The following is a 229,562-nucleotide window of genomic DNA, read 5'->3' as shown; positions in this document are numbered from 1 at the left end:
ACATTTCTCACATTTTCTGCCAGCTCTCTGTGAACAGTTCACTTCAGCCTTCTCACATCCTCCAGGTTTCCAGGCACTGCAGGACAGGGTGGGACAAATACGTCCTCTCGCTTACATTACTTTCACATCCTCCCCGTCTCTCTTCCTTTGTCTCCAAAGTCTCTTCATAATTCGCTTTCACTCAATCCAAATCCCCCTCTCTAGTGGCTGCTTGTCTTTTTTTGTACTATGTCTGAGCGAGCCAGCTGAGCGCAGGTGTGAGGGTGTATACGTTAGTTTGATGAGGGGAGGTTGTTAATATGAAAGTGTCTGAGCTAATAGGGAGGAAACCGGGTGTCTGGCAGGCGCTTTCTCACAGACAAGTGTCAGTTTGGGGGCACACAGATGTCTCAACCAATTAAGGAACTGACTCAGATTAGCCCGGCTGCACAGGTGCAAGCTATGATACAAGTCATATTCAGGAAGTGGCGTATATATAGAACAATAAAGAGGGTAAGCTTACAAGAGCTGAATGAAATAAAGAGAGAGGCAGGGTGAACGTGTGGTCGGTTGCACAGATGAACACATTTGAGATGAACTGGGCTCGATTCAAACAGCTGGAATTGAATACATTTGCCTTCAACTCTAGAGGATGGACGTTTAACCTCTATCCCACAAAACGGGGCAGTCTGGCAGCGGATCACCATTTGTATTTATTATTTAATTTATTTCTTCTAAACTTTCATTTAAACTTTATTTCCTCTGTGAGTCTGGGCATTGCTACATAAAGGAACGTTCTCAAAAAACAGGGATGGGGCGGGCGGGTGGGAGGTGGGGGGCGGGTGGATGAAGGAGGAGAGGGGGGAGAAAAAAAGAAAAAAAGTGCAGCCTGTCTCTTGGGTGCCCTTTTTGCCATCCCATTTCCTATGCATCTGGTCTGTGTTTGTGCGGAGAGGGAAAGGGGGAGCAAACGGGGGACGGCCGTCTGGGGCCGATTAATAACCAGTGATTTATAGGAACTTTTATAGAATAATACAGAAAAAATGTGTGCGTACGTGTGTGTAAGCGCATGTGTGTGTGTGTGTGTGTGTGTGTGTGTGTGTGTGTGCATGCGTTTGTATGTGTGCTTGCCTTAGTGAGAGTGCACACAATGCTTTTCTAATTCTGAGGAATCAAAAACAAATTATCGGGAAAAAACACAGGCTGTGCTCAGGATAAATTGGGCACAGATGGAGGCAGGAAACACAAACGAGAAACGCAGAGGAGAAACGATGAGAAAAGAGCCCAAAAGGAGGACCACGAGGAAGAACGGGGGTGCCATAGAGAGCGAGAGAGAGGGCAGGACAAGGTGACGGTGTGATGGAGAGAGGTAAAACCTCAAATGTAAGAGAGAAAGGACACAGAGAGAGGGTGAGCAAGAGGACAGGGATGATGTGGAGGAAAGGAGGAGAGTGGGAGGAGAGAGATCAGGGGAGTTCCCATGCCCCGTGCAAAGGAAATGGGCTTAAGAAAGGGGGTTAGCATGTGTATGTAATGCATGTGTGCGTGTGTGTGTGTGTGTGTGGGTGTGTGTGCGAGCGGGCAATGAGATGAGCAGACCCCTCTCTGGCACAGAACACAACTTCCTTGCCAAAGAGCTTTCTGTCTCCTCAAAATCCTTGTTCATACCCATCCATTTTCATTACACGCACACACACACACACACACACACACACACACTCACACACCTTTTCCTTCTCTCATTAAAATCGAGCATGTACTGTACGTAATGTTGTGAAAAGATGCATTTGAATGGTCATTTTATCGGCTGACTCTAGCTCAGGAGAGATACGGTCAACACATGTTTGCTGATGATACAATTACACCACAGCAGTGACACAAATACAGTCAGTTTAAAGTTATTAGAAACAGAACAGCAGAGTGAATTGTAATAGGAATGTAATTAATTTCCGTGTTTAATTGAAAATTCCATATCTCCTGATTATCATTATGACACCATTATCTAATCTTGTAAACTGTCAAATATCAACATTGGTATTTGCATCAACATAAAGTTGCATGGCCGGAGAATTGTGGAGAAGCAGTGAAGCCTGTGCTTCTAATTACGAAACTGAAGAGAAATTACAGCGTGACTTTATTAGAACTGTATGTTGATGTATGTCATATGACCATTGGGATGCATGGAGTGGAAGCTGTTTAGTCACAGGATCATCTCAAGTTGTTTAACTGTGGACTCTTACTTTGCTCTGGAGTGGACAGTGGGAGCCAGCAACAAGTACTTCCCAATATGAATGACTTCCTGTGCTGTGGGCCTGGACTGTGGCATCTGTCAGCCCTCCACCCCTCCCTGCTCCGTCACTCCCTCCAACTCACCCCTCCGCTAACGCTTTGCCTCTCCTCCCCTCTCCCACTCTCCATCCCTTTGCCCTCTCCCCCACTTTCACAGAGGCCTGAATCACACAATGTTTCACTCAGTTGCTGGTAAATACTCCCCCTCCCCAAGTCTCTGGAGTATCTTCCTTATTTTCTCTTCTTCCTCTCCTTCCCTTCGTCCATCCCTTGGCACTGCCACCCACACCCCGGTTCCCGTTGATCCCTTTGACCTCGTCGGAGGGCCAATCACCATAATCTACCCCCCGCCCCCAAGCCCAAAGCCCATTCCTGGTTGCCCCCAGGTAGTGGCCAGAGCCAGGAAAGAGAGAGGGGTTGGTGGTTGTTGGCAGGGCAGCAGAAAACTGAGAGGACCATCACTGGAAACTCCATCAGCGGCGGAATCACTTTCAGCTGCGCTCTACTGAGAAGTGAAAAGCTGGACATGCACTTCTAGCCCTCGAGTTTTTGTCTCTCTGTCCAATTTTTATATCTTCATATATATTTTCCAGTGACCAAATATGGCACAATGGGAAAATAACTCCGTACATTGAGGAGAGTGATGCTGCTTTGGATTGTTGATCCACTGAAAGCGTGAACAAAATGTGCGAAACTATTGGTTATTACAACTGTTATTTTATTATTTTCTCTCGAGAGTTCATATAATAATGAATGAGTCATAATGAATTGCCAACCCCCCAACAATTTACATTAAAAAGTTTTTGTTTTTGTTTTTTTCAAAGATTCTAAAGGTAGGTCCCGAGAGTATCACGTGGCATGATTGCTTTGTGGACTCTGAAGTCTAATGAGTTCAGTCAAGTCAGAAAGTGAAGGTGAGGCGTGATGTTTCCTTTCATACACCTCTTATACTTAAAGATTCAAGGTTACATGTGTTTATTTATAAAAGCATTGTAAAGTGTAGTTTGCTTATTCTAATCAATCAACACAAGACAATAAATAAATATCTATATAAAACCAATTCAGCATTAATTGGTGTCAAAAAAAGATAAACAAGCATTTCATTCCCTCAACTTATGTTGGACATATTTATTTAATTTGATATAATCTACATTTGACCAATTAACTGGAAAAAGAGTGTATCTGCACAGGTTGCCCAACAGCATGTGTACATGTAATTAGGACACGCCCACTTTGGTTGACACTTGACAAATTATTATCAAAACGCCTCGTTTCTCAACTTGTTTCCAAGAGTACTGACAACAAACATTCAAACAAAGGGTTTCAATCAACTGTCACATTGTATTGAAGGCTACTACCTTAGTTCAGTAATGGAAATAGTTTCTCTTTTGATCTTCATGACGTGGGGAAAAAACAGAGCCGTTCAACAGTCTCTGTTTCTATGCTCTCACACTGATAGAGGCTGATGGACAGCTCATATTTCTCCATGCAAACCACAACAACACATGACAACTAACATCTTTCTGTGGACATAAATCACAAATCATGCTGCATGTTAGATTAGCACTTCAGTGGCACTTAAATAGCTCTTATTATGGTACTTTTGAAGTTCGACTATGTTGAGGAAATGTTACTTTCTTTATTCTTGTTGTTCTTAGTTTGTACTCAAGGTTGAATGCACTTATTGTAAGTCGCTTTGGATAAAAGCGTCTGCTAAATGACATGTAATGTAATGTGATGTAATGTTAGGCATAGAGTTGAACTCGCTGCCATTATCACGGGACTGACAGTAAATGAGCAGGTGAGAGTGAACGCTCGTGCCTCCCCATCATGCAGCGGTGGCTGCAGCGACTCAAAAGGGGCAAAGGACAGTCGGCCTACGTGCGCAAATCAGGTCGCGTACGTGCCGACCTGCCACTGTGTGTATGTGAAAGTGTGCGCATGCGACTTTCAGCCCCAGTAAGACCACACAAGTGTACGTATTTGTGACCACACTGAAGTGAACGTGCCCGCCACAGAGAGCGAACATTAGAGAGAATTGGAGAACAAAAAGAGACGAGGCGTCAGAGGTGCAACGCAGTGCCGTCTGTACAAATGGTGGTATGAAAAAACACACACACGTATCGGCACATGTTTAGAAATACACACAAAGCCTCACACCCACAGGTTTCACTTCTGCCTGGTGTGGCAGCCCTCTTGAAACACCAGTGCACCGAGGTCACGGTTCATATACAGTTCAGGGCACACATACACACGTACACGCAGAGAAAAAACACTCTTATTTTTAATCCATGTAACTTAATTATAGAATAAGAGGTTACAACCAGGTAGCAACAATAGCATGCGGCAGTAAAACTGTACCTGCTACTCATTACATCATTACATGGTGTGAGGGCCAGCAGGGCACCAAGGGAGGCACACACACACACACACACACACACACACGGACACAAAGAGACCAACAGAAGTGTGTCGGGCTACTTCGCCAGTGTGTGCATGCCGCTTATCATTCAGCAAAAGAGTCCAAATATGTCCAAATCAGTTTGGGATGCAAAACTGGTGAATGTGCTAATACTTGCTCACAGTGCTAGGGGGGGGGGGGGGGGGGGGCAAGCACATGAGAACATGTGTGTGTGCGGTGAGTTAAACTGAGATGGGGAACTTGACCTTGGGAAATGAGCAGAAGTATTGTCGTGGCTTATTTGCATGGTAGTTATGTATTCATCAGTATTTCTCAATACAACCATGGTGCTTATCTGTAAGATTATAAGTTTTTTTCTACCAGTTTGATTCATGTACATGTGTGTATGTGCTTGTGTTTGTGTTCAGCGCATGTGACAGGCTAAGTGTGTGTGTGTGTGTGTGTGTGTGTGTCGCAGGGGTGAGAGCAGCGCTGGTTGAGGAGGGAGAGGTTGCAGGCGTTGGAGGGGTAGGCGACTCGTTCTCATGGCCTCCGAGCCCTCTTTGGACCAAGTCGTCGTCTTGTGATTGGTTAATTCCCAGACACTGTCACTGAGGCCAGACACAGCGCACACACACAGCACACACACGCACACACCCGCACACGCACACACACGTACCACCGAGAGAGAGGAAGAGAGAAAGAGAGACAGTTAGGCCGGCAGACAGGCTGACACAAAGACAAGAAGACAGAGGGAGAAAGTGAGAAAAGAACACGACTGAATGTCAAAGAGTCAACGTGTCAATCAGTGTCACCGTTAATGCAGCTGGCCAGCCAACAAGAGTGTTTCTCTCTGTCAAAGGAGGAGTCTGCCCTCTGCTGACCGCATTCGTTAACTACATGTGTAACACTTGAACTCGAGTACGCAGCTTGACCTTGACGGCGCGATGAGAGGGCCTCTCGTGAGTTGCTGTAAGCAGAAGTAGCGCACACAGGAAGGACTCCTAATCTCTGATATCAAAATCTTGCAGAGATCAGATTGGTGACGAGACAGCTGGCCCACACTATTTTTAAAAACCTTTCAATGCCACAAAAACAAAAAAGAGACAAACATTTAGTTGAAAGCTTCAATTAGGTAAAACAAGAGCCTGAGAATGACACATGGGAATATTTTTCTTGTGTGTTGTGCGTGCGGGAAGATTATTCTGGTGAAAGTTATGCTGGTATATAACCGGTAGTCACTCATACACAACACTGCATTTGTAGAAATGGAAAGACTACCACAAATACAACTCAAGTAGCAGCACTGATACTTGTCAAATGCAGGTTTGAAAAATACTTTAAAAAATGTTGTGGTGAAAGTACAACTATGAGCTTTACGCTGGCTAACATTTCTTAGGAAATGCATATTTAATCACCATGGATGGACAATGTGGTATTCTGATTGTGAGTTTCAAATGAAATACTACTGACAGAACACCCTTGTTTGTGTGCAACAGGAGAGGGTTACCCTGTAATTGCAGTCTTTCTTGAAGAAGGTAAGCACACTACTTAATACAATGCCATGTGTCAAAATATCCTCCTGTTAACCTGACAATCTCTCAGTGGACTGAACTACAAGCAGGGCGGCCGTCAGCGGTAGCTGCACCTTCATGTGTCACACGCTGCTGAGCCAAAGCTGCTTCAGGAGACGGGAGTCTGTTTAAGCGAAGCCTCGGGCACCGAGGGCCGGCCATTAGTCAAACGCTAATGGCTGTCTTTAATATGCAGAGTCATATAGACAGACATTAACAAGGCAGTGACCCTTAGCGTGCCGGATTAAAACAATAGTTTATGCAGTAGTCTCTGTTGAGCCGGCTATATATCACCTTCAGTATCAACATACCATAAGAGTGTTTCCATAGATTATACACACTCTCTTGTGGGTGTGTATACAGACACCTTCAAGCAGGTCTGGCACTTTAGTGTTAGCCCAAATGGCAACGTTGTTTATGCCACAGTCAGCTGGTGATCCCTCTGTAAGGCTAAGCGCTGCCCTCAGACGTAAGAGAAGCCTTACTTTAACTCACCACTAAAGGGTTAACTCCAACACTAACTCATAATCCCCAACCTTATGTTATGCAAGCCTAAATCTCGTTTTACAATAATGGCCCCATTACAAAAGTGTAAACATCGAGCAAATGAAAAAAGATAAAATAAATAAATAACCCTGCAAACATGTACAAAACAGAGTCTGATGCAGCACCACAACAACAACAACAACATGACATCAACAATGGTAAGAAGCACGCTGGCCTTGTCTTTGTAAGGGCAACTCTCTTGTGTGTGTTTGTCAGTGCTGATGAATGGCGGTAACATGGCAACAGCTGCCGAGGTACGGCTTTCTCTTCTCCCTGCCCACTGGTACCCATGTGTCTACCTCTCGCTACCTCTCTCTACCTCTCTCTAATGTAGTGAGTCATGCTGGTGCTCGTCAACTTCCTGTGGAACAGCTCACCAAGGATATGTTTTGTGTTGTTCTCGCCTCTCAACATCCGCTACATACTAAATAATTGCAACTTTTGCTATTTTTAGGGGTTCATCCATTTCACAACAAATGAGTCTCTTTTTCCCTTTACTTCATCAGAGTGTAATTTCCAATTAAAATATGACTAATTCGTTTCACAATTTCAGTTAAACTGGCACAACAAGTGTTTACGCCCACCCGACTCTTTACAAGAGTCGACCTCAGACGTTTCCAATAATACATCACTTCTTCTAATGTGGTTTTCAACTTTCTCTGACATTTCCCACCAGGTGACACGTGGTATGTGTCAAGAAGTGTTGATCTGTGTGTTTCCGCTCCCAAGCCGTTAAGGCTATCAGTAACTTCATTTAAATCACTTCATAAACCCCCTTTTTTTTTTAGAACAGACTTTAAGTGATGTCGTCCTTTTATGCAGTTCTTTGTTTTCCCTAATTTAGTTTGTCTGTTTTTTATTTTATATTTGTATCTTACCATTCTATTTGTTTTGCCTTGATTCTCTGTAGAGCACTTTGTAAACTGTGCTTTTAAAGGTGCTATTTAAATAAAGTTATTATTATTATTAATTTTATTATTATCAATGGGATGAAAATAGACCACACATCAAAGATTGATTTTTTTACTCCTGAGGATGTTAAAAACCAATGGAAACGGTTATTGGTTTATGCATCACAGTTAAACTGGACCGTTACACAAACAATACATTTATATGTGTGAGCTTTAAAACCAAGAACAATATGAATAAATAAATAATGATTTACAAACTTGTATTCTCACATTCTTTAGAATACCTGCACAATTTCCCTCTTCTTACCCTTCGAGGGACCAGCCGTCCGTGCGTCTGTGTGATACATGTGTACAGGTGAAAGATGGCTGTATGGTTTTGGAGTTCAGCGCTGTGAGCCAGGGACTTCCAGCATCAGATCTGCAGAGAAGATAAGTTCTGCTTGAAAGGCTAGCCACTCTGGTTAGCCAAGAACCTTTCATGGCCAACAACAGCTGGCTTGGCACACACACACACCTTCTCAACCGTCTGATCTCGCCCCAGACTCTGACAGAAGATCAGAATCACATCCATTCAAGATTCAATCACTGTTTCTGGAAGGATGAATGAAAAGTATGCGTTTTACCAGAAGCATGGTGCTTGAATGACTTCTTAGAGCATAGTGTACTTTTTGTTGGTGGGATACACGGATACAAATGCAATGAAAGTGTAGATGGAGAGCATTAGCTTGCTTGAACACTTTTTATGACTCTTATCGTGTCTGACACTAAATTACATAACCTCCGATATATTTTTAAGAACTTTCTGACAAATGTTGATAAAAACTCTCTTGTGTCTGTAATTAAACTTTTCTCAGTTCTCAAGTAATGCAAGTACAGTTTTGACAGTTTTAGTTGGCAGTTAATTTGCAAGTTCAGGTTTTTACATACAAAGCATTTAAATCAACAAATAAGATGTCATGCATTTTGTGTCAGTGTGCACATGTGTGTTACATACTACCACAAAGTGTGAGCACAGTTCAGAATAAAATAAAACTCCAGAAGCAGGTCACCAAATGCCACCAAAGATAAGAGAACTCAGAAGCAGATAGAGATGCCAGAAAGCAGCACTGCTTTCCTTTTCTCAGAGACACCCAGAGATAACGGAGCACTTTTGCTCACTTTATGACGCAAAAAAGAAGAAGTGCCAGACCTACTTTAGAGCGTCTGTATTTATTCTAAACAGTAATGTCTATTTATACAGTTACAATTGTTTGTGCACCAATGATTCAATGAGGATTCAATTTGCACGTTTGTAGATGTTCTTTGAAATTCAGTTTCAGCGCCGAATAGGGATGCATTTATTTCAGGAGATGCATTAGCTTGCTTGAACAGTTTTTGACTCTTATCGTGTCTTACACTAAATAATTATCTAACCTCAGATATATTTTTAAGAACTTTCTGACAAATGTTGATAAAGACTGACTTGTTTCTATTATTAAACTGTTCTCAGTTTTGACAGTCTTAGTTGTCAGTTAATTTGCAAGTTCAGATTTAACATACAAATACAGATATACGTACATTTAAATCAACAAATAAAATGTCATGCATTTTTATAGATGGAACCACCCATGAGCATAAAGTAGTTCATCAGCCACACATAGATGTGTATCCATCAATAATAATAATCCATTGATTTATAATAGTGTAACATGTGGGGACATTTAGAACAATGACAACGTTTTGAACACTTCAAGTATATTTACAGAATACTGACATTTTTTTATTTTGAATGAATGTGTTTTACTTGTATTTCTATACTATGGTCATTCTAATTGTACATGAGACATTAAGGATTTCTTCCACCAAGAGTACTCCACCATTGCTTATTGTGTTTACATTTCATTAGATAGACATGTATTGTGGTACAAATAGCTCTTTAAGTTTCCTCAGACCATCAAGCATTCATTCATGATTTGGCCTCTGACCTTGTGCTCTCTCCTCCTGACATTGTTGCAGTGGAACTGTGCACGTGCCTTCGTAGACCCTCCCTGGTGTAAGCTGTTGTGTGTAGATGGTGTGCTATGTATGTTGTGTCTATATGTCTTTGTTGATGTGTTGTGTATGTCCTTGTTTTTGGTGACAAACCATTTTTCCCTTTGGAGATGAAAAAAGTTCATCCGAACATGTTTGATTGGCGAACAATATATATCCATGCAACACCTGAGATGGGCTTATATAAAGCAATAAAGCAACATACTTTTTTCACACGTGAGTGTCTTGCACTTGTAGTAGAAGAAAAGAAGAGGCCTAACTGTAGGCGTAGTGTCATTTATATTTTGGTCCATGAATGCCAATAATACCAACACTATACACGCTACCGCGGTGAAGGAAATGTACATGCATATCAGGATTTTCTGCTGTATATGAACTATGTCTGTTTGCCTCGAGGTAGAGCAGTGATAATATGTGCATGATACACTTCTGTGCCAAACAAGACTTGTAAACATTGAGCACAATATTTGCCACATGACCCAAGACATTTGTATTCCTCAAACTATGATAATTTCATCTTTTTAGAGATTTAAATTTGCTTCGAGCAATGCAATTCATCGTTCCTTACACAACAAAGTTCTCCTAAGATCATCATTTTCAAAAACGGATATGCAAACCCAAAAGAGAGAGGCATGTTTACACAGATTGAAAAGTCCTAACTACATCCTGTGGAGAGAAAAAGAACGCATCACAGAGAGATAGAAGGTACGAGAAGATGCTGCTGCTGGTTTTAGATTATATCTATTGGCTCATGACTAAGTTAATTTATCTTGTGAGAGAAGATTGTGACATGTATGGCAGGAAGAAGGCCGTCCATGGGTTTGAGGGCATAGCAGAGGCACAGAGGTGGAGACCGCAACTGAGGCCAGGACGATGGCTGGTTTTGGGACATCTGGGAATTGATGGAGCCCTGTGGAGCCAATGGTGGCTTAAGTTTCTGCCACACACACACACACACACACACACACACACACACACACACACACACACACACACACACACACACACACACACACACACACACACACACACACACACACACACACACACACACACACACACACACACACACACACACACAGAGTGAGAGCCTTCCATGGACTGTAATGATGAATAAAACATCCAACAACAACTGATTTACTTTTGCTTTTGATTACTGCATGGCCCATACTGTGTGTGTATGTGTGTGTATGTATGTGTCTGTGTGACTATGTGTGTGAAAGTGTGTGTGTGCGTGTGAAAGTGTGGGACCCACAGAGTGCACTGACAGGGCAGACATACTTCCACCCTCACTTGTGCGTCGCAACACACAACAGCAAACCACAAAGTCACTTCTGCTACCTCTGCTGGAACAAAAGGTCAAATATGATCCTAAACCTCTTTCAGTCAAGTCAAGTTCCCTTTGACAACAGATCTTGCCTGTAAGATGTTTCGTTTCTATTTTGTTCCTAAAATGTTTTTAGGTTTTGCATCTATATATTTTGTTCTCACTTGGTCACCATATCTTAAATTTGTGTTGTCTGCTTTCATATCTTTTCCACTCATTCAGAAGCTGCTTTGGGACACTGGCTGCGGCCGTCATACTGCACTAATCTATCATGTTGCAACATGCAACAATGATTTGATCAATTCAAGTGAGCAAAAGCATCTTTCATAAGAAACTTCACTCTTCTCTATCGAGGTGAAGTGAAACTGGTCACAGAGGCACCGCCGCAGCCGAAAGCTAAAGGTCCTGACCCCCGGGTCAGCTGAGCAGAGGCATGTGTGGGACTAAAAAAAAGCAGCAATAGAGAGAAGCTCCTGACGCTCGCCTCCTGTGGGGCTTCCCCATCGGTTGCTGCTTCCCCGTCTGCAGGGGAAGCAGCACAGTGCCAGGGTGCAATGTTTTATGAGCTGGTCTCAACCAAACTCACCACATTCCCACAAGCATTGCACTGGAGGACGTGACTCTGGCCACGCAGAGGCTGCAGCCAGACCACGGGGAGCGTGCACCGTGTAGCATAACACATACACACATATACTTCTATACATATATGTGTGTGCACATTTCAGACTGGGGCAGAAGGGTTGACTCACCAGACTTTCCATAAAATCGGAAGAAATTGCTCTTGTTTGTTTAATTAATGAGTAATAATGAATCTCGGGCCCTTGAAGTACTGGATTCGGTCAATGTTCGTGATAAAGTGCTTTAAACTCAATATTCACTAACTGGCTTATTCTACAGCTTTCAGTTGTATCTCTGATATTTTACTGTGTTACATACAGATTACCTGTATGTTTAGCAACCACTCATTTTGTTTGTGGTGTTCTACCTTTTTTATTTTTTATTTGGGGTATAACTTATGAGTCAACCCTTGCATGTACATTTGTTTACTTCCCAGGCTGTGAAATCCGACTTGACTTTTAGAAAAGCCCAAAATAACAACAACATGATCACGATCATGTTATATATGGCAGCACGGTGGCGCAGTGGTTAGCGCTGTCGCCTCACAGCAAGAAGGTCCTGGGTTCGAATCCCGATCGTCCCGTTCCAGGTCCTTTCTGTGTGGAGTTTGCATGTTCTCCTCGTGTCTGCGTGGGTTTCCTCCGGGTACTCCGGTTTCCCCCACCATCATAAAGACATGCACCGCAGCCTCACCCCGGTTCGTATGGATGTGAATGAGTGTTGGTGGTGGTCGGAGGGGCCGTAGGCGCTGATTGGCTGCCACGCTTCCGTCAGTCTGCCCCAGGGCAGCTGTGGCTACTGATGTAGCTTACCACCACCGGGATGACTGTGTGTGTGTGACTACTGGACTCTGTAAAGCGACTTCGGGATGTCGGCATGCCTTGAGAAGCGCTATATGAAATAAATGATTATTATTATTATTATTATTATTATATTTATTATATGTCAATGCAGCATTCGAAAGAAGCTAAAGATAAATCTTCAAATAATGAATTGTTGAGTAGCTTCTGTGTCTGTTTGCGCACAAGGCAGAGATTGCTATCAGGCAATGGCAACTTTCAGTTGACAGCATCAGCCTATTAGAGAGCAAGTTAAAGTTATTTTGTGGAGTTGATGACAACCAGTAATAGCACAATGTGCATGATGTATACAGAAATGTAAACATCGTGCACATGTATAAGGACGCCAAATACAGTATGATGCCTGCTTAATTGATATTTGTCTTGCTTTTTTGACCTTCTTTCGCTCCCTAACCTTTGAGCTCCAGGACTCTACTCTGGTTGAAAAGAGTTTGTATTGAGAAAAATCTTGCCCCCCTCAACATGTGCGAATCCCGCAGCCAAATATTGCTTCCTACTGGCATAAACTAGTCAATAAATCTATGAAGGGTCATATACTTAATGTATGTACATGTTCTGCGTTCTCTGCAACATACGGTACTCATACAAAGCGGTAATTACTTGACAGTGCCGTGAAGATAATGAGGGCATTGATGATTGGAAATGGAAGGCATTCAGTGGGTTTTGAGTAGGTGTTGGCACATTCTGTGTGAGGTTGAGCAGATATAGATTACATGCAGAGACTGTGGTGACCTGTGCTGCAGTCAACCAGTGGTGTTTTAGATTGTAGGCAATCATTTCATATCACAGCCATATCTGCTCTTCTCATTATAGTTAGGAGCCGCAACAACCGTCTCAACCCACACAGTCACTGCAAGAATGTGAAATTACACACACTGTCTTTCAACAACTTTAACAAGCAAATTTAAGCTATTCACACACACAAAAATAATTAGTGTATGGTACTTCCAAATATGACCTATAGGCTAACAACTGAGACGATGACATGCTGTAGCAACATACACCTGCAGCGTGCTTTACATACACTTCAACATGACAGTGACATGTTTTCCACTGCAGGCGCCTGGAGCCCAGAGGTCTTGCAAGATGCATCCAAACGACATGGTTTTGTTCTCAATGGAGCCTTCATCCATCCATTATCCACTTATTAAAGATGTATTTCTAAGAGGTGTCACGACCATGGCTCTCAGGCCGTGGCAAAGAACGGGAGACACAGGGTCGTTTTACGGGGCGAGAACATTTATCAATAACAGAGGACTGAAGCTTTCAAAGTCATGGAGAAGAATCAAGACTGGGTCTCTTGAGGAGAGGGAGGAGAAGCTGGATAACTATTTGAAAAAGGTCTATGTGTTTCCGGTGAGCCCATTTTCTTTTTTTAAAGGGATGTATAACATTTGATAACACCTTCCAGGCACACCATCGAGCATTTGATAATGTACTGGAGCTCTCAGTAAAACGTTGTCAGACCAACACTGACACCTGTTGGTGGCTTATATCTTAACATATAGAAAGAGAGGTTCCATCAATGATTCTTTCTTCATATATTCAGTTGTATGTGGGGTTAGCCCAATTTAATTTGTCATTATGACAAGAATATACAACATTTATTGAAATGTAGTATCCCAACAGTTTGAAAAACATCCCACAGAAAACAGACGTCTTTTGTCTACAGAGAAATTAAATGGCAACAAATCAAATGTGAGGGTAACATTCACTGCATTATAAATATGTTTCACTTCTTAATACACACAGTTCAAAAGTACCTGAATTGAAAAAAAATGTGAACATTAAAAAGAAGTTGGTGAAATCGTTGCATTTGTCGCCTCCAACACCGACACCTTCCTGTGCTCCTCTGTCAAGGTTAGCTTGGGGGAATAATAGAAAGATGTCTGTGCGTGTGAGGGGTGGGGGTGTGGGTGGGGGGGTGGCTGAGTCATCTGGATGAGTCATATGCCGTGTGTGGACAGCTCTGGGAAGGATGGATATGGAGAGGCAGACTGGGGTGTGGAGGCCAGAGTGGAATAGTTGAGGTGCTCCATGTGACTTAATCAAACTATCGGTAAAGATAACCGACATGTTAAGTTATATTCTATTATATTCTGTATTGCTGCCTGATACATGTGTTATGTATTCCTGCCAGACACAATGACGAATACAATATCGTTCATACCAGTTGTGTCATGCAGTATGTGTTTGGAACCAGCAGGGGGCGCCTGAATATGCAGATTCAAGGCAACATCTCAAAGGGAGAGCCATGCAGAAGAGGAACAGAAAGAGTCTGGGGACTGTGAGAAAGTTTCACAAGAAAAATACATCCAGATAAGAGATAAGAGATAATATCTGTTGTTTTCAAGACAAGTTGCTGAAGAGAATTTGGATGCCTGGACATTGTCATGGCAGCATTTCATTGATACCGGCTTTCTGGATTTCATTCTGAGCTCATCCGCTACCTCTCCACATTTTCTCACCTCTCTTTCTCTGCCCTGTCCTTTCCTTCCCTTGGAGAATATTTTCACATCGACGAGTGCTGTCTCTCCCTGATGCTATACGCCTCTCACTTCCCATCACATCTCTATAACCTACGGTGTACATGTTGTTTGTCACTCATCCAAACAACATGCAAGGCAGGAGAGCAAGTTTACATGCTACAGCTGACTTGAAAGAAAAAGAGTGGACATCAGGCATTACCATGGACTGGCTGCTGGTAGGACGACACATTTGGATGGGCTACAAAGACCCCCCCCCCCCCCCCCTCTCTCTCTCCGAAAGAACCCACACCTGTATCGGTGAATGAACAGTCACGTCTGATGGAATCAAACTGCCTTCGGGTGATCCTGTTAGATTGATTCTCACCCACTTACACTGGTTTTCTACAAGGCAGGGCAGGGGAGTGGGGAAGTGTGTGTGGGGAGTGTAGATCAGAAGGAGGAGGAGAGGAGTTGTCGGTGTGATGAAAGATTCATGAGCACTGGTAATGTTAAAATGAAGATAGGGGTTTTACGTCAATGTTATTGAATGGGATGATTTGACCACGAGTCCCCAAATAAATATGCATGAGTACTATATATACATAGGCAATGTATATAATTCAGAGGAATGAGTATGTGGAACAGAACATAGTGGGGAGGATATCTTCATCCCTTTGCTTTATTGTTGCATTGAGCAACTCCCTTTTTTTTGACATCGTATTGTAGCACCACTCTTGACATGGCTTCAGGCCTTCGGTTCTAACAAGCTGCAGATTGAAAACCAGACTGAATCATTGTCAATGTTGCACCTCAATGCGTGTAAAACTATGCAGCTGAGGCTACAGAGATGAGAAAATAAGGACTGAGTAGGAAGGGAAGTGGAAGAAAATAAAAGAGAAGGGAAAACGAGCATGAAGAGGAAGAGTGGTAAAGCAGAATACTGATTCGTGGTGTGTGCGAGAAAGGGGGGAGGGGGGGAGTAGGGCAGGAGCTGCACTCAGCAGGTGAATTCTGAGCACCATGGGGTCTTCCTCACCCTTTCTTTCTATCTGGACAACGATGTAACCGGTCACGCAAAGAAATGAACAGATATGCGCCGGATGGGCGGAGATGAAGAGAAATAGATAGCGAGGGAGTGTGGAGGATTGCAAGAGCATCAAAAGACTGTAGTAGTGGAGGGGGAGAATCACTTACACTTTCAGAATAAAGATGACACAAGGGATCAGAGGATGGGAACAGAGACATCCCCTTGACATCAAAGTGGCATCCCCACAGCGCCTCCCTACTTTAGCTGTCACTATCTGTCTCTTCTTTTTATCCTCTGACACATGCAACTGCTGCATTGGACAGCAGATAAAAAAACAACACAAAAAAGCCAAGATACATATGATATATATATATGTATTATACATTATATATACACATTATATATAATGTGTATATATAATCAGCTTGAGATGATACTGTATATTATATATATATGTATAATCGTATATTCCATTCCAATTTTTTATATATATATATTTATATATGTAGTTAAGAGATCATACTGTACATTGTAAGAAATAAGGGAATCTAAAGTGAGGACTTGTGAAATAAAGCCTTAGGGCAAAACGAGCATTAGAAGCATACGCATAAGTCATTTCTTCTCCCAGTGCCGTACTACTTTTTCATACTTAATTCATGACACCCCTGTGAGAGCATTGATGGCTGGTTATTTGTGCAGTGTGTAAGCGTACGGACCAACGCTACCGTGGATTCTGTATGACATATTAATGTTTGGTTCATTAGTTTGTATAACTTATCACATCGTCACGTCTCCCTTCTTCATAACTTTCAGGGCCTCGGGATATAACAACCGTCTGGAGGGAGATGGTGAAGAAATCGCTTGTAGAAAACGGAAATCGAGATCATTAACATCACTGGATCATTACTGGGAGAATCCACCAACATGCATCTAATAAGTAATCACGTTGGTAAAGTGCTGGTACTTCAATGTTACACAGTTACAGGGATACCACAATTTTTGTTCGGACTGGGCACATTTTATATTAAGCAAAACATGAAGAAGTTTCTTGGTCAATGTCATTATAAAAATCTGTATTAATTATCTATAACTCAGTTCATAATATAATACAATAGAGCACCACAACGACTGCAAATACTATACAATGTTGATGGAGAATGTTAATTCAGTGGTTCTCAAACTTTTTCTATCGCGCTCCACTTCCGGGGGAGAAAGATGTTCCCACCGTCCCAACAAAATTGTAACTAAACAGTCAACACTGAATTTTTATTGAAATAACAACCTTTTATGACTCCTCCATGTGTACTTTAAAAAAATAATAGAATAAAGAAAATTGCAATCACTTTTAATTAAACCAGGTTACTCCATCAGACAAAAACAAATAAAAAAAGTGCAATAACTTTGTTAGAATAATGCAAATAGAGTTGTACAAAAAAAGCACTAATATTTGGCAAATAGCTTATTGTGGCTGCAATTAACATTTTGGCACTGGATATATTTTTAAGATAATAACAATATGTGCAACCTGTGAAAAACGAGACATAACAAGTTCAAATATTTGGCAAGAAAGAGTTTTAAACTAAATATATTTTTAAAATGATAACATGCAACCGGTGCAAAAGAGAATTAGAGAAGATATGTGTGAGCCATAAAGTTGTATCAGTATTAGTTCAAATTCACTCAGATTTCCAAAGGAATCAATATTCTCCTGACCCACATCTTGGCTTCAGTGAACCCTGATCTGGTCTGGCCAAATTCATCAGAAATTATTCATCAACAAACTTGCCTGAGAATTAATAATTATATAGATTTGACTCAAAGATTAAAGATAAAATATTTGATAAACTGAGTCCACTTCCTCTTTGCAGAATAATAAGTGTATGGATAATAGATGTTTAATGTCTCTGAGCTCAAAGACTCGAGAGACAACAGGTTTCCTCGCGAGAGCCACCGAGCTGTGAAACAGCTGAAGGCTCCGGTCACCTCACAGAGTGATAACAGTGGTGCGTTCAGGGACGCCGTAACAGTAACATAAATATCAGTGGCGGCAGGCACGTGCACAGATAGACCCCTAGTGGTGCTCAAGCACCAGCCCTTTTGCCCTGAATGAGAAAAGTGCCCTTTCTGCTGGAGACACTTTTTTTTCTTTCATTCATCAGCATTTAAGAATAAAAATGACTCTCTCTGTCATCAAGTCCCGCCAAATGTGTTTTGATATCCGACGGGGCATTTATTTTAGTTCTTGTGAGAATTCCACTCCGACATGCTCCGCGGCGCTCACGCTTCTGAAAGCCCCTCATGTGATGCTCCTCTTCATTACAATGCGTATGAAGTGTTTGCTCATCAGCCCATCTTGTGTACCTCTTTTTCTATAGATATGCTTCTCCTCTGTATCACTCTCTTGCTTAGTCCAAGTGAATCATATCCCTCCCTCCCTCTTCCGCTAACTGCGTCCTCGCTTGTTTACGCACGCACGGAAACTCGGGCATCAGCAGCCAATCGAGCAACAGCACCTATGAGAAGGAGAGACGCAGAGAAGCTGAATACAAGGACATAGGGAAGGTATTGCAAACACGTTTAGAACGCATTCACGTAGATCATTATATAATAATATACTCTTTACACCTTTTTTAAATATCATGTTTTTGTATGATGGGTTCTTACATCCTACAAAAATGTACAGTAAAAGAAGTTTCACTAAGTTCAGTTAATGTTTAACCGTCCTATAAAGACATAATGTTCATCATTATTATTATATGTGATCAGAAATAACACAACTGCTAATTCCAGAGAATATTTTCAAATATATATTAATGAACAAACATGAATTATTCTTTTGTTTTTAATGATTGCGGGGCCTGAATAGGTAAAAGTACCCAGTCCATATAACCACTGATATAAATGACTTGAACAGTGACACACCACAGAGAGATGTGCAGGTGGATAGAGTGCCACAAGTGGTGGCTGTTATGGTTTTTGGTTCATGCGTTTCTATTGGCTGAGTCATAAGTCCAAATGGCCTTCTTCTGGCAGCAGACTCTGTAACTGTGTGTGAAGCTGATGCTTGAGGCACAGTAATCTGTTATGCGGGTCATATTGTTCCTTTACTGCATAAACTATTGAACTCAGTGCTACTAGTGAGTTCTAGATTATGACTTAATCACGAGTTTCCCCAAACAAAGAATTTCGTCAATATCCAAAAAAGAGAGACGCCAACATTAGGCCATGAAGAGACTACAGACCTTTCCAAAGGCAGACAATGGGAGTTGTTAAACACATGTATAGAGATGAAGTTAAGAAGACATTATTAAGCTGTCAGAGTTTACTGGGACAAGCAAAAATGAGGGCATGTGAGACGATTTAAAAAAGAGTTTAGAAAGGTCTTACTGAAATTGGCTCAACAATCTCCACATGTGTGCGTCTCGTTTCTGCAAACATAACCAAGTTGATCAACGGACAGCCATATCTGTGACAACGCAGGGTTAATGTCATAAAGCAGAAACAGAGTAGCCCCACGCCCCTGTCATCCCTGTCACCCAGTGTCCCCCATAGCACATCCCTCCCCCGGGGCATCCGCCCCCTCTCACCCAGTCCCTCCCAGAGCTCCATAGAGACTGTGTCTGTCCCACGGCCACTTAAACTTAAATTAATTCTTTCAAAAGAAAGCAGAAGAGGAGTCGTACACAATAACCTTATTCAAGTTAACACCATTATTTCAGCAGTGCAACAAAACAGGACTATTAAATGTGGTCTCCTAAATATTAGATCTCTGTCATCTAAAGCTGTGTTACTAAATGATTTAATATCAGATAATCACATTGATTTATGTTGCCTAACTGAAACCTGGCTGAGCCATGAAGAATATGTCTGCCTAAATGAATCGACTCCTCCAAGTCATATTAATACTCACATTCCTCGAGGCACCGGCCGAGGAGGTGGAGTAGCAGCCATCTTTGACTCGAGCCTATTAATTAATCCTAAACCTAAATTACACTACACCTCATTTGAAAGCCTTGTTCTTAGTCTTTCACATCCAACTTGGAAAACACTACAGCCAATTCTATTTGTGATTCTGTACCGGTCACCAGGTCCATATTCAGAGTTTATATCTGAATTCTCAGAATTTATATCAAGTTTGGTTCTTAAAACTGATAAAGTTATTATTGTAGGAGATTTTAATATCCATGTGGATGTTGATAATGATTGCCTTAGTGCTGCATTCATCTCATTGTTGGACTCGATTGGCTTCTGCCAGAGAGTACAGAAACCCACTCACAGCTTTGGCCACACGCTTGATCTTGTTCTTACTTATGGCGTTGACATTGAGCATTTGAAGGTCTTCCCACAGAATCCTCTTCTGTCAGACCACAACCTCATAACTTTTGAATGTATACTACCGGAGTGTACTCCGTTAGTCAAAAGTTTCTACACCAGATGTCTAACTGACAGTGCTGTAGCTAAATTTAAAGAAGCGATTCCTTCTGCATTTGATTCGATACCACTTCTCAATATAACAGAGGACTCCTGGTCTAACTTTAGTCCGTCCCAGATTGATCATCTTGTTGACAGTGCCACAGGCTCTCTGAGAATGACACTGGACTCGATAGCCCCTCTGAAGAAGAAGACAGTGAGGAAGAGGAGGTTTGCTCCCTGGTATAACCCTCAGACTCGCAAACTAAAGCAAACGTCACGAAAGCTTGAAAGCATATGGCGTTCAACTAATCTGGAAGAATCCCGCTTAGTTTGGCGAGATAGTCTTAAAACTTATAAGAAGGCCCTCCGTAATGCCAGAGCAGCCTATTACTCATCAGTAATAGAGAAAAATAAGAACAACCCCAGGTTTCTCTTCAGCACTGTAGCCAGGCTGACAGAGAGTCACAGCTCTGTGGAGCCGAGTATTCCTATAGACCTTAGTGGTAATGACTTCATGAAAAGATTTTAACTATTAGGGACAAGATTAATAATCTCTTGCCCTTAACCAGTGCCAATCTGTCCTCAAGTGGAATGGCCTTGGAAACCGCTCTATGCCCTGGTGTATATTTGGAGGGCTTTTCTCCCATCAACCGTGACCAATTATCTTCAACGGTTTCTACTTCTAACACGTCTACCTGTCTCTTGGACCCCATCCCGACGAGGCTGCTTAAAGACGTTTTGCCTTTAAATCCTATTTATCAGATCGATCACAATTTGTATTTGTAAACGATGACGCCTCGATAACCACCAACGTTAATCACGGAGTTCCACAAGGTTCTGTGCTTGGACCAATTTTATTTACCTTATACATGCTTCCTTTGGGCAATATTATCAGGAAACATTCCATAAACTTTCATTGTTATGCAGATGATACTCAACTATATCTATCGATAAAACCAGAGGAGAGCAACCAACTCGGTAAAATTCAAGCATGTCTTAAAGACATAAAAACATGGATGACCTGCAACTTCTTGATGTTAAACTCAGACAAAACCAAAGTAATTTTAATCGGCCCTGAGCACCTCAGAGATCAATTATCTGGTGATGTGGTTTCTGTAGACGGCATTGCCCTAGCATCCAACACCACTGTAAAGAATCTTGGCGTTATCTTTGATCGGGACTTGTCCTTTAACTCCCACGTAAAGCAAATCTCAAGGACTGCATTCTTTCATCTATGTAATATTTCAAAAATCAGGCACATCTTGTCTCAAAAAGATGCAGAAAAATTGGTTCACGCGTTCGTTACTTCGAGACTGGATTACTGCAACTCCTTATTATCAGGCTGCTCTAATAAGTCTCTTAGGTCCCTCCAGTTGATCCAGAATGCTGCAGCTCGTGTTCTCACTAAAACTAAGAAAAGAGATCACATCACTCCTGCACTAGCTGCTCTGCACTGGCTCCCAGTAAAATCAAGAATCACTTTTAAAATTCTTCTCTTAACCTACAAAGCCTTGATTGGTGATGCACCATCATATCTTAAGGAGCTTGTAGTACCATATTGCCCCACTAGAGAGCTACGCTCACTAAATGCGGGACTACTTGTAGTTCCAAGAGTCTTAAAAAGTAGAATGGGAGCCAGAGCCTTTAGTTATCAAGCTCCTCTTCTATGGAACCAGCTTCCAATTTCAGTCCGGGAGGCAGACACAGTCACCTCGTTTAAGAGTAGACTGAAGACTTTCCTCTTTGACAGAGTTTATAGTTAGGGCTGAATCAGGTTCACCTGGTCCAGCCCCTTGATATGCTGCTATAGGCTTATAGCTGCCGGGGGACGTTTAGGATGCACTGAGTACCTATCTCCTCTTTTTTCTCTCCTTAAGGATGAATTTTCATCTCTCAATCACATGTTACTAACTCTGCTTTCTCCCCGGAGTCCTTTTGACTTCACGTCTCATGGGGTCATCGGACCCTATGAGACGGCATAGATCCTATCTGCCTGATGGATCGTCTGGGTCGTGGAATTCCTGCTCCTGACTGCGCCACTGTCCTGTTGAGACTCCGCCCACTGTTGAGACTCCGCCCACTCCTCCTCCCCACCGCCATCTGCCTGATGGATCGTGGAGGTCTCCATCGTGGAATATGCCTACTATGAACTATTCATACACTCTGTCATATTCATTGAATGTATTTAAACTCTAAATCTGTCCTTCTGTACACATTACATCTATTGCATCTGTCCATCCTGGAGAGGGATCCTCCTCTGTTGCTCTCCTGAAGGTTTCTTCCCTTTTTTTCCCCCTGAAGGGTTATTTGGGAGTTTTTCCTGGTCCGATGCGAGGTTTGGGGGCAGGGATGTCTATGTACAGATTGTAAAGCACTCTGAGACAAATTAGTAATTTGTGAAATTGGGCTATACAAATAAACTGAATTGAATTGAATTGCTTGTTCTAAAGCGTCCAATCATGTGCAATATTACTTCTCTATTTCAGTTGACTTATTTGACTAAAATCATCTGACTTTACTTGTTTTCTAATAAACACTGGTGTTAATAATACCTCTTTCACACTTTACATGTTTTTATTCTTATGTTTTATGTAATACATCTTTTATTTTGGTTGACTTCAATAACATTATCTCCAAACCGCTTATCCTATTGTAGCCCACCCAATGTCAGCCAATCCCAGTTGACAGTCCAATTTACCTGCGCTGCATGTCTTTGGACTGTGGGAGGAAGCCGGAGAACCTGGAGGGAACCCACTCTGCCATTTTAGTTTACTTGTTTTACTAAATGTATCTTGCTTATATTACTATTCTTCTTCATTATTTGAAGCCCTTGTAGGACCTCTAATCCACGTTTCAAAGTGTAGGCTCCTTCCCGATCTGAGAAACAGAAGTTGACCAAACACTCAAAGGCCACTAACTCAACTTGTTCTAGAGTTTATAGCTTTCATGAGCATAAGACATTTGTTAAATTATCAGGGAACTAGATGTTCAAAGTTTCCATTGTTCTGATTGCTCAACTTGCTTTGGCGGAGCTTCTTTTCCCCAGCTTGTATCACCTAAACTTATTACCAAAATGTCGCCAACTGATTTTGACTGAAGTTGAAATGATCAACGGTCTGCCTAAAGGCACAAATCATTACACATTTTATTCAGTTATTGTTCTGCACTGCTTCTCACATACAAAATGCACAGGGCCCGTGTACCGATTATGCACATTAATATATCAGTTTGCGGTTCATGATGCACCAACTGGCCTGGTTAACAGTTTCTAAACAGCTTTCTAAATTCAGAAAATGTAACTTTGATGATGGAATCATCAGATATTTATTTTTCAGGTTGCTTTGTTTTTTATCCTTATTCTTTAAATCAGTTTCTCACTAACATCTCAACTTGCTATGAGTACAATACTAAATTGGCGTACCACCCCTTTAAAGGGCAAGATGGAGCAGATAGAGTGGAGTCCCACAGCTCCATGGTGCCTTTCAGAGATGATCCAGGAATGACAAACGTGTCTTTTGGCCCTGTAGTTAGAAGAGAGCACATCAGGTTCAGGGAAGGAAGATCATTACTGATCATTTAATTCGCACAAAACACACAAACTTATCCACACAAGTCAAGTAGACAAATATTTTAACAAGCCAAACAACAACATGGCCGAGGTGACTCATATTTCAGTTCACTTGTTCTGCTTCCTCCTGTGAGATGTCTCTCTCTGGCGGCAAGCAGGACTACGAGTTAGCATTAGAAATCAAAGACACACACATACATACACACACACACACACACACACCTCCCCCTCCCCTCCCGGAACTCCGAGCATCCTCCTGTTGACTACATTTCCTCGATGACGTAGGAGTCCACGTACATCGTCTATGAAGGTGATGCTTCTGAATGAATGAGTGTCCCCTCCCATCTCCATTACTAGTACTACGGGATGTCTATAAGAGCAGATCGCCGGGACAGTCCGCTGAATCTCATGGCAAAGGCTGAGCTGCAGGAGCAAGACGCGAGATTGAATAATACATCACAATTTGAACTATATATATATTTTGGCGAACATTACGCACCAGTGCTGACCATGAGGTTAGGTCGGATAAGAATTTGCTTTATGAACAAATTTGCCGCCGGTAAGTTGTCACGTAACGAAGTAGGAAATGGTAAATATGTGCTTTCTTTGTAGTTTTAATCACGTCGTAAACTGAAGAAATCTCAGCTGGGCGGAAGAAGACCAAGAGGTAATTTTTCCTTTTCATTGTTCCAATTTGTTTGTCGTACACACATTTGGATTATTAGCAGTCTTGACCCCACGCGTGGCAACACATTACAATAATTACCCCTTTTAAGCGGTGTAAACTCACTCTTTTTTCCCCCCCGTGAGCTAATTTTCCTCTGCGTGCCATGTCGTGAATGTACGGTAGATTACGGCGGCTGGAAGTTACTGCAGTGTGAGTCACTTTGGCGCACATGGGCAGTGACAACTGTAGAAAGGATATGGCATATGGCTTGTGGGGTGGAGGCTGCGCGAACTGCACGTCAACCAGCTTCATGGCGCAGAAAGTCACGACATGCGGTTGATTTCTTTCTTCTTTTTCTTTTTTCTTAAGGGTCTTAGTCGTTGTGGGACGTGTCAAATCGAGTTGCTGTTATGACTCATTAATACCCAACACAGCCACGAGTGCTTGTAAGAGTTCGACCTAAAACACACAACATCAACCGTAAGGTATCCGTTAGGGTTACGATGTATGCCCCCTCGATGGAAAGACCTACTTTAAATAAAGTTACTTTTTATTCCTAGCTTTGGCGTGTAGATGATCTCTTCCTGTTCGGCAGTTGTTGTTTTCACCCTCAGCGCGAGTCTCCTCTTCAACCTGCACTGCGATGCGTCTCTATCGTCGGCGGAGAAGACGAGTCAGGTGAGGGGGTGGGAAGCCCAGTGTAACTCCTGGAGGGAGTTATGACCAGAATTACAATGCGCATGGTTCAATAACCTCACCAGCTGTCTTCAGCCCGCCACACGGGGCATACACAAAGATCTGCTCTACACTTTTAAAGATCTTTTAAAGAGCTGGAATAACCAGCGACTCCGAAAGCCACGTGCCGCTGTCCACGGTGCTGAACGTGATCTGTGGCTCGACCCACATGGGGGCTGCATTTAAACAACATTGTAATACACTAAGAAGCAGCACTTTAAAATATACAAGCAACACCTATTCCACTGAGCTGACTTGTGTCCGTACAGTCAGTGAACCATTCGATATGTTGCCATATTACATGTTATAGATTGTGTTACCAGGGTTCTTTATCAGTTCAATTTGACTAGTGTAAAGTGTCCAGTATACCGAGCATGCCTCTTACAAATAGAGAGGCGCATCTAGAGACATGTATGGGTCACGCAGCAGGACTGTCTGTCGGTGGGCAGAAGATCTTCCGGACCAAGGAGAGCGACAGTCCAGCAAATTGGTCCACTTTCGATTGGTAAGACTAACAAAAGGTCAGACTTTCAAATATAGTTCAGAGTTAAACTTTGTTAGTACAAATGGTAGTGACACAGACACACATACAGGACTGTCTCAGAAAATTAGAATATTGTGATAAAGTTCTTTATTTTCTGTAATGCAATTAAAAAAACAAAAATGTCATGCATTCTGGATTCATTACAAATCAACTGAAATATTGCAAGCCTTTTATTCTTTTAATATTGCTGATTATGGCTTACAGCTTAAGAAAACTCTAAAATCCTATCTCATAAAATTTTAATATTTCCTCAGACCAAGTAAAAAAGATTTATAACAGCTGAGTGTTTGTCAAGGCTCAGGAAACCCTTGCAGGTGTTTCGAGTTAATGAGACAATTCAAGTGATTTGTTTAATACCCTACTAGTATACTTTTTCATGATATTCTAATATTTAGAGATAGGATATTTGAGTTTTCTTAAGCTGTAAGCCATAATCAGCAATATTAAAAGAATAAAAGGCTTGCAATATTTCAGTTGATTTGTAATGAATCCAGAATGCATGACATTTTTGTTTTTTAAATTGCATTACAGAAAATAAAGAACTTCATCACAATATTCTAATTTTCTGAGACAGTCCTGTATGACACGTCTGTGGTAACCTCTGGTGGAAATTGTCTGGCAATTTGTTGCACTTGCCCACTCGCAGTGCTCCTTCCCCTTTCTTCCTTGCCGATCTAGATTTCTTGAGGAGAAAAAATAGTTCACATGAAAACACACAAATCCCCACAGTCAACACTGTGCACAGCTTCATCGAAACAGCCAGCATACACACATCAGCGTGTGAGCCCTCACACTTCCAGACGACGTCAGAGTTACTCAGCTGAGCTTGCATCAGCCACCAATCCACCGTGTGTTCCATATCCGGTGGATGACTCATAGATAATCGGGCATGGAAATCAAGACTAAAAACATAACAAATGGGCCATGTAACCATCAGGCTGGCCACACAGGAAAGACTTGGTGTCATAGTGGATACTCTGATTTGGCTGATGGCTGTGTAGTGCACCTCAGAGATATGCCATGTGATTATAAAGAACACGCAAAGAGCTAATTTCCCTTTGCGCCTGACCTCTTATTTCGCTATGAATTGTCGTTATCGATGCCATGTATTTGTATAATGAAGGGCAGCATCGTGGTGTCTCTCTCATTCTGCACGGCCCACCTTTCCCTCTGCATGTTGCTCCCACCTTGTATGCTTTCTTAGTCGCATTTAATTCCATGCTGTTGCTCTGTTTTATCAGTCAGTGCATCAATACCTTGGCTCTAGACCGCTTACTGCTAAGAACTCCTCCAAAGAGTAACAGTCTACAGTCATGGCTACTGACGTCTGGCAAACCTCTGCTCTGTGTGCTAAAATGCACCTTTGTGACTGAAGGAGTGAAGACGAGTGGAAAGCTGCTGCTGTACTGTGTGACGTTTCCTTTTGGAGCCCAGCACTACTGACGGCTGCATCACCAACATCATCAAACCACCGAGGACGTCAGCGGTTACCACAGCCAATCATATTTCTTCCGCTGTCTCCATGGTGACCGTGGCATTAGATTGTTACTGTAGCAACACCACCACTGGTAACAGTCTACAGCCATGGTCGCTAGGGGGCAAAACACATCTGAACCACAGTGGTGCAAAACAACGAGCTGCTGAAAAAAGACACACGAGAATTAGCTAGAGAGGGAAAGTGACCAAATAAAGAGTCATGTTTGAATCACACAACGGATTGTATTGACTCGGACGGATTTAAAGTCTATCACTTACGTAATTCAATTGATCAGCAAACCACCTGCATTACGGTGGAAGGAAATACAATTACATAATGTACATTATATATATATATATATATATATGACAGGTGAAAATCTTGAGTTTTAAAGTTTTCCCAGAGCACCAGAGTCAGAGAGGCCGCCTGTATAGTCCAACTGAACACTAATCCGCTCTTGGCAGGAAAAGATCTCAGGGATCCTCTTGAAACTGCTGTTCATGCCGATATTCACTCCTTATCAAAGGTCAATTTTATTTCGTGGTGAATTTCTCACGGAAGTTGTTGCTTTGAATGATTCCCAAACTAATTTCCCCTTTCACGGATACGCATGTTTGAATAAGACCCATGTAATGTCTGATTTCCTATCAATAAATTGATTCATCCTTCAAATATGAGACTTTGTATTTTTGTAGGTATATGATTTAAACTGCTTTTTAACAATGGAGTGAAAGCTGATGGTCAACCACACAGCAGAGCCTTTGAGTTCGGCAGACATTTCAGCAGTCTGGCCAATATGGATGCGCTGGTTTAAGAATTGATCATCAGAAACATATCAAACCTGAGGTTAAAGTAGACGTGTCCATTTCTCCGCACTGTACATGCTGAACTCCTTTGCAGCAGCACACATCGTCTATGAGACAAAGACTGGTTCAATAATCAACTTGACTTTAATTTCCACGATCTATTTGGTCAAGTTTTCATAACTGTGTCTTACTTTATCAGCCATCTTTGACAACACACAACTAGATGGACTAAATGCTAATTGACGATAAAAAGATTCTGATCACATTTATACACATTTCAAACGTCAGTGTTTAAACGTGTTGCTCTCAGAGGTGCATAACCTTTCTGTCAGAGCATTTCCAGACTGACCTTATCCAGGAGCACAAGAGATTCCACTCATCAGGATCAGAGGGAGCGAATAGGAAATTACTTACAGTTAAAGTTGATCTCCTCTCTTCTATCTGATAATAAAGAGAAGGCAAGACTAACATTAACTATCATGTTCAGTATCACTGGGACAAACCAATAGTGTCAGAAAAGGGTTTTTATCGAGCTTGCGAAACATGTTGCAGCACTGTCACTTAAACATCTCTAGTAAGGCTTTTAATGTGTCTTTAGTAAACAATGAGCTAATGATGACTTCATAATGAACTATAAATTCCACAATATGTATTATTTATATTTGACTAACCAACTATATCCTAATTATTACTAACAGATTAGTACATCACTTGTAAATGACACACTACAGATAGTTGAATGAATAATCCTGTTAATAGCACATTTATATTAATATTCACAACCATATGGCATATTGTCCAACAGCTGCATACTTATTCCAGCTTTTTAACAATGAGTCAGGGGCTGCTGCCCCCATTAGATGCATCAACGCTATTTCAATCTCATCATTTAGAAAGGGATAGCATGCATATTCAGGAACGGGTCATATGATACTGTTATATTAGCAGGATGTAGTTTGTTGTTCTCAAGAAGCTTCAGGATGTTCAATAATGTCCGAACAGTATTTAGGAACTAATATTGACTTGGGTTTAGATATCATTTAGGGAATAGAACGCAAGGGTAGTGGAATGTGCCGACATGGTGAACAGACTATGCCCACAGAGTTAAGCAGGGATAGAGCACACTGATTATGGGTATTTTGTATAACTCAACAGCTAAATAATATGTCAATAAGTCAAAAAGAATAATCCCTAGAATTTAGAAAAAGAAAATGTTATTCAAAAACGTTGGTTTTCAGACTGACAAATGTCTCTGAAGTTTAAGACCTCACAGCACAACAACCTTCAAGTAACGCACCAACGGACAATATGTGGCTCTTTCCCATCAGACGGAGCAGGAAGGGACGACATTAGTACATAGAAACGGAAGATCACAGCGTGGCAGGAAAACGCAGGCAATCCACGGCAGGAAAGAGTGGGTTGAGGAAGGTGACTTTGTCACAGCCATGTGCTGGACGAGCAGAGACAGAATGACCTCCCACGCATAATTAGTCATCTCTTTACACCACTTTTTCTTCCTTTACTCCACACTTAATCAACCTTCAAGCAACCTCTCTCACATCATCATGTATTGTTATATAAATGTGCAAGAAAAAACTCATTTTCTTTCTTGTTTATTTATTGTTGTAGTGCCGGGAGTCATAAAATACATTAACAACTTCTGTCTCTTTCCCACCCATGCCAGATTTCTCATTTTGTCAGAAAAGTCCAGTAATATTGAGACACATAGAAAGCAATTAAATGCTAAATTATCATAAAAAGGTTGAGGATAATGCATTTTCTTAGCGAGTGGGTGGATGTAAAGTTGCCTGACATTCAGAAAGGAACCGACTGGGTCAGTGAAAGACTGCTATGACTCAGCCTTTCCCTGATTAAATAAATTAAACAACTAAAAACTTCTTGGATGCCTACAGTATTTTACCGGTTCACATGTAGCAGACAAAACCATAGAGCCAGGCAAACAGTTTATATTTACTGAACTATATTATTTCAATTAACATCTCAATCTTCGATGTGTGGTTGTTAAGGGTGCATTAGCTGATGGCTTTTGAGTCATATCACAGCTTCCTGCCGCTACACAAACAAATAGCAACCAATGGCAACCGGCTGACCGCCGTCAGGGTATATATATATATCGGAATCACCTGAGCACCTGCTGTGTAGAGGACGGGCTCAAACCCGTGTCACATTCGCAACGGTGAGCTGTGGCCCTTGAACAAGAAAGTGGGGGCTGATGGAAGAGGAAGTGTGATGGCCAACACATTCAGAGCAGGCAGGGTGCTGCCTGGGAGAAGGGAAGAGATGGGAAGCCAAAGAGGATGAAAGAGCATCCGGAAAGAATGGCATACACCCGTCACAAAGGTACGTTGGGTTCTTGTGCCTTTCCAAGCACACTCACTCTAATGCTGCCATGCCCAGCAGAGCCTTTCCACACTGAAGAAGTGTGTGACTTGAATAGAAGACGGCACATAAGGTATGCCAGCAGTGCCATCTAGTGGTCATCTAGCGGCCTGCTAGAGACAAGCCTGATTGGGGTTTACTCCTCACACAGCTGTCTGTCGGCGGCTGGTACAGAGCTGTGAAGTCGAGCCACTCGACTGCTCAGAAATGCACTTGTATTGAGTTTAGGAGAATTGGTGGAACTTCAACATTTTGTGTTTTCTCAAATTTCTATTTCTCCACATTGTGCAGAAAGTCGGCGCAATTCGGACTGAACCATGTTCATTAGTTGTATTCAAATAAACTGTTATTAAAACAAGAGCAAAGGCTGGGTCACATACTGCATTAATAATGCAACGACAAATAAACAAACCAACAGGACATTTGTGTACAGAGACATGTCTCATTGGCATACTCAGCCATATATTGTACAATATTTCCAACATTTTTATATTTAACTGTAATATTTCCCAATAAATTACAGGATCATTCCTTTATTACTTTTGTTGGAATAGTTCCCAATACTGTACATAGAATTAATGATATCAATGCCGGGGCTAATTACACAAAACATGTCAGTTTAAAGTTTGTGAAGCATTATGGGATTACTATACTGTAAATCTACAAAAGCATACTGCTTTGATAATCTGATGGGTATTTTACTGTCAAAATTAAAGTTCAATGCAGTACGAGACAATAACTATATACAGCCGCGACTAAATGATACAGTCAACATGTGACAGTAACTTTCTGTGAAAGTAAAGTAAAAGTAGAGTAAACATGAATTGATATTGAAATTTGTCATCATGAATCTATAGAAAAGTAATAAGAATGAGCGAGGAGGAATTAAACAAATGTACACACACAACAAATTAATATCATCTGATCGTTAATTTACAAGTGATTATGAATACTGAAACAAATAATCTTTTAAACAACTTTTAATGTCACACATTTTAGACATACTCATAATATACAAAACAATTCAACAGTGTTATGCATACATTGAAATGTCTACACTTCTATTATCCAAAAGTGTCAGCAATGCAATGGCCCTATTTGACTTTAATTACAATATTTAAATCCCCATTATTTCCATCTCTAAAATAGTGTAAATTCTACACCTTTCGCACAAAATGTCTTGCCAGCTCGGTCATTTGGTTTTTAAACACATCCTTTTTTTCTTGTGTGCAAATTAGCAAGTAATTAATATCTCAAGCAAAACAAATCCTTTGGTTTCGAGATTAAAAACTGCCCATATAGATGGGAAGAAGAGAGGATGTATTAAACTTTATCTTTCTTTCCCCCTGATTGAGTGCACCACAAAATAAATCAAACATCAGCTGCGAGTGAGCTCTGCTGCCCAATAATTTATTCTTGACACCACACACACACACACACACACACACACACACACACAAGTACTGAGATCTTCAAAATTACAGCCACTAGTGGGACACGTGAGACACATCATGAGAAAGGCATCTGGCGTGGCGGGCTGCATCATAATGGCCTCTGTTGCCAAGGAGATACACCGGTGGAAAGTAGAAGGAAGGTCTGACTAGAGAAGCCGAGTTGTTGTTGGCGAATAACAAAACTCAGACGATTATCCCACCTGAGACAATGTGCTGCAATCTGGGTGGAATTTGCAAGTTCTCGGGATCACATGAAGCCACAGTGCGCTGCTGTCAATCTCCTTCTGCTGCGGCAGCCATAAGAGAAGGTTAACTACTTATTCATTGACAGCCTCCTTCATCAATAAATAATGAGAATGGAGAAGAGTCGTGACTACAGTAGCACTGCACTCATCGAGGAACTAATGCTGTTTTTAAAACACAGGGCTTAAGAACAAACCTTGTTCAGCATGGCGCTGACTTCATCGAAAACACTCACACAAGAAGTAAGGTTCCGTTTCGGATTTATTGTTTCGGAGTTTGACTAGAAAAGCAAAACGGAGAAATTTTCGTCGAATACTCTTGAGGAAAGTCATAGCATGAGGGGAGACATACGGTACTTTATCCAAGGAGACTGCGTTTGACTAGATTAACACTGTCATTCCATTTAACATACTCAAGGTCCCCTCACATGCTCTTCCGATCACAAAAGCGTGACAGAAATACCCTCACGTTGCCGTGCAGGAATAATCTCTTTCCTAGCAGCCAGCAGAGAGCAGCTCCTTCATGGGAATGTGACTCACATGAACATGCATGATCGCAAACACACACACGCTATTCTCTCAGTTGCTTGCATTTTGAGCTCTCAACAAACACAGAAAATGTGAATCAGAGAAACTCATTTGGTTTGATCTGCTGTTCTGTAAAATGAGGGATTATTTATGGCTGTTAATCCATGTGAGGAGTGGCAGCTCTGGCTTTAGCTCACTGATAGACTGTCTGGACAAATACCCACTCTCCTCTTCTGGCCTGACCTCCCTCCAGCCATTAGCAGAGGCACTGGCAGGCACGAGGCGACTCAAACACCGAGCCGGAAACGATGCATCATTCCCCTTGACAGCCACAGGGGGCGCTCTGGCTCTGTACACACTGCTTGGGAGGAAGAGCTGGCTCCGGGCATTGCTTCTGTAGGCAGAGGAATAGTATCAACACTGTACGGTGTATTCACACTGCAGCACTTAACTGCATATCTATCTGTCTTTTATACATTTCTGAAAAAATGTGAACATTCGTGAAGCAAATCAAGGTCACAACCACGCCCTTTGAGGGTGACACCCAGATACATGTTTTGCTGTCCTTATGCCACTGGGTGTCAGTGTGATGACACACTGGTTAAAGTAGTTTCACTCTTTAAAAGCGTTTCTTCTCCCTCCCCTCTCTCCTCTATTTCCTGTCACTCGTTCTCGTCTCTCCCGCCCCTTGCTTACCCGAGTCTGTCTTTGCGTGAGCCGCACAGGCTGGTTGTCAGGGTGGTTGGGCGCCCACGGCCCGAGGCTCTGATTGGAGTAGAAGTCCATGGGGTAGACTTCCTTCCAGCCAACGTCCTGAAGAGCTACAGCTGCCTGAGGGATAGTGAGACAGATAATCACAAATAAGGTAAAAACAAAAAAGAAACGTGACAACCTAAAAGTGAAATACCAGCCCACTTGTATGGTCATACACGATTCTGAAGTTTTCTTCCCCCCTTGTTATCTCGGACTATATTTGCAGTTTGTGTGCAAAGCAGCTGCAGGAAACAAACAGTGATGGGAAGTCACAAAAGACAAGACAGGTGTCATAATATTAAGGTTGGATAAGAGGCAGCGTTGTCATGTTATCCCTATGCAGCTGCACTGCATGACACAACAGCTGTTGGAGGAGAGCAACAGCACAGGCATGACAGTGCAGTGACATAAGTGCAGACTGCTCCATATGGAAGACAAGTGCCTGTGAATATTGATTCTGAATAAGAGAATGAGCAGCCGAATGTCTGAACAGATTAATAAACAAAACGTGCTGAATGAAACTGTTTGATTGCTCATTTATTAATTCTTGCAAGTCCTCATACATCTTTCAGACTAGTTCGATGCCAAGACCTAACTTGAGCGACATAAAATACGGCTAAATCTTGAGTATTTATGGGACGGCATTTGAGTATTTCTCTTATTCTTTCTCAGATAGGGCTTCTTCGGTGTCTGTAGGTGAATTTGTGCTGGACACGGCTGCTTTTCCATTTGGTGTTCCCCAGGGATCGAGCATGGGACCACTTCCATTTTCCATATGCATGCTGCCACTAGGGCAGATAATCAGTTGTTGTTTGCATCATCTCCCCTTATTGTAGGCTGCTGACATCCAGCTGTAATGTTCATCTAAACCTGCTGAGTCTAAAACCATTTTTTAAGTTTATCTGCAGTTAAATGCAGATACATCTACAGTTCTGATTAGTGCTACTTGGACTAATCCGTGTAATCTTCATGTAATTTCTGACTAATCCATGACTTTTGATGCTCACATTAGGACACTGACTCCTATCATGTTTCTTTTGACTAAAAAACATAGGCAAACTAAGATTGGTTGAGTCCCAATTTTTTTGAATGCTAATACATACTTTTATCTCATTACTCACTACTATTTACCTGCCTACACCATTAAAAATAAAAAATAAGTACTAAATGCTGCCGCTTAGCTCCTAACACAATTCTGTTAATAGATGGTCAGATATTACACCAATTCAACCTCTCTGCATTGGCTTCTTTAGTATTCAATTTCAAATGTTGGTGCTTACTTATATAGCCCTACATGGCCTGGCTCCACAGTATATCATGGACCTGGTGCAGCCATATTTTAATGTTCTATGTACTCTACAAGCAGCTAAATAAACTACTTGTTCAGAGACGCTTTTGGGTACTATTTTTATGTTTGAACTTCTTACTGTATATTTAAATCTTTGTTTTATTTATTTAAATTAACACTTTTGTTCTCTGACAGTGAAGCACTTTATGACAGGTGTCTATGGAAGGTGCTATATGAATATAACTTGATTACTCTGCTTCATTCTATGTTGAGACGTTTATTTAAAAGGCTAAATGTACTGTAAAAAAAACAATAATAACAAAGTTCTTCCTTAATATCTAGCTATTCAAAAAACTATATGTTGCTCAAATTCCATCGGGTTTTCTTCAAAATTCAACAAACAATCTGTATGCTGGGATAAATCTTTTTTCCTGTCCGCAAACATTTTTCTGCTAGTTATCCTAATTTTCTTCTCTCCTCTGCCCCCATTCCAGCCGGCACCCCTTTCTTTCGCTTTTACCCTCTGCTCTCGTGCCTCTCTCTTTGGAACTAGCTTCTTGCTAATCCCTGCTCTGACAGGAGAGCCAAGTGTGTCTTATTGACTATAAATATAACATGAGACGCACTGAAAATAAAAGCTGCTGCCCCCCCATCCCCCATCCCCCTCACTCCACCCTCGCATCTCGTTCCTCCTCGTCTTCATGGTAAATGCCGTCGTCAGAAGCACAGTGCACTGAGACATATAACACTCAGAGGTATGAGATGTTGGTGAATTAATACTCATCGCAACCACACATTTAGACTCAAGTGCAGTCACAAATTATTTAAATGCACAGACATTGTTCCCAAAATAGCTCGCGGGTAGAACAAAGTGAGCTTGAAGAAAGAAAAAGGCTTCAGAAAACAGATGGCTGCTTTTCCCCATTACAGCGGGGTGATTTCAGACTTCACATGAACCAGGACAGACCTCAGTCAGAAACAAAACACAATGATCATCACTTGTTCTCTTTAGGTGAACGCTATCATTATTCTTAATGGCCTCATTCTGAAATGTATGAGCAGCACAAGCGGTGCACACCGGTGTGTAGTCGGAGGGAAACAGCAGCCATTTGAAATCACACTCCAATATCCAAGGCAGCAATTCCGCTCAGAGCCATTTCACCAGGTTTTAAATCAGTAATCTTTGGAGGAAAATCATTGAATGAATTAATCGTTGACATCAAACGCTAACCAGTCAAGTCACATAATGGCGCATCACAGTGTCTACACCAGCTGCAGCGGCACACAAACAAACGCTTGTTTTGAAATGGATCTTTATTATGGGTTGCTACCCAATCTATCTCTCGCTCTTCAGAAAAACAAGACAGCTGCAGGAGGGGAGGGGGGCTGTATGGTCCTGTGGCCAGAAGGGGGGGCTAGTCTTCTGCTGATGCTGTTTTCTGCTGTTTTCTGTGCACGTGTTGAATTTTATAGCAGGGAGAGAAAGAAAGAGGGTAGGCACCAGTCCTTATCCCCAGCACAAGCAGGCCTTGATCAGTCCGATACAAATACACAACCCTTCCCTCTGACAGTGGAGTAGTTCTTTTAGCTCATGTGCTTTGATGAAGGATTCATTAGGCCATCTGGCAGGGGGTCGGTGTTCTGGCAGGAAGGTCTGTGTGTGTGTGTGTGCAATCCATGAGCCTCCACTGATATGTGAGTGATGGCTGTGATTTTGCTGTGAGACTATAAAAAGGTGCAGGTTTACCTCATATGGAGACAGCAAGGGCTTCGAGAAGGCTGTTCCCCAATCGATAGAAAGGCGCGGACAAGCGATCTGGACCCACCTATAGGGAGGAGATGGAACGAATTTGTGCTCCAATGTACATCCGTGAGAGAGTGCAAATGTGTGTGTGTAAAACAGAAGCAGTCAGAGAGGGCGAGACCAAGATCCTACTCGGCAGTCAGGGCACATCTGTGACTGTGCATGTGGATACGTGATGCAATGGGCTGTGCAGGGAGCCTCCCTCCACCTGATCCACAGCATCTGTTGGAGAGATCTGTCCTGTTGCAAAAGCTCTAAAGACAGCCATGCTGCACAGTGTTAAGGCATAGCCAGCCAGTGAAAGGGGGAGGCTGAAGAGAGAGGGAGGAAGTCGAGGGAGGGGGTGGTGGTGTGTGTGTGTGTGGGGAAGAAAGAAGGGATCGGAGGTGAAAATGCACTGAAAAGAAAAGAGGGAGAGGTGAGGTGAGTGCAAATGGAAAAACGCTGCACCAGCCCGGTCTCCACGGAGGTAGCCTACATAGTTGGCAGACAGGCTAAAAGGGCGGGGGGGGGGGGGGGGTGAGAGTTGGGTGAGAAAAGGAGAGAGAAAGATACAGATATACAACAATAGACAATAGAAAGAAAACAGAGGGAGGGGGATTGAGAAGGCTCAAGCACGAAGAGAAGAGAGAACAGAGGCAGAAGAGAAGAGGAACATTGGCAGGGAGAAAAGTGTTTACTCTAGGAAATGCATGAGAGGGATGAGAAGGGCGTGGATGTAAACAGCTGGAGGGAAGAAATTAACATCGGGAAAATGGAGACGGAGAGAAGTGGCCGGGGCTACGGGGATTAGCTTTCACGGATCAATGCTATCCACAGCTCCATCTTCACTCGGGGAGCAGACCCTCCCTTGTCCCTAATCCTCATGATGGAGCTCCATCAGATATATTGACCAATGTCAATTAAGTTGCAGTGCATTTAGATATGTTAGATCCCCCCGCCCTCCTCTGCAGAATGTGCAAGCCAGTTGAGTCAGAGCTATTAGCATCTCCTCAGACTTGCAGTAGTTTGCCGAGTGGAGATGGTGTGACTGTTTACTGGTCTGTCTGTCTCCTGCACCCAAGAGGGCTGCACCTGGAAGCACCTGGGCCTGGTGCTCTCCAAGGATAAAGGCTACGCCTTTGAGACAGCCCTCTCTCTCTCCACTGCTGGGCATTGTTTGTGTGGCCAGCCAGGCAACAGCAACTTATCACTTGTACCCGTTCCCGATTGTTCTGTGTTTGTCGGCGTATTGCAACCCACCTTTAGTTACGTAATAAATTCCCCTATGTTTTGCTTTAATCGCTGCATCTCCCTCTCATTTGTCATGGCGTCTGAGCCGGGTCGTGACAACGGCGATGTGGAATCTGAGCTATAACAATTTGTGTGCGTACTTAAACGTGCGTCGACGTGTACGTGCACTTATGCTGGATGCATTTGTGTATAGTGTGTGAAATGAGCTGAAAAGACCACAGGGAGCGGTTAAGAGAGGAATAGTTATTAATAAAGCACACCAACACTCCTCTCCGAAATCCTTGGGGCTGGCATTGAAAAGAAAGTAAGGTAGAAAGCATAAAAGAGAACGGATAACTGATTGGCACATAGACCCAGCGGGGACATTTCTAATATTAGCACAGAGACTGAGTGAATAGTGCAGGTCAGTAAAATGCATGGTGCCATGGCAGGTATTGCCCCCCAGAATGTAGCCCAAATGTTATTATCCAGCCCGTCTTTGGCCTTTAATCTAGTCAGCACAGTTGAAACTCCACATCGTGGGGTGCAGTGGAACAAAAAAGAGCTGGAGGAAAATATAGGTGGAGAGACAAAGAGAAAAGGTGGGCTCTCGTCTCTGAAAGTGGAGCCGTACAACCTTTTCCCGGACAAAGATTTACCGAAATGAGGAGACCTCGTCTTTTGAGTTCCTGCAGAAACTGTTTACTTAACCCTCCTGTTACCTTAGGGTCAATTTGAGCCCATTCAATGTTTAATGTCGGTGTTCTTTCGGGTCAATTTGACCCCAGGCTGTTTTTCACTGTGTCAAGGAATATCAACTTTTTTATATATTTAAAGGGCTATTTAGGTAGTCAACAAACAAACATAAAGTACCTCACACTTAAACTTGGAAAACAATATTAATTCTAATAATTTTCTGGAGGTTTTAATTGCTGGGGTCAAATTGACCCCAAGGGTAAAATATGTCAGTAAATATAAAGGTAACAGGAGGGTTGAACATTGAATGGGGTCAAACTGACCCTAAGGTAACAGGAGGGTTAAATAGAAAGAAGAACCCTTCGAGACACACAAGGAGTTAGAAGAACAGGATGCAGGACTGGCACAGATTACTCTGTGATATACAAAAGCTAAAGTTGCATGACATTCATCTCTGCTCTGCAACGTGAGCTCCAGGCCTGGCCGAGCTGCATTACCTGCTGTGGCCCATTATACCCCGATAGTGTTCGGGAGACCTCCACCTGCATGGCCTGGGTTCAATTACACCGTCTTGACCCGGCAACAAGCGCGTACGGCCAACCTTTAAGCACTACGGGGCAATGGTAAATGCTCACCTTTAATCGCAAACCTAATTGAATGAGAAAACTTTCATTTCAGTGGAGTCGAAAAAAATACAATTTATACAGAAAGATAAAAGACTGCAATGCACAGGGTGGCATTCGAGTCTAGTGTGTGGGTGTACATATATCTGTACAGTAGTTTAAAGCCTGCTTGGGGAAAGCCTAATTACACACTTAAGAGCATATGCTAATGTATCCTCTCTGTTTATATGAGTCTAATGACAGAGAAAGCCTGGGGGTGGGCTCTGTGCAGGGTGCTTTGCCGGCTTGCGCTGAACACTCATGCGTCCTCTCCCAACCGACTGTCTAACTCTCATTCGCCTTCTCTCTCCTCCTTTTCTTTCTTCAACACAGCTTCACAGACCTGGTGGTTTGTAATATCTAGTGCAGCCTCAGGTAAAATGTTTAAGTATTTACAGATTATTAAGAGCATATGATAAATAAATGCAATGGTCTCCAACATAGCTTGACATTGAACTTCCCTACATTTTTAGCTGTCGATCAAAATGTGGTAGTTCAGATTATTTTTGTTTCCGATTTAAATTAGCAACAATATCCTTGGCAGAGGCCGCTTAGGTTGTCAAAAAAGCTCCTTGGTGGCAAGGCGCCGAGGGTGGATGAAATCCGCCCTGTGATGCTGAAGGCGGTGGACATTGTCGGATTGTCTTGGCCGACGGGCCTTTTCAATGTCGCATAGGGGTCGGGAACAGTGCACATGGACTGGGTTGACTGGGTGGTGGTTCCCATTTTCAAAAAGGGGGACCGGAGAGTGTGCTAGAACTATTGTGGTATCACACTACTCAGCCTCTAGGGGAAAGCTTATGCCAGGGTGCTGGAAAGAAGGCTCCGACCGTTGGTTGAACTTCAGATTCAAGACGAGCAGTGCGCATTCCGTCCTGGTCGTGGAACTGTGGACCAGCTCTTTACCCTCGCAAGACTACTCGAGGGGTCCTGGGAGTTCCCCAACAAGTGCTACATGTGCTTTGTAGACTTGGAGAAGGCTTTTGACCGGGTCCCTCTGGGTTTTAAGTGGGGGGTGCAGCGGGAGTATGGGGCCTATAAGGTCTCTGTACGCCCGCAGTAAGAGCTGTGTTCGCATTCTCTGCATTAAGTCAGACACGTTCCGCCCAGTGCTGCTCTTTATCCCCGGTCATGTTTGTGACTTTCATGGACAGGATATTTAGGTGCAGCCAGGGGGTGGAGCAGGTCAGGTTTGGAGGTCTCGGGATCGCCTCTCTGCTGTTGCAGATGATGTGGTCCTGTTGGCATCCTCGGACCGTGCAGCCAAGTGTGAAGCGGCCGGGATGAGAGTCAGCACCTTCAAATCTGAGGTCATGGTGCTCTGCCGGAAACCGGTGGATTAAAAGAGTGCCCGCTCCAAGCAAGTTGAAATATCTCGGGGTCTTGGAGTCGAGCCGCTACTCCTTATCATCGGAAGGAGTCAGCTGAGGTGGTTCTGGCGTCTGATTCGGATGCCTCCTGGACACCTCCCTTTAGAGGTTTTCCAGGCATGTCCATATGGGAGCAGTCAGCGGGGAAGACCCAGGACACGCTGGAGGGATAATATCTCCCAGCTGGCCTGGGAACACATTGGGATCCCCCAGAATGAGCTGGAAAATGTTGCGGGTGAGACGGAAGTCTAGGTCAGTCTGCTGCCTCTGTGACCCGACCCCGGATTAAGCCGAAGAAAATGGATGGATGGTTGATATATTAAATAGTTATTATCAAAGGAAAGTGAATTAGCTATTTGTACCTTTTAAACTGTGGCCAGTTTAGAATGCTTGCATTCTACAATATACACACATAATGGGCCTCATTTACTAACACTTTAGTTTTCTTTACATCAATGCCATAAATGAAACTGAATCAGACCTTTTTGAAAAGCTTTTGTCTGTAATAGTTTGTTATAGTTGGGTGAATCGTGGCTGACATATAATTTCAGAGTTCAACTGATGCGTCAGTCTAAAGAGGAGAGCCAAAAATATAATAAAAACATTACTTCTACCACAATCACGTGCTTTCCAAAAACACAGCCCCCTTAACGACCTCTGAATCTCTATCTCTGTCTCCAACTCACTCTCGATCTCACTCAGACCGTCTGTCATTCCTCATCTGAGGGAGTGTGAGGAGCATGTGTGTTTGCGGGGACATTTTTCACATCAATGTCTCGCTAACCCCATGTCCATCTTCACCTCTGGTTGGAAGTCAGATAAATTGGAGAAGCTGCACCTTGAAACCTGAGCACTTGATATTTTTTTCAGGAAACTTAAAGAGTGAATTTTGTTGAAACCTGAAATAAGTGTTTTTGGGCTTATAAAAGCGCTAATTGACAAGGCCTGCCACTCGGATTTTCATGTAATGACAAGATCAGCAACTCCAGAAATAATGCCATCATGTAGTCATAGTATGTGAGTAAATGAGTAAATGTTGCTTATGGCTGATTGGCTTGTAGTTTCCATGGGTTGCAGCAATACAATATTTGCTTTGAATCATGGTAAAACACAAGAAAAGCAAAGGGGAAACTAACATTGTTGTGTGTTTTATTTTACTTTAATAGATTATTCAAGAACAAAATCCTCCTCTCTGACCTTGTGTCAAAATTTAAGAAAATGTGCATTATGCTTAACTATTTGTTTTTGCTCTGAGGGCAAAACTATGGAATCTCCAAGACATGAATGCCAATTAAGTTTATGAGGCTATAGAGTCCAGACTTCTGTGTTTTTGCTGCTTTTTATCGTGTTCACTTGGAAGTTATGCTGAATCGCAAGTTGTGTGCAATGATGCTTACAGAATACATTGCAAAATCTGTCGATTGCAACTTTTCGGTGAATACTTGGTGTTGTACATAATAGTCCTGTCAGTATCCATGATGTGGAAGATTGAAGAAGACAATGGTGTTCGCTTATGTATAGGTGCATCTTAATACTCACGCATCTACGTCCTGCATCAAATCCAGTTTGCCTGGGAAAATCTCAGACAGTAGCACTCGAGTAAAGGACTTGCCCAATGACTGGAGCCGTGACTCCAGGTGCTAGGAGAAGAAAGAGAAAAATAGAATGGACAAGTGGAAAGGTTTGCAATCTACACCTCCGACAGAATTATTTCTAGTTCTGTGAAACTTAACAGAATCAAATGAGAAGTTATAAAAACCCATGATTCCCTCCCACACAGGCAGTGCAATCTATATACGCAATCTAGGGTTGTCAAGAAGTTTCTGCTTTACTGTTCATAATCTCAGCAGGAAGACTATTTCATCCAGCTCTGTTTCTGAAGCCTCATATTTCCATCCATCACAAGGCAGCAGACAGACTTGTCTTCACAGCCTTGTCCTTCAGCTACTCCTGCATTCGTGGGATGTGTAATCCGTGTAGCACAAATAATGTAATAATATCCTGAAACGTAAGAACGCCTGAAAATGTAATAGCATTTGCACTTGATCTGATCTAAAATAGAATAGAACCCAATAACGTAGCCTAATTACGTGAGTCATTTCTGTTAAAACTGGTAATGTACTCATTTTGACAGATAATGTAATAATGTCAAAAAGTATGCTTTCACAAAAAAAATCTGAATTGTAAAGTGAAAAGTGAAAGTAAAATCCAGAATCACATTTAAAATTCTTCTCCTCACCTACAAAGCCTTGATTGGTGATGCAGCATCATATCTTAACCCTTGTGTTGCCTTAGGGTCATTTTGACCCGAATCAATATTACACCCTCCCCCCGCCTTAGGATTAATTTGACCCCATTCAATGTTTAATGTCGGTGTTCTTTCGGTAGTCAACAAACAAACATAAAGTGCCTCACACTTAAACTTGGAAAACAATATTAATTCTAATAATTTTCTGGAGGTTTTAATTGCTGGCGTCAAATTGAACCCAAAGGGTAAAATATGTTAGTAAATATAAAGGTAACAGGAGGGTGAAACATTGAATCGGGTCAAAATGACCCAAAGGCGGGGGGAGGGTGTAATATTGATTCGGGTCAAAATGACCCTAAGGCAACACAAGGGTTAAGGAGCTTGTAGTACCACATTGCCCCACGAGAAAGCTGCGCTCACTAAATGCAGGGCTACTCTAGTTCCTAGAGTCCTAACAAGTAGGATGGGAGCCAGAGCCTTCAAGCTCCTCTTTTATGGAATCAGCTTCCACTTTCACTCCTCTTCTCTCTCTCCTTATGGACGAATATCCATCTCTTCATTGCACATTATTGACTGTGATTCTTCCCCGGAGTCTTTGTGTCTTCTCGTCTCATAGGATCCATTGGACCTGGCTGTGTCTGAAGCTAGTCCTGGCCCCTGGGTCCTTGCTTTCTGCATCCAGACCTGGCCTCCTTCCCATTGGCCCTGCCTCCTTCTGTTTGCCTCCTGCCTCAAGGGCCTGGTCTCATTGGTCTGGCCTCTTTCGCAATGCCTCCTGCCATGGCCCTGCTAATGCCCTGCTGACACCATCAGTATTCCATTTCCCGCAAGTTAAACTAAGGCAAACTAGTAGATTCAATCCCATGAATCAATCAATTCAGAATTTTTGTTTAATCAGATAGTTAATGGAGAGGCAAAAATAGAGAAACACCAGGAGAGCCGTGGCTTTGATGATGCGTTTTACTTTCAACTCATTGACGGGAATGCATCAGGATGCATTAGCGTATAACATATGTGGTCAAATGCGTCCCGGAAGATCTCAGCTATTGAGTCTTGGTGGTCATTCACACTTGTTTTTAGCGTTGTCACCTTCCGATCATCCAAGACGCAGTTTAGAACTTAGACAGGGTATATGTGCGCAGATACGGAGTGAGGGAAACTCTTTGAGCACTTTTATAGCCACAATCCCATTCCCTCAGTTTCCACCTGAAGTGTAAAACTGCAGGTGAGTGGAGGTCAGAACTTCAGATCAGGCACCATGCTCCAGACTCCCTCATCACAACAAACACTGAGCAATCTCACCTGCGTCTAACGTTCACAAATAAACAAGACCTGTGGTACTTGAACTCCTTCACATTCGACAGCAATTTAAAAGCCAACCTAAAGAGAGGAATCCTAAGTGCCCAGCCTGGAGATTGGCTGCAGAATTGATGCTATGTGTAGAGGTGAGCCAAACTATGTTATCATAAGCATGGGTTCAGCACACCAAGGCCCTCTGCCCAGCTTTACATTTTGCAAGACTCCAACACCCCCCTAGTGGATAGTGGGCCAACTCTACTTCCCCACATTGAGCTGGATCGGGCACCTTGGGTACAAGCTCAGACACCAGGACTTATATAGCATATCAAACAATTAAACTGCTTTGCCACTTCAAGGAATTCTTCACTTTGCTGTCTCTGCCTTGAAGTCTTGGGCTTTGCTACTTTGACTAAGGTGTTATTCAGAGATGCAGAAGTCAGCCAAACCATGTGAAGAAAACCCATACATGTACTTTTAGTAAGATAAAGGTAAGAGAGTTGCTGATATCCACTGTCCTTGGGCATATAATGAGACATTTCTACAACTGTGCTCTTATCATAGATAGTTATGTCCCCTAACTTGAGAGGATATCCGACACTGAACTTTTTAATCTCGACGGATCGTTATGGGACACCTGGTGGGTCTTTTTATACATCCTCTCCTGCCACTCTAAACCGAAATGTTTGGCTCTCCGGTTGACATTTCTACATCAATGTTAACTTCATCTTTCATGTCTGGATATATTCAAAAAGGAGAAGTGCACTAATATAAGCCAAAAGAATGTATACCGCAGGCCTAGATCTGGAGTTTTTTTAAAAACTTTTACATCTAAAGGTGCATGCATTCTACTAATTATGTAAAGCTGATATAGCTACAAAACAAAGTCAACCACACAAGAGTACATAAAACAAAGGAGAAAGAATAAAGAGAATGGGCAGTGGAGGAAAAGTAGCAGGAGAGGAAACAGTGGGTGAGTAGTGACCGGAGAGGGATTCTTGGTCGATCAATCAGTACTCCCAGTCAGGGACAGACTTGTGGGCATGCTAATGCATAATCACTCACACATGCAAATACTTTGAGTTTCTCACTCAGAACACCACTGGACCAGCAGTAGCCTACACGCATAAGGTATCTATAAATAAATTACACGGGATTATTACAATGATATTATTATAACATGAAAAGCAATTTTAAATGACAGAATTGTTCATTTACTATAAAATACTATGTATTGTGCTGGGAAGAAAGGCAAGTGTCAATCCCGCCGAGGAAAAGCATGGATTTAATATAGTATATTGTAACCCTTCAAATAATCATTTGTAATTATTTCTCAGTGTGAAGGCTGCTGGTCCTATTAGTACTTCATGAAATCAAACCACTTGTCCGAGAAACTCACTCTGCTGAAAAGCCATTGCACAAGTGGCCTCAGGACATGGAGACTGTGAGGATGCAGACTCTCACCTCCATGACTTTGGGGCTGCCCTGCCGGCCCAGCGTGCCCATGATCAGGCCCCATCTCTGGGCAGACCGAGCCTTGTCAATAGCCTGGAGCCTCAAGGCACGCATGGCTTCGTGGTCATAGTACTCCCTGGAGAAGACCTTACTGTAGGGGTCATATCTACAAAAAAACACATGCAGGAAAAAGTAAAGACGCACCAATGTTCATGGAATATATATACATAAGATGACCATATTCTAACTACTACCAACTATTGTTTAACTATCTGTCTGAAATAAATCCAATCAGGAAAAGCCATCAAGTATGACAGGAGTAAGTGTAACATAGAAGAAATGTAGGTATTGCTGAGCATCTAATCTCCTTTTCTCCAGTACAAGAGGATCACTTGAGATTAGAATCTTGTTTCTGAGAGAGACATGTGATCTGTGCAGCAGTGCATATGTGTATAACGACACAATTTCACTTTGCATACAAAAAAGACCTAATGATGAAAACAGAACTTCATCCTCACAAAATGGGATTATGACGAAATATAAACAAAAATATTTGAAGACAAATGGCATCATTTTGTTCCACAATACCTGTAAGCAGGGATATCTGGGTTTGCGATCATGATTGACTCCAGGTGAAATCTTCCATCTCCCAGATAACTGCATAAAAACACCATGTTACAATGTTAGAGCAAAATAAACAAAACAACTATGTGTGCAAAGGAACCCCCCTACAGACAATACAATTCAATGTGGAACCATAATAAATACTAGCATATTATAGACCGGCTTTCTCTCTCGCTCTCTTTTAAAATCCATTCCTCTGTGAGCAGTCTTTTTTACAGAATACCATCATGTTACCAGGCAGAAGGCCTGAGGCTGGAGTGGAGGGTCTTCCCTTCTCTGCTGTCTGGGAACATAACCCCAATGATTGGGGCATGCTGTTTACAAGCCCTTGTAATTAACCCAGGGTCTGGTGCTGGGGATTTGCCAGAGCCCGAGTGGCGGCAGTTCATCAACCATAAGTACTCGGAGGAATGTAGGTGCCTGAAGCTCATAAACCTCCCTCTCAGAGTTGGCTGAGAAGAATCCCACCGACAGTGTGATGGGGGCTCAGATCGGTACCCCTGCTCATTACTGGACAGTCTCAGTGGGCCTATTGAGACTGGACATGGAATTCAATCCACTAATTGGTCAACTATTAGAGCAGCTTGAATCAGGTGGTTGGTTAACCATGTAGGCTACCTGGAGACATGTCAGGCCAATACTTTATTTTGAAGTGTGTGTGTGTGTGTGTGTGTGTGTCTGCCATCCAAGGCCTTTATACAATGATATTCACAATACACCTGTTGCATCTTAGCCTTCGGTGGACCTCAGCTCGCTGCAGCTTTAAGAGGCTGGTGTGTTCAACTCTAGCTTAAACTACCACCCCAGTCCTTCCATTACTATTCTACTGTTCTTTGTAAAAGTGCTCTTGCGATAATGGTGATGCTTCGTATGCGTCTTTGAATTTTGCAACACCATAGCTTCAGATTCGCATCTTTATATTGTTCTATTACCAGCGGGAGCTGGAGTAGAGGCGGCGGATATAAATGGTTAACTGATCGGAGCTCGTTTCATTGCAGCTTTTAAAAATAATTTTCTTAATTATAGAAATGAGAAAGCCTGGGACATGAAGCTTCAAGATGGGCCTCAACGACTAATACAGCACTTCTCATTTTCATAATGTTCCATTAGCTCAAAGCTTAAGTAAAATGCAATTACAACAACATATATGTGGAGCACTTACTCATAGCTAAATAATGTAAGATAACACAATGTTAAATATAAATGTACTGGATTATTAAAAGGTGATGAAAATAAAAATCATGCACTGTTTAAATCACTTGCTCTGTGCTGCAATCGTGTCAAAACCTCAATTGTGGAAGAAATAAGCTTTTTATAGAGGGGAACTAGGGAACTAATAATTAAGCTTTGGACAATGCTCTTACAGCTTAATAAAACAATAACGTAGATTTATATTTATTATTAAAATTGTACATAGTGGTTGGAGGAGTGAAGGAGGTAGGTGCAGCCCACTTTAGGAGGGTTGAAGTCCTAAACGTCTGGACATGTGTACTAAGTGTCTGAAGATTCTGAGTGTGTCAGAGAGAGCAAAAGAGAAAGAGCAAGAGAGAAAGAGAGAGACTTACAAACTCATGCAATTTAATCGATTCTTTCTCCCATCACACCAATACACATCACTACACACCCCGACTCACACATCAAAGACAACGCACATTGGATTAGTAGGTGAAGCACAGCCTTCCACTTCCAGGTCTTTCACAAGTACAAACACACACACTGAGAAAGACACACACACCACTTTTCCCTCCCATAGGGCCTGGCTTATGCATATAGCAAAGCTTGTCCTTGTGTAGCCATTTTAATCTCATGCACTGAGAGGTTTTAATCACGTGGATTAACATTAGATGTGTGCAGATCAGACGTACCAGGTGATGCACTTAGACACCCGGGGTATTACTTCAACTCACTGTGCACCACAGAACATCGGATTCTCTCTCGACTGCAGAGCTGCACGAGCTCGATCGTCACAAAGAGGCTGCGGAAGTGTTGTTGTTGTTTCTCGCCTGAACGTGTTACTTTGCCAGAGCAGTCTCTTCCCTAAGCTTCACTTTGACAAGTCTTACATGCGCATAGCATTCCTTTTGATCCAAAAACAGAGACGAGCTAGTCTTTTATAACTCATACCTTTCCCCTTAAGAGGAAATAAGACGTTATACAACAGGAAATTACACAAACGGACACAAACGTCCAGATGAATGGCAGTTAATCAATTCTCACCAATAACGTGTCACACAACAATTCTTAAAAAATAGAAAAATGGCGAGCATGTTTGAAACGGACAAAAGTTTCCAGGTCCTTCTGGGACACCATTGAATGCTTTTCCCGCCGTGAAGTTATTTTTAGGCTTGCTGTTAAAGATCTGGCCGGATATAATAGAAGCCTGATTGGAAGCACGCTGACACAGCTAGATGTCAATGCTAGTTATGTCGGGTGTGAATGGTCATACTGATTATTACAAATGTCGCGGGTGGGCACGGCAATAGCAGGGGTAATGATGGCACCTTGTGGGCGGGGGGAGTCAAGGCTGGATGTCTTTGGAAAATTGAATATCTCTCTGCTGACGAACAGAAAGAATGAATAGGATCTGAGACGGGAGGATGCAGGCGTCTTACATTATGGCATTTATATTGCGATCCAAGCGAGGTGAGGTACAGCCCAAAATTTCTCCTGGTGAAAGAGGTCGACACTGTGGCACCAGCACATCATACTCTGACTTGAGGGCTGCACTCACAGCCTGCAGCGGAGAGGGGGGGAGAAGGAAAGACAGTTAGAGATGTCCATGTTTTGGGGTGCTCACCCTTTACCCTGTCTCTGTTTTTAGAGTAGCCCGAGGTTTGGAATACTTCCCCAAAAAAGAGAGCTTTTTCTTTTCAATCCATGACAGTCGACACACACTCATGTGATTCAGTCGTTTACTCGGTTAGTTGATTTAATCAACAGATCTGTGAAACAGATCATCTCGACAAAGATTCATACAAAAGCACCACATTCAATATTGTGTTGACCAGAGATGTGCTCATAGGTTTCTTGGCTATACGCAAGTCATTCAGGATAAAAACAATATAAAAAAAGCATCTCAACAAATCATATTCCCCCGAAGACCAAAACGACCGACTAGAGGGCACTGAACATGTGCCCCTCGAGTGATTGTGACTCGGTCACGTTTAACATAAATGTAACTCTGTGTGGCCATTTATGGTCAAATGTGTGGAATCATGATTCTGCATCACACCGACTAAGACATTGTCAAATAAAAATAGGTAGATAAGAAGCATATCAACACTTTACCAAAATATATATACAGTATGTATTGTAAATATTTAAAAAAAATAGTTAGAATACTCTCCCATACATTTACATTAATTTAAGCAAAGTAAGAAGATCAGAGTACACAATTAAGTTTAAAATTAAAAAAAAGAGTTAATGTGCTTGAAGGTGGAAGGATAAATTAAACGATTTAAAGCAAATTGAAGGCGGTCAACAGGGAAAACGGGTGAACTTCCAGCCTCTCCCGCCCATACTGTGTGGCCTCAACAAGCCGACACACCATAAGACATGAGTGAGAGAAATACAATACACAAGTGCAAAAACAAAAAATTAAAGAGCTGTGCACACAAATACACATGGATGCACTCAAACACCCCGATATTAACTATGACTCACAAAGGCAGAGCGTGGTGGAAAAATAACAGTCTTTACATAAGTGAAAGCCCAAAGTGGTGTTTGTTCAACGCGGTAAACAACAACAACAACAGAATGCATTATAGAACAGAGTCTGAAAATATATAAATAAAACATTATTTAATACTATGGCTGGTCTCACTGCTTATGTAAAGCGCAGAACTGACCACGACACTGGCCTTCAGAGTTCATTCCACCTTTCAAATTGAAAATAACTGCTGCGGGTTTTCTCAAAGCCACACTTGAGCCGAGCTTAAGTGCGGAGTACGAGCTTGTTATAAAAGAAAATCCAGAAACCAGATCAAGTATACTGTACGCTTACACAGAATAATGTATATATGCGTGTGTTCCTATACGGTACACGCAAAAAAAAGTAGAAGTAAAACAGAAAATACACAAGTGCCAATGACCAGTCAGGTCAAAAGCCAGAACCACACCCTGACTGTCTGCATGGATGAGTCCATGTTTGAATCAGACAGACCCAGTGCGTGATCACCTGCAGTGCTGCCACAAACTGAATAGTGCTGACGAGTGCCAGAGATTGTGCAGGAGGGAAGTTGAACTTGACCGTGTCCAGGAAGTGTGCGTTGTCCATCTGGATATCCACAAACACATACAGCATCTTAATACCTGCCATGGAGTCTATGGGGACTGTGGGGAGAAAAAGACAGAAGAAAGAGGGATAAATGATTCACTCTGTTATGTCAGGTAAGCCTGTGGTGTTTACACGATTGATGCTGGCTCAAACATTAAAACGCAGCACATGCTCAGCGAAAGCGCCGTATGCAAACACATCACATGCTCACATATATATCTCAGCGGATGCTTCTGTGATATTAGTGAAGCTCATTCAGCGTGAATCTCCAGCACATGCAGGAGCTGATGCAAAAAACTCAATTATTTAAGGAAGGAGAGGGACACATGCGCTTACTATTTCCAGCAGTAATTTCACAGGCCATTTAAGACGCAACCGGACCTAGGAGAGGTAGCTGGGACACGTGCCGAGTAAGACGCTGAAAAAGGTTGGCGAGAGTCCAAGAAAATAGGGGTAAGGGAGAATTATCGTTGGAGCTGATCTGCGTAATTATTCTTCCTCGTGTTCAATTTAGTTTTGAGATCAGGAGCGAGGGGACTTTTTTTTGGGTAAGATTAAGCAAATGGCCCATTATGATGAGGATTTTTTATGAGCGAGTGCAGCTGGATGTTAAGATTAAAGCACCATTGAGAGAGAGAGAAAGAGAGAGAGAGCGAGCGGAGCAAACTATGACAAGGAGGCAGAAACAAAAGCAGGTGAATAGAGATGGGTCAACAGGAAGAGACCGAAGATCCGAACGTCTTTACAGAGCCTTGAAGGCAGATGGGATGGAGACCGAGGAATGGGAAATTCCAATGAAAGTAGGTTGGAAAACACTCAAATTCAATCTGTGGCTGGCGGTAGGCAATTTAATAGTGCGCTGTATATATTCCAAAAAGATAGGGCATGGAAGATCGGCAAGAAAAAAGTAATAGGTTTGGAGGGGGGGGGGGCTTGTCAATTAACTGGAAAGAGAAGTGATGAATTGGCTCACATCTCAGCAGATGAGGGAGGGAAGATGATGGATAAGAAGTCTGTATTTATTTTTAAAGGAAGGGGGGTTGCTTTGCTGCAGGAGTTCGATATATCACCAGACTAAAAAAGGTCTGAAGGAGTTGAGGAAAAATCCGGCCTGCTTGTTTATAGGCTCTCCGAAAACGTAAAGGACAAAGAAAAGTGACATCGATCTGTGTTCACATTAGAATGGTAGCCTGAGAGCACTTAGACGCTACAATTAGAGACAGTCAATGAGATGGGCAGGACTTGCCCTGTCGTTGGTTTTATACATCCATGTGTTATAGCAATAAGGTCACTCGGTACAGCTGCTTATTAGCGGACAATCGTAAACAGAAACACAGGCACATTCATGGCAAGTGAGACTGAGAAACGGTTGAACATCAGGGTATACTGGCCTATTTACCAATCAATACGCACTAACAGGTTCCCTTCTATATTGTGCTTTGGTAGAACTTCATGAATAATGGAGCAATCACTTGGTGTCTGAACCGATTTGTCAAATGTGTGGCAGTACGACCGAAGACGTATCACAATTCAACTTCTACGCCTCTCCAATGCATACGTTTGCCGTCAACCTGAGCGGACGCTTTTTGTAAAGCATTCAGGGCCGTCGTAGCGGAGCTGTTCTGGAGTGAAACAAGACTTTCGGCCCCATAATTATTTGTAATAGGCTAACTGTTTACTGGCCTTTTGTGTCAACCTACGGCAACTTTCTGGCCACGTCAACAACACTAGCTCAAACTAAAGCCAGTGCCATGGGTGAGTCTGGCCCGCAAAATACTGAAGACCTGCCTGTGGTGTGGAAGAGGGTCCAGTAATACGAACAGCTATGGCAGCAGGCCTGCCATCTCAACAAGGCCGCTGTGGCTTGGCTTGTCAGTTTTGTTCTCTTTTATCCTGCTGCTCTTTCCCACTTTTGTAAATACCTTAAATTAAGTTTAATTTTCATAACATTATTTCGCTTTCTCTCTCTCATCAACGAACTCCGACTCCCTTCTCGGCGTGTGATATTTTTATTCAGACTAGTCGCATACAAAAATGTTGTTAAAACATCAAGGAGGATAAATATAATAAAGCATCCCTCATATCAACAAACTTCCAAACATGCAAAAACATGATCGTATAATGTTGCCCATATTGCACTGCAATAGATGGAGGTGCTCTACGACGACAAAAGATGAGATGGCACCAATATTCGCAAAAGCAGATACCGCAGGGGAAATGAAAGGGATGCAGGGGAGAAAGGTTTCTGTCTGAGTCAGTAAGAAGAGTGTCTTTAATCTCCCACAGGTAGCTGGCTTCATGGGCAACAGTGCATATGATGTCCTCATGATTGAGGGATGAAGGTCAGGAACACAAACACAGTGGCGCCCAGATACACAAGGACTCTGAGAATCTGTAGGTCATCTCATTTCTTTGAAAATCTCTTCCATCAATTAATATGTGGTCTAACTTCACAGCCCACAACGGGGCTTTTACCTTTGCTTTCATTGGGTTCCTCTGAGTACACATACCATCTCTTTTATAAATATGCAATCACAGAGAGAAAGAGAGCTTTTCTGTGTCTTCAAATTATGTTGGTAATTTTTGGTATTTGGGAGAGGTGAGGTTGTCCTGGCCAGGAAAGATATCAAAACTATCGATTCAGCATTTCCTCGCACGTTCTGCAAGAGACGGAAGGGAGCGAGGTGGAAGGTGCTCAAGAACTGCTGGAATTTTTCAAAAAGACAGCACTAAGGCATGTTAGATTTGCTGGATGAATGTGATGTCCATGATCTAAAGGTCTGATATGCCTTCTATACTAGAGCTGGCCGAGCTACACTGACTAGTTACATTCCGTCTGAAGTCCCGGACTTCTTTATTGTGCATCCCACTCTTTTAGGAGGTGGAAGTGCTCGACACTCGCCCACTTCACGTTCCTTTGTGTGGTACAATCATGCATGCAGAGTGACGGAGGCACAGGCAAACATTCACACGCACAGGTGAAGGTACTCACTGAGACAACTGTGACCATAGTGCACCATGAAATCTGCACCGAGGGCTCGAGCGGTGAAGTCGTCCACGCAGCAGGCCCCGTACGTCACGTCCCCCATCACAATGGTATCTGCCTCCGAGAACCTAGGACACATACACACACACACAGTTGTGTGTTACCATAGTGATCAATACAGACAGCATGCCAAGCACAGTGTGCTTATGAGAGCGCTGAATAAGATCAATCCCTATCTACTGGCTACCGATAGAGTGCATTATCTAGTATCTGACAGCTTCGTCAGTTAATGACCGACTCACAGATTTTAAAAGCATGACACACTCCCCGTGACCGCCTGCCAAAGGCCTGAGTGCGGCACAACTTGTGAGGGGGTGAGTACTGCTACACATAAGCAGATCTGAGTCTGTAGGGGACTGGGATTTTCTATCTGTGGCCTGCATTTCCAGCACATCCACCTGGGAAGAGGAGAAACGACCTCAGCTAAAGTTAATGCTTGCAAAATTCGAATACACTATTTTGACAAGATGCCTTATGCCACAACTAGAATGTGAGAGTGAATCACTGATCATGTGGGGCTAATGTTCACTTTGCGCCTGTAATAGAGAGAAATAAATTCAAGGGAGTCTTTAAAAAAAAAAAAAAATTACACAGGCATTGGTGGACCCAGATCTGTTAGAATTGCATTACAGAAAAACACACTCTTTCTTCTATTGCCCTTTATGGACGAATAAAATGCTAAGTAAACCCTAAAGGCTCAAACAAGATGAATATAGGCTGGAAGTAGCGGGGAGGAAGAGCTAATGAACAAGAAGCTTCGGGCATTGTTGGGGAGGAAAGATCGGGAGACGAGGGGGTGGTTGTAAATGGTGGTTGTTGCCAGGTATTTGTGGCTGTAATCTGACAGATTTAGGCTCGACATAAAGGGGAGAAGAGAGATGAAACAGAGGGCTTGGAGAGAAGAGGAAATTGATAAGCAGACATGGCAGAACAGCATCTGTAGCAACCAACAGACTCTTAGTAACGTGTTTCCTGCTTCCAATCTTTCAACCCACATCCACTCTCCGTTTATTTCTCACTTTGCGCCACAAGTTTTCCATGTAGCCATTCCTCCATCATTTTCTCTGATGTATTCTCTGCGTTACCCTCTCTCCGGGCTCCTCAGCACCGTCCCCTTAGCTTTCTATGTAGTTTTTCTCTCTCTCTATTTCGCTGTTCCTTCACCTCTAACGGTTGCTCTCAAGTGAAGGGCAGTGCAGCTCAGCTGAGCACGGGCAAACATCGACTCATCTGGTAAATACATATTTGCCTTGGAAGATTTGAATCAATTACCCTTTCTCTTGTCAAGGTTTTGACTTGATGCCGGGGTGTGCTTCTTACACATGTGTTTACAGTTGCCAACAGGAAGATAATTGTGTATTCTGAGGTCTTTAGACTTGTGCACTAGTTTCCTTTGTCACTGTTATTTCAAAACACTGACTTGTTTGAGTTGCATGAACCTTTGAGCTAAAAATAAACGGCCTGCCAACCACACAAATAGAGACAGACATTGGTGGACCCAGATCTGAATGAATGAATTGCTGATTGCATTACAGAAAAACAAGGTATTTCTTTTATTGCCCTTTATGGCCGAATAAAAGACCCAAAGCTTTCTATGTTATTTCTCTTTCTCTCTATTTCGCTGTTCCTTCTCTTCTAGTGGCTTTGTCTGAAGCCCCCTGGAGTGGGGGAAAAAGTGAGACCATGCTAAATCGTCTACAATGCAATACACAGCACTAGGGCTGCAACTAACGATTATTTTGATAATCGATTAATCGGTTGATTATTTTTTCGATTAATCGGATAAAAAAATAAAAAAACTTTAATTTTCAACCCTTTATTCAAAACAGGGTTCGTACGGTCATGGAAAACCTGGAAAAGTCATGGTATTTTTAAATGGCTATTAGCAGGCCTAGGAAAGTAATTGGAAAAAATAAAATCCCAAAATATTTGGAAAAGTAATGCAAATTTGTTTTATTCAAATGTTAATTTACACGCTATATATACGGTATGCTTTGGAATTCTCATTGTTAGTTTAAATACTACATCTTCTCACAAAGTCATGGAAAGGTCCTGGAGATCCACTGGTCAGCATGTGGATGAACCGTCACAAACAGACTGACAGCTTTACTCTCCTGAGCAGTGGTCCCCATGTGGACCGGCACCCTGAACAATATCAAAGACGCGTTCAGATTTATTATTTTTTTCACCTGGCCCGCTGCCGTTGAGATTACAGTGAGACGCGGAAAAAATGTGAAGTGGTGCTCTTCGCAATAAAACATCTTTGATGGGACGTGTCGCGTCTCGGCCAATCAGCGTTCAGATGTCGAGAGCGTTTGGGAAGTTAGGTTAGCTTGAATGTTAGCCTGCTACATCTACTGCTGTCACGCTGCACGGTGTAGCGATACTAACAAAGTATCCGTACGATAAAAACGATGTGATTTAGCATATTTTTTGTATCGATACTTCATTAAAAGAGCGATCAGAGCTCACACGCTGCTCCGCTCCGTTAAATGTTGTCTGCACGCGCAGCGCAGCGCTCACAGCGAGTGGCGTCATGGCTTATCTCCGTGGAAAAATATTTTCCGCTATCCGCCACGGAATAAATAACCACGTTTTCTACGTTATACTCTTGTGGAAATGCCACACACGTCGTGACATGTAGCGCCCTGGTGTCTGGGTTCATAATGTCACCCGTAGGCGCACTTAGCTCCGTGAATGTCTCCGACGACATGAATGACTTCCGCTTCCAGCGCCACGTGAGCAGCAGCAGCCAATTAGATTCACTAACGGAGGAGCAGCTCAACGCTGATTGGCTCTCACAACGCAGCGTTCCGTCTCTCCTCTCCCTCCGCTCCGCTCTTGTTTCTCCAGCGCCACTCTGCGCTCAACTCAACTTTTTTTATACTCCGCGATTTATCGAGTGCCGTAATAATCGCGCGACACAACGAATCGAAATTCGTTGCCAACTATTTAAATAATCGATTTTTATCGATTTTATTGATTCGTTGTTGCAGCCCTACACAGCACCACAGAAAATAATATCGTATCCAGTGATCCAGCCAGAAATACCATTATTATGTTATTATGTTATTTTCATTGGAAATACATTTAGTAATTTCCAGAGTGAGGATGCTGAAGTTTCACGGTAATGAATGCGAAGAATCCGATAAAGAGGCCCATGAGAGACAATTGATTCTACTGGGACATGGGCCGAGTACTTAATGGGCAACTTAAAGTCCCATATCTCACTGGGAGAAGAAAAGAGGGGAGAAAGAATGAAAGAACGTCAGAGCGAGAACGACAAAATGAAAAATATCAGTGTTAATCAAATCCTATTTCCAACACACGTTATCTCGTAAAAGACATACTGTATGACTGTTGGGTACATATAGAGAGCAAATGGCCTCATTTCCATGTATTCCTCTCTCTATCTCCTCATCACCCTTCCTGCATGCTCTTGTTTCTAGTGTCAGGCACTTTCCTTCACTACATCAGCACTGGTTTTGACTCATCTCAGGGTGCTCAGTTCAGCCAGTCCAACTGAAATGACATTAAGATCTAATTAAGATGTCGGTGACGCTTGTGAACACCATACCAGCCCTTGTTAATTATCTCTTTGGGCTACATCTCAATATGTGTGAGAAATAGCCAACTGATCTGAATCTTTGTTCTAAAAAACATGGCGCAAACAAAGTCTGAACAAAGTGCAATATACATATAACAGCATAAGTGCAAACGCAAACACACACTAACGCAGACTGTGAATTACATGCCAACTGATTGGATCACTGTATAAATAGCATCTCATTCAGCTCCACCACACTACCGTTCAAAAGTTTGGGGTCATCCAGACAATTTCGTGTCTTCCATGAAAACTCACTTTTATTTATCAAATGAATTGAAAATTGAATAGAAAATATAGTCAAGACATTGACAAGGTTAGAAATAATGATTAATATTTGAAGAATTAATTTTGTTCTTCAAACTTCAAGCTCAAAGGAAGGCCAGTTGTATAGTTTATATCACCAGCATAACTGTTTTCAGCTGTGCTAACATAATTGCACAAGGGTTTTCTAATCGGATATTAGTCTTCTAAGCTGATTAGCAAACACAATGTACCATTAGAACACTGGAGTGATAGTTGATGGAAATGGGCCTCTATACACCTATGGAGATATTTCATTAGAAACCAGACACTTCCACCTAGAATAGTCATTTACCACATTAACAATGTATAGTGTGTATTTTTGATTAATGTTATCTTTATTGAAAAAACAGTGCTTTTCTTTAAAAAATAAAGACATTTCTAAGTGACCCCAAACTTTTGAACGTTAGTGTGTATATATATATATATATATACACACAAACATACAATTTAATTCTAGACAACCATTCAAACCCCAAAGTCTTATTCAAGGTGATAGACACGCTCATAAACCTCACACCCTGTAATTTTATTGATGCCTCACAAAAGATATGTGAGAAGTTTTTTAATTATTTTAATAAGGTAAAGGAATTAAGACAACAAAAAAAGGAAAAGAAAAAACTGGTCACAATTAACCTTTTGATAGTCCTCTGCCATCATCAGGTGGGCTCATCCAATTACTTCATCCATATCTTATTTCCCAACTGACGTGATTTAATTTGTTCAGCGGTAATTTTGCAACATGGGTGAGAACACAATTTCAGTGTTCCCAAACTTTCCAGTTTGAGTTTTGCATCCCTTGGGCTCAACGCTAAACGTCACAGTACCTTTATGGTACATAATGAGCATTTTCTTATCAAACTGAGTCATTCAAATGGTGTTATGTTATGACAAGGAACACCTGCAATCAACTTGGCATCAGCTTGGCAGTTAGCAACGTCCTCTCACAAAAGAGAGTCCTGGTTTTAATCTTTGGCCAAAGCTCGCTCTATATTAAGTCTGCATGTTCCTACCGGTGGGTTTCCTCCAGGGGCTCATATGCAAATGGATTGTGACTAAGTTTTCAAGCAGGATTTGAATATGTTGACCCTGATGGATTGAAAATCTATCAAGCCTGCCTCTCACTGAGTGCATGCTGGGATGGAGTCCAGACTATGTTAGCATCTTCTATACCGTGCACTTAAAATACAGAGTGCTGCCATATTTTTCTTTAAATGTCAGGCCCCACAGATTATAGTCTGTCTAACAACGGTGAATTAAAATGTGTATAAGATTCATTTTAAATGAATAAGTATGAGAGAATATCCTGAAGAATAGAACAGAGCAACCAGAATATCTCACATTATAACTGATTGGCCGTTATGAAAAAGTCTACGTTACTTTAGCCAGCGCACTTTTAATACCTAAATAAACCAGCACATAGTGTGACCTCAGGCAACTTCACTTGGTGTGTTAGGGATCAGTCAATGAGCAGCTCAGCTCACTTTGTGCTTTCTCTCTTTGCCACAGCAGATTAGGAAGACATGATCTCTGCAAATAAAAACATTTGGATGTCCCAAACTTGCATGGGGATATTTAAGATTATCCTTTGAGCTTCTCCTGCACTTATTTTGGATATAATGAAGAGTGTCAGAGGTTTCCAAAAGATCCAAACCAGCTGCTCTGATCCAGTTGGCAAGGAATTTCTATCCGCTCTGCTTTTGCTCATGAATCAAAATTAAACAGATGTCTCGATAAAATGTCTTTTAACTTTGTGTTTGGTGAATAGTGCATAGATTATCTACGTTTTTTGTGTGAACTTCATCTTCATAAACATATGAGAGTCTGAACTTAATACCCTCTTAAATGGTGCGAGGACAAACTACTGTGCTACTATTTTTGTGTTTTAGTCAGACCTGAATTAACCGGCAGCTTATGCATTACAAGTGTATTATACGTTTGCTTAAACTTGACCTGTACTATGTACTATAAATAATCAAGAGCAACAGAATATGACATAAAAACGGAACAGTTTTTACGAATTCAAAACATGCCGATATACGTAGGACAACACAAATGCCTGAATCCGCATGAACAACCAAAACAGATGGAGTGTAACGTTATGTTTCAAGTGTAGCCAATCAATGGCCCCGTGCACCTGTTTAAAACCCAACCTGTGGATAGGTCTTGCACCCTGGTACATGTGGTTTTTTGAGGAAGATTGCTGTATACCTCCACAGTAGGTTGTCTGTCCATATATGACCTTGCTGCCAGTGAGATGTTTGACAACTGAGGTCTAATAACAGCCGAGATAGCGATAAAGTCAAACCACACTCGCACACACGTTATTTCCTACATCTGGCAAAGGCTCATCTTTTATTCCATTACATTTCAGACATCAGCCCCATCAGTGTGTCAGTGAGTGGGCTTTGGCACGGGGCACAGCAGATTGGCCCAGGAAAAGAGGCTTCTCCCAGAGGTTGCAGCGTAGTTATGCATACACAAGACATCGTTATTTTCCTTCTTAAATGACTTCCGTTTAGTGAAATTAGGGGGTAAAAAGAATACATTTAAAAGAAAGGAGGAAAATGAAAGCTATGTTCAAGAGATAATGTTGAGTGAGAGATGATATAGAGCCGGGGCGTCAAACTCATTTTCACCGTGGGCCACATCAGCCTCATGGTTCCCTTCAAAGGGCCGGTTGGAACTGTAACACCGTATAATTGTAACTACTCCCGAGCATATTGTTAAAAAACTATCTTTGCATTTGATTGTTGTTTATTTACGTGTAAACATTTTTTTTAAATGCATTTGTATAAATGTATAAATATATATTTGCAAATGTATCTAATATTAATATTAGAACACAAATTACTGTATCCAAGATCAAACGCACGTTATTCGATTAACATTGTTCAAAGCTGTTTTATAACAGACAAAACTCAACAAATAGTGAGCTGCTAAGAACATGTGTGACAGATGTGGTCTGGGGCAGTGATTCTCCACTAGTCTGGGGCAGTGGTTCTCCACTGGTCTTGGGCAGTGGTTCTCCCTGGCTGCGATCCACCATCACAACTGGATGACAAGCTGAGAGTCAAATCGAGGAACATTTTCTAAAATTGATTTAATGAAAAGATGTTGTAGTTTAAACCTGAGAGAGTAAAGAATATCACAGTATGCACAACAAAAATAGTTACAAATAATCCCCTTTACAGTCAATTATCAACCAAAAAGTGCATCTTAAGGACACAAAGTAATACAACATACATAACTATTCAGTAAATTCAGATTTTTTTTAAATATTCAACTGTGCTTTCATGCACAAACATGAAATAAAAGTGAGAAGTAGTTTGAAAAAAGGCTCAAAAGATGTAACTTATGGCTCACTTAATGAATGACAACCAACGCTGCACGACAAGTCAGGGTCTTGAGGAGCAGCTTTTATCCACAAACTCAAAATAAATTAAGCAAAAAGTGTAATAAAAAAGATTCAAGTATACAACATTAACTTTTTCTTCTGATTACCTTATGAGTAGGTACTCACGTCAACACTAGTGTCACACTGACAGACCTGAGTTTGGAGGAATTTGTAATAGGAGAACTGGGATGTTTTATAATACAAAGTCAATGCACAGACGCGTCGGGATGTGATTAACGCCTCATTCCCGCCGGGTGCGTGAATGACATAACGTTTCAAAAAGAATACTCAATGAATTTTTTAACTTCGGTGAAAAAAAACTGTGTGAGGCTGTGTCGTTACAGCCAATCACCGTTGAGATGCTCTACGCCTGACATAAAAGGAAGTCATGCCGTTGAATCAGAAACTACGGAGGATACGTTGATTGTCTGAAAGTGGCCGTCATCAAGACGCAGTTCCTGGAGAAGCTGCGTGGTGCTATGGATAATATTATATATAATACAAATATTATGAACCTGGACACGAGGGCTTGAAGGTTCGACGTTTGTGGGACTTGCGCAACACGTACAAATAGTGATTATTTCTTCCATGATGGACAGCGGTAAGGAATTGTTTTCATGGCGATAAGCCACGCCTCTTCTCCGGCACTTTGAGCACGAGTGAAGAGAACGATCACAAACAGTTTGGCGAGTAAACTCACGCGAGTAAAGCAACGCGAGAGTTTGCTTCTCTTTGGTGTGAATGCAGCATAAAGGAGAGTGAACAGACCGCAGTCCGCTGCAGAAAAAATGACCTTCAAAAGGCTATTGTATGTCTTTAAAGCCGTCGCAGGCCACAGAAAAATGACGTGGCCAGCCGGATACGGCCCGCGGGGCCTTGTGTTTGACACCTGCGAAATAGAGGGAAAACAAGAGAACATGTGATTTTAAATATTGAAACGGATGGTGACAGACAGAGGAAGCGAGTGAGGGCTGATGATGAATAGTAGAGGGCTAACTACATAAAACAGATGAGCCGTTTGCTGCTGGGGTTGTAACATTAGAACATCTGATATTGATAATCTGCTTTCTGCGTACATAGACAATATCCTGACAAAGTGCTCCGCTCCAAAAATAAATTTGGCACGGGGCACTAGACAGAAGGATTAAATGATCTTGACTCCTTCTCCTGTTACGTATGTATGTCTTCTTTCCGATGTCTCTCCCTCCATATTCCCCAATATGTCATACAAGTTGTCTTCAACAGAGAACATTTTGGAGTCAAATGCCCCCGTAAGACCAGGAATGAGAAACCTGAGGCAGCGAGTGTGGGTTGATGCTTACACAGATGTTTTCATTAATACCGTTAGATAATCCTTTAACACCCTGAATAACAAGATCATTACTGCTATTTCATGAGTGTATCTAATCCATTTGTCATGGCATGTATTCAAAAGCCTGAGCCATGGGCCATTAGCAAAAGGCCTACAGCTTTATCAAGTCCCAAACTGTGCAGAGAATGCTTAAAAAAACTGCAATCCAATTTACAGAAACAAAACGACCACGCACTAACAGTTATTACAAGGGACTGTTTTACAGATATTGCTCTAGGACAGTGGTTCTAAACCTTTGTTCAGTAATGTACAGTTTGTTTCTTTGTTTTGATCACAGGCACTGCCTCACGTCAATATGTGGAGGCAAAGCTTTCTATCCCAGGTCCGGGTGCTCCTGCTTCACACAGTGTGAGTGTGGATGTGGGTTCATCTGGTGGCCTCGGTCAGATGAGTCTCCTCCCTCAGAGAGCAGCGCACCTCTGTGTGCAGCAGCAGTGTGTGTGTGTGTGTGTGTGGGCGTGTGTTCAGCTCCCATGTGTTCACGGGATGTGCATTACGTGGCCTTCACTGCATGAAGTTGATGCGGTCGTTCAAAACGTATGTAACACACGCCTCATTTTCTGAGTGAGTACACTTCACGTCAGTTCTGTTTTAATGTGCGCTAAGGGTCCTCTCGCGCTAAGGGGTCCTCTTGCACTACTTTATATAACCTCCCTAATATACAATTAAGTCTATGAACTTACATTTGTTTTATTGGTAATTAATTAAATAACTATTTTTGAATGGATGCTAATTTTTATATATATATGTTTTTTAATCTCACGGAGGACGTTTACCCCCATTTGAGAACCACTGCTCTAGGAGGTGAAAACTCAGGGCTCGGCCTCCAACCAGGAACAGATCTAATCTCTGTGGAGCTCTCAAAAACACAATACAGAAAACTAAATCTTTGATGGAGTGGTTATCAGATCTGGGAGGGTATCAAGACAGGGAACAGGATAAGGGACGTGCGGCCAGATAATGGTAGTACAAGTGTTACTGTATTGTATCTACGAGAACAGAACAGTAAAGCGTCCTTGAAGCTGCTGTTGTTGGCTGAAACTATTTATTTGCCTCTTGTCCAGCCTGAAGTAAATCAGTCATACCGTTAGCATACATGCGGTTCACAGAAAGCAAACATGTGAATACTGTTTTTAAAAGCGTCTTCAAAAAAACTTGTTTGTATGTACGATCTTCTAAATATGTACTATCATGAGCCAAAATCTATGTTATTGTTCTAAAAAATAAGTGATAATGTTATAAAGCAGCTATAATCAATAATTGTAGAACAAAAGATGAAAGGTCGTTCTGGAAAATCTGGAGTCCCTCGTTGCCTTTGGGTAAAGAAAGATATCGTTCTCGAGGTGAATTACTTATATTCATCAGGTGGACAGAAACATGACTCCAGATGAACGCTGATATTGCGCTGTATCTGCTGGATGTGCAAACGGTATGCTGACAAGTAGGGTTGGGCAATCGTTTCTGCTCTCATATAGTCCAATTGTGGTTACTTGAGATCCCAGAAGATCAGATTGCCAGGAAGGCAGCGGTGTGGCTGAGCTCTGATGGAGCGCTAGATAAATAATAATATAAGAATAAAACAACCTTTAAGCTCTTAGCAAGCACCAAGGTCAAACTAAGGCCTAATTGAAAACTTTGAAGATGATTTTGTTGGTGTTCAGCCAAAATGTTCTCCCAATTGTGCACACAGCTTTCTAAAAATGGGGAATGTAGCAGCCCTCCAACTCTACTCTAACAGCCCCATACATTACATTTATCGTGTCATAAATAAGGATGACAGACATTAGAAGCGTCATTCCTTTTTAAGGCTTTGAATGGAAGACCCCTGGCCCAAACCATGTCTTAAACAACTCTTATGGAGCAAAGATGATCAAGTCACCCAAAAAAAAGTGTCAAACATTCTTGTAATTTAAGAACAAAAGTTAATTTGTGATGATTAACGGGATGCAGTGCAAGCTGTTCCACCAGAAACATATTTAAAAAGGCACAGTAGGTTAACAATTCTATTGTTCTATTATTTTTATAATATCTTGGTTCTGATATAAAATCGCCTTAATGTCAGTGTAGGAAGAAAAAAAACAATCAATCATCCCTTCAATCGTCCACCCACGATGCAATAACAATAGGCACACGCCTACTGACAAGTCTGTCATATATCATCTTAAAAAGATGATAACAAGTCAGCGTTGTGTTACCAGCTCCTTTCCTCTGGCCCCAAATACAACATATCATTGTACATTTATGAGTGAAGTGTTCCAAAACTCTAATCTGAGCTCATCTGCTTCATCAGGACAATGTGAACGTGTAGACTGGCTGACACTGTTGATAAAACAAACAAACCAACAACCATCATCATCATCATCATCATGTCTTGATTAAAATGTTAATAAACTCTGTGAAAATCAAAGAGGACAAAAGCACAAATACAGAAATCGCTCCCCTTTTAGCCACAATCCTCATAGACAGAAAAGTAAACTAAGGAAAATAAGGATTATATCTTGTAGCGATTGACGAGGTCACATCCATCTAATCCCTCTTTCATTCATCCCTAAGGTTTCCCTCTGTCGTCTGTCACTTTGCTCCCTCCAGTCATATCACAATCTTTCTCTTTTGACTCATTTCTTCTCTTCTTATGCTCCTTGTCGTAATTTCTCTGTGCCGCTGTCCATCATTACATCGCTCACTTAATTATTGGGAACGCCTTCTCAATGCTTGATGAATATCGCTGGGTCGCAGTGATTAAGATGTTCTTCATTTATCCCCGAACGGAAAATATTGTTCTCATATGAGCTGCTGTTCTCTCTATTAACCCTTAATAGGAAGTACAGTGACATGAATCTTTGATAATCACCTTGTGCAAATAATTTCCTTTACACTACTTCATAATGTACAGGTGGGACTTATATTGTAGCACATAATATGTATAGACGTCTGTAGAAATCTATGAACAAAGTAGGGCAAATTACTAGAAAATAGGTCCACGTTTTTATAGAAGAAACGCTAATGTTGGATTGGAAAAGATGCTCGTCTTCTCTATCCGTACATCAAATTATACCCTCAGACTTCTTTTGTTACTGTGCATCACACAATTCGTGTCCTTCAACTGCCAAAGCAAAGTCAGTGGACTTACTATGAAAGGATATTTTAAAAGCATATGTAATAGTCTGTCAGCATGCAGGCTGTGCATAATATTACACGGCTCTCTGTGAATACAATTACATGGACATGTGCCTTGGAGAGTGCCACCCAAAAAGAGGGTGATTATGGCTGACTGACTGTATGGGAGACAGGACAGAGGGGAACCGAAGGACTGCAACCTTTAGCACTTTGCTTATCTCTTCTACACACTGCTGAGACGAGAGGATACGTGTTCATACCACTACTTCATGAATAAAAGGTATCTAGTTTCAGATAACACCAGCAGTCTCTTCACCGGTGGATTGAACATCTACCGCCTTCTCCCAAGAGTTCTCATTCCTATCTTCACATTTCATTTGGATGTCAAAGGCCGGGCATTAAGAGCAGATACTCGCAACATTGATGTAGTCTCGTCCAAGAGACTGGGCGAGACTACAGCCAACACAACCTCAAGTTATTATTACCATGTCTCTAAAAGAAATTAATTGTACTTTCACGACAACCAAGGCAATTTTCAAGGTGCTATCTGCCGAGATATCATATTTAACAATGCCAACACCCGTCAGGATTTCTGGTCGGCCTGGGCATAATGTCCCCCGAGAAGAGATGTGATTAGCAGAGCTGGAAAACAGCAGGTCTTCTGGTCCTTGTCCATGAGGTGGGAAAGAATGCCAGTGTGACTGATTGTGTGTGAATTCACCCTCTCCTATCTGGCAGTACAAATCAAATAAAAAGACACACAATATGGCATCAGTGTCACATCAACAGCAGGAAGTGACTCGTACCTGCGACGACAATACTACCCAAGGTAGTTTTGAGTTTGACCTTTCCTTTCCATGTGCTCAACTTTGATGTGTGTATCATTAATAAAGAACATCATTGACAATGGAAAGATTCCAAACGGCCTTCTACATACCGTTTGTTGTGCATTCGACAGAAGGACGAAACTGTTGAATCTACTCATTTGGAAGGATACAGACAGAGCACATTTAAGTCCCGCCCACACCGGAGGGGAAAACAATTCACCGCTCTCAGTTAATTGTGTGTTGCGTGAAGGTGCTGCCCATCATCTACTGGCAAGTAACAGACACATGCCTTAAAGCTGCCGTGTGGAACTTAGAACTATGTTTTCATGAGTTGGCGAACCAAAATGATCCTTAAAAAAAAGACAAGAGTGAGGCATCAGCTGGAAGAATGGAAAGCTCTGGGACCCTGATACTCAGTATGCCTCATGTTATGCAACATGTTGTGCAAATGTTGTTTGATAGTGGATTGGGGATAATAGAGAAAGCTATGCAGTAATATGTTTGCAAGTCTAACAAAAATAACATTAGATTGTTGTTGTTATCAACTGCAACAGTTTTAGACATAGGATGGTAAAATAATCAACAGACATGCGGGAATCTGATGTTTTTAGATAGCTACAGGCATTTTGTTGTTCGCGTTTTAGCCCTTGTATGGCTAATGTGGCATTCAACCGACTTTGCTTTGGTTAGTGTACGACATACTACTACATGCTACATTTGGTCCAAATCAGTATGAGCTGAGAGTATAGTATGCGGCTTTGAACACAGTCACGGAGAACATTAAGTATGTATGACGTATACACAGTTTCCTGCTGGGTTTGCAGACGTCATACCCATGAGCTTGTACAAATATAACAGAACATTTACAGACAAAAGGCTCCGCCTCCTCTGCTGTACCCCTCCAAATACAAATTTGGCAAGGGTCACTGGGCAGGGAGTTTAACCTTTCTCCTCTTTCGGTTAGTCTGCAAGCATGTCTCTCCCCACACAGTGGAACAGTAAAAAGAAAAAGAAAGAAAAAAGACAGGTTTCTACAGGCGGTCAATGAAGTTCAACATAACCTTTGGGTGTGCTTGGCAGGAGAGCTAATTAGACAGCACATGGCTCTATGTGTGAGCTGGGAGTTCTTATAGGATCTCATATAGCCAAAGAGCACAAGAGTCGGAACATACTCACAGCTGTGGTGCACAAAAGAACATTTACATACATTCTGGCACAAACACACACTCAGCCCTCTCACTTACACCCAGATCTGTCGCTACAGCTCAGCTGTGCTGTGGGCGCCACGAGCACTGCGACGATGCGAGGCCAAAGAAGGCGTTGGCGGCACCAGGCCCCTTCCTAACGGGGGAGTTGACATTTACACTGGGAGGCTGTTGGATGTGGCTGATGCTCCTACAGAAATGATTCAACCTGCCATGCTGAATATAGAGGAAATTCTCTGATGGATGAAGACTGCGACGGTGAAGGACCTGGAGACGTCTGGAGGCAGTGTTGGGCATACTGTACCTTAATTTAACAACACACTGTATCTGACATGACTGCTACTTGGGCTGTCTAGGGCCTACGTTGACAGATATTTGGGATAGTACATGATGGAGAGAGACAGAAAAGAGGTGCGGTGTGTCAGTGGGCTTTCCATCACATGTGTTGAATCATAGATATAAGCATACAACTCCTCCAGAAGAAGAACTGCCTCTACACCAGCTCTCCTTATTGATCGGACCTGACTCAATCCTGCTGTTACTGCCGCTCACACATTTTTCTTTCCACTTGTGTTAAACACACAGGAGGTGTGAGCTTCACTCTTAACGATTCAGTCGCCATCCACCCGTCAATGGTTTCCGACGCATCTCAATGTATCGCATCCTACATTTTAGTGTACTTTGCTACGTTTTCATCAGTTAAAGCGAACAATCAAATAAATCTGAACCTTTTCTATTCAGAAAGATTCTAAAAATCTAACTACAACAGTCTATAATATAAAAAGCTTCATATTTTTTTAATACCAGTATCTGTGTGACCCACCTCAGAAAATATACATTACAAATAAACACAAAACCACAAATTTCCACAAATCTGCATTTCTTTACAAGTGTTCCTTAACCCACATAAGTACGGTTTAACATAGCAGCTCTAAGACAGGGCACTTCCTGAATGCCTATGGCATTATACACTGCATCACTTAGCCTTACAGCTAGCAGACTTTTCCTTAAATCAGAGAGCGTCCATTAACACCAAGTTTGAACTTCAGCCCACATGCACAGTTTATCAGCCCAACATGGTTGAGACACGGCAGCTAATCATGGTAGCGATTAGCTTGAATGACTTTGACCTCCTCTGATCAGTGTTTGCAGAGCCCCGCCTTCTGTGAAAGACAAATTAGACAAACTCACACTGAACTGATTGCATTGCGATGCATTTTAAATTGAGAAATGTCCACACTTGTATAAAACAACTGCATCTCAAAAAGTCTGCCAGTCCTGATTACCTGGACAGATGTTGATATAGCTCGTCAAAAATCACTAATCCAATACATAATATTAACTTTCTTAGTTAAGCATGCAAGCACTAAACAGAAACTTGTAATGAAAAAAGTAATAAGTAATGCAGCTATATGGTCATAAATTGAAGTATTGGAAGCAGTCGTCTATTTTTCAGACATTTGAAGATTTAAATGGATGGCTGCCATTTGTTTAAAAATATTGCTGAAAAGCATGCATATGTGTTGTGGTGTTTCACTTTTTTGTTTTTACCAAATGTAACTATAGTACAATGATGGTGATGTGTTGAGACTCGATCAGCTCAGCAATATTGGACACTACTTATGATGGTGCTTTGAGATTGTAACAAGTTGCATATTCCTTACTCATCACTTTATTCACAATGATGGGGCTGGTTGGCCATCTCTGACAATGCGTAGGCTTAGTTACCAAACTATCTTTATTCATGAGGCCATTTTTGGAAGAGCTTCCTTCCTACTCCTGTTTCTATGTTAATCACAAATGTGGGCCTCATTATACTGTAGTCTGAAGACAAGGGACATTTTTTGCTGACTGTTATTCTGCGGAAAAACTCGAAGCTAAGGCAATTGTTAACTAGCGAGTGGGTTTAGGCCAGATCTCAGAAAAATTAATATTCTGGTGACTGTCGATGTTTTTACACATTTACACAAATTAATCACACATTTTATTTAAACGGTCTCTTCTCTTGGTGGTTCTTCCTCTTTTTAACTACCTTTTAATGCAACTTTTTGGTCACTGTATTGGACCTGTGACTGTCATGAACTCTAATCAAACAAGGTTATACATTTAAAAAAATGGAGAGGTACAAAAATCATGGTGAAACCTAACCCGAAGTGCCAGATGGTTTGTCACACCGAACCATCTGAGAAACAGTCGTCAGAAACTGTTTGGAAAAGAGCAGGCACTTTCAAAAAATACTTGGCAGGTGACACGATAAATAATGTGTGTGTGTATTTGTATATATATATATATATATAGAGAGAGAGAGAGAGAGAGAGAGATATATAGATATATTTCATAGGAAATCCCTTTAACTTTTATTTTTTTTAAACAATTAAAAAACATTTAATTATCTATTCATGTTTCACTATTGTTGCGTGTCTTTATAGATCGAGACACGGCACCATCCCCACATTCCCTGCTTTCTACAACTCTCTTCATATCCCACCACTGTTACAAATGAAGCAGCAGTAAATACTGGTCAGTCCATAAAAGTATCATTCAAAGCTAAGATTAGACAGATGGCATACCATCAAAGGCAATACAACATATGGTAGTGACAGCACATGCGTCTCTGCCTGCCTGCACAAGACACCCATTCTTTCTTTTATACAGAAAACGTTTACTCTTTTTTATTTATGAAAGCAGAGTTCACAAGTCTTTGAATTTGTGAGAATGTAAACAGAGAGAATCAGAGAAGGGAGAATGGCAGTGAAATAAATTGAACGCTGCTTTACATATTGTGAAATGGTTATTTAGGCGACAGGTACTGTATTAGTGGAATTTACAGACCAATCTACAATAAAGTATCAAGTGGGGATCAGTGAAAGACAAATATATAATATGGAGCACTGTGAGCATTACTAACCTAAAACATCTTTAGGTTAGTAATGTCAAACAAAAACTACTGACACCAACATTTAAAATTAGCCTTAAAAATAATGTCTTTCACGGAGAAAACTGGTCTTTTTTGGCTCCCCACCATTCCCAGTGGAATGTATGGTATTTCAAGCACATATTGGATTGGCGGACCACCTATCACCATAAGAGCGTGATAGTAGTCTGAGGTCCTTTGGTGGGCATAAAATGTATTCCATTGTATCTCCAGTTCCCAAAGAGTATCAATGTAAGTTCTTCACAGTTACTATCCCCAGTTGCGGAAATGGTTGACGGAATTAAGTGTGGAAAACAAAAATGCAGTGTTTCTTGTGTAGTATTGCAAACTCTTTTCCGATGCAAGTAGCTGGCATTAGCGCCAAAGGCCGCAAAGATGAAGTAATGAACTAATCTGCATATTAGGGAGGTCTTCACACATTATTAAGCTTCATGGTGGTGTCAGTTGCAGTGCGGGAGAGATGGCCAGAGCGCAGAGCAAGCGGAGAGGAAGAGACTCCATGCTGTTGGCAGAAGAGTTGTTCACTTTGATTACTCTGAGCAGCATTGGTCATGAGCATACTATCATTCTGGATTTCTCCCTGCTTGTCTGAATGAGTCTCTGAATTTTTCGCTAGTGGCTTCTTAAGAGGATCTGAGACGTCGCTAAATCTAGTAATAAAGTCAACTGTGTTGTTGTAGTTGCTCAGAACGAGATCTGGCCGTCTTTGCGACAGCGGCGCCAACAATTATAACAACTGGAACGCTAGTGGAAGAAATTTGAAAACGTGTCTATTGCCAACTTAGTTTGTCTAATTTTGTTTATTTGAAGTTGGAAATGTGTTGCCATGTGTGCATATATAAAGGGTGTATGTTTTGTATTAACATGCAGCATTGCCATACATCAGCGCTGCTTGTCCTCATTAAGACTTAGCAGTCCCTCCCACTGAAGCGCCTTACTCTGAGGGCAGCTTAGCCCTTTCATCCCCATTTTGATATGGACCTCAGCCCCCGAATACGAGGGACTGTGGCAGTGATGGTGATGCCAGAACCGCCTAACTCCTAGGACCTCTCGTAACACTCAACATAAGCTCGGTGACATGAGGTTAGCTGCCTGTCGTGCCAACATTCAAAGGATACCGTCACTCACGCTCTCCAAATTCCACCCTCCAGTCTAATGCTAGATCCATATTAGGATTGGCATGCCTATTTGCTACATTTCAATCCATGCAACAGACCGGGTTATTGGCAGAAGATCCTGGTTTCTCCCCCACAAGCAGTTTCATCAGGGGGGGGGGATTAAACAACCAGAGACAGTTGGGGTTCACCTGCAGGTTGAACCTGGGAAGGGATCAGCCAAACTCTGAGCTCTTGTGTTGAGATTGTTGTCTTGAACCAAGACCGTGAGTTCCTTTAGCTTCTCAGTACAGATATTGTAATTTCTTCCCCACAACAGGATCAGAGCTCATACAGAAAGGAGCCACCAGACAGTGTTGTCCTTATTCACCGTTTGCTCCGGAAAAGCTATTGGACGTGTTGTGACTGTAAAATGCCATTCTTGTGTCACATTAGCTACACCCTGCAGCTTCCCAAGTTATGGGTTTAGGCTTTTGCAAAGACCCTGTGTTGTGTTTGCTGAGGTATGTACTCAGATTCATGGTGACCCTGGTCCAATGTGTTTACCATTGTTATGTATGCTAAAAAACAAATCTACTTCGACCTGCTATTGTTGCAGAGCTGCTCTCCTTAATGCATACCTGCAAACGCATGAGGGGTGAAAAAGGTGACAACGGAGGGGGGGGCTTTTCTTATTTTTTATCGCCACACCACATCCACGTTGCTTAATGACTTTTTTTGACTCGTGTGCTCTGCTGAGCTTTGAGCCTGTTACATGATTCTGTTCCATGAGTCTGTTCCTTCCTCTACCTGGTTGTCACGATCCTAAAATTATAACTTCTATACGATACCTGCCATACATATCATGATACTCGATATCAGAATTCAATATGATATACCATAAATACGAGACTGGTATATTTACCTTCGCATTGAAAATGCCGGAAGGTTATGTTTTGAGCGCCGTGTATTTATTTATTTATTTGTATGCGTGTTATTCGCAAAACTCAAAAAGTATTGAACCGAATCGCATGCAATTTGGTGGGATGATTGTTTATTATCCGGGGACCAGTTGATTAGATTTTGGGATCAATCGGGTCAAAGGTCAAGGTCATGAACAGGTCAAATCTTCTTGAATCACATGGAATTTGGTGGGATGATTGGTTATTATCCGGGGACCATTTGATTAGATTTTGGGATCAATCGGGTCAAAGGTCAAGATCTTTTTTTTACCATAGCACGATACATTTTTGTCCAATTGGCATGCAACTAATGCCAAAATGTTCATAATTCAATGCCCAATCTTGTGATATGCGAAGGTATGCGCTCTACCGAGTGCCCGTTCTAGTTATCTACAGTAGTAATAAAATAAAAATGGCGAATTTCGCCGAAAGGTGACAAGTTTGCACGTATGTTAATGACAGCCAGGCTCTACACGGCAAGCATTTCGCTACAAAATTATAGTGTGAGAAAGGAAAAATAATAATTTGGTTGCACCACTGATAAACACTACGGTTTCCAAAATCCCCTTCGCTCAAGTGGTAACACATCGGTCATTTCTCCTCTGTCCCCTTAATAGGAAAGCTTAGAATACAAGAAATTCAGGTAGCAGCCTTTCATTTTTAGCGGGTGCTTTTACAGATTGAATTGAAAATTGTCAAGTCAACTTCCGCTTATTAGCATTAATTCTTTGAGTACGTTGATGGCAGGCTATAGTTCAACTTCCTAGCATCCTAAAAAGTAGGATGGGAGCCAGAGGCTTCAGTTATCAAGCTCCTCTTTTATGGAACCAGCTTCAGTCCAGGAGGCAGACACAGTCACCTACTTTAAGAGTAGACTGAAGACCTTCCTCTTTAATAGTGTTCATAGTTAGGGCTGAATCAGGTTCACCTGGTCTAGCCCCTTGATATACATTGCATGAATAAATAGAAAGACACAGTACAGCAAGTGGTACTTCACAAAAGCTCTGACGCTCATCCAGGATTCAAAGAACCCAACTGTTAAATCTGAAATGACTAGAATTGAAAAAATAAATATATATTTACTGAGACAGCACGGAGAGATACAACATAGCTTAGGGGAAACTACATAGCAGAAGCTGATGAAGGGAAACCGTGAGAACCATTTTCTCTGCCGCAATCTCAGGGAGAAATCATGTTGATGGTGAAGAGAACGTGAAAAATGCAGAGGGATGAGCAATAAAGTATGCAGTGAGAGAAGCAATTACTGTCTGCTAATTGCTCTCATAAGAAGAGATGGGGCCGATTTTTGCAGACTTCATGTTGGACAGTGACAATTCAAACGTATAATTGTGGACTGCATGGGAATGCCGTAAAAAGGCAATCCAGCAAACAGCGGTAGCTCTCAGACTCATAGCAGCAGAACTGATAAGACCAGAACATCAAAACTTTACTCCATCATCTTTCTCATGATTGAAAAAAGAGAAAAAGAAGTGTAGAAATAACTGTAGAGATGGATCGACAACGTGATAGGTCTGATACAGCGGGAGAAAAGACAAAAAGACATGGAGTAAAAGACATGATAGATAAAGGCAAGGGGGAAAGACAACCACTTTGACACACCTCACTGAGTACGACGTTTTATTTTAATGGGAAATAAATGTGTCTTGGCATAGTTATATATAGCCTTGTCGGTACAAAGACCCAATAATGTAGTCGAACTGATGTGAACCAAGTTTCCTGTGTGAAATCAAATATCCGTCCCGCCCGAAAAGTTTCAGGCAGCTTTCGCCACTCAATTCTTCATCTTGTCCATCTCATAATCAGGTTAGTATTGACGAAACACCTGTGCAAAGATACCACTCTGGGTATTTAATGATGGCAGCCATTTTCTGAGAGAAAACACTTAGCGGATAGTGCTCCAGAGAAACCGAAGCCTAATGATTGTGAAATGAGACCACAAAGACAAAAACCAGGGATTAAAAAAAAAAACAGGGCCGATTTTTCTTGTGCTTCATTGAGACCCTCACTAAAAACTGTCATTCATTTAAAAATGTGCATGACTATTTATTAACCGAGCATACATGATATGCATCACGGGGTGGGAGCAAACCACAGCATAGCATAAAAAAAGCACATTATCACTGGAGCACTTCTCACTGCGGGATGAAAAGGAAAAAACATTGTGGTTGTCTGTGTGGTAGATTGCCGCTGTGCACGAGGGCATATGCAAACGGAAACAAGATGTAATTAACAGGAATAATATCTTTTCCCTCCCCCAACTGTGAGCAGGGGACGCTGTGATACCTACTCTGTCCCAAAACAGCGTCATCAGTTCTCATTCTCTGCTGAATCCCTGATGGAGGAATTAGGATAAAGCTCTCTCTCTTGTAATGAGTACCAAGTGACTGCGGCAGTTTAAGTTCCTACTCTGCTGGCTTGACTTCTACGCCTGCTTCCTACTTATACAGACTCTCAAATAAGTGAATCGATCAAAATAACCACCTTACCGCTCAATGATGTCAGCGATGACACAGGCAAACATCTGGAGGCCCTCTGGAAGCTGAAGGGCCACTGGAGAGAGCAGTAGAAGGCAAACAAGAGCGTTACATACTCGTATTGGAGTGACGGAAACATGATATTTCATAAATCCTGGACAGCAGTGTTATTCCTATCCTGTGCTACTGGTTCAGAGTGCTCCAGTGACAGAACAAAGTGTCTTTTCAGGTGAATTTCCTCTCTACCACAGTGTCGGTTTATTTCAGCAAGTGATGTGCTGTTGGAGATATATTCCACACCAAGAGCTCTGCTTCCTCCCCGGAGTCTTTGTGACTTCACGTCTCATAGGGTCCATTGGACCTGGCTGTATCTGATGCCTCCTGCCTGGTGAGTCGGCATCCTGTCATGGACCTGCTGATGTGATGATGTCATTTCAGGCAACAACGTCCTGACATCAATTGAGCCCACAGTGGTCCTGGAGCATGAGGCTGTTGTGGTGCATTTAAGTGCTTGTACTGGCTAATAAAGCATGAAACAGCGATACATTTATTACATTATAAGTACCTTAACCACACCAACTGTTGGGCTGCACCTATTTTCAAGCTCAATAAGCTTCTTTTCAACATTTGATTTATTTATTTGTACAGCAACCGTACACCCAGGGGTAAATGTGTCAATTTCAACTGTGGTCCCTGTGGCCAGATGTTACAGCCTTCACTAATGGAGAGAGAGGTTAAGACGGTAACATAATAAAAAAGCGATAAACATACAGGTTACGATAAAATACTGGCCTCATTATAAACTCATTAAATGTTTACAACATTTTTTGTTTTCGCTATATTGACAATGAATGAGATTTTTCTTACATAGAATTTGTTAAAAGGATTCTTTTACGGCATGTAAATGTCGAATGTCTTTAAATGTTAACTTTTCCAACTTTTTTTTAGGTTGGCAAAAGCACCAACTATAGGTGTTTGTGCCGGTCGGTCTGTCGGTAATATTTATTGGAATTCAAAGAAGATGAAGCTCTGAATGTCCTTTGGGAATTTCTTAAGCAATATGTCCCGTGTGTTTTGCATCAAAGAACTTATACTACCTGGTAGATGGAGAATTTAGCATAGGTACACAGGCTTTTCAAATAAACATGGCAACACCTCCTTATCAGACACCAATAAGATATTGATCTTCACACGTATAGCGCCGCAAAGTATCAGAGCATGAAGTGGATACGAAGGAAAAGACAAGAGTGACCGAGAGGAGCTTAATGAGGAAAGCAAATAAGGTGCGGTGACATGGCACACAACAAAGACTACTACTACTAATAATAATAAAAACATTAACTAATCATCAAACTTTAACCCTTTCACAGTGTTCAGTTGGTGAATTTTTCACAATGTTGGTTGCCCTACACTCTCTCGACGACCACAATGCCGAACATGAGGCTTTAACATGGGAGTCGACAAAGCAAAAGGTGACGTCAGAGTGACCGCATCAACTTCTAATATAAAGTCTATGGTCTGTAGGAGGGGAGCTGGTTGGCCAACAGAGGTCGTAATAGCTGAGCTAATGGGGCTACTAAAGCCAGCAGAGTGAAGAGCAAGCGGAAGTAAACACAAAGAGAACAGGTAGAGGAAGCATTAAGCCGTCAACACTGAGTGTTACACAGTAAACTGCAGTCGAGCAGAATGGTGCCGGAGCAGACGCTAAAAACCCCCGCTTATGATACATTTATTGTCTAGGTGGGGGTAATTGTAGTTTGTACTCTCAATGCAGCACTTCAGTGGCCCTTATAGCATTTCATGGTTTGACTTTCTTGAATAAATTGTACTCTTGATTCTTGTTATTCTTTTTACTCGTGGTTGAATGCACTGATTGTTAGTCACTTTAGGTAAAAGTGTTGGCTAAATGAGATGTAATGTAATAAATGCAGTGTTCGTGGCAGACACCTGGTTGCACTTGATTATTACCTTCGCATTGAAAATGCGGAAGGTAATGTTTTGATTGCCGTGTATTTGTATGCGTGTGTGCGTGCGTGTTATTCGCATAAGTAAAAAAGTATTAAACCGAATCGCATGAAATTTGGTGGGATGATTGGTTATTATCCGGGGACCATTTGATTCGATTTTGGGATCGATCGGGTCAAAGGTCAAGGTCACAAAAAGGTCAAAATCTTCTTTTTACCATATCAATTTATATCCAATTGGCATGCAACTAATGCCAACATGTTCATAATTCAATGCCCAATCTTGTGATATGCGAAGGTATGCGCTCTACCGAGTGCCCGTTCTAGTTTGTTAATAAAATATCAGAAAATGGTGAAATATGATTTCCCAAAAGCCAATCTCACGCATTCAAAGTGTTTGTGTTAAAGTGTTCGCTTCCAATGATCAACAGTTCAAAACACAAATAGATTATATTTTCATCAGAGAATAGCAGGAATTCCTCACATTTGAGAAGCTGGCACCAAAGAATTTTAGGCAATTTAGTTTGATAAACGATATCTAGATTTCAATAACTTGTTAGTTGACTGATCCATTAATTACATATTTTGCTGATTGTTACAATAATGTCATTTTGTCTGTTTGCAATTTTGTAAAACATAGGGGTTCAGCTGTTTGCTCTTTGGGATCTTTTTGCCATTGATCCTTTGTGAAGCAGTAATTTATGTTCCATGTAGTTAGATTTGATATAATCACAACCATGCATTCATAAAGGTATGGACCGGTTCAGTATGCAGTCCCGGCTACCATGTCAGATACATTCAGTGAGAACCCGGAGACAAAGACTTTGTTTCAATCAGCCATGACATTCTCTCCCAGTCTAACTCTGCCGCACCTTACTTCAATAAATCCATCAACCTCTCAGTGGACACTTACAACTCGAAGACACTGAATTCAGCGGTGTTTTCACATGACTAGGCCTGAAACTAATTCGACACTTCAGGGCCAGACGGCATGAAAAAATAAAAGCCGGGACAGACAAAAGGCCAAGGAGGTTGAGGCTGGATGGCCATGAGATGGAGGGATGGATGGGGCAGTGTGGGGAGGAGGAGGAGGGAAAGCACTTCTTTTTTTCTGATAAAAAGGTGACGGGATCACAAAGCGGTCATGCAAACAGTGAGAGACAGGTCATTACCTGGAAAAGGGCACATTTATGAACAGAGAAAGGTTTCAGAGCACACCTCGGCCACAGCTGACAGAGGCAACGCGCTAGTGTTGGCTTCCATGAACTGTCAATCCCCATCCGTCTAATGATGCCGTTATATGCAAACCTACTGTTAGAACAGGCTTCAAGATAGCTACATGTGGAATTATGTAATCTATCAAAGACAGGAGGAAAATTTAGAAAGTGCTGGACATACCAATTTCGCAGACTGAACGGTCAAAGCCGAAGGATTACTCAGAATTTTCGAAAGGGGGGGTTATGACAAGGAAGACTGGGATATGGATATATACAGGGTTTATTTATCCTGTAGTAGATTACATCTCAATCTCTCTCCTCTGTAAATAATAATATAACAAGTACAGTCTATATATTAAAAAGGTGCCCAAAAATAACTTCCAGTAAGGTTTGGAACTATATAAATACAATTGTATGGACTTGTGGGTGTGCATGCAGGTGGAAATGCCTGTCAGTCATACGTATGTTGTGCAACATCAAAATGGTCAGAATAGACAGAATGAAATAAGGAATCGTGTTTATTAGGAAGACATTATAACTAATAAAGTATAACACAACAGAGCTACCATCTATCCTACATTTATAAGAGTTATGTTTAGTTTTTGTGGAAATGATTTAAGATATGTGTAGGGTTGGGTAACCATGTTTAAGTTAGCTACGAGCGCGACAGTCTGATATCCGTTTTTTGTCAGTGTGGCCATGAGAACAGCTTTTACAGGGAATATGACCGAAGAGGTTTTTAATGTCGTCATTGTCAATCGTCGTTTTGTGCTTCTTCTTTTTTTTTACGTAGCGGTTCAGGCACCGGTTAGGCACCAGTATCGTTTTTAAAGTACCGGTTTAGCACCGGTATCGAAAAGAAAGAAAAAACGAAACCCATCCCTAGAAATGAGTTGACTCAACTTAATGTACATTTTTGGAGTCCACAGTCTGCGTGATATTTGGCATTTTGAATAAAAACAGTAGTTCTGTTATTGTGGGACGCACAAAGAGAATACCCGAGAGGGACCGTTATGTAATGGGAAAGGAAACGAGTCACCAGCCACTTGCTTGAGTCTGTTTAGTGGGGTGGGCTATCTGTTGCTTCGTTGGACGTGTAAGTAACATTGTCATTGAGGCAATTCTAAAATCAAAATTGAATTTAAGATTCTAAATATTGTGTTATTACAATATTATTATTAATACAATCATCACTCTTACTTTCCCACACCCGACCCTCTCATAAAGGTTACTGTACCATGGAAACCTAGTGCGGAAACTAAAAGGAGGAACTAAATGCTCTACCCGCTGCTTTTTGTCTTGAAGCTTAAGGAAACATCTGAAGTCAAACTGTCAAGTGTGTTAATCTTTTGATTGTCCGTAGTTAAGTTGTGAGAAGACCTTGGAAAACAGAACAACTCCCCGGGCATTTCACAATCCTTTCAGGGGAACACTTTTATGAATTCAAGGTCCCCCAAAACACTGAAGGCTGCACTGCTTTTTGCCTCTTGACTGTATCGAGAGGTCTTGTCTAATTATTCAGTTTTTCCAAATAAGATTCACTAGTTGAGTGCAAGGCTGAACAAGTGTTGTAAAACAAAAGAGATCATTATGGTAATTTCCATTAGAGCCGACTGATGCGTGATGAATCAGCTGATTTGGCACATTTCTTCGACATACGATTGCTAAATATGTTTGAAAACTAAGTAAATATCTTGTGTTTATATACGTATGTCATGTCTGATTTCATTTTCCAAGCATCCCTCAAAGAATTGCTTCTCTGTCAAGAAAACATTAGACTCAAGGCAGCTAGTTATTAACGCCTAATTTCATGTTTGTTTTCTTTATCTTAACTTTTGACTATTTTTGAACTCAGAAAAAAAGGAGGCTGGGCAGCTGAAATAAAATGATTTTTGCTGTATCTTCCACAGTGTTCCATTTCAAAAGCACAGTGTATGACACTCAAGGAGGAGTTCAAAGACAAAGAAACAGATGGACTCAAAGAGACACGGAGAGGCACTGGGGTGAATTATGCTCTCTGAGTTCAGAGAGAGAGAAAAAATAATAATAAAAAGGTCACACACAAAAAAGCAGAGCCAGCTAAACCACACACTCCACACAAGGGTATAAAACAAATATTAAATCCTCTTGGTATGCCATCTGCATATTTTTGAAGGACTGAATACATAATTTTACATTTACATGAGTGAATAACGATATATTTCCTCTCAAGCGCAATTCAGTACAAATTAGGCAACGGTAAATTATTATGTTATCATACTGTGTTCAAATGTTTTCTTTTCAATACATTTTTGAGAATAAACTTTATTAAATACTGTTGTTTGAAGGTGAGGTTTTCAAAGGAGTATAAGATTTTTTTATTAGAGAGAATTAAGACCTGTTAAATTTTGGATTTGGTTATCGGATTGGAACTCGGCATTGGCCGATGCGCAAGTTCAGATACCAGAATAAGTATCGGGTACATAACTCTCAGTACAAGCATTCACACCACCAGATTAGTGAGAGAGTGCCTTAATATAATAATAATCATAATCAGAATAGACCAGCAATACCTCTACAAATAGATGGTAAAAGTGGAGTGCCGTATGCAACATCCATTCTAATTTAGTTTCCCAGCCGACTTTGTAATTTTGAAAAACAGCTTGGATGGTGCAACATGAATAGGGAACTCCTCCTTAAAGATTCCTGGTAGTATTTACATTGCAAAAATGGATTTGCCACTTGTATACAGCAGTAGTCGGTGTCAATGAAGTCAGTGAAGCCTCCCACTCTGCCCTCTGTTCGTCCTGAGGCTACAATCCTGATGCAAGCCCAGCTATTCAACTCAGATTTGTGTTCAGCTTTGATTATTTGGGTTGTCTATCCCATTTTGTGACCCATAGCTTGTCAGTTTTAATGACCTCCATCCTTAAATAACACCAACAAACAAAAGATATGAAGTCTGGACAGTCTCGTCAGAGGGGCTAAATTTGTGTCGTTTATGAGGCCAAGTTCTGCTTTCGGTGTGGGACAAAAATATATTGTATTGGTTTGCAGTAACACTGCACGCAAACATCTGTGTTGCTTGGCTGGTTATCTATCGGCTGCAGCGTGAGCGTAGCGTTCCGACTCCGTCAATAACACAAGTTGACAAACAAAGGTTGTTATTTTCCCCCTTAATCACTCCAACACAAACATAATGACTTAAACATACCAATTTCTTGTTTTTGCTTTTGGTTTATATTGTTGAATATCTGTTGTTCAGCGATGTACGATTTGAACGCCAGTCACTGTGGGATGACTGGAAGGGTGAAGTTGCAGGTTACAGATCGTACAATCAAGTCTTCAAAAGTAGGTCAAAGCACAGATGCACGTCTAGGATGGCATTTTTTATGGATTCTTGCCCACGTGTTTGTGTATAAGACGCTCAACCCTGCGTGCTTCCAATGTGCTCAGACATCAACTCTTTAACTTGCGAAGCAGCTGTAAATGAGGTACGAGTAACCGTACAATGTAAAGTACAATGTGGCACCAGCATCTATAACCAGCTGTGTCTTATGGGGACACTGACATTCATCGGCATGAAATAAATATGTTTGAATCAAGATGTCAAAAGGTTTGGGGACAGAGATCCCATTTCATGAAGCAGAATTTGTGCTCAAGCTCTGTAGTATAACTATAAATTACAGCTGTTCATCTTATATATACACAAGCTCTGGAAAGATTGTTTATTGCTACCTTTACTCTCTTGTTACTTAAACCAGCATATGATCCAATTCAACTAATGCATCTCATTTCTGAAATCAGTTGTGAAATGTATTCCGTGGTTAGAGTTCATTCGCCCACATTAGGACATTGCAGAATACATAGTAAGCTTTTCTGAAGCGAAGACCACCCAGACCCAATTTCCCTATTGCAATAAAGCGTATTCTACAATTGCTCTTCCCATTTAAAACCGTGCATGCCCCCCCGCCCCCCCACACACACACAAATTGAATTAAGTGTATTCAGAAAGAACCAAGCTCACCTCTCGTAGCTTTCGCTTGTCTCACTCGCCAAATCGTCTTGTGGATCTCAAAGTTGTAATTTGCAGGCAGGGCTTTGATTGCCTCCTGTAACTCAGGGTCTTGCAGGATTTCATCTGGAATTTGATTGGCTACCCGCCGTGGTCCTCGGACTGAGGAGAGAGTTAAAATGATGGAGCGGTTAGCAGTGCGGCGAACACAGGTTCAAGCATATTTATTATACCTAACTGAGACTAGCATGCAAGGGGCACATTCAAATTAACATTTCAGTTGAGTCATTGACGTTATTTGTCGGGAGCAGTCAGCACATTTTGTGCCTTTAGAAATTCAAGTGTGGGTCGGGTAATACAGTTCAGGAAAGTTGTCCGAATGCGTCTCCGATCTAGAAGACCAAGCCACCTTTTAAGAGTGAGAGAGCTATGGAATGGAAGACCACCACAAATATGTCAATGTAGCAACTTGATTATTTTCTACAAGCTACAAGAAATTCCATCTGAAATTGAAAGCCGTTAGATAGATTTTGCTCATATTTGACGGGAAGCTTTTAAGCTTGATGTCTCCTAACTTGTTGTCAGTGACAATAAAATTGTATTTGTATCGCCCAATATCGAAAATCACAAATTTGCCTCTGAGGGCTTTACAATCTGTACAACCACCACGTTGTCTGTCCTTGGACCCTCCTGTAGAGAAGGACCACACAAAGGGAAGACATCTTAGGGAGAGCAACAGAGGAGGGAGCCCTCTCCAAGGATGGGCAGACATTCAAAGATGTCATGTGTAAAGAGTGACCAACAAAATACAATTTCAACAGTCAGTCCATCTGAAAGAAATTATACATAATTTGAGAGCAGTAACAACCACATAAACAACTAGAATGGGCACTCGGTAGAGCGCATACCTTCGCATATCACAAGATTGGGCATTGAATTATGAACATTTTGGCATTAGTTGCATGCCAATTGGACAAAAATGTATCGTGCTATGGTAAAAAAAAGATGTTGACCTTTCCATGACCTTGACCTTTGACCCCCATTGATCCCAAAATCTAATGGATCAATATATAAATTACTTGAGCTGAAACTAATATCTGGTGGCGCAGCGCACAGTCTGCGCGTCTTTGAGTCCAGTCTCATTTTGCGTGAAAGCGATCGAAACCAGGTCGGGCAATCTTTTTATTTTAAAATGTATTTCTTCATCATACGTGGCTGTGATGCACTGCTCACTTATACAATCATAATCGCCGAAATGGATATGAACGGTGGCTTGAAGATCTCCAGCAATATGTTTGTGAATGTGTGACGCAGGGCTCTCAAAGTTTTGAAGACAGGCAAGAGTGACATATCCATCACCCCCGGATATCAGTCGCGCACAATTCCAGGATGCTTTATTTTCATTGGTTGCTGGATTAAATCTTACCCAGATACAACAGATACGTTTTTTTTCTGATTGGCTATTGTGTAGCCCATTTCTTTTTCTTTTTATTTGCTGATAAGTGGCACCTCACAGCAGAACTCCAGGGGAGCGCTTGATTCCTCCACGGTGAGGGCAGCGCGGCCAGCTCATGTTTGCGTGCTGCGGCACATTAAAACATTAAATAGCCGAGCGTGTTTTTCAGCGTGAGAAATACGATGTGTGGCGGGAGTGCGTGACTTAAGACCGAAATTCGTGACTGTCACGCTCAATGCGTGACACTTGAGAGCCCTGGTGACGTATCTTGTAAGCGAGACAGAGCACCGCTGCAGATGTTAAGAAAACACAACGCACGCACGCGTAGGGAAACCAGTCGGTCTGAAAACCAGTAGGCGTGTAACACCAGCCTTACTTAAACCCTTTTAACACACAACTCATCGCTCAGACTCGTGAAGTCGGGTGAGACGTCACAACACTGGACGCTGACTGGATGCGAATTCGTCTCGGCAGAGGCGCACGTGTCTTCATTCATGTTAAACGTACTGGACATAGCTGGATAGCAAGTAAACACTATGTACGTGTGGTGGTTACTCGGTTCCTAGTTTATATGGTAGCCATACTGAGTAGTAGTGCTGAAAACAGCTGATTGTAACGTTTCCTAATCAACGTGGAAGCCAGATATCTCAATAAAATAAACATTTGTATTCATACTGTATCAAATATATAAAATGTGGCGTTAATATTTACCTGTGGGCTTTTTTGCAGGAACAATCTGGACTTCACTCGTGGGCGCTGCCATGTTTTATTTCTACCAAACATGAAACATGTGAGGAAGATAAAGGCAAAACCAATAGACCGCAGAGATCAGTGGAGAGAAGTCGAGCACCGATGTAACCGATGTCACTGAACGGGACAGGATCATTGCGATACACTAGGACAGTTAATTATGGTATATTTAAATGAGTTAAAGTACTTTTATCCATTGCCAATATTATTATCGAAAAATAAAGACTTAAAATGTATCTGTTACAACCAAATATGTTTTCTAAGGCAGTTTTAAAGTACTTTACATATGCCATGTAAAAATCTAAATCTAATATTTAAGTATAACAAACCAACAATTAAGGAAATAAACTCAAAGTAAATCATGAAATTAATAAAAACATTAATGTTATTACTGTGCAGCCAAACGTACCAGTGTCAACGGGCAAATGAAAAACAGTAAAGTTGAAATAAATATGAAATTGAAATAAAATATAAAAGGAAAGGGAATGTGTGCAACACAATTAATTAAGCAAGGCATGGGATAAAGTGATGAATTCATAATGAATTATAGTTAATTAAAAAAATACATCTAAAGGTTAAAAAAAATATCCTAACTAAATACATAATGTAATAATATACGTATCATAAATGTGCAATGCAAAGATGGGAGATGGGGTATCAGTTAATCTAATACATCAGTTCATTATCTATAACATATTTATTGGGGTGGAGGGGCTATTTGATCAGTAAATCAGCGGAATTTATGAAAGCTTTCTCCCTCTGCAGAATGGTTGGTCTATACGGGTAAATATATATTATGTTACATGTAGATGAGGTCCTGTTGTGTCACCTCATATTTGCTTTGAAGACCTCGGGTGTCAGGGAGCCGCGTGCATTCTTGCTGGGGCAGACAGGGCAGAGACAGTGACAGGATGGAGCAGGCGGCTGCCCGGTGGAGGGGCTGATGCGCTACAACACACTTTCTCCGTCCTTCAGCTCGTCAACGAGCTCTGGTCCATAGGTGGAAAGCAGAGAAATCTACTCAGACAACATCACAGAAATATAACAATTGCGAGTCGAGCTGGAGAAGAAGAAAAAAGAAGAAGAGGGGATTTTAAGGAAACCGAAGGCATCACAGTCTACACTATTAAGGAGGATTTGAGGACTCTGCGTTCATAATAATCCGACATCAGAGGCGGAATGCGAAACCAAATAACTTGTGTTAATTAGAGATTTTAACGAACATGATGCGATTTGAAGCACCGGGAGAAGAATTGTATATCGGCCTCTTGAGTTGAAATATCCGTGGTGTTTTGTGTGCGTGTGCGTCTGTGCGTGTGTGTGCGCGCGCGCGCGTGTGTGTGTGTGTAGAGCGGTGGTGGGGGCTGCGTGTGTTCATCGTCGATTTATACCCCCAGAACTGATTTGCAGCCTCTATGGTCATTTGCGTGTAAAAAAAGACAGAGTTGGCTATCAGAGGTTGCATCGGACTACTGTGCGTTTCTGCTCATCACACGCACACATACGCGCTGGAGTTACCGTCATTTCGGACCGAGGGGATGATTTCAGTGCGTCCGTTTCGCGATGATTGTCGCCTAATTTCTCAGGTCCGACGACGGTCTGCCAGACTTTGTGGAAACGAAGAGTCTGTTGTCAATGTTTACCAAAGCCACGGCAGTCTGCGGTGCAACTCCATCCAGTGGATCGCGAGCAAATCGTGAGGAGTGACAACTGACATTGAGGCTACACCACGAGCCACGGAAGCTGCGGATCAACTTGAAAACTGAAGCGCACAAGTTTTAAGTCTGGAATATAAGAATAGATGATTCTCAGAGGACAGAAGACGATACACACCTAGGCCTACAACATGTTCAAAAGGGGTGAGTCAAACTCAACTTTTCTCAGTCTAGCCTATTCAGCCTAAAAGGTAAATGGTGCGTTCTCGTAAGGTGTATAAATGCAATGCTGGTGGGCTGTATACGTTCTCCGGTTATAAAAACAGATTTTTAAATATGACACGTATTCATAATGCACCGTGTTGCCCCGCTGATGTGTTATTACAGACGATAAGCCATTTAAAGCGTGTCTTTCATTTGCAGAGGAAGATTTACGGGTATTAACATTTCTGTAAGGAAGCATGGGGTACGACTGGGTGCTATTAATACAGCTGATGCCGCACTGCAGTTTATGAGTTGTACCCGGGTCACAAGGCTATCACTCCCAGCATTGCGCTCTGCTGGGGCATTATTATTGGCTGTGTGTCAGTACATCTAGATGTGATAGATCAAACCTCAGTTCACAGGGTTATTCTCCCCTGGCTACACACTATATGAACACTCAAGACCTTCACCACCTCATATCAAAAGAAAAAAGCTCCTCAAACTTTTAATATCAAGACCCACCCCGCCACCAGACACACACACACACACACACACACCTCCAGATAGAGACACACAACCCATAGTTGATGATCTCTTGTCCCAAGGTACAGCCTCTTTCTTTCTCGACAAATATGTCTGCACTGAACAGCAGGGAGAGGAACAACTCTAATCTCTAATGAGAATAGATTACAGTAATACATGCTCCTATTGCGCAATTATCATGGGAGTGAAATAATAGTGAGATACTGTTCTTCATTTTGCTGGAGTCCTCGGAGCCCCCCAGGGACCGCTGGAGGTCTCCAGACCCCACTTTAGAAACCACTGCATTAGACCAAGTCTTGTGCATCACTTTGTCAGGAGTGAGAACCAGCCTGTTCCTTTGTTTTCATATTTTATGCATTTTATTTTTAGCAAAAGTGGCTTGAGAGATACTCAAACCATAAATTAAAACTGTGTACACAAACATAGACGGAGGCGTGCTTGGTGTGTGTTATAACAATCGCTGTTTGTGTTTACGTTTGTTTTTATTCAGTCTGTCTTGTGAAAAAATATCTGTTTTTTTAGAGTGTGTGTTTGTTTTTGCTCCGTGCCTCAGGCTCAGGGGCAGAGAAAAACAACGTGTTATTCTGACTGCCATCAGATCGATTATTGCTATTCCAGCAGTCAAGATGGGAAACACCACGGTGATGTGTGTTCATAGCTTTAACGGCTTTTAGGGAAGGCCTATATCGTCTAAACTAACGGCCTCTCGTCGCGGACCTAGTTATTATTCATGAGAAGTGTTACATCTGGATTTTTTGGGGTGAGGTTTACGTTCCAGAAGAAGTTATTTTCCGTTTAATGTTTATGAGCAAACATGTCTGTCTCTGTTTTGTGTCAAACTAATGGACATGCTGGTAAATGCTACCACTGTTGATAATGCATCGTTAATATCAACAGATCCTTCAGGACATGATTTCCCAAAGCAGACATTAATTTCTCATTCATGTTGAGGGTTAAATGGAGAGCTAAAACAAGATGTAGTGGCATTTGTGGATGTTGTACTCTCGACGTGCTCCATCCCTGCTCTGTCCAAGGTGTTTTGTATGTAAATCAACCGTCTTACCAGTGGTGGAAAGAAAATCCAACTTCAAAGTACAGATTTCACCAATCCGCCAAAAGTGCTCAGTATGCCAACATGTCTGAGTCTACAGTAGTGAGGCAGAGATGCGTCAGCGTTGGCAGGAACAGTGCAGACGTTCTCCGGTGAATTAGAATTTTTTAACACCTAAAATAACACATTCTATGGAGCCCGGCGGATGCACCGGGTACATCATTTACTGTCACATATCCGCCATTCACAAACACATAGAAGGAAAGTGTCTTCGTTGACATACACTGGCAGCGCCTGGCAGATTGACTTAATTGCCGCATTAATGGAGTGGACACGTAGATTTTCCGATGACCTTTGGGTTCACACTTTGTCCGACAGGCGGATGATCTCTTCATCTGTGAGCCGGGAGTTTAGGCTGATCAATGCTGTGACAAGGTGTGATCAGGTCCACGCCATCCACAAATAAGTCTGGGCGTGTGCATTAGTTGCAGCGTATAGTCAACTGCAGGTGAGACAACATGGTACTCCTATCGTTGTTTGAACAGTCAGAATGCTGTTTGTGATTCTGGTTGCGAGTCTTCTCGATAGCTTATAGGACAACAACATGTGTGAATGAGTGCGTCTCTGGGCACATTTGCGTAGCCATGCAAGCATACATGTCACTCCATCTCTTTATTGGCTTTTTCTGTCTTTCTGACTGTCCCTCTTTCACAATCTCTCTTTTCCTCACAATCAGTCAGACATGGAGTGTGCACAAGGGAGGATCTGTCAGAAGAGGATGGAACAGACTGAATATACCATGCTATGAAATGCTGTAATTCCTGCTACATGGTATTCGGGAATATTGGAGGAGGCTCAGTTGGGGCTTTTTTTGTTGTTGCTTTGTGCCACCTTCTGGATTGTAAAGTGTGCATTCTCACGTCGATGTGCAACTCCCATTAAACTCAAAGACATATGTACACATCTTTGTATTTCACTATGAGGATGCCGGGCGACAAATGCATGACTGAACTGATAGATTATCTCACTCCCATGGGCAGCCACTGTTTTTCTATTCATTTCAGAACAGCATGAAAATCAATTTTCAGAGACTGGAAACTCACTCACAACATAAATTCTTTTTTAATCCTCTACAATCATTGTTGCATGACTATAAAATGAAGAAACTATTTGTAAAAATCATTTTATTTGGTGTTGTCAAGTGCAAGACAAAGTGCACACTTCAGAGAATTGCAGAGCCTTATTCCATATATTCACCCCACAGAGACCATAACCTGCAACAAAAATGTAAGCAACTAAATCTACATTGGAATGGATTACTTGTGAAAAGTTTTGAGTCTCTTTAAGTAGATCTTCAAACTGTATTTGGATGAATTGATACTGACGGCTACCTGGCATATAGGAAATCACTCAACACCTACGCCATGCTATGGAAAACTCGTATGCAATGTAATATAGACAAAATGTGTACTTAACAGGCTAGATCATGCAAAACAACTGATACGCATCTTTAAGCACTGCATGCATTAACTCTCAACAACACTGTGGCAGCTGTCTCTCATTTGGCCTCGGCTGCTGGTGATTGGCAATCAGTCAGCAGCCGAGGCCACCCTCATAAAAGGGCTCAGTTGAGAGTGGAGCGGGGAAGGTGAGCAGACGCATAGTGTTGCGGTCTGCTCGGTGTGTGTCTGACAGAATAAATATGTCTTACAACGGAACCTCCTTTGTGTTATCTGGCTATCCTTGGAGCTTTTGGGGGAAACCCACGGGTAGTGGCCATGAAGCTGCTACAAACACTTATACCTGAATTCAAGCTTATCCATCATCAACCTTTAATCTAAGTTCTTAACCCTCCTATTACCTTTGGGGTCAATTTGACCCCATTTAATGTTTAACGTCTCTAAAAAATGATTTACATTTTTTTTGCTTCATATTTCACGATTTTTCCTAATTTATTGGGGACAACTGGGAAAACATCAAATTCACGTGATGATATGTTTTCAATGTCCTGTACACAACTTGTACGCATCGGTGGTCTTTGTGGTCAATTTGACCCCAGGCTGTTTTTCACTGTGTAAAACATATAAGAAATATAAACTTTTTTATTTATTTAAAGGGCTGTTAAGGTAGTCAACAAACAAACAAAGTACCTCACACTTAAACTTGGGAAACAATATTAATTCTAATCATTTTCTGGAGGTTTTAATTGCTGGGGTCAAATTGACCCTAAGGGTAAAAGATGTTAGTACATTTGAAGGTAACAGGAGGGTTAACCTTAAAGTAGGCTCACAAAAGCAGAAGGGTGTGTGTGTCCGCACGCACACACACATACACACACACACAATTAGAGTAAGGTTTGCTTTTTGGAAGCGCCAGACTTGCAAGATAAGACTAATTTGGAAATGCATTTGCATGGACTACATTTAACGTGATGAGCATTTTTTAATGGAATTCAGCTCAGAGAAAACAAAGGCGGGTTGAAAGAACACTACAGATCAGGCAGGCTTTATGTTTGTGCAAGCTGGCAAACACATCAGCAATGGTAATGCTAATTACTTGCCATTTTTAACATTCTGTCATCTAAAACAAAACAAGAAGCACCGCATTTGGTTGCTTAATCTTCCATCTCCAGTGATAGACAATATGCAGAGATAATTACTTGTAGCAATTATGAAATATTGTAGCATGTAGCAATCATAAATCAACCACAATTAAGAGTCCTGAAATATGAAGTAGCACGTTGCTTATGTTGTTACCAGTGTTAGCAGACAGGGATTGGGGATTTGGCATTAATGAGTTCAGCACAATGAAACAACGAACACAGGGGAAACACCTGTGGCCTCTGCTCTGCAGCTTCCCGGCTCTGCCCACGTGTGCGGGCCGTGTCTCACGGTGGCGTCAGAGCGGCTCTTCATCAGCCAACACAACTCTCATTCTGCTTCCTACAATACCCGCACACATCATGGGGCTGCTCTCTACTGTCAGGGAGATGTTTTTAACCCAAAGATAATAGGACTCAAAGACCACAATTGCTTTGCTGATGATTGTGAAGCAAAATATTGAAGGCTTCAAAACAAATGGTCTATCTTTGTTCCTAAACAAAGCTTTTTCTAATGAGGATACACAGACAGCGGCCTGAAGCTCACCTCATGCAAGTGATTTGAAATGACTTCGTGACATCGCATAAGAGCAATGCATTCACAGCTGTCTCTGGAGTATGTTGCACACTTTGAGCCATTGTCAGGGCCCAAAGAGAGAGATCTATTTAAAGAAAATAGATTCCCCACTCATATTATCATCTTCCTAATCCTCTGTGTCAGCCTTCTGCTATCTCTCCTTGTCAACTCTGCATGGTTGTACTTTTCAGCCATGGCTTGTGTTTCCGTGCGTGTGAGAGTCAGTGTGGACTGATGACTGAGTGTTTTCGAGGAGAGGAGGTTTGAAAAGAAGTGAAGAGGATAATGTAACTGATCCCCTAAATCTACCTAAGAAAAATATAAATATATAATACATTTGAGTGGACGGAAATACCTTCTTCTATTTAAAATGCTAGAATCGACTAATCACGACATCAAGTAGATAAAGGAGAGTGAAATAAGACACTAACAACGTTTACACATTGACTCATTGTGAAGACTGTAGATCCATCCCAGAAAACACAGCGTCAAGGGTAATTGACGGAGGAACATTTCCAATTATGGGATAGCTGAGTCACTTTCATTATACAGCCACATAATGAACCTCTGGCTCTGTCAGTGCATTCCAAACATCTTATTTTGCCAAAGGAGATTGTTCCAATCCAAAAGCTATTTATTTAGTGGCCAATACTCAGGAGTGTTTCCATGAAAGCCTCTGGCACAGTTTCACACGTGACACACAGTAGATGACACATAATTAACAAGTGTGTGTGTTTTTGTGAAGTCTTTTTTTCCCCCAGTCTTTTTTTTCTGTCAACCATTTTACACTGAACTACAGCAGCAGGGCTCTGAGTTCAGATGCGGATGCAGTGCTCTTACACAGCTGAGGACTTTCTTATTTATGCAGTCTGAAGAGACATCTAATTGATTTAATCCACAGGACATTGCAACTTCTAAGGGGACTCAACATGTTTGCATGTATGTATAATAATCTGTCCATCTCTGTCTTTCCTTGAAATGTAAAAAAAATAACCTGATACTTGTGCAAACCCCATCTCCTCAGCCTTTGTTGTAGAAATGAGATGCTAGCATGGTCATTAGCGGATGATAATGAGCTGAAAAAGACAAACAACCTAAGCCCTGTTGGTTTTTAAAATTGTAATAATTAATTTCTGATGAAGTGGCTAATTGGAGTTTAAAGGTCAATGCCAATGTGAATGCCGTGGATTTTAGGAGACAGGAGGGAGGTGGGGGAGGGGCACAGGCGGACGGTTGACAGTAATCCCAGGTGCTCTCCTGTTACTTTGACAGCTCTCCCCCCCCCCCCCCCCTTCCCAAGCTATCCTCCCCAACACGACACGGCCTTTGTGTGTTGAGGACAGCATTTCAGCTACACCAGCATCTGGGCATCTGCCCTTTTGGCATTGAGAGTTAGCAAGTCCTCAAGATCGAGTGGCATAGCATTGCAAGATAGAGCAGAGGTTAAGAAAGGGGGAGAATGGAGCATCTGTCATGTGCATTTCTGTTGCCTACCAAGCGAAGAAGAGGATGCATGTAAACTCGAAAGCATGGGCATGTATTGGGTTTTCCCCTCCTGTGTGGCATTACGTCTGAACTGAGCTGACTCGTGGCATTGATTCATCTTGTTGAATATTCCTCAGATTATTCTCACCCTCCATCCAAATCACAGTCAGAGCTCAATTACTTCAAGATGTTTGACGTGAAAACAATGGCTAACTCATGCTCTGGAATGTGCATGTTTAAAGATGCCTCCAAATGAAAGTGTCTGCTCTGGCTGCTGAGTGAAATTAAAAGGATGATGAAGAAAAAGGAGCAATAATCGTCTTTCCATTTGTCCAAGGCACCTGTCTTTGGCTGTGTCGCTCCACGAGAGCCCGCCTCCTTCTCCATGGCTTTAATGAGACCGACTGGTGTCACAGTCACAACTGAGCTTAGTGCTTGTAATATCTGCCGTGTCGGTGTTCTGGCAAATGTTATCTGTGCTCGTCTGTCACGGCTCAGACTGACTTTTAGGAACAGTAAGGGCTCAGGTAATTGCTGCTGCTTGCTAGAATTAATTATGTCCCGCGAAGTACATGCACGCTGTGGCCTGTGATACTGCAACTGCAGAACCACTTAAAAAGTCCGCCCCGCTCTAACCTACAGCAGAGCGATTAGGCTAATTGTGGCATTGCAATCTTGTTGGGTTCTACTAAAGGTAGGCTTGGATTTTTACTTACATTCATCTAACAATAAGAAGATGTGCAGTATATACAACTATTCTTTGAAATCAGCATGGTATCATTGAATGAAACATTTCAAGAATGAATTGATGAGATGTAGGCTGACACCAGATGTTTTCTTATATAATGCAGAGAGGAGGACAAGAGGATTTACTCTGGAATCTAAAAGACAGGATGGATGAGTGTTATTTAAAAGTCAGGAGTGAGAGACAGATGGAGTTGTAGTAATTACAGAATATTGGCCAAGGTCTTCTCCACAATCATTATTTGTATATGCAAACCCCACACAATTGTCTTACAGTCTTAAATTCAGTCATTTAAAGAAGCAGAACCATATTTTTGACCTTATTAAAGCTCGTACAATCTGGATAACTCAACAGTTTCAATTTTCCCTGACATTTTAAAAACATTTTAAATGTCAATTTTAAATGCTATTTCTGTTTTAGAGAGAACCTCTCACACACTCTCTCCATGTGTGTTTCACTGCTGCGAATAAGAGTGAAGTCCTTTTCAGCATTGACCTTCGCTAAAAAAACATTAAAGCCAGGACGTTGCATCATAAACACAGGGCATCAAACACAGTGGAGGTGCAAGGTGTGGTTTTGTGTGCCAGAGATAAGCTAATTATTGCAGTACTTGGTAAAAAGGACAGAGCCCAAGCTGGACTTAAATGACACAATTGTGACACATGGTGCATGTGTTAAGAATGTTTATTGCATGTTGAAGCTGTGCCGCATCGCATCCTTGGCTTCCGTAACTCATGTTGTGGTGCCTTTTACTTTGATTGTGGCATGTGGTGTGGCTGGGGACAAACCGTTTCATGATGGAGGTGTAGATGCAGTTGTGAGAAGTAGTGAAGCCTGAAGCCGGTCGTTTTACATTCCAATCACCTTGATCCTGCAGGGTTTCAGTTGTGCATCCTAATGAAGCACTTTGCTTTGCACATTGCTCAGGCTAAAAATCCAGGTGCATTTCTGTTTAAGATAAAACTGTTCGGAAAGCTCACTGCTCCCAGAACGTTTTGTCATCTGGTTGCTGGCCGTCAACAGAGGTGTGTGGTCTAAAGGCGGAGTAAGTCCAGTTTATATGAAAACACCGTCGAGATGTGGATTTACTACCCTTGGCAGTGGATGGAAATTTTTGTGTTGTTGGGATTTTAATGACGTGCAAAAGGGGGAAAGTTCAATGCTGTTTTTATTCTGAAGAGAGTTTTCCACCCATCTGCTGTGGCTGGCAAGGGACATTGAAGAGAAAGCTGCATCTTGCCTCGCCTGCAATCAAAAAAAGAGGAAAGAAGCAAAAAGAAAAGAAGAAGAAAGTCAGGCTTACAGATAGTCACTACCATCTATGCAGTGTCTCATAGCTGCTATTCACATTCAAGGCCTAAATCACACACTGCTCAATTCCCATAGGAGGCCGGGCAACACAGATGCCACAGTCTGACAGTGAACACAGCCACGGCTCTGCCCCAACACCCCAGTATAAGATCACTCTCTCAGCCATGTGTGCACCCCTGACAGCTCCACTACTTACAAAAAGGACAAGTCTTTTTATTCCTCAGATGGCCGAGAACAGCCAACAGTTTGCCCTTAGCAATCCAGTTATATGTGCCCAGCCCCAATGCAGACACCTGCCTGATGTTAAAATGTTGTTTAGGAATGGAACGTAATCTAGAGGGTGAATATAGATGTTATCCACTGCCAGCTCTCTAGCAAAACAATAAACAGAACATGCTGGTAGAACGCACTTGTTATATTGCTGAGCTGGGGTTACATGAGATTTATGAACTGCCATGGTGGGAAAAATTGATAGTGTTTGGTGCTAAAACTCATCTGGCTGCGACATTAACTCAGCAGATTTGTCCCCGTCTTCACAAGCACAGCCTTGTCAATTATTTAAAAGTGCAAAACAACAGGACAGAAATGACAGCACTTGGTGTGTAGAGCTAATTTACAGATCTTTATTCTCAGAAGTGTGCTCATGCGTTTACGCCATGATGAGAGCTAGTCTTTCATCCCAATGCGTCCGTACGCTCATTTGCGCTGTTGCCAAGGTGAGCCCCCTCGTCCCCCAAAGACGAGGGCATCAAAGGGAAACAAAGAGGATTTGAGGAGTAGGTAACACCAGACAAGACCTGTTTAGTGGCTCACTTCATGGGAGCAGAATACTTTTTATTGTAACAGGGAACACACAGAGAGAGAGAGAGAGAGAGAGAGTCGAAGGACAACAATTAGGCTCTGGCAGGGCTCTAATGGAAGAAGCAGGTTTTTAGTGTCACGGCTGCTCTCTCCACTGATGGATGGAGAGGTTAAGAGTCGGTGTGAGTTAGACAGCTGATTGCACAACATCCACTGGAGGCACTTTTCAGACAGAGCCCTCCTGTAGCTGCTGATCAGTCAACCGATCCGGATCTAACTTTGAATCATTTACCTAGCTTCCCCAGATTGTGATAAGAAATCACAACTGGGCCACGTTGTCCCAGTAATATGTTTTGACATGTTTATGTGACTGTGTTTGGCACGCTGCGTTGTTTACTGTGGTTACATCTCTTTACATATTTGTTTAGCTCTTTCTGGGGAATGTGAGACATTCTCTTTGAGAGACCACGAAGCATGCCAAAGAGGTATACGGTAGATGTCTGCACACATGCCAGTGGTATTAAACCAGCTCTTTTTCCGAAACACAGGGAGAGCCTGTGGCGCACTGGTCAAAGGGAAGGAAATAGATTCAATGACATTGTCAACAATGAAAAAAGTACAGAGTTGTTGAAATGGGGAGTTGGTGAGACTGACGACGGTGAAGGGTGGATGGGACAGGAAGGAAAAGTAGATCAAGTGGGCTCTAATGATGTCTACGTAATATATGGGTATGCGTGTGTGTGATGGTGTCATTGACATGAAAATCCCACTGACCTCTAAGACTGATTTGGACCCGTGCCAATGAGGCTTTTCTACTTTTTAAAGGAACATGCAGACATGTATTATGATTATGTGGGTCGCAATGTTCAACAAACTATTCATTCATTCTGTCATACTCATTGAATGTGTTGTAACTCTGTAATGATTCCTTCTGGACGCATGACATCTAATGCTTCTGTCCATCCTGGAGAGGGATCCTCCTCTGTTGCTCTACTCAAGGTTTCTTCCCCTTTTTTTCCCTTTGAAAGGTTTTTTTTCTATTTCTTGGGAGTTTTTCCTGATCCGATGTGAGGTCCTGGGACAGGGATGTCTTATGTGTACAGACTGGAAAGCCCTCTGAGGCAAATTTGTAATTTGTGATGTTGGGCTATATAAAATAAACTGAATTGAATAAAACCAGGACAGAAACACACACAAACACTCTCACACAGGCTAAAACATGCTTGTAAACCACAAAACAAAGGTCAAGGTGTTAAGCTCGGCATCCCTTGACAACATGGTGAGACAGAGGATTGATGGACGAGATATAAGGTGGTGCTTGAAGCACTTGTGTTGCCACAAGATTGCTTTAAAGGTATGCTGTTTATAATTGAAATATCAGTTTCTTTCTCCTCTTGAATTTCCTGGATTTCTCCAGGATTGAAAAAAGAAAAAAATTAAATGAAAGAGAGAAAAGAAATAAGCCAGAAGGACATAAAGAAAAACTAAAATGATCAGTCAACATGGAGGATCTGAAAAGAAACCAGAATCTTAGATTTCAAAGAGCTGTGTTTGTTTCCAAATGTCACACCTTAATTCTGAATAAAATATGATCCTTGTCCTGTGTAGTCTCCACGCAGTACAAGCTACATGATGTGTCAGCGAGAAGAAGGCTCGCCCACAGCCCAATCTGTCAGGGCCCCTCACAGACGGACCTACCACACACACACTGCACGGGTTTGCAAATGCCTGATGGAATGCATACATTTGGTCCGTTTCTCATCTCTGCACGGAGTCCCACGGCTTATGAAACCATGCGATGATGGCACTATTATCGTGCTGAACAGAATAGCTCTTGGCGCTGTGTGGGAGAAGCTGGGGTGATCTGGCTGCAGGTGTCCAAACACACACACAAACACACACACACACACTCTCTGTCTCTCCCTCTCTTTTGGAGATTCACACCATTGTTGCTACATCAGTGCATGTATGAGCCCTCTTCATCTCTCGGACTCCCACCTCGCAGGTGCAAGCACTTCTATAGAACTAAAAGGCTTCAGCTTTCTCTCTCCATACACTACTCATCTACTCAACATGGCCTATATAGTCATCCTGAAGAATGTGATATTATGATCACATATTTGGGAAAAAAACAGTTTGTCCATTTAAAGTTCTGTTTGGTCTCTTCAGACATCAAACTGTTGTGTTAAGTAATGGGTTAAAATTGTAAAAGGACAACTTTCAGTGAAACATTCTTCTTGTCTTTGCGATGACCCACATTGCTGTTAGTGAAGTGGCTGTAGCGAGCAGCTGACCTTTAAACGGTGCAATGTGTAAGATATGGCCAGCATTTTAGTTTTAAAACCTTCAAAATATAATTGTAAAGAGGTAACAGTGCGCTGCATTTTCTTTTTACCTTCGCATTGAAAATTGAAGGTAAAACTCAAAAAGTATTAAACCGAATCGCATGAAATTTGGTGGGATGATTGGTTATTATCCGGGGACCATTTGATTATATTTTGGGATCGATCGAGTCAAAGGTCAAGGTCAAGGTCATGAAAAGGTCAAAATCTTCTTGAATCGCATGAAACTTGGTGGGATGTTTGGTTATTATCCGGGGACCATTTGATTAGATTTTGGGATCAATCGGGTCAAAGGTCAAGGTCATGGAAAGGTCAAAATCTTCTTTTTACCATAGCACGGTCAATTCTTATCCAATTGGCATGCAACTAATGCCAACATGTTCATAATGCAATGCCCAATCTTGTGATATGCGAAGGTATGTGCTCTACTGAGTGCCCATTCTAGTTTTCTTCTTTTTTTGTCCCCTGGGAGACTACTTCGCTGGGTGAGGGGCGTTTCTGGGAGTCGGACCTTCCGTTAGCGGTCAACTGTAGCATGTCACGTTCGGCCCAGTGCAAACCCAGGTTAGACCAAGCACCAGCCTGCTGTGACTACCGCTGCTGGGTTTAGCGCTGGCCGAAGGGAGTTGCTATAGCTGACAGCTGTTTCTGCCAGTAGGGATTCAATCCAAACTATGGATTGTAAAGCCGCCGTATAGATGGCTAACGTAAACTCTAGGCCGACACCTCATGGGAAGATCAAAAGATAGCATAAGATAGTGTTATTTTGACAGGCTCTATGAGTTCCAGCAGTTTGGTTGACATTTTTGAATTCTTGCCTATTCTTGTCAGTAGTTGACTTTTATTTATATGCAACTTTTTAAAATATCTGATGACTGTAAATGTAGATTGTATTGACCCAGGATTAGAGCTGGAATGCTGACTTCTATTTGTTTGGAGCATGTGGCCACACATTTGCATCTTTAACATATTCAGAGTTCTGATCTGTTGCATCTCGACAATACAGCACAGAGGTCATCTTTTAAAGTGAAAATATGCTGACTGAGGTAAGATGGCGTGTCATATTAAGACGTTCCCCTCGTGCCTTCTGCCATGTCACTGCGGTTTGTGTACCACCAGACAATATGCATGTTAGCAGACACCTGTGTCAGCATGGAGCAGATTGAGTGATGGAAGGTGTCGTGGCATTCAGTTCCTCTGTCTTCACAAATATTTCAGTGCCAAAATATAAGTTGAAGTTGACACGGCAGAACAATGACAGAAATGGCAGATGCCATTATGAAAGACAGCTTTGAAAAGAAAACAATATGAGAAAAGTAGGTCTGCGTGTTAGAGATTAGATAGAGTAAGATTTACAGTGAATATTGGAGTTTATGTCTTGAATAAATGGATATTGTAAGACAAATGCATACGTAGAGGGCATTCTTTATTTAATTTATAACAAGGATTTGTTGTATATATATATATATATATATATATATATATATAAATGGTTGATGCTGATTCACAGCCAGGTCTGCTCTCTGTGCCCACAGTCGAGCTCAGTCCTGCTGTGTGTATTCCAGTTATCTCCCTTTTCTTTGGTTTGTGATGAATAAGACATATCTGCAAATGGTGTGTGTGTGTGTGTGTGTGTGTGTGTGTGTGTGTGTGTGTGTGTGTGTGTGTGTGTGTGTGTGTGTGTGTGTGTGTGTGTGAGAGTGTTATAGTATTTGTGTTTAGACATACACTGGGCAAAGAAAGCAGTTTCACCTGAAGAGTATGTCTGAACATAAGGGCCGTGTCCTCTCAGCACCAGTCCAGTGACCCCTCAGCTCAGCATGCTCAATCCCCTGCAGCACAACATTCATACAGCTCCAGCTTATCTCCAGTCACAACAATAAACAAAGCATTGTTTAAAAGAGATAGAAGTATGAACAATGAGCCAAGTTGTTTTCTATCTGGTCCGTTGCCTCTTGCGAAATACTGCAGGATGATTGCCACTGTTTCATTGTGAAAGCAGATTTATAAGGACATAATTAACAGGTGACGAAGGTCACGGGGAAAATATAATCCAAAGCAGCTCCTGGTCTACCGACATAGACGCATTCTGCAGACAGATGGTGGCATTTCCACATGCTTCCAATCATCATTTGATGCCAAACTCTTAATCATAGATTTTAACATAAGGCCTATAAAACATTGTACAAATAATACAAAATAATCCAACATAAGTAAAACAGGATGCCAGACATGCTACATGGTGGTATTAGAAGCAGAACAGCATCAACACAAACGATTAGATCTCACCGCAGAACTTCCTCTCTTTCAAGCCCTTCTGGCAACTCACCGGCCTCACAATGAATAATTAATATAAATTGGAATTGCTTGCACGAGTGGTAAAATCACAAGGGCTCTGACTAATTGGCAAATGTAGTTTTTCTTTCTTTCTTGGTACCATGATGCCAATGGTAAGAAATCAAGAGTAGTGGAGCTTAATGAGTTGTGGTTTGGGCCAGGGTTGGGAGAAGTAAAACTTGAGAGAAAATGTTTTAGATTTTAACACCACGGTAAAAGAAAAGTCTTGTCTGAGAAACTGAATAAGTGCATTGACTAATTGAAAAAAATTGAACCATGATAATTGTACATTTAGTTTGGTGCTTGTGTGTCCTCAGGTACAGGCAGAGCTACGACCCCCAAAGAGTATTTAGATTACATGTCGACAACGTGAAATTGATAGTCAATTGGAAGTCCATTTAAGAATTCCCTCCATGTTAAGCATAGCCACAGATAGAATGAAGACATCGTAAGACTGTTGCTAGAAAATGTGTGAGTAAGCCAAGGCCATAAATAACAAATAGCACAGAAATTATCCATGTCAAAATAATTATCTGTAGATCTTTTTCGCGAAACCATATAGCAGTCATTCAGACATGTCTCCAGACTAGAATATGTTCCTCTCTTTCATTTCCTTAGCTTCCTTACTTGCTGCAGAAATTTTTTTCCTCTCCCCTATTCATCCTAAATTATTCAAAAGTGTTGTGATTCCCAGTATGATTGTGAATCTGGGGCTGCAGCACTTAACTGCGCAGTCACATGTGCTTGTTTTTCTCGCTCCTCACAGTGCTCTGCCCTGTCTTTTCTCACTTGGTTCACAAGCCGGAGCATGATGCTGTAGTCTTTATGCCTAAAATCTCCCCTTGAAGTAGAAAGAGGGGGATTTTAGATGATGAATACTCAAAAAGTTTTGTCTGCCCCTCGTATACAGAGTGAGTATTATTGGTCTGAATCTGTATTCAGGTCAGGGTGCTTTTCACAGGGGAGGGAAAAGGGAAGGAGGGATATTTTTCTTTCCCATCATGCATCAGCAGCAGGACCCGAATTGGAACAGAGGGTTGGGCAGTTTCTCCAGGGATAAGCATGCTGTCTCTTGCCTGAGTCCCTCGAAGGGAAACCTGCCAGGGACATCCATTCGCCACAACACACATGTCCGCTGTCTCCTCAAACAAAACCAAACACCCAAGAGACCGACACATTTGTCCCTCCGCATCTGACCTGCCACAATGCCCAACGACCCCACCTCTGCTGTTTTTCACGCTCCTTCAGATTCCCACGGCTGCCAAGTTTGACGTGCCAATGACTCTCTGGCACTGCAGAAACCACAGTGGCTGCCCTGAGAAAAGGTTATGAAAACAGATGCTGGCAGATGACAAATGAATGCAGTGTTACCATATATTTGAGTATCCCCGCCTTCTCTCTCTTTATGTATGATGCACAGATGACACAACAGTCAGTACAATACATGGGTCTGGGGGATCTTTGGTCTCTGATCTTTGGGAGAATATTAATGTCACGTGTGCTGTCTGAGATAGATCACAATACAAAAGAGGGCTCTCTATCTGAGTCACAAGCACTGGGTTGTATGGATTTTAATGTGGCACTGGCTGGATGTACCCTCTAATAGGCCAGTGCAGGAAACATGAGAGGGATCCTCAGAGAGAGCGATAGAGGAAGATATGGAGCAAGGTAGAGGAGCGAGAGAGATACTAAGAAGCTATTTCTACAGCTAAAAGTGTCTTAGCTGGAGCTGAGCTACTGTGCTTGCCAGACTTACCCATTTGCTTCCACCATATATGTATCTCCTCACAAATATTTAGTGCCAACCATATTTTTGCTCTCCGGTTGTTTCGCTAACATGCCCATCCATGGCAGGCTTGCAGTGTAATGGATGCTCACCACTTAATGAGCTCCTTAACTTGTATCTGAGGCCAAAAAGCTTTGTGTCAGAAAATGATAAGAAAAATAATCATGTAATATCTGTAATGTGTTTGAGCTTATTCTACTAGATGTGTAAGTTCTGTTACACACACAACATGATATCATAACACTGAGATGTGCTATGATACTGTTCAGAGTGAAATATAGAAAAGTTCCTTAACTTGATTTGCTGAAGGTATTTTGCTTGGGTGGCATGAATGAACCAGACTCAATGCTTTTAAATGATTTGACCAGGTGATCTTAATCAGTCCAACAATATACTGTATGTGTGGAGGCAGTGCACATTACACGCCTCTCCTATGATGACATAAGAAAGTGTTGAGTTGAAATGGATTTCTTTATTTTCAGACCGTTATGTAGTTTTAAAATACTTGGATCTGGTGTCTTGTAAGCCCAAGCAGGCTTTCTTTCCTCCGTTCATATCAATGCACAGTTTACACCCACACAGCTAAATATTCAAAGCAAAGCTTTTATGATACTATGTCAAATAGATATATCTATTTCCAAAAAGACTTCATGCAATGTTGGAAATTTGGTTGATATGTTGTACTCCTGGATGAAAGATACACAATATGTATTTTGGTACGATGACATTTATTGACGGTATCACGTTGCCATTATGAACTGCCTTTAGTTTCAATCAAATCTCTGGAGATAATAGTTGGATATTAGGCAGCAAATAATCAGTGACACATGTGCCATACTGCCCATGGCGAACGGAATGGTGCCCTTATGTCCACAACTAGCTATTTGAAATCACACTTGCTTTAAGTATTCACCTTTTCAAGTGTTGCATGAAGCGAGGTATACAAAAGGGGATACATCCACCATTAAAGACCACAGGGATTATTAAAAGTAGTTTAATGAGGCAGGAGGTGAATGTAGTGGGACTGTGCAGCCCAGAGTGGAGTCCTTTATTCCAATCAATGTATGGTAATGAGGGAGGAACAAAAGGTTGTCCAACAAAAGGAGAAGGACATGAATACAGGGTTACAGGTTGTTAAAGCAACTCCAGTAAGCTTCTGAATAAGCAGCGAAATATGAAGTATGTGTCCTCCTGTGCTATTTCTCAACTGATGCCAGAGTAGGGGCTTGGCAACAGGTTATGACAAAGGATGTCATTTTGAGCAGTACCCTGGTAGCACTTCCATCTTGCTCTGGGGATAGCATGCTGCTTAGCTCCTCTGAATGATAATCAACATGCATCCCACAGCTTTGCATTTGTTGTAGTCTTTCAAAGCAGTATTAGATAGCATCTATTCATCAAGCTGTCTGCGTGCACCTAATCACACCCCGGCAGGAGCAGAGAATACTGAACTAGATCGTCAGACCACCAGCTAAATCGCAGCTCTGCAATGAAACTCAGAGGCCTCTCCTCCCCTAAGCATGCCTCCAGGGCTGGATGTGTCCACAGTGAGGCAGTCTGTGATCAGCCTCAGTTCAGAGAAGACTGCTGTACTGAGCCCATCATGTGGTAGATGGAGTGGAGGTAATGATAGATGGGCGTGGGTGGATTAGGATGGTGTAGGATAGGAAGTTAATGTCATGAACAAAGAGACTCCGTTTTTTAAGCCTGTTTCTGTATTGCAAGGCTCGATCAGATGATTTCAATATTGTTTCATTTTTCTTTTTTCTTTCTTTGTTATCGTTTAACCTCATATAGCCCCACTTTGGGCTCAGCTTAGCTTTCTCTTCTATCCCTCGCTGTTTGTCTCCCACTCCATCACCTTTATTCTGCCTTGGAGAGTGGAGGAAACACTTGTTTTGACAGTTCTTGTAACTAAATGTCATATGTCTGGAAGAAATGGATCTGCAGTGAAGTATTGGAATTCTTTGCACTCGCTTTCTTCCTACGTCCTCCTCCCTTCTGCTGTTTGTGCCTGTGAAACAAACTAGGGCTTGATCCTGCACAGTGGGATGTGACGGCGAGCTGATTGTGTGTCCCTTAAAGTGTGCCTGTCTCTGTTCCTCACACAATGGATGAGCAATCATGTGCATGTTGGGGTTTGCAGTTGCATGTGTACATGGTGCTCAACTACAAATGGCATCTTGTTGAGAAAGATTAATGAGGCGTATATGCTTTGACTTCCGCCTGTGCCGTTACTTGTTTTCACTGTTTACTCGCATGCAAACGGGAGCAAGGCTGCAAAAGATTAAAATATAACGCAATCAAAGAGCACTCCATTGTGACTGTCTTGAACCCAGGCTTAACATGAGGATAATGGCCCTTTAAAATTCACACATTTTGATGTCTCATGAATGACACATTTAATAGAAAAGGCCAAATACATTATGTTCACTTGTGTAGAATTCCTTGCTTGGAATGTGCTTCTTGTTATTAAATCCACCGTCTTGGCTGTCAGTCATCAGGTATTGAGGAAGCAGTCGAGAAACATATCGGTCGGCACTAATGTAGACGAGATATGTGACATCTTTGGGAAATTCCATTTCAAGTATTGAATGAATGTGCTCCAATATTAATTCGGCACCTACATTTGGTGTAATGGGAGGCATCCTGGAGATGGAAGGCATCCTGGAGGGAGGTTACTGCCTGGGATTTCTCTGTGCAGGCTCGCCAGGCGGTGAGAGAGGGTAAGGAGAGAGATGAAATTAAAATGGCATTGAAAAGACTTCCCTAATGTATACTTAATGCTGTACTGGTGGTCAGAGATGGAGGGAAAATTCAATCAGTGCAGCAATAATTCTAGTACCAAGTTTAGTTTTGATTCGCCGACAATGTGTTGATACGAATTGGTTGTATTATATGTCTATTAATCTAAAACCGCAGCATGATCTTGCATCCATTGACTTAAGTTGTCCTTGAAGAGTCTATTTCCCCAGGCCCCATTTAAACACACACACACACACACACACTTGCATTTGATATTTGTGAGGATAATGTATTCACATACATTACCTGGAGGAGTATTTATAAATTTGACCTGAACAACTTGATACCTAAAAGGCCTCAGTGTTTCAAACAAAGTGTTGTACGACATATTGTCCAATACTGATACGATCTGAGGATACTGATACGATACATTCTCACCTCCACACAGCTGGCCCATTTTTCTGTGAGGTGGCCATGATTGTCTGTTATGAAGTTATGAAATGGAACAGATAGCCGTCGTCATCAGTTCCTCCCTCCCATCTCTCTCAAATAATGATGTGTTTTTTTCCAACATGGGAGGTGCACATGTGAACGCACAGGCACACACACAACATCCAAATTCACATTGACTGTAGAGAAAAGATCAGGACTATATCTCATCTGTACTACAAAGCTTGTTGCCACGGGGCGCAAACTTTCTGCTCTTTTCATAACAAAGTTAAATCCGCTTTTCATTGTCATTCCCCGACAAAAGAGTTTGATTAGAGCTCTTTAGTTTCTGCCTGAACTTAGAGTTTGACCTTGCTCATCATGATGTGGTGCGAAAAGACCTTATGACTAGATTGCCTTGCTGCGATCTCAATATCTGATGTGGTTGCAAAATGGAAAAGGCAGAAAATATGTGCTACCAAAAACTGTGGATGGCCATGCACGATGTGAGAGACACTGACATGAAGTGGCCCCCTGTTGCAGCCTCCCCAGATGGACCAGGCAGTTCTCTATCGTGGAATATGTGATATCAAGTGTCACTTCACAGTCAAAGAGTTGACACTGGTGGACGACACAAGAACGAAAAGAAATAGCTTAATGAATGAAGGACTGGTACTGGCCTGTTTCCATGACAACTTCCATCAAGGACAGTTAGTTGCATGTCTGTGAAGTGACATAACATAAATGTTGCCCAGCAATAGTTGATAACTGTATTTGTCAAAAATACCAAAGAAAATGTATGACAGTTACTTTTGTTCATGATATTTTTTCACATACCAAAAATTACATAACAAAATATGGAGGTTTTTATTATTATTTATTAACAGGGTTTTGATTCAAAAGTACAGATTTATAGCACTCTTTTAAAGAGTACCGATGAAAGTTATACTTATGTTTGGTACATATTAACTCATATATAACAGAGAGTCAGAGAGGTCGCTTATACGAGCACTGTAAAGATGCAAGATGAAATCCTCTCCACTCTAAAGTCCAGTCACGCTGGACCATTCAAGTTCAAAGCTTCGTAAGGTCTTTGGCGTCCACATCATTGGCAGGCATTTCCCTCTTGTGAAGGCCAATACTTTAAGAGATTTGTGTAAAAGGCCAAGTGTGTCAACAACATTAAACCGCCTGTCCGATGGGAGAATGTCCCCCGATTGTGTTTTTTCAGTAAATGCACAAAGTCCAGCAATATTTTTGTTTATGCCTCCGTCCCACTGCTATTGATCATGAAATAACTTGAAAAATAAAAAAGCTTTCTCACCAGCTGACATTGCTCGTCTCCACTGGACTACCTGGTTGACCCTGATGAGTCACTCACTCTGTAGGACGCAAGGGACCAGATGGCATAATCTGGCAGCCAATTCCATGTCTGGCTATAACGCCGCTGCAGGCAATGTGTAGCGCCACAGAGAACTGAGTACAGCAGGAAGATAAAGGGTAAAGTCCAAAATGTAGGCACGTCCAGACGACCCTCAAAGAAAAGGGTGCTGGATATGAATAATCACAGATGCCTCAACAGAGTCAAAGTCAGCTGAGAATGACAACAACAAAAAATCTCTCCTTTTCTTTGTCTTTCCTTTCACAATCTCAGGGTCATCATAACAAGAGGATGGAAATCGATGCAATATAAAGTCACACAAACAGGCCATGGCTATAAATCGCACAACAAAAAAACCTAATGGGGACATGCATATAGATTTTTATTTTAAAAGTAATCATTTGCTTGAACAGCAAATGATTACTGTTCATGTTTCTTCTACTCAACAAGAAATATGTGGGCTTAAATACATTATGGAAGTAAGTAGCAACTTTTAAAGAAAAGGAATGTAGAGCTGTATGTATGGATGTGAATGAATGTTGGTGGTGGTCGGAGGGGCCGTAGGCGCTGATTGGCTGCCACGCTTCCATCAGTCTGCCCCAGGGCAGCTGTGGCTACTGATGTAGCTTACCACCACCGGGATGACTGTGTGTGTGTATGACTACTGGACTCTGGACTCTGTAAAGCGACTTCGGGTGCCTTGAGAAGCGCTATATAAAATAAATGATTATTATTACTATTATAGAGCAAATCTACTTCAGGCAACAATGCAAAGCAGGTGTGATATGAGGACGATAGTGTCTATGCATTACGTTTGGGAGCTTGCACGGCTACCAGGCAACAACCGCTTTCACGAGTTGAAAATGTTTCCTTTTTCAGGAAACATTTTATTGTCATTATCTTCTGTCATCGACCTTGCCCTTACTGCAGCCGAGCAGCAGCTCTCCGCCCACCTTGACTCGCTGTCTCCTTTGCAACATGAGAGCACCAGACCAAAGAGAGACGACCGAACAATCCCCAAACTAGTTCACCTCGCTGTCCTCTCCAACGGAGGCCCTGAAGTTTCTGCTCATGAACGGTAACATCCAAGCCATTCAGTGTAGAAATATTGCCACTCCACATGAAAGAAGTGTGGGCGATAAAAGACCCACAACAGATTGTGTGAAAAGGCTATGCCAGCAAGGGTGATACTACAGCTCCATATCCTTTCCCCTCCTGGAGTTTGGGTGTCTGCGTGTCTGCGATCGTGTGTTAGTCTGTGCATCTAGGCGGTGGGCCTACGTGAGTTGAAGAGGACAGAAGTGAAATAAACCTGTGCTAGCAGATTCAGTCTACTGTGGGGAAAGTGAGGGCTCTTGTGACTCTGGGCTGAGTAATAGGGTTTGAAGTATAAACAGGGTGAGGTTGTGAGCCGTTATGAGGGGTGGGATGTCAGGGCACAGATTGTCGAGAGGGAAGAAAAGCAATCATGACTGATATTAATAATAAACAGCAGCAGTGCAGCAATAACAACATAAACCTAGACCTGCAGACAACATGTAAGTGTGGGATATCAGCAGGCGTAGAGGAAACAATGAACAGAAAATAAACGAATTGTCCTTCATACTAAAAGCGCAATCAAAGGATTGGAAGCCTGGTGGTGTATAATCACAGTCACACAACTTCTAAATGTAAGATGATTTATTCTTCTGGTCACAGGTAAAGTATCGGCACTGCAATTGCAAGAGCAGGGGAGAAGTCCATTCAACTTGCAGGTTAAAGTGTAAATCTGACAGGACAGGGGACAGCACACAAGGATAACGTCATCCGACTCCATTCAGAATCCGTAATCTAATTGGACCTAGCTGGCATGAGGAAGGACAACCGCATCCTCCCTGGCCTTGTCAAACAGAAACGTTCAATGTTTCTGTCTGACCTTCAAAGAATATCAAACTCGACCAATGGTGTGTGTGTTTTATTTCTGGTGCTGAAATGCAGGTGCCTCCCTCCCGTTACAATCTTATCTCTGCCTCCTGTAGATAAATTAGCCCTCTGACCTGAAACTGAACTCAGTTCTGTTTTAATAATTATGAGTTTCCTGCAGGCCAAAGTTAATGATAGCTTAAGTATACAACGTATAAGAACAAAGAATATAAGCACACATCTAAATATAATATATAACAGGAGGCCTACACAAAATGCAGATCTTGGGTTAGTCGTGTAATGGTTGATTGAATGAATACGTACCGCCATTCTGCAAGCGTATCAGACAACCCTCAAGGAGAAGGGTGGTGGGTATGAAACAATGCAGATTTCTTAACGAACAGATATGGATTTAAAAAAAGAAAGAGTGAAAGTCATGTGAGACTAAACAGCTGTCTGCACCGACTCCATGCAACTACATTGCAGTTCATTGAGCCATCCACATTATATACACCAAGCAATAAAATGGCCACCCGGCGCACTGAAAGCCAAAAGACAAAAACACCCCGCCACAAACTGTTCACCCTCTACCGTCAGGCAGGCGTCACCGCAGTGCAGCGTGTCAGACAAACAGATTGAGGGACAGCTTCAGACAGGCTAACAGCTTAGGCTGCTGAGACTCAACAAGACAACACCACCAGAACACACCAGAACATATTCATGTGGTATATGTATATTTTGTATATTATATTTATATATATATATATATATATATTATATATATATATATATATATATATATCATATATATATATATAAAAAGTTATATTTTATGTTTTGTATTATATATTATATATATTTATATATATATATTATCACACTGTTTTATATATATATTATATTTATATCTTTTTTTGTGTGTGGATGTTTGTGTATTTATTCTTCATTTTATTTCTTTTTAGTCTGCTACTGCTGTCGGTGTTTGTACATATTTTGCATACGAAACCTTTTATACTTGTATAAAAGGGGATGTGACAATAAAAACTTGAAACTTGAAACTTGAAACATTACCTTCGCATTGAAAATGCGGAAGGTTATGTTATGATCGCCGTGTATTAATGTATTTATTTATTTGTATGCGTGTTATTCGCGTAACAAAAAAAGTTGTTAACCGAATTGCATGAAATTTGGTGGGATGATTGGTTATTATCCAGGGACCATTTGATTAGATTTTGGGATTGATCGGGTCAAAGGTCAAGGTCAAGGTCATGAACAAAGTTAACATCTTCTTGAATCGCATGAAATTTGGTGGGATGATTGGTTATTATCCGGGGACCATTTGATTAGACTTTGGGATCGATCGGGTCAAAGGTCAAGGTCATGAAAAGGTCAAAATCTTCTTTTTACCATAGCACGGTCAATTTTTATCCAATTGGCATGCAACTAATGCCAACATGTTCATAATTCAATGCCCAATCTTGTGATATGCGAAGGTATGCGCTCTACCGAGTGCCCATTCTAGTTGTTTAATGCTTCATGTTGACTGTTTAATGTTTCTTCTCAAAAGAAACTGTCAGTCCGGCTTAGGGGTTTAGTTATGTCAAGTGTAAGGTCTGCTACTAACCCTGCTAGCTGTTAACTCTGTTAAGCAAACACACCACCGGCTGCTCACAGCTGACTAGCTCTCCTCTTATCGACATTAGAAGACAAGCTCAGTTTTTATTCAGCTCTTGTCATTTCCTAAATTAGAGTTAGCCTTTATCATCCAAACTGAAGCAGTTGCTGATCACTTGCTGGCCGGTTAGAAACAATGAGGAGTCAACAGTCAATGTCGGTATAAAACAGTCAATAGAAATGTGTTGAAAAAAAGAGGTCGTTGAAGATACAGTCGTAAATGAGCACAAAAAAACGTACAGGCTGAAGCACACACAAGCATGCACACACACCACCGAATACATATTAACCTGGAGGAGTTTATTGCTTCATCTAAACACTTTGTCGACCTTCATAGCCCAGCATGAGCTCAGACCACATGGGCTGAGACTGCTTTATGGTGTTGAAATTCCCATGGGCTTTGCCGTTTTTTTCTTGTAACCACAGGTAATCAGCAGGGTGAAGTAGACTGAAAAGCTTTCTTTCTTTACTCGACTTGAGCTAGATCCCAACGTGACATCTATAAATGTTTTATTTCTTCATCCTTTACAAATGTCACGGACTGAAAATCTTTCTGTCCAGGGCTGATCAACGAGTTCATGTGAACACAGCATTGTGTATAAGAAAGCTTCAATTCTGAATTATTATCGGAAATTATTGCTTTTTTTCTTCTTCTTCTTCAAAGCACACCACCAAAGCAAGTTTGTATGTATCCTGTTAAGAGGAGCAATAATATCAAATGAGAAATAAAATAAGTTTGTGGTTAATGCAAACCAAATAATTGTCCTTTGGTCTCTTTTTTCAGTGGTGATCCGGTGAAAGTGTTGTTCCTCTGGGTAACGGCATCAATGAATACACTACAGAGTTATGACAGTAACAGACCAACTTGACTGCCACTATCTGACTGTGGGTCAGTGGTTAGCAGGGCCGTCTTTAAATCAGGGGATTGCCGGTTCAATCCTTGCCCTAGTCCATGTGTCCTTGAGCAAGACACTTAACCCTGAATTGCTCCCTGTAACTGTGTCTACGGTAGATGACAATATGACATGATTGTAATTCGCTTTGGATAAAAGAGTAATGTAATGTAATGAATGATTATACAAACACAACAACAGATGAGGGGAAATACTTGTGAATGCCATTAGCAACCCTTGATTAATAGCATGAGCATTGAAAGCCTGTGGTTTGGCTAAAAGAAACAAGCTACTGACATATATCTGAATTAATTCACTCACAGATCCACAAACAAACTTTGTGTATTGCAATCACATACTTGAGTTTACAGGATCATGTTCTTTCTATCTTATCATGATAGGTATGACATGCAGTCATGTCTCAAGCTCTGCACTACTGTAATTACAATCTCAGATAGATAGCGCTTCATTCCCGAGCTGTTCCTATTTTGCTTTCAGTGATACACTCTTTGCCGGATTTGTCATTGCTCTCTTTGAGCCTTGTATCCCTTAGGAGACTAAGTGAGATAAACAATTAACGTATTGCCCTCTTCCTTGACCCTCACACTCATGCTACTTGGCAGCCAGTTATCTGCATTTAGTTTTTGAGGGAAATAGCGAAGGAAACCAATGAATACTTTGTCTGTCTGAGATAAAGGCCTAATGTAAACATTCTTCACAGTAGAAACAAATGCATAAACGTATACCAAGAAAAGTATATATACATATTGGGGCAATTTATATCAGAGTTTAGAATAGCCTGGTTTCCCCTTGAAGGGTTGGAATGTAAGGATGCTTCAAATTTATTTTCTGTTAATATTCTTTAACACAACAGTATTATATAACTGAAAAACAGACCAATCTAAGCTCGTAGCTTGAGCTTTTTAGCAACCACAATGCGAGCTGTTGCCGTCAGTGAATCATCATGTCCAGGGGGAATGAATGGATTTTATTGTGCACATTGTTAAACCCACACAGGTTTGTTTAAATAGGAGTGTTATGGTACAGACTCCCTTTCGGGGTTGAGGGTGTGGGTTGAGCCTCAGCTCTTTGTAAAAGTAGGATCTGTGTTGTGTAGACTGTGGACATGCATCCATGTTCCTTAAACATGGAGTCATGTCATACATATCTCTCTCTCTCACTCACTCCTTACATTGCTATTCTATTAATAGAGAATTCAGCCTCGAGAGGATGTGAATTGCGGAGCAGGGGATAGAAAGAGTGACAGCATATAAGGGTGGAAGTGATTTAGATGGAGGAACCGGAGCAAGGACAGAAAGGGAGTGGTTGATGAAGTGAGGATGGAGAAAGCAGGCAGAGAGCTGGAACGAGGAGGCCAGTAGGAATATCTAGAAAGTAAACACATGCCATCGAAAAAGCCATAGAAACCAATGGAGCTGTAAAAACAACGTTTTTGTGAACAATGTGAAAGTGAAGCTAAACAGCATCATCAGAAGAAGTGCGGCATGCGTTTAAGTAAGAGAGAAGACTTAGGAACTCAGCTCGGAGACGTTCTGCATGTGCTTGCATTCAAGGAAGCAAAAACATTGAATTCAGATGGGAGCTCTTGTAGGTCAAGACAGTCTTCATGTCATCCTTATACTCTAAGTAGCATGCTTTAAACCCGTTGAAAGACACGTTTCCATTCAAATGTATCACAAGGACATTTCTGAACATTTTGATAAATAATAGGTAAATTCAGCTATTCCATATTCAAATATCTGACTGACATTATTGACATAATTGCTTTGTTTGCGAAAGAAAAAGCAGAAGCAGGCATAGAACCATAAAGGAGTTTTTGAAAGATCTGTTTCCAACAGCCTTAAACATATCCGCTGTTTATCAATTGGCTAAATGTTTCACCACAGACGTATTTTTGCACTTGTATTGCGTATTTCTGGCATTCTTTTAAGCTTAGTTTGAAAATGTGCACATAACCAGTTAAATGGAAACATACCTGTTGCTGTCATTATCTAGGCGTTTCCAATTTCATTTGTGGTTATAGCCATCAGTGCTGGAGGGCTAATTTCCAAAGGAAGAGATAAAAGCACATCAGCAAGCTTATTTTTAAACTCCTCTATGGCTCAATTTCATGGCATTCAAACACGTGGGTCTGCAGGTAATTGAAATTAGCCTGCTGTTTGACAAGCTATACAACCATTCACAGTCATTACCCAGCCAATGAAAGCCATATTTTCCAAATTAGACTGCTGATAATAAAGTCACCTGGCTGGAAGCTCAGATTTCTCTGTGTGATGGAGGAAGGCAGGCAGGCCACATGTGAAGGCAGCGATTGTAGTGTGACCTTAGAGACCTTGCTTCCCTCCAGGGCCACAGCTCCCACTGAGCCTTAATTATAACCACACACAGCCCTAAAATGCACAGCCATATCTGATGCTAGATTAAACCACTTTGCCACACTTAATTGAAATGAGAATTTTCTGTGAAAATGAGCCTGGCTCAGGCCGACTGCTCGGGAATGTTAACGCTAGAAAATCACAATGGATGTGTGGATTGAAGGAATTGTAGAGCTGCTAGGATGCTTACTCCAGCTGCTGCAGTAGTTTAACCAATTACCTGCTAAATGCAGGATGGATCGTGGCAGGATAACCTGCAGAGCCATAGATAGAGTCTGTGGGCTATCCACGACAGGGAGGGAGGTGGAAGAGGTGGTTGTCCCATTTCTCTGTGAGAAAACTATGTGTGGGCACATCTGTGGCCAGTTAGCAGTGTTGTTGTTCTCATCAGACTGGGTCACCACAGGGACAGCGCTCAAGGTATTGCACCTCCCTGAGCCTTTTCTCTCAAAGTTGTCCCCCATGCAATCCTTTCAATGGATGGCTTCCTCCACCTTCTACGCTTTATCCCTCCACAGTGAGACGTGACTCCGCCGTGTCACAGTGGAATCAGTTGAAGCGATCCTCCGCTGAATAAAACAAGACAGAGAACATCAGCATGCGACAGGGTACAAATTTCTATACCACCGAGATCTTTGCTCTGCAGGTGGAGTGTTGGAAACATGCACTGCAGCTCGAGCTTATTGTGAATTGTAATTCACCGCAGCACTTGATTTCCCTTGATGATAGCTGCAGCTCATGACGGGGGCTTGGAATGAGTTATTTGCTCTTAAATTGTGGCAGCAGAAAATATAATATGTTCCTGCTGTATAGAATGTTTCATATGCTGTCATTCTTCAGCTTCCTGTCTTTTAAATGACACTGATGATTCTTGGAATACACAGTGCCTTCTGCATTGAAACATGCGCTTATTTCTCATGCAATGCCAAAATATGCAAAAGTCTGTATGCAAAGACTGTAAAGATATTTTTTCACAGTAAAGAAAAGCAGGCACTGAACACTGCAGCACCTGGGGAGATAGTTGCATTGTATGTCTAAGCCTAATTTAAGCCAGCACATAGTTCAACGTATTCAAAGTCTCCTGTTCTCTCATAACATGCGTTTGGTTGTACTTCAGATGGAAGACATGCACACTATATGGTTTCAGTTTTTTAATCAAGTTTTTCTTTTTTGCTCAGAAAAACAGATAAACCTTTCCTTTAAAATCAGATTTTTTTCATGTAATCACTCAATTCTATATTTTTATGACTTCAAAAGTATACATTTTCATTACAATGCATCTCTGTCCTTAGTTGCAGTTACCACATCAAACTACATTTATTTTCAAATGTTGTCTGAAAAGAATATTTCCCTGAACCCATACTACCCTCACATGCATGACCTGCCTGACATTCAATGAAAAGTATTACACATTATAACCAAGTACAAATACAGTTATGAAGCATTTCGAAACTTGACTTCCCTTTATTAGAGGACAGCAGAAATTTGCTTGAGTTGTAAAAGTTTTCGTCGAACAAAACTCTCTGGCGCAGCCTTCAACCCGTAAATGCTCTCACCTCCCTCTTCTCCTTGAGCTAAGTGGCTTGTGAATGATATGCCAATAATGAATTGAAAAATATGAAGAATGGAGGAGATGCATACAACATTCATCTGCACATCATTGAGTAGGTTTAGCCCTGCATGCTAAACTGTCTTGCATTGCATGGTTGCTCAGTTGTCTTCCACTGATCACTGTGTAAAGATGCAGAGTGAGTTAGCAGGTGAATGAACTGCCACAACTGACAATGTGCTGGAAAGGGCGGACTGTCTGCACCTGGCAAAGTAATTCTTGGTCCTGTGAAATCCATCACTGACATTGCCTGAGGTTACTTTGTGCTGCTGTGCAGGTAAATGCTGAAGAAAATCAAAACAGATTGTGACAAGAAATTGTGCCCAGTAAGACATTGAGGACTAGGTTTACGGTGCAGAGTTTGCAGAGTGTGCAGCAGTGGGTGTGCTTTGTCTGACACTTCCAATCCGCTTTCCTTGGGAATCTAAAAAAATCAAATTAAAATGAATCCTTTCGAATTGAAAAAGAGAAAGGATAACGTGGATGCTGATTCAAGGAGAGAGCGAGTGCTGCACAGAGGGAAGATAGAGCAAGGACAGCGAGAGATGAGACATATTGAAGATAGATGTGCAAGCCATGAAACAAGAACAAAAGGCAACCACAACAAAATGAGCAAAGTAAATACAGGGCTCCCAAGTTTTGAAGACAGGCAAGAGTGAGATTTCCATCAGCACCCCCCCCCCCCCCCCCACCCCGCAGAATGACATTTTCGGATATCAGTCAGTCGCGCGCAATTCCAGGATGCTTTATTTTCATTGGTTGCTGGATTAAATCTTACCCAGATACAACAGATACGGTTTTTTTTCTTCTGAGTGGCTATTGTGTAGCCCATTTCTTTTTTCTGATTGGCTGATAAGTGGCTCCTCACAGCAGAACTCCAGGGGAGCGCTTGATTCCTCCACGGTGAGGGCAGCGCGGCCAGCTCATGTTTGCGCCCTGCGGCACATTAAAACATTAAATAGCCGAGAGTTGTTTTTCAGCGTGAGAAATACGATGTGTGGCGGGAGTGCGTGACTTAAGACCGAAATGCGTGAGTCTCAATGCGTGACACTTGAGAGCCCTGTAAATAAATAGTCACATAATGAATCTCCTTTTGGGTTTCAAATGGTTGACCTGCTCCTGAATTAACCTCCTTCAGCGTTGACGCTGCGCTAATCTCTTTTCCTCTCTGACATTGATGCTGCTGCTGCTGAATATAGGACACTGGGCTTTGGGATTGAGTCCTTTACTCCTTCACCTCTGTGCCAGAGCCTCTTTCCTGACAAAGTAATTGAACAGATAAACTGTCTCATCTGCAGTGGGTAAGCAGGTAGACAAGAGTTATCGGCAGGCATCTGTGCATTGACCTACATGCTAGGTAGCACCATATTTAATGAAAGGTAGGCTAGCCTAAAAGCTCGGTAGCCTAGCAGCATATTGAGCAGTCCATTGGCTGTGAGCTGCACATGTTTGTTCAGACAGCACAAAGCAACTGTTTACCTCCTGTAAATCACCCAAACCTGACTGTTCATTCAGCCCTTGTAGCTACAGACATTAGCTGGAGCTAACTAGCAACAAATGCACCAACCTTGCACGTGTTTTCTGTACTGTGTGCTGTAATTGCTCAGCTTCTGACTCATCTCAAAATGTACCGGTGGTCTTCAGTTCTTTTGGTTATTTTCCTCAAGGAAGTGTAGCTAATTCACACCTCCCGGTACACGTTTGCATATTTAAAGCATATATATTTCCCTATCTCTAAAAAATGCTTCACATTTACTCTGAAAATACCCTATCATCTTAGAAACCCCAAAAAGTACCCATGTACACAACTTGATGTCAACTGTTTTACCATTCAGGAACCTTTGCATGTTGAAATATCTGCCCAGTTATTACGTAATTTGGCACCAGTTCAACACACCAATTGGACTTTAACGAAAGGACAAATGACAAATGATGTAACAAATTATTGCAATAAAAGCATATCACACTGAATTGTTTTTAGCTATTTTTGAAACTTTACCTTGGTAACCTTGCCTTCTTGGAAAGTAGTGTGCAGCAGTTGTTGGGATGCTTGGGAAGTGTAAGGAACTGCTGGATTGAGAATTTAAGATTAACTGTGTGTGTGTGGTGGGGGGGGGGGGGGGGCATCTTCTTATACTTACTCTGAGGATAGATCTATCCATTCGCAAACCCTGTGGGACATTCAACATGACAAAAGTGCTTCAGGACTCACTTCCCCAAAATCAATGTTCCTTTAAAGAAGAGTGGTGTGGCCTATGCATGACAGTGTGTGTGGATAGGGGAGTGAAGCCAGTCACGTCATTGGGTTATGAAGGGAGAGAAACAGAGGAGCAGCATCAGTGAGAGGTGAGAGAAAGCCCTTTCATCTCTTTCTGACGTCTTCAAAGACAATGAGCCTCACCCACTGCACTCTGTGTTGACATTAACACGCCGCGCACGCACACTAAGCCAAACATCTAAAAGCACAGACACGGAACAGACACACACACACACACACACAAACACACACACACACACACCACCTCTCACAAGCCTTATGTGCGAGTAAATGTCAAGGAGGACACTATTGATAACCTTAAAATGTGTTCGCAGCGTTGCTCCTCTGCCCCTAGTGTACGCTCACACAAGTACATGTGAGCAGTCAAGTGTACTTTATACACCCCGAGGAAGAAGAAGATTTCAAACGTACATGTCAGACTCTCTCTTCTTGGCCCTGTCGCTCCATTGCCGACTTTACTGATGGGAGAGTACATCAAAAGGGGAAATGTTTTGAGACGAACACAGGATGTGGGCGGGTGGCAACGCAAGATCCAGCTTGAGGATGATTTGACAGACAGAGGAATAATTATATCATTGTCATATTGCCCTTTTTATTGTTTTCATTTGTACTAAAACAACATCATATTAGATCCCCTTGCTTTCTTGACACAGACAGTTTTTCAAGCTGATGCAGTCATGCAGCACATTACTTAGACATAGACTCACATCTCAAAGTCACTTGTAGTCTGCCAGATGAACTGTGGTGGGTTTGGGCTTGAATGTGGGTGGGAAATTTAAAAAAAATCAGTGAATCTGGTTTTAAGCAGCAATGACTGATTTATTGATGAGTGCAGCTTTTAGCTTTATTCACATCGTGTAGGTGGTAGTGGTGATGATTAAAACATGGATCAAAAGCCTGTCGGCGCAGCTTTGACAGCGCCAGATATCTTTGCGATCCACAAGCACAGTTTCAGCTAATTGTCATGTATTCTCCGTGAAGAGAAAGAATTCCGTCTGTCTTTTTAAGACAAGCCTTCTGCAAACGGACCAATTATAGCATGATAACATATTAAAAGGAATGCATCACATCATAAACGTATATATCACAAATCCAATTTGGAGCCGCTACATCAGATAATACAGATGTATCAGTGCGTTCAAGTGGACTTGTTGACACCCTTTCTCGTGGCTGCACATGTGTCTGTTCATCTGTGCTGGAGGCTCCGTGCAGTTAGCAGTGTCCTATGCTTGTTATCATGAGCAAAATGTCTTCTTTGTATCTCTCTCTCTTTCTTTGACTCTATCTCCCTCACTCCCTCTGTCTTGCCCTCTACTGCTGTGAGTGAAATGCTGCGGGGCACAGGGTGTCCATATGTTTGACTGTGTGTACTATATATCTTCTGAGGAGATGGATACAGCATTTGACAGGCTGGGATGAAGTGGTGGTGGGACTGGTGGTGCTGGTGGTGGTCTGATGATGGTGTGATGGACAGGGAGGAGGAGAGTGGGTGACAGAACAGCTTGATTCCTAAAAAGGGCAAAGGCAGCATTTGTTGTTTGTTTTTTCCTGCAGTAATGATAAAGAAGATAATTAAACTGTAGGCAGTTGACTTACTGTAAAGGGACTTTTTGTTTATACTTCTAATCATTGGCAAAGTATTACATTAAAGTTTCCACTTTTATAACCATAAACATTTTTTTTTGTGTACCCTACTGTGTCTAATCAATGTGATTTAATTTAGGGAGAGGCAGTTAGATGACGAAAGGAGAATGTTTATTGTTAATAGATATTATGCAGTGATGAAGTCTCAGAGTGGAGATTTGTAATTGAGGGCCGACTGACCCGATCAACAACGAGATAGAAAACAAAAGGCCAAACCAGGGGACTAGTATGCAAACTATACTTATTTTTCTGTATATCATCTTACAAACCTCTTTATATTGAACAGATGTGTGCCAAAGACCTCGAACACATGCCTGAGATTATATTTGGAAAGGTATAACTGAAACTTCTAAAAACCCAACCATCAACAGATCCATCTAAATGTTTTACATCGAACCTACTATACACCGAGCAAAAGTTTCTTCATGAAAATAATCCCATCACAAATATGTACACTTTATATTTTGTGGGGTCTTTCATGCACTTTTTATTTTGGAAAATGGTTTCTTTTCTTTTAACAAAGATACTGGATTATGTAATTCCATGCAATCCTGCTGTGATGATTGTAAATGATTTTTTCGCACTGGATTTATCACAAACACAAAAATGCACTTCATTAATCCGCCTGACCACCGCAAAAAAAATGCTAGCCATACACGCTGGAGTCCCCCGCACACCCTTACGAAACCCCAGTGGTTAGCAGCTACCTTGATGTACTGAATATGTAACTATCAATATCCAGAATACATAGTGCTAAAGAAAAAAAAATCTTATCCTGATCCACAGTTTTCGGCAAAATGTAACAATATATATAATTGTATCCTAATATAATACATTCCCTTATATACTATCTGGAGATATATGAGGGGGGTGGGGGGTGGGTGTCCCCAACAGTGGGAGGGAGGTAAATTAACAGTATTTACAGGACTGTCTCAGAAAATTAGAATATTGTGATGAAGTTCTTTATTTTCTGTAATGCAATTAAAAAAACAAAAATGTCATGCATTCTGGATTCATTACAAATCAACTGAAATATTGCAAGCCTTTTATTCTGATTTATTGCTGATTATGGCTTACAGCTTAAGAAAACTCAAATATCCTATCTCTAAATATTAGAATATCATGAAAAAGTATACTAGTAGGGTATTAAACAAATCACTTGAATTGTCTAATTAACTCAAACACCTGCAAGGGTTTCCTGAGCCTTGACAAACACTCAGCTGTTATAAATCTTTTTTTTTACTTGGTCTGAGGAAATATTAAAATTTTATGAGATAGGATTTTAGAGTTTTCTTAAACTGTAAGCCATAATCAGCAATATTAAAAGAATAAAAGGCTTGCAATATTTCAGTTGATTTGTAATGAATCCAGAATGCATGACATTTTTGTTTTTTTAATTGCATTACAGAAAATAAAGAACTTTATCACAATATTCTAATTTTCTGAGACAGTCCTGTATGTGTGTGTATGTATGAGGAGATGCAGGTATGTGCATACATACATGCTAATATGTGTGCAGGTTTTTGCATGTCTACCCATATTTATATATACCGGTATATTTTGTCTTTTTTTTTCTTTTTCTTCTTTTTTTTCTTTCTTTAAAAAAAAAAATGTTTTTTGTCTGTGTATCTTTGTGTACATCTTTTCTTTTTCATGTGCACATCTCGAAAACCAATAAAAGATTTGATTACAAAAAAAAGATGCCACTCTGTTTACAAAAGACCATCCCAACTTCTCAAATATGATACAATGGTTAGTCAACAATTATTCACCTGCATGAATCGCAGTGCTCTGTGGTCATGCTATATATTAATACCATAGTCAAGTGCAGACATTTTTGTAAAGTGAACACATTTTGTGACTTGCAGAATATTTACATGACTTTATCTATAAAAAATCCACATTTGACCTTTAATGTTCTAATCAGGCGTTCCAGGTGAGTGATCAGTAGACATACACAGCATTATTCTTGGGGCAGAGTTCAAGGCAACATTTGCTTTTGAGGCATTCATCGGTGTATTGACCAAGACTTTTTTCTAATGAGTTGTGTAAGAGCTTCCCAGCTGCACTGAGGTGTGCCTGCGGCTGTTGGGCACATGCCAGCTCTCTGTGGCTGGTGTGTGTGTGTGAGTCTGTGGTAACAAGGTGACAGCGATGGTACCTGGGTGAGCAACGAGGCGCAGGCAGGCCATCTGTAGTGAATACTGTGTTACCGCTCAAAGGTTGAACGCAGAGAGAAATGTAAACCACAGGGCTGCTTTTATTTCTTTGGCCTAAATGACCTGCACTATCTCCTCTTATATAACTCTCCATACCACACCGAGGATGGGACCATTTGTCCAGGTGATCCTGTATCCTATTGGCATCTCTGGCTCCACGGAGACAAACTCAATTCAAACGCTCAAAACGGAGTCAGAGATATTCTCGGCTTACATAAAAGGGCCAATGGCTTATTTAGACCAGGCAGCGCTAAAGAATATAGTAGTGTTTCCCAAAGTGTGATATAACCCAATCATTGTTCCCCGGAGAAAAAAATATCGTCTCCAAATTAGAAAACTACACTTGAAATAGACTTATTATTTACAATATTATAATATATATATTACCTACAATATTTCGTCCACAGTCCATGATGTAGATTCACAGACGCACAACATGATATTGATACATGAATGTGATAACCAAGAGACATTCATTCTTAGATGTCACTGTCATTGTAATCAATGCTGAGCAAGTTTTCTCCCAGTGTAATAATCTCGGATATCTGTAATTGCTGATGTTAATGAACAGTGATGCTTGGGATCAGAGGGTTCACTATATTGTATTTGTAAGGAGTTTAATGGTTGTAAATAACACTGTGGACATTTCAGGGAGAGAGAGGAAGGGAGAGAGAGAGGGGGAGAGATGAGATGAGGTGATTCTCTCCTCTACAGGAATGCCAGGAGGTTAGCAGGAAGAGGCGGGTGCTGAAGATAGAGTGCCGCCATCAAAGCACAGATCTGTGACTACTGTTGTCACAAGCAGGGTACCAACACCTTTCATCTGCCCATGATTTATATCCCACATGTACTCTGCCCTGGCTAAGTCTATTTGCTGTGCAACTCATCCGTACCAGCCATGTCAGACAAGAGAGACTTCAAACGGGAGAAACGCAAATGCAGTTTTATCAGCCTCCAGCAACCCACCGCCGATCCTACGGTTGTCCCTGTTACCCCAAGCAGAACAACGACGGAACACAAGCGTCTCACAGCTAATGTGTTTGTTCAGTAAATCAGAACCGAGCAAACCAAATAGCATACAATGCAGCATAACAATAGATTTAACGATAGCTCCAGGTCAGCTCTTGTGCCCAGATACTTTTAGCTGGCACAACAAAATCCTCGTCGAGATCGAATGGGAAATTCAGGTTTATTACAAATTTCAAACCTTAGTCTGTGTAGCTAAGTGTGTGACATATATTTCTCATTACCACTTTGAATACACTGCAAAAACTCGGCCTCAAAAAACAAGAAAAAAAAGTAATAAAATGAGGGAATATTACTTGAAATAAGCCAAATTATCTGCCAACAGAACAGGAAAATTTGACTTGCCAAGGTTTCTTAAAACAAGTAAAAGTATCTAGCCTTGAAGAACCCACAAATATCTTTAAACTAGTGTAGCCAGATGAAAAACAAGTAAATTTGTCTTGATACAATGAAACAATTTAAGAATTATTTTCTTAATATGTAGGAAAATGTGCTTAAATTCAGCAAATACAAGTACCATCATCTTGCAATAAGGATATATGTTAGGCAATATATCTTAAAATAAGTAATGTTACACTAAAAACAAGTACATTCGTCTTGATACAATGAAAAATGTAAGAATTATTTTCTCAATATGTAGGCAAATGTGCTTAAAATCGGGAAATGAAAGTACCATCATCTTGCAATAAGGCTATATGTTAGGCAATACATCTTAAAATAAGTAATTTTACACTAAAACAAGTACATTTGTCTTGATACAATGACAAATTTAAGAATTGTTTTCTCAATATGTAGGAAAGTTTCCTTAAATTTAGCATCCAATGCTCATGCAATATTCTTGGAATATCATGAAATTTACAGAGAAAAATACCATAATATGCTTAAAATCAGTAATTTGACAATGTATATCATACTAGAAATGTGTAGTTCTTCTGTAAACCCAATGAAAAACACAGTACAACTGTATAATATATTATGGTACTTTATTGAAAAGTTCCAATTAACGGTGAACATACAAGACATGACAGTAAGTTTTGTAAAAACAACAGTTATACTGTAAACTTTATTACAGTTACGGTATTTTATTACAAAGTTCAAAGGATGTTGCTGGCAACTAAAGTCACCAGAATTCCTTTGCAAAAACATGGTACAGTGTATAACAATAGGTTGGCATAGATTTTACAGTCAACATTTGATTCTTGTAAATTACAAATGGAAATATCTTAATAACACCTTTTGGAAAACAAGATACAAACCATCGTTGATGAAAACCTTAAGAAACTAACATTCTGTGAAAAACAGGTTGAACTGATCCACTCACATGTGTTGTATACTCACAAAGCATTGTTGAGATCTTGAAGAAACAGGATGTGGACATGAAGGATATCCCATGAATAAGCAAAAGATTAGCCACTTGCCCAGAGTTGATGAAGAGCAATGAGTCGATGTGTCCAGACTTGACTGAAGAGGGCACCCAGCATGGTAGAGTCTCACACGGACACAAAGTTCAGGAAGTTCTTCTTGAAAACTCGTATGTTGATATCAGGTGATCCTCTCTGCAGCCAAAAAAACAAAGCAAAGGCAAAGTTAGATTGATGCAGTGCTTGAGCATGATGCTGAAACAGATACACATTCACTGCCTTCTGGTAAACTGAGCTCCAATGATAAAGTCACCTTTATAGTTAAACAATATTAATAAGTCAGGTTCAATGTTGAATAAGGACATATTTTAGCATAAAGGCATCATTACAATGTGTTACATGTCTGTAATCTTGCAGCCTACAGATGAGTCCACTCAGGCAATCAAGACCATCATCACGTTTCACGTGGTTCGGGTTTCCAACCAGGGTAACAGCCCATCCAATTAATTCCATCATTTAAAAACATGTTTGTATTTTTTTAAGATACACTAACATAAAACCTTTTGATGTACCCCTATAAGCAATAACACAATTTTTATTGCAAAAAAAGGATAAACTAGATTACAGTCGAGCCTGTTGTGGATTTGTATAACTGAAATACTCAGTGTACAATAGCTGATATATCTTCCTCCGCCTTACATTTAAATTGTTTTAATGAGACCCAGTCCAATTGCAAACAATGCCCTCCTGCATTTATCACTACATTTATAGTACATGTCACCTGTGTGCAAAGACAGAGTTGCAAACCTATTTAGGGTGGATTTGGGAAAGATAGTACACATGACGATATGCCATAGAATTAATGAAATGTTTCTGCTATACGTGGAACTAAATTTAAGGGGGATATCAATTCAAACCACAAGAAAATTAATTGAGGATGATCAATTGAGGGAAGTTTGAGTTGTGCTTGCACCTATCATTTGCTATACTGAACTACATCACTGCTTACCTCGATTTAGCCTCGACAAGACTGGTGTCTGAGTCATTAGGTCCAGACTGAAGACAGGTGGGGACCGAATCTCCTGCAGACATGCCATGATGTTCAAGAAACTGGAACTTAAGGCAGGCGTAGTCATCATTACTGCTTGAAGACTCACAGGTCAATCGGTTGTCTGTGGGCTGACATGATTCTCTCTACAGCCAGAAAAAAGACAATTGAAAAGATTAACAATAATATAACTTTAAATAGCATTTACAACATGACAAAGTGGTTACAACAATAACAATTTATTCTGTTGTTAAATTAACACACTGAACTTAAAACCACTTACCACCGTTTATCCTTGACAACTTGTATCCGATCATGGGTCACACTAGTGGAACAGCAAAGAAGGTGTTGCGGTTCATGCTGGTAGTCGTAGTCACACCGAAAAAGAAAGAGTAAGGAGATAAAGGACAAGGGGAAGACGTATATCCTCTTCAGTAAAACCAAAATCATCTCAAGCATCAACTTTTGCTCTTTTCAATGCCAAGGTTGTAAATCAAAATGAAAAGGCTAGATTCACACTCAAGTGCCCCATGTTGTCGTCATCATAGCGGCCAAGGTTTGATTTCCGGTGGGCCCTTTGCTGCAGATCCTCCCCTGTGGTGCTTGTGTGCGTCTCTAACACAAATAAAGAAAAAACATCTTAAAAAATGTCATGCTTCTTGCATTTAAATGGATTATAATCTCACCGTGTTGCTGGGTGTCATTAAGGTCACGAAGTTGTTCCATCCAAATTGTATGACAATGTCTGAAAGGTGGCAGGAGAAAATAATTAGCATTTTACGATAAACTAAATGTTCTTAATTATCTGTATATAAATGTAAACATCGACTCAAAAGACAATCTTTGGTGACGTCCTCATCTGATAATGTGGACGGTAAATGAAGATTTGAACATGAAACCATCCCCTCACTGGACAGCTCACGGCGCTTCTGAGGAGCTGTGAGCTGTCATGTCCGCCACAGCGCAGTTATAAGCGTCATGTTAACAACAGTCACGTGAACAGAGTCCCGACCACGTCAACAGCATCAAGTTAAGAGCGTCACGTTAACAGCAGTCCCGACAGCATATGCTACAGCGCAGTTTAAAGCGGTCACGTGAACAGTCCCGACGTCACGTGAACAGACCTGTACAATAACGTGTCTGGTCACGTGACTGTCCGGACTGACCGCTCCGGTATATGTGAGCTTGTCTACACATGTCTGCGTGGAACCAGTTTCAAAGCACTTCAATAAAATGGTCGTTATTAGATGCAGTGTGTAGCACGTGACCCCTCAGGTGTCTTAACCCACCTGCCACAGTAATGAACCTATAATACGAAAGTTAGCTACACATTGCCTGAGCTAACATGTGTAAAGTAAGCTAATGTTGGCTCCTTCAACACAGAAACCGACAACCTACGTTACATCGACGATGTTAAAGAAACGTGAAGACACTTAACCATCAGATAGCTAAGTTAACTTACTCTTGACGTCCAAGGCGACACAGAAATGCAGAACACCATGCCTCGAATTCAAAAGTAGCTACCCGCTAGCTCACACGAGGCTAGCTCAACCCCTCACCAGAGAGCCGAGTAGAAACCTCAGTGTCACTAACGTTGCCCGTTCAATACAACGTTACTCTCTGAAATTAAATTAAGTTGGCATTCTTACCTCAAGAAGAGCTGTCATGTCAGGAGGCTGTTGTTCAATCTGTGGCGTTTCGTGAAGCAGGAGAGAGCAGCGCGCCGCTCAAACTGCGGAATAGTGGCGCGAAACCGGGTTCAACAGTTCAATCTGTGATCGTTGCTTTCTGATCACTGCACCTGGCCTCGCCTTTGAACTCTCTCTCTCTCTCTCTCTCTCTCTCTCTCTCTCTCTCTCTCTCTCTGTGTTCTCTTGTCTGTCTCTGGCTGACTGTGCTGATTTCTTCTCTAGTAACTAGATTATTTGAAGAATACAATACAATAAAATAAAATCGCAGGACAGGACATATTACATTTAAGAATTTAAATAATAAAGGACATTTAAAAAATAATAAAAATGAAAGTAAATACAGTGTATCTAAGTGTATATTAAGTGAAAGCGGTGTAATGTTCATTGATGTTGTTCAATTTGAGGAGGATCTGGCCAGAGGTGATTTATTGTAAAGTCTAATAGTTGCCAGGAATGTTCTCCTGTAACTGGAAGGTTCTCCTGTATCTGGAAGGTTCTCCTGTATCATGAAGGTTCTCCTGTATCAGGAATGTTATCCTCTATCAGGAAGGTTCTCCTGTATCAGGAATGTTCTCCTGTCTGTCCTTGTGAAGCGGAGCTGAAGCAGTCTGTTGAAGAACGTGCTCCGCTGTCCCTGCAGTAGGTGGTGGAGAGGGTGGTCCATGTTCTCCAATATGGACAAACATTTCTTCATGTCCTCCTCTCCACCTGTTCCGGATAGTCCTCTTTGCCAATGATGGAGCTGGCCTTCCACACCAGTTTAGTGAGTCGGTTGGTTTTCTCCAGTTACAATGCTGCTCCCCCAGCAGAGTACGGAGAAGTTCAGAGCACTGGTCCAACAGCCTGGTAGAACATCACCAACATCTCAGAGCACTGGTCCAACAGACTCGTAGAACATCATAATTGAGATTTTTCATATATTACAAACACTTGAGGACTTCCTTGAAAACCTTCAAAGGAGTGCATTTGTTTTCTTCTCGTTTTTTAAACCGCGACCAAGCAGGGATGCTAAGTGCTAGATATTGCCAGCCTACATGGTTGGGCCCCATTTGGGAGGGGCTACAACCTGGAAAAGAAAGCTAAGATCTGACATGTTTAGAAAAAAAGAAGCTAAAATCAGCCCAAACTCTTAACAGGGTCTCAGATTTACAAAGCCACACACCCTCTTCAAGTCCTGGATTTCAGACAGCCAATTAACTTGTGTGGGTGTTTTGGGGGAAATTTCACCACTTCATCTCATTGTAGGCCCTGTCTTGAGTGTTTGTGTTCAATTTTGGATATCCAGGACTAATATTTAGGAGATTATGACCATTTTTGCACTTATCAAAAAATATGCGAATATAAGAGAATAAGGCCCAATTTGACCATTTGGACCTTTTTTGGGGGCCCTTAAATTGCAGCTATCAGTCCCAAACTTTAGGGTATTCATATTCAGATGTCCCTCATCCACATCTCTAAGTTGCTTGAAAGTACGAAAAATTAACTAAAAGACTGGTTTTAAGGATTTTCCTCTTGTGAAGGTTTTGGAGGCGATTTCACCCCATGACCTCAACGTATTATATTTAGGTAAATATTATATGTAAGGTTAATTTGAAAGACAATTAGGAGGTTACGGGTCAGTTGGCTGAGTAGTGTGTGTGTGTGTGTGTGTGTGTGTGTGTGTATGCATGTGTTTAAAAAGATGTTAGTGTCAGAATTTATTTTAATTTATTCATTATCATTTCTGATTACAAATATTTGACACAGTGCTGTCGTTGATGTACATTTTATGAATACATAAAAGTACACTTGTTCTCTGATCTTGAGAATTCACATTTATCTTTTATTGAAGAGGGAATCTATGACAGATCTGCTCACTGATGTCATCGAAGGTAAAGGCGCCAAAGTACTGGATGGTAATATGTCAGAATTTGGACTGGTGAAAAACATATTTCCTTTTGATTCCAACGTACAAGTAAAATACCATCTTGGAGATAGAATAGAATTGCACAACAGTTCAAATGACTCAGTGTTTTCCCCAGATATGTCTATTATATACAATTGTGTTCTGTATTTGGTCTAGGAATACATAATTGCTCCGCTGTGTTTTAATATTGACACCAAAACAAAAAACTCCATTGAGTTTTTATCTGTTTTTAATTTGTAAATAGATGGAAAGGATGGGAAGCTTGAAATAAGAAAGTCTGACTAACAAAGCAGTTCTGTACTTGTCAGTGTTGACCAAACAGCCTTATGATTATGTCAATTCTTGTTTCAAGCATTAACTTGCTCAAAACAAGTAATAACATCTCATTAACAAGTTTTAAGACCTTATTAGGATAATTAAGGACTAAAACACTTAAAACAAGTGAAATGCTCCAACATGAAAACTGCCTTGTAAGAAGAAATATCTTGTCAGTCAAAAAACAAGCATAGATTGCCTTAATTTGAGATATTTCATCTTACTTAGATTTTTATTTTTGCAGTGTACTGTTATTACTTTCTGGGCCTTCTGAGAGGCTGGCACAGGAGTGTGTGCACACAGCAGGCAGCACGAGCAGCTTCACTCAAATACATGTTCGCTCTCGTCTTCCCTCTTTGGCATGCAACATTGTTAATATCCCACTGAGGAGTAAAGTAACTTCGTGCTCCACGGGTGTTGATGTCGAGAAGCCAGAACTGGTCTTGTAAAGCTCAAGGAGGTCTGGAGTAAATCTCACAGCAAAATGTGCAAGAGTACGAGACCTCAGGTACTTTACTTTAAACCTCAGACAGCTTCTCGATTGGCTGTTAGTACAACATGTTATCCTCGGGTAACGGCACCTCTAGTTGGGCACAAACACATTCAACAGAACATAAATAGTTGAGATTTAAACATTCCACTCTGTCTACACAGTTTTAAACCTACTTGTGTTTGAAAGCCCAGGACTTGCAATATTACATTATAGCATCCCTGCTACTGCATCCATATGCATTAATGATGAGCTCAACCCTCTGTGGACTCTGTTCTTGCATGTGTTTTACCCTCTTCTCATGACAAACTAGTTGCTGCTGCTTATTTTGTGAAGACACATACAGTACTCATCTACTTGGAAAGCAGCATCCTCCATCCTATTCCTTAATGATCGTATCCCCCCTAATAAGCATGGGTAAGCCCTGCTCATCAGTGGTCTATTTCCAACAGGTCAGAGCCAAAGGGGCTTCACTATCCCGCCTCCGACTCCATATGGCCGAGTTTGAAATCTGGTTTGTCCTGGGGGGGATAAACGGACCCCAGCATGGACTCATCATAGGAGTTTATTCCACATGGCTTCCCTTTGCTCATTAAACCAGTCTGCACCTGTGGTCCTGCTGCACAGCACCTCTGGCAACCATAGCCCTGCTCCTCCTCTGCAGCCCTATCATGGGGTGAAGCACCCTTAATTCATGAATATAGACACACATACAGTACATCTCACTTGTAATCCTCCCTATCATACCTTATGTGCACCAGCTCCTCATCAGCATATGTTCATCCTGGCTATATGATACACAACGTTATTACCTTTGCATTGAAAATGCGGAAGGTTATGTTTTGATCGCCGTGTATTTATTTATTTGTATGCGTGTTATTCGCAGAAATCAAAAAGTATTGAATCGAATCGCATGAAATTTGGTGGGATGATTGGTTATTATCCGGGGACCATTTGAGTAGATTTTGGGATCAATAGGGTCAAAAGTCAAGGTCAAGGTCATGGAAAGGTCAACATCTTTTTTTTACCATAGCACGATACATTTTTGTTCAATTGGCATGCAACTAATGCCAAAATGTTCATAACTCAATGCCCAATCTTGTGATATGCGAAGGTATGCGCTCTACCGAGTTCCCGTTCTAGTATTGTATATGTTCTCTACCTCCTAAAGGTTAGACATTGGATACAACACCAAATGTGCATTGTTCCTTATCACCACCGGACTCCATTAGATTTGTTTCTCTTTCTAAGGTTCTATGATCTATGCTGATAGTGGCATCATACACTATGGTGAGATATCCATACAATGAAGTGTTGCTGAAGAGAGAGACAAGCACTTGAATGTTGGGCTTCACAGTTGTGCTATAATAATCATGTTTTTGTATCCCACATTTAGCTGGGCTGCGACAGTATTGTGTCTTCATGTCAATTCTGGTGTCTAAACTCACGTAACTGTCTGACCTATGACATCCATTTGTTTGGAGCATGCTGTGATTAACTGGTTAGTGCTTCCCAGACACAGATGCAGCTGCAGGCTGGAGAATTATCTCCTGACAAGTAACCTGCAAGTTGTAACCACATTTTCTATTTCGGGATGAATCCTCTTTATGTGAAGGAACGAGTACTGAGACTAGTTTTACTAATTATTCACTTAAAGAAGGCGCACTGATTTCACTTGAGGAAATGTACAGGGTTATGGAGTAAGTTGTATCTATATTATGTTAATGACAATATTTTGTCAGTTAAAAAAATCACTATCTCTTTGAGGCTGTTACTATTTTAGCAATAGCATATCCCCCCATACCATATATCTCTGCAAGGAAATATTTAAATATAGGCTATCATGTTGAATAAAACAGCACTATGTTGAGCATTCTGTTTTTACCTTCGCATTGAAAATGCCGGAAGGTTATGTTTTGATCGCCGTGTATTTATTTATTTATTTATTTATTTGTATGCGTGTTATTCTCAAAACTCAAAAAGTATTGAACCGAATCGCATGAAATTTGGTGGGATGATTGTTTATTATCCGGGGACCAGTTGATTAGATTTTGGGATCGATCAGGTCAAAGGTCAAAGGTCATGAACAGGTCAAAATCTTTCGCAGAACTGAAAAAGTATTGAACCGAATCGCATGAAATTTGGTGGGATGATTGTTTATTATCCGGGGACCAATTGACTAGATTTTGGGATCGATCGGGTCAAAGGTCAAGGTCAAAGGTCATGAACAGGTCCAAATGTTCTTGAATCGCATGAAATTTGGTGGGATGATTGGTTATTATCCGGGGACCATTTGATTAGATTTTGGGATCAATCGGGTCAAAGTTCAAGGTCATGGAAAGGTCAAACTCTTTTTTTTTACCATAGCACGATACATTTTTGTCCAATTGGCATGCAACTAATGCCAAAATGTTCATAATTCAATGCCCAATCTTGTGATATGCGAAGGTATGCGCTCTACCGAGTGCCCATTCTAGTTTCCTATGTTTTTATGTAATAAAGTACACATTTGGGTGAGACTATGTCTGAAGACGATATTCAATATAATGAATTCAGTCATTATGGTTTGGTAGCTCTTGGGTGTGGCCCAGTCTGCTTCCAGCCACTCATCTTCATGTCGCTCTGAACTCAGCCCTTCTATTCCAGGAAGAACGCCCCGTCGAGCTTCAGAGCTTAAACTAAATGCGTGTCCAATATCTTCTTCAAAGAATGGCACAGCAGCAGCCCAATACGCTCTTCACATTAACTTCTGCTTTGCCCGCATCAAAGAGAGTGCCGTCTGCATCGTAGACCGCTAAATAAATGATGTCTTTTTTTTTTTAGCATTGATCCTGGTGCTTATGTTCCTTTAACAGTGGACCTGTTACCCAAACTGTTATTGGACCAACTCATCATCAGAGCTGCCGCTCTGTTTGAGTTTTTATTCTCTATTGTTCGTTTCACAGTTGGCGCTCATCACGCAGCCAATAGTGGCTTTCCACCTGCTTTGCAGACGGAGCCTGTCTTTGGTTTGTATTTGTGGTGAGCTCAGTGGCATTTGTCATATATCCCTCTGTGTTTGAGTGCACAGGACACGGCTCTGCAGAACCAAATATGATCTCCTGACAACTGCTTGTTGTGCGACAGAAGGCAAACAACAATTCACGGTGATTCAATTGCCACAATCATGTCAAGAAGAGCTCATTTTCCGTTTCTCCCCTTTTCCATGGGGCTTTCCAGTGATGTCAGAACTGCATGAGGAAAGCCAGACAGACGTGTTTATTTTTCATTTATGGCGACGAGCCTCATCAAGGGGCAACAAAACTAGTACACGGTCTGCTTTCTTCTTTTCTCTCCTCCATGTAGGCAGAGGAGGGGAGATATCAATGAGATGAGCAACAATAATACATGAACATGCCAGGTGAAGTTTGGCCTGATGGTAGTGGTGATGGTGATGGTGGAGGTATCTGTAAAGGTATGTGTGTACATTGTGCATGTGTGTTTGAGAGGCACATAATGCCATATGGAGGAAGTGAGTGAGACACAGGAATAGTGGAGTACAAGACAAGAGGCAGAATACAGAATAATGTCACAATCTGCAGTGACATGAAGCTTGACAATGGCCTTATTTGTTCACTCTTGGGGATATGTGACCAGATAAGACATGGGGGTCTGAGACTTTATCTGCTCTCAGAAGGCTGCACAATTCTACGATGAATAGAAAAATGACATTACTCTAAATATGACAGCGCTGATAATAGTTGTAAAGTGTGCTACAATGTGGGTGTCAAATTGATGTGCCCGAGTGTGATTCTGTGTGCCTGCTTCAGCGGAGATTTTCTAATAGCTCTGAAATGTGTGTTTAGGCAACTGAGGGATGAAAGAGAAAATGATAGGGAGAGAAAAGCGCTAGAACAATCTAAGAGGACGTGGTGTACATAGCTGCCTCTCAGACTCCATTAAGGCTGATGGCGCCCCCATAAAGCTGTTGTGTGCTTGTTCCTGCTTATGTTTTATTCCTTATTTATTACACAAAGTGACGTTTGAACCTGATATATTCAGGCCACAGCTGGTTGAGGCTTTAATATACTCATATTTCTGTGATATGCATAACACTGACTCACTGGAATAAAGATTGAAGCATTGCAATTCTTATACAACACAATGAATGGACGGGGCCTCAGATCCTCTCTGGAGCTGTCCATGGTACCCAGCTAAAATAATGAAGCTCCCGCTTGATTTAAGATGTTCTTACCCCCTACAGCCATCGGGATGCCATGTGTCTAGTCTGACTGCATGGTGCAAAGAGATGGCAGGGCCCCTTGTCTCTCACTTCCTTCTTCGTGTCTCTCTCAGTACCTGTCACTGTTAGAAAAGACTGTTGCAGCCTGACATCAGAGTTTGCATAAAACACAGAGCAACATTTAACATAATGACATGGACTCAATTGGCCAACAACCTGACTTTTACCAAAGCAAGCCCACTGGCTCCCAGGCAGCACAAGCAAAGCAACTGCGATCAATCAAACAGGCATCCTCATGAATGAACATGAGAGAGGAAGGACATGTTGTGTCGAGAACAGGTTGTAAGAACTGCACCTGGGGAGTAAAATTCAAGTTTATTTGTATGCCATAGTCCTGTTTTACATACGGTCTTTCTTGACAGTCCTGAATTAGCAGTCGTTATGTGGCACAGGTCTCAAAGGAAGCATGCATGCATAACGTTGTGTGTGTATGCTTGCTTGTGTTCAGTAATCATGTGTATTTTAATGTGCGATTGCAACTAACATATATTTAACAATTCATTAATCTGTCTGATAATTATTTTTTTAATTAACTAAATTCATTATTTAGACTAGACAATGTCAGAATTGAACTACACAGCCCTTTTCTGTCCTACACAAACTAATAATATAGAATATCAATGATATACTGTATAATATCACATTTGGAAAATTTGGTGAAGGACAAAAAACAATAGGCTTCTTTCGTCAAGCAGAAAAAAGTAGAGGAGATGAGCAGTGGTCTCATGGGACACGGGCATGGCTAGTCTTTACCCATATATTTATAATAGGTACAGTCTGACAGCCCTGTTGTGGTGGGCTTCACGTGTTTACTGCTCTGCAGGTCGGCTATTTCAATAGCTGATATCTGCAAGAAGGACCAGCCGGTGTCAAATACTTAGAACATGTTTATGCCACATGGCAAAAAATAGCTTGTTTATTTAAAGATGCAGTGGTAGGTTGGTGCAGGGTGATGATAAAGTGACCCTGGTGCCCCTTTGCCACCCGCTGTAGCCAGGATTGATGAGCATTGGCCAGCAAGGAGACACTGGGCTAGATTACAAACATACCGCTTTGTCTTGTGTGCAGCAGTTCTTCAAAGTGTAGCACTGTTCCTTTTAATTGGCTGCAATCCCTCCAAAGCTATTCTCTCCACATGGCCAGCAAATGTTCTGTATTTTTCTGAGGGGTAAGGGTCAGAAGAATGGGGGAAATGAGAACTAAGAGAAGCAGAAGAGGAAGCATCTGAAAAACTAACAGCTCCGAGTTGCTGGAGTGTCGTAATTTCATAATAATGTCACTGATGGGTATGTGTGTTTTCCAAAAGCAGAATATGAAACATACAGTTTGTGCATGGCCTAGATTCAATGTTGTTTTTCTTTTTCCCCCCAAATCAGGCCAGAAACATGAAAGCTTAATAAAAAAACTATTTAAACGCAGCTTCTTTAGTAGCACTGGGATGGATAAAACATGTGTTGTTGTTTTTGGTGGAGATGGAAGAAGGGTTGACTATGTTTGCAGACTATTTTAACTTCTGGAAAGATTAAACCTGCTCTCATCAAATGAGGGTACATAGGAAAGAAAGATTAGAGGACAGATGCTGGGATATATTTAAATAATTCCTCCCATTCGAGAAGCAGGTGCAAGTCATACACAGGTGCTCAGTTGTATCCAAGCAACCTAGCTGTGGGAATAGGCCGGTCTCGCCCATGCTCCGGGGGCTGCTGGGTTTGAGATTCTAATTAAGTCTTGAGGCCCAGTTAGACAGGGGATTGAAAATCATTAGCATTGCTCTTCAGACCTGTGGGAACCTGGCAGCTCTCGAGCCTTAAGGCTCCAAAAACCAACCCAAGCGACCGTTCAAGAAAAACCTTGATGAATCAGCAGGCTCCATCCTTATCGCCTCGTGACCTGGTAATCATGTGCTCTAAGGAGGATTCACAGAGTCAGAACAGAGTTGTCATGGCATGTTTAAGCATATTCTTACACAGCAGGGGGATTTATTTCTGAGTCCATGAACTTGTGTTTGTTGAAAAGCCTTGGAGTGTGGGACTTTGTTTGTATTTGTGTGTATTTCACTGTGCACGTGTGAGGTTATGCATTTGAGTGTGTACCCTCCTGTGAGTACGATGCATTTATTATTATTAATGTGATTCCTGAATCACATTGAAAGGATGCTAATGAAGCTCATTGTGTGTCTGGGCCAGAGAAGTCTTCTCCTGCTGTTTACCGGCTACCAGCATCCATATTCCACTCTCTCTCCGGTGCTTTCTCGCCCAGGCTACGTGGGTAAAACTACAGAGATGCACGACAGTTGAGGGGACGATTGGGGGACTGCCGGGACAAGAGGGATCAGAGTGACAATGGAAGAGCTTGGGTTGGCGTGAAGATAGCCAGCTACGTTTTAGGGAAACAAACGAGGGGCAGGGGATGTAAAAAGGGCAACACAGGCAAGAGGTTAGAATGTAATGACACAGATGTCAGACACAGACAGTGTTAGTGTAAGGGCTGCATGGTGAGTGAGGAGTGTGAGGTAGTTACTGGGAGAAGGAGCAAAGGAGGGAGGTAGATAATATGCTGACCCACTTTGCAGACATCAAGCTGAGATCCTAACCATTGCGGCAATAAATAACTCGCGGCAGGCCAGCAGAGCCTAGCAGCTGCTCGGTGGTAGTCTGTAGCTGCCACCCATAACCTCATAGCTCTCCCCATCACTTCTGCTACTCATTTATTCACACACCCTAGATTACTGGGTGTTTCTTTTTGTGCATTTGTCAATTTGACCCCAGCAATTAAAACCTCCAGAAAATTATTAGAATTAATATTGTTTTCCAAGTTTAAGTGTGAGGTACTTTATGTTTGTTTGTTGACTACCTAAATAGCCCTTTAAATATATAAAAAAGTTGATATTTCTTATATGTTTGACACAGTGAAAAACAGCCTGGGGTCAAATTGACCCGAAAGAACACCGACATTAAACATTGAATGGGGTCAAATTGACCCTAAAGGTAACAGGAGGGTTAAACATTGAATGGGGTCAAATTGACCCTAAGTTAACAGGAGGGTTAAGCAGACAGTGGGCTTGGTCGTTTTTATATATGCATGCAAAAAAAACACCCGTTTTGAAACAATAAAGGGAAGAAGAAAAAGGAAAACATGAAAAAGAGGGTTGAGAGATGAGAGAAAGAAATGATGAATTATGAGTTAAAGGGATTATGTTCACTGATTATATGTACACGGTATATTTTATGAAAAAAATCTGCTTGACTATACACAGACTAAGGCAATGTATTAAAGCAGTGTGCGAGAGAAAAAAGTCTGTGTTGTTTTGCTCGCCAGAAGAATTGTCTGTCGCTCAGCCATTTTGCAGATGTTTAAAGTTCATAGACCAAATAAATTCTTCCAACATTGTTGCTTTTGGGAACCATTGTACTGTTATCTCCCAGAATCGTGTCCCTCGTGAACACCATGGCACTGAGGCAGGCTATTTGTTTTGCATTTAATGAAAAATATACTGCAAATGTATGTTCACACCAATACACAACAAACCAGATGTGATTCATGGATGTCTCTTTCCAAAACAATTGGCGTTAATGTGCTTTCTATAACAGCCTAAGCTCTCTCCTGAACCGGTTTGCCGCAGTTCGCTCCCATTAAGCCACGTTAGCGAGGCCGGCCACAAATTATGGCCGATAAGGTTCAGAGTCAACGTTCAAGCTGCTGGATCGGGCTGAGCTTGAGGCGCAATCATTCCACGCCAAACGGGGAAGACCTTTCCTTTACAGACTTGGCTTTGTGCACAGGGGCACTGTTATGTTGAAACTATTGTCAAAAATATCACTTAATACTGTTGCATAAAACAACCCCACCAAAAGCACAGACACCTATGTGGACACGGCTTTCTCGAGCTTAAGGAATACAGGGAGACTTTTTGAACGCAGCTGCTCCTTTAGGAGATGTGTCATCAAACACAAAGCCGGGCACAGTGTTGTACTTTAGAGACCTGTTAAAAGCAAAAGCCGCAGTGACCAGTATGTGTGTTCAGGATGGGCGTATGAAGCTACTTGTCCTTGGAAGGGGGTTTAGCCCTGGTACTGGCAATCAATCAATAAGCAGTGTAGTGTGAAGGGGTTATGGAGACATGGCTCTCTCTCTCTCTCTCTCTAAAACAAAAGAAGGCTGTACTTTTTACTAGAGCACCCAGAGGTGATTCTACGAACGCAAAGCTTCCGTGGCCCAAAAGCAGTGGACTTATGCCCATTTACCTTGACATGTTATCTGATGAAAAATCAACAAAATAACCTCATTACCTCCTTATTTCTGTGCAGCATGATAGTCGATTCTAAAAGTAAGTGTGGATTGAATGAATGTGCAAGATCATTCATTCATTAATTTATCTTTATCTTTATCTTATCTTATCTTATACTTAAGTTCACTGTTGCTGTCGCATTGATTGTTGTTTGTCATGTCTAAATGTTGCACCTTCCGCCAAAAAAAATTCCTCGTTTGTGTAAACATTCCTGGCAAAAAAACTGTTTCTGATTCTGATTCTGATTATTCTCTTGTTTACTAAATGAACACGTAGTTTTAAAATACTATTAAAGTACTCCAACGATATACGGACTCACAACATAAAAACAGTCTTTTGATAACTTGTGTTACATGTACGTCACACAAAAGAGCTGCTGTAAATGTCAGCCATGATTTTGGCAAAGACACCCTCGACAGGACAATGTTCACACAATGTGCACACTCTAAATGACTAACAGGATTTCATGTTAAGACCCTTAATCCATTTACCCTATGAGATAATTACTAACCTCTGATATGACAATAACACAATGCATGGAAATGCAGGAGGACATTTGAGACATTGTACTGCTACACAGAAGGGCTCATGAACCCAATCTGTGTTATTAGAATCCGTCTATTGTTCGATTAAAAACGAGAGCAATGAACAGAGGAAGCTGAGGTTCTGGAAAAGGAGAGAACATTGTCGTGATGCTAGCAGCTAGTGTGAAATATTGATGCAGGTGTGGGCCTTTAATTAATCAACATGAAGAACTGTTGTCATTGACAGGAGTATCATCAAAAGCAAATCCTCTTCATTTTGTTTAAATTAAATTGAATAGGTCAGTGTTACATTAGTGATGCGTGTTAAAAGAAAACAACAACATTACTGGTCTGGTAAATGGACTGCTTCGTTCTCTACTCTTTGCTGTGATTATATCTCATCAAATACTCCAAATATCTTCAGCTCTCCACTTCTTTCGTGTGTTTTTGAAAGTAAGTGTAAATGAAAAAAAAATCTAAATAAAACAACATTCACATCACACTGTTCATTATTGGGGTTCCCAGTCGGGAGGATCAAAAACAAGATGAGCATGTCTTACTTTTCTCAGCAGTGTTGAGTGGAGACAACATGAATCATCTGATTTGTCTACATCTCTGTGATGGATGGCCAGCAAAACATAAGGCAGTCTACGTTTGGTACCTTGGTGAATCAAATAAGTTATATATAAACATGATCCCAGTTTCCCCTCCGCTGTTATGATTCATTAACGGAGATACAGGTGTTTCGTGGCTGTATATGCATTGCAGCATGCTGTTCTGGTGGGCGGGCTCTGGCCGGAAATAGATGACAGGGCTGACTGTGAGTCAAAGCGATGTCAGGCAACCTAACAGCGTCTGAAGGCCATGGATCAGGAGAGTGAAAAATGGTGGCGTGCCAGCTGTTTAATGCACCGCAGTTTCTGGAGAGCTGTCTTGATTTACGTCCTGATGTTTTCCTTCAATGACATTTTGTTTCCTTCACCGCCATCATAAAGGTGTTTAATGAGGACGGTATGCATGCAGTAACAGCCTACAGTGTGTCCTCTGGGGTGTAAAAGGTGCCGCTCAGAGAGTGTTATGGCGAGAAAAAGAAAAGTGACTTGGACAGGTTTAATGTGATGCGGCCCCCCACCCCACCAACGCTAGATCGATCATTAAGAAGACGCCTCATCCTGTGAATTATAAAAAGGGTAATGTTGACCTTTTTATGTAAACATCAGGCCTATTAGTGTGTTTATTTTCTTAAAGCCCCCCACTCAAAAAAGCCCAGTGTGCTCTGATTAGCTTGCAAGAAAACTATGATGCCCCTTTGTGACGGTAGTTTTTTAAGCCTTGGGTGGAGATTCTCAGATGAGAGCGGTTTCTTCTACTGAGCCGGCATGTGATATCAAACCAAATCCAAATGGATTGTTAAGTTTCACTCGTGACTTATTTCCCAGCTTGTGGTATGGTTGGAACTCCAGATATCCAAATGTGCGCGCACGAGCACAGAAAGTGAGTTTTCATAATTTGTTTTAAGAGTGAGCCAGTGTGCATTCTGCCTTCTACAAGCCAATGTAGAAGGCCACTGAGGAAAAACATTTATGTTCCTTTACATCGACAAACCTGAAGTAGAACTTTTGTTCACTTACATTTCTATGCAAGTATGTTACTTATGCATGAAAAGTATATTTAGCATATTATCCTTCATTATATTAGCTGTCCAAAATAAAATCCATTATATGATTTACAAGTACATGGTGAACAATCCACCATCAGTAAAAAACAAAAAAACACCTAATCTATTTAATACCTAATAACAACTTAAGATAACATAATTGTCTATATAAAGAATTGCTGTGTGTGATGATGTGTGAAATAGTTTTACAACGAATGAGCCTCGCCCCAGCCGAGAGAAGGGGAACATTGGTCGTGTCTTTTATGAGCAGGCGTTCCCCGGCAGCTGGTTAAAGTCATTCTGGAAAACCACTGACTGTTGAAGTTGATGAGGCAGTTGAAACAAAGTGGGCACAGCACAAATTGAATAGCAAATGACCACATTTCATCTAAAAGTGAAGATCGCAAATGAATGATGTCGAGCAGTGTAAGAGCATCGGAGGCATTTCCTATTTCTGTGAGATTAAAATGAAAGGGAGAGAGACAGGGTAAAGAGGCATGGGGAGAAGGAGACACAACATGTCCGAGTACAATTCATTGTCACCACGAGCAAAACACCCTCCTTTTACTTTGTTTCTACCAGCCTCCACTGATTAAAACTCAGCTCCACTTTGTCATAAATAAACGATCTCCACTTCCTTTTTTACCAACCACTGACCATAGCCAACCTAAATAATTGAGATCTATACTCGAATAAACCTTTAAAGCCCTAAACCAACATGAGGAGAAGGTATACAGTTAGCTGTTAACTGTATAGCTCTACACCACTATTCGCTAAATACTAAAACCGTAGATATATATATATATATATATATACACACAGTGGGCTCCTGTGCCAGAGAGAATGATCCAGAGAGGGAACTCGTGCTCTTCAGTTGGTGAGGCCAGTACACACACGCCCAGTGCCTCGGCGGGATGCTGGATCATGTTTGGTTGTTCCTCCTCATAATGGAGTCTATTCACCATCTCACTGACTTTAGAGGTTACTTCTGCTGCATGTGGGTGGAGGTGTTTGGAATAAAATAAAAGCTGTTGGCTCTGAATAAGAAAAAAAGGGGTTTTATTTGAGATTCCCAGTTTTAATATTACTAATACCTAGCTGTATTAGCATCTGCTGGCAGAAGTTTTGATCAGTTTACTACATTTTTACATAGTTTCTTCATGCACTTGAGTATGGAGTAAAATGACTGAAATACTTATTTTAATGACAGTATGTTCCGTGGCAAATATTTCACATTTTTTCCCAAAATGGATCAGCTGAGTTACATTTTCTGAAGCCAATGCAGAAGTTCTGTCAATGATCCAACTTCTCGCTTGATTTATTACCTCAGTGAACATTGTGTAGTTAAATGTATGGTCTCAATCGCTAGTTTCACGTCCTCTTCAATAAAGTCTGATGTTCATGAGTTTATCATGGTCCTATTTAGAGTAAATAGACAATAACGCAGGGTAAACTTGAGGGCATGCCACGTTATGATTGACAGGTCACTACAGCTAACTGAAGCATGTATGGCTTCCCTACGTCACTCCTTAGCAGTCCAGAAATGGTTACTTCCGTTCATTGGTGGCCAAAATTTAAGATGGCGAGTTTTAAGTCTTAAGGCTTTGAAACAGCAGTCCACAAGCCAAAAGGTGAGGTCAGAATGACTATGTCCACTTTTTGTATACAGTCTATGCTCTTAAAATAAATATTGGTCTTATGCAATCTGTTATGCCCTAAACACATGCAAACTACGTTTGACTCAAATTAAAAATCCCTGCAATTGTATCAAAACGTCTTCTATTCCGTGGTCCAAGTGCTTTTCAACATGATCTCATCTATCAGCCTAAGCTGCAATTTGTGTCTGCAAGCTGCAGTTAAAGAGAACATAGCATCTTCTCTTGAGACCATTGATTGTACAGCTTCACAGTTACTTTTACAGTTCGGATGAAAATATATTAAAAGTGAATTATTCTTCTTGGCTCTGTGCCAAACACTCCTTGACTGTGAACATTTAGAAAGGTGGTCTGCAGTCATACGGTTGATGTTTTGAAAGGTTGTGTCTTTTCGTGACTCAGACAAGCATCTGTGGACTCTGTGGTATGTGTGTTGTAAAGATCTTAAAAGTGTAAAGCTATATTCTGGGACCTATAGAGGAAAAAGCATGTGGTATCTGCGATATCCGTCTCCTTGTGCGCATGGGGGAAGAGGGGCAGTGTTTAAGACCTCATGTAGACCACTTAATGGCCTTTTCCCCGTTGAGACCTCACCTTTTTATGGTGGACTTTTGCTTGCGCAGTGAGCAAAGGTTAATGTAACGGAGTGTTTTGAGAATGCATGATATGGCATGATACATAGTTATGGGATGGAGATAAGGGACAGAAAGCAGTGCCATCAGCAAGAGAGAGAAAACTATACTCAAAGGTCATAGCTATAGTAATTAATGCTTTCCCTGCTTTTGTCTGCATGATAGTGTTAATTGGAGTCCTAATGCGTGAGGCAGATAACAGAAATTGATTACTGTCTTAACCCAGAGAGGACAAAAGTGTATCATCCGTGAAGAAAATAATTTCGAGAAAATGTGTGGAGGTCAAAATTATGATTTTCTTTTATACATAATCATTGTGTGTGCTGTGAGGTGGTCAAGCAGCTAGAACGGACTTGTCACTAAAAGAAGGTTATTGTCCCCCGACGAGCAGAAAAAAAGACTAAAAGGGGAATTAGTGAATGAAGTGCCTTCTTCGCTGCTCTAACGATCACTGGTAATGATCCTTTGAGAAAAGTGGTGAACCCACAATTGACTCAAAGTGATGTTGTGTCTAATAGCAGAGGTTTGCAGGTCCCAGGTAGAAATCCGTAGAGCTCTATGACATGCTGGGCAGGACACTTTAGAAAGAGGGCAAGCATGCTCAGTCAACTTTTTTGAAAACATGTTTAAACTAGAATGAGCACTCGGTAGAGCGCATACCTTCACATATCACAAGATTGGGCATTGAATTATGAACATTTTGGCATTAGTTGTATGCCAATTGGACAAAAATGTATCGAAAAAAAAAGATGTTGACCTTTCCATGACCTTGACCTTGACCTTTGACCCAATTGATCCCAAAATCTAATCAAATGGTCCCCGGATAATAACCAATCATCCCACCAAATTTCATGCGATTCGGTTCAATACTTTTTGAGTTTTGCGAATAACACGCATACAAATAAATAAATACACGGCGATCAAAACATAAGCTTCCGCATTTTCAATGCGAAGGTAATAAAAGAGGGGCAATGAGAGTAACAGAGAAATAAAGTGCATCAATGCAGCTCTAAGTGATGTCCGATCCCCCTCTAAGGAGGCAGTGTTGAGAAGTTAACCTTTGAGTCACACATACAAGAAACATACATTCTCAAACCATAACCACAAAGTTACCCAGTCATCAAATGTACGTTTCTGTACATTTCATATGATATAAATATAGATAAAGCTGTATTACGGTTTTAAACATGACGATATATTTATGTGAAAACATGTAGTATAACTAGAATGGGCACTCGGTAGAGCGCATACCTTCGCATATCACAAGATTGGGCATTGAATTATGAACATTTTGGCATTAGTTGCATGCCAATTGGACAAAAATGTATCGTGCTATGGTAAAAAAAGAGTTTGACCTTTCCATGACCTTGACCTTGACCTTTGACCCGATTGATCTCAAAATCTAATCAAATGGTCCCCGGATAATAACTAATCATCCCACCAAATTTCATGCGATTCAAGAACATTTTGACCTGTTCATGACCTTTGACCTTGACCTTTGACCCGATCGATCCCAAAATCTAGTCAACTGGTCCCCGGATAATAAACAATCATCCCACCAAATTTCATGCGATTCGGTTCAATACTTTTTGAGTTCTGCGAAAGATTTTGACATGTTCATGACCTTTGACCTTTGACCCGATCGATCCCAAAATCTAATCAACTGGTCCCCGGATAATAAACAATCATCCCACCAAATTTCATGCGATTCGGTTAAATACTTTTTGAGTTCTGCGAAAGATTTTGACCTGTTCATGACCTTTGACCTTTGACCCGATCGATCCCAAAATCTAATCAACTGGTCCCCGGATAATAAACAATCATCCCACCAAATTTCATGCGATTCGGTTCAATACTTTTTGAGATTTGCGAATAACACGCATACAAATAAATAAATACACGGCGATCAAAACATAACCTTCCGGCATTTTCAATGCGAAGGTAATAACTGATATCTGCACTTGTTCCCAGAGCACAATTGACACTTGCAAAATGAAATGTTGAAGTAGCGTATTGAGACATGGGATATAAGAATAAGCCAGATCGGACCACCAGTGTATCTTAATATAAATAGTTCTATATCGAGCTCCATGTGTTCATACATTTATATATGTACATAGTCAAGGTCACTTGCAGGCCCGGCTAAAGCTGTGTGACCGAGCAGAAGGATTTCTGACAGCAGTACTTTGTAGCTTTAACTAACTCCAGCTCCTCTGTCATGCTTAAATATTTTGTCCATGTACCTTCCCTCTTCATTCTGGAAACACTTCAGAGGGAAGAACAGAGACCCATAGAAGGAATACATTCAAATGAGCTTTTTTCTTCTTCTTTTCAGTCTACTAATCTGAAGTGTTACCCTCATATCATGTCGTTTTTGTTCTTCCTCTCTGACTCTAGAAGTGCAAAAATTACGAGAAAAATAATTTCACAATACATTTAAATGGTGTAGTTACTACCTAAAGGTGTTTGCATACGTGTATATTGTATACATATAGAGAGAGCGGGGGGCTGAGACATAGAGAGAGCGCGGTGAGTGGAGAGATTCAGAGAGAGAGCGTGGGGGGGGGGGGGGCATTGCGAGAGCGTGGGGGGGAAGGACATTGAGAGAGCGTGGGGGGGGGGGGGCATTGCGAGAGCGTGGGGGGGAAGGACATTGAGAGAGCGTGGCTACTTCGCAAGCGACACCGAATGAGAATTTGAAACCTTCTTCAGTTTTCATAATGTGTATTTTCTTCACTTTGTGGCTGGCAGTTTGTCAACTTAAACTGCTGCTTCAGTTAACATATTCCCACTGCAGATGCCCTGCAGGCCCATTCATTTTTGGATGTACAAAAAAAAAACATTCAAATGTCAAGGTCATGCTGTTAGCCTCACATCAGTTTAATTTTGTATTTCTCTGTTCTGGAAACTCTACATCTAAGCTGGCTTTGTAAACACTGAGTGATAAGGACTCTTTCAAACTTGGTCACAGCATCAGCTCATTCAGGGTATCCTCAACAGCGTATCCAGTGGACACATACTTAACTTGTCTCTTGCCTTCTCTTTTCTCACCGTCTCTGGAGTAAGAATACAAAATACAACCTGGATGCTGCCCTGGCTTTGTAATCATGTTTGTGACAAAGCCAGAGCAAATTCAAGGGTAGGATAGTAGGATAGTTACAGTAGGACATAAAGTATGTGGCAGTGTAACATGTCTCCCTTAGCTGTGAGCAGAATCCTCTCGCTCTCATCAAGGGCTCTCCCATTCCAATTCCCAGCATTCAGAGCAACTCAGTGGCGCCTATACTCAAACCATCCAGCTCCTTCTCGCTTCTTATTATATTTTTTCAGCTTTCCCATTTCCAACACTCATCCCTGCTTCATGACTCAGGTAGTTGGCAGGCGTCCATCTTTATCACCTCCCTATCAACACTGTGTAGGTCTGGAGGAATGTGGCTCTTGCTCTGAATTTCCCCCTCTGATCTTTACCTTCGCATTGAAAATGCGGAAGGTTATGTTTTGAACGCCGTGTATTTATTTATTTATTTATTTATTTGTATGCGTGTTATTCGCAAAACAAAAACAGTTTTAAACCGAATCGCATGAAATTTGGTGGGATGGTTGGTTATTATCCGGGGACCATTTGATTAGATTTTGGGATCAATCGGGTCAAAGGTCAAGGTCAAGGTCATGGAAAGGTCAACTTCTTCTTTTTACCATAGCACGGTACATTTGTATCCAATTGGCATGCAACTAATGCCAACATGTTCATAATTCAATGCCCAATCTTGTGATATGCGAAGGTATGCACTCTACCGAGTGCCCATTCTAGTTCCCACTGTGTTTAGGAGTAGACCCGCATACGGCATTTATTATTGCATCAGCCAAACTTTTCAAAACAGAGCAAGGCTTGCGTTTTTCAGATACACATGAGTTCACTTTACAGAACCCTCTGGCAAACATGGCTGTGTGACCAATTTTTTAGAGAAATGTAGATTTCTCGTGTAAATTTTTCTTTCTGCTGTAGTCTGACCTCTGTTCGTCTTGGCATTTATTTTGCCCATATGCAGAGAAAGCAGCCAAAACACAGCGCCAGGGAGATGCTGCATTAATGATGCAAGACACTGTGGCTGGAGCTGGAAGCCGACCACAGTCGACACTGCATGGAGAGATTGTCACATGTAGATCGAGTCACCGCATCAGCGCGGCTCAAGCAAACGCTGTCACATTTCATTTCATACCTTGGCTGCGCAGCCTAATCTGGCGAGGCAGGAATTTCATTCCATTGAATTAATTCCTCCATTTTCCTTTTTGTTTTGCAGTGCGCTCACATCTTCATTTATTCACAATGGAATGTATATCGTGATAAGCGGATGCCTCGTCATTGTCATTCAGCCAGAGACAGAGCACGTACTTAACAAGCAAAAGCTTGTTAGATTCATTTTGTTTTCCTTTTTGTTTGCATGTCGCTTCTCCTCATTGTGAAATATGAACACAAAATTACTCTGTGATGCACAGTATCACGGTTTTGAGCTGACACCATGTCGCCAATAATTATGGCGTTACACTACATGTGTTGCCATTGCAGAGCCCTCGTGTTGATATGGTTCCGTCTTGCTGGAACAATTGTGTAAGTGGTTGTGTGGATGTTTCCAGCTATTTTCGCAATTCTTGAATTCATTAATCCACCAATCTTCAAAGAAGTAATCTTTTCAATGGTTGTGTTGTCAATTATTTACTACACAAACTACTATACATTTATATTGTGCTTAGTTTTTTTAAGCTGATGCCCTCATTTTATCATGCAGAAGCCAGTCAACCTGCAGGAAAACCTCATCACTGCATATTTATTTGTGTCCAAACATAATTATCACCTCATAGAGCAATGCCAACCAACAGAAGAACATTAACTGCCTTCATATGTGGCCCACACTTTCTTTCACCACTATATCCCAACATAACACCTGCAATAAATGCAGCTGACACTCACCATTAATCCCATGATCCTTCTTAATGTCTGTCACACATGAGTACGACTTTGAAGACATGTTATCCCCTCTCACGTGGATGGAGAAAACCTCACACCAATGCTCATCCTCACTCAACACTGCAAAATGGGCCATTTTGTTGATTCATTCTGCGTAAAATTCCTTAACTAAAAGTAAACGTCCAGTTAAAAGTTGGAGAAAGGTTATTTATTTCAGTGCTCCTTCAGAATATTAGCATGTGTCAGATTTACCATCCGTCTCACTCCCACTGCCTCACTCTTTATACATCCATGGCTTTTTCCCTGTCCTGGAAGAAAACAGGGCTGTGTATGAACACTTGATTTTTGCAGCAACTCACAGAACAGACAGCCAGCGGACCAGCCGTCGAATTTGACCAAAGAGGTTTTGGTTTTCATCTAGAATGATGGCATCATCTGCAAACAGCCATCCCAGCATAATCACTTTAGCCTTTACAAATGTACAAATTACATGCTGTCGGATAGCAAGGAACCACTCCTTAACCTCTCCTTTTATCTCATCCAGGTGGATCTAAATGTGTTTTTCAAACTGTAGTGATATATATAAAATCCACTCCAGCTTGTTCTGTGTCAGTCCTGGGTCTCCTCCCAGCAGTGGCGGGCCATGGGCCTGGGGCCTGGGCCTTCAGTGAGGTCCTACACAGTCCCACCCGAATTAATCCACCTCTTATTACTATCATTATGATGCCATGGCTCTAGACCAGGGCTGCTCAATACGTCGATCGCGGCGTAGTATTGGTAGATCGCATGACATAAAAAAAAATTGGCCCGCCCCCGTCATTTTCTCTATAGCACGTCTTTGTTCATTTATTAAACTAAACAGCCGTCTGATGTTGATCGTATCTACACAACAGCATGTCATTTCTCTCGGCTCTCCGTCCCGATGCGCGCATTCTGCAGCGCGCATCGGGACGGAGAAAAAGAAGAAAAAAAAGTCACTTGCACTAGTTTGTTCACTAAACAGGGCATTGTCGCACCCAAAGCAGATTTCAAGTATATGCTCGACCAAATCGACATCTTCTCCTCCTTCCGCCATTGTGGGTTGAAAAAACAGCTTTGTAGTCCGCGAATTAATTCCTTTATCAAATTCAGTTTCCTAGTTCTGAGGTTTTGCATCTACCTGCCCATAGGACCCGCCTCTCAATATTGGTAATCCAATCAAAAGACGTGCAGCACTCCGCCTGCTAGCTGGCTCCTGTGCCGGTTCCGGGGCCTGCTAGAAGGCCTAGAGGAGCCAACTCTAAAGCTGATTGGTTGACACAACATCGTCATTCCCATTCACTTGAAGCTACCAGCGCCCGCAATGTTGATTCTGAAGGCCTAAGGGCAGATTTTAGCCCCCTGGCAACACACGATGGCTGAATATGATTGGATAAAAGATCTAACATAAAGACCAGCCCTCCAAATCTCAACCTGGCGCTGGCAGCAGCGCAACCAAGAGGAACGCTATGAAATTAAGAGAATAACTCTTACTCTGGGAAATAATTGAATACATATTTGTGGGAAAATATATTTTGAAAAAAATATATATTCTGATGATGTTTAGGCCAGCAGAGAAGGCCTTGCTGGCCCTGACGGCCCGCCACTGCCTCCCAGACAGTCTACCCCCAGTCACACATGCCCTCCAAACCCACTCAATTGCATTTTATATTGTGCTAATGGAGCAATGTTTTTACCCTAAGCCCATCACCCTCTCACTAAGGATCAATGTTATCATCTCAGGCACTAACCAGAGCTTGTGGCAGTAAGTTATGTGTCGAATATATATATCACCTAGTAAATTGGGAGCTTTGCCTCCAGGCCTTTCTTACTGCAGACTTTGTCTGGTACAATGTTTGCATGACTGCACCTGCAGCACTGAACTGTCAAACTGTGTTTGATCAAATGTTAAATTTTACTTTCACTTATGAACAAGACCCTAAGATGTCCTCTTGGTCCCCTTCATAATGTCTACAACAGGAGTTGATCACCTCTGTCTGCAGGCCAAAGACACAGCTCCCCAAATCAAAATGCAATTTGCAAAGGTTGTTTTTCCAACTTTAAAGCATAAGCTTTTCTGTACATTTTCTCTCCCTGTAATTGGTATTACTGTATGCTGCTAACCTTGATTGCCAGCTCATATAACTATTCTCAACAAAGTGATGCTCTCTAAAATAGTAGGGTTTGTAAGATTTCTACATGGAAAGAGAAAGCTGAGGTGGATACTGATGTATCCTGAAATAGAAATTAACAATTTCAAACACATGGACACTCAAAATCACAGCCTAATTGCCTCCCTCATTAACAAACATGTGTTGCATTGTTTATTATCTGGACCAGGTTTCATATTAAACTGGATTATTGCTACTGCCACTTACATACAGCAGAGTACATCATTCTTTTTGTGTCAGGTCATTTGGTGACTACATGGTCAAAGTGAGATAGCACTGCATGGTGGCATGCGATATGTGTTTTATACGAATAAGGTTCATTATAATGGTCTCGCAATTCCACTCGGTGTCCAATTCCCCTCCGTAATAGTGCCTTGATCGTAAGAAAATTTAATTACAGCTCCTGAAAAAAAAAAAAACTTGAATCAGATGAATTATCCACAGTGGCTCGGAAGCTTTATTTCAGAGTGGGAGTCGTCCAGGAAATTATCAGAACACCGCTAAGGCTTGCAAGCCTCCATTTAGAGAGAGGTTGTAGACAAAAACAAACTATTATACAAATCCATTTTATGTTCTGCTGGAATAAGGCCTTCAATCCATTCTGTGACTATTGTACTGGACTAAAGTACCACATGTAACCATGGCAACCAAGCCCTCATATGAAAGAGATATGCTTTCTAGCATATGAGCATTGTGTCAGTTGAAAGGGTTAACATTTTAGTTAAAACAAGCCCCAAATTATATTAATGTAATGTCAGCTATGTTGACCCTTAAGTGAACATTGATGCCTTTCTCTTATTACTCTGCTTGTATGACACAAAGTGTCAACAGAGAGCATTATTATCTCTTTGTTGGAGGTCATTACATGAGTTATATATCTTTGTTATACAAGCACCACACACACAAATGTAAACGCATGCACCCACAAGCTCAGGAAATGAATAATAAATGTCTTTATAATACATCTTTCGACTGAAGTGTTGAAACAGGTGTCAAAAAGAAATGGGTCATCAGTGTTTGCAGGTTCAAATGTGTTGATGGATTTTCTCACTTTCAAGTGTGCTTTTCTCAATCACAGTCTGGCAGTTTGGTTTGAAATGCTGCTCAATATTTAATGAAACCACCTTAGATTTCAGTAAGCACCCTGTTGTACCAAGCAGCCCAATCTGTGCGACAGTCTTCTCTGTCATTATAAGAGTTTAACTGTAGTATCATCAGTTATATCATCAGACCTTATATTGCTGTTTTCAGTTTATTTCCAGTATGAAGAACATTTGATAATGTTCGATTAAAGTCAGGCTCACTTTGATTTATCAGTTTGCGAAAGCTCTTCTCAGCAGATAATTTAGCCCTGTGTTGACTCATCGACAGGCTTGGCTCTCCAAATGGCACAAATCAACATTTCAAGAGCTTGGAGGAAGACATTTCAAATCCTGCAGAATGACAGATCTGGCCTATGACGATGAGGCTGAGCTCGAGGCACATAATCCACTTCTTCCTCAAATATTCTCTAGCGATGCTTTTTCAGACTTACTCCATAGTTATGCAGAAACTTGACACAGCTGACAGCGACACTTCAAGGCTTCCTTTTGAAGAACAGAGAGGGTTGTCATTTTTTTTTTTTTATTCCAATATGTCTCAGGATTCAAAAGTGTACTTGTCACACCAGATACTGTTGATGGTGATGCAGTGTCTTCAAATTTGATCACATCTTATTTTATGTCAGACATTCAGTGTATTTTCAATAATATATAGAAAGAGTTTATGGCATAGCATAGATCAAAATCTTTAAATTGCAGAACCAATGTAATTACACTTCTCCCAGTCAGACAATATTTGACAATAAAGCAGAATTTCTCAGAGGTAATTAGAGTTAATATAACATACGATAATTCAGTGTTCATGTTGCCTATTGTCAGTGGCTGTTATTGGCCAAATTTGATCCACTTTGTAAAAAACAAGACACCTCCATTGCAAACCTGTCTCTAACAAATCCCATTAGATTGCAACAAATTTGCAATTGAAATTATAATCAGTAGCAAAAAATGTCGGGACAGGAAGTGGTGATACATTTATAAAAGGAAAGTGGATGAGGTGGATGAGAGTACAGCTGCAGGACTCAGACCCAGATTTGTCTCCAATCTCACTTTCATTTCACCAGTGTTGGAACAAGGATTCAGATATTTTACTGAAGTAAATGTAATAACATAATGTATAAATACCTAGGCATCAAAAGGCAGACACAGTCACCTCATTTAAGAGTAGACTGAAGACTTTCCTCTTTGATAGTCTTATAGTTGGGGCTGAATCAGGTTCACCTGGTCCAGCCCCTTGATATGCTGCTATAGGCTTATAGCTGCTGGGGGACGTTTTAGGATACACTGAGCACCTCTCTCCTCTTTTCTCTCTCCTTATGGATGAACTTTCATCTCTCCATTGCACATTACTAACGCTGCTTTCTCCCCGGAGTCCTTTTGACTTCACGTTTTACAGGTTCATTGGACCCTATGAGACGTCATAGATCATATCTGCCTGATGGATCATCGAGGTCTGAATCGTGGAATATGACTACTACCAACTATTCATACACTCTGTCATATTCATTGATTCTATTGTTACTGTGTTTTAATTTGTGTGTAATGATTCCTTCTGTACACATGACATCTATTGCACCTGTCCATCTTGGAGAGGGATCCTCCTCTCTTGCTCTCCTGAAGGTTTCTTCCCTTTTTCCCCCCTGAAGGGTTATTTGGGAGTTTTTCCTGATCCGATGTGAGGTTCTCAGACAGGGATGTCTATGTGTACAGATTGTAAAGCCCTCTGAGACAAATTTGTTGTATGTGAAAATGGGCTATACAAATAAACTGAATTGAATTGAATACTTAAAATACCAAAAGTAGCACTACTCAGTCCAGGGCTGTGCGATATGTTGTTTTAGCGTCGACGTTGAGATGTGAGCATGCACAGCAGTCACATTGCAGGATGTGTGACGTCAAGTAAGGCAGATTAAATCCAAATCTTCACGCTCCAATTTGTTTCACGCTTGATACGAAATAGAAACTGTCACTGTTCTCTATTTACATGACTGATAATGATGCTTTGATGCACAGAGTGTGTCGCTAGTATGTGACGGGCTCCGCATGCGAAGCGATCCACCAATCTGATTCACGTCTCGTTACTTTATCAAAACAAGCCGAGCAGGCCCCCGCTAGTTGAAAACAGAAACCTGAAAACAAGCAAAGAGAACAGGAGAAAATGACTAAAAGGGAATATTCCGTTTGCAAAAAGAAAAGCAACACCTCTTGAATGGAAATATATCAGTTCTAAAAAGAATGACGGCAACCAGAAACGGGTAGAAAGACCATCACGCTGTTTGTTTGTTAGCTCGACAGTGTGGGGCCCTCTGCAGCATCTCTCTGAAGGTACCTTGTGTCTGCAGTCACAGAGATTGTCATTTCCCCTCATCTTTACATTATTTTTAACCCAGCTAATGTCAACCAAACCGTCAGTCTCTTTTACGTACAATAATACCTTGTGCAGCACAAGACCATATTTACCTTTCCAGCTTCCTTCATAGTGTAGGCTCAGGTTAGTGTCATGGTATACTTCCCCTCTCGGATTTCCACTCTTCTCTACATCTGTTCCTCCCTGCATCCTGCCATTGAGATTCCACTCACTCACACTGACCTGCCTAATGAGAGTGAAGCAGAAAGAAAGAAAGACAAAGGCCTCTCCTTTTCAGCTTTTCTCTGCATGTCCTCTCCCTCCTTCCAATGCCTCTGGTTTTCTCCCTCCTCCCTTTCACTCTTCAGTCATCTGGATCACAGGGAAATGGTGCTAATTGATTTGTTATAAGCAATTTTGTTTCTCATTTGCCTGGGTCTCGACCTTTAAATCCGCCCACTTCACCCGACTTCCACTGTTTCGTCGTCTGGCAATGTGACATGAAACAGCTTCTTTTTTTTCTGGTTGAAAAAGAAATAGAACCAATGAGCACCATGGGGGGGGGACGACAAACGATTGGCCAATTAGCGGTACCAACGTCACTGCCAAGTGTTGTCAAGCTGTGCATGATAGAATGATAGACGGTATGCCTGCTCAATATTACCCAACACCGGTTGGTTTTACTTTGCACTACTCCACTCTAAATACCCTCTCAAAACCAGTTGCTACGCATCATTATTGACCCAAAATACAGTTAGATTCATGCAGATATGTTTGACTCTATAATTCCCTTCAAATGACAGGATGTGCGAATGGACAGCAACCCTTTGTTTCTTCGTCCAACATCATTGTTCAAAAGCTACACTTGCAATGTGTGTGTGTGTGTGTGTGTGTGTCTGCAAAGTATTTGAGATTACAAATTGATTGTAAACTGAATAATTTATTTGCCTGGAGTAGACGCACTCGCTGCTACCTTTCCCTTTGCAGCACATTGTCTATTTATTTATGGAAAGTTGTACTACATATCACGTCCCTCCATATGTGTGTTCTCAACACGGAATCAATCAGAATACATTGAGCAGCAGCTATTGACCTTCCAGCAAATGATCAGTAGATTTCAGAGCATAAGAACCACAACATGTTTATGTAATGCTGTGCGCCGCCAGAAGGTTGCACTACTCAGTTTCATCTCTCTGTCTTTGTATCCATCTATACTGTCTGTGCTCTCTCCCTCTGCTGGAGAGCATGATCAATATTTCAGTGAAGGGCAATTTCAGTTCCAGGCCAGTTAATTCCCTCTGTCTACATCAAGGATTTGAGAAGAGCTGCCCCCGATGCTTTTGTCCTTGCAGAGACATGCGGATACATGCACAGTGGTGGGCATATATACGTATGGACACACACACTCCTCCATCTTGTGACCCAGACCCATTTTACCACTTGAGCTAACACAGCTTGGCCGACAAACCACTATCTGCACAGTTGTCCAAATTACCCAGCTGCCCCATGCATAGTCCAGCTGCCCCAGTGAGCCATGCTCATTTATAATAGAGCCTATGTGGCAAGCTCCAGCATTAGCACACTTCACTGTCCAAGGACACACATATTCATGACATTACATTACATGTCATTTCGCTTTTATCCGAAGCGACTTACAATCCTGTTAGATTCATACACCTTGGGCCTAGACACAGCTACAGGGAGCTATTCAGGGTTGTCTTTCTCAAGGACTCATCGGCTCGGAAAAATTGAAAGACAGACCTGCTATCCACTGACTCACAGTCGCCCCCCTCTGCGGGGAAAGTGTGCATCCCCCCATATACACTATGTGTCCTTCCTGCTGGTAACTGCCCAGCAGTGAGATCTCAGCTAGACTGGTTCTCCCTAAAAGCCTGCTGCCTGCTGCCACACACCGTCCTGATCAGTCACTGTTAATAAGAACATTCAATCTCCATCATTCAATCTCCAGCCCATCACGCATGGCTCAGCACCCCCACTTCCAAATATCTAAAAACTGGGGCGAACTTTAGAAATGAGGAGAAGTTGGCAATACATGGGATTTACACATATTACGCCAGATTTTGGCAATCTTCAATTTAAAAATAGATTATTTCCTCCCACTATAGGTATCCGAGCAAATATAAGTGACGTAGATGAGGGAAAACTGTAGTTCTGTTAAAGATAACAGATTCACTGATGTTTTTATGCATGCCTTGTTTCGGTTGTACCGGGGCTTCTGCCTAATGATCTGCGTCAGATTAGATAGATAAATCATTAAACGTAGTCGTTTGTTGCTCTGCTCAAATTGACCTCCTTAGCCATGCAGTGGAGTGTGAACTGTCTTTTTAGATTGCTCACTTCCTACATTATAATCTCAAACCAGGAGGAAGGGTTGAGATGAGAATAGGATGTAGGAAGCGACTGTCATCATTTCTTGTCTCCTGTTGCATCTCCAGCCCTCACGTACCCTTCTCTGCTCCTCTACACCCCTCCTCTCTTTCTCATTAATTGATATTGTTTCATGTCATTAATTTCACATTAATTGTCTTTGTGCGTTTAATCATTGTTAATTTCAAACTTCACTGTCACCTATAAAAACCTACTTGAGGTCCAGCTCGTGATTGCGTTCTCTTGTCTTTTTCGGATCCAAATTCTAACTCTAAATTTCCTTTTGCTTCTTTGAGCTGAGCTAAAATAACAAAGAACAAAATACTTTAATCATCGTAGGCTCATTGTTGATGATAAGACCGGCACTTCTGAGTGAGATGCCTTTTGTCATAACAATTATGACCAGTCCGGGAGACATTTTTGTTGTTTCTACTGGACAAAGTCGGCAGAAACCGATACAAATGACTTTTTAGCCAATGACGTACAAAAGCCTCAGAAAGCTTTGCTGATGCCTGATGGAGATTTTCCTTGCAAGTCTTCTCTCTGTGTCAGAGTGTGGGCTGGCTCTCCTCACACAAGATAAATGAACCACTTTAAAAAGACTCCACTTTCAAATGTTCCCTCTGTTTTTGCTGGTTAGAATATTAACCAGGTTGAGACATACTGTTGGTACAACATGAGGTTTTTATACTGGGCCATTTGAATGGAAGACAAACACTCTGGAGTGCCCGAGTCTTTGGAGAAGCAAATACTCATCAAAAAAGAGATTTCTAACAACAGATGGGTCTTTTGGAGAGGAGGAGAAATGGCGTTTGTGAGAGGAGGACAATGTTGCATGGCTTCCTGTTGTCATTTTATCCTTAAACATACAAGCGGCAAAACGCCAGAGCTGCATATATAGGACCAACAAGACCCGTCAGTAGGGTGGTTAAAAGATAGGAAATAAAGCTCAACTTGTGCTCTTTCTCTGACAGAAAATAGGACTTTCATGATGTTAAGTGCTCTTATAACGCTGTCAAGATGTTAGTAGTTTTAAGGCAATCATAGCTTTATCTTAAGGAAAAGAAAAGTTCATACACTGAGTCATTGTAGGAGCCATTAGTCAAGTCGGTATTTTATGTTCGAGTATGGAGCATATCTCAGGTTGTGTGGAGCAGTGTGGCAGGTAGTTTATATATGGGGAACAGGTGCAACTTACACGGGTAATGATGCGTGGGTGACGGGGAGATCACGCGGTTTTTACCGCAGACAACACCGACACAGTTGTATTGGCAAGGGAACCTCACCCAAAGCATGGAATCTCTTGTTAGTGCGTCAGGAACCGTATCTTCTCCCGCGCCCAGCCGAGTGGCCGAGGACAGAAATCCGTCACCAGTCATTATTTTTAACACTCTGGTTCAAAAACCCTTCCAACTGCTCGATGCTTCCTCACTAATGTTATGATAATTGTTTTACAACAAGATTTTTTAATTTACAAAAGTTTGCCAGACAAAATTACACATCACTTTTGTTTGATTCTCAACATGGTTTGTTAGGTGTAATGAAAAGAGTTTACCATTTAGGAAAAGGATAATTGCACATTGGGTTTTTATGAGGTCAGAAGAACAGAAAGGAAATGGTAGATTATTTTAGACATGCAGAATTGGGGGCTCTGTGAACCGAACCAATGCGGAAGTAAAGTTAATATACTTTTTAGTCAGATACATTTGACCATGAAACTATAAAATGTACATACAATTATTTGAATTGATTGTTTTACAGTAGAAAGAACTACCATGTTTAAAGGTATTTAATATGGACCACAGCTGTTGACACATTAACTGGATGGTTGAGCACAACCTGATGATTATTTCCTTTTCCCAAAAACTCTCTAATCCAATTATAATCAAAGGAAATATTGACCCAGCAAAAAAAACAAAAAACAGATGAAGTGAATTAGCTGGTTTATGGGGCAAAGTCAAGTACAGCTGCCAGACAATAATTACTGGATTAAGAATGGATTCACATGTGTCCTACAGTGCAATCACTAAAAACGTTAATTGAATGCACTTTAAAATGCAAAGGCCTAATATTACTCTATCCCCATTTAACTTTGCAAAAATGAACATATTAGCACAGAGAACATAATCAGGATGCACAATGCAGCATAATGGTTAGATAGTGGTTTCCGGAAAAACATATTTCCAATTGAATGTTGCCGTGTGATAACTAAAATCTAGATACAAGCAGAGTTGTGCATTGTGTTGGCTACAAACTACCTCTCTGTGAAATGCAACACAACCTAAACAGCAAGCTTCAGATTGTCTATGCTCTGTGGCTGCAGACAATATTCCGACTGTCCCCAAACAGAGAGTCTGCCCCTGCCGTGTCGTAGAGAACGTCCTGGGCTGTCACAGCTGAAGATGGTATGTGTGTGCATGTGCAGGTGTGTGCCTGTGTGAAGGGGAAAGTGACAAATGGCAATTGACGTTCATTAGTGCGTCCTGACAGAAACATTGGAGGTTTACACCTCTAACAGATTTCTGACAGACAGTAACAATTCTGCTTGTGTGTGGTGACTGGCTTTAAAAAGAAATAATGGAAAAAGGAAGTGCACAGTCAAGGTTGATTGACAGCTGACAGACCGTCGGAGATAGCCTCAGTGGTTGTGTGTATCGGGTTAGATCAGTCAAAAAGGATCAACATGCAGTGTGGGTTTAATGGCAGGGAGAAACACTCTTTCCCACCATGTCTAGTGTTTCTAAGAGTCTCCTCAGCTCTCCACCTTGTCGTTACTGAAGCGTCCGACACACATGCGTGCATTGTGGCCAAAATATTGGCGTCGACTGTCGTGGGCAGGGCAGTTTTGTTGCTGTGCAGACAGACAAACAAACTGAGCTCCTCTGGCGCGCCCATCTACCAGACCGGAGAGAACCGGTCTAGCACAGCCGGCCGCTGCAGCATGTGCCAGCTCAGAATCTGGCTGAGCGACATCTGGCAGTGGCATCGCTCCAGCGCCACCTTGCCTTTACAGGAAAACTCCGAAAAGATCGATGAGCCGACAGAACGTAGAAGAGTCTCGCATGAGCAAGGAACTGCTAATGGAATCTCTCGACACATCCTGGCTGGACTTTTCGCGTCCTGACTCAACAGATCTGATATTGTTCAATCTTCTCACTTTTCCTCCTAGTCCACTCAGGCTGCTGTGGCATGTGATGCCCTACCTTGTCAGCATGTGTGTCAGAACGATTATTCTAACTACGATCCACAGTTTCCCCGGCGTCCTCTTTGGGGATTTGAACAGACTTGAACTTTGATTAACTCTAATTCAACCTCAGAAGGTCGCGTGTGAGGTGTCATTCAGCTTGAAGAGAAAATAAAAAGTGTTAGTGAACTCTGTTTAATTGTTGGCACAGGAAATACATAAGGCTAAATGGACCATCTGTTATACATGTAAAGGCTTTTACTGTTTTTTTATTTATAGTGGCTTTGTCAACAATTGCTTGTTGTCAAGCTAAATATACAATCAAGATGACAAACATGCAATAGGATTTGAGTATCACTTTCATGGGAACTTGAATTAGCATGCGCACATTTCTAGAATTTGGTCAAATGAAGAAATTATTGGCACATTTTCCTGCTTTGGTGGCACAGACTAAAAATCCATCAAAAGCAAGGCCAACCTGCACAAATCAGTTCACAGTACACACTGTTCCTACCTGCACAGGAATGGATGATGTGGGTAAACTTTGCCCTGAGAGTCAACCATCCATGCAGAGTGGAGTGCAGCGTATATCCAAAGACCACTGAATTTAAATCCACCACAATTTCACTCCAACCACCACCCAGCTTTACATTTGTACCCAAAATGGTTAAAATAAGTGTTTCGGTGAAAAATCACAACACTGCCACATGCGGCAGTGATTTTGATGAATTTCCTCATCAAAGACTCGTCACAGCATTTGGCAGATCTCTATTTTGCATCTGACCTTCTCTTGTTAAATACCTTGTTTCATAGCAGCAACGTAAGCAGATAACGGCCTTCAGTTGCGCTGCTGGGGCAAGAAAGCTGTTCCTATCAAACTGTCTCTGCGGTGCAAAACAAAGAAACGTGGCAAAACAGAACCATGAACCAGAGCTGACTCCTGAAAGGTTTATGAGTCAGGGATAAGCACTTTTTAATTCAAGGTGCAGTCTTTGTCAATTATAATGAATCGTTAGAAGGGAGATCATTTTTACAATTGAAAAAATATTTAAAAGCTGGGAAACAAACCCCCCCCTATAAATGAAAATCCATTAAGGAACATTTCACCCACTGTGGTTCCCTTTTATAGCAGTTATCTATAAACTCAGATATCAGAGGTTCAAATTCAAGTTGCTACATTTCCCATAACAATACCTCCTCCTGTTATCATGCAAATGAAGTTCATGCATGTGACCTATTTATTTATAAATGCATGCAGAAATATGCACCTGAGCGTGCTCTGCCTTGCTATCAGATTCTAGGTACAAATATCTGTCGAGTGCTGGCATGTGAAAAGAGCTATTTCCTCTCAACTCTTAATGAAACGTGGTACTGGTTTTTATTTGATTTGACATCTGGCGCCCTCAATAACTTCCCCCTTCATGAAGGAACCCCAGGTTGCACACAACCTATGCAGAGTTTTGGGGACCGTTGGCCAGACTGGACTGGCTGGGTTTGCATGGCTGGCTTTGGAGAAGTGGTGTTTACTAGAGTGGGCTTTAAGAAAAGGGATTAGTCCTCTTCCACTTAAGCAGTGGGCAGTGGGCTCTGGCTCTGCTGCTGGAGCAGCCAGCTCTGCAGATAAAGCAGGCAAAAAGTACTCCTGAAGTAGCTTACAGCCTACGATCAAAAACACACACTCAGATATACTCTTACAAACACACATAGGCAGAAAATGCAGGTTTGCAGGCATGCACAAATTGTTATTCTTTAAATACTTTAATTAGTGAGGATTTTAATGATCACAATAAGAATTCAGATAAATCAATGCTATACATTAAATAGTAAAATAAATATTAAGAATAAAAACAGCTAAGTAACTTAAAAGAGGGGCTTGTCAGTGTCATGGTGGCTGGACCCAAAAGCAAGGACACGGAGCAGGAGTAATAGACAATTATATTTATTTCCATCCCAGAGATAGAAGTGGTGTGGCATCCGTGAAGGCGTCCTCTGCGGGCTGGTCGCTGGTTAGCGAAGTATTTCTCCACGAGAGTTCCGGGGACGCAGAGAGACTGTGGCTGGGAAAGCACAAGTTTACCAACAAGAATATACACACAAAAATGCAAGAAGCTCTAGTTGTCATGCTGGGAATGTGAACTGACAATCTGGCGAGGAGTTGAGGGAGGGGCGGCTGTTGCTCAGTGGGGTAAGAGGGCCGTCCTGCAACCGCAAGGTTGTGGGTTCGATCACCGCTCTCCCCATTAGTTGCAAGTCGAAGTGTCCTTGAGCAAGGCACTGAACCCCCAGTTGCTTCCTGGGCGCATCACTGCAGCCCACTGCTCCTTAATAACTAAGGATGGGTTAAATGCAGAGAACTAATATCCCCTTGGGGATTAATAAAAGTGTATTTTTTTATTTTTATTTGTAGATATGCTGTGGTGCTTGATGAGGGAACGGGTTCCATGTTTGTGGGTTGATTGGCAGCAGGAGGGGAAAGGAAGGCCACGCCAAGGCAGACACCCATATACACACACACAGGACAAACAGGTGACCATGACAGTCAGCTTTTCACACACTGTGCACTGCTGGACGGGTGGACTGGGGACCAGGAACTTGCCTGTTTTGCGCATACACTGCATTTAGCATGATGGTTTTAAGTTGTTTGTACATCGGGTTATCATTGCGGCAGCTTGTTAGAAACTTGCATCCCCTCCTCTTTTCTCAAAAATAACCCTAACTTAATTCAGTTGTCTATACCTGATTACAGTTTGCAATTTACATCAGTGTGGAGTGTAAATACACAATGAATAATGACAACGTACACATAAGAAAAAACCTAATGAGCGTGAATTAAATGGCTTCCATGTGGGTGAGACAAGAAAGGGCAGTCCTAAAGAAGAGAAGAAGAAAAGAGGAGCCGAGTCGCAGACGTGCAGAGGAGGCAGGAAATGGGTTCCCACAGAGAAATGTGAGAGCAGAGGAGGTTGGGAGAGACATGATGTCGGGATTGGATCTTTCAAACGGGAATCGCGTATAGCTACTCAATAGGGACAACTTTCCCACTCCTTCTCTCTGCTCACTCCCCTGTCAGGGCGAGGAGCAACAGGCGGTGGATTGAAATGTAAAAGAGGCAGAGGATGAGAGAACGGTGGATAATGAGAGGAGCAAAGGGCAGAGTGGGGAAGAGATGAGGCAGAAATGGTGCCGGCATCTTAACTTGAGCAGGGTACAGGTCGAGTGTGTGTGCACGTGTGTGAGGTTGTGTGCTTTCTGGCGTGTGCCCACATGTGTGCAGGAGTGCATTCTTGTTTATGAGCAGGTCTGTAGAGACCGCAAACAGATTATTATTGTTATAGAGGTCCTATCCTATTGAATCACTCCCATTTAGGAATGGACAAGCAGCCGAGTATCTCCCGGGAATGAGGGGAAAGTAGCACGAGTGAAGAGTAGAATGATATCTATCAGTGAAATATACAGCTTGAGGTAATGCTGAGAGCAGGAAGTGTGCAGTGCACTTCCTCCCCTGACGGAGGCAGCTGCGGTGTGTTTCTAACATGAGAATCCTGTGTCCTCACAGATTAGTTAGATCAGTTGCTGAAGGGGTTTAGGTAAGAAAGCAGTTAGATTATACAAATGTGATTAATCTTGTTGAGCCACAGATTGTTTTAGCATTTAAAGCATGCAAGCTAACTCATGGTTATGAACTAAAGCAGGAGAGTATGACAATCTATCAAATAATTTAAAAAAACAAGTTACTTTTTGGTCCCTTTAAAGTAAATCAGAATGTGGCCCCTTCTGAAAGGAAACCGGGCGAAAGCTATGACAATCAGCACTCACTCCATCCTTTCATCGCTCTATTGTCAAGGCAAATGGTGCACAAGGACTTCATCTTGTGTGCTTAATACATGCATATAGTGTGCAGGCATACATTTATATTTTGGGACTACAGATGAAAAATAGCCTCTTGGCTAACTCTGGCACATTTACTGCAATGTTGTTATCAATGTGCACTGTCCCTTATTAAATAAACCATTAAAAAAATTAAAATAAAATACTAACAATATTAATAATGTATTGGTCCAAATACAGCCATGACTCATTAATGTGGAATACACATATTCAAAGAAAGAATGGCTTTGAACTATGGATTGCCCACTGTGAACACACATCAATCAGGAATGCCTCGTTCAATAAATAGACAGTAATTGAGCCCAAAGAAACTCATGAAAGTTATGTGTCTTCATTAAAAATAAAAACAGGTTCCCAACTGGAAATCATACTTTTTAGCATGAAACAAATGTAACATATATATTTTGCAATTTGCTTCTTCAGTCCTTCTTGGTAAATAACTAAATATGTTGTGACAGTAATTGCCATCTGCATACAAGCCTCCGCCATCGTAAATGGGGAAAAAATATAGTTGAGGCCAATGTCCTTACATGATGGACATTTAAATTATAATTTGACATTTGGCCACTACATAAAATTGGCTTCAAAGCCCGGCGCTCTTCCTGGGAACTTGTGCCAACAACACCAACTTTAACCTTTTGATGAGTTTTTTGTCTCTATAAGTATAAAACTCTATCTCTATAACACTCTCTACTCCAGTAATTCGAAGGTTAAAGAGCTTTGCCACATGTTTTTGTGTGTTTACATAAATGATTGGCATATTTGTTTCTTCTCAGAAGGACAGACACATCCGTATGTTTCAGTAGTTGAATTTCAAAAGCAATTATCTGACACCTAAATTGTCAGCGTGTGCTTGCTGTTTGTCTTCTCGATTAGCCTGAAAACAGCTCTCATCAATTGTTTTTCACGTATAACCAAATGTTCATTTTTTCTTAAATGCACATCTGGCGTTGAACTGGAGTTGAAAGTGGGCCCCTATGCAAAAGAAAGAAATAAAGAAAAAAGTTGATATGTTCCCTCTAACGGATCTCCAGCTGAACATGTGATCATCTAGAATGGAGTCTGAAGGTCGATTTTGATAGCATACTGAAATAAACTGAATTTGCTGAAAATAAGTCAAGAAACTGACGGTATTCTTTGGAACTTGTTCAAGGTAATGTAAAGCTCTTATGTGCATCACTATAAAGTGTTAGTACTTACCCAAAATGGGCCATGCTCTCTTCTTCTCTTCAGCATCTTCGCCACCATCTCACACACAGCAGATAGAAGCTTCCCCTCCAGGCTCATCATTAGCACCACACACGGGGGTTGGCTCATCTGATCACATGTCCCCTCTCCACGACACATGTTCACACCCATCTCTTTTCCAGCATCACCAGTACCACCACCCTCTCCTATTCCGTCTGCTTTTTTTTCACCTCTGAACAAAGGTGTTCTATTTTCAGAGGAATGCCTGAGAGAAGGCATCAGACGTAATGACAGGAACATTTAATAATGTAGAGAGGAGGATGGCTGAATGCTTTGTTGCGGCTTTGGCGAGATAACATCAACCCAATCATAGATGTAGTAGATGCACAATAAGATGTGTAGCTTGTGTTCAAAAGACCGTGCCACTATTATGTTGCACTCTTTCATGGAATGAGTGTGGAAGGCAGTAAATATGGCGGTTCTAGGCAATTTTATTGTGAAGAAAGAAAGAAAAAATCAGCCAAAATGGAGGCCTATTCCCTACAGAGAGAGATACAGAGTGTGTTTGTGTGGCTGTCGGGCATGTATCATGCGTATACTTGCCCACATGTATTGATCAATAGCCTTAGACTCCCTGACCCCTTTTAGCACTGTCAGTCAGGCGGCATATTCTCACACAAACACCCCCTCAGTGCTGATTGAATGTCAGTGTTGAGGTCGTGCAGCGCTGCAGTTCTACTTGACTTACCAGGGCAGCATATCTTGGAAGTATTTTATATTTCTTAATTTCCCGCCTGTGCCATGCACATTAATTCTGCACTGCTGCGTAATGAAGCACTTCAGTCGAGCCCCGCAGGAGCCTTCATGCTGAATGAAATAGAACAGAGGAAATTGGAAGCTGCTTGATGAAACAACCAATTGCACATGTGACCCTGCATGTTCCTGGGCATTAAGGCCACTTGATGCATTCTATTTCTAAAGATCCACCTTCAATGCTACTTAAACAGTTCTAACGGTTACACCACTTTGCTTCTGCTCCATTCCATAGTTGCCTTTCAAGCTGATTTATGGTGCCTGTCAGCAAATACATCTGTCACTGTGGCTTCCAGTCTTGTTTATTTTATTGGACTTAATGGGCCTGCCCGGAAGCCCTATTTCCCACTGCTTTTGAATGAAAACCGATGTTGAAAAGTTATCGTATTGCTACATTGCCATGAAGCTTCATTTCTAGGACAGCTCATTTATGTCCATCATCAAAACTGTTTCATTTATCATCTTTGAGAGACTATTGAATGGAAGAAAACAGCAAAGCTGCTGAGCAGTTAGCTAAAATGGTGTAAATCTGTCAATGCTAGCATTCGGTTAACAGTGTAAATCATTTAAGAACTTTAAAGGTAGAATAGAGTTTCCATCATTTGAGAATATAGATTGCAGGGGCAATTGAACACACCATTTTCTCCCTATGATGAAACTTTGCAGGTGAATGGTGAAATTACTTCCACAACTGAGGCAACCAGTGGAACTCCATAATATGGAAGCCCATTACCGCCACTGAGGAAAAACATTAATTATCTTGTAAGTCATAATTACGAGATATAATCTCGTAATTATGACTTAGTATCTCATAATTATGGCATATTATTTCATAATTTTGACTTACTAACTCATAATTATGAGATACTAGATAATGTCTTTCCACAGGAATATATCTGACCCTGAGGAACAGACACAGATGCTGCATATCAACATTCCTCAAATATGTGCTGAGGTACTTCTGAATGTCCTTTTCGGGGACATTGATTGTCTCCGGGAAGGAGAGAGACTTCACAACCTCTCACACGTGGTTGCATGGTTTCGTATTTAGTTGTGAGGTCCTGAAGGCTGTGCTGACTATCTTTGCCCATTGTTAAATGACATAGGAAGGCTCTTGAACAGCCTTTTGGTGTTGGGGAAAATCATATAACCTAGGTTGAACTCCTTAGAGTTAGCCAGCATAAATAATTATGTACCTTGATACTTGGTTATCTAACAGATGTTTCCTGAAAGCGGACTACGATCCCTTGTTATCTAGTGCGGTTGGGTCACCGTCACCTTGATCCAATCGGAGTGAATCATGTGCCTGGTTCTTCAAAAAAAATTATGTGATTGGTTGAAAGGTCTGATGGGAGGGGCTGAATTTACATTACAAATATGTGCTAAATATTCTAAAAGATGGATTTGTTCAACTTGTTGGTTGTTGCCGTGTGCTCATTAAAACACTTCCCGCTGGGTTGCTTCGCCAAATAAACGTCTCTCTGCTCTTCATTTTGCCACAACATTCCTGGAAGATTTCCTTGACATTGCTGGCTGTTGGTAACCCTCTGCAGCTGTGGCGATCTAGGATCTCAATTTATTTGTCTTGGTCGACGCGGTTAAAATCTCATCCCCACGATTCAAACACATGTACGCTCAGACTCAGGCATGTATTTGAAGAAATTGCCCACAACATCACTCTTCACATATCCAAAAGCAGCTTGCTTATGACAGGCACGATCTTCACAGGAAGATATTTCGCCCTCGCCCATCCAAAAGCAATGATAGGAAACCAAAACCTACACTCTCCCACTGCTTCTGTCCAAATCATGCCTGAGAAAAGGCACTTTAAGAGCTTTTCCCGTTGCAATCTCTCACAAGTCCTTCATGATCATACCCCATCTCAAGTGTTGCATCTATCAGAACAAGCTGGACTTTGATGTCAACATCTTGAAGTTCGTCATTGCAGAAATGTGCCATAAGCTATGGAAGTATCTGCCCTGTGTGAACAACCAATATTCTGTTCACCCTCTCACTGGATGACATGGTTTGTGGTGAAACAGGAAATATATTATCTGTTGCTCATTTTCATAAAAGTCTCCTTGCAACGTTGCTGCTCTCAAAAACATTCTCACTCCCACCCTGTGTGGAATAGAGTGCACATTTCAAATTGTCATCGCTTGTAGTGCTCTCAAGAAATATAATTTCGGGGTCGACTGTTGTAAATGTAGCAGATGCTGTAGCAACACTGAGGGAAGAAGTGGAAGACGGATTCTGAGAGCTCACCTGTCTCTCCAAAGATGGAGCCAACCCTGCGACGGTGTGGCCTGTTTATTGTTTTATTCTGTGTAGTCAAATAAAACATGAAAAGAGGGAGTTTTGTGTCAGTGTACATTTGACCAACTGTAATTACATTGTCAACCGTCACCTCTTGATAATCTTTGAGATCTAATCTAAAATAAGTCAAAGGCTCCAGACTATTTCTAGTTTCTGGAACGAACAAGCCAATTGCATCCCGAATGCTCTTTTCCTTTGAAACATCGACTTCTGTTGTTCCACCTTCTGGTCTGGCTCTCACTTGCATGAAAGCCTCTTTTTTATTATCATAATGCATCCATTCTATCTCTATTTTTCTCATTGTTTTCCGAGCATATTCTTTTCTGAGGTGGTTGAGATTTCACCCATTGGTTCTTGCATGGTTCCTCCTTCATCTTATTTTGGTCAATATAAGGCTCATAAAAAGCTTTGATTTCCAAGTTGCTGTTTTACTTCTATTTACAAAAATATAATGGTGAATAAATCTTAAATTCTTCATCTGGCTTCAGCTGTATGGTTCTGGCATTCATCTAAGATGTAATGTAATTAAACAGTGTATTATGACCTACAGATGTAAATAGCAGTCAATTTGTTCACACTATAATGCAGCTATGAGGACCAAAGAGCGTAAATATGATGGACATTTTGGGATTCAGATTTCAATATGGTTGCATTACTATTCACGTAATCTCTAAAACAGTTGTTTTAATGCTGAATGTTGCTTTGTCTCTGTGCACTTTCTTGGCTAGTTCTCCATCGGCATGTATCAAATCACTTTTGATTGCCCCTTTACAATGTCTGGTTCCAGGCCATTTAGCTGCAGTTCCTAAGGGATCCTTCCAATAGCCGAGACCTTTCAGGTTTAATTCTGTTAGGATGAGCAAAGTCATGAGTGTGTCTCTGGCGGAGTCAGCCTAATCGTTGAAGGGGACTGCAAGTGAGCCGATTGTAGCGTTTGATAAAGGGTGATTAACCAAGCAACTCTTTATTTTAAAATCTCACAAAGGCGTGTGCGTTAACACTCACACACACACACACACACCGCATACACTTTTAGTTTAGCCCTCAGCAGTGGCGGTGCGTCCATAGAGGGCGCTAGGGCGCCGCCCCTCTTAAAAATTTGAGATGAAAAAAAAAAGAAAAATATAATATATACTGTCAAAAAACATTATATACCAAATCATTTAAATAGCAAATAAACCGTGTTGATGCGCTAAATGTGTGTGGGAGACCGTCAGCCTGTCAACAACCACTTAAGTTAAATGTGACATAAATAACATATCGCCATTCATTCACTGAGAGAAGCCCCTCCCTGTTTTACGGGCGCCGACCCAACGTGTGTGTGCGGCAGCGAGCAAACATTTCACGGTCGTTTCGGCAAGGACGGCTTCTCATTGGCAGATGAAACGTGAATCTTGGGGCGCAAACATTTGCGCCCTGGCCAATGACATCGTTTCTTATTTCACGTGACTGGACTATTCGGCCAATCAGAGACCGGTATCATTCCCTCAGCCCAGAGAGCTCCACGGAGCTACGGGAGCAGGTAGCTAACGGAGCTGTTAGCTGGAGGCTCAGTGAGTAATGCGCTGTTTAGTTTCCCCTGTCTGTTGTTCCAAAGTCCTGGGACTGAAACTCTCTGGACTACAACGGGGTGAGGGATCTAAAGAGCTTCAGACAAGTGTAAAGCACGAATCTTGCCGCAGTTATCTAGCTAAGAGCATGGAGCTAACTCGCTAACAGCATGAAGCTAACCCTGTTTGCATAGCAGAGCAGCAGAAGGAGACCGAACTGGCATCGAAAACACAATGAAGAAGTTCTGAAAAACAGACACATTCCCTCAAGAATAATAGAAGCAGGCTCGTCACAGACATGATTGACTTTCACCAGAGAGTTATTGAGAAGTTTGCCAACTTTAAAGAGAGGAGGCTACTTTTCTTTCCAGTAGTGGGTCTACTCTGTCAAACACCCAATGTAACATGTGATCTCTTTCTGACTCTATTCTGCTCTGAACCGCTTTCATGTGAGGGTGAAACTCTTTTATTTTGCAAACCTCTGAAACCCAACCCAATGTTCCTTAAAGCTGCTCTGAACCTCTCATGCCCAAAGTTACAGTGTGTTGATAGTTGTTATTGGACAGTGTTGAGCACGGTGTGTTCTTGAAATAAAGCTTTGTTTTTTACAATATTCTACTCAAAACCTCTTTTCTTCTCATTGTTGAGTGCTATTTAAACCGCGTCGCCCAACTGGCCCTCAGCTCCATGTCACACTGGCCAGTTTTAGTGGGAAAACTTGAGAGAACAGATTCGAGATAGTCCTCTGAATTTTCAAAACAAGGACAAGATTGTAAATGTTTTTATCTTCAGAGGAAACTCATGGCTATACTGCCAATAAGACAGTGTTTGTTTTTTTATTCTGACATTATTTACTACCAGCCCTTGGAGGCACACATACGTACATGGTCTTGGTGCCCTTGCTGCAGTCATGTTGGGCACTATATCAGTCTTTACTCAGCTCAGCCTGCCAGTGACAAACCAGCAACTGTTCCAGTCAGACTTCCCACCCAAAGAACCAACATGCCAACTCGTGCTGGTAGGCTGCGCTGAATAAAGGCTGACATAAAGAAAACCAGCAAATAATTTTTAGATGCAAAGCCTTTGGGGTTTCATTCCCCCTATCAGTGGGATGTTTGTTTTCATGGATGGATATAGCAAAGGTTGCAATCACACGGAGAAACAAAGAGCAGGTGGATGACTGGAGAGAGTAGAGTTGTGCTTTATGATGTCGTCAGGCAGGCCATTTCAATATTGGGCCGTACCATGATAATGACAACCGGGGGAACGGATTAACGGTGTGTGTGAGAACACAAATGGAACAATTGCTAAATGCAAACAGAACTTGGAATGCAGTGAATTCTATTAGGTGGACTTTCCGACAGGAGTAGCCATGGAGTTGAGCACTTATAGATGTGTCAACAGACAGCGACGGCAGGGAATGAGGGAAGGAGGGAAGAGGTGCTTTTGTGTAGGAACCAACCTTGGGTGACTATACGCAAACAAGATAAACACATTTTATATTTTAGCATTGTTTTGGAGAAAGAAATCAAACTTGATTTCCACTGCAAGTGTTTTAAAAGAGGAATAAATACAATCAGAATGAATTTGCACAAGAGGAGAAGAGCCTGCAGACTGCGACGCAGGTGAAGATAGCTCTGAAGGACATGTGTTTCAGATTACATAGTTGCTACTGCATGGAGTTACTTAACCCACTTATCTAGGGCAGACCGACTGGAGGCCACTGCTTTGTTGCTACCCTCAATTATTTGCTTGAAATATGGGCTGTGTAATTCAGTTTTTTATTAAGCTGGTGAATCTTTGGTGTCCAATGCCACGTTTTTCTCCAACACAAATGTGCAGGACTAATTAGAAAATGTTCCTGAGGACTTGTATCTGAATGGATCTCTTGTTCTGTATTGATTTTATATTTAGCAACAAATAGCCCGCTGGCTCTGAAGAGGTTTTGATAACTGGAAATCTGCTCATTTGTCACTGTTGGCTGATTTAAAGCAGGCCAGGAGAGTCGATGTAAACTGGGTTTTCTGGGTTTTAAATGTAGCAAGCACACATCTTTTTCTTTACCCAGCGAGCCTATTGATCAGTGAGAAGAATAAATGGGTAATAGGAAATTTCTGCATTACCTAACCATGCTCTTTGAGGAAATGGTGTGGTGGCCGTGGGGGGAATCTGTTAAATTTTCCAAAAGACCCTGTCAAATCCTCTGATATAAGCTGAGCTTGCACCTAAAGGGAAGTGAGGGAATGATGAATGTTTAAGAAGCTGCTGATCTAGGAACTAGGATTTTACAAGCCATCAGCAATGGGGTGAATTGGAGAGACGCCATTCTCAGGAGGAGGAGATCTAGGCTGCACACAGAACAACAATTGTAAGGCTCTGCCTGCTGCTCCAAAGTTGCTTTGACATCCTCAAGAGGTTTTTCAAACCTGAGAGTCAAGGCAATTATTAATTATGGCTTTTTTTGCCTGGAAGAGGTGAAAAAGGGAAAAATATGTTCAAATAATATGTGATATGTTCTGTTTCAAGGCACAAACTAATTATTAAAGAAGTGACACTATGAACTGACCAAAAAAAAGGGAAACAATATAGAAATAGATAGATAGATAGGACAATATATTTTTCTACCTACAAAGCACATCAGTGCCGTTAAGATACATATCTCCTGCTTTGTTGAAAAATCAAGCCGACCCTTCTTAGAACAAATTAATCATGTGCTGCTTCTGTAAGCAAGAAAACCTGCGAGGAATATCAGTGTGATTCAAGGAAAACGGTGTCGTGAGGAGAGGTAAGAAAAGAAGAAATAAATGACCTTGAGCAAGTCCTTCGTCTTGGATGTATTTTATTTCCCTTGGTGACATTGCTCTACTGCACAACCCTCTTAAATATTTCAATGGGCACAAGATGGTTGCCACATGCTCACTGAGTTTATGCACCATCCAGTATATCCATCCCGCCCCCCTTTTTTAATAATTTCACAAGTTAACATTTTTGTTCATAGAGGCAATTTCTTTTCTGAGTCAGTAAGCACAAATATTGACTTGTCTTTTCTATTTAAACTCCTTTCACTCACTCAGTTTTCCCATGTCCCTTGTCTTGTCACATGTTGCCTCTCCATCTCTCCATCTCTGTGCTCACTCTCACATTCTTCATTCACTTACTGCTTCACACACGAAAAAACATAGGGTCATAGGGTGTGGAAATATTGAAACATTTATTTACTGTATTTAATTGCATGTCAACAGGCCCTTAAGACTCAGGGCTGTGGGGCTAGGATGCAATGCTTCAGTTCGTCGATCTGGGGTTAGTGATTTTTTTATAAATCCCAGCAGACTGGAATGGGACGGGTTAAGCATGAGAATGTTGACTGTGGGTAAGTCAGTTGAAAAACACAATAAGTAATTCATAGGATATGTTCTAAAGTTGCCCTTCAGATGCCCTTTTCCTTGAAATTCCATCCTACCGGCGTTGCTTGCATACAATAATAACATCACAGGACATTTAGCATACGGGCATTGATTGGAGAGCAGGGATGCCTGTGGGGCTGATATTCATCTTTGACAGTATATGTAACGTCAACATCTATGTACATATGTGTGTGGGATTGTGGCTCCAGGGAAAACAACTCTGCCCAGCTGTGCTGCACGTGTTTCCCCGGGGGATTTATCGATCGGCAAAGTCTGCCACAACGGTGGCTGTCTAGACGTGGCCGGGTGTTGAGAAATACAGAGATGGAACGGATTAGAGAAATATGAAATGAGATCGAGGAAAGGTGTGAAGAATGCGCAGTAGGGCGACAAAATAAGAAGTGTGATGCTTAAGGTCTACAGAGTGCAGATGTACTGTAAAGTCTACATGCATTAATTAGTCGCACTAACACACTACGATATCATTTAATGTCTCCTCATTTTGTACTTTAGAGAGTTGAACTTGGATCTTTATCTCACTCCTCTTGCCTGATGGCAGTCCTGCTGGCTTGAGGAGCGCAAGACTTGTATAAGACCCTTCGAAGCCCACTGGAGAACGAGTGGGATGCGTTTGGCTCCGGACTCATCGCAGCAGACATCAAATCACCACCTGCACACATCATTCCGAACCGTAGTTCACCCACTATCCATTCCCATCCCATATTAGATTTACATTTGATTTGATGGGAGCTTTTTTGAGAAGAGAGAGAAAGAGAGAGAGCGCCACTCACCAGACACCAGTTTAAAGAGGCAATATAATCAATTCACAAACCAGGGACTGCGAACAGAATAACTGGGATGGTCAGCCTAGTGGTGGCCAGGGATCAGCAATGAGAGGCACACCTTTCACATCTAACCCATATCAAAGGCGTTCTGGTCATGTGAAGGATATGTGAGCTTCTGAATAGTAGTGAAGGATCAGTGATGATTAAAGCTAACCTGGGCATAGCAGGAATTTCCGCTTGCGGGATCAATAAAGTATACATCTATCTATCTAGGACGGGCGGCCATACAGGTGAACTGTGTGTAACTCGTGCTTACATTCATGATTGATGTTCCAAGCTTCAGGCTTTTACATTTCCTCCTGCTTCTTGGGTCTTTTTAAAGGCAAAGTGAAATGAAATTTCGATGACTATCTTGCCGAGTATAGAAGTTACTGTTTCGGCGGTCTTCTGTGTTTCTATGTGAAAGTGGAATAAATAGGTTCAGGACCCCAGGCAGAACATCAGGGTTATGGGCTAGTTCAAGGTTTAGCTGTTAGCATGCAAATGATAAACAAAATAGCTTGTTTGATTTTTTAGAAATGCTTCTGCCTCTGACTTTTACTTATTTACTTGCAGGCATTGAGTGTGAGTGTATTAATCACTAGTATATCGTGTGCACTGTTTGCTGTTGTCGTGAGTCATGAATCTGGCAGATATGATTGTCTGCCCAAAATGATTTCACACACCCAGGCAGATACTGCATGTTTGCATATTAATGCTGTGTCATGCCTGCCGAAGAACCTCAAAGCTCTTAATAGCCCTCTCTCCTTCGCTCTCTATCGCTCTACTTCCACTGGTGGCAGGCTACCCGTTGCGTTATGTAAATCATCTCTGATTTTTCGACACCCGCCATAAATCTTCATTAGTAAATAGAATAAGAAAAAGGAGCTATTTTCTGATTCTTAAGAGCTGTTTTATCTTGTAGGATCGAGGACTAATCTGTACCGTCCTGTACTAAAGAGTGTTATTGATGGCTTTTTCCCGAAATTCATTAAAAGTGCAGTCCCCACCGTTTATTTTTCTCCTCAAAATTGTCAGACACTCGGATAGGCTAGGATATGAAAACTCATTTCTCTCTTTTTTAAAAATCATATTTCTCATTATGTAGCTCACTGGGCTTTAGAACAGCTGTTTTTAGAAAGCGCTTGATGTATTTGCTTAGCTCTTAAGATAACAAGCATTGTCAAAGGTCCACTTATTGATTTTATTACAGCATAGCACTTAGGATAAAATGACGTGAAAATAGATCACATCGTTGTTTAATTTATTTGCAACGAAACTGAAATGCACTATCTCACCGAATGTGACATTCATCACTGCATATTTTAAAAGTCACCGCACATCCTGTACAAAATGAGCTAGCCATGCATTAATATTGTCTGGTGGATCAGATGCTTAAAAATAGGCATACTGAATCATCCCGCTGACACGGTTGCCCCACCAAGCGATAGAACCCGAATCAGGTGTAGACATTTTAAAATGCCAGCCTATCTGCCTCTCCATCTTCCCAAGTCTTTATTCAATGTGTACCAGAGGAAGTCCATTACCCACTGATACGGCATGTGGATGTGTAGCCTATCACAGTTATCCGAAGGCATCCACGATTTGCATGGACGATGTATTATGTCAGCACATTCCCTTCATAACATATCAGTGAGGACTATTCTTCTAAGTTTCACTCTATCTCTCTTGAAACATTAAAAAGTGGAGACACTGCAGAAATAGCACAGTGCCGACTGATGTTTATCGCAAGCAAGCGCTTCAGCGCATAATCCATAGGGCCATTCTTGAGAGTATTGTGTGTGTGTGTGTGTGTGTGTGTGTGTGTGTGTGTGTGTGTGTGTGTGAGACAGTCAGAGACATTTCCATTCGCTGAGTATCAGATTTCTCTCATCTCTCTTCGTTACCATTACACTTAGATCCACAAACAATGTAACCCCTGTCTGTGGCACTTCACACAGTATTACTTCATAGTCCCCCATCTGCACTGGCAACTTCCCCATGCCACTCAGGCCCAATCTACCCATATTACTTCCCCTCAGGCTTCATCTAAGTGTGACTGATAGGACCAACACAGGGAAACAAAAAGCCGGCCTAGCTTCCAATAGGATTAAGCGCTGTGAAGCATCAGTACAGTCTCTCTGGCTCTCCCTCTCTCAACAATAGGCCAGCTCAGGCCATCTGCATGCATGTAGGAGTGACTTCAGAAGAAGCAGCAAAAAACAAAACAAAAGAAAGACTTAAAATGTGAGCTCGATTGAAAATCTCAAAGCCAAAGCCGATTGTGTTAGCTGGTCAACAATGCTCGCGGGTCAACGGCAGACATCGGGGGATTCTGTAACAAATATATTAAAGCCACTAGGGTGGAGAGAGAGAGAGAACCACTGAAATCAGACTGCATGCTTGAAGATTGTCTCGCTCCTCTATTATTCCCACCCACCAGTGATACCAAGTTAGAATGGAAGAGCACGTTGTTACAAAATGAGATCGGGGTTAGATTTCACGAGGCTCCTGAGTGCTCTTACTGTACAGCCCAGTGCTGCTCGGTTACGGGTGATTAGGAACGCCTGCTCCTGTTGTGCTCCACATCAGCCCATTAGACGGCCGCCTAGTGCAGGCTGCTGGCTCGGCGAGGCTGAACTCCAGTGGAGATATTCCTGGCGTTTGCAACTGTATACTGTAGAAATACAGTGATGAGCAATATGAGGGTTTTTTCTTTTCAAAATGGGCAGGAGCTAAAGTCATGGTAAAGATATTCTTTCGCACATTTGTGATTGTTAAGTGAAATTATAATAATGATCATTGTGATGTAAATGTGATACTATATTCATCCTTAAATCGAAAGTTAGAAATAGAGCAATCTATCTGTATCTGGTAGGGAAAGAAGAGCTTCATGATCAAGGCCACATTGCCAGGCCAGATGCTGAGTGACATGCAGGCTTCAACTCAGTGTCGTAGAACATGGAAGTGCACAATGCCTTTAGCAGCTGGGCAGAGGGGCTATTGAGGAGCTTAATTAGCAGGTGCTAAACATTTTGTCGAGAGACAAATGACGAAACTTTACAACTGTCCCGTTTTGTAACGTTTCTGGGGAAGTGGCAGAGACTCAGGAGCCGAGGACTAAACGGAAGTCGAGGTGAAAAAAACTCTCCTTTCCTAGCAAAAAGTAAAACAAGGACAAAAAACATACAGGAAGAACAAAACCCAGAACAAGGAGTAGACACAGACTAAACACACAGGGGAAAGAGACACAGGTGGAAACAATGAGGGCGGGGCTTGCAATCAAACAGGAAGCAGAGGAGTGGCTGAGGGCAGGTGAAGGGAATGAACAATCAGGGACAGAGCAGACAATCACAGGGACAGGAAGTGCAAGGAAACAGAGGACGCAAAAGACAAGAATAAAACAGGAAACAAGACACGAAAACCCAGACCATGACAGCAACGATAAGTGTTTTTATTATCATTCACATTTTACTGCCTTTTCTCTTCTGAAATCCATTTGAAATCAGCGTTAGATGCGTGCATGTGCTTCAGTGAGCTTAAGACTGCCTCCATGTAGCTGTCCAGGCAGCGCTAACTCCGACTTCAGACACAACCCCATGCAGCTGTGCACAGTTACGTCCGCACAACTTTTTCAAATGCATTAAAATAATACTTTAGGCTCACAAAATGAATCCCATCATCAATTCTATATGGAATGAAAATGTTATGAGTTGGAGCCAGTACATTACCACATAGACAACCATCACTATAAAATGAGTGGCACCACTGACAAGAATGTCTGTACTTTGTAACTGCAAGGCTGGGCAAACTGCACTCAACACTAAAACAGACTTAAATTTATTGAGTGCCTTTCTATTCTTCTGACCATAAAAAGCACTTGAATACATGGCAAAATGTACGCATACGTTCATTCTTGATGGCACAGATTTGGGGACCTATTAAAGGACACTCATTATTAGCTAACCATTACCAATGTATGCGATATGAGCTGGCATACAATAACCATGACGCAATGCACACACTATCCAAAGAATAATACTCGAGTCCTTCAGTGACAGACAGCTTAGTCATTGTAAAGGTAAAGGCCATTCGCCAAGCGGTGACAGAAGAACACCGTTGTGATTTTCACTTCCTCAATGCCCAGTTATTTAGTTATCATTGAGCCGACTTCCTTTAGAGCAGTGTGCTAGTTATTTTTAGCCGACAATGTGACAGGCAATGTTGATATACAACAGCTCAAATAAGTCCAGGAAAGCGTCGAGTCATGGCCTCAATGACATCAGTTTATCACGCATGTTGTTCCTCGTAATTCCAGTCTGTTTTTTTCTTTCAATCAAGTGATTTGCCAGGTAGAGTTTATCAGACAGACTATTGTCACTAACACATTATTGGTGTGACAATTTTCTGCATCACAGGCAACTTCCTCTCTCGCTCGTTTCAACGGAAAAACAAATGAACACATGTGCCTTTTAGCCTGCAGACTGACGCATGATCTCGACGAATCAAAAGGATAAGTGTGGTGGATTTCTTACAAAATTACTTTTTTTTTATTCACTTTCATAGAAAATATGATAATGTATTTGTAGCAGCTCTCGCGCCGCTACCCGTGGGTTTCCCCCAGAAGCACCAAGGATCAGCCGACACCAACGAAGAGGTTCCGTTCGGTAACTTATTTTATTCTACCAGCACACACAGAGCAGACCACAACACTGTGCCTCTGCTCACTCTTCTGCTCCACTCTCGACTGAGAGCTTTTATGAGGGCGGCCTTGTCTGCTGACTGATTGCCAATCACCAGCAGCCGAGGCCAAATTGGAGACAGCTGCCACAGTATTTTTATAAAAGGAAATGTTCTGGGGGATAATAGCGGTGGCTTGGGTCCTTTGAGGGTGAACTTGATCATGAACTTGCCTGCAAAGGTCCCACAAGAAGCCTTGAGTTTACCTTGTTATTACTTTCTCTGTTTACTAGTCCCAAACAAGCTGCAATAAAGTGTGTGTAATAATAACCAACACAAGCTTTCCCTCTATTCAGGTACATTTTACCCAATTATTATGTACTGCATCATGTAAAGCCTTTTTTGTTCTATTAAAGGTATACTCTGTTCCCATTGGGGAAAAAATGAAGACAATAATATTAAACACTTGTTTTTACCTCTTAGTAAATGTTTACAGAAGTACTAATTAAGGTGATAACACAATAACACAATGTTAAGTAAAGAGGGACTGCAGCACCTCAAACAAAACTCAGGGTCTATTATCACTAGCTTTTTTTTCCTAGTATGTCATTAATTCAGGGCTATATTAGCCACCAACACAGAGAACAAAATCACTGATTCATCTATTGCAGGGGTGGCCAACCAGTCAGAGACTAAGAGCCACATTTTTTACTGTGTCACCGCAAAGAGCCACATCATACACATAACACACGCACGCACACACACACACCTCTGATCAGCCAGATTTATATTGACTGTATTCCTCATACAGTTGTATGCTAACAGTCAGTGGCAGCACAGACAACAGGAAACTGACTGTGTGGTTGGCTCAGATATCATCCCAGGGAAGCTTAACAGAACATATAATAAGTGAGAAACAGAATAACTCATATTTGAAATTCCTGCTTGCCATATTGGTGCCCTAAGCATAACTACCCCCCCCCCACACACACACACACACACACACACACACACGAGAAAAAAAACGTTTGTTTCTGCCAGTTCAACATTTAATTTAAATGAAAAAGGAAAATCCTTTGTAAACACAAAACACAGAATTGGGATGTGCAAATTCTTCATAGAAATTAAATAGTCATCCATAAATACAAACTTAAGAGCAGAAGTATACAAGTAAAAAGTATACAAGTAAACAGAATCGTATAAAAATAAACCAGAAATGTTTTTCCCAAATTCAATGTTACTTTGAATAAATTACATTAAATAATCATCAATAAGTACAAACAATAATAGTCAATCTTCTTAACCCTTGTGTTGCCTTCGGGTCAATTTGACCCGATTCAATGTTTAACCCTCCTGTTACCTTTATATTTACTAACATATTTTACCCTTGAGGTCAATATGACCCCAGCTATTAAAATCTCCAGAAAATTATTAGAATTAATATTGTTTTCCAAGTTTAAGTGTGAGGTACTTTATGTTTGTGTCATGATGAGTCCGGGTTGTCGCAGCGAGAGAGGACCCAAACGCCGACATTACTGCACAAACTATTTAATTACAAAAATCACAGACCAGACCAGACAGGAACGACAAAAACGTGGACCAAACAGTACAAAGCCACACTGGGAATGAGACGAACAGGGTTTACATACACAGGCAAGGTGAGAGGATTGGACAACGGGGAACGAGACACAGGTGGACACAATGAGGGCGGGACCAGCAATCACACAGAAGGAAACAATCAGGGCCAGGGCAGACAATCACAGGGAGACAGACGACACAAGGACTTCAAAACAAGACACAAAACTAGACACAAACTCCAGATCATGACAGTTTGTTTGTTGACTCCCGAAAGAACACCGACATTAAACATTGAATCGGGTCAAATTGACCCGAAGGCGACAGGAGGGTTAAATATTAAATCGGGTCCAAATAACCCGAAGGCAACACAAGGGTTAAATAAAACAAAGATTTAGAGGATGAAAAGTCAGAACTTTACTTATTTTGTAAACACAGTAGGCTATGTAAAACAGCTAAAACACACATTCAAGTAAAGTGCACCATCGTAACTTTTTTGAGCAATTCAATATATCTCTTGTTCTGCCTGTGTTGTGATATACATGCCTAAAAGGTGCCTACTGAAATAATATCGGCATTATAATTATTATAACTATGATGATTTGTTAGTTGCCTATTTTTGGGCGTAGTGCGCGTTATGGGAGCGGCGGCACTGACCAGAGCTGCAGAAGTGGAGGAGCATTACTCCTCAAAGGAATGTTTCGAGTGCACTGTGGCAATATTTCATAAATACTGCGTAACAAATACACCAGAAAAACGAACTCATGTGTGTAAATCCATGAACTTACTTGGAGCAGAATTTATGGCGTACTTATATATAAAGGCCTACTTTACAAACTCTGCACAGACAAAACTCACACTCTCTCAACGGCATCCAAATGAGGTTTCTCTGTGGGTTCAACCTTAGTGAGTGTGGCCTTCAGGGCCTCATCTCTCCTGCACTGCTGAGTGCATGCATGAGAGTGTTTTACTTCATGAGGCTACAGATTTCTCTTTTTATTACTGGGAGGACACAAATTCAAAAACACCAGGATAAATTCAGTCTACCCTGATGACAAACATGTTATTGGGAAGGACTTTATCCAATATGCACTTATGATCTACATTTGAAAGCCTTTTTGTGTAATAAATGGTAATTCGTACTGAATACATCATCGACTTCAACCCTTTTTTGAATATAGTTTTGTGGGAGCCACAATTTAGTAGTCATCAGATGAACTTTATCTCAGTACACTTTGCATCGCTTTTATAAGATTCAGATTTGATGGCTGTTGCTTGTATTAAAAAAATCAATTCACTGGTTGGTTCATAACCTCTACAGCACCAAACCAAGGGATCTAATTCATCTCATGCAAAACAGACTATTTAGATTATGCACTATATTACATCCCAGTGACTTGCACAAGCACCTTTTTGGGCATAAAGGGTTCTGAATGGATGATGATGATGATGATGATGATGATGATGATGATGATGAAGCATCCATTAGGAGGTCAGCGAGCAGGAAATGCACCCGAATATAAAACTGATTCAAATGCAGCTTTGCCCCTAATGCACTGGTCAGACTATTTAATGGATTTGTATTGACCCTGCCATTATCATCAATTATTATTTATCCAGCAAATATGAATGATTTGGTTTTTAGTTGAAATGTAATCTAGATTACAGACTATGTACTTACATTATGATACTTTTAAATTAGCTTACTTTATTTCCTGAAAAGTCCCTACAATATCAACTTAACATTATGACTGATTCAGATTCTCAAATAATTAAATAGAGAAATAGAAATGTAGTGATACAATTATGAATAGATTTTGTGTTTCGCTCATTATAGCTTTCACTGAAATAGTCAAATTATTGACTAGAAATAATGAGACAGACACAGCAATGAAATATAAAGAAGGTAACACCTTAGTCTAGAATGTATTATAATCTATGGGCCATTTGAGGCAATTATGACTGATTTTTGAAATTTCCCCACTGTGGGACGAATAAAGGAATATCATATCATATAATATCATTTAACATGTAATATATCGCCTAAACTCCAAATGATTTTAAAGCATTACTGGCGGGTGGGTGAACGTATGGACAATGGGTCGCTGTTTGTGTGAAGGGAATTGCTGCATGTCTGTGAAGGAGGTGTCCATAAGGGGAACAGGAACTGAGAAAATCCAATCTGACCTTCGAGAATATAGATTTTCTTGTACTCTTCTCCCCCTTACATCACGCATCAAGAACATGTGATATTGTACCTCTCCACCCAACTCGCATCCTCCTCTTACAGTTCAAGGCCTTGGCTCTGCTCTGACTCAACTTCACATCCTGGAATTGACTGTACCGCTTCAGTGTCTCCAATCACAAAGAGCAGTTTGGGGATTATCTTTTAGTTATTGGACTATGCACCAACAATAAGGCCATGAATTAAGATCTCATATATCTTTTCATCAAGCAGTATTAAGATGCTGAGACTTGAGCATCACATAACAATAAGGAGAGGGTGTAGCGCTCAGATAATAAGCAATACTTGTCAGACACAAAATTATCTTAGCTTTTTAATTTCTTGTACGGTGTGTTTTCGACAAGGAAAGTGATTATATTTGACATTGCATAATGCACCAAAGGTTATGAGAAAATTCCTTCGGATTTGATGAAACTAGGAGAAAAAAAAATCCAATAAAGCTTAACCGTGCTCTAGAAAGAGAAGATGTTAAACCAAAGCTGTTTTTTCCTTTAGAGTCTACCTCTTTCTCTCCCTCTCTTTTCCTGTTCCCTTATTAACCTGCAGCTCAGAAAGGATGGGATTTGGGTTGAACCAGCAGTGAGGAAAGACTGAATGAAACCTGTAGCAATGGGGTTCTATCTGTGTTTGTGGATAAGTGGGAACAAGAAGATCTAACATGGAGGGAAATATAATTTTATTCATAATTAATTTCAACCGTTCCTCTAGCCTCAAATTCAACTGCAGCCTAACTGTATAGAGCGTATTCACGTGACGTCAGCATCTCAATCGTGCCATCTTGGGGTCCACTTATTAAATGTCAGTCAGAAGAAGTTGACCTGGCTATCGTGTCCGCTGTTTGATTATGCGAGAGCCCAGCAACCTCATGTCCGTCTGCATTACCAAAGAAAGATTTCAGCGGTTGGAATTGAATATTCGCAATGCTTTTTTACCTGATTTTACTCGCTCAACACTTTATGTGGTTAATTCGCTAGTTACCCCTAGTTACCAGCACATAGCCCGGTCACATTCCTGAAAAACAGTTTTCATTTCCGCTATCGACCATGGGACATTAACAACTATTTCTGCGTTATACTTGCTGTGGAAATACCACAAATGTCGGAACATCAAGCGCCCCGTGTCTGGTTCATATATGATCCGTAGTCGCACAGCTCCGCCTCCAGGACGAGTGTCTGGATGAAGCCGCTTCCAGCTCCTTCAGGACCAGCAGTGACTGTTTGGTGGCCGTGCTGAGTGCTGTTCCCATGGAGCCAGTGTTTTATTTTACCTTGAAATGAATCACAGAGTAAAGGCAGACATCGCCCGACGGAGTTGCCATGTTCATGGCTTCCTCCCAAGTTTCCATCCTCAGTTCCTTTTGTGCAAGTGAAAGACATTGATTTTCGCTCGGCGAAAAAGCAAAAAGAGATTATTGACGAGAGTGTGTCAATGGAAACGTGCCCACAACCCGATGTATCAACAGAAACACATGAGAACAGTCCTAACGCTCATACGCCGAGTGAAGCCGAAGTAGATGCATGACAAGTTGAAGTAATAGCCTGTCTTGTTGAGCTGATAAACCCATATTCTGAATCATTAGTCCCACATCCAACAGTGAGGCACAGTACCATAATCACAAGGCACACCGTTTTGAACTGAAATTGTGTCTCCTTCAGGATATGATGGTCATTTCTAAAGAAAAGCGGCATAAAAAAAAGCAAAACAATGCCATGCATGGACCCCAACATGGCCGCCAAAGGTTGTTGTGGTCACGCTCTATAGTCTGGTTGCTTGACCCCAGCAGCATGCTCATAAAACTGCTGCTGCATTTGTGCACATGTGTGTGTGGAGTCTCATGTTTGCACATGGCTCTGGATGCTTGAAAAATTCCCGTCGCTTGCGGGTGACTTGAAGGTTGTTTCCAGATGGCCGGGGGTGAATTTCTGTCTAAATCGTGGTCCACAACTGTCCTCTAATAATGTAATGACAGCATCCCAATTCTCTCTCCCATTTGATGTCTCCTTCCGTTCTATTCCACACCGCTATCCACTGTCCTCTGTCGCTTCTGACATTTTTCCTCTTCCCCCAGTTTTTCCAGCTCTCACCCCGACCCCGAAATTCTCACAAAAATCTGTCGTCCACCACTCTTCATCCCCTTATTAAATGAAACTGTATTTGTTTAGCATATCTTTGTCTATATCATCCAAATTATGTGAATGAAAATGTCACACATTAGGTGTTTTTCATAGGCGCTGCTGCTGAACATACTACACCTTCCGAGTGGACCCAGAGCAGACAGGAAGTGTGAGATGAGTCTACATTGCAGTGAGTTAAATAATGTAAATACATACATAAAAAAAAATCCTCATTTCTACAAATAATTCGTTACTTTTACCTTTTTCTTGGACTTAAGAACATCAACTATTTACCATTTTACTGTGCAGCATTTGAAATGTTCCCTTTAACACACCGTGTGCAATATGTTTAGTATTTATTAATAAGCTAGCTTGATTTCTGCAGCAATGCAACAACCAAAACAACTGATTGCACCCCATGAACCACAGGAAGATGTCATCTCAACCTTTGAATGCTAAATAATCCTAAACCTAAAACTGTATCTCATTTTAGACAGACTATTCTCTTCACCTAAGTACAAATAATTGTGAACAAGTTACATATGGGGAAAAAGAAAACTAATAACTGATTTAAATGCAGTGTAGGACTAAGTAAAACAATTATATTATTATTTTCTATTATGTAGAAATGTGAGTAAAATCAAATAAGCATTTAAAGCTTTTCATTGTTTTGCATTTGCATCATTCATTTCAGGAATTATGTATTTATCCAATTATACCTTGAAGTCATTAAATTGCATTTTAGTGACACTGACAATTTTGATATTGCATAAATCTCACCTGTAAAGGTTTGTCATTTGAATATTTAGAATTAACTGTCTTAGTTAGTCAGTAAACCGAAACATACAGATAATCACATTGCAACACATAGTAGCATATCAAATACAGATCAGATATACACATTATACAAAATATTCATCAATGCACTCATTCATCCTAGCCCACCACAATGTCAGTGAGGCCAATTGTTCAGAGCTGCCAATACGTGTTGCATACAGATCTATCTGGTCAACAGTTACAAATTATTCAAATAGCACCTTCTAGTGTTTCATCTTTGGTATGTGGACTTGCTCGAAGGACATTGTTAGAACTGCAATCTGCCTGCATGACTGCATATCCATTTATAAGATGGTGTTTTTATGGCACATGATTCTACAAGCAAGCGACTGCCATCTGACAAAACAGTGTGTAAGAAAAAATCATTGGATTACTACAGCATGAAATCTATTTAAATGGCTGCCTCCTGTGACCATGTACATTTGTCTGCGGTCATTCATCCCCATTTCTATTTCATAATCAAGTTTCCATTATAATCAAAGGCAATCCTTTCTTCCCACATGTAACAATATAGTCTGCCTGTGGACGTGAGCAGAGCACTAATTACCACTGGACTCATACATAGAAGGATTCCAACATATGTTGCATCAATTTTGATATGTGTTGAGCTGCCATGGGCATCGAGGTGGATGACACTGTGACAACAATGACTGATTCATCTCTTAATTAGCTGCTGCTCTTGGCTAGCCTGTACCATATATATCTTTACTTATCTTCTCTTTATTCTTCCCTCTTTACCGCCATTCTGTTGCTAGGGAAAAAACGTTGGTCTAGGTTTACGCCCTGAAAGCTACTGCATTAACAAACACTGCAACAGAAAATACAACGAGGCCCATTCGGCATGTTTATGTTGTCAAATTTGAAAAGGTCCATACATCTTTGCGCGACTCTTGCAGTTTTGTCTCCAGGTCAAAGAGAAAAGAAAAGAGGTTTTTGTTATTTTGCTACTGATCAATATGTACACCCTTTTGCCCGAGACTCTATGGGGACAAAACAATGTTACATACCAACACCTTATGTGAACGAGCTGTGTTTAAATAGTGCTATAAGCCAAGAGGGAAATGCCATCTGTAAAGCAGCCATTAGTAAGGCTGTCATCTCCATCTGCAGCAGGCCTGAACCGGCCATAGTTTAAATGTCATCTGCTGGCTGTACACACAGACCGAGATGGACTGAATTAAATCTCTGCCAGTTCAATGAGGGGTTGGTATAATATGGCCTCTGACACCGCAATCAACAGGCCCTGCCTGTAGAGGGAATACTGTGTTTCGCCGAGGGCCCAAATGAGACGTGCAGAGCCGTAACCAGAACCCGGTGCCAGGCAGGGTGGATAACAATCGTCAGGTCGGGAAGCAGGCATGGCAGAAAGCCATACAAGCTCCCTGCAACATCATGGCCTGATATGGCCTTTCGCACGTTTACTTTTTCTCTCTCTCTCAGATCACACATCTGTAATGCTGACATATGTATAGAGGGATTTTCAGACATAATCTGCCTTGCCGTGTGCAGTGCTTCAGCTCTCGTCAGATATTTTCTGGATTCCTCCTTCACCTTTCATCCATATGGATAAAAATAAACACAAAGACGCAGCCGTACACAAACACAGAGACAGAGTGTCATCTTAACTCTTTCATCATTCAGTTTATCTTTTGCTGGTGTTGTTTTGCCGGTGTCGCCACTCCAGCTGGGAGCCGTCCATCCCGTCTGTCCCAACTATCCATCTCAGCCACTGGGAGCTAGGAGGGATGAGCTGACTGTCAGCTGAGGACTTGGTACAGGGATTCATATCCTCTTCAATGCCCTCTCAATTTCCCCTCACTGTCTTCTTCCAGACGGGCCCTCTCTTTTTTCAGAGCTCTATGGACAAAGCAGAGTCAGACTCAAAAGGCCGTCCACGTCTCAGACACGGACGGAGATGGAGACAGTTCATCTTGATAGAAAGCTTCAGAGAGACTCAGAGAAAGCTTAGGGACTCTGCAGAATGTATATATATAGATATACTGTATATATCTATATATATATATAGATATATACGCTGCAACAAGGGATTAGAGGCAGGACAGAGATGGATAGAGACAAGTCTAGTCAACAGACAGAGGCAAATATACAGATGATGATAGTGGATAGACAGTGAGATACAAGAGAGAGAGAGAGAGAGTGCCTGCCCTGTCCTAGCTTTTCTCTGCCCTGTCTGAGAGGGTTAATATAAGCTGCACACCAGCACTTTAATAATACATCAGCCATAGAGTTAAAATGGATAAACATATAAAATATTCATCAACCTGTCATAGAAGATGGCAATGGCATGTGTGTGCACGAGTATAGGTGTGAGTGCAACCCAACATAGTGACCAGAAATGTGTGTCCTTTGGTGTTAAACATTACAGAGACTACAATGTAGACACCACAGTGTTCACTTTACTTTTTTTAAATCCGAATATCGGTCTAATAAAGTCTGTTTGTGATGCGGCCGATGAATAGCAAATGTAACATAACACTGACTAAAGCTGGGGTTTTCAATAGTGAGGCATGTGTACACACCCTGTCAAAATCATTTCACAGCAACAAAGGGAAATCTCAATCAAGTCATTCTTTCTTCATGGTAAACACGAAGAACAGCCGTACATTGTCATCAACCGTGATATATTGTAGTCGTTAATAAAGATACAAATGCATAAAGACACATGTGCACTCTCACACACACACAGACACACAGGTGCCATACGTCTTAAGTGAAACTAGTTCTCAGCCTGGCGGCTCTGAAAGCTTCAGTGCGCTCACAGTTCAGTTAGTTGAGCCAAATCCACCTTTTTTTCCAACTCCCATTAGGCTCGTCAATCTCACTGTCAGGACATGTCACTGGCCTCTCTTTAGACTGACAGCCCAGTACACACATACACACATACACATATACACATACACACATACACACATACACATACACACATACACACATAAACATGTGCACCAAGCCTCATAAGCTATCGCTCTCCCGCCCACACATGCAGAGCCACATGAACTAATTTGCACATTTCTAAAACATCACGAGTGGAGTCGAGTGTATTGTGAATCAGTAACAAAGACCCCATTATTTAGGTGAGCAGATTGGCAAGTACGGTGTCAGGGTCACATGGGAGATTATGCAGAAGGTGTGATCGCGAGGAACCGAGGTGGTGAGCCCTAGTGTGGGGCCACATCTCAAAAAGGCTCATGGCTTCATCTTCCCCGCCTGTGGATCCTTTAATGAGAGACGAGGGCTGAATGCAGTCAAGGTCGTGAGAACTGAGACGACCTGGGGAGGAAGGGGTTAGACACATCTGTTTTTGCACAGGAAATGAATACACTAGGATGAGGGATGGTCTTTATTCCTGAAGTCATAATAACTTTATGACAGACTCATGTTGAGAGTTGAGACTTAGAATAAAGTCTCAACTCTATTACTAAATGTTTATTATAATGTGATGTGCCTACATCTTTATTGTGGAGCAGAGCGGGGGTCTGTATATTCATCACATTTTTCATGTTTATCCCTTTTAGATCTATTTGTATGCGTGTATTTTTTTTTTTCAAGAACCAAAAAGCTAATATGACTTGTGCTTATGCAACATATCCTCATAACACAGTTTGTGTGATATCTTACAGAAACCGAAAGATGCTCTCACTTCCATTTCACTGGGACTTTAATACAAGATGCCTCGTAAACACATGCTGAGGTAGAGTCCAAAACATCCACAAATGGAAATACACTCATTTGCTTCCTTGAGTTTAATCAGTAATGTTTGGAGGTGCTGGTCAGATTTTGTTTTGGCAGCACAGAGCCAGACTTGCTTGCTGTTTTCTTCTATTTCAAGTCTTTAGGCTAAGCTTAGCTACTGCTGGCTCAAAAAAAAACATGCACATGCTGTTTTAATAAATGCAAGAAGAATATTTGTGAGTTTTCCTGATTTATGTGAATTACATGCATCTTTGCTTCTGGCTGGTAGCATCATGAAGGACTTGACATTATGCAGTCAAGGAGTCCTTTTGACTTTATAGACGTCATAGATCCGATTTGCCTGATGGATCATCGAGGTCTGGATCATGGACTATGCCTACTACCAACTATGCCATGGCCCTGCTGAGACTCCGCCCACTCCTCTCTACCTCCATCTGCCTGATGGATCGTGGAGGTCTCGATTGTGGAATATGTCTACTACCAAATATTCATACACTCTGTCACATTCATTGATTCTGTTGTTACTGTGTTTTAATTTGTGTATAATGATTCCTTCTGTTCACATGGCATCTATTAAACCTGTCCATCTTGGAGAGGGATCCTCCTCTATTGCTCTCCTGAAGGTTTCTTCCCTTTTTTTCCCGTGAAGGGTTGTTTGGGAGTTTTTCCTAATCCGATGTGAGGTTTTGGGCCAGGGATGTCTATGTGTACAGATTGTAAAGCCCTCTGAGACAAATTTGTAATTTGTGAAAATGGGCTATACAAATAAACTGAATTGAATTGAATTATTTAATATGACACCAACAATCAGAAGCAGTTCCTCTCTTCATGTTACGACCCATTCACATGTTGCTCCATTTTATGATCGATAAGAGCTCATATTTTCTCTATTTGATGGACAAGTTCGAAGTTAAAGAGATGGAATGTGATGTGAAGTGAATTTTCCTCATATCAACTTCTTTCAGCACCAGTTAAGACACAAAAATAGAATTTCTGCTGGTGAAACTGAAGAGTTCGTAGGACACATTTGAGGGAGAATAAACTGGGTGGTGGCTGTAAGTGTTATTGTACTATTAATTACATGAAGTGAAGGTGGAATTGACTTGAAATGAGGAGCTCAAACATTGGATTACTAAACTGTAACTGACCTCTTGTCTCTAATCTATTTTAGGATGTACGAGCATGAGCCCTCAAGCTGTAATTTAGCCATAGTAATGCATCTGTAATTGCATGCTGACTTTGCTATATTTTAAGCAAAATGGTGGCAGGAAGTAAAAAATGTAATAGATAGACTCTTGTTTCATCGTGTATTTGTAAGGGATTGTGGCTGCAGTTCCAAGCTTTTCAGGAATTGTTTTTAACAATGCCGCACAAGCCCTCTGCTCTTTATCCATTGAAAGGAGTTGCCAGAAAATCAATCAAGGGAAGCATGACTGCAAATACATATCTACTTTGAGCGCCAATCTTCCTGCATAAACATCACTTACTGTCCCGGGAGCAGAAGACAGACATTATTTATTTCTAAATTACCTTTCCAATCTTGCAGACAGCCAAATTGGTCTGAATATGCTCACCCGTGTAATTTATTTAGTTGTTGTGGCATACATTTGTATGCCTCCTTTCCAGCAACAGCCGTTGTTGGGGTCATTATGCTTTTGGATTGTCCAGCCCATTTTCATAAACGCGATACCTCAGGAATGACTGGAGTGAATTTATTCAAATTTGGCTCAAACGTCCACCTGGATACGAGGATGAACCACTTAGAATCTGGTTCACTGCGACCTCACATTCTCTCTATTCCCGTCAATGCAATGTCTCAGGAACGATGTGAACTTTTTTTTGCCCAATTTGGTACAAATGTCCACTTACACCTCAGGATGAATGTAGAATGTGGTTGTCAAAGGTCACCGTGACTTCACAAAACCCACTTTTGGCAATAACTAAATAATCCATGTTAATCAGGACAATTTCACACAAATATCTAAAAAGATAAAATAATGGAGTGATGTCATTTTGGACATACATGGCAGAGGCATACAACCAAGAGACGGTTATTCCAGTTGAGTGAGCTTAAGCAAACAATTAATTATATGTTAGCCAATTTGAAAGTGGTCAATTGTTCACATTAGTGCACTCCTGGCGGTTTTGCAGTCAGTTTTTGAATGTGCTCAAGTCTCCAGGGATTCACTAAACACAGGCATCAGATGAAGTGCCCAGCAAAATATCTGAAAATTACAAATTAAAGAAAAAAAGCCCAATCATCAGCAGGCACAAGACTTTCACCAACCCGACAAAGCAACATGTTCTGCAGTTTTCTGTTATGTAGGACAAGGTGATAATATCCCTTTCTATAGACTCGAGACTCCGTGTGTTGGTCGAATGATTGATGGCATCCTATGGGTTATCAAGTGGGCGCCCTCCTTCTTTGATGTTTCGCTGATTGACCCACGACACCTCCAGAGGGTTCAGCAGTAAGATCCGGCGTCCCAGGCTCTCTCCCTAGATGCCATCACTCATCCGACAGCCCAGGCGGAGTCCTACCTCTTTATCCACAGCCATTGACTTCCCTATTCAGCAGTCCTGGAAAGGTCTTTGACTGCCTGCCTGTGGGCCTTCCCCCGCACTCCCATCTCTCGAAGAAGCCTGGATGTTGAGGTGGCTACAAATCTCTGCAGACCTTAGCTTTCCAGCCTCGTTGTTGTGCGTCTGCTGCAAGGTCCGCATACCTTATCTTCTTGCGCTCGAAGGCCTCCTCCACCCAGGGCACTGTGAGCTTGACGATATAGACCTGCTTGAGTGAGGCCGACCAAAGCACAAGGTCTGGTTGCAGATTTGTTGTTGCTATTTCTGCTGGAAAGCAGCAACAAACATTGTTGAACATTACTTCAGAAAAAAACAATCCTGCTCTGTAATTTCCTCTCCTACTTCATTCTTCCCTCCTCCACATCCATTCTGATGCTCCTCTGTCTGGGACACGTTTAAAAAGCTTTTCCGTCTACCTTGAGGGCTGACTGGTGCCTCATAGAAGCACCCTGTTATTGTACCTGCGTCTGCTGTTATTGTGCCACCATGCAACAAGCAACAAGCGAATAGATCAAATATCAATCAGCCAACATGACAAACCATCTGCTCACACAGTAATACAAAAATCATATGCACTGCACAGCCTTCTAATAAAAGAGGTTGACTACAAGAGTCGACACACACACACACACACATACACACACACATAACACAAGACAGATGATTACTTTGAGGAATACTTGAATAAGCAGCTGTCATCACAGCGTTCAAATTTGCATTGAAAACAGCGCACCATCAATACTAAGTATGTTTACAATTATCCACAAAACTCTCGTCTCGTGCACAATATAAAACAGTTTAACATATATTTGAATTAATGTTTTTCAAAATGTTAATAAAGCATGTTAGAAATTGTTCAAGAATTTAGATGACAACTGACTGAACAGAGACTTACTACCACATTATAGACTATTTTATATGGTCTAGTGATTCTGTATGGAGCAATAACTTTAATCAGAAGCGGTATGGCACTCAAACAAGTTGCCAAAAAGTATAATGTCACTAAATGATTGATTCTTGGTTTAAACTTTTATTTGAAGGCACCAAAAGGTCAAATTGGGAAGTTTTTTCTGAACCACCACATATGCACATATACGTAGTTTTGCAGTCTCTCATAACACTGCTGCATTGTCTTGTCGGCGCTACAAGGCCAAATGTATATCTTAAAAGCAAAGAGTCGCCAGCCAATCACAACTACACGCCCACTCAGCTTTCACCAGAACTGCAGCCATAAGTAGTGTTTCAGTGTCCAACTCACAGCCCACCAATTGCTTACTGTATATCAATGCATTACTATTATAATACTGCAATGGAGTGCAAAAGTATTGTGAGGAAACTCAAAAGTACTTTAGCAAAAATGTTCCTGATGTATTATCCTAAGTCGTATCCATTTCAGTCTCCATTTAATTTTTTTCTATTTCATCATGTTAACGTAAAACACATGTGATGCTATACAGTAGTTCATGTGTATGTTGTGTAAAACAAATAAAAAACGTTCTCAATCAGTTTCCTACAATGAGCAATGGAGTGCTACGATAAACACATTCTGACAGAGCCTCTTAGTTTGATTTGGTTGGTCTATGAATCTTTAATAGATTTCTCGCTGAAGAGAGCAGAAAACGTTGATGCATTACCGTAATCAGGATTGAGTTTATTTATATTGTTAGTGCTTTCAATCACATCAGTTAAAACCAGGAGGTGAGTGGGTTTGTTTTTTGTGATGAACTCTTAAATTTCAGCACTGAAAAGTACTGAAAAATACAGAAGTACGTACATCAGCAATGCAGTACTAGAAACAAAGGGGTGAGATTTCCCATTTTCAGATGTTAATCCGTTGTGGCCCGAGTCTATTGTACTGTATTAACAGTGAAACTGTAAGAGATGCTTTCTACTTTTTCAAGGTGACATGCTTGCCTGTACTTCCTTTCACTCTTCCTCCTTGGCTCAGGTGTAATTGAAAAAGCCAGGCATGTCCATCCAGTCTACATTATTGTCAACCAGCTCCAGTTTTACTGCCTTTTCTCTCTTCACATACACTCCTTCCCATTATCTCCTCAAGCCATCTCAACCTTGTTTATGCACAAACAGTCGACCATTCCACCAAACAACACTGAGCTTCATTTCAGCACACCATTTACAAATATTAGCATTAATTCAAATGGCTTTTAGATTAGATAAATGGATATGAAGGTGGGTGAATGTTTTTCTCACTTCCTGAACCTGTATCTCTATACAGTGTGTCAGGAAAGGATGAGCACCGAGAATTTTTATGAGCTGGAGTAATGAGTCAATTTGAATCTGGCTTGTATGGACAAGTATGCAGAGTGAATCGAATGAAATGTGTGTGTATGTTTTGTTGCTGTTGAAGTGTGCTGCGTCACAGAGAGTAATTGAAGTGAGTCGGGATGAAAAAGTTGACTGCTCTTCAATGCCGCTGTGGAGGATGACTGTTTTGCAATCGCTCGCAGTTTGCGCTCAGCTCATAAAAGCCCAGTGGAGAGTCAGAGGAGGTGGGAGAGAGAGAGCAGAGAGGTGTCGGCGGTCTGCTCGGTGTGGGTGAGCAGAATAAACTGATTCTTTGAACAACACCTCTTGCTTCCTTGCTTCCCTGGTGCTGGGGGGGCTGGGGGGGGTAGTGGCCATGCTGGTGTTGGTGGAGCTGCTACACTGGGGCCCTGACTGGGGCCCCACCTGAAGGGATGGAGCCAGACCAGGAGGAACATGAGATGGAGCAGCACAGCAGAGGAACAGATGGATAGACAGCTGAGAGGGTGCAGGCGGGAGGAGAGGCGGAGGTTCCTCGGGACCAAACCCGACCCTGGGGACCCGACCTGCCTCACCTGCCCGTGGCAGCGAGCCGCTGCCGAGCTGCGGGGCCGGCCCGAGACCCCAGGCGCCGCCGGGCGCCCTCGACCCCGCCGGAGCTGCCCCAGGACCGTCAGAGGAGACCCAGAGAGCCCCGGACCCGAGCCCCTCGACCCCCCCTCTGCAGACCCTGAGTCCTGAGGACGAGGGAGGTCCAGCATCGCCGCTGCCAAACCCCGAGGTCCAGGAGCCTGGGAGCAGCAAGCCGTTGGACCAACAGACCTCGAGCCCCAGTACCGAGCAGACGAGCCCTGAGGGGCTGGGACTCCTGGAGCCCGACCTCCGAGCCCCAGCCCCCGCCAGAGCCCAGCCCCAGACCCTAGTACCGAGCGCCGACCAGGCGCCTGCCGACCTGCCGCCCGCTGCCGACCCCTGCCGACACCCTGCCGGGGCTGCCGGAGCCGCCTGCCCACCACCCCAGCCAGCACCCCCACCCCGCCCCCGGGCCCGGCCGGCAAGGCGCCGGCTTCACCATCTCCCCTCCCGGCCCGGCCCCCCTGCCCCCCCGTGCCCGCCGGGCGGGCCCCGTCCCCTGCCCCCCCCCCCCCCGACCCCCCCCCCCCCCCCGCCCCCCGCCCTGTCCCTCAGCCCCTCTCAGAGCCCCTCCGCCCAAGGGGAGGGGGGGGGGCCGGATGAGGCCGATGCCTAAATCTGGTGGGTGGGTGGTGGGCTGTGTGGCTGGCCTCGCGCTGGCTGGCGGCTGCTTCAGTCAGTCAGCAGCCGACCATCATAAAATAAAAGCAGTGGAGTGGAGCAGAGAAGAGAGCAGAGGAGCGGTGATTTGCGATTCTGCTCGGTGTCGTGTCGTGTGTGAATAATAAAACATGTCTTTGAACAACACCTCTTGCTGTCTGGGGGATCCTTGGTGCTGGGGGGGGAAACCCACGGGTGGCGGCCTCAGGCCTGCTACAATGACTTTTAGTTGTATAACTCTATTTCTCTAAAGAAGATGTGTCACAGTAGGACACTTCCTCTCATGGGGATTCCCCTAAACGGAACCATGTGAACGCAGTGCAGGTTTCTGTGTCACGACCCGATTATCAACTGAAGTACCAAAACCATATTCACCTGAAATTCATTGATAACTCTTATTCAATTTGGAGAAGTGCACCTAGCCAATACACACCTTTGAGAACGAAAAACACAAGACACAAATGTGTGTAGAATTTGGAAATCTACAGGTGGCCCCAGCATTAACCTTAAAGCTGTCTTTACCGACCACTCAGGGCCTGTCCCAGGAAGCAAAAGTTGTTTTCTGCGATACATTTTGCATGTTTATGAGGCCTCAGGATGTATTTTGGTGAAAAACAGTGAATGGAAACATAATTCTGTTGTACTTTATTTGTTATGCTACATCATTCAATGGTGCAAATTTCCTGAAGGAGCATCACAAATGGTTAATCCACTGCCTCTGAATCATCCATCACACGTGTTTCATCAATAGTTTCATCATCAAATGATTTTACTTCAGGCCGTTTGGGACTGTAGGGCAGAGTTGGAACACGAGGGGAATGTATTGCATCAAGTGTAGGATGGAGAGTACATGTTGATTGTATTTGCACTTGCTGCACATTGATGAATACTTCATACCTTTTACTATTCAACCATTTTTGTGTATCTCCCCAAATCTCAGCAAAGTGTTTTCTGAAAAAATCGTGATGGTACTGTTAATAGGAGATTTACAGTATATTCCAGTTAATGAAAGTATTTAGATCATTGACATTTATTGAACTAAAGAGGAGAAAATCCATGAAGCTAGCAGTAAGCCATTTCAAAGGCCTACTTTTATGATGTGCATTTTAAATGCATGATCTAAAGCTCCTGTGCAGAATGGATATTCTTCACTGTGTTAGATTCGTGGACTCAATGGTTAATATCATATTAAGGTCGGGAAGAATTTTAATACTTCCAAAAACTTTTACAACATTTGCGATATGATCCTCTTTAATTTGCACCTGTGTTGAGTGTGGCATCACAAAGCAATGATGGAAATATTTAAAAACTCCCATGGAATTTGACACAACTACAAACATAGCTTTGGTAAAGTGGGAATCCAAAAGTGGGAATCCAAAACATGTTACTTTTATTCTTCAGAGATGTACAAATAACCTTCCACATTGCCACTATGTTCGGTCTTTTTCCTTCTTTTTCTCATTCTTAATCTTGTCAAAGTGTTGTGGGGATGGAGGAGTGAGAACAGTGTTTTCAAAAAGCAATCTTGGTTCGATGGAGTGGCGACCTATGCTACAGATAAATGTGTAGGTGGCAAAACGTTGGCGCCAACAGACACCGCATCACCTCTTGGGTAATTAAATGATTACACAAACACTTTAACTCTGTGATCAAATTTTGTTTGATGGCCAGTAGCAGTATTTGGCTGCTTTTCATGAGAGGTTACAATATCACCTCAAACTATTTGTTTTCTTCAATGTGACATTTATGGGGTGACTTTGAGTCTTAAATAGACGTTCTACAGTTTCTGTGGGCAATTTTGGAATAATATCCCCTCTAAACTGCCACCCAATGTCAGTGAGAATGGCACTTAATATTCCCAAACAGTTCATTACATTTCTGTCAATCTTCATTCTTTTCTGCTCTGAGTCTGGCTATCAAGGTTACTGAGTCCGGCTCTTTTGCTGATATTTTGCTAGAGTGCCCAGGTCTACTGATCTTGGCCGGCCCGTGCGCTCCACAGAGAGTCATGTGACCAACATAGGTAGGCTATCCAGGACCTGCGGTAGTTGACACTGATGTCACTTAATGTTGAAACATCTTGATGTTTATATTCTTGTTAGAATGATAATTTACCCACTCATAAATTGTATATGTAGTGCATGGATATTGTATATCCCAGCAGTATTCTTAAAAACAACAGAAGAAAACATCTTCTCAAATCTTTGGTTATTTTAAAAAACTATTTGAACTGTATTTGATACCACGTTATACTTATGGATATTGCTAATATCCATAAGTATATTGGAAAGCCATAATTAGGAGTTAGATTTCAAATTAGGATTATACAAACAAAACAATTCAACAGTTTATGAAGTCGTAAAAATTAGCTCAATCTCAACTAACTGCAAGCAATAACATATGCGTAGCACCTCACAACCCTGCTCCCGTTAGCTGCACATCTTACACACGACTTTCCAACTGCTAAAATGAAGTATCTCATGTTTACCTGTGACGTGTGTCTGACAACTTATACGTGACAGATATGTTTTGGGTGAAACCTCATCATTCACCAACTTTAAGTCCCACCCATCTGGCCCCTTGAGCAGGAATGATATTTCTGCCGCCTTTGCATAGCCATTGTAGCAGGTTGATGATGTCATCATTCACCAATTTCAAAAAAGTGTGCACAGGGAGTGTGGTAGCTGTTGAGGAGGAAATAGTCCTTAGGTCATATGCTCACTTTATTCATGTGAAGGTTCAGGTGTGACGTCCTGCAATGCAACGGCTCTCTCCTTCAGCTTCTCTTTCATGCTCTTTACTGGCTCTTTTTAATCCTCTCTCCTTGTGATGGGAAAGCTGTTGTGAAGCCATGGGAGGTACCTTAAGAAACAATTGCACTTTGAAAAGATTTCAACGTAGTTTTTAGAGAGAAAGAAGGAGAAGAATGTATCATCGTATTTATGTCACTTCTTACAAACACAGACACGGAGAACATATTAACAGATTAATAGTCTTGGGTAGGTTTTTCTATGGCAGCTGATTTTTATATTGCTGCGGACCTCCGGTCTCCTCTGGAAGTAATGAAATTACAAATGAGTGCAATCCATATTATCTCATTGGAGATTGAATTTGAGAGAATTTGAATGATTGAATTTTAGATTTTATTTGATACATGTTCAATACTTCCATCAAATAAGCAAGCTAAAACTTCTGCAAGCTATATTTTAATGACAATATAAACAGAGAAGCCAACCTTGATCTTTAATGTAAAGTGAGTTAACATATACTCTTCCAAAAAAATTACATTATTGACCCCACTACATCCATCCATCGAAATTACTTTTTAGAGTTATCATTTAGCTGCTGTTGAAATTGGGAACCTAAAATCTCAGTGCGGTAGAACATTGCATTCAGCTCAACACAACTGACATTCTAAAGGTACGTTCACACCAAAAGCGACGCGATTTGTTGCGTCGCCCAAAACGCGGTACTCACTCTATATGTAGCGTGGTTTTAATGAGTGCAGTCTTCCTTACGGTCCTCCTCAGTGTCGCCCCCACTGTCCTCTGCTTCAGCTTCCTGCATGGTAGATGATGAAGATGCTGCAGATGCACCTCCCTGTCCTGGGTTGATTCTCCGATTAGCTGTCTTCATCCACAGGTCAACAGCTTGCTTTGGATCAAATGTCTCTGTGGTCTGCTTTGACAGGTGAATGTGCATCAGGGCTGAGAGACGAGCATGTGACAGACGAGATCTGTACTTGTATTTTATTATGTTGAGATGTGAGACTCCTCTCTCACAAGCTGCACTGCTTAACGGCAGTGTAAGAGACAGCTTCACCACCTTGTTGATGTTGGAGTAAGCATCTGGGTTACTTGAATTTACTATTTGGACCAAGTCATACACAGAAGAGGCTCCCAGGCGTTTTCCTGCCTGCTTTAAGCGCATCCATGCTGTCACAGTGGTGTCTTTGTCAAGTTGGAAGGTGGCCCCGCTGATGGTGTGAGCGATGCTCTGCATGATCCGTGCGCCCCCTTCACGTGAATGTGCACCTCCGACATTTACTCCGAGCCGCTTCAGTAAAGGAACATCCTCAGAATAGGAAGACATGGGACGTGCGTGTTTAGCTTCATGAAAGGCTAGGAGAAACATTTTGAACAGAGCTTGCCGCTGTTCTTCATTCAGCGTGTCTCGCCATCTGGCAAGTGGGCGACGGGACATTTCTTCTCGGCTAGCTTGTTTATTAGTCATGGCTTGCGCCACATTCATGTGCTCCTTGCTCTTTTCATATTTGTCAAATAAAGGATGGTTGAAATTCTTTGAGCCTTTATAAGACGCACCTGTTTTGTCTGCGAGATGCGGACGTGAGCGGCAAATCTTGCACCACATTTCAGTGTGCTCATCGTTCGCTTCAAGCCACTGCACATCTTGGAGCCACTTTTCTGATAAAAGTCTTTTCTTCGACTCTGGCTCCAGTTGGCGTTTCTTTGTAGGTGGCGAAACGCCAAAGAAGCTGCTTAAGGTCTGTTGCTATTTGGACACCTCTGACAGTCGTTGACAAGCAACATGTGTAAGATTTGATAAGATGATCGGTAAAGTACGCAAAGGCGCGAAGTAACACAAGTGGCATTACGCATTGTTGATTATCTTAGCGCATGCGTACCTGCGTACCAGTGATGTGCACCCCTGGTTATTGTGTTCATAACATTATTGTCCGTCTTGTTCTGATTCAACAGCCGCTAGCTGAAATATTTCAACATTGAGGTGATAGTTTCACAACTCGGGCCAATCAGCTCTTGAGTTGCTCCGCGCGTCATCGCTGTCCCGCCGCTGTTGAATCAGAACAAGACGGACAATAATGTTATGAACACAATAACATATATTATATATTATAATGTTATGAACACAATATCACGCGTTTAGATGTTCCGCTCTCGTAGCGCTGGAAGCGGAAGTCTTTCAGACGTAACAGTTAACTTATGAAAACCTGAAGACATCATGTCATTAGTATAACTAGAACGGGCACTCGGTAGAGCGCATACCTTCGCATATCACAAGATTGGGCATTGAATTATGAACATTATGGCATTAGTTGCATGCCAATTGGACAAAAATGTATCGTGCTATGGTAAAAGAAAAGATGTTGACCTTTCCGTGACCTTGACCTTGACCTTTGACCCGATTGATCCCAAAATCTAATCAAATGGTCCCCGGATAATAACCAATCATCCCACCAAATTCCATGTGATTCAAGAAGATTTGACCTGTTCATGACCTTTGACCTTGACCTTTGACCCGATCGATCCCAAAATCTAATCAACTGGTCCCCGGATAATAACCAATCATCCTACCAAATTCCATGTGATTCAAGAAGATTTGACCTGTTCATGACCTTTGACCTTGAGCTTTGACCCGATCGATCCCAAAATCTAATCAACTGGTCCCCGGATAATAAACAATCATCCCACCAAATTTCATGCGATTCGGTTCAATACTTTTTGAGTTGACCTTTGACCTTGACCTTGACCCGATCGATCCCAAAATCTAATCAACTGGTCCCCGGATAATAAACAATCATCCCACCAAATTTCATGCGATTCGGTTCAATACTTTTTGAGTTTTGCGAATAACACGCATACAAATAAATAAATAAATAAATACACGGCGATCAAAACATAACCTTCCGGCATTTTCAATGCGAAGGTAATAAAGACCTAAAGTAAAGTAAACTGTTTGCTTGAGGCTTTTTCTTCTCGGTTGTCGTACTGTTATACGTTGTTTGTAGATCTTAAAAGTATTCACCATATTGAAGTAAAGTCCTAGTATTTCCTAGTTTGGCCTCACACGTCCATGCAGCTGTGTGTGTGTGTGTGGGGGGGGGGGGGGGTCTGTGTGTGTGTGTGTGTGTGGGTCTTTCAAAACAAGAACTTATATCTCCATACAAAAATCTCTGTGTATCAAGAAGTTTGCATCACCACCCTCCTCTACAGTTGTGAAGCCTGGGTCACTTCCAGCCGCCATGTGAAGTCCCTGGAGCATTTTCACATCCGCTGTCTCCAGCGAATGCTAGGAATCACTTGGCGTGACCGAGTGCCACACACCGAGATCCTCAGGAGAGCAGGCTGTAAGAGCATTGAGGCCACCATCACCCACTACCAGCTACGATGGCTGGGGCACGTTATAAGGATGCCCGTCAATCGGCTGCCTTACAAAGTGCTGTATGGCCAGCTCGCCCAAGGCCAGCGCTCTGCTGGAGGGCAGAAGAAGCGCTATAAAGACCAGATAAAAACAGCGCTAAAGAAATGTAAAATCAGACCAGGGGACCTGGAGGGCTTGGCTGCTGACCGTAACACCTGGCGTCAGATGTGCCAAGACGGGACCAAAGCACTGGAGGAAGACAGGACAGCCAGGAGACAGGAAAGGCAGGAAAGAAGGCATACAAGAAAAACAACCAAGGTTGCCAGTACCACCACTACTACATACGCATGTCCCACCTGCGACAAGACCTGTGGATCCAGGATAGGACTATACAGCCACCAGAAAACTCACCACTGAAAGTCAGAAGTGGACGTCATCATCGGCCTCGATGGACAACTACAAGCAAAGCAAGCAAGTGTGTGTGTGTGTGTGTGTGTGTGTGTGTAGCTGTGCTCCAGGAGGCCAGCTTCCAGCTGTCAATGAGTGCAGCCTGCAGTCAGTCAGGAACAGGTCCATGTTAGCTGCCAGCACTGCAACTGCTGTCCCGACAGTAACGATGATGGGGGAGCACATCGTCCACTGTGGGACCTCATTAAGGGAAAATAATTGGAGTTTCTTAAAAGCATGGGGAGACAGGTGTTTGTCCACATTTTGGAAGACATAGTCCAATTCCTCGCCAGGGTTTTCACCTGGCAGCTACCAAAGGACAGTGCATAGATAGAAAGATAGATAGATAGAGAGATAGAGAGATAGGTACTCTAATCCCTCATCTTTCTTCTATCGACAAAAGCAATGACAGGAAATGTATAGCCACTCAAAAACACAATGCTGAAAGCCTCTTCGGATTCCCCACTTTTACCCAACACTGATAATCACTGTAATTATTACTGCTCTCACAAATAACTGAGAGTTGGGAATCATTTATTGGTGCAATCTCAAATTAAACACAACACATGTAAACACAGACATGGAAGGGGAAACATGCAGAAGAGAAAGTCACACGGCACAGACACAAATGCTTAGTTTAAATCTTCTGGATGCCACCAAAGGTTTGTGACCATTACACAAACACACAAACTGTGTTTCTATGTCAAGTCTGTAATTAATAATCTATAAAAGAGTCCATGGCTGACTATTTCACCAGCTGCAGGGGGATGAAAACAGATCCTACTACTTTTTACAGCATTGGATATGAACGTGTTCATAAGTCTCACAAACAGCATTGCTCATGTCTGTTGGGTGGATGGACTGTAAACATCTGAAATGCTCTAAACCCCACACAGTGCTGCACTCAGCATTCTCAACACATCAGTCTTATTCTTCTTACTCCACAGCCCCAGCACAGTCATTTCGGTGAGAGAAAATATGCTTCCAATTTGTGTTTCATCATTTCTAACTAGCATAAGACACCAAATGAATTCACGGAGCACCAAAGTGCATGTCAAAGAGGCATGGAGAAGGAGGGACATGATACCAAATAAGTCTTGCCTACTGAACAGGGAATAGTTATTCGTGATTCAGAAGCATTTGCTGCACAATTATTTTCACCATCACTATTTCGCAAACTCTCCCAGTGTGAGAAGAAGAAAAAAAGGTACATTTTCTCTTTCCCTCTAAGTTCAGACACATAGGCTGTCATTGGTGGAGGAACAGCCCGGGGATAATAACACTGGAGCGGTGAATGTAATGACGGTATAGTGCCATTTGTCACTCACTCACTCGATCACTTTGTGTGGAAGCACGACCACAACATGAGTGAGATTGCGGATGTGAGTATGTTTGTGATTTTTTTTGGTGGGCTTTGAAGATGACCATCACCAAAACATTTAAATAAACTAGAATGGGCACTCGGTAGAGCGCATACCTTCGCATATCACAAGATTGGGCATTGAATTATGAACATTTTGGCATTAGTTGCATGCCAATTGGACAAAAATTTATCATGCTATGGTAAAAAAAAAGATGTTGACCTTTCCATGACCTTGACCTTGACCTTTGACCCGATTGATCCCAAAATCTAATCAAATGGTCCCCGGATAATAACCAATCATCCCACCAAATACCATGTGATTCAAGAAGATTTGACCTGTTCATCACCTTTGCCCTTGACCTTTGACCCGATCGATCCCAAAATCTAATCAACTGGTCCCCGGATAATAAACAATCATCCCACCAAATTTCATGCGATTCGGTTCAATACTTTTTGAGTTCTGCGAAAGATTTTGACCTGTTCATGACCTTTGACCTTGACCTTTGACCCGATCGATCCCAAAATCTAATCAACTGGTCCCCGGATAATAAACAATCATCCCACCAAATGTCATGCGATTCGGTTCAATACTTTTTGAGTTTTGCGAATAACACGCATACAAATAAATAAATAAATAAATACACGGCGATCAAAACATAACCTTCTGGCATTTTCAATGCGAAGGTAATAATATATATATATTATTATTGTACAGGAAGGAAATACTGTACTGGAAGGAAAAGATAGAGAAACGGGAGTGCCTTTGATCATACTAATGCCCTTTCATGTTTTAGCTCATTACCTTTGCATTGAAAATGCAGAAGGTTATGTTTTGATCGCCGCGTATTTATTTGTATGCGTGTTATTCGCCTAACTCAAAAAGTATTAAACCGAATCGCATGAAATTTGGTGGGATGATTGGTTATTATCCGGGGACCATTTGATTAGATTTTGGGATCGATCGGGTCAAAGGTCAAGGTCATGAAAAAGGTCAACATATTCTTGAATCACATGGAATTTGGGGGGATGATTGGTTATTATCCGGGGACCATTTGATTAGATTTTGGGATCAATCGGGTCAAAGGTCAAGGTCATGGAAAGGTCAAAATCTTCTTTTTACCATAGCACGGTCAATTTTTATCCAATTGGCATGCAACTAATGCCAACATGTTCATAATACAATGCCCAATCTTGTGATATGTGAAGGTATGCGCTCTACCGAGTGCCCATTCTAGTTAACCATGTTTCTTGTGTATACCTCGGACCACTTTCTACAGCACGCAATGTTCCCGGTCAAAGCAAATTTACCATCTCATTGTTATTCAGTTTTAAGAAGAGAGAGCTATGAACATGTGTTGGTGTGTTTGAGAAAGATCTGGCATCAGTTGCTGAAAAGCATCACATTCACAAGTTATGTTTTTGGAAAGTCAAACCTGGAGGAAAAACAAACAAAAACACAAAAATTGTTATTGCTGTAAGGTTCATGTAAAACATTTGGATTCTATCGCAGTGAGAATTTAAGGGTTACTTTCCAAACTGAAAATATAATTGAACGTAATGTAGTGACGTATTAACAGCTTTCAGCGTGTCTTATAATCCCATATGTCTGATAAGGCCCGTCTCATGGCAGAGCAGCTCCGTCATATCTACAAAAAAATTTCGACAAATGTTCAAACAATGTGCAGTGAGCACACGCCTCTTCCTCAGAAAATATTTCTAATACTTCATACAGGTAAAAAAAAAACTAAGTTAGATGTGTAGCCTGGTTTATGATTGTACACTGTATATCTCTGAAGGAGGTGCTCACTTTAACTTCTTAAAGAACATCTTTAAAAGCTTTACACGTGAACGAACAGACACACACCGAAGCTTGAAGACATGTAGTCAGACTTTTATGGCGGTGCATCAACAGCTCTCAAAAATCTTGAGATGGAGGGAATACTTTAAGAGTTTACAACTTGGGAACTTGAAAATAAGATGAAAATGTGTCATATGCAGATGGTTTGAATGCCAAATGAGAGCAGCATATCAAGTATGTTTACTTATTTTAACTTATTACGTTCCTTTCCCGCGGTCTGTCACCTGATGAGCGGTTCTATGTGCCGTAGCCAGACATGAATAGAAAGATTCAGGTGTTCCAGGTAAGCAGCCACATTGTGCTGATTGTGTCAAGTTGGGTCGGCACATATGTGTGGAGATAAAAACAACTATGTGAATGTTTCACTTCTGTGTTTTATGGGATATTAATTTGATTCAGACTTAGTGTGAAAAAGCTTTTTAGTTATTACGAGCATTTGTGTTATCTGGGTTGTTGCACTGACCACTGGATCACTTAAAGGGATGGGCTGGCTGTAGCTCAGTAGGGAGAGTGGTCGTCCTGCAACCGCGAGGTCGTCGGTTCCATCCCCGCTGTCGCCATAAGTTTCATGTCGAAGTGTCCATGAGCAAGGCACTGAAACCCCAGTTGCTCCCTGGGCGCTTCACTGCAGCCCACTGCTCCTGAATAATTACACATGGTTTAAATGCAGAGAATACATTTGATATATGTATATAACTATATGTAATATGACAATAAAAGTCTTTCAATTAAATAAAAGGCCATGACAGCCAATGTTCTTAATCAGCAATTTCACAAGATTCATTTTTTGTGATGTTTTGTGTGCACCATTATTTCTGGTCTAAAGTGGGTGGGTCTTAGTGGGCGACGGCTGATGTCATGTACTTTGTTGTTCAATCAGGATTTAACAATAATTGAATCTTCATTTAGTGGGTTTATTTGCTTATGTTTTCAGGTCACTGACATTTAGAGGAATAAAGAAAGATGGTTTTCATGCACCTTGGAAATGATTTGCTGTGGCTTCTCTGCACACTGAATTTACTGGAATGTGTCAAAGACTGGTTAGTGGCAGGCCGGTGTCTCATTAGGAGGTTACTCAGCGTCTGCAGGCTAGAAAGCAGAGAAGGCAGATCATACGTGTCCGTGAAAGTAGGATTCATTACATTCATTTTGCCGGTCTGCACAATAGTGTGGTGTGATAGATTTCATATTATGAGGAATTGGGATTAATACAGTGGACGTATTACATTTTGAAATTGATAGCCATTAATACAATGTAAATTACATATCATAAATTAAATCAAGGATTATTGCACACTGTACTGGACTCTATCGTTTTTAAAGAAAAATGATTTTGCTAAGCTGACGATCACAAATGTGAGATGAAGTACTTAAACTATTGTAGTGTGGGTGTTAAGAATCAGTTAGTACATCACATTAAAATAAAGGGACATTTAAGCAGCCAATAAAGCTATGTTTATTCTATGCTGTGCTCTGCTGGGGGCGGGCTGCATTACTGCGGATGATAAAAACTGAATCAATAAGATGATCAAAACGGCTGCTTCATTGATTGGCCTTCCCCCGGACTCACTAGAGGTCACAATACAAAAGTGGCCAAGTTCAAAACAATCATTTATTTTGAAGGCCATCCACTACACTGTGTTCTTGTGGACTCAGAAGTTTATTCAGTGAGCGACTCCTACTGAACGACTTTTGTTCCAGCAGCAATTCAATTTTTTAATGAACACCTTTAGGGGGATTTAGATTTAAAATTAGCATCTTTCTGATGGTCATGTTTTATGGGGCATCTTCTGGTTTTGTTTGTTCCTCGTAGTGTGTTTCTTGTCTGTTGTGCTCTGTGTCTTTTGTTGTCTGTATGAATTTTTGGTGGCAAATGAGTTTCCCCACTGGGGATTAATAAAGTTTTTTCTAATCTTCTTCGAATCTATTATATTACAAGTCTACCTTTTTCAAGCCAAACCATGATGATGTTTTTTTTCTCACCTAAACCAAGTGGTTTCAGTCCCTGAACATAACCTCCTCTGTTTCGCATCAACCACGTATTACAAAGTTAACTTTGACTTTTTCACACATCCTTTTTGGACAACAATTATCTATGGCACCGAGGAATTATCAGGCTTGGGTAGACAGACAATACTACTTATTAAGATGCTGTTGGTTTTGTCTTGTTTTTTTTATCAATGTTTGATCAACCTTTTATTGTTTATATTCATGGTTTTGTCTCTGTATTGCTAATTGCAAAGTTAATTTGATCCTTTTTAAAAGTGCTCTACACACATCAAGTTTGCTATTTTGTCAACAGCGTGAGTTGAACGGAAAATAATCCCTTCGGCAAACTTGGTGTGTTTGAGTTTGAGCTCTTGCCATTACAGCTTCTCATGGTTGACTGGGGCCCAGTTTAACCTCTGAATCGGCCCGACCAATGCTGCAGCCCGAGGGTAGAGCAGAACAGGTGGGTGAGAGAGGGCGACACGGTGAGGAGGCAACATTTGTGTGAGAGAGGGCAGAGAGGTGTGAAGATAATAGCCCCAATAGGGAGATATGCAAGGCAAGGCTGCTTTATGAGGCTTGGTCAGTGTCGTGTGAAGGAGTCCTGCATTGCACACAGACACTGAACAAGTAATCTTGAACTTACTCAGTTTTTCTCTTCTGCTGGCTTTGGATATCTCTCTCTTACTCCCGCTTCTATTCTCTCTCTAACTCTCTTTGTCTCTCATCACTTCATAAATAAGTACAGTGTACAGTACTGTTGGCTTACAATGCGAGTGATTCAGAATGTTACGAAAAAAACTAATGGATTGCACGTGTGTACATTATACAGCTACATAACTATATATAAACCCTACTAGTTTATCCATCTGAATATATTTTGCTTTAATTGGAGAATTATGCAGAGACGGAGGGAAATATCAGTGGGAGCTTGTGGACTTGGGGAGATGTGTCTGCAGCATTGGGCCTGCAGTTCATATCAGTTATCGTACATATGATATGATGACATGCAACTGAATGTCATGTTAATGGGCAGAACAACAGAAAAAAGAAAATAGGAGAAATCAAACAAAGCAGCTTTAAACTAGAACGGGCACTCGGTAGAGTGCATACCTTCGCATATCACAAGATTGGGCATTGAATTATGAACATGTTGGCATTAGTTGTATGCCAATTGGATAAAAATTGACCGTGCTATGGTAAAAAGATGATTTTGACCTTTCCCTGACCTTGACCTTTAAATAAATACACGGCGATCAAAACATAACCTTCCGCATTTTCAATGCGAAGGTAATAAGATCAGTATCGTTTCATGTGTTGTGCTGTTTTTTTATTGCAATGCCAGATATTTCCATAAAAGTAATTATTGCATTTGATTTTCATCTGAGAGCATTTTAGTTCATTTTCGGTAAAGTATGTGGTTCTTATGTCTTTGTAGCAACTGCGGTGAAGCGTTGCTCCCATTCTATCTTTTGTTGTTGGCAGAACTAATGCAGCCTTTTTTCTTTGCGTTTCCAGGTGCCTCCATCAGTCTCATGAGACGAGCTGTATTCACTCAGTCAGTGTTTATCCCTCTCAGCTTTACATCGCTCGCGGCGCCTCGATAATCTGCCGCTGAGTGTCGTCTGTCCAGAGCTAAATAGCACAGTGGTCAATGTACGTTTCTTTTCCTTTGGCTGTCATTTGATTACTCCAGATTGTAAGAAAGCTGTGCTGCTGTTGGAAGAGCTGAGGCTCATGCCCAGCTGGCTGATGGGACTTTTCTCCTCTCGGCCACACAGAGCGTCAGTGGGAGCTTGGGCTTTGACCTTGATGTGGTTTATGAGTCAAAGTGGTACGTTTTGAATTTTCCCGAAAATGAAAATGACTTTAAAATGTGTTATTCAACGTGATCTCCTTGTCCTTGGCCTATTTTTGCAAAGCAAACATCCGGTGATGACCAAGTCAATCTGATGACGTTTGAATTTAACTATTTATATTGCTATCAGGCTGTTTTTTGCTCTCTCTTGGCTCTCAATTGTGTACTGGATCGATGAGACAAGATGAATACCACACAAGAGTCAAAGAGTGGTTTGCCCTCTGACCACACCCTGCATCATTTATTAGTGTGGTTAGTTGTGGTATGTGCTCTGTTGAACTGGTTACCACGAGATAAGATTTTCAGATTTACTTTTCAAGGTGGCAGCTGAGCGTCCATTGTTTTCCTTTCCTTTCCTCTCTCTCTATCTCTTTTTCTATCTTTCCTACACTGTTACTACCCCTCCCTCTCACATCCCTCTCACCTCCCTGTTTTTGCAGCTCCCTCTGTCTTTGAAATACCACACTCACAATGTCTTGCGTAAACAAAGCCCTCACTGGCTCTCTCTCTGTCCTTGACGCTGCATCTCGTTATCCATCTTGAAGAAGAGATGTGTGTAGTGGCTGGAGGGGAATCATGTTTCATCATCCAGCCATATTTGCTGAGATGGAGCCTGAGATCTGCTTGTTTATGACTCGATGCAATATTCAGGGGACGGCTTTCTTCTTCGTTGTACGTCGAGTACTTTCAAACGACCAAGTCATTACATGCAACAAAAAAAATGTCTCAGGCCATCACTGTGGACAGGGGGGAAAAATAAACCACGTATCTGTAGAATGTCTGCAGTGAGGCACTTGGCTTTATAAGGAGAGAGAGCATTGGGAGCACTTTCTACCGAGTGGTAGGTGCATGCATACGGGGAGCAGAGAGGGAGGAGGAAAGCACTCACAAAGATGAGTAGTGTGTGTGGTTCGCCTCCACAGGGTTCAGGTTTACAATAGAGAGGAGGAAAGGGAAATAGGAACTTCAAACGGAGGAGATGTGGCAGAAGCAGCAGCACTCACGACATGAGAAAACATCTCTGCATGGCTCGTGAAAAATAAAGTGATTTGACATGATCCTCAGATACCCCTTTCTGGATAAAGCACAGGCATGGTTAACGAGCAGGACATGCATCATCGGGTTGTATGTGTTCACGGTTTTGAAGTGAATATTTGGGTTTCTGCGCTTTTTCAGTGACGCGCTAAATCCCGTAAACTGCTATAGTATCTCTAACGGCCAGACCAGAGTTTCTTTAATCACACCTCGACAGTGACTCTGTTTCATCCTGCGAAGCTGTCTGCTTTGTAGTTTTGGGAAACAACATCAGAATCAATTAGGCAGCGAGCGGGATATGGCACGAGGGAGGTGAGGAGTAAATCAGTGCGTTTACATGATGGTATAATTCGAATCTTGCTTTAGTCGGACTATGCTATCTTTTGGGGGATCTGCTGTTATCCCAATATACATGGCAGTGAGTAATTCGAATCATTGGCCGAAAGCATGTCATATCCGATACGATAGGTGGCGCTGTTTTCATTACAACTCGTGGTGATACAGCCATTTCCGCTTGACCTCTTCACCACTACCAACAACAACCAACAACAACTACATCAACATTTCGAGAAAGATGGCGAACAGAGAGCAAGGCGAAGCTACATCCCTCTACTATTCTTGCATGATGTTAATAGTGACATTATCGTCTCTTTCGACTTCCGGGTCTCGACATGGGAGGGAGGGAGGAGGGCGTCGGGATCTCAAGCATGTGCAAAGATGCAAAGTCCAGTTCCTAATCCAATTCACCGTTACATGCCGCGATAGTCGAATTATCAACCGGATCGGATCGAGTTATCCAGGGGTGTTAATCGGATCGTAGTCGGACCGCACATAGTCGAACAAAGGTGTTTACATGAAACGGATAATTCGATTTCAGTCCGACTAAGCCAGTTATTCGAATGCATGTAAACACGGTCAGTGATGTCAGAGACGGGTCGTAAAAAGAAACTGTAATTTGAATGAACAAGGGAGACATTAACTAATGGAAACTGAGCATTAAAGAACTATCTGTATTTTACATTAAACTGAAGTGGTTTCACATTGGAGACTTGCATATGTCTCAGTGTAGACTCAATAAACAGGCGCAGGTAGGTGTGCAGTATAGTCACTCAAGGGCAGCTTTAATACACCGCAGGGAATAGAACAAATAAAATGATAAATTTATTATACTCAACTGGAGCTAGACTATATGAAACCGAAGACAGAATGAGTGACGACAGAACAGTGGGAATAAAAAGGTGGAGAGTAGATTTAAATTCAATTTGATTAGATTTGAACATTTAGTAGTCCAACCTCTGACTGTGAGAAAAGGTCATGATAAATGAGGGATATGTTTGTTGGGAGAGAGTGTTTGACGCCTTCAACGTGAGCAGTAAGAAGCCCAGTAGAGGCCCAGGACATTCATTAATTTGCATTACACAAGGATCAATGCTGAAGCTCTCAGGGTCGGAAAGAACTGAACCTAATGAAAAAGGATTACTCTCTCAAGGTCTTCCACTTATCCTTTTCCCTTCTGCTCCTTTTTCATCTTCTCTTTCGTATTCTGTTGTGTTTTCTTTCCACTCGCCCACACTATTTCTGAGGAAAAGACATATATTCTGATTTTGTCCACAACTGACATGGTTTCCCCAAGCCACTAGTTTAAATGCAAAGTTGGTCTGGAAATGCGGCTGTATGTCATTTGTTGAGAGAAGCCTTTGTAAATGTTCACATTATGTCCATGCACATTGATTTGTGGGAATTTGAGCCTCTGCTAAAGGGAATATGTACCTCAGAATATTCCGATTGAATATCAGATACTTTTTACTCCCTTTGAAAAGTGTGTAGCTTAATCCTGTGAGGACGCCAGCATCTGTAGTCTACTGACCCACAGCAATAGATTCTAAGTCAAGAGAAAGAGACATGTTGAAACATCTATCGAAGCCTCTCAACCCATTCCTGCAGCATAATCCACCTGGTTGCCATTGACTATACTGTATGTTTAACACTGTATTTGCCCTTAAGTCACAGCTTCTCCACAGCATTACTAAAACATTTGAATGTCACACTATTGCCTTGTCATAGTTCATCCGCCCCAACCAAAGACGTGCAGTCTTGGTGATTGTATTGGTTACCTGTAACATAAGCATACTTAGAGAAGTGGTTCTCAAATGGGGGTATGTGTACCCCTAGGGGTAGGTGAAGGCACTCCAGGGGGTATGTGACTTCATGAGTTATCGGAGTATACATGCATATGTTGGTGGTAGATGCATGTCACACTCATATGCCTGTGTTGTGTGTTGTCCTCCCTCGAGGTTATCGTTCAGCTCTGCATCCAGTCAGTCCTCTTTGTCTCTTGGTCATCTTCCTGTCTCCTGAACTAATGAGCCACAATGCTTTCCTGCTCCCTCACACACTCTTTTCTGCTTGGTTTCACATCTCTCCTTGCCTCTTTGATGCCATTAACAGAGACTGCTGAATCTGTATGTGTGTGTTTGTGTGTGTGTGTGTGTTTGGGTGTGTGTTTGGGTGTGTGTGCCTGCCTTTACGTACATGGAGCACCAAACTCTCACCTGCTATGAATAATTGATCCGCTGAATCTAGGCCGCATGAGGCATGAATGCAAGGAGGCAGCTGCTGCAGCAGGAGGGTACCTTACAGTTTGTTTTAAGGGAAATATGTAAGGGGTACCATGAGATGGAGATTAGTGAACTGGATAATGCCATTTTTTAGTGCAGGTATTGGTCTTTACTGACCTGATGGTTTGAAAACAGAGCTGGGCACCTTCTAAATCTTTAATCCACAAAAGCTTTTAGCTGCATATACTAAAGCCAGAATTTGTGGAGTGCGTCTACAAGTTCAGTTCATGTCTATACGTATATGTCAACATAATGCAATTTTAATCAGCAGTTTCAAGAAATCTTTGAATCACAACAATATCTGATATAAAGTGGACATGGTGGTGGATCGGAGGTTGTTGGAATTTACTTTCTTTGTTTACTGTTGATAACCAAACAGCAACACAATACAAATTTACAAGCTAAAACAAATTGAAGATTTATATAAATATAAATAAATAACATGAGATTATTCATGATAAGTCTCAGGCCATCCTCAGGTGGATGATAGGGTTTGTTCTGACAGGTTTCTGAAATGAAGGACACTAAGAATAAAGTGCAGAGCAAAGTGAGACAACACAGCATGCTATTAGACTGATTGCAATTTTATAAGTAATAGCTTATACTATGTTATTTTTTATGTGATTGTATTAATTCCAAAGGGAGACTATAACTTTTGGCTGCAGCCCTGCGTTGGTTCTTCTGCTCTGCCTTTCTAAACACTGTTTTCATTTATTAAAACTCCATGGGGAAATTTCACATTTTTGTTTGGCCCCTTCCACAGAAATATCAAAGCAAGAGTGAGTGAAAGAGCAACAGCCCTGCGGCTGGTAATGATTCAGTGTTCAGATTGTTCATAAGGTAACCAGATCATCTGGTTTATGGAGTAGCTACAGTCCCAATGCTGCAGACACATCTCCCTAAGTCCACAGCTCTTTTTATAGACAACCTCCCTCTGATATTTCCCAATGTCTTCCCAAATTACTTCACCCAAAACTATTTTTGTTCAGGTTATTTCTTTTTCATTGGCTGCCTGTCTCCTCATCTGTCTGCTCGCTGTCACTGTATCACCACAACTCAGCTGTCATTCCGATAGAGACACTCAATGATTGGCTGTGCTGCACTCTGTCATTGACATAAATGTGCATGATTGAACAAGACTCAGCGACTGGACGAGCCAGGCAGACTCGCAATCATCCAGCGTGCCGCTGAAAGCTCCAAACTCTTTTAAACGGAGAGTAGCTTTGTCTCGAGAGTGTGAAACTAGAGGCCGCGTGTGTGATTAGGGTACTTTGTGGAAGTCTTTCAGGACAATTCATCCTTTCCATGTGAGAGTTCGCTTTGCTCCGCGTGATGTAAATGTCACCATCCGTCCATGTCTGCAAGGGTCGTGTGGACTCTACACATAGCCTGTACGCCCACTGCGCATGGTCCAGTTTGGTTTCACACTCCAGTCTACTTCTACTGCCCAGTCCCAATCTCCACACTTACGTACTCACGGACTTTGAGGCGCGCTCACAATAACTCGGGTTCGGGCTGTCCCACTGTCACATCCTGGAGTGTTTGAGAGCTCTCTGGCAGACATTTTGAGACCTTCATAAACCCTTTTCGGAAGTCGGCATTAGATGCAGACTTTGCCCGAGGGGATTACCCACAATTTATAGCAATTTGACGTTAAACATGCAGTTACCAATGGAAGCATTGGAGAAGTAAAAAAGGGCTTGTTGGTGATCAGTCCAATACATTAACATTAACAAAAATGTACACGTCAACATAAAAGAAATACATGACATAAGAAGAATGCTTGCAGAAAGTATATATATATATATATTAGTTTTGACAAAAACGAGTACATCGATTATTTGAAGTGAAGTCTCGATGTTCAAATCAGGGACTAAAAAGTATAAAATAAATACCCACAATTGTACATAATATTTCTGTAGTCATGGTCACGTAATACGTTGCAGCAAAGTGCAATTTCAAGCCCTTACAGCCTCACACACTAAACTATTTACAAGGTGATGTCAGTAAGTCCCTGAGGGTTTAGGGTTCGAGGGCTTAGGGGGGACGTTGGGATTGGGCCTACTTGGTGGCGTACGCACCTCTAGCTAGTTTGCTGGTTTGAAGATAACAAAATGGATGCTGGTTGTGCGCGGAGATCATCCGTGACCCGTGATCATCCGTGACCCACACAGAAAGGAATATAAAAACCAAATGGCTTTGAACTACAAACAACGTTATGGTGCATAAACGCTATACCAAGTCTGCTACCAAGTCTGCGGAAAGAAGGTAAATATATAGGCTTTTAGCTCAGTGTGTATCCAAATCTGCAATATACAATTGATACAAAGACATTTTTTACTTTTAACCAAATTGTGGGTTGTCTTGATTAAATGTGTGCGATCACACCTGACAGAGAGCCGCACTCTACTGAGTGCAGCTTTCTAGTTCAGAAATAAATCTAACCGGAATGAGCCACATGATGTGATAATGAGACACATTTACCATCGTGCCACTAGCTTGTGAGATGACACTGACACCAGGGACTCATCTTGTATGTCGTGAAAGGACTGTATAGATTTCTCTACATTTGAAGAGGTTCTACATTATATTAAACAGCTACCACCATGAGGGATACATATGAGCCACTGCACAGATGGGAATTGTATTATAAATGCCCTCTATCGCCTGCTAAACTACATATGGATACACTTTCGATGATTTATAGGTTGGGTAGAACCATTAGTTAAGTTTGGCCCGTGCAGTGCAATACCGCCACAGGGAATGCAATGTATTGGAATCATTTAGCTTTGTGCTGTCATGGTGAATGAATGTAGTTGGTGGCTGATAGTGCTGCCCCAAACAGCAGTGATGTGGCTAGTGTGCCTGTTTGTTTGTTTGTGCATGTGTCCACTATGAATGCTATGTCTGTTCTCCATGTGTGTGCATGCACGCCGTCTGGCATCTTATCAACGTTCAACAGAATGCTGTGAAGGCATGTAGAGTAATAGACCAGCCGGTACAGATGCAACTATACAAATAAGAAATGTCATGAGCACCCACTAGATATCCATTAAATCTGTAAAAGCAAAATGTAAATATTTAACATCTGTGCATTACTCGTATCTACCTCTCTTCTTGGCCTCTCTCAGCACCTTCCATTTCCAACTTTGAAATAAATGAGCTCACTCCGTTGCCCGCTGTCCACAAATCTCTCCCTTTATTGTGTACATGCTCCACATGGTGGCGCTTGTTTGGAGGAGTTATTTTTATCCTCTCAGATTCATGAACCGGAGAGAACCTGCTGTCTCTCACGTTGCCTTTTTTATGTTCGCCTTTTTCTGCTGAGGAGCACTAAAACAGAAGAGATCCTGAACTATCGGTATTGTTGAAATGAGAGAGATCTCATGTCACAGTGTTCTACAAAAGCTTTGCGTTCCTTCTCTATCTGCAGTTGTTCATCACTCACTCTGTTACGTACACTAGTCTACATGTTTTGTATTGTGTTCTGTTTTGGTCTTGTTTTGTGTTGTTGCTTTGTCTCCCCCTCCTGTTGTCATTCTCATACTTCAGACGTGCACACCTGGTTCCAGTCATCAAATCATCACACCTGTTCCTGATCACCCATCAACCATTCCCCTTTAAATAGTCCTGTGTTTGTTCAGAGTGGAGTTCAGACTTTGGTTGCTGTGGAGCATTTTTAGTACACTCTACTGTTTCATTTGGTAGCAGCCTACTTTTGTTGTGTCTTGTTTAATTCCTTCTTGTTGTGCGCACAGGGTCAATGAGGACAGGTGAGATACCCCAGGGTTTACATACTACATACATGTAGGTTTACTTGTTGTTAATACCCCAGGTTAGAGTGAGCACCACCCACTGTACTTTTGGGTGCACAGCACCTGTCAAGGGGGGGACGTGGGTTTTGTTATGTTCTTTTCTTTGGTGCCACTGACAGTCTTTGTTGGTCCCTGTGTTGCTGCTTTTTAATAAACACTTTTCTTATAACTTTTCGTGTCATGAATTGGTGTGACTGCACCGTCACTTAAGCAAACCTGCTGCCCTTCGAGCCATCAGGAGACGTAACACACTCTGATACCTTATTGACTAGCCACTGCATGCATACAATATCAAACGGCCATAAAACTGCACTTAGCAAACTTAAATATCAATAATGTGTGGAGCATGCTGGTCCATTTAACCCTGACGCATCTGGGTACTCTGCATGCCAACATGCTGTGTCTGGGCTACAGTTCTCACCTGCTTTCCCCTTCTGCCTCAGCAGGGATGCAATCAGAAGTGAAGCCAACCCTACAAAAGAATGACCAGATCATAATTATTGTGCATGAGGTAGTGACACCATTGAAGAGTGTTTGCACACACATGGCACAAATTAAATACATCACACATGTAACAGAACACCCACATGTAGGTCAGTAGTTCAAGACCCGCTGGACTGAGGACCGTGGAAGTCAAACATATTTACCTTCGCATTGAAAATGCCGGAAGGTTATGTTTTGATCGCCGTGTATTTATTTATTTATTTAATTATTTATTTATTTATTTATTTGTATGCGTGTTATTCGCAAAACTCAAAAAGTATTGAACCGAATCGTATGAAATTTGGTGGGATGATTGTTTATTATCCGGGGACCAGTTGATTAGATTTTGGGATCGATCTGGTCAAAGGTCAAGGTCAAAGGTCATGAACAGGTCAAAATCTTTCGCAGAACTCAAAAAGTATTGAACCGAATCGCATGAAATTTGGTGGGATGATTGTTTATTATCCGGGGACCAGTTGATTAGATTTTGGGATCGATCGGGTCAAAGGTCAAGGTCAAAGGTCATAAACAGGTCAAATCTTCTTGAATCACATGGAATTTGGTGGGATGATTGGTTATTATCCGGGGACCATTTGATTAGATTTTGGGATCAATCGGGTCAAGGTCAAGGTCATGGAAAGGTCAAAACCTTTTTTTACCATAGCGCAGTCAATTTTTATCCAATTGGCATGCAACTAATGCCAACATGTTCATAATTCAATGCCCAATCTTGTGATATGCGAAGGTATGCGCTCTACCGAGTGCCCGTTCTAGTTTGTACGTGTTTTTATGGTGATGGGGTGAACTGCTGATGCCTCCACACCGGAAGAGCAGCGAGACGATATGCTGCCTTTCTGAAATATTTCCCTTCTGCTGCATTTCTCAGAGATCTCAGCATTGTCACTGTGCTCTCCCATTTTCCTTTCATTCCCTAGAGAAATAGTCAGGCACCCATATGAGGCCAAATTGCCTGCAGTGCCAGGAAATGGAACATTTGACAAAATCTATAACGTTCTGCAGTAGGGTGTTACAAAAACGGCAAATATTCCCGGGCGGAAGTGATATCTGTTGGCAGGCTTGTTCATGTGCAAGTTTGCTGTTCAGTAGATAAAAACAGTAATCAGTGCTTTCAACAAGTCTACTGAGACTTTCTATAAATGTTAGTGGAAAAAAATCTTGAACTTCTTCTGCTGTTCCTTGATCTTTTAAGGCTAATATTTGCATTTGTGCTTTTAACATATATATTTAACATGTAATTAAAATAATTATGCAATCATTGACCCATACTGAAAATGGCAGACGCATGGTATTATATTCAGAGCATTGTTCAGATTGCTGTGAAGTCAAGGAGTGTTTTAACTGATGTAAAAATCATCATTTAGCAGCATTGTTTTACACCCCTATGCCATTGTATATGCAGATAGTGCCACCACATTTAGCTCCACAGACCCATTGCGACACTGCACATGTCAGTTGGGTTTTAAGATAGATGAAGGAGCCTGTTTAATCAATAATTGTTACGGACTCAGACACTTAGGAAGTAGGACCCAATTGCACGACCCGGGAGACAGAGATAAAGTATTTGTAAGTACTTTATTTTTCGGTTCTGCAGTGAACAAAAATGAAAGCGCTCACGTAGTGAGGGATCAAAAACTTTTCAAGAGCACAACATAACCCGACCTGATCATGGCAAAAGACAAGACGAACTGACAAGGAACACTGGGAGACAGGGGAATTTAAGCACATGGTAACAAGACACAGGTGGGACCAATCAGGGGCGGGGCTGACACTGATGAGCATGGGAGACAGGTGTGATGACAGGTGAAAACAATCAGGAAGCCTGGAATGAGAGAAAGCGAACATAAATGACCTGAACCTCTCTAGCATATCTGTCGGTGCACAACAGTACCCCCCCCTCTAGGGCCAACTCCTGATGGCCCAGGCTGATTGTAAAAGTCGTGGATAAGAGTCTTGTCTACGATAAATGAAGCAGCTATCCAGCTTCTAGCCTCAGGAACAAACAGCAGATTGTTGGGACACTCGCTAGGCGCTGGATTCATGACATTTGCCTCTTTAACGTCTGACTCCACTTGCCAGGAAAAGGCTCCGATCACACGGTTAAGTGGAAGGATGGTCTTGGGCTCTACCGCAAGTGGTTCGGGATCGTAAAGACGAGACAAAGCATCGGGTTTTTGATTCTGAGACCCGGGCGAAAAGAGTGTGAAGTTGAATCTACTAAAGAAAAGTGTCCACCTGGCCTGACGGGAGTTGAGACGCTTAGCCTTTCTTATATATTCTAGATTCTTATGATCTGTCCAGACTAAAAACGGTTGCTCTGCACCCTCTAGCCAGTGTCTCCATTCCTCGAGGGCAGCTTTTACAGCTAACAGTTCCTTGTTTCCCACGTCATAATTCCGCTCTGCCGTTGTCAACTTCCGCGACAGGTAAGCACATGGATGCATCTTGTTGTCTTCTGCAGAACGTTGAGACAGTACTCCTCCAATTCCCTCATTGGAAGCATCCACCTCGACCATAAATTGGCGCTGGGGATCTGGAATGGTGAGTATGGGAGCTGATGTGAATCTATCTCTGAGAAGTTGGAAAGCGAGATCCGCCTGGGGGGTCCACTTGAAGGGAACCTTAGGAGAAGTCAGAACATGCAGAGGGGCAGCAACAGAACTGAAATTCCTAATAAACTTCCTATAGAAGTTAGCAAATCCTAGGAACTGCTGAACCTTTTTCCTGGAGTCTGGTGTGGGCCACTGGGATACTGCACTGATTTTCGCAGGATCCATTTGGATATGATTAGGTGAGACTATGTATCCTAAGAAAGACACCTCTTCTGTGTGGAACTCACACTTCTCTGCCTTGACATATAGCTGATTCTCCAGTAGTTTCTGCAAAACCTGGCGGACATGGTTAACATGAGATTTAGCGTCTGGGGAGAAAATGAGTATGTCATCCAGATACACAAACACTGAAATATTCAAGAATTCCCGCAACACCTCATTCACAAAAGCTTGAAAAACAGCCGGTGCATTGCACAGTCCAAAAGGCATTACCAAGTACTCATAGTGACCATTGTGAGTGTTGAATCCAGTCTTCCACTCATCCCCTTTTCTTATTCTAACCAAGTGATATGCATTTCTTAAATCCAACTTGGTGAATATCTTGGCCGTTTGAAGCAGTTCAAAAGCAGATGACATGAGTGGCAGAGGATAGCGGTTCTTCACCGTAATGTCATTTAGTGGACTGTAGTCTATGCAAGGTCTCAGAGACCCGTCTTTCTTTCCCACAAAAAAGAATCCCGCTCCGGCTGGAGACGATGAAGGACGGATAATCCCTGATTTGAGTGAAGAGGAGATGTATTCATCCATTGCTGTTCTCTCAGGTCTCGAAATCGAGTAAAGTCTCCTTGGGAATGGGGGCTCCCGGTAAGAGATCAATGGGACAGTCAAAATCTCGGTGAGGAGGTAGCGACAAGGCTTTAGCCTTGTTAAACGCTTCCTTTAAATCATGGTAACAGGAAGGTACTTTCTGTAGATCAGGATAGTCAGGGTGATCTATAATGATCCTACTAGAGTCTGTTGGTGCATTAACAGGGCGAAGTTTACACCTGCCCTTACAATCCTCTCCCCATTCCTTAACTTTCCCTGAAGGCCAGTCTATGTGAGGATTGTGGATCTTCAGCCAAGGAAACCCCAAAATAATCGGGTACTGATTCGACTCAAAAATATGAAATTGCATGCTCTCGGTATGGTCCTTATTTATAGTAATCCGTATGGGCTCAGTGCAATGGGTAACTGTGTACAACAAGCGGCCGTCTAAGGCACTGGCACTAACAGGATGAGATAGCGGGACAGTTTTTATTTTTAGCTGTTTGACTAGGCCCCAGTCTATAAGGCTTTCGTCAGCCCCTGAGTCTATTAACACACCCTGGTCAATGGTCTGATTGTTAATACAAATGTCTACCTGAGTAACAGGTCGAGGAGGGAAGTCTTGGGAAACTTGCTCACCAGCGCCTCCTTTTGACTGGTGAGCACGATCTTTTCCCGGGCATGAAGCGAGTTGATGACCGGCTGGCCGCAGTAGAAACAGCAACCCCTCCGGACGGGCGCTGCCTCTCCTCCAGAGAAAGCCTGGTTCTTCCAAGCTGCATGGGTTCACGAGTCATTCGGAAGTGTAGTCCTCTGATGGTCCGGTAACATGAGCTGAAATCAGCTGCGCGCGCGACCCTCCCGAATTCTTCTGGAAGAAATACAATCCGGGTAAGCTGCGCGCTCTCTCTCTTCCTCAAGACGGTTAACCCGGATGGCGACAGCGATGAGGATTCCAGATCCGGGTGTCTCCAGTGGAGCCAGCTGGTCCTTTATCGGTTCGAAAGTCCTGTCATGAAGGAGTCACGAAGAGCCGGAACATTCCATCCGCTGTCCGCTGCTGCCGCACCGATTTAAACTCGATGGCATAATCAACCACCTGACGGTTGAGCTGACGTATTTGAAACAGTCTTCTGCTGGCCTCCGTAGCAGGCGATGAGTGGTCAAAATCGGCTCATAGTCTCTATGAAATCGGCCAATGAGTAACATAGTTCGGTGTCTCTAGACCATTCTGCAGTAGCCCAGGCTGCAGCTCTTCCGTTAAATGAGACACAATAAACGCCACTTTACCATGCTCAGATAAAAAGGCTCCTGGGTGGTGTTGGAAATGCAGATCACACTGTACCAGAAAGGCTCTGCATGAAGAGAGTCCGGAAAATCTCTCCGGAAGAGCCAGCCGTAACGGGAAGAAACAGCTTGACCTGGGTAGTCAGCTGGAGTACTGACAGGCAATCTCTCAGCTGTGGATGACGTCACCGGAGGATCAGTCTGTTGATGAGTGAAAAAATTATTCATTTGGGCAACCAGTTGGTGCATCTGTGTAGATAATTCTTCCTGAACCCCGGCCTGGCGTCCTCTCAGTTCTTGTATTTCCTGGCTGACCTTGTCCAGCTTTTCCTCGTGATGAAAAATCGTCACGCCCTGTACCGACAGAGCGGCGTGAAGCGTTCTTGGGTCAGTTCGTTCTGTTACGGACTCAGACACTTAGGAAGTAGGACCCAATTGCACGACCCGGGAGACAGAGATAAAGTATTTGTAAGTACTTTATTTTTCGGTTCTGCAGTGAACAAAATGAAAGCGCTCACGTTTTCAAGAGCACAACATAACCCGACCTGATCATGGCAAAAGACAAGACGAACTGACAAGGAACACTGGGAGACAGGGGAATTTAAGCACATGGTAACAAGCCACAGGTGGGACCAATCAGGGGCGGGGCTGACACTGATGAGCATGGGAGACAGGTGTGATGACAGGTGAAAACAATCAGGAAGCCTGGAATGAGAGAAAGCGAACATAAATGACCTGAACCTCTCTAGCATATCTGTCGGTGCACAACAATAATCAAATATATTGCTGTACCTGAACATGATTGTAAGCAGTGTTTGAGTGTGGAGTGAGTCGAGACATTATTTAGAAACAGCCAATAGCAAGAGAGAAAACAACAGGGTGCTTATCAGGGTATTTGGAGAGACACAGGAAATTGAGTTTGTCCAGTCTAATTATGTGTGGAGTCACACAGCTCTACAGACGTACAATTTCCCTCCTATTAACAGAGATGTGTTATTCATGAGTGCACTATGTCTCACTGATATTCTACACAGACCTGAGCCATTGTGTTTTATTCATTTATTTATCTATTTCAGTTTCTGCACCCCCAAGAAAAAGCAGAACTTGGTGATGATGGGGTCACGGGGTCAAACGTGCTTGCGGAGAGCTATCGATAGCATCTGTCACATAGACTGTATGTAAAAAGTTGACGTAGTCGCGTTATTGTCACCCATTTGGTTTGTGGACTGCAGTTTTGAAGCCTCGAGTTCGGCATTTTGGTTTTTGGCTGCTGACATCTTTCGTTTTAGCAACACGAGAGGAGTGACACGAGAGGGAGGAGCTAAGTAGAGCCGAAAGCTGAATAAATGTAACTTTCATTAACTGAAATTTACATTTTTAAGTTGCTTAAAGTTCTAAATCGAGACTCGAAAACGATGTTGTTGCAGCTTGTCAATCATGAGGTAGCAAGCCATAAAATACCCTTTGTTGTCTATAAATGAGACCATATTTCACTAAATAAACATCAGGCTTTATTGAATATGACTCTAAACGATGTATTGAGAGCATAAACTGATGTTGACAGTGTTTACTTTCTCATGTACCTCTTTACAAGCGGACTGCAACCAGGAGAGTTGCCCCCAGTGGGCATTTGAAATAATGCATGTCATATCTGCATTGGCTTCACAGTAACCAGTGTGGAGGAAAAGGAGGAATGTGGGTTGGTGGAAGATGGGAGGATAGCTGCATGGGAGAGACTTGGAGGTGAAAGACGTGTGAGGAGATTGTTAACAAAATACAGAAGCAGAGATAGCTCCTCCCTTTCCTTTCCAAAAGCTCATTATCACAATATCATTATCACATTCTCTAGATCCTCTCTCTCCTTTAATCTGTCACATGTCAATATTATATATATATATATATATATACATATATGTGTGTATATATATATATATATATATTCATAGATGCTTGAACGTTTTCCGTTTCAGTGTGTCCACACAGAGCTTTTACACATGCACAAATGCATATGTGCGGAAAAGCATGTGTGAATTTCCATTTACATTTAGACTTAGTGTAGTGTTTGGGGGTGCAAATATATGGAGTATGCTGAGATCAGTGAGAAAACAAGAAAAAGTCCCTCGCCATTGAATCTGCATGCGAAAGAGACTGTATGAGATACTCTCAGCATCTAAAGAGCAGCCACATCATAGATTCACGTATTCTAAAGCCTCATCAGAAATCTCGTTCCAATATGTTGTTTTTGAGGGAAAGAGTTAGAGATAACACCCTTTATCTACCATGTTTTAATGGTTTTCTTGTTTTAAATTGGGGGAATCTGGCGAAGCAGAAACAAGATGTATTTGTTAAGGAACAGATTAGGCAGGGTGAATAATCTATTACTTGGTCCTGACGAGCTGAGGAGAGTGAAAGAGAAGAGGAAGTGCATCCTTGTGTCCAACCTGATCACTGATTCAAATTGTCTCGCTATCTAGCAGCATCTACATTCCCCTCCCCTCGCTTTCCCTGTGCATCACACTTTTCAATTAAATTCAATTGAGTTTATTTTCTATAGCCCAACATCACAAATTAAAAATTTGCCTCAAAGAGCTTTACAATCTGTACACATACGACATCCCTGTCCCAGGACCTCACATTAGATCAGGAAAAACTCCCAAAAATTTTTTTTAAAAGGGAAGAAACCTTCAGGAGAGCAACAGAGGAGGATCCCTCTCCCTGGATGGACTGAAGCAATAGATGTCATGTGTACAGAATGAACAGCGTTACAGAGTTATAACACATTCAACGAATATGACAGAAATGTATGAATAATTAACAATAGGCATGGACCACGATCCAGACCTCCACAAACCATGAAACAGAAGGAGGAAGAGAGGAGGGGGGGAACTTAGAAAATATTTACTAAAAGTGAGGAGATCAATTTAATGAATGATGGAATCAATTCATTGAATTCTTGCTCAGGCAGCTTATAAAACAGGTGTTATTTAATCTTGTAACAAATATCAAAGCAAAAGACAGATTCAATTTGTTTTTTGTTTGTTCTTTATGGAAATTCTTCTTTGTGTAGGTCTAATAATATTTATCTCAAGTCCCTGGTGGCTACTGCTGAATGCAAATGTTTCTCAAACAGTGGACAGAAAATAAACCGTCTTGTCTCGCTTATTTGTCTGATACATAAACCTATATTTCCCAAGAGTAATGCAAATCACTTTCCCCTATTTATTCAGTCAGGAGGTGCCATCCTTGATACATGTTTATGGAAGATGTATCCATAAAGAAGCAGCTGCACTGTGACCAAGGAAAAGTAATACATTGGTGTGACACATCTGTAAATAGCCAGTAACAAAGAAAAGGATCTAAGTACTAATGCAGGTTGTGGCATTAAAATGAAAAGTCCAAATAAAGCCCATGGGCCACTTGTCGTGCTGTCATGGCGTGTCATGATCTCCAGCACACAGTACACATGAACACAGACGTGGATTCAACCTTTTGCCAGTTTTCAGCCGTGAAGAATCATTCCATTTTGTGGGCACATTTCTGGTTTAGGAGGATGCATGGATTTCCATTGTTGCCCAGTGGCAGGGCTAAACAAATAGGATTAGCTCCGTGCCCGAGAGAGCACACTCCTGTTCAGGTGACACACAGCTCCATGCTCCAGCTCTGCAACTAGACACAGAGAATTACTGTTAAAGTTCAGTGGAGTCAGATGCTGAATGTCACAGCTTAGCCACAGCTTGGTGAGAAAATACATTAGATAAATACGCCTGTCTCTTGTTGGAAATGTATTCTGCAGTTGCTGAATGTCCAGCATTAAAGACCCAGAATTACAGGGAGAGTTAAAAGGCAACAGAGCCATATTGATTAGAAGCAGTGAATCAGGCTGCTGCTATGCTGTGAATAATACATAAGAAGACAGCCAGAGGTTGTCAGATGAAACTTGCATGATGGGCTGTGAGCTGTGCTCATTTTAGATGAGACTGTGGATAAATCACATCTCCAGTCTCAAGGATCTGGGGAATCATGTCACCGATAAACATATTACTCCAGGTTTAAATAAGCATTCCACGCCCCACTTAACAAAACAAAAGACTGATCACAGCCTCCGCTCACTGCAAAGTAGTGCCGGTGGAATCAGGGTTTGGACCCTTAATAGCATGTCTCCCTGGTGGAATATTGAAAAGGGTAATTCTGAAATAGCTGCATTGGCATCAAATCAGCGAGCGTGGCGCCGGCTTCACGGAGACATCTTGTGATTCACTGGAGCAGGTGTTATTGTTTGCTCTCTTCAATAGACTCCTCATTGTTTGGGCCAAAATACACTCATTGTATTCAGCAAATAAACTATGACAGGGAGTTGAACCCATCAAAGAGAGAGAGAATATCCCCGTGTAAAAACTAAATCAAAATGAATTTATGCTGAGCAACACGTGTCTCTGTGTGGCACACCATTTAGAATGTAAATTAATTTACCAAATTGTGACTCAATCCCAATCCCTTTGGGATTCTGATCAGTGTTTACTGGTGCATATTTTTTGGGGGGGTTGCCTCATTTTGACAGATTTTATGCAGATATCAAAATGTCTCTAAAGGATTAATTATTTATTGACTTACCATTTTTTACATTCACCTGTAATCCCGAAGGCATTTGCATCCACCTTTAGCTGTACTTTGTGTTTAGAGCTGCAGGGCAAATGTTAACATGATAACTAAGATGGTAAACATGATGCATGGATCGTCACTGTGAGCATATTAGCGCTGATGTTAGCTTCACAATACAGCCTCACAGAGCAGCTATTGAGGCTGTCAACTCGCAGTGGATTTCATATGATACGTTTGACCGAGACAAGAAGGCATTAACTATCGAACTAACTTCATTGATTTTCTTTTTCTCCTTCATGTCTGTCTTTGTGTATGTGTGTGTGTGATTTGTGTGTTGCAGGCTGTGGCCTGGAGTTCCTGCTTGTTCTCTGTGGGCTGGAGTTTTCCTGGTCCTGCCCCCGTCACTGTATCTGCTACAGTGCACCCTCCACCGTCTCCTGCCAAGCCCATAACTTCCTGTCGGTCCCCGAAGCCATTCCTCTCGACAGTGAGCGCATCTTCCTCCAGAACAATAAGATCCATCGCTTACTTCGGGGACACTTCAGCTCCAATACGGTCACTCTGTGGATATACTCCAATAACATCACTTACATTGAGCCGACCACATTCCACGGCTTCACGCTGCTCGAGGAGCTGGACCTCGGAGACAACCGCCACCTGCGCTCTTTGGCGGAAGACACGTTCCACGGGCTGAATCGGCTCAATGCGCTTCACCTGTACCGCTGTGGGCTCAGTTCACTCCCTAATAACATCTTCCAAGGCCTCAGAAACCTGCAGTATCTCTACTTGCAGGTACACTAAACGGTGTTTACCACTCATACTCTAGTAGGGCTGTCACTCTTCCACAAGAACAAATTTGAACTAGCACAACCTATGTCGACAATTTCTAAACGATTCTGTATAGTGACTGTGTTGTTGAGTCGCAGTGCCTCTCTTGCCTCACTTGAGTGACAAGCTGACAGTTGCATTTCATATCAGCAGCAAACAAACCATACTTCTATCCACAGTTTTTCCATCTGTGGTGTCAAATCCAAATTTATTTTGCGCCTCACAGACGGTTTGGTCTCATTCAGCACAGCTTGTTATTTTTCTCCATTTAAAAAAAAAAATCACAATAGTCTCCTTTTCTGAAGAAATGCTAAAGGTCAGATGAACGCTCCCCTGGAGTACACGGCACAGCCTCTAGTGCTTATTCACTGGGAATTTGAACAGATACTATTTGCATCATGGGCTGATTTATAAAACATATAAATGGCATGTAGACACAAGTTAATGTGGCAGTGAATTAGCAGAATAATGTAGGAAGGAAAACATTGCACAATATGTCTATATCTATCGATATCTAATGACTATGTGCGTTCCGTATCTCCCCAGGATAATCATCTGAAGTTCCTGCAGGATGACACATTTATGGACCTCCACAACCTGAGCCACCTGTTCCTGCATGGCAATCGTCTGTGGAGCCTGAACCAGAACACGTTTAGAGGCCTTCGGGCCTTGGACCGACTGCTTCTGCACCAAAACCAGATTGAGTGGGTTGACCACCAGGCCTTCCACGACCTCAAACGTCTCACCACCCTCTATCTGTTCAACAACAGCCTGATACAGCTCTCCGGGGAGTGTCTGGACACACTGCCCGGATTGGAATACCTGCGTCTCAACGACAACCCCTGGTCATGTGACTGCAAGGCCCTGTCGCTTTGGGAGTGGTTGAAGCGCTTTCGGGGCTCTACGTCTTCAGTGGGTTGCCAGGCGCCAGCTGATATGATTGGTAAAGACCTCAAGGAGCTGCGCAAGGAGGACTTACCCAACTGTTCACCAACTGTTCCTAATTCTGAGTCCAGAGCCCAGACCAACAATGTATCTGGCACGGTGAATCCGTCCCTTAATCGTGGTGGGGTGGTGGGCTCTGTAGGGCAGACCCACATTGTGCACCCCTCAAGGCCTGGCCGCTCTCGGAACTGCACAAAGCCTCATAACAGGGGCAAGGGGAAGGGTGACAATGAGGTTCACCACTCAAAGGAGGTCATGGCAGACAAGGAGGATTCCTCCCCGGATTTCACAGACGGGGGCAAACATGACCACACATCCCCAGACGGCACCGTCACACGGAGGAAGCACAAGTGTATTCCCCGGACCACTGTTCGCCCCCCTAGTGGGGTTCAGCAAGCCAACAACAGGGCAACCTTATCCCAGTCATTACTACATGTCTGTGTGCTCTTCGCGGCCTTGATAACGCCAAATATTGACTTTATTCTCCGTTGACCCTCAGAGGGTTTGGAAAAGGAAAAGAAAGAAAAGAGAAAACAGCCCTCAGACCCTCTCTTGCTCCTGTACTACAAGGCGTGTGTGTGTGTGTGTGTGTGTGTGTGTGTGTGTGTGTGTGTGTGTGTGTGTGTGTGTGTGTGTGTGTGTGTGTGTGTGTGTGTGTGTGTGTGTGTGTGTGTGTGTGTGTGTGTGTGTGTGTGTGTGTGTGTGTGTGTGAACATATGTGTAAATGTAGTGTCGGGAGCTTTACTGTTAAGACTAAACCAGGCATCAAAAGCATCAAACATCTACAACAGAAAGACTCACAGCACAACAATCGAAGGGACAGTGGACGACAAAAGATAAACGCAGACAAAGCTTGCACTGCCACTTGTGCCAGTATGATTTCATCAGCATATGTCTTGGTATCGTATGTATTTTTAAACATCTGTTTTTCACTCAACTGCTTCTCAGATAACCAAGATTTGGTGAAAATAGAGAACAAAAGGAAAAGATGACGGATCAAATGAGGTAAACGTGTTAGCTCTGAGACAGATAAGCTAGGTGTTCAAGTGCTCCATTCAGTTTGAATATTCAGTTCACAGTTTGTAAATTGTTATAAAGTACAAAAGATAAGTCAATGGCCTTGTCAGGCCTCTGGCGTCAGTTCGTTTGGCCCTCATCCTTTCTGTCAAATGTACTCTGTGCAGACAATTGGGTGTAAGTGTTTCTTCTAAACGAAGAGGTAAAGTGTAAGCACGGCAATAAATAGTCCTTCAGTATCAGACGATGGAATGTGCCATTAACACAGCAAAATGGAAATCTATAGCGACAGATGTAAATAGAGCAACCATTAGCTCAAACGCTGTAGCCGATGGAGCCGTAACAAATTGATGCTAATGCTGACCTTTTTAAGGTACTGTACCAAACCTTTCTAACAGCATTACTTATTGGGATTACATTTCTACACACAGCTCTGCTTTCATCTTCCTTACCACCACTTCTCTCTATCTGTGCATCTAAATATTAAGCTGACAATTGCTATTTTCATTGGCTTGGAAAACCGTGTGTGTGTCTCTGGGAGATCAAGCTGTGAATATTGACAAAGTCTGTCTATATCTTGTGTCAGATGTTGTTCATTTGGTTTTTCTAAGACACGAAGTTGCGGGGCCAACAAGAGCCTTAGAGGTGGAGGGGTCAACGGGGTGATTTCTCAGTTTCCTGGTGAGGTTGTGCTGAACTGATTCCTCCGCAGTGAGGGCAAACCTCCCTCATTGAGAACGCGAGGAACACATTTTGATCTTAATCGCTTGACATCCAAGGAAAACAAGACTCAAAAATGTGTGCAACATCAATGACTCAAGAAAATATAAAAGAACATTTTGAAAGGAGCATGGTAAAACAAGGATTGTGCAGAGAAAATGATGCCTCTTAATTAACTGATTGTCCATGGATGTGGGCATCCAAGACAATCGCCTCTGAAGTATTAAGGGGTTGCAGTACAATGCAGACCGACTGATGGACAACTACGGGACGCCTTGCTGTACTTCTGGAGCTTTTGTGCCTCTCTTAAATCTACCGATAAGATGGTGTTTGTATCAATGTGAATTATACCAGTACCAATGGAGACACAGGGACTTCTTACAGTGCTGATATTAATCATTTACTGTATTACTATGAGAAAAAACAATATCAGTGACATTGATTATGATAACAGGGTTTTCTGCTCCTCCTGTCAGGAGGGGTCTTTTAATTTTTCAATATTCTGGTGATTTGTTTATTCACGTATTTTCCATGTTGTATTTTTAGAGCCTTTTATTTGTAATGCACAATTCCTCACCTCACTATTTCTTGTTCTACTGTATGCCTATTCATCTTCTTTCTTTGCCATAATTCAATTGTTCAGTAAGTTATCATCGGAAAACAACAGTACAAAAATGTTTATAAAGATATTAAAATCTATATCTTCTTATGTCTACCGTTGCAGTGTGAGTCTGTTTATTGCTGTGTTTGAGCTTTTGTAGGCTACTTTAGATAAAGTAAAAGCCACGCTCGACCCCCTCTTCTTGCCTTTTTTTCCCTTTAATTCATTTACAACAGAAATTGATGATGCCAAATCTTGTTTTTTTCTGCACTGTTTCCTTCTATATCTTTGCTCTAGTTTGCATGGTGTCTCCCTGATCAGACCTGCTGGCTAAACTAAAGCTGCTTCCTACAAATAGATCCCCTCTTTCTGTACACATCTCCGTGTTATCTACAATATAAAATGTAAAAAAATCTGCAAAATATTGTCTCCAAATGGAATAGAAAAGCCCATGTTATCAATAACATACAGAAGTTCCTGACCAACTGGAAAAGAAGAAAACAAGTGTCAACATGCAGTCAACATGCAGACTGGTGTGATACTGTATATTGCAGTTCAATAAATCATTTTAAAACACTGAAGATATTAATGAAAGTGTCACATTGAATCTGTAGATATTCCAGGCTATTATAATGAATGGCCCTTTATAACATTAATTATATTTCCTCTTCTTTAAATTCCCCTCACTGAGTTGAAATTGATTCACAAGTAAGTGTTCCATTTAACTTTTTTTCACAATTGTGCTAAATGATAAACGAGCGCTGAAGCAGAGGTTATATGCATGGATGAGAGGGTGTAATTATATTCAAACTGGCATCTGGTGTTTGATGCCCATCCACTCACCTGCTTTCAACCCTCTCCAAGCTCATTTAAAACACCCACTTTAACTTCTGTTTCTCTGCATCATCCAGTGATGTTTGCTTTTCCCTCACACAACCTAATACAATCCTTATTTTTGGTTGCGAGATTATACATTTAATTCCTAGAGAAGCCCAGAAAATGTGAGAATTAAACAATTGAATGAATAAAGCATTACATTTTACTTTTTACTATGTGAAAAAAATATTATAATATATTTTGTTTTAACGCGACTAAACACCTCGACATATATATCAAAAATGAAGTCCAAAGTCAGCCAGGTTGATTTTTCCTTTTTCCACGTTCATGTTTGAGTGAGCTGAATGAGATGTTAAATGATACATAGGAAAAGACGAGGCATCATGGATCCATTTGTACCTATATATACAGGACCTGATGAGGTGTGGATTTTCTAATAAGCTTGTTCACATGCACATAAACATCCATCATTGTAATTTAAGCAAAACAAATAAAACATGCACTTAGTAAAGTGAAGTGCACAGAACTTCATGAATC

The 229,562-nt window shown here is 41.7% G+C and overlaps 2 protein-coding genes and 1 long non-coding RNA gene across 4 annotated transcripts; 1 reads left to right on the top strand and 2 right to left on the bottom strand.

Annotated features, from left to right (window-relative positions):
• Nucleotides 1-33,090: 33,090 nt before the first annotated feature.
• On the bottom strand, nucleotides 33,091-84,321 carry dph1 (diphthamide biosynthesis 1). The gene is made up of 12 exons (XM_056441244.1): nucleotides 84,249-84,321; nucleotides 82,094-82,243; nucleotides 74,919-74,982; nucleotides 53,542-53,663; nucleotides 50,451-50,605; nucleotides 48,886-49,007; nucleotides 46,238-46,306; nucleotides 45,659-45,815; nucleotides 42,190-42,290; nucleotides 36,654-36,732; nucleotides 33,562-33,696; nucleotides 33,091-33,259 (listed from the first exon to the last, which is right to left on the bottom strand). The coding sequence occupies exons 1-12, from the start codon at nucleotides 84,298-84,300 to the stop codon at nucleotides 33,179-33,181; spliced, it is 1,287 nt and encodes a 428-aa protein (XP_056297219.1). The 5' UTR covers nucleotides 84,301-84,321; the 3' UTR covers nucleotides 33,091-33,178.
• Nucleotides 84,322-85,370: 1,049 nt separating this feature from the next.
• rtn4rl1b (reticulon 4 receptor-like 1b) lies at nucleotides 85,371-228,300 on the top strand. The gene is made up of 3 exons (XM_056441156.1): nucleotides 85,371-86,146; nucleotides 224,418-224,869; nucleotides 225,452-228,300. The coding sequence occupies exons 1-3, from the start codon at nucleotides 86,134-86,136 to the stop codon at nucleotides 226,340-226,342; spliced, it is 1,356 nt and encodes a 451-aa protein (XP_056297131.1). The 5' UTR covers nucleotides 85,371-86,133; the 3' UTR covers nucleotides 226,343-228,300.
• LOC130210674 (uncharacterized) lies at nucleotides 122,886-126,135 on the bottom strand. 2 transcript variants are annotated; one of them, XR_008834841.1, is made up of 5 exons: nucleotides 125,978-126,135; nucleotides 125,015-125,073; nucleotides 124,612-124,943; nucleotides 124,290-124,474; nucleotides 122,886-123,475 (listed from the first exon to the last, which is right to left on the bottom strand). It is a non-coding gene; the product is annotated as an uncharacterized LOC130210674 (long non-coding RNA). The 2 variants fall into 2 exon arrangements; XR_008834840.1 differs by having other exon boundaries at nucleotides 124,612-125,073.
• Nucleotides 228,301-229,562: the final 1,262 nt, after the last annotated feature.

This window comes from Pseudoliparis swirei, chromosome 20, assembly GCF_029220125.1.
Source record: "Pseudoliparis swirei isolate HS2019 ecotype Mariana Trench chromosome 20, NWPU_hadal_v1, whole genome shotgun sequence".
In the NCBI taxonomy this organism is placed as follows: domain Eukaryota; kingdom Metazoa; phylum Chordata; class Actinopteri; order Perciformes; family Liparidae; genus Pseudoliparis; species Pseudoliparis swirei.
This window is presented reverse-complemented; position numbering and strand designations above follow the sequence as displayed.

Bases quoted from the DNA above. Each gene is read 5' to 3' on its own strand.
- dph1 (XM_056441244.1), bottom strand. From the start codon at position 84,300: ATGGCAGCGCCCACGAGTGAAGTCCAGATTGTTCCTGCAAAAAAGCCC. The intron at 46,307-48,885 runs GTAAGACGCCTG...GTTTTTATGCAG, and splicing joins CGCAATATAAATGCCATAAT to TTATCTGGGAGATGGAAGAT. The intron at 33,697-36,653 runs GTAAACCTGCAC...ACTATCCCTCAG, and splicing joins CCTTGCTGTCTCCATATGAG to GCAGCTGTAGCTCTTCAGGA.
- rtn4rl1b (XM_056441156.1), top strand. The intron at 224,870-225,451 runs GTACACTAAACG...GTATCTCCCCAG, and splicing joins TGCAGTATCTCTACTTGCAG to GATAATCATCTGAAGTTCCT.